The 288,358-nt window shown below is 39.7% G+C and overlaps 10 protein-coding genes across 20 annotated transcripts in view; 7 read left to right on the plus strand and 3 right to left on the minus strand.

Annotated features, from left to right (window-relative positions):
• The first annotated feature begins 33,261 nt into the window (after positions 1 to 33,261).
• LOC119770635 (uncharacterized protein CG43427-like) lies at positions 33,262 to 77,903 on the plus strand. Of its 2 annotated transcripts, none has more exons than XM_038265894.1 (6): positions 33,262 to 33,330; positions 71,083 to 71,303; positions 71,358 to 71,558; positions 77,120 to 77,262; positions 77,339 to 77,420; positions 77,509 to 77,903. In XM_038265894.1, the coding sequence occupies exons 2-6, from the start codon at positions 71,199 to 71,201 to the stop codon at positions 77,761 to 77,763; spliced, it is 786 nt and encodes a 261-aa protein (XP_038121822.1). In that variant the 5' UTR covers positions 33,262 to 33,330; positions 71,083 to 71,198; the 3' UTR covers positions 77,764 to 77,903. The 2 variants fall into 2 exon arrangements, with proteins under 2 accessions (XP_038121822.1, XP_038121823.1); XM_038265895.1 differs by lacking the exon at positions 33,262 to 33,330 and adding an exon at positions 33,711 to 33,899.
• A 143-nt stretch (positions 77,904 to 78,046) lies between these two features.
• LOC6048841 lies at positions 78,047 to 139,590 on the plus strand. The gene is made up of 5 exons (XM_038265893.1): positions 78,047 to 78,473; positions 93,020 to 93,614; positions 103,746 to 103,975; positions 133,261 to 133,317; positions 139,436 to 139,590. The coding sequence occupies exons 1-5, from the start codon at positions 78,141 to 78,143 to the stop codon at positions 139,451 to 139,453; spliced, it is 1,233 nt and encodes a 410-aa protein (XP_038121821.1). The 5' UTR covers positions 78,047 to 78,140; the 3' UTR covers positions 139,454 to 139,590.
• Positions 109,410 to 109,910, plus strand: LOC6039990 (AT-rich interactive domain-containing protein 2). Its single transcript, XM_038265896.1, has 2 exons — positions 109,410 to 109,528; positions 109,588 to 109,910. Exons 1-2 carry the CDS (start codon positions 109,422 to 109,424, stop codon positions 109,886 to 109,888), a joined length of 408 nt encoding a protein of 135 aa, XP_038121824.1. The 5' UTR covers positions 109,410 to 109,421; the 3' UTR covers positions 109,889 to 109,910.
• Positions 139,591 to 146,133: 6,543 nt separating the features above from the next.
• On the plus strand, positions 146,134 to 147,506 carry LOC6038335 (serine protease inhibitor 88Ea). The gene is made up of 3 exons (XM_038265968.1): positions 146,134 to 146,528; positions 146,586 to 146,700; positions 146,763 to 147,506. The coding sequence occupies exons 1-3, from the start codon at positions 146,265 to 146,267 to the stop codon at positions 147,188 to 147,190; spliced, it is 807 nt and encodes a 268-aa protein (XP_038121896.1). The 5' UTR covers positions 146,134 to 146,264; the 3' UTR covers positions 147,191 to 147,506.
• A 10,649-nt stretch (positions 147,507 to 158,155) lies between these two features.
• LOC119770056 (dynactin subunit 4-like) lies at positions 158,156 to 158,921 on the plus strand. Its single transcript, XM_038264196.1, has one exon. The coding sequence runs from the start codon at positions 158,164 to 158,166 to the stop codon at positions 158,608 to 158,610; it is 447 nt and encodes a 148-aa protein (XP_038120124.1). The 5' UTR covers positions 158,156 to 158,163; the 3' UTR covers positions 158,611 to 158,921.
• A 13,922-nt stretch (positions 158,922 to 172,843) lies between these two features.
• LOC6048844 (leucine-rich repeat-containing protein 57) lies at positions 172,844 to 173,864 on the minus strand. Of its 3 annotated transcripts, none has more exons than XM_038265850.1 (3): positions 173,788 to 173,864; positions 173,444 to 173,728; positions 172,844 to 173,350 (listed from the first exon to the last, which is right to left on the minus strand). In XM_038265850.1, exons 2-3 carry the CDS (start codon positions 173,716 to 173,718, stop codon positions 172,909 to 172,911), a joined length of 717 nt encoding a protein of 238 aa, XP_038121778.1. In that variant the 5' UTR covers positions 173,719 to 173,728; positions 173,788 to 173,864; the 3' UTR covers positions 172,844 to 172,908. The 3 variants fall into 3 exon arrangements, with proteins under 3 accessions (XP_038121778.1, XP_038121777.1, XP_001865691.2); XM_038265849.1 differs by having other exon boundaries at positions 173,773 to 173,863; XM_001865656.2 differs by having other exon boundaries at positions 173,444 to 173,720; positions 173,773 to 173,822.
• A 7,007-nt stretch (positions 173,865 to 180,871) lies between these two features.
• Positions 180,872 to 288,358, plus strand: part of LOC6048845 (kinase suppressor of Ras 2) — a 207,923-nt gene continuing 100,436 nt past the window's right edge. The window contains exons 1-3 of one of the 3 annotated variants that reach the window (XM_038266337.1): positions 180,876 to 181,061; positions 181,127 to 181,442; positions 196,543 to 196,681. In XM_038266337.1, coding sequence (XP_038122265.1) covers positions 181,148 to 181,442; positions 196,543 to 196,559 — 312 coding nt within the window. In that variant the 5' untranslated portion in view covers positions 180,876 to 181,061; positions 181,127 to 181,147 and the 3' untranslated portion in view covers positions 196,560 to 196,681. Of the gene's footprint in view, positions 181,062 to 181,126; positions 181,443 to 196,542; positions 196,682 to 200,925; positions 201,060 to 288,358 lie in introns of those variants that run through there. The other 2 variants (XM_038266336.1, XM_038266335.1) reach the window with 2 other exon arrangements.
• Positions 201,043 to 204,817, plus strand: LOC6050597 (kinase suppressor of Ras 2). The gene has a single exon (XM_038266333.1). It carries the CDS (start codon positions 201,070 to 201,072, stop codon positions 203,563 to 203,565), a length of 2,496 nt encoding a protein of 831 aa, XP_038122261.1. The 5' UTR covers positions 201,043 to 201,069; the 3' UTR covers positions 203,566 to 204,817.
• Positions 227,937 to 288,358, minus strand: part of LOC6052411 (glutamate [NMDA] receptor subunit 1) — a 211,166-nt gene continuing 150,744 nt past the window's right edge. For 4 of the 6 annotated variants that reach the window (XM_038266327.1, XM_038266328.1, XM_038266330.1 and 1 more), the window contains 7 exons: positions 267,249 to 267,585; positions 266,873 to 267,195; positions 250,659 to 250,718; positions 250,398 to 250,584; positions 248,336 to 248,609; positions 247,852 to 248,278; positions 228,102 to 228,359 (listed from right to left, as the gene is read on the minus strand). In XM_038266327.1, the coding sequence (XP_038122255.1) occupies positions 228,102 to 228,359; positions 247,852 to 248,278; positions 248,336 to 248,609; positions 250,398 to 250,584; positions 250,659 to 250,718; positions 266,873 to 267,195; positions 267,249 to 267,585 (1,866 nt within the window). Of the gene's footprint in view, positions 228,360 to 247,851; positions 248,279 to 248,335; positions 248,610 to 250,397; positions 250,585 to 250,658; positions 250,719 to 266,872; positions 267,196 to 267,248; positions 267,586 to 288,358 lie in introns of those variants that run through there. The other 2 variants (XM_038266329.1, XM_038266332.1) reach the window with 2 other exon arrangements.
• On the minus strand, positions 256,603 to 257,083 carry LOC6050592 (translocon-associated protein subunit alpha). The gene has a single exon (XM_038266338.1). The coding sequence runs from the start codon at positions 257,059 to 257,061 to the stop codon at positions 256,729 to 256,731; it is 333 nt and encodes a 110-aa protein (XP_038122266.1). The 5' UTR covers positions 257,062 to 257,083; the 3' UTR covers positions 256,603 to 256,728.

Raw genomic sequence — 288,358 nt, forward strand, 5'->3', positions numbered from 1 at the left:
TACTATCAGAACCCGGTGGCACTGGTTGCTATCAATCGTATCAAGGGAGAGATGCTCACGCTACAACGACAATTCTCGCAAATGTGTGTGAGGGTAAACGAAACCTACGTCGCAGGCGAGCCGCTGTCCATGTTCCAGCTGGGCGAGAGACGGAAAAAAACTACCACGATCACACAACTACACGCTGAACAAGGAGATCTGATCGACGGCTCACCAGCTGTTGAAGAACACTTGCACCGATATTTCTCCGAGCTCTACGCCGAAGTCCACGAAGAGAGAGAAACAGTCGTCGAGTTCCAGTGCTGCCAGATCATCCCGAATGCCGATCCAACGAGCGAAGCTTGTACGAGAGAAATCACCACAGCAGACATCCTCGCAGCCATCAAGTCGAGTGCACCAAGAAAATCACCTGGACCAGATGGAATTCCTAAGGAGTTCTACCAACGGCTGTTTGACGTCATCCATCGGGAAATCAATCTCGTCCTGAACGAAGCTCTACGTGGTGATTTTCCGCCAGAGTTTGTCGAAGGTGTGGTTGTTCTTGTTAAAAAGAAAGGGAACAGCAACACTGCTCGCTCTTACAGACCGATCTCTCTACTGAACGTAGACTACAAGATCTTCTCTCGGATGCTGAAAGCCCGCTTAGACGATGTGATGAAACTACACGGAATTCTCAGCGATGGGCAAAAGTGTTCTAACGCTGAGTGTAACATTTTCCAGGCCACACTATCGATCAAGGATCGGCTCGCACAGCTGATTAGCCGAAGAGAGAAAGCCAAAATCATCTCGTACGATCTCGATCATGCATTCGACAGGGTACGTACAGCCTTCCTTCACCAAACCATGCGCTCGCTCGGTTTCGATCGTGTATTGCGGACCGCTCCACCTCTCGTCTCCTCGTAAACGGCCATCTCTCTCCCGCATTCCCGATCCAGCGCTCCGTGCGCCAGGGTGATCCCATTTCGATGCACTTGTTCGTTCTGTATCTACATCCACTAGTAAGCAGACTCGAGCGTGTGTGTGGGGATGATCTACTTGTGGCCTACGCGGACGACATCAGCGTGATCTCTAGCAGTGTGGAGAAAATACAACGAATGGGAGAATTGTTCTCCAACTTCGAGATCGTTTCTGGAGCGAGACTAAACATGGAGAAAACTGTCTCCATCGACGTTGGTCTCAGCGACGGTGCCCGCTGCTGGTCCCCGGCCTTCGGACGGAGATCAAGATAAAAATTCTCGGTGTTATTTACACCAACTCGATTCGAGCGATGGTGAAGCTGAACTGGGATGCTGCAGTGTCCAGATTTGCCCAACAGGTCTACCTACACTCGATGCGAACCCTGACGCTGCTCCAGAAGGTGGCATTGCTAAACACGTTCATCACTTCGAGAATTTGGTACCTCTCGTCAACTCTCTCCCCCTGCGCGTACCATGTAGCAAAAATAACAGCTACAATGGGTACGTACCTGTGGAAAGGGTTGCCACCTCGAGTTGCGATCCAACAGCTAGCACGAAGTCGAGATCAAGGTGGTCTCAAACTACAACTCCCTGCACTTAAGAGCAGAGCCTTGTTGGTCGGCAGACATCTACAAGAGACTGGCTCCATCCCCTTTTACTCATCCTTCATTGCCCAAGTAAATCCCAACCCACCAGCAGACTGTCCTTGCCTCAAAGTTATCCTCCAAAATATTTCCCTTTTGCCCATCCAAGTCCAACAAAATCCCTCCTCCAGTCTCATTCACAGTTTCTTTATAAACCAAACTGAAACTCCCAGAATCGTGCGGCTAAACCCTACGGCTGACTGGAGCAGGATATGGACCAATATCTCAACAAGGCACATTAGTTCGGCAGTTCGGAGTGACATGTACCTGTTGGTCAATGGAAAAACAGAACATCGACAGCTTATGCATACCATTGGAAGAGCGTCTTGCGAACCTTCGTGGTGAACGGACACTAGAGCTGCGGTATTTTTTACTACCTAAGCTCAGAGTTATTTCAAAACAAAATTCACAGTCTTTTTAAAGACTACCTGAGTTATTTTCCAAAATTCTAAACAGTCTTTTCAAGACTAACCCCACCTGAAATTTTGTTGTATTTTACAAACGAAGCCATCTTTTTAAGAGAACTTTGCTTGCAAAATGCGTCAAAACAAAGGTAAACGCAAATCTTCTGAAGATTTGGTCGTTGAACGCTAAACCGGCTAACGGAAACAGAAAAGAAAAACAGCCTCTTCTGAGGTCTGATTCTGATTCTGAATGTGAGGTCAATCCTCCAATTCCATTGACAAACAGTTTCGGTGTTTTATCCGAAACTGATGACAAGGAACCTTCTCCTCGTACTGAGCCTTCTGCCGTCGAGAAACGAGTAAAGGCTCCGCCAATTGTAATGACTTCCGTCTCAGATTTGGCCAGCTTTCGAACGCAACTGAAGAATTGCAAGGAAACTTGCAATTTGAAAGTTTCGTTCCAGCTTGGTCGAAGAGGAGAATGTCGCTTGTTGACGGAATCTTTACAAGATCACCAAACTTTTGTTGGTTATTTGAAAAACCACAAACACAATTTCTACACGTATGAGACCAAGAATGCTCGGCCATTCAAGGCGGTCTTGAAAGGTCTCTCCAACGACTTGTCGGTGGATGAGATCAAAAACGAACTTAAGGTGTTGCTTGGCTTTGCCCCATCCCAAGTAATACCAATGAAGAAAAAATCAAACGGGAATATTTCTCGCTTTGGTTTGACTTCACAATTTTATCTGATTCATTTCAACAGAAATGAAATCAACAATTTGAAACTTTTGGACAAAGTTCAGTTTTTGTTCCATGTACGGGTAGTGGGAGCATTTTAAGAAACATGGCGGTAATGGCCAGAATCTGACCCAGTGCCGGCGTTGCCAGGCATTCGGTCACGGTACTGATCATTGCGCCATGGTTCCAAAATGCATGGTTTGCGGGGATTCTTCTCACGACAAGGACAATTGTCCCGTGAAAGAAGTCACCCAATTTAAATGTGCAAATTGTGGTGGAAATCACAAATCAAATTTCTGGGATTGTCCCATCAGAAAAAAGGTTTTGGATTCTCGTGCTAAGCATCAGCCGAAATCCAAACCGAAATTTTCTCAAAGTCAGGTTGTACCTGCATCTTTAAATCAAACGTTCGTGCTGTCTCACTCGAACAATTCTAGAAATACCCCTACCGTGGAAAAGTTAGGTAACAACAATGGCATTTCTTATGCTAACGTCGTTTCGGGTTCATCCACGAATTTTAAATCCTCTACCAATCTTTCTGAAATTGGGCAGGTACCTCAAATCTCATTTGAAAAATTTTCTGCTGGCAACGCTTTGGGATCTTCTGATCTCGGCGATGTTACGTTTGAAAAATGACTTTTTGCAAAACTCACTGTTTGGTTTGATTCAAACAATGAGTAATGCTACATCCATGATGGAAGCAATCCAGATTGGATTAAAATTTGCGAATGATGTTGTTCTTACCCTGAAGTTTAATCATGGATCTAAGTAATTCCATCAATATTATGAATTTTAATGCTCGCTCTTTAAAAGCGAAAGAAAATGAATTTTTCAACTTTTACGAGTTCATAACGTGCATGTTGCTGTTATAACCGAAACATTTTTAAAAACTGGCACTTATTTGAAAAGTGATCCAGATTATAAAGTTATAACTAATAACCGAATGAATCGAAATGGCGGTGGAGTTGCAATAGTTATCCACCGTAGTATGACTTATAGCACGTTACGTGACTTTAAGTTAAAAGTTATTGAAAGTTTGGGCATTGAACTTGAAACTTCTTTTGGGAAAATTATGATTGCAGCTGCATATTTGCCATTCCAATGCACTGGGGAAAATAAAAATTATTTCAAAGGGGATTTGAATAAACTTACTCGGCATAGATCTCGATTTTTGATCATCGGTGATTTTAATGCCAAACACCAATCTTGGAATAATTCAAAAGTAAATTCCAATGGTAAAATTCTGTTCAGAGATTGCACTTCTGGTCTTTATTCGGTTTTATACCCGAATGGGCCAACTTGCTTTTCTTCTGTTAGAAATCCATCAACAATTGATTTGGTTTTGACAAATCAAAGTCAGTATTGTGGTCCTTTAGTGACTCATGCTGATTTTGATTCTGATCACCTTCCAGTAACTTTTTCACTTTCTCATGAAGCAGTTACCAGACCCAATAGTTCTGTGTTTAATTACCACAAAGCTAATTGGGACAGGTATCAGCATCATATTGAGAATAATTTAAATCATGATTTTGTTTTAGAAACCAAAGCTGATATTGATTCAGCCTTGGAATCTTTAACTAATGCAATTTTGGATGCTAGGAATATTGCTATTCCTAAAGTCCAAGTCAAATTTGATTCTCCCATTATTGATGACGATCTTCAGCTTCTGATTCGTCTGAAAATGTTCGCCGAAGACAGTATCAACGTTCTCGTGATCCTGCACTGAAGCGAATTCAAAAGATTTGCAAAAGGTTATTGACCACAGATTCACTCTCCTGCGAAATGAAAAGTTCGCAAGAGATGTCGAACAAATTAAACCTTATTCCAAACCTTTTTGAAACTTTCAAAGGTTCTTAAGAAACCTCAAAACCCATCCCTTCTTTAAAAGATGGTGATAATATTCTATTAACTAATGGGGAAAAGCTCAAAAACTTGCTCAGCAGTTTGAGAGTGCTCATAATTTCAACTTGAATGTTTTGAGTCCTATTGAAAATCAAATTTCAATAGAATTTCAGAATATTGTTGAACAAGAATTTTCATCAGATGAAGTTTTTAATACGGATCTGAATGAAATAAAATCTATTATCAAAAAATTTAAAAATATGAAAGCCCCTGGTGAGGATGGCATTTTTACATTTTAATTAAAAATTACCAGAAGCAACTTTAAGTAGCTTGGTCAAAATTTTCAACAAATGTTTTGATTTGGCATATTTTCCCAGTAGTTGGAAAAATGCCAAAGTAATTCCGATTTTGAAACCGGATAAAAATCCTGCTGAAGCCTCAAGCTATCGGCCCATTAGTTTGCTTTCATCTATTAGTAAATTATTCGAAAGAATAATTCTTAATAGAATGATGACGCACATTAATGAAAATTCAATTTTCGCTGATGAGCAGTTTGGATTTCGCCTTGGGCATTCAACTACTCATCAGTTGTTGAGAGTTTCAAATTTAATTCGAAGCAACAAATCTGAGGGCTATTCTACTGGCGCTGCTCTTCTAGACATAGAAAAAGCATTTGACAGTGTTTGGCATAAAGGTTTGATTGCGAAATTGAAAAGGTTTAATTTTCCGATTTATATCGTGAAAATTATTCAAAATTATTTGACGGATCGTACTCTGCAGGTATGTTATCAGAATAGCAAATCTGATCAACTACCTGTACGTGCTGGCGTCCCTCAAGGAAGCATTTTGGGTCCAATTTTATACAATATTTTTACTTCTGACTTGCCTGATTTGCCCCCAGGATGTCAGAAATCACTTTTTGCTGATGACACAAGCATCTCCGCCAAAGGCAGAAGCCTTCGTGTCATCACAAGAAGATTACAAAAGCTTGGATATTTTCAATTCTTATTTGAAAGAATGGAAAATTACTCCAAATGCTGCAAAACTCAACTTATTATTTTCCCTCACAAACCAAGGGCTGATTTTCTTAAACCAAAAAGTCATCACATTATAAAGATGAATGAGGTAAATTTAAAGTGGGAGGATCAAGTGAAATATCTTGGACTTGGTTTTGACAAAAACCTTACTTACAAGGATCACATTGAAAGTATCCAGGTTAAATGTAACAAATATATTAAATGTTTGTATCCACTTATAAACAGGAATTCTAGACTTTGTCTCAAGAATAAACTGTTAATTTATAAACAAATTTTCAGACCTGCCATGCTTTATGCTGTGCCGATCTGGACAAGCTGTTGCTTAACCAGGAAGAAAAAACTTCAGAGGATTCAGAACAAAATTCTGAAAATGATTCTGAAACTTCCTCCCTGGTTCAGCACCAGTGAACTTCATCAATTAGCCGAAGTTGACACTTTGGATGTTATGTCCAATAAGATAATTGATGCATTTCGACAAAAATCATTGCAGTCTTCAGCTGCATTGATCCGCTCTTTATATAGTTTATAAGTTAGTTTTAAGGTATCCCTTTTCCCTTTTGTACATGTAGGACCTCCTACATTTGAAATCACTGAATAGCGAAAGCTACAATATTTCATGAATAAATGAAAGTTGCTAGTATTTAAAATTGAGGTGAAAAGTCATCGTTTGTGATTGGACACTCAATAATATTTTAACTGAATGAATGTACATGAAAAAGAAATTTGAATAAATATAAATTTAAAAAAAAAAAACCATTGGAAGAGCGGATGGAGCATCTTGTCTCCACTGCGGGGCACTAGCTGAAACACTTGAACACAAATTCAGTACATGTCCACGCGTTGCAGCCGCGTGGGTTCATCTGAAGCGGGTGACAGCGCCAATCCTCCAGCGAATGCGTGCACTAACCATCAATGACGTCCTGAAGCCAGAGCTCCACAACATCGGACCATCAAGGAGGAGAAAATTCCTTCAGTTGATCAATCGCTACATCCATTTCATTGATACAGTCAATGGAAGAATCGATGTGAACGCCTTGATTTTCACTTAAACTGCGAAGTTTGAACAATTATGTATGTAATTCTTTTAAGCTGCAAAATAAACCAAATTTTACAAAAAAAAAAATCTCTATTTATTAACTACTAGCCTTACCCGGCAAACTTCGTTCTGCATTTTTTGTTTGTTGAAGTTTTATTCTTTTTTGCTAATTCAGCCTCCTGTGATCAAAATTTGATTTTACGCAGCTTTTCCCATACAATCTGCAGATTTTCCGGAATCGGTTTCAGAGTGGCCCAAGTTGTCACTATTTAGCGTAAAAACCTTCCTTGGGCTTATACGAACCCAACGCAACAAAGAGCGCTCCGATCCGACTTTCCGTTATCAACTGATGCGCGTTCGAACAAACCCGTCGAAATTTTTTAGGGGAACATGGAGAGACCGGCCGGGGCAAATTTAAGAAAATCTTGGTTAATTTAACTAAAAGTATGGGTTAATTTTTTACACAGCTTTTTTTCAAAAATCGATTGTTGATTTTGTTAACCTGAAATTGCTGACCACCAGTAATTAAAATTAACTAAAAAAATAGTTGGAATTGCATTTTTGTTGGTTAAATGACCGAAAATTCTAGCAGTCGACTGCTAGAATATTTTTTCAGAAAATTAACTAAAATTTCTTGTTTTCAACTGAAATATTGTGGAATATTCTGTTAAAACTGGCTGGAACATATTTTTCAACTATTTTTCAACATTTTTTTTTCGTTGTATCAACCGAAATATTTTTGCATGGAGTAAATTATTAGTGGTTTGTAACAAAACATTTCTTAATAAGACATAATTTATGTAAGTGTTGATATATATTTTCTTTAATTATCTAACGATATAGGCTGGGCCGATTTTCTAGCTATATTTTAACTAATGCCTTAATATTCGTACCTGTAGTCAATAATTAGCTGTTGTTAGCAATATTTTTATTGAATTTGCAGTAAATTTTATAATAATGCCTCACAAATTAATGCTGAGTTTTTTTTTTATTTTCGCATTTATTCTGCCTAAAAATTTAACGTTTTGTACTCATTGATTTTTTTGTTGCATCAAGTTGTTAAATTACTGTTAAAAAGCATCAAAACATTTTTTTTTTAACTGTTGTTATAAAACATGTGAAATTTGACTAATGTTTAAAAAAATTACATTGCATTAATCTAAAAAAAAAAAAAGCATATTACAAATTTCTCGTGAATTCCTTAAAAATAGAAACCGAGCAAAATTTTCACCAAACTTTAAGCTTATATTTGTATTATGTTGTATAAAATTAAGTGTTGTATTCACTTACCATGACTGTGAAATCATCCGATAAGTCATCATCATCTACAACGGTCTCAGGACACAGAATTTTCACCAAAGTGAACCTTTTTGCTGCAAATAAACATTTGGAATTTATTGGTAATTTAATACAAAATTTCAATTTGGCTATAAACTGTAAAAAGGAACGTAAATAAATGTAATTATAATGAGGAAAGAAGAAAAATCAATAATGCTACTTACCAAGCTTGCATTAATTTTAATTACTTTTGGCAACACACTTTCACTGCATTTGATTCTATTTATAACGTACCAAATCCTGAAAAAATATTTTGAGTTTAACTTACCAGTTTATTGAGCAGTCGTATTGCAACAAAAACATTCAAAAATAATAATTATCTTCTTTTATATATTTTATATATTTTTATTTTTTGATATTTTACTTCATCTCTATTTTTTATGTTGTCATGTGTACGCATTTCTATGTATTTTATAATTGATGATTCGGAAAAAAAATGTTTCATTAAGATTTTATCCGTCGTAAGCGTGAAGCTTTTAAATGATTCAGTTTTCTAATAAGAATCACATTAGATAAATTATTGTGCAAAATAAACTACACTTACTTGGATTAACCAACATTTTTGTTAAATTTGCCCGGGCTGCTCCATCCGTAAAGAGTTGACCCATTTCCTCTCTACTGCCCTCTCTTTCCATCAAACATTCTTATAACGTGTTCAGCTCATTTGCATTAGAGGTCCTCATGGCGAAGGTCGTCTTGTTGCTCTTTCATAGTTTATCACCTGCAAAGAAATCATCAACAAAACCTACTCACCAATTCCACCTCCCCAGTTGCGACACATTGATTTGCCACTTCAACATTAGCCAAGTAGTGTAATTTTCACTTTTCCTCTCACTTCATAATTAACAACACAAACTCAACAAATCGACCGCTCTCGTTCGGTTCATCTTCAAAATATTCAACCAATTGTTAATTATATTCAACCAAAATAATTCTTGATTTTTCTAAAACCAAAGCTAACAGTCGAGCACGTTCATTCGAGTTCGGGAAATCTGTTAGCTTTTTGCCTCTAGCATTTTCAACAAACAGGTTAGCAAATTAATACTAAATTTTAGTTGTTTTAATGGAATATTGATTAGTAACAAGTAATGTTTTTGTTACATTTACGAAAGTAAAATCAATCAATTTTAATTGTTAAAATTCTAGGCAATAGTCTCTCCGTGTAAAAAACGTGTTTCTAATTTTAACCATCACATTTAGGTCTCAAATTGCAATTATACAATCAAAACTCATTGAAGCAATAATTGAAATATAACATAAATTTAACAAAAAAAATGCTTGTAAATTTGGGTGGGGCACCAAATAGGGACGTGGCGTTACATCGTGCTGCCACCTGGTTTTTTTAAGCGCAAGAGTGGAAAAGTGCTGAGTCATCGTCTAAAAATAGACGGCGTCCTATCTCGCCCAGCAAAATGAAGTCGATAAAGTAGTCGGTTTCGATGAGCAAAAGTGGAAAACGTGGTCTAAAAATAGCGACGCCATCCCCCTATTGATGCTTCGCCAAGGGCGCCGTGGACTCAAGGTACAGCTCTGCTGCATATTCTTTGAAATGCTGAAATTGTACAAATTGTTTTGGTTTTCTTATTGAAAATCTGATGTAACGTCTTAAAAGGGCTATTTCTCGAAAACTACATCAGGATGGGGGTTGAGATTACTTAAAAAAGTGTCCACATGGTTTGTGGATGGTCAAGATGCAAAAAAAGTTTTGGCTCGCCCCATACACACCACTGGAACATCGGATGCTTGTTTAGTGTTTAGCAGCAGGCTTGGTCGGTTACGCTGTCCACTTGTAAGCGGATGACCATGGGTTCGATTCCCATCTGCTTTAACCTTCTATCGGATGGGAAGTAATACGTCGGTCCCGGCCTTGGTTGTTGTTAGGCCATTAAGTAGGAGTCATCTCCTCCGTATACAGTATGTAAAAAAAGTATTTACACCCCTTTGGGCACTATGCACATTTTGTGATGAAACAGTAACCATTTAAAGTTTAACAGAAACCTAGTACTACGTTTTATTAGAAACTCATTGAAACATTTTGCTACAAAAGCTCAATGAAAAGATGTTTTCTATAAAAACCTGATTTAATCCCACCTGGGTGAGATAGAGCCTTTCTACAAAAGGAAGATAACGGCAGTTGATTTTTTTTTCAAAGAAATATAAAATAAAAGAATGGTCCATTCAATAATCAATTCAAAACTCAACATGATTTTCATAAAACTGAAAAGCGCTGGATTTTGCCTCATTTGCATGGCTGGGTGTAAGCTGTATCATAATTTTGATTTTTAAATCAGAACAAATTATTTGAGAGGCAGAGAATCAGCCCACAATTTGCGATGTTCGTAATATTTTCTGGCCTATCAAGCAAATTGTTCGTATTCTGAGTGTTTTTTGCACTTTTCAAAAATATCAAGAATTAACGAGAAAACAAATAATTCCGTCTTGCTCCAGAGCGTTAAGGTGGTTACAAAATGACTTGCACCTGAGAATTGCCGTGTTAAACTGGTAAACCGCATAAATGTTCTTGAAAGCTTTGAAACGCCTGATGAATTCACTAAACTGACATTTAGGTGTTAAAATTGTGAGCTTTCACAAGCAAGCCAGAAAATTATGTAGTATGCATTTAGGCGTTTTTGGGACTGGGAAGCATACTGTGACTGAGCGTCGGAAAGACTACACTATGACAAACGCATTGGGTTCATTGCCGACGAGCCGATACGATGAACCAAAATTAACACAAAAGGCTCGTATCGAAGCTAGAAACCAACCCGCGATGTGCGTTGTCACTGGCGCATGGGAAACTGGACGCTAACCAGAAATTCGTTCACCAGAGATCGACTAGAGAATGAGCAAAACAAAAGAGCGCAAAAGAATGAACATGGGGCTTCAGAACGATAGCTGCTTGCGTCTAGTATGCGTTCACTGAAGCTTAGCATAGATAATCATGAAAGGCGATGTGTGATGAACGAGCAATCGATAAAGTAACTTGTACTAAAAGGTAATTCAGTATCAACATCTCCTACACGCACCAGCATCACGCGCCAGCATTGCTCGCGTGTCTGCATGTGAAGCTCAACTTGAAAACTTGTCGACGAGGCGACGGAAATCGATCGTCCATGATTTTTTGCAGATTTTCGAATATTTCTCGAGAAATGATTTGGGAACGAAGCTTGATTTGGAGCCAAAAGCAAACCCTATACCTTCCTTTAGTAAGAAGGCAAAATGGAAATTTTCTAAAATCTGAACGGTAAATCCGAATGAGGTCAAATTTGTTTCAGAACCTCGATTATGGTCTAGATTATGATATGGAGAAAAATTAGATAAAAATGCCAAAGGAATAGTTTTGGCATTTGTGAAATTTGGTTTACCTTTATAGGGTTTTTCCCTCACAGTGAATTGGTCCTCAAGCTGTAAATCAAGAACTACATTAATGACATGGATGAAAATTTGGGAGGATGTAGGTCTGAAAATGCAATTTTTGGATAAATAAACGATTTCAATACTTCAATTTTCGACCGAGTTTCATTTGAAAACCGCCTGATCAGGTGAAACACACCTGAGTCCCCTAAAAATGGATAAATTAAATTTGGTATGGAACTGTTCAGTTCAGCACATCCCTTTCAAATGCGCTCCAAGAGAGCTTAAATCCATAATGTGGGCTCTGAGAAACCCCTACCACAAAAATCGAGCACTTTTTACCACACACACGGACGTCACAAGTGCTCTTACAGTAAATTAAGCGCCAATTGGATATTGGAGATAGACCAATTCTGTCATTGTCAATCGATCGGGCGTCGAAAATCGATCGTCCATGATTTTTGCAGATTTTTCAAAAGAATATTTCTCGAGAAATGATTTGGGAAACGAAGCTGGATTTGGTGTCGGAGCCAAAAGCAAACCCTATAACTTTCTTTTAGTAAGAAGGCAAAATGGAAATTTTCTAAAATCTGAACGGTAAACTGGAATGAAGTCAAATTTGTTTCAGAACCTCGATTATGGTCTAGATCAGGGGTGCTCCAACCTTGGCCCTGCGGGCCAGATCTGGTTTTTCTAAAGCAGAGGCGGGCTGAACTAATAAGTTGGTGAATGTAAAAAACAGTTAACATTTTTTCATAAAATTTATTTTAATAGATTAATTTAAGTGCAAACAACATAAACAAGTGTTGCAAATAAGATTCAAATAACTTGGATTTTAAGAAAGAAATACAAAGATTACTTTCAAAGATGTGTTTAGTTGATATATTTTTTATTTTGTTTTGGCCAAAATTGTATTGTAATTGTTCTTGTCGATTGAAATTGAATTCGACACCATAAACTTAAAAAAAGTATCAAATTGCGTCGTTGCAAAGTTTTTATTCAAGTTTGAAAATCAACAAGACAAGATAAAATTTATTAAAACGAAATTTGATTCAAATCTTCTCTACGAAAAACAATTTTTTGCGTTGTTGTGCACCTTATTAAAAATATTTTACAAACATTTTAAAATTATATTAAAGACATGAAATTAAAAAAAAAGTGTATACAAATATAAATCTGATTCTGTCATTCTTCAAATTTCTTAGAATTATTGAGGATCATAAAAAATGCTATCTAATTTTGACTTCTTTTGAATTATTTTTTCAATTTTTTTTAATATTTGCAGCGAGCTATTTCCCAGCAAAACTTTATCATTGAAAAGTTGCTCTTGAAAATAATAATAATTAATCAAAATCCTCAAAAGAAACAATTTAATTAGAAATAAAACAGCCAAAACTTTTAAGAAATGAATTCAGTGTCTTTTGCAATCTGCACGTTTTTCAAGTTTAATAAATAATTCTTATAGCATCAATATTGAAATAATAAGAATTAAATTCAAACATAAAGAATGTTTAGATGTGAAATAAAATCATTTCAAAAAATACAAAGGCATAATCCTAACAAACGTTGAATTAGTAACATTGTATGTCAAAAGCAAAATAAACAAATAATTGTTTTGTTATAATATCTTTTTTATTGTTTCCATTGATTTTTTTATTTAGACGCTCAATTAATTTATTGAATATTTTATGAAGGGCCGAATCATAGAACCATTTTGAAAGCAGTCGCGGGCCGGATGAAATGGCTTCATTGGCCGGATCTGGCCCGCGGGCCGGACGTTGGGCAGGCCTGTGGTAGGTGTTTCTCAGAGCCCACATTATGGATTTAAGCTCTCTTTAAGCACATTTGAAAGAGGATGTGCTGAACATGAATCATCCTACATCCTCCCAAATTTTCATCCATGTCGGTAATGTGGTTATTGATTTACAGCTTGAGGACTAATTCACTGTGAGGGGAAAAGCCCTAAAAAGGTAAATTTGAGCACTTTACCACACACGGACGTCACGCGTGCTCTACAGTAAATTAAGCTGCCGTACCCGGATATTGAGATAGACCAATTCTGTCATTGTCAATCGATCGGGCGTCGAAAATCGATCGTCCATGATTTTTTGCAGATTTTTCGAATGAACATTTCTCGAGAAATGATTTGGGAACGAAGCTGGATTTGGTGTCGGAGCCAAAAGCAAACCCTATACCTTTTTTTAGTAAGAAAGGCAATAGTAAGAAAGGCAAAGGCAATGCAAAGGTTTAAAAACAGGAAAATTGATGTTTTCTAAGTTTCACCCAAACAACCCACCATTTTCTATCGTCAATATCTCAGCAACTAATGGTCCGATTTTCAATGTTAATATATGAAACAATTGTGAAATTTTCCGATCTTTTCGAAAAAATATTTTGGAATTTTCAAATCAAGACAAACATTTTAAAAGGGCGTAATATTGAATGTTTGGCCTTTGTGAAATGTTAGTCTTGATTTGAAAATTCCAAAATATTTTTTCGAAGAGATCGGAAAATTTCACAAATGTTTCATATATTAACATTGAAAATCGGACCATTAGTTGCTGAGATATTGACGATAGAAAATGGTGGGTTGTTTGGGTGAAACTTAGAAAACATCAATTTTCCTGTTTTTAAACCTTTGCATTGCAATATCTCAGCAACTAAAGGTCGTATCAACAAAGTCCAAATAAGCAAAATATAGAGAATTTTCTCAGCTTTTCAAAAATATTTTTTTTCAAAACTGGGCAAACATGTGCACTAATTTAAAAAAATGAAAAACTGCGACTATTTTCAAAAAAGTCACTTAAATATGGCTATAACTTGAAAACGGTGCACTTTATCAAAATTTCAGTAAAGTACTTTTTGATTGCAAATTTGATTTTACATCGAAAAATGAAGTTGAAAAATTTTTACGACCAAAATTTCGATTTTTTGAAAAAATCAGTATTGATTAAAAAATTCATAACTCGGTCAGTGATTTTTTGCACAACCTGGAAATTTCTGAAAAGTTGGCATTTTATGCCTTCTAAAACATATCAAAAAATAAAAAAAAATTAAAAATAGTGTTTTTTTGTAAATCAAGTTTTAGTGATAAAAAGTTAAATAAAAAAATCACCAAATTTTTTTTACCGTGTATTATTTTTTCCAGTGTAGTCCGTATCCATACCTACAACTTTGCCGAAGACACCAAATCGATCAAAAAATTCCTTCAAAAGATACAGATTTTTGAATTTTCATACATCATTTTTGTATGGACAGCTGCCGAATTTGTATGGAAAATTATATGGACAAACTAATCAGTGCGGTGCCTGTGTGGACGCTCAGTCCTGTTTTTTCGTGTTATTTTCCGTCTCTTTTATGTCGCTGTTCGAGTGCATGGGGTGATTGTTGTTTTGTTGTTGTTTATTTATTTATTTTCGGCAGCTTTAACCTTCGCGGTCATTCGCTGCCCATGGGGTGATTGGTCATTATAATTAAATAATGGCATCAGTAGTGCGGTGCCTGTGTGGACGCTCAGTCCTGTTTTTTCGTGTTATTTTCCGTCTCTTTTGTGTCGCTGTTCGAGTGCATGGGGTGATTGGTCATTATAATTAAATAATGGCATCAGTAGTGCGGTGCCTGTGGGACGCGCAGTCCTGTTTTTTCGTGTTATTTTCCATCTCTTTTGTGTCGCTATTTGTGTACATGGGGTGATTGGATTTCTTCTGATTCGTGTTGTTTTCATCTCTTTTGTGTCGCTATTTGTGTGCATGGGGTGATTGGTCTTCTTCTTTTTTCTTTATTTTTAGTTCGCGCGTTCGTTGGCCAATGAGTTTATTTTTGTTCTCTTTACATAGTTTTCGATAGAAACGATCCGAATTCTTTTTTCGAGACAAGCAAGTCGTATTGCTGGATTAAGTCCTTTCTATATCATCGATGATCGGAAGGCACGCCGACGAATATGTTTTAAGGCTTATGGTATAAAATCATTTTAATGAATAAAGCCCTTCTTACATCACCGTTGATCGGAAGGCACACCGACGAAGAATTTCTGGAGGATCGCGGTCGAATTATTACTATATTTAAAATTCTAGATAGCTATCTTTCGGATTCGATTGTGAGTAGCGGGACTTCGCGGTTACTATGCAACGTATTTTGGAGTCTTTTTATATTTTAAATTTATAAGTCCTTCTTTTATCATCGTTGATAGGAAGGCACGTCGCCGGTTAAGTTCGTTTAAGTTATTGTTTTAATTTCATTACAATCGGTTACGTGGTGTCCTGTTTTCTTTTCGTTTATATTCGTTGATCGTAATAATTTATTCCAACTGGCAGCTTTAGTATTAACTCATCTACTATTTTGACATTTGCTCGCGTTATCTTAATTGTACCAACAGTAAAAATATACTGATAAGTCCAGCCCATAGCATTACCGCTCGGTTGGCACGCGTTCGATTAAAACAAACTTTTTAAATAATCAATTATTTATCTTTCCGCAGCCGGCTGCCTAAGATTTAAAATTTCAACCGATAAACAAAATGCTCATGGTCACATCACTGCCACTCGTGAATCCTGACCTCATACCCATCTACTAATCCCCTCAAAACTCATGTGATACTTTGTCGGAGAAGCAGTCGATTGGGCGGTCTCTATCACTCAAGTATCGGACTAACATTCCCATCCACTTCCCCGTGACCCTACCACTGGTCGTGGCCGGCGCCGGTATTGATCAGCATGATAGGGGCCTTTGAGAAGTTGCGAAGCGAGGAAAGATAGCACCCACTTATCTTCCACGGCTCGTGGATGTAACTTCTGGAGGTCCTGGTCAATAACGGAGTAGCAACTGCGGGTGGGCACCTATGCTTATGCTTATGCTTATGCTTAAGAAAGGCAATAGTAAGAAAGGCAAAAATGGAAATTTTCTAAAATCTGAACGGTAAATCCGAATGAGGTCAAATTTGTTTCAGAACCTCGATTATGGTCTAGATTATGATATGGAGAAAAAAATTAGATAAAATGCCAAAGGAATAGTTTTGGCATTTGGTGAAATTTGGCTTTTACCTTTTTTAGGGGTTTTTCCCCCTCACAGTGAATTGGTCCTCAAGCTGTAAATCAAGAACCACATTACCGACATGGATGAAAATTTGGGAGGATGTAGGGCTCGAAAAATGCAATTTTTTGGATAAATAAACGATTTCAATACTTCAATTTTCGCTCGAATTTTCATTTCAAAACCGCCTGATTAGGTGAAAACACACTCCGAGTCCCCTTAAAAAATGGATAAATTCAAATTTGGTATGGAACTGGTTCAGGTTCAGCACATCCCCTTTCAAATGCGCCCAAGAGAGCTTAAATCCATAATGTGGGCTCTGAGAAACCCCTACCACAAAATTGAGCACTTTTTACCACACACGGACGTCACGCGTGCTCTACAGTAAATTAAGCGCCAAAATTCGGATATTGAGATGGACCAATTCTGTCATTGTCAATCGATCGGGCGTCGAAAATCGATCGTCCATGATTTTTTGCAGATTTTTCAAATGAATATTTCTCGAGAAATGATTTGGGAACGAAGCTTGATTTGGCGTCGGAGCCAAAAGCAAATTCTATACCTTTCTTTAGTAAGAAAGGCAAAAGTTATATAACAAATGGGTAATTCTCTACCAACTCACACAGCAGTTGCCCGACCCTCTTCGATTTGCGTGAAATTTTGTCCTAAGGGTAACTTTTGTTGATCACGAATCCGAGGTCCGTTTTTGATATCTCGTGACGGAGGGCGGTACGACCCTTCCTTTTGAACATGCGAAAAAGAGGTGTTTTTCAATAATTTGCAGCCTGAAACGGTGAGTAGATAGAAATTTGGTGTCAAAGGGACTTTTATGTAAAATTAGACGCCCTTTTTAATGGCGTACTCAGAATTTCGAAAAAACGTATTTTTCATAAAAAAAAAACACTGAAAAAGTTTTAAAAATTCTCCCATTTTCCGTTACTCGACTGTGAAAAATTTTGGAACATGTCATTTTATGGGAAATTTAATGTACTTTTCGAATCTACATTGACGCAGAAGGGTCATTTTTTCATATAGAACAAAATTTTTAATTTTAAAGTTTCGTGTTTTTTCTAACTTTGCAGGGTTATTTTTTAGAGTGTAACAATGTTCTACAAAGTTGTAGAGCAGACAATTACAAAAATATTGACATATAAACATAAGGGAATTGCTTGTAACCATCACGAGTTATTGCGATTTTACGAAAAAAAGTTTTGAAAAAGTTACTTTTTGCGTTTCTCTTTGTTTCGTCGTCCGTGTCTGTCGCGGGTGACCATGAACGGCCGTGATCGATGACGACCAGTTTTTTCAAAACTTTTATTCGTAAAATCCCGACTCGTGATGTTTATAAGCAAACCCCTTATGTCTATATATCAAAATTTTTGTAATTGTCTGCTCTACAACTTTGTAGAACATTGTTACACTCTTAAATATAACCCTGCAAAGTTAGAAAAAAACACGAAATTTTAAAATGAAAAATTTTGTTCTAAATGAAAAAAATGGCCCTTCTAGGTCAATGTAGATTCGAAAAGTACATTAAATTTCCCATAAAATGACATATTCCAAAAAATTTTACATTCAAGTAACGGAAAATGGAGAATTTTTAAAACTTTTTCAGTGTTTTTTTCGATGAAAAATCGTTTTTTCGGAATTCTGAGTACGCCATCAAATCGGGCGTCTAATTTTACAGTTTCAGGCTGCAAATTATTGAAAAACACCTCTTTTTTCGCATGTTCAAAAAAGGAAGGGGTCGTACCGCCCATCCGTCACGAGATATCAAAAAACGGACCTCGGATTCGTGATCAGGGACAAAAGTTACCCCTTAGGACAAAGTTTCACGCAAATCGAAGAGGGGTCGGGGCAACTTTTCCCGATTTCGTGTGAGTTGGTAGAGAATTACCCAAATACTATTACCAAAATAAAAAAAGGTGCAAAAAAAGTTTGAACACCTTTCGAAAAATTAACATAAATAAAGTTATTTGTTGGCAAATCACCATAAATCCAGTTTCCCAACTCCAAATAGGCATCCTTGACCGATTGAAAAAATAATTTGGATTGAATATAAAGTTTACTAATTACTTAGTATAATAGTTTATATAACTCTGGAAATTCTATATAAAACTTATCTAAACTTAATTTTGCAAACTTTCAATTTAACCTCATGTCAATATATTACCATAAAATTGCTAATTAAACATTCTAGAGTGGCAGTGGGTATAACACTGTTTTGGGGGTCTTTGTATCGCTAGAATAGATTTTTCGTTGGAATTTCGTACCAACCCGGAATTACGTCGTCGGAAAATCCGCCGGCATCCGAACCGGTCCACAATTCACGAGTCAACCTATGTGGCATCGGAAAAGGCATAAAATTTCCGATCTTTTGATACCCATACATCTAGGTTTTCTATAAAACCCACGTTTTTAAATACCTTTTAAATACTTTATATTCAATACAAATTTTATTTTTCATCAGTCAAGGATGCCTACTTGAAGTTGGGAGACTGGATTTATGGTGATTTGTCAACAAATAACTTTATTTATGTTTATTTTTCGAAAGGCGTACAAACTTTTTTTTTTGTACCTTTTTTGATTTTGGTAATAGTATTTGTTATATAACTTTTTATAGAAAACATCTTTTTATGAGCTTTTTGTAGCAAAATGTTCGGCATGAGTTTCTGAACAAAACGTAGTACTAGGTTTCTGTCAAACTTTAAATTGTTACATGATTCATCACAAAATGTGCATAGTGCCCAAGAGGTGTAAATACTTTTTTTACATACTGTAAGTACAAACAACACACCAAACCAAGTCTGCTCCGGTGGAATCGCTCGCGGCGGTTGAACTCGCAATCCAAAGGTTCCTTGGAGTAGAAAGAGTTTTTGGTGCGCTCCCCATTCCAAGCCAAAGCACTCAGTGCCGCACCGGCTCTTCAAACTTACGTACCAATAGGTTCGAGCAGAAACTTCCAATAGAGACCACAAAAGACTTGAGGATTGTTAAAGTTTATGGTTTGTTTTTTTTTTTTTTGTGTTTACCTCAAATCGATACCAATCGGAGTTCCAAATCGGATTAAGAGACTTGCGATATACGTCAGTTTTAAAAGTCCCGAGATTCCCGAGCTTTATTTCTACATAAGCATCAGTAGTGTCTGACCCACGATCCATAACAGGCAAATTTCTTCCAGCAAGAATTTTTACTTTTACTTTTCCAGGCATTCGTCTAGCTTTACTTGCTTGTTCAGATGCTGTCTGTGATTGTCTTTAAATGGATTTTGCTCAGAATTTACTGTAGGTAACGAACAAAAATGCTCTTTTGTGTTTTCTGAACTCTCTTTAACTCAGAAACTTGTTTGATATTCTTACACCAAAAAATTCACGTGTAATTCACCAAGTCAAAAACTTTAGATAACTTAATTCCGTAAACGCAACATAATCAAAACAAAAACATCTAAAGAACTACACAGAAAGGTATGCAGACCAGGGATTTGACACGCATGCAGTTTCCTGAAGTCCCCACCAGAGGCGCTGTCAATAATGTTTACGTATAGTTTTTGAAAAGTTCGTATGAAATAAATACATAATAACTTCGAAAAAACGAAGTTGACTTTATAGCTGTCGGCTACCATTGCTAGTACCAACCACTAGTGTCTTCCTTTTTAACTACAAGGACTTCACCGCCCTGGGCTCCTAAGTGTACTAGAGTATGGCACGGAGCGACGACGCCGAATACCCATATTTACACAAAGAATTTAAGAGCGCCCGCCGCGGGATTCGAACCAGCAACCTCTGGATTGTGAGCCAGTGCGCGGTCCGATTGATCCACACGGGCGGGACGCTTCAGTTTCGTTAAAACAAAATGAAATTTGTTTGATGTTTCCTGTCCGTTGTATTAAAATGAATTACGCTTTTAGAATAAAAACTAAATTTCTGTCGAAAATGCTTTAAACTAGCTGTAACTGAACACCAAAGTGCTGATATTAGGTTCTCGATGGAATTATATGCTGTTCCCCTAGTTCAAATTTGAGATTAAAATCTTTCTATAGAAAAAAAAAACGGAAAAAAGTTTTTATTTATGTAAATTATGCTCGATGCGCATACGACCTTTTCAAATGCCACGCGCTAAATACTTGGTTCGATCTTGGTTCGATTTTGACTTCACTCGCTTTGTATGTGGATGGCAGTCGTGTCGTAACCGTGATGCAGACCCGTCAAAGCAATTCTGAAATCAGGGAGTAGACGACCTGTCAAACTCCATAGAGCTTTATGACGTTTCGCGTACACACACTAGCGCACCATTTGATTTTGCTGGCCGGACAACATTTAACCTCAATCTTTTTCGTGTACGTACACGCAATACATGCGCACGTAGATACCTCTATACAGTGAGAGCCTACCTCTCACCTTTTGGTACTGTTGGGGCCAAATCCCCCAACTGGATTATTCTGCGGGTGGACTGTATTTTACGGGTTCGGTGATAAAAACACAAGAGGTTCGATTTTTCACTTTTTACTCCAAAACTCTTGAATTTCCGATCAATATTTACTAAATCGCGACGTGTCTCGTTCGCGTCTCGAAACGGAATGAAATTTCTGTCTCTCTCCGTCTCCTCTCGTTCGTTTGCGCGCGCTTCGGTTCACACCGTTTTCGTTTTTCCGTCGTTTCACGCTGTCACGTTGGCAGCGCCGTCGCTGATAGCGACGCAGGACTGGACTCACGCACACTGAGAGGCAGTTGCGAAAATCCGGGCAAAACATTCGGCGTCGTGCCGAACAGGTACTTGTTTTCCCAAGCAACAAACTTTGTCATATTATGAACGTATTTCCTAACTGGTTGTATAACCGATCTGCCTCGTTACCACAACTTGTTCTACAACTCCTGTGCATTGGAAAAAGCGCACTTTTTCTGTTGTATAACTTGTCAGAATAAGATGCAAGTTATCAGAGTAAGTTTTACAAATGTATTTGACAACACTTTGCTAGCTAACAAGAGATTCAACGAAAAAAAGGGGGCGTGGATTTAACGGCTGTGCTGTCAAATCAAAGCGCACACTGAAAAGGAAAGATATATTGAAAACAGTTGTCTAACCGTTACCAAACTTATATGTAAACAAACAGTTCTTATTAGAATTTCAATCAACGATGAAGCAAATAAGAATAGTATCTCTGACTATTTTGGTACGCTTGTTTCTGCCCGATTTATTTAGAAAAAAATAGAAATTGTATGAAAAAAAAAACAATCATTTCGCGCTCTATAACTGTGATTATTGAGAAACCCTCTTCATGGCGAACTTTTAGTTTTTCCTTTTTTGATGAACTTCGTCTTTCCCAAGATTCGATCCGATGACTTCGACGATTTGTTGTTATCTCCACGGCAGGTCCAGGCGCGCTTCCACTTCTCGCCACGAGGCTTCATAGTAAACAAGCTGGCCTAAACGTCAATAAGAAGGCTGTTGTCTTAAGAAGCTTTGTTATACAGCAGAAAAGGCTGTCATTGGAAATTAAGTTATATAAGTTTGTTTCAAATTAGTTTTTATAACTACATTATGTAACTTTGTAATAACAAACCGTTTCAACTGTCATTTCAATTACCGTATTACGGAGTAACATTGGAAATTGGTGTGATTTTAGTTTGTTGTTTCCTCTATCATGAACTACGTAAGCTGATATTTTTTGTAGCTTTTACCGGCGATATGTTTATAAATAATCGGTCAACAATTAAAATTATTGCAATCTTCGATAAATAAACATTATTGAAACTCTAAATACCTCACGTACAAAATTACACCACCTAACAACACGCAATGTCAAGTTGAATATGTTTGTTGATTATCAGTTATGTAACCTATTCTCCGATAACATTTGTGTAACAAAGCGAGAAAACCTAAGGTTATTTATAGAATGGATGGCCACGCCCATTTTTCAGAAGATGCCGTCACATGACAATGTTAGATAAGCAGTGAAACAAACACTGCAATATTATTCTTATTCAACAAACTGTTTTCGAGGAAAACATTGCAGATGAGGGAACAGCATCTTGGCATACACTCAAACCCCGATGGTTTGACACCAACTGTTGTCAAACGAACGGGGTCACTTTTTAGTTTGACACCCCTTTTACACGGAGTTCACACGCACTACCAAACGTTTGTTTTGATAGTGTGCGTGAGCGGCGTGTAAAAAGTGACAGTTCGTCACTTTTTAGTTTGACTTTGACCAACCAACGGGGTACAAACTAAAAAAGTGTCAAACGAAAAAGTGACCAACCACCGGGGGTTGAGTGTATCAGCATTTTGACGTTTAATTACAGATCATAAAAAGCGTTTTCGACTGAAATCAAGTGATAAATGGGACTGGGCCATTCGGCAGAATGACGGTCGGCGGAATGACGTTCGGCAGACAACCAGAAGGCAGAAAAGGTCATTCGGCAGACAAACATTCGGCAGAAAGTACATTCGGCGGAAAAGTACGAATGGCAGAAAAATGTTCGGCAGAAAAGGTCAAATGGCAGACAGGGTCATTTGGCGGAACGTCGATTGGCAGAAAAGCACATAAGGCAGAAAGGTTCATATGGCAGAAAAGTACAGAAGGCAGACAAACAAATGGCAGAAAAGATCATTAAGCAGAATATATCATAAGGCAGAATATTATTTGGCAGACAAAGTCATTTTTGTCTAACTTCCTACCAGCAACTTTATCGAGACAGAACCCAGTGAGACAACCTGGACTGAGCTTACGACTTAACCTGTAGGTCCGACGGGGGCCAACATTCAATTTCCCGTCCGACGGCAGGCGTAACCAGACAAATCTTTAAAGGGCATAAAATTTCCGATCTTTTGCTGCCCATACATCAATGTTTTCTATAAAACCCACGTTTTTAAATACCTGGGCTTTTTGCCCAGTTTGATCCACTAGAAAAAAATTACGAAAGTCCATACATTTTTGGCAGATTGCTCAAACGAAACCATAACAACGTTTTTGCTTAAGTATTTAAAAACGTGGGTTTTATAGAAAACCTTGATGTATGGGTATCAAAAGATCGGAAATTGTATGCCCTTTCCAATGCCACAGAGATTGACTTGTGAATCGTGGACCGGTTCGGATGCCGGCGGATTTTCCGACGACGAAATTTCGGGTTTAAACGAAATTCCAACGAAAAATCTATTCTATCGATACAAAGACTCCCAAAACGGTGTTATACCCACAATTAGCAATTCTATGGTAATATATTGACGTTCAGTTAAATTAAATGTTTGCAAAACTAAGTTTAGATAAGTTTTATATAGAATTTCCAGAGTTATTTAAACTTTCATACTAAGTAAGTAGTAAACTTGATATTCAAACCAAATTATTTTGTTAATCAGTCAAGGATGCCTATTTGGAGTTGGGAGACTGGAATTATGGTGATTTATCAACAAATAACTTTATTTATGTTAATTTTTCGAAAGGTGTAGGGGAGAGTGGGAGACTTGATCCCCTTTTTGTATCGCACATAACTCTGCCAAATTCTCACAAAACTATGAACTTTTGCAAGAATTGAAAGCTTAAACATACAACTATGTTTGGCTAATAAGGGTATTTCATCAGATAAACTCTTCGAATCATGCCAAGCGTTTTAAAAAAATATATTAAACCGCCATTTTCAAAATGTTGGGAGTAATTTGATCCCCTATTCAACATTTTGAAGAAATCTTAAGCAAAATGTTTCTTATTCATCCAATCTTTTAATTTTCTATAAGTTACAGCAATTTCACATTAAACCTGTACGTTTGTTTTCAAAATATAACAAGTTTAGCATGCAAAATATTTAAAAACTTAAAATTTTCTTTTTTAGACCAAAATTGAGCATGTTTACAAAAGCTGATAATTTTTGTTTACAAAACTTTTGAAAAATTGTTCAAACTGCAGTAAGTTATGTTCAACTATACTGAAGGAAACTATGTACGAAAACCCAGCTCAATTAATTAATCTTGAGGCTGATTCCAGTGACTGTAAAAATGCAGGGATCAAGTCTCCCTAAACGTACTTTTTCAAACAATTGTTTGTAAAAATAGTATGACGATAAATTTAACGTCAAATGCGGAAGGGTTTTGGAGTTGATATGTTTATCAAGCAATTCATGTATAAAAAATATTTTTTTAAATAATTTTTGAGTGTTTTCTATACTTATCAAAACAAAGAAAAAAGATCTCTTGGAAGTTTTTGCAGCACTTTTTAGAAAAATGTGTGTAACTCAATCTAAACATTTTTAATTTTTTTCTTTGTTTTCTACAATGAGTTTTAGTTGATTTCACACAACTTTCTAGAACAAAGCCAATTGTTTTACCCACATGCTGACGAGATACAGGCTTGGGATCAAGTGTCCCCGGGGATCAAGTCTCCCACTCTCCCCTACAAACTTTTGTTGCACCTTTTTTATTTCTTTTTATGGAAATCATCTTTTCATGAGCTTTTATAGCAAAATGTTCGGCATGAGTTTCTGAATAAAACGTAGTACTAGGTTTTGACAAACTTTTAATTGTTTATATGTTTCATCACAAAATGTGTATAGTGCCCAAGGGGCGTAAATATTTTTTTTACATACAGTACTTTCTTTTAATGTGTACCAACATTGACCAAAATATGACATCGGTATTACGTCTACAGCCCGAGTTATTCAACTGTCTCATTATAGACGCACTTGGCAGGAACAATGAGACACTCTACGAAAATCAATTATTTTCTAATAAAATGTCATGTTTTAGTATTGTTCCGTTGCAGGTAACTTGCCTAAATTATTTTAAAACAATTTTACCAACTTGAAACTTAAATTAACAAAAGTTATACCAAAAGTATTAGAATTTTGTAAAATCCATATATTTATACCAAAAACTTTATATTTTTGTTAAATGGAGTTAAAACTCAATAAATTTGCCAAAAATCACTTTCAATTCATATTTTGAAAAGTTACATATAGTGCGTCCATCCTGGGAATTCCCGGGACAAAACTCCAGGATTTTTCCAAAACCGGGAATTTCCGAATCCGGGATTTTTATATTTTATCCGGGAATCCCCGAAATCGGTAAAAATATCAAATTTTGGTCTGGAAATTCAGATTTTGTTGTGGAATAGATGAACAACGATTAAAAAATAAAAATAAAATATTAAGCATAATTTTACTTATAGAGAATAATTGTCAGATCCGTAAATTGCCGTAAATTGCTTAGCGCTTGAAATATTTTCGCTTCACTTTTATATTCATGAATTTAAATTGAAAAAAAGTAATTTTAAATATTTTTTTATGAAACATCTTTGGCAACAAAGACGAATGTATCGAATCAGAACAGCTGTTTTAGTTTATTTTTGCATAATGTTTTGATTTTTCTGATTGATTTCGGTTAAAACAGAAACAGAACAAAACAATTAGTACACCGATCTCCAAATTAATTGCTCTGAAATCTCGTGTACTTATTCAGTTTGTACTTCAGATTTTCTCCAGTTGGCGGTAGGGACATTAAGATAATTTGTAAAATATTGTTTGTTATGATTTTATCTGCTGTTTTTTTATTTGTTGTTTTAGACATTTTAAAAAATTGTTGAAGCTTTTCTGGTCATGTCATATAAAAATAAAAATATGTATTAATAAGAGACTTATTTAATTTGAATCACACTGGATTAAAAATTTTGATACATTTAAAAACCAAAGCACAAGAAAGAGCAAAAACTAATCTTTCAAGCTATTTAAAACGGCTATTCTTGTTCAGATTGAAGAGTAGATTTTCACCAATGAACAGTATTGAGCTAAATCCATGATTTTTATCGCCCTAGTTACATAGATTTTGAAAAGAAGAAAAATCAAAGTGTCTCATTGTTACCCATGGGCTGAAAGGAGTGAGAAACAATAAGGTAGCCCTGGATTCTCGGTATATTCTTAATTTTGGCCAAACCAAATGAAAGGACATTGTAGCCCAACTCATTCCCTATGAAACGTCAAAAAAAAATCTGGAGAAATGTTAGTTTTGGTGTTTACGGCTGCCTATGAGCGAAAAACTAATTTTTGTCCATAATTTACTTTACACCCCAGAATCAAACATTAATGAATAACTTTTCAAGGGAGCTTCCATAACCAAAGCCACTATTATGGCAGACGTGTATCGTGTAGACACACCTTTCCCCAAAATATGAGCCTGTTTGGTTGAAACTACTACTTGTGAGAGCCATTTTATCACTGTTCCCCGTGTCTCATTGATGACTACTCTACCCTAACCTACATTGTCGTGTTTGCCATTATCATTAGAATTGTGAAATTTTGTGCAGTACAAGTGAAAATTATTCCCAGTCAATCAATCGGAATTCTGAAACGGAATTCAATTCGAATCGATTACGTATTCCGTGTCAAACGCAACAACCGATACGTACACGGAATAGGAGCGCTAGTTTATTGTAAACATATGGTACGTTCGTTTAAAGAGCCGGTGCGGCACTGAGTGACGCACTCGTCGGTGCCAGTTTTGGTTCAATCGAACGTCATTTGTCAGTGTGCGTGGAACTCGCATGAAACTGAAAAATATATTGAAAAGCACTAGAGTTTCAGTTCCAAGATGGCGGTGAAACTCTTGCGGCACTAGCGCGAGTTTCTTCAAACAAACACTTTGACAGCTCTGAGTGCGGCACTCAGTGCGAAACTAGCCCTCAAACGAACGTACCATTATAGAAACAGACCCCAAAATTCGTTTTAAATACTGAGATATTCCACAAAAACCAAAAAAACTTCGTGCATTTTTGTCATTTTCCATATGAAAGAAGTTTCAAACTTGTCGTGCTATCTTGACACAGCCTGAAATTTGATGTAAGTGCGACAATCGGGTACTAAAGCCCTATGTAAATTTTTATGAACAACTGTAAAAAACACGATAAAAAACCATTTGTGATCACTTTTTTTCATTTTAATGCAAAAAAATATTGACAAGACAACATTTTTTCGATGGCTCAAGTATGGTCCCCTTGGAACGGGCTGTCAAGTAGGACCTTTCATGTCAAGAAGGACAGTGAAGTTAATTTTTTAACTGGTGGATCAATTCTCAAATTTAGTTCTCGGCTTATCAGTCCCAGTAGCAAGTAAAACGAAAATTTTGTTTTTTTTATATATAATATCATTTTCAAGGGTTTTTTTAAATTGAATTAAAAATCCATTTTAAATCCTTTGCGGTCGTTGTACTCAGAAAAATAAGCTTTATCGTTATGACCAATAATATCACAAATTTAAACTTCATTTTAGGACCCAATTGGCCAAAGGGATTTCAGGTCAGAAAGCGTTTGACACAGATACGAGCTCGACTACCGTAAACCTTTTCAATTATATTTCGGGACTCCGGCAACCAAATTCAGCCAAACTTCGGGGCAATGCACAGAATGGTCAACTAAACATACTGTAATTGTTATTGTTTACATTGCGTGCTCTCGTTTTTGTTTATTCAAGATCAAACTTTAAAACTCGTTTTTCTCGGAACGTCAAATACGACGTACGACAAAACAGCACGACAGCGATAAATAATTGTAAAGAGAGGTTTGGATTATCTTAACGTGAAGACTTCCATCATTGTCATGATTTTTCGTTCAAAGATATAAATTTTGCGTCGCTTTCATTATTTTGACAAAATTTCTCCAACAAGTTGTTTAGAATAGTGCCCTACACATGCTGATTCTTTTTGGTAACGATTATCCCATTCCTTGAAAATTTATGGAAATCGTCATTAATCAATGACTGCCAAGTAGGACGTCAATGACTGTGCCACAAAATTTTATAAATTTTGAAGCACATTTGATTTAGATCAAAAATTCTTTCAGTGGCTTCAAGAAGGTAATAACCGGCACATGCTGATTCCTTTTGGTGCTGAAATTCGTTAAATTGAATTTAATACAGAATCTATATATATATAAAAAATTCGACGGTTTTGTTCGAACGCGAATCAGTTCAATACGGAGTGTCGGATCGAGGTGCTTTTTGTTGCGTTAGGTTGGTGTAAGCCCAAGGAAGGTTTATATGCTAAAAAATTTCCACTTTGGCCACTCTTGGAGCGATTCCGGAGCATCTGCAGATTGTATGGAAAAATGTACGTAAACTCAAATTTTGATCACAGGAGGCTGAATTAGCAAAAAGCAAAAACGTCAAAAACGAAAAAAGCAGAACGAAGTTTGTCGGGTAAGGCTTGTATTTTATAATGATGATGATCAATTTTCTTCGAAAATGATCAACGGCTTCACCTCAAGCTAAGAACCAGATTATCCGTTCGACGCAGTGATGGACGCAGAACTTTGCGGCTGTCATCATAGCCTGCCTGTCATCGACCATTGAACATAGTATGCTCTGTAGATTGTTCAACTGACAGATCACAGAAAAATCGAACTGGCGCAAAGTGCTGCGTCCACCGCTGCGTCAAACGAATAATCTTGTTCTCACCTTTACCGTTTCAAACCTGTGGACACCTAGTTTCGAGTAGAAATCACGCAATAGAGAAACGCCAAGATAATGCTGAAGCTCGAACAAGTTATTTGTTTTGTATGATTGACCTGAAAACCGAAATTACAGCACACCACAATGGTCCTGAATAACAAAACCGTGCGTCGTCGCTAGAAAACCGCTTAACAATGTCGAAAAATATTGATATTTTGAATTTTGACGTCGTACGGTTGCACGGACGACAAACGATGGACGGACTCAGCAAGGTGTACAAAAGTACCGCGAAAATGTGATCTTTTTGTACTTTGATTTTGAGTCTAAACAAATAGATTTTTAATTCATTATTGTTTTGTGTATTGTTTTCGAACGTTTCCAACTAAGAAGAGATCCTGCCAAACAAAGCTTTCTGCTGAATGGTTTTCTGCTGAACGACTTATTCGGCCCAATGAGTTATTCTGCCATTTGTACTATTCCGCTCAACGACATTCTGCCAAACGACTTATTCGGCCTAACGAGTTATTCTGCCATTTGTACCATTCCGCCTAATGACATTCTGCCAATTGATTTTCTGCCGAACAAGCTTTTCTGCCAAACGTATTTTCTGCCGAATGACCTTTTCTGCCGAATGACCCATTCCGCCGATTGTTTTTCTGCCGTTCGGCTTTCCGCCGAATGTCATTCTGCCGAATAATTTTCTGCCGAATGGCCCAGTCCCGTAAACATCAAATTGAATGGAGTTAAGAGCGGGTGCTAAACCTCCCAAATAGGTGAGAATTTTCCCTATGTTGTGTTTTAAAGTTGGAAAAGAGTGAAGTTGACTGTGTTTTAACACTTTTGTGGCACAAAACACGATAGTTACATAAGTCAGTGAAACAAACTGTTATTTAAGTTATGTTCAGATTTTTTCTCGTAGGTTTATCAAAAACAATTGTCTAACTGTTATTCAACAGTCGACAAGTTATGAGTGCTACTTGGGTTTGTACTTTGGCAATTTGAAATGTCACCGTTGGTACCAATGAATTGCCCTTTTATCGCACAACTTGTCTTTCATTTCATGCTCCAACCTTCCATCGGATGAGGAAGTAAAATGTCGGTCCCGGCCTTGGTTGTTAGGCCGTTAAGTCATTCCAGGTGTAGGAGTCGTCTCCAAGCTATAAGTAAAAACAACACACCAAACCAAGCCTTCTCCGGTGGAATCGCTGGCGGCGGTTTGACTCGCAATCCAAAGGTCGTCAGTTCAAACACTGGGGTGGAAGGTTCCTTGGAGTAGAAAGAGGTTTGGGTGCTCTCTCCATTCAAGCCTTCGGACTCCTAGGTTCGAGCAGAAACTTGCAATAGAGACCACAAAAGACCCGGGGGTCGTTAATGTGGATGGTTTGATTTTTGATTATGGGAGGAAACCAAAGTTTTATTGATATTATCATCATTAAATTATTTTCCTACTAAACTTGTTACACTCACTCGAAACTGAAGCAAAAAAATCAAAAATCAAATTATTCGCTCTACAGCATTACCTTGGCGTTCTCAATTGCGAGATTCCTACTCGAAACTAGGTGTCCGAAGGCTTGATTCAGCGGCTTGGGTTCAGCGACCCCAAATTAGTTAAATTTGATCTGTCACAAGCCTGTTACATGCACCCAAAACTGGGCAGCGCTAGTCCGAGAGAATAATTGCTTCGAGACGAGAGAATAGTGGTAACATTTATGGACACAGAGAACACAGCTAGAGATGGGCGAAAGAATTATTCTCTCGAGGTTCATTTTCAAAAATAGTTCATACGTCGAAACAAAAAAAACCAAAAGTGTCGACAACGGGAATCGAACCAGAGACCTTTGACATACTAACGCAATGACTTAACTGCCTCGGCCACCACAGTTTAGTGACTAAGTAGTGTCCAGATGTCGATGTATGACATTTGTTGGAGATTTTTGTGTCAATAAACGAATGAACTCATTTTTTATGGTGGTATGAGTTGGTAGCATTATTCTCTCGATTTCGGCGCTGAGCTCTCAATAACTTTTGAGGCAACGATTCTCTCGACTTAGAATTTTGGGTGTGTTGTTTGAAAATACTTGAAGATTCTCTCTTCGCCATATTGGACGCCATCTTGGAAAACACGCTCCTGGGTCGCCGTGACCGATTTTCATGGTCATATTCGGGTTCAGCGACCCCAAATTAGTTAAAATTGATCGGTCACAAGCCTATTACATGTTGTTTGCAAATACTTGAAGATTCTCTCCTCGCCATATTGGACGCTATCTTGGGTCACACGCTCCTGGGTCACCGTGACCGATGTTCATGGTCTTATTCGGGTTCAGCGACCTTAAATTAGTTAATTTGATCGGTCACTAGCCTGTTACATGTTTTTGAAAATACTTGAAGATTCTCTCTTCGCCATATTGGACGCCATCTTGGGTTACACGCTCCTGGGTCGCCCTGACCGATTTTCATGGTCATATTCGGGTTCAGCGACCCCAAATTAGTTAAATTTGATCGGTCACAAGCCTGTTACATGCGTTGTTTGAAAATACTTGAAGATTCTCTCCTCGCCGTATTGGACGCCATCTTGGATTACACGTTCCTGGGTCGCCGTGACCGATTTTCATGGTCATATTCGGGTTCAACGGCCCAAAATTAGTTTAAATTGACACGTCGACAATCTTCATACTATGATATTGTTGACTTCTTTATATAACCGCTATATTGAATATCTCGCTTCCCTTAAAGAATCCGGCTTCGTGACCGCAATATTCGGACTCAGCGGGGTCGATTTAGTCTAGATCCATCAAAACCTGGCCTGTAACACGATTTGCCGTTAGACACTAGAAAAAACTTTTTCGATTTCATGCCTTGAATACCGCTCTGAGTGTTACGAGACAATGACAATGTGTTAATCCAGATTTTAACTGATTTTCACAAGCTTTGAATGCTTTTGGAACTCTTATTTTATAAATTTGCTTTGAATTCCAATGAAACAATTGATAATCATGTTTGAACTGAGGCAATCCGGAGAACTACTCAAATTATCCTTTTAAAATCAAACTGACACTTTAATTAACATGTGTAATTAAAAAAAAAGCCTTGGCAAAAGCAAAAATGCATTTAAATTTTAAAAAAGTTTTCAAGGTCATCATTAAATTCCTTACAAATCCGCATTAAATCCGTATAAAAATCCGGCCTTTTAAAATTCACGTAGAGGGTCAAAAATTCGTATATGATAAGGAAAATTCCGTACAGTAGCCTTAGTTATGCCCGAAAACCAGCAAGTTAAAGTTACTGTTCTAACTTTTTTGGGATGCTTGGGCGTCCGTGTAACATCGTAACGCACAACGATCAACCCAATTGCTTGTAAATAAATCAATGTCGGCTGACCTTCATAAAAATACAAACTAACTATAAACGGGCACAATTCGCTGACATGAACATATTGTACGATCAGTACCTAGCTGGACTCGGTCACTGGAAACGACCGGCGACTCAGTGACCGACGAAATAGGCGGCGGGCCAGATGCGGGCATAAAAATGTCAAAATCTCTTCCCCCCTCACTTCGTCTCACCCATGGCATTCTACCAAAGGTACTCGCGATTGAGTGTGTAGTAGTGCGGTTGTCAAAATTGTTATCTCTGACTATCTCACTCCACTTAGAGATCCTAAATAGGGAGACTGGTCGAAGTGAATTTGACGTACCCAAACAGACACGAGTTTGACGTATCCAAACGAGCATTTGCCTTTACGCCCAGCAAAACTTATCAGTGTTGCCAAGCTCAAAACATACGTTGCCAGATCGATTTAGCCAGCTTAGACCAGTCTCCCTATTTAGGGTCTCTAACTCCACTGACACTGATATTGTTTATGTTTTGGTTTTCCTGGCACGGTCCATTGTTCGTTTGTTATTGTTTTGGTTTTAGTGGCACGGAGTCATGCACTCACACTAATGCAAAGCAAGATCGCGAGTACCTATGATATACAGCCTTGCGTCTCACCATCCAGCTGCAGCTTTGTTGACAAACAAACGGAGCACGCGGTCGCATGATGGCGGCATCGAGCCAGAATTAGGGGTGATCATGTGATTAAAAATGGAAGTTTTTTTCAAGAAAAATAATATTTTTCCGACCGAATAAAAAAATTGCGAGCATGTTCAAACAATTTTTCCTGATGTCGGAGAAGTGATAAAAAAGCAAAATTTTAATCCATAATTTTTCTATAAATTTATTTTTTTCACTCCAACTGGGAACCCCTAGGTCTATCCACGACCGTTTCCAATGACCGTGAGAAGAAGCAAGAAAATCCAGCTACGAGCTAAATCCACAATATATCGAAAAAGGATAAATCGACTGTATAGAATTTTATTTGAAGGGAGATGTCGCTACGGTTTCTTTACTCTTGACAGTATATGAGTCCCACCAGGTTTTGCTCGATCGTTATTTTTGTTTTGTAGCATTCCATTCCCATCAGTTTTCCTTCAACCTTCGTACGAAGCAGTTCGTGAGTTCCATGTCAACTTGTACTGCTTGTTTTGTGGTATGTTAATTATAAAGTGAAATTGTTAATATTTTCATGGATCTGTGTCACCTAATCGCAAATCGAGAATGCAGAGTGATACCACATTACCCTCGTTGACACAATTATAACCGGAATATGCTGGGATATGTGATCTGGATTGAAAACTCTTAAATATATTTTTTACACGTTGACGTATTTTTATAGGCTATCTTAAAATGGGCAGCGGAATCCATCAAAGTGAACTAAGTTGAATGCAAGTTTTGACTTTTTTCTTTCTAAATATATAAGTGCACAACTGTATCGCCGAAGAATCATGGCGAAACACAAGTTAACATGTGTTGAGCAATTCGTCATTTTTTTCCTCTTTTTAGAAGTCTCTAGGAACAACATAGTGCAATACAAACGAAAAAATATTACGTCTGCATCTGAAAATCTTTTTGCATCAGTGCTATTTTTTGGCTTCAAATTAGAAAAAATGATTTGTTTGCTTTAATTGCCATTCAACACAAGTTGTATTTTACAATAAAACTTGCATTTTTCTTCTGAGTCTTGGCGATACGCATCGTAGTGTAGAAGTGTGAATAATAGTGAGTGAATTTGTTATGTACCGTTGTTTAAGTCACTTGTTTGTGAAGTGTACCCGTGAACCGTTATTATTAAGGGATAGTTGGGCATAAAATGGGTGCTAAGCCGAAAAAGCCATAAGTGCACGCAGAAAAATATTTTGTAGAATCAGCCTGTACAAGGGTTGATTCAACAAAATATTTTGTTGAATATAATCAACAAAATGTTTGCATTGAATCAACTCCCGAATTTTGTTGTTTCAAATCGGGAAAATTTGTTGTTTCAAGCTGATTTTTCGTTGAATGTACTCTCATTTTAGTTGAATAAAATTTGACAGACGCACTGATCAAATTTTTTTTTGTTGAATCAACGTGTTTTTTGTTGTTGAAATAACCCGGTATTTTTTTTAAATTTATGACTATACATTTCATTAAATCAACAAAACATTAAATTGAGATATTAATCATCATTTTTAGTTTTCAAATAAATGTTATTTTTTATTTTTTGAAAATTGGTTGGTAATTGGTAATTTTAATCAACTACTTCAAGGTCACCCGCACGTTCAGTCTGTGTATAGTTCCGCTGCTCTTGGACAGCACCTGGACTTCTGATGAAACTGGTGCCACCAGGACACACCTCTTCCATCGGTTCGATGGTAGTAACAATTCAATCTGCAAGGATGGTGAAAGAGATTAGAAGTGGAGTCATTTTAAGTTGAGTAACAATGCACTTACTAAATTTGTTCCGATGGATGCCATCCTGTTGGAAAGTTGTGTGAAATCGTCAGATCCCGGATGATGTTCCGCCGCGGTGGACATTGCGGGCGAGACAAAGTTGCTTCATGAAGCTGACGCAAGTTAATCCTTCTTATATTGGTTAAATAAGCAAAATATCGCGAAGAGTTTCCAAAGAGGGACGCAAAACTTTATCTCAAGCCGACTGACGAAAAATAACTTTTGACAGATGGCAGCCACGTTCCAACAACAATTTATTGTTATTTGAATCAAAAAACACTGTAACGTTGATTCAAAGTAGATTCAGGTAGAATCTACGCAGTAATATTGTGATTTTTTCAAAAGGGTTTGACAAATTACAGTGAGTTGATTTAGCGCAAAATTTTGAGTTGCTTCAATTGGTTTTGAGGGTTCTTTCAACAAAAAATCGGTTAGATGAAACAACAAAAACTTTTTTTGTTTCAAACGCAATCGATTTTTCTGCGTGTGAGTGATTTCCTCGATTTTTTTAACAATGCGGCGCGCAAAAAGATCTGGAACATATAAATTATTGACCTTAACAATAAGCAAAGCAATCCACTTTAAGGACCCCCGGTATTTTGTGGGCTCTGTTGCAAGGTTATGCTCATTTGTAGGCGTCCGAAGGTTAAGTCTGGAGCAACATTTGAAAGGGGCGATACGACATTGCTCTTACGGCCTTTCATTACACGCGTTTAAATGGAACGAAAGGCCGTAAGAGCAATGTCGTACCGTCCCTTTCAAATGTTGCTCCAGAAGTGTTGTTAGAAGGGCGTCCCACGCCCTGGCGGAAGGCAGTTATTATAGAAATTGAATGTACCTAAAATGTTTTTTCGTGGAAAGGTAGCTAAGGGGGTCCCTTTTCGATATCTGTGACCTAGAAAATATTTCAAATAGGGATTTTCGATTTTTTATCATTTACAGTTGTTAACTGTATAAATGGAGGCGCACGGTACTTTTGGTTACTTTGCGGTTGCACAGCACCTCCAAAATGCTTTTAATTGCAATGGATACTGATCAAAGGGGTCGTCCATGAAATATATCACAATATTTAATGCCCCACCCACCCTTACAACACCCCCCTCCCCCTCATCCCCTTAATTTATTTAACAAAGATATAACATTATTTTTAGTATGAGGCGTCCATAAAGTATGGCACACTATAATCTGCAAAAAATAACCCTCTCCCCCCTATGCCACACATTGTCACGCTAGATACCCCCCCCATGAAAAGTCTGGCACGTTTTGTACCTTATTTTGTTTTTTTTTACATTTTTACTTTCTTCTGAGTTCAATCAATGCCTTGTATCATGTTTGATTTATGAGTTAAGTTTATCAAACATCAAATAACTTTTTTGTTAATATTTAAAGCCTGAATTTTCATTTGTTTTCTATTTCCAGTACCCTTGGTATCCTTACACACGCTCTTCACGCTAAATGGTGCTGGGTGAACTTATCTGCTATAAAAAAAGGGTCACACCACAATATTCCTATATTTGGTCGCAGTGGTATTAAGGCTCGACAAAAAAAAATCCTTACACAGTAGGCCGTCCCAAAAAAATGAAAAGTTGTCAAATCTTCGGTGCTCACCCCTAGAATGATAGATTAGGATGTCAGAAACAATGTTTTCATACAACAAAAAATTCCCAAAAATGGTTTACAACTCGCGCGCGGAGCATGAATGAAAAAAGTGCATTTTTCGAGTATTTTTCAGAAATGCGCGTAACAATCATACTAAAGTCAGTCAAATTTGGTCGCCTTGGGCTTCAAGTTATAGTTTAATGTCCCCTGAACAAATTCCGGTTCAGACATAGTCGATAAAAGCTTGTGTTTGGGCATGGCAGGACGTTTTAGGGAGAAAAATGTGTATTTTTTAGCCAAAAAAATTCAAAAATCCCTCCCCAAAACGAGCCAACAAATTTTGCAGTCAAAACTAATGCATTCAGCTTATAGGAAATTTTACGGACATCATTTTTCTTTTTTTAACATTCAACATTTTTATGTCCACGCAAGGCCAAGATATTTGCATTTTAGTGAACAAAAAGTGACGAATTTCCAAAATTCTTGGTATATAAGCGTTTTTAGCATAAAACATTGGATACTATGATTACAAACGGGAAGGCACAGATTTTGGATATTTTTATTTTGCTCGCCCAAAAACGATATTTGTTAATAATATTTCATGAAAAAACTCACCATGTGACGTAAACGACATATTTATAAGTACTGCTCTGTGCTCTTCTCGATATGAACAAATAAAGCTCTAATAGAGCTATCTAAGCCCGATCTCACACACACTAGCGCACCATTTGATTTGCTGGCTGGTACAAAATTTAACCTCACTTTTTTTCGTGTACGTACATGCAATACATGCGCACGTAGATAACTCTATGGGTAACTTTTGACAAAGAACTTTGTCCTAAGGTTTCTCAATCCAAAAATTTTCGCGAAGCGAAAACGTTACGTGACGAATTCCCCTCTCGGCAAATTTCCCCTCTTTTTGGTGCACGCTGATTGGTTGAACAAACGTTTCCCAATCAGTCAATATAGAGACGTGAGATTGATGTATCTAAAATTACCCCCACTCTACCTCATAATTTTCGGATCGTCGACGAGGCAACAAAACGCGGCTCGGTCGGTCCAGAAAATTCATTCTATTGCTGGACGTCGACGAGAACACATCAGAAGCAGATGGCCTGGTGGCCCGGTAGCAGACGGCCTGGAGGTCCGGGTGCAGATGGCTTGGAGGCAAGGACCAGCTAATAAATGCCAGTCGCGGGAGTCGATCATTGGAACTGGCCAACACCTAGACTGGAGTAGCCGGAGGCCCCGCGGATGTTCCGATGGGGGGACATTTGCCGAACCATAAGAGTTGGGGCAATATGGGTATCAAACTTTATGGTTTTTGATACTGGATATGAAATTTGACATTTCGGCAGTAGTGGCCGGAGTCCCCGGGGATGATCCGATGGGGGGACATTTGCCGGACCGTAAGAGTTGGGGCAATATGGGTATCAAACTTTATGGTTTTTGATACTGGATATGAAATTTGACATTTCGGCAGTAGTGGTCACAATCTGGAGTGGCCGGAGGCCCCGCGCATGTTCCGATGGGGGGACATTTGCCGAACCGTAAGAGTTGGGGCAATATGGGTATCAAACTTTATGGTTTTTGATACTGGATATGACATTTGACATTTCGGCAGTAGTGGCTACAATCCGGAGTGGCCAGAGGCCCCGCGGATGTTCCGATGGGGGGACATTTGCCGAACCATAAGAGTTGGGGCAATATGGGTATCAAACTTTATGGTTTTTGATACTGGATATGAAATTTGACATTTCGGCAGTAGTGGCCACAATCCGGAGTGGCCGGAGGCCCCGCTCATGTTCCGATGGGGGGACATTTGCCGAACCGTAAGAGTTGGGGCAATATGGGTATCAAACTTTATGGTTTTTGATACTGGATATGAAATTTGACATTTCGGCAGTAGTGGCCACAATCCGGAGTGGCCGGAGGCCCCGGGGATGTTCCGATGGGGAGACATTTGCCGGACCGTAAGAGTTGGGCCAATATGGGTATCAAACTTTATGGTTTTTGATACTGGACATGAAATTTGACATTCCGGCAGTAGTGGAGTGGCCGGAGGCCCTGTGGATGTTCCGATGGGGGGACATTTGCCGGACCGTAAGAGTTGGGGCAATATGGGTATCAAACTTTATGGTTTTTGATACTGGACATGAAATTTGACATTTCGGCAGTAGTGGCCACAATCCGGAGTGGCCGGAGTGGTTTCTGGAAATTTATAATAACTATCTCGTAATCAATTAGAGCCCTGTAAAGGGCAGCTTTAATGTCTGCTCTTCAAATTTCCTTTACTGCCGCCGATTGCTTGCAACAGCCTTTTTTTTTGTGGGATTTAAGACTACTGCGACCATTTAGTTGATCTATTGTAGTGTACCCCTAATTACTGTCGCATATTTTCAGGGTGACAAGTCACCATTTAGGGTGACCGCCACTGACTGAGGATGCGATATACCCCAGTTTGGCATTGCTTCGAGAATGAAGTCAACAACCGAAGTGGGATTTTCTGAATAAATTTCTGAGGGAGTTAAAATCCCTTTACTGAAAAATTTAATTCTTTTCGCAATCAGTGCACCACACTCACACAGTAAGTGCCTTGAAGTTTCCACTTCACAGTCACAGAGCCTACAGATATCAGTTTGACTTCGCGTTAGCTTTTTCAAGTGATACCGTGATGGGCAATGTCCTGTAATTAATCCAATGTATATGTTTAGTGACCGTTTATTCAGACCAAGTATTCGCGACGTTTTCTGTTTGCTAGTGGTGATAAACAACTTGGATTGCTTTGCAGAATGCGAGGCAATCCAATTCTGTTGTATCATGGAATTTTCCCATTTTGTAATTTCCATTTTCAGAACGCATTTCGACACTCCACAGAATGGCTCCGGACCAACAAAAAGGTCATCTGAGCCTTTCCTGGCAAGCAAATCGGCCTTTTCATTCCCTTCAACCCCGCAGTGGCCTGGAACCCAGTACAAGAATACTCGATTTTTATTACCCAGTTTTTTCAGAAGAATTACACACTCCCAAACCAATCTAGATTGGCATTTGGAAGAATTCAAAGCATTCAAAGCAGCTTGACTATCAGAGAAAATACAGATTGTAGAATACCTATAGTTTCTCTTCAGACATGCTGATGCACATTCTAAAATAGCATAGATCTCGGCCAAAAATACAGTAGTCCAGCGTCCCATAGGAGCCGAAATACTTAGTCCTGGCCCCGTGATCCCCGCTCCTGTTTTATTACCCATTTTTGATCCATCCGTGTAGAATATGATTGCTCCCGGAGGTAGGCTTGGACCTCCTGATTCCCATACTTGGCGATCAGTTAAAATCACTTTGTATGTTATATCAAGGTTCAAGGTATATTCCATCCAGTCCTCGTTCATAAACACATGTGGATCTATGTTAAATTCTTTTAAAATTCCTAGATGTTCCTTACAATTCTTGAATAAATTCTCATTTCTTCTTAGTCTAAGCGCACTCTTTCCAGCCTCCATTTGAACGTATTGGTACAACGGGAGGAGATGAAGAGCAGCATTTAGAGCATTCGTTGGTGTACTTCGCATTGCTCCAGTGATGGATATGCAGATTAAACGCTGTAATTTTTCTAGTTTTTTTGCGCTGTTTTTGTTTTGTTTTTGGCCACCATACCAAGGCAGCGTAAGTTAATCTGGGTCTTATTATGGCCGAATAGATCCAGGATATCATCTTCGGTTTAAGTCCCCATTTCATTCCAAAGGTCTTCCTAGATACCCATAATGCAGTTGTGGCTTTTGAACAGCCTGATCTAAGTGTAAGTTCCAGTTTAATTTTGCATCTAGAGTGATCCCCAGATACTTCACATTCTTAGAAAATTCCAAAGCGGACCCATCTAGAGTAAGAGTTTTAAGAAGGATCTTTCTCTTACGAGTAAACGGGACAACTACAGTCTTCTTAGGGTTTATGTTAAGCCCTTCATTTTTGCACCACTCAAAAGTACAGTTGAGGGCATATTGCATTCTTTCGGTAATTATCTCTTCAAATTTCCTCGGACTAGTATTACCACATCGTCAGCAAACCCAATTACTTCAAACCCCAATTCAGATAGTTTCTTCAGAAGGTCGTCTACAACTAATGACCACAGCAATGGAGACAGCACGCCCCCTTGAGGACAGCCTCTTGTGGTCTTTACAGTCACAGAAGATCCTCCTAATTCAGCGAACACTTTTCTGCTATCAAGCATGGCCATGACCCATCGTGTGATGCAATGCTCAAAGCCTCGCTTTTCCATATTCTTTTTTATAGACTTATATGATGCATTATCAAAAGCTCCTTCAATATCGAGAAAGGCAGCGAGGGCAATTTCTTTTGCACTCATATTCTTTCCCAATCTTGAAACTAGCTCATTTAATGCTGTAACTGTCGATTTGTTCTGCTGGTAAGCAAACTGAAACCTACTGAGAGGTTTCGTGTGCAAAAACTTTGATTTAATATATTCATCAATTATCTTTTCCATTACTTTCAGCATTGTGGATGTGAGACTTATTGGCCTAAATGATTTAGGAGCCGTTTTGTCTCGTTTTCCAGCTTTAGGTATGAAGACAACGCGTGTTTGACTCCATATCTTTGGAATGTGTCCTAATTCTAGACTTGATTTGAAAATATTCGTTAAGCATTCAATCAGTTTCCCACCTCCTTTTTGAATAAGGGCGGGAAATATTCCATCTCTGCCTGGAGATTTGAATGGTTCAAAACAACTCACTGCCCAAGCAACTTTAGCCCGCGTGAAGATGCTTTTCGGTACCGTCAGTGGGGGTGACTATGGGTCAAAAAACGAAACACTTCTCGAAATTTCTTAATAACAAAAACAATTTAAATAACATCGAAAATCTTTTAACGTAGATTTGTTCTTAGATAGTTTACTAACATTTTCCCAAAATATGGTCGATTTTGATGAACACTACCTTAAATGCCAATTGTTTGAAAATTGACCCAATCTCACCCCTTAGAGGGGTGACATTGGGTCAAATGAAACTAAAATGATGCTGAAATACAAAGATATGGTAAAAACAAGTCATCCAACAGCGTTTCTTGTTCGAGGGAATCGTATTGACACGCTACAATGTTTGAAGTGGAGATTTTCAAACACTTGGGTAGTTTTCGAGCAATTCTAACAAAAATATTAGAAAATGATTTTTCGAGAGGTCATTTTGGCCAAAAACGTACCCCAACTTTAGACATCTGCCAAAATAACAGGATATGTTCTAGGAACCAGATTTTTTTCAGCGAAGTCATCTTAAGATGTCCCCTACACAACCCTTTTAACAGAATTCAGTTTCATTGAAAAGAATCTGAGAAATGGTAAAATCCGTAAAAAATCACTTTGACCCAATCTCACCCCCCAGACCCAATGTCACCCCCACTGACGGTACAAAAGATTTTTCCATGGTCGTGTCACGGCCATAGTCAACGCTTTTCGTTCCGAGATCTTCGTTTGCTGCCAATATTGATCCTTGAAAGTGGGTTTCCATCATTATTTCCAGTGTTTCTTCATCACTCTTAGAAAACGATCCATCATTCTTTTTTAAACTTCCTAAACCATTTGAATGATCCTTCGAAAGCACTTTCTGTAATTTTGCCGCATCTGGGGTTTTTTCTACCTTTTCACAGTAGAACCTCCAGTTTTTCCTCTGGGATTTACGCAATTCTCTATTGTAGGCTGTAAGAGCTTTCTGATACTCTTCCATTGCTTTGTTTTCTTAGCTTTATTGAAAAGTTGTCTACTTTTTTTCCTTAGGTTCATCAACGTGTTATTCCACCATGGAACATCACGGTTTGAAATTTCATTCTTTTTTGGACAGCAAGATTCATAGGTTTTCATTATTTTTTCCGTAACCTGCAAAGCTAACTTGTCCAACTGATTCTTAGTTTCAATTACTTGAAAATTCAGAATATGGTCTGCTTTAATCATATTTTCATATATACCCCAGTTGGTATTCCTAGGATTTCTATACGAAAAAGTTATCATTTCACCAGAGTTGTATTCAAAAATGATATGTCTATGATCAGAAAGTGAAATCTCATCAGAAACATGCCAATTATCTATGTGTGTGGTTAAGAAAGGACTACAAAGCGTTATGTCAAGAACTTCTTGTCTATTTTTAGTTATAAATGTAGGATGATCTCCTTTATTACATAAATCGATATTATTCGAAGATATGTACTCATAAAGGCATTCACCCTGGCGTTGATGTCGGTGCTTCCCAAATAGTATGATGGGAATTTGCATCGCACCCGATGATAAACTTTTTATTATTCTTTTTACAAAACGCAATGAATTCAGCAACACATAGTGGAGGGACGGAATCGTCATCCCCTGGGAAGTAGGCCGATGCTATGTAAGCTTCAGTCGTCCCTCTAGCGGTTGGGATTACGATTCGTACTGCAACTATGTCCTGTGATATAAATTCTGTTATCGGCACGAATTTGATGTTCTCTTTGATTAAAATTGCAGTTCTTGGCCTGTTAACTGTTTCATCATAAATGATTCTACTGTTTTTTAAGCTCATTCCAAAAATTCTACCCTTGTTTGACCAAGGTTCTTGCACAAAAGCAACATTCATATTTTCTTTAACAAATCTACGACAAAGTACAGCTGTGGCACCCTTTGCATGGTGAAGATTTATTTGGATAAATTTTATATTCTTGCCCATTCCTGTATCATTTTTCCTTCCATTTATGATCTCACGTAGAAGGGCTAATATTGTCCCTTCCTCTGAATTCCATTTGGTGAACCATTCTTACGCCTTTGCTTCGAAGGGTCAGAATTGCTCCGGTTCGCAGAGGACCCAGAGTAATTCCCTTGCTTCTTAAACGTTGGCGGATTTTGGTTCTTCCCTGGCACAAAAAAATTCTTATTTGTTGATCTCCCATCACCATTCTGGTCCAGTGAGTAGTTCAAGCGTCTTCTGTCGACCAATTGGTCAGAGCTATCACGACTCGACTGTTCCGAGAAATTTGATTGGGTACCTGATATCTGTGTAGTATTCTGGATGGACTTTCTTTGGGGTTGCTCTTGAATGCCTTGCTCAATCCTTGGTCCGCTTTGGGCCCAGAGGATTGTTTGTTTTGGTTGAGGTGACTGGTTGATTCTCCTTCGGCGTTTGACTTATGCGACTGACTTGTTCCCGGGACTTGTTGCTCTTCTCGATTCTCCAAGAGAGCGTTATTCCCAGGACTCATGCAGATCACATTGCCGGTGCATCCAGAATCATCAACCATGCCGACCTCCTTACCTTTTTTATTCTTATCATCATTCCTTTCTGCGACTTCACCGATATGCTTGCGGATTATAGTCTGACCGAACTTGTAGTTGAGCACGTAATCGTTGTCCTTGAAGAGCCGCATAGTCGCCTCGTCCACGGTGAACAACAGCCGCACGTGCTGCTCGCGCAGTACTTTCCGCTGAATCACCCGCCAGTTGCCGGTGCTAAGCCCGTCATTTTGGCTCTCCAAGTACACCATGATGGTGTCGTTATCCACTGCTACGCTGCGGTAGAAAAGTCCCTCCATCACCTCCAGTCTTGGGATCACGTCGGCATCTACAGCTTCGAGTACGGCACCCTCCCATGGCGATAGGATTGCCATAAGAGATTCGAGCCATTCTGCCGTCTCGACGTCCTGGCAGTTGATGATGAGGTGGCCCGTTCTGCGCCAGCAATTCATGAACTTCGGCTTAAACATTTCCCTTCGTTGCTGTGTGACGCGGAACAGGATTGTTTCCTCCAGAATGTCCATCTGCTGAGCTGTGAGCTGCTTTTGCGGAAAGCCGACTGGAAGGATTCCCACCTGCACCCACTTCGCCACTTCCCCGTACGTGGGTTGATGCTGCTTGGCTGCTGGCACTGTGGCCGGGCGGCCATCTCTAATGTTCTGCAGGCGGTAGTTGACGGTACCCCGAGCGGATGAGTCAGCCTTGCAAAAACATTCCCGCATCATGGTAACTTTCGAGTGGTGAAGGAAAGTCAATTGATTTCACTTCGATTTCTATTTCAGCTCCACTTGCAATTTCCGTCCCCTTTTGGACCGGACATTCTAATCGAAAATTTCAACAATCATCTTGCAAAGTTCTTTGTCATACTGGTCATGTGTAACATAACCACCTGTACCTTTTTTTTGAAAAAATATTTTTTTTTATAAATGAATTTGTTTTATTCGAATGTACATGCATAAAAAATCACATTCACAGCTTGGAGATATGAACTTTAATAAAATTCATTTTGATTTATGATTATTTGTCGTTTACGTCACATTGTGAGAAAATCTCATGTTTTTTCATGAAATGTTATTAACAAATATCGTTTTTGAGCGAGCCAATGTTTTTTGCTAAAAACGCTTATATACTAAGAATTTTGGAAATTCGTCACTTTTTGTTCACTAAAATGCAAATATCTCGGCTTTGCGTGGACATAAATTGAATGTTAAAAAAAGTAAAATGATGTCCGTAAAATTTCCTATAAGCTGAATGCATTAGTTTTGACTGCAAAATTTTTTGGTTCGTTTTGGGGAGCGATTTTTGAAATTTTTTTGGCTAAAAAATACAAATTTCTCTCCCTAAAACGCCCTGCCATGCCCAAACACAAGCTTTTATCGACTATGTCTGTAGAGGAATTTGTTCAGGGGACATTAAACTATAGCTTGAAGCCCAAGGCGACCAAATTTGACTGACTTTAGTTAATTGTTACGCGCATTTCTGAAAAAAAAAACTCGAAAAATGCACTTTTTTCATTCATGCTCCGCGCGCGAGTTGTAAACCATTTTTGGGAATTTTTTGTTGTATGAAAACATTGTTTCTGACATCCTAATCTATCATTCAAGGGGTGAGCACCGAAGATTTGACAACTTTCATTTTTTTTGGGACGGCCTATTACACAGTGAGTTGTATATGCCTAGCTCGAATAATTTCAGCACAATCGATTAGCAGAAAATAAAATTTGCGGTTGTTTTGGCTGACGAGTGTTAGGTAATGCGATTCTCGGCATACTGCAAAATAAGTTCCTTGTGTTTTTACTGGATATTGTACAACAAATGCATTATTAATATAAAACATTTGAAAAATCAGGCTTGAATAAATAAAATTGTTCGCTCTATGGTATTGCCTTGACGTTGTCGATTGCGAGATTCCTACTCAAAACTAGGTGTCCGAAGGCTTGATTGTTGAGGCAATTGCAAACCTCTTTTTACACCTTAGCTTCCATCCACCCCGGGATTCGAACTGGCGACCTTTGGATTATTAGTCCAACTGCCTACCAGCGACTCCACCGAGACAGGACCCAGGGAGACGACTCCTACACCTGGACTGAGCTAACGTCATAACCTCTAGGTTAGACCGGGCCCACATTTACTTCCCCGTCCGACGGAAGGCGTTATCAGACAAATCTCGTCTCGAAATATGCACACCACGGGTGTAAAATAAACTTAACTCATAAATCAAACATGATAAAAGGCATTAAGAAACAGAGTTGTTAATGATAGATATTATATACTTAAATCATTAGTCATTACTTACTTGAATCATAAATCGTGATTTCAACAACAACAAAAATCAAAAACATATTTTATAAAAATGATAAGCTATTCAATTGAACTCAGATTTTCAAAATAAATAAAAATGTACAAAAAAAACAAGATTAGGGTACAAAACGTGTCGTACTTGATACTTGATGGATGACGCCTCATACTAAAAATAATGTTATTATCTTTGTTAAATAAATTAGGAGGATGAGGGGGGGGGGTTGTAAGGGTGGGTGGGGCCTTAAATATTGTGAAATATTTTATGGACGACCCCTTTGATCAGTATCTATTGCAATTAAAAGCATTTGGGAGGTGCTGTGCAACCGCAAAGTAACCAAAAGTACCGTGCGCCTCCATTTATACAGTTAACAACTGTAAATGATAAAAAAACAAAAATCCCTATTTAAAATATTTTCTAGGTCACAGATATCGAAAAGAGACCCCCTTAGCTACCTTTCCACGAAAAAACATTTTAGGTACATTCAATTTCTATAAAAATTGCCTTCCGCCATGGCGTGCGTCACAAAAAAATGACTGCTGTCAAATCTTTGGTGCTCATCCCTAGAATGATAGATTAGGATGTCAGGAACAATGTTTTCATACAACAAAAAAATGCCCAAAAATGGTTTACATCTCGCGCGCGGAGCTTGAATGAAAAAAGATCATTTTTCGAGTATTTTCACAATTGCGCGTAATTTTCAAATTTGGTCTGTTAATTAATGTTTAATGTGCCCTAAACAAATTCCTGTACAAACATAGTCCATAAAAGCTTAAGTTTGGGCATGGCAGGGCGTTTTAGGGAGAAAAATTTGTTTTCTTTAGCTAAAATTTTTCAAAAACCGCTCCCCAAAACGAGCCAACAAAAATTGCAGCCAAAACTAATGCATTCAGCTTATAGGAAATTTTACGGTAATCATTTTCCTTTTTTAACATTAAATTTATGTCCACGCAAAGACGAGATATTTGCATTTTAGTGAACAAAAAGTGACGAATTTTCAAAATTCTTAGTATAAAAGCTTTTTAGCATAAAACATGGGCTACTATGATTACAAACGAGAACGCATATGTTATGAATATTTTTATTTTGCTCGATCAAAAACGATATTTGTTGAAAACATTTCAAGAAAAAACATGAGATTTTCTCACAATGTGACGTATGGAAATATACTCATCTTGGAAATTATACTCATTTTGAAAAGGCTTTTCCCTCCTTTAGAAACAATATATATGAATAATATTTACAAAATTCATTTCTGGGGTATAACTGCAAAGTGTGCTTTACGGTAAATTTTGGGGTCCACATTATTATTATTATTTATTAATTTATTTATATTTTGTTTTTTGTTATACAGTCGACTCTCTGGTTGTCAATATCCAAGGGACCGTCGAGGAAGAGAATCATTAGTTTACAGAACGATGCAAAATGAAGACTCGATTGAAAATATATTTTTCTTGATACCCAGCTATGGGAGAGAATTATGGCAACGTCCATCAAACAAAAACAAACTAATGTCAAACACCCTTCAAAGCTTCGTTTCGCCAAGAAAAATGTCTATGCAAGCCATGAGAAAGTGAAATTATTGACAACCGGAAGAGATTTTTAAAGCAAACAGAATCCAAGGGACCATCGAGGAAGAGATCCTTCAAGCAAGGGAAAATATCGAGGAATTAAGATAATTGAAGTATGCAGATTGAAGGGACTGAAGAATTCATCGATAGATGGAGAATTATTGATATCGAGAAGATCGACTGCCAGAGAGTCGACTGTATATAAATATACAGCAATTCCCCACGAAAACAGCATGGAAAAAAAAAACAAAAGTTCTCGGATCGGGCTCAACATTTTTGTGGGGGTTCCCTGACCGAAAAAATTAGACCCGTATTTTTTTGTTGGGCCATTAGGGTGACCTACGCCGCAAAAACCACTTTTTCCAAAAAATCATAACTCCTCGTCATTTCAACCGATTTCAATTGTCTAATATGCAAATGAAAGGTGATAAGTTGACCTTTCAAAGAAAAATAATATGAAGTTTCAAAAATCTAGCCTAACATATGAAAAGGTCGAATGAAACTTTAAAATGCCGTTTTGACGGTGTCTGGACAAAAGAGCCTATGTCTGGAAATATTTTTATAGGAACACGGGTCTTATTATTTCGGCCAGGGAACCCCCAGAAAAAAATTTGAGCCCGATCCGAGCACTTTTGTTTTTTTCCATGCTGTTTTCGTGGGGAATTGCTGTATATATTAGGATGTAACAAAAATGACTTTTTGGCGGGCATTCAGGGGTTTGTTCCGGTGGGCATACTGAGCCTAAATCCCAAATATGAGCTTGATTGGACGTAACAGGAGCTGGCGCTCCGCCCTTCAATTTTAAATGGGATTTAACCCGTAAAAATAGTTTTTTTTCAAATATGTCAATTTTTGAGGCATTTTGGCCACCAATGCATTTACCAAAAACATCACTGGCGTGTAGGCCAGATCCTTGCGCATATTTTGGTATATATATAATTGAAGTTTGAAGCATCTTGAGGCTCGGTACAGACCTTCAAAGTTTGACATTTTTTCGAAAGATCGGTCCCAGCAAAATCAAATGGCGTCTCGGGCGTCGCGAGCTGCGACGCATATCTTTTTTGCCGGGACAGATTTTTCGAAAAAAATGCCAATCTTTGAAGGTCTGTACCGAGCTCCAGGATGCTCCAAACATCAATGTTATGAGTTATGTTATGAGCAATTCTCGCTGAAACCGTCCCACTAGATGCACATGTTCTCAAATCGTTACGGCAATGTTCTCATTCGATTCAGCGCGCCAAAAAACCATAAAAACAACCTTCGAACCAATGAAAATGTCAGCCGTTAGCCACCTGTAAATAAAGACTTGTTTTGAACAATGGATTTTTTCGAAAAAATGCCCTAATTTGGAGAAATGATATCTCCCAAGATACATTACCAAACATCAAAAAGTTATATATCGTTGGAAAGGTAATCGGGCTTTCTATCACACTTTGATAAACGTTTCAAAACATATGTTTTCAAGGGTACTTTTCAGGTTTTCTGAGAAACTTACTCTTAATTTTGAATTTTGACCGTGTTCGCAACCACTTATCATTACGCAACCATTTTCATCATTTTCGCAACCATTTTTGCTTGTTTTGATGGTATTAACAGCCCCACAAAATTTTAACTTTATCAAAAAATATTGATTTCAACTTTGCACTTTTTTGTGCACGATTGAGGTTATACAAATAAAGCAGACCTTCCCAAAACAAATTCTGTACATAAAATATTACTTCAGTGAAATGTGGCGAATCGAGACTACAGTCTAAGTAAGGACATTAGTTTTCAGAGTACTTAAAAGCTTATAATTCAGAAACTTGTTTGTTTATGTATGTTTTTACATAAACAAATTAAAAATATGCTCTGATGAGTGAATGCATAGTTGAAATAGCTGTCCCTATTCATCCTATATGTATAGATTAGCCTCAGATGACTGTACATTCGGCTCAAATACAATTCTGCTTTGTTTTGCTTGTAAATAAGGCTCATTTCTGAAGTCTGAGCTTTGATTATTTTGAACTGAAATTTGACCAATTTCTTTCATCCGCTAATAACTATACGAAAACTATTTCATTACATTACTTTTGTCATGTTGATTTTATGTAGAATCGTCCAATCTTTCGAATGAAAATGGTTGCGTAATGATAAGTGGTTACGAACACGGTCAAAATTCAAAATTAAGAGTAAGTTTCTCAGAAAACCTGAAAATTACCCTTGAAAACATATGTTTTGAAACGTTTATCAAAATGTGTTAAACGTTGTCTGCCTGTGTGGATCAATCGGACCGCGCACTCGACTCACAATCCAGAGGTCGCCGGTTCGAATCCCGAGGCAGACGCAAAAAATTCTAAGTGTTAATATAGGTATTCGGTGCCCTCTCCCCGTGCCATACCTTCACACTTAGGAGACCCGGGAGGCGGAGTCTTGTCGCAAAAAGAACGATACACGCCTGTGGATCCGTTGACGAAACCACAAGGTTTAAGAGGGCCACATTATAAGGTGTTACGTCGATTCCGTTTTCCGATAGAAAGCCCTCGCGATTACCTTTCCAACGATGTATAACTTTTTGATGTTTGGTAATGTATCTTGGGAGATATCATTTCTCCAAATTAGGGCATTTTTCCAAAAAAAAGTCATTGTTCAAAACAAGTTTTTATTTACAGGTGGCTAACGGCTGACATTTTCATTGGTTCGAAGGTTGTTTTATGGTTTTTTTGGCGCGCTGACTCGAATGAGAACATTTCCGTAACGATTTGAAAACATGTGCATCTAGTGGGACGGTTTCAGCGAGAATTGCTCATATTCCAAAATATGCGCAAGGATCTGGCCTACACGCCAGTGATGTTTTTGGTTAATGCATTGGTGGCCAAAATGCCTCAAAAATTGACATTTTTGAAAAAATCTATTTTACGGGTTAAATCCCATTTAAAATTGAAGGGCGGAGCGCCAGCTCCTGTTACATCCAATCAAGCTCATATTTGGGATTTAGGCTCAGTATGCCCACCGGAACAAACCCCTGAATGCCCGCCAAAAAGTCATTTTTGTTACACTCTAGTACATATACAGCAATTCCATTTGAAAAGAGCCTAAACGAAAAAAAAGTTCTCCGACCGGGCTCAAAAATTTTCTGGGGGTTCCTTGGCCAAAATAATTAGACCCGTATTTTTTTGTTTGGCCATTAGGGTAACCTACATCGTGCTAGGGTGGTTCGAAAAATGGCAATTTTCGTCATTTTTCGCAAAAACCACTTTTTTCGAAAAATCATGCCTCCGCGCCATTTCATCCGATTTTAGCTGTTTGGCTATTTGGGAAAAATAGTAAGAAGTTCCAAAAATCTAGCTTAACTATTGAAAAAGTCGTATGAAAACTTAAAATGGCGTTTTGACCGTGTCTGGACCAAAGTCTTTCGTAATTGAAAGACGCAACTTTTGGTACCCAGACATGTATAGGTCATCGCTAAAATTTTTAAGTTATCGCAGTTTTAGTGAAAAAAGTTGATTTTTTGCCGATTTCGTCATTTTCCTGTTTTTGCGCGTGGCGCGTCGAAATCTCAGTTTTTATTTTCAAAAAATCATATCTCGGAAACGTACGGTTCGACATCGCCAATTTTTTTATATGTTATGTGAAATTTTCCGAGGAATCCGATAAAAATATTTTCAGACATAGGCTCTTTGGTCCAGACACGGTCAAAACGCCATTTTAAGTTTTCATACGACTTTTCAATAGTTGAGCTAGATTTTGGAACTTCTTACTATTTTTCTCAAATAGCCAAACTCATCACCTTTCTTTTGCGTCTAAGACAGCTAAAATCGGATGAAATGGCGCGGAGATATGATTTTTCGAAAAAGTGATTTATGCGAAAAATGACGAAAATTGCAATTTTTGAACCACCCTAGCAAGATGTAGGTCACCCTAATGGCCAAACAAAAAAATACGGGTCTAATTATTTTGGCCAATTCCATTTGAAAAGAGCCTAAACCGAAAAAAAGTTCTCCAATCGGGCTCAAAATTTTTCTGGGGGTTCCTCGGCCAAAATAATTAGACCCGTATTTTTTGTTTGGCCATTAGGGTGACCTACGCCGTGTTAGGGTGGTCTGAAAAATGGCCATTTTCGTCGATTTTCGCAAAAACCAACTTTTTCGAAAAATCATAACTCCTCGCCATTTCAACCAATTTCAATTGTCTTATACGCAAATGAAAGATGATAAGTTGGCCTTTCAAAGAAAAATAGTAAGAAGTTTCAAAAATCTAGCCTAACATATGAACAGGTCGAATGAAACTTTAAAATGCCGTTTTGACGGTGTCTGGACCAAAGAGCCTATGTCTGGAAATATTTTTATCGGATTCCCCGGACATTTTTACATATTATACTAAAAAATGGGAGGAGTTCATAAACAGGCAGGGTTGCGAATGAGCGAGCGCTCACGGAAGGCTTGCTCGCTCCAGCTGGAGCGTGAGTTTTTATCAGGTAGCTCGTGCTCGCTCACGCTCACCGGAGCGTTTTGCGCTCACGTGAGCTGGTGAGCGAAAGTAGGTAGTAATTTTTCCCTGTTGAAGCATCTGCCTGTTGGAAACGAAGTTTCTAGAACTATCTCAGCACAGGCAGCAAAAACAAACAAGAAAGGTGGTCAAACAAACAAAAGTATGCAATAAAATGGATTTAGTCGGCGAACCGAAATATACGTTCTATTTTAAATTCAGAATTAGGCAAGGGGCAGAATGATTCACTCTTGAGTTAGCTAACAAAGAGCTAATTCATTCTTAATGTACAAATTCATTGACGTGAAGAGATTCACTGATATATACAAACACATGAATTAATTGACAAATTATGTTTATTTTAAGTTTTTAGAATCCGACGTTTTGATTCAAGGCGGTTTTAAAAACACAAAAAAGCAAAAAAAATAAAATAAAATTTGTTTATTGGACCTTTAAAAAAAATCAGCAGTAAGCTTTAGAAATGTTATAATCATCCCTCATATTCGGAACATTTTAGAGAATGTCCATATTCAAAAATCATTTATTGAATCTGTAATTGAATATTTTCAGAGAAGTATTAAATATAATTTACTTGGGGGAAGAGGAGCCACCCTTTATGTGGTAAAACAAAACAATGACAATTTATATTATTTCATTCAAATTGGTTATTTCAAACACTAGCAATTTGAAGGCTTTTTTGTAAAAAGAGAACTGTGTCAACAATTTTACCCTATTTTCTAGAATGAGAAAGAGATAGATTAACTTTAGATTTCCAAGCACTGAACGATTTATTAAACGGCTTGTCTCTTTTTAATGTTTGCTCATTCTGACCCGTACGCTGGAAAGGTAGTCAACAAACTGTTAAGGTACATAAAACAGTTTAATGTTATTTTTAAATCAACCAAGCACACAACATTGAATCGAACTTCCGCAGCATAAATCTTCTTGAATTAATTAATTGTTTTCTAAGTTTTCAGTCCTTTTTGTTTACGCGCTCATACCCTTCCCCCAGCAATTGTCTCTGCTTACCTTAACTATTATTATGGTAAGGCCGATTAATTCGAAAATATTGATTTATATTTTCAACTCTGACTGTAGGTTTCCAATATGGTTTGACCCTTGCGAATCCAATTTATTATTCAAAAACATTGTTGATGAAAATAAGCTATTCCAATTAAAATATAAAAAAATGCTCCTAAGTCATATTTCACTGACATGCTGCGTCTTAAGCAAAAGATCTAACTAGGATTGAAAATCAAAAACTTTCTCAAAAACGTAAAACGATTCGCGATATTTCCAAAGTGAGCACTCCGTGAGCGAAAAATGAGCGCGAGCGCGAGCGTGGGCAAACGCGAGCTGAAAAAATCGGAGCAAACGTGAGCTAGCTCGCGCAGCGCTCCTCCTCACGAATGAGCGAAAAATGAGCGCTCACGAGCGCGTGAGCGCGTGAGGAACGCAACACTGTAAACAGGTTTCCGAGATATGATTTTTTGAAAATAAAATCCGTGTTTTTTTGACGCGCCGCGCGCAGAAACCGGATTGGCAAAAAATCAACTTTTTTCACTAAAACTGCGATAACTTAAAAATTTCAGCGATGACCTATACATGTCTGGGTACCAAAAGTTGCGTCTTTTAATTACGAAAATTTTGGTACCCAAACATCTATGGGTAATTCTCCGCCAACTCACACAGCAGTTGCCCCGACCCCTCTTCGATTTGCGTGAAACTTTGTCCTAAGGGGTAACTTTTGTCCCTGATCACGAATCCGAGGTCCGTTTTTTGATATCTCGTGACGGAGGGGCGGTACGACCCCTTCCATTTTTGAACATGCGAAAAAGAGGTGTTTTCAATAATTTGCAGCCTGAAACGGTGATGAGATAGAAATTTGGTGTCAAAGGGACTTTTATGTAAAATTAGACGCCCGATTTGATGGCGTACTCAGAATTTTTTTCATCGAAAAACACTAAAAGTTTTAAAATTCTCCCATTTTCCGTTACTCGACTGTAAAAATTTTGGAACATGTCATTTATGGGAAATTTAATGTACTTTTCGAATCTACATTGTCCCAGAAGGGTCATTTTTCATTTAGAACAAAATTTTCATTTTAAAATTTCGTGTTTTTCTAACTTTGCAGGGTTATTTTTTAGAGTGTAACAATGTTCTACAAAGTTGTAGAGCAGACAATTACAAAAATTTTGATATATATACATAAGGGGTTTGCTTATAAACATCACAAGTTATCACGATTTTACGAAAAAAAGTTTTAAAAAAGTTGGTCGTCATCGATCATGGCCGTTCATGGTCACCCGCGACAGACACGGACGACGAAACAAAGAGAAACGCAAAAAGTAACTTTTTCAAAACTTTTTTTCGTAAAATCGCGATAACTTGTGATGTTTATAAGCAAACCCTTATGTCTATATATCAAAATTTTTGTAATTGTCTGCTCTACAACTTTGTACAACATTGTTACACTCTAAAAACAACCCTGCAAAGTTAGAAAAACACGAGATTTTAAAATAAAAATTTTGTTCTAAATGAAAAATGACCCTTCTGGGACAATGTAGATTCGAAAAGTACATTAAATTTCCCATAAAATGACATGTTCCAAAATTTTTACAGTCGAGTAACGGAAAATGGGAGAATTTTTAAAACTTTTTAGTGTTTTTCGATGAAAAATACGTTTTTCGGAATTCTGAGTACGCCATCAAATCGGGCGTCTAATTTTACATAAAAGTCCCTTTGACACCAAATTTCTATCTCATCACCGTTTCAGGCTGCAAATTATTGAAAAACACCTCTTTTTCGCATGTTCAAAATGGAAGGGTCGTACCGCCCTCCGTCACGAGATATCAAAAAACGGACCTCGAATTCGTGATCAGGGACAAAAGTTACCCCTTAGGACAAAGTTTCACGCAAATCGAAGAGGGGTCGGGGCAACTTTTCCCGATTTCGTGTGAGTTGGTAGAGAATTACCCCTATAGGTCATCGCTGAAATTTTAAAGTTATCGCAGTTTTAGTGAAAAAAGTTGATTTTTTGCCAATTTCGTCATTCTCCGGTTTTTGCGCGCGGCGCGTCGAAAAACACGGATTGTTTTCAAATAATCATATCTCGGAATTCTGTTAATGAACTCCTTCCATTTTTTAGTATATTATGTAAAAATGTCCGGAGAATCCGATAAAAATATTTCCAGACATAGGCTCTTTGGTCCAGACACCGTCAAAACGGCATTTTAAAGTTTCATTCGACCTTTTCATATGTTAGGCTAGATTTTTGAAACTTCTTACTATTTTTCTTTGAAAGGCCAACTTATAATCTTTCATTTGCGTATAAGACAATTGAAATTGGTTGAAATGGCGAGGAGTTATGATTTTTCGAAAAAGTTGGTTTTTGCGAAAATCGACGAAAATGGCCATTTTTCAGACCACCCTAACACGCCGTAGGTCACCCTAATGGCCAAACAAAAAAATACGGGTCTAATTATTTCGGCAAGGGAACCCCCAGAAAAATTTTGAGCCCGACCCGAGCACTTTTGTTTTTTTCCATGCTGTTTTCGTGGGGAATTGCTGTATATTTATATCTAACCATATATCGGATGGGGAAGGAAAACTTCGGTCCTGGCCTCAGTTAATGTTAGGCCACTAAGTCATTCCAGGTGCAGGAGTCAGCTTCACCGTATAAGGACATTTAACACATTAAACACAGCCTGCACCGATGGAATCGCTGGTAGCGGTTGGACTCGCAATCCAAAGGTCGTTAGTTTGAACCCTGTGGTGGAAGGTTCTTTGGAGTAAAAAGAGGTTTGGGTGCTCTTCCCATTCAAGCCTTTGGACTCCTAGGTTCGAACAGAAACTTGCAATAGAGACCACTCAAGTTCTGGGAATCGTAAAAGTGGATGGTTTGATTTTTTGGTATCTGGCAATGCAGAAAAATGGGTGCTGAACGAGAGATAGTGAGGATAGAATTTTAATGAGTGAAACACCATAAGCATATTTTGCGCTGGTAAACAAACCCTGTGTGGAACTTGGGTTATCCACAGCGATATCGGATACGAAGTCGGTGAAAGGTTTGAAGTACAGACCAAAAAACACCAGAACTTCATTCCTTTGTGTACCACTAATCAGTGAGGTACTCCTGGACATTGGCTCCTGAAAAGTGCTTAAAAAGTACAAAAATGTCTCACGGCAAGAGAAAGAGACGGTTCTCACCAGCAGGATCGGCAGATTTGAAGAAGCTAAAGAATGCCGAAGCGCTACCTGCAAAGCCAGGCAGTTCGAGCAAGAGGCTCAAAATTCGTCTGGAAACCAGTTCGCTACCCTCCCTGTGGACGTGAGCGAGAAGGAAGAATTTGAACGACGGGTTCACCCATTTTTGTGAAAACATCGTCATCGGATTCGGTGCGAAAGTGGCTGACCGGGTTTATCAAATCTGGTGTTTTACGAGCTTCCATTCGCTTGTGTGCTGATGGGCTCAAAATTCTGCTACCTATCAGAAGGATTACAACTACGTTCGGGATTTCATGAACAACACAAAGATAGAATACTACAGCCATGACGATCCAGGTAAACGCCCCATGAAACAGGTCCTCCGTGGTCTGTATGACATTAGGGTGCCCAGAAAAAATGACCCCCAGCTCCACAAGCCGAAAACTGTTCCCTAGGGTATTCTAAGCCTCTGTGCAAAATTTGAGCGAAATCGGTCAACATTAACCCATTGATACTCGGGCATGAAGTTTGTATGGGAAAAATCGTCAAAATGTATGGAGAAACGGCACAGTTTCGTAATACTCCCTGTAGGTGGTGTTGCGAGTGTTCAAAGTTTGCCAAACGTGAGATTCTTATGTGAAATTTAATGCCCAACAACTTTGTAGAAGAATGCAAGACGATCCGAGTTAACCCCAAAAAGTTATTAGCATTTTAGTGAAGTGGTCTCCAACCGACATGGCCAAAGGGCCTAATCCGGTATTGCCACTCAGCAATTCTCCACGAAAACAGCATGGAAAAACAAAGTGCTCGGATCGGGCTCAAAATTTTCTGAGGGTTTCTGGCCGAAATAATTAGACCCGTATTTTTTGTTTGGCCATTAGGGTGACCTACGCCGTGTTAGGGTGGTCTGAAATATGGCCATTTTCGTCGATTTTCGCAAAACCACTTTTTCGAAAAATCATCCTCGCCATTTTAACCGATTTCAATTGTCTTATACGCAAATGAAAGGTGATAAGTCGGTCTTTCAAAGAAAAATGGTAAGAAGTTTCAAAAATCTAGCCTAACATATGAAAAGGGCGTATGAAACTTTAAAATGCCGTTTTGACGGTGTCTGCACCAAAGAGCCTATGTCTGGAAATATTTTTATTGGATTCCCCGGACATTTTTACATAACATACTGAAAAATGGGAGGAGTTCATTTACAGGATTCCGAGATATGATTTTTTGAAAATAAAATCCGTGTTTTTTGACGCGCCGCGCGCAAAAACCGGAGAATGACGAAATTGGCAAAAAATCAACTTTTTTCACTAAAACTGCGATAACTTCAAAATTTTAGCGATGACCTATACATGTCTGGGTACCAAAAGTTGCGTCTTTTAATTACGAAAATTTTGGTACCCAAATATCTATAGGTCATCGCTGAAATTTTAATGTTATCGCAGTTTTAGTGAAAAAAGTTGTTTTTTTGCCAATTTCGTCATTCTCCGGTTTTGGCGCGCGGCGCGTCGAAAAACACGGATTTTATTTTCAAAAAATGATATCTCGGAATCCTGTTAATGAACTCCTTCCATTTTTTAGTAAATTATGTAAAAATGTCCGGGGAATCCAATAAAAATATTTCCAGATATAGGCTCTTTGGTCCAGACACCGTCAAAACGGCATTTTAAAGTTTCATAGGGGAAATATGCCCATTTTAATCACTCTAAGCCGTTCGACCAATTCTCATCTTTTTGCCGTTTTCCGCTATGAAATCAACATTTTCAGATGTAACAACAATTGAGAGTTGCTTGCTCACTTTTGTTTGAGCTATTTATAACTTTGAAACAGTCAAAAACACTCTATGAAAGCTGTAATTCATGATCAAAGTGCTGATAAGCCGATAATAGAAATAGGCTTAGAAAGGGTATAGTTCCCCTACTCCCTTTTCATAAGTTAGGCTAGATTTTTGAAACTTCTTACTATTTTTTTTTTAAAGGCCGACTTATCACTTTTCATTTGCGTATAAGACAATTGAAATCGGTTAAAATGGCGAGGAGTCATGATTTTTCGAAAAAAGTGGTTTTTGCGAAAATCGACGAAAATGGCCATTTTTCAGACCACCCTAACACGGCGTAGGTCACCCTAATGGCCAAACAAAAAATACGGGTCTAATTATTTCGGCCAGGAACCCCAGAAAATTTTGAGCCCGATCCGAGCACTTTTGTTTTTCCATGCTGTTTTCGTGGGAATTGCTGCACTAAGGAAAGCAAGCATAAAATTGTAATTTTGGGATATTTTTTGTCAAACAAAGAAAACAAAATCAACAAAGTATGAATTAGACTAAATCGATCCAGCTGAATCCGAATTTAAAGGTTGATAGGCGAAATTTTCAAAGATACGCAAGACATTCAAGATGGCGGCCAAGATGGCGGCTGTATAGAAAACCCTAAACACAAAGGGTATTATGCGACCTGCAAACGACTACTCAAATTTAACTAATCTTGGGGCTCTAAACACGATTAAGACCACTACAGACTTCCAAACAGACAATGTTATTCAAACCAAGAAGGTGGCCAAGATGGCGGCTGTATAGAAAATGCTAAACACAAAGGGTATTATGTGACCTGCAAACGACTACTCAAATTTAACTAATCTTGGGGCTCTGAACACGATTAAGACCACTACAGACTTCCAAACAGACAATGTTATTCAAACCAAGATGGCGGCTGTATAGAAAATGCTAAACACAAAGGGTATTATGTGACCGGCAAACGGCTACTCAAATTTAACTAATCTTGGGGCTCTGAACACGATTAAGACCACTACAGACTTCCAAACAGACAATGTTATTCAAACCAAGATGGCGGCCAAGATGGCGGCTGTATAGAAAATGCTAAACACAAAGGGTATTATGTGACCGGCAAACGACTACTCAAATTTAACTAATCTTGGGGCTCTGCCCGAGCAGGGGTAAATAACACGGGAATACCAAATTTTGGTATTACTTGGGCAAATAACAGCGACCAAAATGTGCCCTTGGTTGCCCAGTAATAGATGGTAAAATACCATGAAATCATATCAAAGTCTTGTATGTGGAAGGGCACAACAATACCAAACCACGTTATTCCAAAGGTAAAATAATACCACAAAATAGAACCATTTCAATACTAAGTTGAGGTCTTCTGGATTTTTGAAATTTGCTTGAATACCAAAACTTGGTATTGCCATGATTTTATTTTTAGGTATTCCCGCGCCCTTGGAAAATCATATTTTGGTATTTCTGTGGTCTTTCACATACATGATTTTGGTATGATTTCATGGTATTTTACCCAGGGATGCCAGATACACAGATTTGTCTGTGTTTCACAGACATTTGAGCTCGTGTCAGACATTTTTTGAGGTACACAGACTTTATAAAAACTTCATTAAATTGTTATTTTGTTAAAATATCAATCGAATCTTATTTCGTTAGTCTTCAAATGCTTAAAAACACATTTTTTGATAGATTTCTATGACTGTAAATTGATTTATTTGAATTTTAGACAAAGACACAGACATACACAGACTTTTTCACAGACATTTAAAAAAATCATGTGGCATCCCTGATTTTACCATCTATTACTGGGCAACTAAGAGCACATTATGGTCGCTGGTATTTGAACAAGTAATACCAAAATTTGGTATTTTCATACCATTTTTAGTGCTGCAGTTGCAGTTAGTGAAAAAACGGAAATTATTCATATGCAACAGCCAAATCAACTCACCTGATGATTCCATGTTGTTATTAGTGATATTCTTCACCACACCGAATGCATTTTTCATTGATGAACGGCCTGTGCTTGAAGTTCTTGAAGCTTCTGAAAAATAACAAGATTGAAAAATAAGTGTAATTAAAATGAAACTGAATTGAAATTCACCAAAATTCAATCATCTTCAGATTGACTCGTTTTTCAAAGTATTTGGTTATCCCGACTTAGGAAAATTTCAACGTTTTTGAAAAATATTTGTGGGTATACCACACAAATTTTTAAATCATCTTTAACATTTTGGGTTTCAAGTAATTTTAGCGCAAAATTAATTATCTCGTCAAATTTTTTAAAAATTTCCCATAGTTTCAGAGGAATTTGATAAAACACTTTAATACCAAACTAATACCAAAATGTGCCATCATGACTTAGAAAATTTTCCACAATTTCAAGTCATTTCTTTAGGGTATATCAAAATGTTAAAAATCATGTTTGAAATTTCCTGTTTTCAATTAAAGCGTTTGCTTTGAGACATCAGTTTAGCGCAAAATTAATTATTTTGTCAAAATTGGTCGAAATTTTCCCATAGTTTCAAAGGAATTTGATAAAACACTTTAATACCAAACTAATACCAAAATGTGCCATCATGACTTAGAAAATTTTCCACAATTTCAAGTCATTTTTGTAGGGGGTAGGGTACGTTATCCATTAGTGGACCCCTTTCCTATAGTGGACCCTCTGAAGGGTTTTTGATGAAAAATTCAATAAAATCACAATTTCAAGTGTGTTTTTGTCTACAAATCTTTTAATTGGCAAGTTCAGCATCATTTAAAACAATGTTGGCTGACATTGACGTGTCCTTTCAGCCAAAATAAGTGTTTTGAGTTCGACATCTGAAATCAGCCATGGCCACTAGCATTTTCACAACAAAACTGCATTTATATTTTATGATTGAATTAACTATCCAATCATTTTTTGACTGATTATTCAACTTCAGCAGGTCGAAATAATGTAAGTTTAAGTAACTTTACTGAAATAAAACGAAGAACTGCTCATTTTCGAGCAAAAATTAGGGGGGTCCAATATAGGACAACGAAAATTAAACTTTTCCAAAAGTGGACCCCTGTTAATTTAACTTACAAAAATAAAGAAAACTGTGTATTTAAGCAAAAGTTTCTCTTAAACATACAAAGAATGCTTGTTGTAATCAACTTAAACGCATATTTTTTTTTTTTCAATTATGAGTATAAATATAGCTGTATTTATGTTAAATGTACCAATATGCTGAAGCCGAAAGAATTTATAATTAATCAAAACTTTAGTTAATGGTACTTAACTAAAGCATCATAGTTGCAGTTTGAAATGATATTTTATAATAATAAATCAATAACAAAACATTATTTTTAAATAAAAATGCTTGGTTTTATCAGCAACTGTAAACAAAACTATTTTTAGTTTCGGTCAATCATTTATGTAATTAATATGGAAAAATTGCATCAAAATTACTTTTAAACTATTTGTATGATTACAGTGGTTTTTGAAACGTTTTCTCGGATCTTTTCGGAAATAAATGTGTTTAAATGTCTGTTAGGTTTTTGTTGTTGTTTAAAGCCAAATTTGTTAACAAAACATATTTGTTCATGATGAAAAGTGAGCAAAATTCAACTTTTATTCATTATATCTATGATTAGACCTACACCATGCATCAAAACATCAAATATCGGTTAAATTTGGTATAAAAATAACAGTTTGCCTATAGTGGACCCGGGTCCACAATCGGATTATGGACCCGGGTCCACTATAGGAAAAGGGGTCCATAACAGGCAAAAACTTTTTTCAAATGGCTATTTTTCTGCTCAAAAACAAAAAACTGATGAAACAAATACTCAAAATTGTTCAAAACACTCCAGATTCCATTATTTTGTACAAAGGGTTATGAAAAAGTGCTTAAAATATAGAAAATTTGTGAAATATGTGCTTCGGCTCTACTAGGGGGTCCACTAATGGTTAAAATACCCTATATCAAAAATGTTTAAAATCAAGTTTGAAATTTCCGGTTTTCAATGAAAGCATTCGTTTCGAGACATCATTTTAGCGCAAAATTAATTATTTTGTCAAAATTGGTCGAAATTTTCCCATAGTTTCAGAGGAATTTGATAAAACACTTTAATACCAAACTAATACCAAAATGTGCCATCATGACTTAGAAAATTTTCCACAATTTCAAGTCATTTTTGTAGGGGGTATATCAAAAATGTTTAAAATCAAGTTTGAAATTTCCGGTCTTCAATGAAAGCATTCGTTTTGACACATCATTTTAGTGCAAAATTAATTATTTTGTCAAAATTGGTCAAAATTTTCCCATAGTTTCCGAGGAATTTGATAAATTACTGTAATACCAAAAGAATACCAAAATGTGGTATTCGATCATTGACAAATTCTGCAATTTTGCAATATCAAAACAATACCTTAAATTGGTATGATACCACATTTTGCTCTTGCATAATCCTTAAGACAAATTTTAAAGGGTCCAGAAATACCAAAATTTGGTATTGATACCAGAGAAAGGTATTATTACGCATTTCCCTTGTTATTTACCCATGCTCGGGTGAACACGATTAAGACCACAAACTTCCAAACAGACAAGGTTATCCCTCTACAACCCAACCCCGCCTTTAGACGGGATTAGATTTAAAAAATCGCCAAAAATCCATTGTTCAACAAATTTTTGATCTTTAAAAAGCATTGGAAAGAAGATCCCTTAAATTTTAAATACTGTGTGGGTTGGAAGTACTTGATTATTGTGAGTGACTTCGTCAATGTTTTAAAAAATGTATTTTTTAGGGGTCAGCTTTGGCTGTGTTTTTTTACTAACATTTCCTAGACTTTAAGTAAAAAGAAGAATGCAGTATTTTTTCTAGTGCCCCAGACTATGCCTCTTAACATTTTTTTACAATTTAAATGATTATGATTATGAATTTTGATTTGTATTTTAATATTTTAGTATTTTAGTATTTTAGTATTTTAGTATTTTAGTATTTTAGTATTTTAGTATTTTAGTATTTTAGGATTTTAGTATTTTAGTATTTTAGTATTTTAGTATTTTAGTATTTTAGTATTTTAGTATTTTAGTATTTTAGTATTTTATTATTTTAGTATTTTAGTATTTTAGTATTTTAGTATTTTAGTATTTTAGTATTTTAGTATTTTAGTATTTTAGTATTTTAGTATTTTAGTATTTAGTATTTTAGTATTTTAGTATTTTAGTATTTTAGTATTTTAGTATTTTAGTATTTTAGTATTTTAGTATTTTAGTATTTTAGTATTTTAGTATTTTAGTATTTTAGTATTTTAATATTTTAGTATTTTAGTATTTTAGTATTTTAGTATTTTAGTATTTTAGTATTTTAGTATTTTAGTATTTTAGTATTTTAGTATTTTAGTATTTTAGTATTTTAGTATTTTAGTATTTTAGTATTTTAGTATTTTAGTATTTAGTATTTTAGTATTTTAATATTTTAGTATTTTAGTATTTTAGTATTTTAGTATTGTAGTATTTTAGTATTTTAGTATTTTAGTATTTTAGTATTTTAGTATTTTAGTATTTTAGTATTTTAGTATTTTAGTATTTTAGTATTTTAGTATTTTAGTATTTTAGTATTTTAGTATTTTAGTATTTTAGTATTTTTAGTATTTTAGTATTTTAGTATTTTAGTATTTTAGTATTTTAGTATTTTAGTATTTTAGTATTTTAGTATTTTAGTATTTTAGTATTTTAGTATTTTAGTATTTTAGTATTTTAGTATTTTAGTATTTTAGTATTTTAGTATTTTAATATTTTAGTATTTTAGTATTTTAGTATTTTAGTATTTTAGTATTTTAGTATTTGAGTATTTGAGTATTTTAGTATTTTAGTATTTTAGTATTTTAGTATTTTAGTATTTTAGTATTTTAGTATTTTAGTATTTTAGTTTTTTAGTATTTTAGTATTTTAGTATTTTAGTATTTTAGTATTTTAGTATTTTAGTATTTTAGTATTTTAGTATTTTAGTATTTTAGTATTTTAGTATTTTAGTATTTTAGTATTTTAGTATTTTAGTATTTTAATATTTTAGTATTTTAGTATTTTAGTATTTTAGTATTTTAGTATTTTAGTATTTTAGTAGTTTAGTAGTTTAGTATTTTAGTATTTTAGTATTTTTGTATTTTAGTATTTTAGCATTTTAGTATTTGAGTATTTTAGTATTTTAGTATTTTAGTATTTTAGTATTTTAGTATTTAAGTATTTTAGTATTTTAATATTTTAGTATTTTAGTATTTTAGTATTTTAGTATTTTAGTATTTTAGTAGTTTAGTAGTTTAGTATTTTAGTATTTTAGTATTTTAGTATTTTAGTATTTTAGTATTTTAGTATTTTAGTATTTTAGTATTTAAGTATTTTAGTATTTTAATATTTTAGTATTTTAGTATTTTAGTATTTTAGTATTGTAGTATTTTAGTATTTTAGTATTTTAGTATTTTAGTATTTTAGTATTTTAGTATTTTAGTATTTTAGTATTTTAGTATTTTAGTATTTTAGTATTTTAGTATTTTAGTATTTTAGTATTTTAGTATTTTAGTATTTTAGTATTTTAGTATTTTAGTATTTTAGTATTTTAGTATTTTAGTATTTTAGTATTTTAGTATTTTAGTATTTTAGTATTTTAGTATTTTAGTATTTTAGTATTTTAGTATTTTAGTATTTTAGTATTTTAGTATTTTAGTATTTTAGTATTTTAGTATTTTAGTATTTTAGTATTTTAGTATTTTAATATTTTAGTATTTTAGTATTTTAGTATTTTAGTATTTTAGTATTTTAGTAGTTTAGTAGTTTAGTATTTTAGTATTTTAGTATTTTTGTATTTTAGTATTTTAGCATTTTAGTATTTGAGTATTTTAGTATTTTAGTATTTTAGTATTTTAGTATTTTAGTATTTTAGTATTTTAGTATTTTAGTTTTTTAGTATTTTAGTATTTTAGTATTTTAGTATTTTAGTATTTTAGTATTTTAGTATTTCATTATCTATAGGATTTTCTATACAGCCGCCATCTTGGCCACCATCTTAGTTTGAATAACCTTGTCTGTTTGGAAGTCTTTAGTGGTCTTAATCGTGTTTAGAGCCCCAAGATTAGTTAAATTTGAGTAGTCGATTGCAGGTCACATAATACCCTTTGTGTTTAGGGTTTTCTATACAGCCGCCATCTTGGCCGCCATCTTGAATGTCTTGCGTCTCTTTGAAAATTTCGCCTATCAACCTTTAAATTCGGATTCAGCTGGATCGATTTAGTCTAATTCATACTTTGTTGATTTTGTTTTCTTTGTTTGACAAAAAATATCCCAAAATTACAATTTTATGCTTGCTTTCCTTAGTGGCAATACCGGATTAGGCCCTTTGGCCATGTCGGTTGGAGACCACTTCACTAAAATGCTAATAACTTTTTGGGGTTAACTCGGATCGTCTTGCTTTCTTCTACAAAGTTGTTGGGCATTAAATTTCACATAAGAATCTCACGTTTGGCAAACTTTGGACACTCGCAACGCCACCTACAGGGTATTACGAAACTGTGCCGTTTCTCCATACATTTTGACGATTTTTCCCATACAAACTTCATGCCCGAGTATCAATGGGTTAATGTTGACCGATTTCGCTCAAATTTTGCACAGAGGCTTAGAATACCCTAGGGAACAGTTTTCGGCTTGTGGAGCGAGGTTTTGAAACATTTGCCCATATTCTGGGCACCCTAGTATGACATGGATGTGAGTGTGCTGAAGGAAGAGCTAAAAACTCTTGGTTTTATCCCATATTCCCGAATCCCACTTTCCCGAATCCCATATCCCCGAAAATCATTTCCCCTAAAAATTCCACATTCCCGAAAATCATTTCCCCGAAAGTGCCATTTCCCCGAAATTTCCACATCCCCGAAAATCATTTTCCCGAAAATTCCATATCCCCGAATGTCATTTACCTGAATGGCCATTTTACCGAACTGTCGTTTTCCCGAATTTACATATACCCGAATGGTTATTTCCCGAAAGTTCCATTTTCCCGAATGATATTAACTTAGATATAAACTAAATTGTTTTTAGGGATATTTTTACAAAAGTATGACCTTAATATTAAATTCTCCTACGTGTGTTTTTAAATATGAAAAAAAAAAACAAATTACCGTATTCATAAACCACGCGGAAACTTCAAGAAAGCGAGGTTTTGATATCATCCATGTTCAATAAAAAAGATTTTTTTTGTATCGGACAATTTTCAGCAAAGCACAATTTTCCAAAACGGTATCCACGTGGTAAGGATTGCACAGCACCGAAATGATCAATGTATCAAATCGACCCTGTCGTGCTATCTTGTCGTTTGTCGCTTTTTGACGTTCCGAGAAAAATGCGTGTTAGTGTTTGACCTTGAATAAACGAAAAATAGAGCACGCTATGTAACCTATAACAATCACGTTATATTTTGTTGACCATTCTGTGCATTGTCCTGAAATTTGTTTGAATTTGGTTGCTGAGGTCCCGAGTTATAATTACAATCGTTTACGGTAGTCGGGCATGTACGTGTGTCAAACGCATTCTGATCTGAAACCTCTTTGGCCAGTTGTCTCACTTACAGCAATTTTCAGAGTGTGTCAAGTTAGCACGAGACAAAATTTTTCGGTTTTTATTGAATATCTCAGAATTGAAATCGAGTTTTGGGCAATGTGAGCTGCACAAAATAGCTTTCTTAATTCAATTTGGCCCAAAATCGACGTACACGGAGAAAAAAGAGTTCTCAAAAATCGTGAACAAGCGTTCATGAAAATGGGAACCACGAACAAAGTGTTCAAATTGGGATTCGAACACTTTGTTCGAGGTTCTCATTTTCATGAACGCTTGTTCACGATTTTGGGAACTTTTTTTTCTCCGTGTACGACAAGTTAGCTCGAATGCGACGAAATGAGAAAAATAGGCAAATGAATTAAGCGGCACGCAGCTATTTAGATTTGTTCATTAGAAATAAGGGAGCGTTCTTTTATTACGTAACGCAAAATTTGGGATTTGGGAGAAACTCAAGTGGAGCTGGAATAAAACGCTCGTAAAAATCTCGGAATTTTTTGAACGTTCAATTGTGGACATGATACTTCATTGATCGCCACTTCCCCGAATCCGGTCAGGCGGGTATGCCCGTTGTCCAGAACCGCGCGCGCGGTTCTGGGCAACAGGCATACGCCTGATTCGAAGTGGCGTTCGAAATGGCCGTTCGGGGATATGGTCATTCGGGAAAATGATTTTCGGGGATGTGGAAAATTAGGGAAGTGGCCATTCGGGAAAATGGTTTTTAGGGGAAGTCGCCATTCGGGGATGTGGCCATTCGGGGTAATGGATTGTTCGGGGAAATGATTTTCGGGTAAATGACATTTCGGGAAAGTGTCTTTTCGGAGATGTGGCATTCGGGGAAATGTCTTTTCGGGAATGTGGGTTTCGGGGAAATGTCATAGATTCAAAACTCTTAAGTTCAACGTGATCGAAGTCTTCAAGATGACGAGACACAACAAGGACATCAAGTATCGTGATCAACTGTACCTGGTTCATCTCGACATCTCGAGAAAGGATCGACAACGCCGTCTGAGCTGAAGGGAGTTCGGGCAATTTTCAACATCATCATGACTTGGGAACGTTATCGTCCAGTGCACCGTGACGTGACACAGTGTTCGAACTGTTTGCAGTTTGGACATGGTGGAAGGAGCTGTTTCATCAAGAGTCGTTGTGCAACCTGCGGAGGTAAGCACAAAACTCAAGCTTGCGAAACAATCATCGAAGCGAAATGCTTCAATTGCGGCCGCGGACATTCTACCAAGAATCGAAGCTGCCCAAAACGTGCTGAGTTTGTAAAAATTCGGCAGCAAGCGACGACGAGGCACCAACCAAATCGTCGCAAAACTCCACCAGCATACACGGACGTGGATTTTCCTGCTTTGGCGTCACCAGGAGCGGGATCTGCTCGAGTGGTTCCAAATCTGCAGCCATTGCCGTTGAATCAGCGGCAAAAAGTTGCAGAGAATACAACACCTCCTGGCTTGAGTCAGCAACCGAAGGAAAACCAACCAGCATCAACGGGTGAAGGCAGTAGTGACCTGTTTTCACCACAAGAACTTCTGAGCATTTTCATCGAGATGACAACAACACTGCGTGGTTGCAAAACTCGTGCGGAACAAGTAAGAACGCTTGGAGCATTCATCTTAAAATACAGTTCGTAGTTTACTCGTTCTCATGATTTTGAATATTTCAATGAATATATATTTTTTAAGTTTAAAGTTAGGATTAGTTGTTAATGTGATTTTTTTTTCTTTTTTACCCAAATGTATTCGATTCAATGCAAAAATGTAAAACAATTTGAAGTAAATAAATTAATGTGAACAGTTAATAATAAAACGAAAAAAAACAACAAAGATGAAGAGCATTTAGCCATACCACTTAGCATGTAAAAGAAATGTAATTATTATAAGAAAGTTCAATAAAGACATATTTAATTTAAAAAAAAACACCAAAACTTCCGGTACGTTATCCATTAGTGGACCCCTTTCCTATAGTGGACCCTCTGAAGGGTTTTTGATGAAAAATTCAATAAAATCACAATTTCAAGCGTGTTTTTGTCTACGAATCTTTTATTTGGCATGTTCAGCATCATTTAAAACAATGTTGGCTGACATTGACGTGTCCTTTCAGCCAAAATAAGTGTTTTGAGTTCGACATCTGAAATCAGCCATGGACACTAGCATTTTCACAACAAAACTGCATTTATATTTTATGATTGAATTAACTATCCAATCATTTTTTGACTGATTATTCAACTTCAGCAGGTCGAATTAATGTAAGTTTAAGGAACTTTACTAAAATAAAGCGAAGAACTGCTCATTTTCGAGCAAAAATTAGGGGGGGTCCAATATAGGACAACGAAATTCCAAACTTTTCCAAAAGTGGACCCCTGTTAATTTAACTTACAAAATAAAGAAAACTGTGTATTTAAGCAAAAGTTTCTCTTAAACATACAATGAATGCTTGTTGTAATCAACTTAAACGCATATTTTTTCAATTATGAGTATAAATATAGCTGTTTTTATGTTAAAAGTACCAATATGCTGAAGCCGAAAGAATTTATAATTAATCAAAACTTTAGTTAATGGTACTTAACTAAAGCATCATAGTTGCAGTTTGAAATGATATTTTATAGTAATAAATCAATAACAAAACATTATTTTTAAATAAACATGCCTGGTTTTATCAGCAACTGTAAACAAAACTATTGTTTAGTTTCGATCAATCAATTATGTAATAAATATGAAAAAAATTGCATCAAAATTACTTTTTTAAATTATTTGTATGATTACAGTGGTTTTTGAAATGTTTTCTCGGATCTTTTTCGGAAATAAATGTGTTTAAATGTCTGTTAGGTTTTTTTGTTGTTTAAAGCCAAATTTGTTAACAAAACATATTTGTTCATGATGAAAAGTGAGCAAAATCCAACTTTTATTCATTATATCTATGATTAGACCTACACCATGCATCAAAACATCAAATATCGGTTAAATTTGGTATAAAAATAACAGTTTGCCTATAGTGGACCCGGGTCCACAATCGGATTATGGACCCGGGTCCACAATAGGAAAAGGGGTCCATAACAGGCAAAAAAACTTTTTTAAATGGTTTTTTCTGCTCAAAAACAAATTACTGTTGAAACAAATACTCAATGTTGTTCAAAACACTCCAGATTCCATTATTATGTACAAAGGGTTATGAAAAAGTGCTTAAAATATTGAAAATTTGTGAAAAATGTGCTTCGGCTCTACTAGGGGGTCCACTAATGGTTAAAATACCCTACACAGAAAAAATCATGGTAATATTTCATCTGGGAAGGGGTACATCTATTATGTCAGAAAAAAGGTGTGATTTTACCTCTGGAAATGTGTAATTTTACCACTTTTCTGGTGTAATGTCACTTTTTCAGTCTAAATTGAGGTAAAATTACATCATAAAAGAGGTAATATTCAACCTTCCAAAATTACAGCTTCCAAATTTACATTATTTTTACTGTGTACTTGGCGGTGATCCCGATAACGACCGTTTGGATGAAAAATCTGAATCTGAGCTGGATTATCATGAAGAAAAAGAATCCGGAACAGTTGGTGCGGATGCAAAACCGGTCGATTGCTGAGAAATTCCGTAGTAATAGTTCAATAGAGTTATCTACGTGCGCATGTATTGCGTGTACGTACACGAAAAAAAGTGAGGTTAAATTTTGTACCAGCCAGCAAAACAAAGGGTGCGCTAGTGTGTGTGAGATCGGGCTTAGATAGCTCTATAAGGCTTTCTAGGCCCAGTGAAAAAAATATAATTTAACTCAAAAATGACGAACTCCTCGTCACAGTGTCCTGATGCAAACAATGATCGAGCTGTAGCTGTCGCAGCCCTGCGAAGTATGTTGTCTGACATATCGGGCAGCCAGTCAAAAAAACCAGCTAGAAGTCGTCTGACAAAAAACATTTGCTAGAAAGAGATAGGAAACCTGATGCAAACAAACGTCCAGCTGTCATTAGAGATCCTAAATAGGGAGACTGGTCGAAGTGAATTTGACGTACCCATACAGACACGAGTTTGACGTATCCAAACGAGCATTTGCCTTTACGCCCAGCAAAACTTATCAGTGTTGCCAAGCTCAAAACATACGTTGCCAGATCGATTTAGCCAGCTTAGACCAGTCTCCCTATTTAGGGTCTCTAGCTGTCATGTAAACATACTTTCAATGTGTGGTAAATTTGTGACTAGAAAGCCTTATAGGGCGAATCTGCGTTTGTAAACAAGCAGTTTATCCCTTATGCTCAAGTGACAGTTCACGTCCAGTAAGAGGGGGATAGACTGCTTGTTTACAAACGAAGATTCGCCCTATTGGACTGTTACTACGGAATTGGGCACAAACCAGAAACTTAACAGGTGGAGTAGTTTGAATTAAGGTTACGGAGTTGTAAAAAGTGTTAAAGTTGCGGTTGCAAAGAAAAAAAATCATGGTAATATTACATCTGGGAAGGGGTAATATTACCTCTGAAAAATTTTACCACTTTTCTGGTGTAATTTCGCTTTTTCAGTCTAAATTGTGGTAAAATTACATCATAAAAGAGGTAATATTCAACCTTCCAAAATTAAATCTTCCAAATTTACACAATTTTTTTCTGTGTGGTGTTTTCGTTAGATCGATTGATGTATTGACTGTCTGTTCGCGTTTTGTCGTTCCACCCGTAAGACGTCCGAAATTCTATATTTTTACTTTAATTTTTAGGAAACTTTGTTTTTTTATTAACTCAAAAGAAATTTGGAAGTTTACTTGCGCTACTAATGATGAAAAACTATTAAAAATAAGTATTCCAATCAACTCAAACTGAGACACTATACATAATGCCAATGGATAAGGACGAAACATTACCTGCATCATCTAAGACGAAAGATGTTATGTATACCTTAAGTACTTATGAGGATATGCCAAATACCAGCAGCAAATCGGTAAATTGTTTTAAGCTGTGCTATTCATGACTTAACTTAACTTATTTATTTAAGGTGTCCCATGACCCAGCTGATTATATTCAAAAGGCTAGGGTAACGAAGGCGGTTCCACCAAAACCGGCGTACGACCCTCTTCAATTTGTGCAATTAAAGCCCTGCAGTTTAGTGAAAACTGCACAGGAACAAATAAAAAAAGCAGAAAACGTTAAAAAGGTTCAAGAAGAGAAGAAGGAGGAGCCAGAAGAGTGGCAATGCGTATGTGACAATATTTTTTAATAAACAATGAAATCTAGATGAGCAGTTCTCTCAGGTTTCGGTCATTCGATTTTTTTGTATTTTTTAATCCGACTGAAACTTTTTTGGTGCCTTCGGTATGCCTAAAGAAGCCATTTTGCATCATTAGTTAGTCCATATAATTTTCCATACAAATTTGGCAGCTATCCATACAAAAATGATGTATGAAAATTCAAAAATCTGTATCTTTTGAAGGAATTTGTTGATCGACATTAGAAAGTGGTGGGTTGTTTGGGTGAGACTTAGAAAACATCAATTTTCCTGTTTAATTGCATTACAATATCTCAGCAACTAAGGGTCGTATCAACAAAGTTCAGGAAAGCAAAATATAGAGAATTTTCTCAGCTTTTCAAAAATATTTTTTTCAAAGGTGGGCAAACATGTGCACTATTTAAAAAAAATGAAAAACTGCTACTATTTTCAAAAAAAAAATACCTAAAAATGGCTTTAAATTGAAAACAGTGCTCTTTATCAAAATTTCACTTAAGTGCTTTTTGATTGCAAATTTGATTTTACATCGAAAACTGGAGTTGAACAATTTTTGCGACCAATATTTCGATTTTTTGAAAAAAATAGTATTGATAAAAAAATCATAACTCGGTCAAAGATTTTTTGCCCAACCTGGAAATTTCTGAAAAGTTGGCATTCCTATCAAAAAAAAAACAAAATAGTGTTTTTTTGCAAATCTAATTTCAGTGACAAAAATTTAAACAAAAAATCACCATTTTTTTACCGTGTACAGTCAAACCTCGCATAAGAGCGCCTTCCCACTGAGAATTTTGGCTCGAGCCTCGAGTCGATCTGGCTCGAGATCGAGCCTGAATCGAGTCGAGGCTCGAGCCAAAATTCTCAGTGGGTTGCATATGCAACTTTGCATATATTGACATTCCAGTTTGACAGCTCGCCCAGAGCTGGTGTGTGCTTTGATTGGAGCTTAGCGCGTTTTTGACGGTGTTTTTTTTTAACTTTCGCCGACGGCCATGGCGGCGGCCGCGACGGCGGAGAGTGAGTGGACGGAGCATAGAACTGAGGATGGAAGGCCGTTCTACTGGAACGCGGCCATTAAGAAAAGTGTGTGGGAGAAACCGGACGGGTTCCAACCCAAAAAGCAGGCGGTGACGGGCATGGAGGTAGAAGACTCCGAAGGAAGAGGAGAGGACGGGGGCGAATTTCGTTCCGTGATCAAGGTTAGGCGCAGGAAAGCTAAGGAGGAGATCAACGACGGCAATGGCCAGGAAGTGGAGAAACTGCTCAGCAGTTCAGCCCGCTAGCGGAGAAGAGCAACAACAACAACAATGCGAACCCAGCAGCAGAAAAAACCACCCCCGTGGTACCAGAACCCGGCAAGTCGGCCGGGGAAAAGAAGCAGCCGCCGCTGGTGGTGAAAGAAACTAGCTTCGCCCGCCTTGCGAAGGTGATGTCGACATGTGATGTCCAGCCGGAACACAAACTGACGCGGAACGGCACCAAAATTACGTGCTTCTCGAGCGACGACTTCGACACGGTGCAAGCCCACCTGAAGAAGAACAAGGTGCAGTTCTACACGCACGGAAAGCGCAGTGCGAGACCGCACCGGGTAGTAATGCGAGGTCTCCCGAACGTGGAACCGGATTACATCAAGGAGCTGCTCAAGACGGAACATCAGCTGGACGTCTTGGCAGTACACGCCATCAGGCGGAAGCAGCAGCTTCCCGCCATCGATGAGACGCCTTTCATCGTGCTCTTCCCCAAGGGGCACACCAGTCTGAAGGAGTTGAGTAGAAAGGTAAAGAAAGTGGGACCAGTCGTCGTCCGGTGGGTGGCCTACCGGAACAAAGAACCGCACGTGACCCAGTGCAAGAACTGCTTGCAGTTCGGTCACGGAACCAGTAACTGCCATCTCAAGCCCAGGTGCAGCAGCTGTGGGGGTGCCCACAGCACGGAAAAGTGCAAAGCAGAAGAAACGGAAGCCAAGAAGTGTGTCAACTGCTCTGGATCTCACGAGGGTCTGGACCGCAGCTGTCCCAAACGTGCGCAGTTCATCCAGTCGTGGCAGCAGGCGTCCACGCCGAAACCGCCAGCATGGAAGAAGGACAAACAGACTCCGGCAGGAGCCGCGTTCACCGCGGCGGATTTTCCTCCGCTACCTGGAGCGGCGCCGTCCGTCGGGACGGAAGAAAAGCATCCTCGTCCCGCAGGAAGAAGTCCAGATAATACTGGCGCCGGCGCCGGTGCAACCCCGAAGGAGGATCAAGGCGAACCGAAGCTGTAAAGCGAGTCGGAGCTGTGGTCCATTTACCGAGAGTACAGAGTTCGCTTGAGGCAGTGCAAGACACCCGAGGAACAGATTGATGTGATCGCACACTTGCTGACACATGGCACGAGAAAATGATCATCTAAGACGATTTTTTTTATTTATTTTTTATTTTTTTTTGTACTTTTGATCCTTGGTCCTAACCTGGTCACAGCACCTAAAAGGACCTAATAAAAATAAGCTATGAAAAAAAAAAACTTTGCATATACGCATATATTTGTCGCAAGAGTTGCATATGAGAGGTCACGGCTTGTCTAAAAGTTATTTTTATAAAACTTGTATGAACCTCGGTAATTCTTTCTGGAGCTTGTTGGGGGGACTGTCCCGAGTCAGGGAAACTGTTTTTCAAAAAAATCTATCGGTAAAAATTGGGTATATCTCATTTTGAAGTTTTTATACTATATATTTGAGCTAAAATCATGAAAAAGTATTAAATAAATTGATGAAAATCTGATGTTTTTTCATTTCATTTCATCAAAACTTTGGTTTCGAGTACCCTAAACATGTCTTTAATATCCTACATCATGGAAAAATGTTAATCTTGGTCGTCAGGTTCAATCATAGCTGCAAAATATGTTTTTTTTCCATTTTTTTTAAATTCTTCTTGAAACATCAACTTTATTCGTGTTTATCAAAACTGTTTACCTGTTTTTTTTTTTAGCAAATAACATCCAGAATAAATTTGCACAATAAACATGTTATTACATCAAATCTCTGAAAAGTTACAACAATTTTAGTGTAGAGAAATTGCAAATTTTAAAATTCTGCCACGTTAGGGTGGGCCATAAAATGGCAATTTTAACGATTTTGCAATAAAAACATGTTTCCAAAACCATAACTTGACATTGTTTCAACCAATTAAAGTCATCCGGTTTGTAAAATAAAAGCGACTAATTGGGCTTTCAAGGAAAAATACGCATGAGTTCAGTCGAAACGGCATTTGACAATGATTAAAAAAAATACTCAAAATTGTCATCTTTGAACCACCTTGACGCGGCAGGAACCACCCTAATAACCTAACAAAATTATTTATATAATAAAACTACATTGGGTAGAGAATCCCGAAAATTTTAAGCCGATCCGAGCACTTAAGAGTTTGGCCATGCCGTTTACGTAGGAAATTGTTGTATTGGAACACCGTAAATATAAAATTTTTATTCGACAATACACTTGAGTCGCTTAGCAGAATTTTGTGAGATGTTCAATAATTTTTTAACGTAATTTTTCTACTAATAAAATAAGATTTAAATCCAACTCAGGACTTTTGATTTGTCATCCTGTAATTAGTAGGAAGTAGTAGTAGGAAGAAAATGGAATAAATATCACAGAATTTTTAAATTTGCAATTTCTCTACACTAAAATTGTTGTAACTTTTCAGAGATTTGATGTAATAACATGTTTATTGTGCAAATTTATTCTGGATGTTATTTGCTAAAAAAAACAGGTAAACAGTTTTGATAAACACGAATAAAGTTGATTGACCACACGGGAGAAGTTTGGAACTCTTGATGCCTAGCAAGCCAACAGTTCTTAATGGTGTGGTTGTCAAAGGCAGTGCATTAGTATTTTGAAGGTTCTTGGTTCGAATCTCGACAGTTATTATTTTATTTTTTGAATGTTTTTCATTTGTTTAGAATAATTCGTTAGGAACAGAATTTCGTAGTGTCATGAAATATAAACTTTAACTTCTCGTGCATATAATCCTGAAATAGGCATTTTCACTTAAACCTGCCTGCATAATATGGAACGTTTTCTCCATTCCACTACAAAAATCCATTCAATTTTCTAACTCTTTGACTAAAGCGTCGAAGTTACTTAATAAATATGTATAATCAGTAATTTTGACAGCAAATATTGAAAAAAAAACCTCAAAAATATTTGTACTCAGGATTGAACCAGGAACCTCGAGGTTAAAAGACGGAGATAACAACCGCCACGCCATCCCGAAGTTGTGAATGATGGCTGACAAACCTCAATCAAAACAATGTCGCCTCCGGTTTACTTAGATCAACCATATGTTGAGTTGCATCCTTGGTATACAGTTTGGGTGCACCGGTGGTGTACCAAGGTGCTTTCGGTACAGTTGCTATGGTGTGACAATAAACAGCTCGGTTTGGTTTCTAGAGTGACACGAAAACCGCACCACGGCGCACCAGATCTTGGTGTTCAGTGAAGCCTGCATAGGGTTCGTTCAAAAATTACGTCCATGAATAGGGGAGGGGGTCTGAGGTTTGTGACAGCCCATGTTAAATAGAGACCCTAAATAGGGAGACTGGTCTAAGCTGGCTAAATCGATCTGGCAACGTATGTTTTGAGCTTGGCAACACTGATAAGTTTTGCTGGGCGTAAAGGCAAATGCTCGTTTGGATACGTCAAACTCGTGTCTGTTTGGGTACGTCAAATTCACTTCGACCAGTCTCCCTATTTAGGATCTCTAATGTTAAAGGTATAGGAAAAGTGCGTGACAGGGGGAGGGGGTCTGAAATCCCTAAAATCTCTGGACGTAATATTTGAACAAACCCATAGGCCTTAACTTGAGGAAGTTTCGGATGACCTAGAACATCGTGAACCTTGTAAATTTGGTGTAGCTGTATAGCTGACTTCATAACGATTCCAAAACACTAGAAATTTGTATAGTTAAGATGATTTTTTATAAAAATATAGGCCATGTCTCCCATATAGCCAAAATCCCGTAAGCCCTGTACCTCGTATATGCGTGCTTCGCATAAGAAACCCCCATAGAGTTATCTAAGCCCGAGCTCACGCACACCAGCACCCCATTTGTTTTGCTGGCGGGTACAAAATTTAACCTCAATCTTTTTCGTGTACGTACACGCAATACATGCGCACGTAGATAACTCTATATGAATTGCATATGCGAGGTTTAACTGTATCATTTTTTTCAGTGTAGTCCTTATCCATACCTACAACTTTGTCGAAGACACCAAATCGATCAAAAAATTCCTTCAAAAGATACAGATTTTTGAATTTTCATACATCATTTTTGTATGGACAGCTGCCAAATTTGTATGGAAAATTATATGGACAAACTAACGATGCAAAATGGATTCTTTGGGCATTCCGAAAGCACCACAAAAGTTTCAGCCGTATAAAAAAATACAAAAATTAAAATTCTAAAAATTGACCGATTTTGTAGAGAATTGCTCAGATTTCTTTTTCAAATCAACCAGTGCGAGAAATCATTTCAACTTATTTGATTATGTTTTAGAATTTGGATAGCTGGAAATCCTCCAGAAGGAAACGAGTCGAGCACATCATAGAACGTGTTGTTGAAGTTAAGAAAATCGAATTGGAAGAGCATGATAGAAATCGACGAAAATCAAAAACATTTAATGAAATGATGGAACAAAGGTTTGTAAGGGAGATTAAAGCAGCTTCTATAGTGTTTTATAACCTTTAAATATTTAATAATTTATTTGTTTTATAGAGGATCCCGACGGAAATATTTACCCATTTACACGGACGAAGATAACAATGACCTAACTGAATTTGGATTAGGGCCATGCGATGTAAGTTTTGAGTAATTAAAAAAATACTGTATTTTCATGTGATTTCTAAAAATAAAAATTTAAATTGTAATATCTATTTCTAATTCAGAAAAATGCAACATCAAATGAAACCGATACAGACACATCAACAAGCAATATAAACGAAAACAATAATACTTTATATACAAGCCCATCTAATGCTACTGAGTACAATGAATATACGGAAGCCATTGAAGGTTACAAGAGCAGAGTGTCACGAGCAGGTCATCTGAATTCGAATCCGAAAACAGAGTCAAGCTTAAGTGGGAATGCAAACACAGTCTTCATCAGTAATGATAAAATGTTAAATCTGAAGAGATTATAAAATCAAGTGAACAGCCCAGTTTGGTTCCCAAAATAGATTTTTTAAAAAGAAAAGAATTGTTCGAAAAAGAGCAATGTGCGCCAAATAGCGGAAGTGACATAAAGCGACAATCTGCTGAAATCATGAGCACAGTTAGCATAAAAGAGCGTTTATCAATACTACAGCTAGGCCAATCGCAGGACATTCAAAATGATAACGATCGGAATCTGTTGGCAATTCCGGATGCATCTTTCTCTGATTTAAAAAATAGACTAGAAGTTTTTGAGCGAGAAATTAAAAGTATGGGAAATGAAAGGCAGATCAATGCAAGAGCGTCTCATGGCGCATCAACAGAATGTCCAACAAATAATGCGAATGCCAATGCTGAAAGCTGCGGCATGTCATCTAATGAAACCTTGAAGAATCCACCGCAGCAGTTGTCAGGAACATCTTCATTTGACAACAGCGAATATTGTATATTTACACAGAAGCAATCTTCTGAACTACATGACAACGATCATTTGGATACCGACCGTGAAGATAGTGGTATTCATACCACTGACGTATCGTGTTCTGTATCTCAAGCAGACGATCAGAATGAAGAAGTCGAACAGGACGATGAGGCTAGTCAAAAGCTTCAGCTTTCCAACAATCACAAAATTGAAGCACTGCCTTCTAGCAAACCATATTATCTTGATCAAGCTGACGCTGAAGAAATTTATAATGACGGAGTAAGTACAATGTGGGGAAACCCAACTTTCTGTAACTATTCCAAATAGTTGGTGGCAGAAAACTAACACAATAAAACACCGCTCTTGACCTTTTCTAGTCCAGTCACTCTTCTATTAACACATTCCCTCTGGTAATCACAGGCTTGCATTTAAAATGGATCGGTTTGGGATTAGAAGTAAACAACAGCTAGTAACACGTTAGCAACAATCATCAATGTATGTATGAACGAAATTATCACTATGAATACTAGTAAAGTTCGGAACATGATTACACCGTCGAACAAAATTTCTGCGCGGGCTCAATTCAAGGGGAAGCATGAAGTTTGGGGTCCCCAGAAACACGTACACTTCGAATTTTTCAAAAATATTTAGTCTGGGCCGAATGGTTTTTCGCCAAAGTTTGTATGGAGAATTAGTGCTGTTCGCTACTCCCACATATTACATGCAATATCTGGATTGTATGCAACAGCGACGAACCGCCCTAATTCTCCATACACAACTTTGGAGAAAAACCATTCGGCCCAGACTATTTTTTTTTAAAATCATAGTGCACCTGTTTTTGGTGACCCCAAACTTCATGCTTTCCCTCGAGTTGAGCCTGCGCAGTCATTTTTGTCAATTTTTGTTGGTCAGTGTTATCCTTCGACTACATCGTTGGACGTAAAACTTTGCGCCGGTCATAATAGTCTGTCAGACATCGACTATTAAACAAAGCAACCCCTGTAAATTGTTCGACAGACAGATCTTTTGAAAAATGAACTGACAAAAAGTTCTGCGTTCAATAGAGGAGAAAATTGTGACGTCAGGAATGAACTCAAATCACTCAAAGTTCATTTTGTGAGTGACTTTAACATTTTGTCATAGTTTGACAGCTACCTCGTTCCCAGGTTTTCTGTGGGAGAGAAAAGGAGGCGAATATTTTATGAAAATCATACCTGTCAAAATTCCTAACCTCAAAATCATGTCGCGAGTTGCTTTTCTCCTCTATAAGCTAGAAAACTGTGACGTAGCAAATGAACTCAAAGAACTCAGTATTCATTTTGTGAGTGCCATTTGAGTGGTTTGACAGGTGTCAAATCGGGACTTAGCATTTTTTTTGAATTTGAATTTGCTTCCGATTGCGCGAAACGTCATAACCCGAGTTTTTTTTTCGTATAAGTGTCCGTGTGCTTGTCCGTGCTTCTGGCCGTGTTCGTGTACGTGCACCTGACCACGTCGTTGCCTGTTCCTGGTCGTTCTTGTGGCCGTGCTCTAGGCCGTGTCTTTGTCCGGACTCCTGCCCGTGTTCGTGTCCGTGCTTCTGGCCGTTTTCGTGTCCCTGGCCGTGTAGGTGCCTGTTCCTGGCCATTCCCGTGGCCGTGTCCTTGCCGTGTTTTTGGTCGTATTTGTGTCCATGCGAAACGGAACAACCGGAACAAAATTATAATTTTAAATGCTAAGTCCCGGAACTGACACCTGTCAAAAAAAGTTCATTCGGTTGTTTAACTTTGAGGTTAAGTTCCGAGCTTTTCTCCTTTATGGTTCGTTCGACGAACAATCTTGTTCTTAGCTCAAAAATGCATTTAAATCTCTGGCAAACATAATACACTTAACCCCCAGTGGTTGGTCACTTTTTCGGTTGACACTTTTTATTTTGTACTTCGAACTGTCACTTTTTACGCGGATCTCAAACTTACTGTCAACTTACTTACAATCATTTGGTAGTAACTGTAAGCTCTGTGTAAAGAGTGCAACTGATTAAAATTTACCCAACAAAGTAACATTTGTTTTCTTATAATATTTGGAAAGTACAAAATAAGGTCCAGGGTTCGTTTTAAGGCTCATTTTATCAAAATGCTATTTTTCCTAGATCAGTAGTGTCCCTACCAATTACTTGCACATACACTCAACCCCCGGTGGTTGGTCAATTTTTCGTTTGACACTTTTTTAGTTTGTACCCCGTTGGTTGGTCAAAGTCAAACTAAAAAGTGACGAACTGTCACTTTTTACACCGCGCTTACGCACACTATCAAAACAAACGTTTGGTAGTGTGTGTGAACTCCGTGTAAAAGGGGTGTCAAACTAAAACGTGACCCCGTTCGTTTGACAACAGTTGGTGTCAAACCATCGGGGTTTGAGTGTATTACAAAGTATGATTTAACTTTTGGTTATTTTTGTTGAGGACTTTTCAAAAATCTTGTTCAGGTGGGGCAAGTGTACCATATGGATTTTTAGTATGGAAAAAAATACGAATTGCTGCAACAACATATTTTATTGAGAAATAAATACATAAAAGTACTTAAAAACTGACAAACAATTGTTAAAAAATGGTACATGCAAAATATTTATCATCTTAGTAATATATTTTTTTCGTAAAAACGATCAAGTTTTTAGTAAAATATTATTATTTAATCTAAAAATGAACGAAACGTTTCAAATACATTCTGATCTGATGTATCTAAGTGATAACAGTTCAATTGTTAGCAAATTAACATGTTGTTTTATGCATTGTTCCTCTTGCCCCATTGCCCCAAAGGGTTGTTCGTCTTGCCCCACTAGATGAGTAGAACATAGGGAACATCAAAAATTTTAAAATCAATTTTTTACATTAAAAAACCGGGTTTTTAAAAAAATGTTCTATCAAAGTCTTAATCAAGACCTGGAATAAGATGATTATAAAAAAATCCGACAGATGTTTGGGTTTGTTCAAATATTACGTCCAGAGATTTTCAGGATTTCAGACCGCTCCCTAACTCCAGGGAGTCCTTGGATGACCCAGAACATCCCAAAATAATACAAAAGTAATCTATCATACTCACGGCAGCTACGTGGTCAAAAACCGCTGACCTCTTACTTGTTGAGGCGGTAGACCCACAGATCTTTACTACATGTAGTCCTTGGATTACCCAGGACATTCCAACATAATAAAAAAAGTAATCTACCGTACTCACTGCAGCTATGCGGGTACGATCTGTGATTAAAAACTGCTGACCTCTTGCTTGTTACGGTGATAGACCCACAGATATTAACTACATGGAGTCCTTCGATGACCCAGGACATGCCAACATAATATAAAAGTAGTCTACCTTACTCACTAGAGCTATGCGGGTATGATCTGTAGTCAAAAAATCGCTGACCTCTTGCTTGTTACGGTGGTAGACTAACAGATCTTAACTCTAGTGACTAGTCCTTGGACGACCCAAGGCATACCAACATAATATAATAGTAATGTGTATGATCCGTGGTCAAAAACCGCTGACTTCTTGCTTGTTACGGTGCGAAACCCACAGATCTTAACTCCAGGGAGTCCTTGGATGACGCAGAACAAGTATCGTTATCGTGCTGACGATAAAGATAACCATTATCGTTATCGAACTTTGGGGGCCATCCACAAACCACGTTTGTGGGCGGTTTGTGAATTGTCAACGCTCCATATAATAACATATTTTTTTGTACAGAAATTGGCTTCTCGGTTCTGATTTCCAATAAAGTGTTACGTGGTTTGTGGATGGTACCTTTATAACATTATCGTTAACAAATTTGAACAATTTTGTGGGAGTGAAGCAAGACCATGGTTGACTGCCAATGAGCTGCTACTCCGTTATTGACGGATCAGCTGAAGTTACACAATGAACCGACAGATGAGTAGTGAGAGCTAATCATCCTCACTGTATAACCCCTGAAGATCTCTGCTTTAAGTCAACTGATCTTCCCCACGAACACCACACGACTGAAGGCCCAATTTCTATGGCCACACCGCGATTTTTTTAAGAAATTCCAGAAACTATCATCACTTTCTCGCGGGTTCTCGCACGTCGGTTCACGAACCGATCTGACCCACGAACACCACACGACTGAAAGCCCAATTTCCATGGCCACACCGCGATTTTTTGAAGAAATTCCAGAAAGTTCCATTACTTTCTCGCGAGTTTTTTTTTATTCCTAACTTATTTTTATAAGGTCCTTTTAGGTACTGCGGCCAGGTTAGAATGATAATAACAAAAATAACTCTTTATAATCCGTACCACTAGCGTGCCCAGCTCTTTGAAGAAGGTAGGGCAATAATCAAAAAAAAAAAACAATAATATGGACGTTTTAAAAAATACATCATTTGTGGACACCCCCTGACCAAATTTAGAACTAATTACTGAGGATGGTGGGGCAGTTGCCCCATGTTGCCCCACCCTGTGCATGCTAGTGATCCGTACTTAGAGATCATGTAACTGACGAGCGATACTTGGCCCAAGCGGGTCTTGCAGGTCTTGAACCTGCCGATGTACTCGGAGAAAATGCCCCACAGCTCAGCCGAACTGTAGAGCACCTCCCCGGCTTCCTCTTCCGTGGCTCCACCGTCTCGGGAGCCACCTTGGCTGCTTCCTGCGGGTCGAGGGCGATCCTTCGATTTTCCGTCCGGAATTGTGCTCGGCAGCGGAGGGAACTCCGCCGGCGTGAACCCCGGAACTGCAGGACTCTGCTTCTCCGCCTTCCTTGCCGGCGGTTTCGGTTTCGATGCCAGCTGGCGCCTCCGGATGAAGTCCGCACGCTTGGGGCAGCTGCGGTTCGTGGCTTCGTGGCCTCCAGAGCAGTTGGCACACCGCTTCGGCTCAGCTTCTTGGACATTGCACTCGTCCGTCTTGTGGGGACCCCCACAGTTGTTGCACCTCCCCTTGAGGTGGCAGTTCCTGGTTCTATGACCCAGCTGCAAGCAGCTCCTGCACTGAGTCAATTTCAGCCGCTGGTTCCGTTAGGCCTCCCACCGGATGTGAAATGCTGTCAAGAGCTTGATTTCACTCAGCTTCTTGAGGTTGGTGTACCCCTTGGGGAACGTAACAATGTATTGGGTTTCCGCCGATGAGGCGAACTCTCCTTTTCTCTTGATGGCATGCACCTCCACAGCATCCAGTTTGTGTGATTCCATGAGTTTCTTCTTGACGAATTCAGGTGAAGCCGGTGGAAGTCCCCTGATGACGACGCGGAGTTGCCGCTCGCTTCGTTTCTCGTGGGTATAGAACTCCACTTTGTTCGCAATCCCCGCGCGGTTGCGAAACGGTCCTCTGAGATACACATCATTTTGACTCCTCAGCTATTCTTTACCACCAGAGGAGGTGGTTTCTTGGCCACTGGAACCGGAGGGACGCTTCCTTTCCCGGCTGGGTTACCATTGTTGATGTTGTTGTTGTTATTTTCCACCATCGGGCTAAACTTGTTGTTGTTGAGGAGCTGTTCCTCGTCGCCATTTCCGACGTCATCACTTGTCTTCTTCCGCTTCCGCGTTCCGCCAACGGGAAGAAACTCGTCGTCGGAGGAATCTTCCACCTCCATCCACAAGCACTTTGCGCGCAGCAACAACAGAGGAAAAACGCGTCCAACACGTCGATCTGTCAAACGGGTTCTCCGTTGGCGAACCGTTCGCTGAACGCTCTCTTTACTCCGTTCCAGGGGGGTGGTGTCAGAGTAAAGGGATACTCTACTCGCCCATCACCACAATCTTGCAATAGTATTAGTGAGTAGCCCCTGTCTGAAAACTAGCCCCCGCATTAGTGTTTGTGAGTAGCCCCTATCTGAAATCGCCTGCTGATGTATTGGTAGGTGAGGCCTACTGTTTACATCTAGCAACGTTAAAACGGTCAAATTATTTAAAATGGGAAATTCTTTGCAGCAGCGTGGCGTAAAAAAAGTGTTCTTGTGTTCATATTTGCGTAATCACTGAGTGACGGAAGTGTCGCAGCTACCACCAAATGTCCGTCGTGGTCCGGAAAATAACGGTGGTTCGTTCAAGAAGGGGCACCCTGAATGGTTTTTTGAAGCCGAAATATAAAACCTCAGCCTGCTCGACCTGCACCACTGGCTGGGCTGATGACGGTTGTTTTGATCTAGATTCGCTGACGGATTGGATTTGAGCGATTTGAGGGAATCCGTACTTGAAATTGTCCTCTTTTTGCCAAAATTCTTTCATTTGAACAAAAATCAGAGTGGATCGAAACACGCGGTTCGACGCGGTTGACAGATGTGTTTTTTTTTTGTTTTCTTCTTTATCTTCTCTTCGGCGTCAGAAGTTTTGGTTTCAATAAAATGGCCGTCATCACAGGGGCCTGCTCCGTTCAGAGCTGAACGGCAAGCGAACAGAGAAATGATGATCGAGGTTTTGGTTCGCCGTTCAAACCCGCCGATGTTGGATGTTGGAGGGAAGTCGCTGCTTGCTCGACATCTAAGACGACTTACCTTCTTGATTCAGTGGTGAACAGATATGGTGGTTATAAAAGCGGTTTTAAAAAATCAATTAGTGGTAACATACCTCGCACTCGCTTTTCAAAAACACGTGTTTGTCTCAAAAAAAAAAAATAAGTCCAGCTGTCAAACTGAAGATTTCTGTCTATTTTTTGTTTCATAAGATAAGTTCGATTGACTCAAAATAAATACTCCTTTGAAAAAAAAACATCGATTAAATCAACACCAAAATGTGTTTATACTGAACAATGTTTCGAGTTTCTGTTTACAAAATATTAAAATTGATTCGCCTTGTGAAAACAAATGAAATTTAGTTTGTGATTATCGCAATTGTTCGTTTCATCCTAAAAAATCTTCTTTTAAATCTAACGATGCAATTCTATTTCCACCTAATGTCAGCGCGGTTTAGTTACCCTCCAACTTCCTACCCTCCAGATATTTTAATCGGATCTTTACCCTCCACCCTCCAAGTTTCCAAGCAACTTTTTCAAAACGGCGTATGTTTTATTTGGTCTAATAAACATACAACTTTTTGAAAAAATACTCCTGGCCATAGATTATATTTGAGAGCTCTCCGAAGAATTTGCTCGATCAATTGTAGAGAAATCTCTTGCAACAACACCACCACCAACCGCCCTGTTCCGCTATCGATGGTTAAGTTATGTTTCAAGCAGCACCACTACCCACACTAGTAATGTTACATCAGCGATGTATAAATTAAAGTTTTTAATCAATGGGCTTTTGGGAGCGATTTAGATTAATAATTTGCATAATTTACCGTTTTTAATTTCAAACAAACAATTAATTAACAGATTAATCACATTTCGCTTTTCAACTAATGAATCATTCCTTTCTAAGATTTTTATTCATTTCAATCATTTTGAGCATTTCAATAGTTTGAAGTATGTTAAGTTGATTTTAAATATTACGAGTAATTTTTATATTTAAGGTATTTCAGGTATACAACTGTATCAAGTTTTTGAAGGTTTTTAAAGATTTCACGTAATTCAAGTTTTTTGCAGTTTTCATGGATTTTAAGTATTATAAGTATTTCCAGCATTTCTAGTATTATAAGTACCGCAAACAGGGTGAGATTGGTTCATACAAAAATGCAGAAACTTGTATGACCCAATCTCACCCTCACGGTGCATAAAGTAGTTCAAGGGTTTAAAGAATTTCAAGTATTAATTTTTTCGAAGCATTTCAAATAAATCAAGTTTTCAAGTATTTCTTGAACACAATCATTTCAACATTTGTAACTATTTCATGGATTTCAAGTATTTCAAATTGATTTTTAATATTTGTAGTATTTCAAGTGTTTCAAGTGTTTCAAGTAGTTGATTTTTCAAACCTAAATTTTTTGTTTCAAAAATCATAAAGTTAGTGGAAATACGGATTTTTCGCCGGTAAATCTGTTGGTGGCCAGTGATAGTCATAGCGGTGAAAGATATTCGTGGATGACGAACAGGAAATTGGGATTGCGGAAAATAAAGGCAGATTAACAGCAGCGGGTGAACACCACTAAGTTGCCATCGATTTCAACGTCCTGAGGTTCCAGTCCCGATGCTCAAGATTATCTTCCAGGATGGGTACAACTCACCAACTCCAGCATTCCTGAAGACTAAACTGAAAAACAGGAAGTTTTTGGCTGTTTTGGTGGTGTACCAGTTTTGTTTCTGGTTGTTCAGCAAATCAAGGCCAGAATTCCCTGAAGATTCAAATGACATGTCAAGATCGACGATGCCGGAGTCGGAGCTTCTCAATTTGGTGAGATCTTTCCTATATAAATATCAAAATTGACTTTCACTAACTCTAACATCCATTCATTTCAATAAAGACAACTACGCCATTTTACTATATACGCGGTAGGGTGTTCCCTTGGTCGTTTGCTGTGAGTTGTGGATTGCCTGCTTCTCTAATGAAGGTTCGACTGAGGGCATGCTTATTAATTTCTCGTCGCTCCATACCCTCAGTGACGTGATGGGAGCAAGGGCGTCTATACGAAGTGTCCCTACACCCGCTACAAATTTCCGGTGCTTGGGGAGGGAAGAGGGCAACCATTTTGTTTTTGTAGCACTAAAATTCGTGCAAAAAAAACTTATGCACGTGGGTGTACAGATTACGGAGTAAAAGATGATCGAATTGTTCACCTAGCGCTCACATGTGTTTCAGGACCAAGTTGCCTGCGGGTATGGGGATCATACATACATACATACATACATATTTCAAGTGTTTCAAGTAGTTGAAGTAAATATTTCAAGTATCTTTTTCATTTATTTTAATTTCATAAAGAATTTAAAATATTTCCTGTACTTCAAGTATTTTGTGTTTTTCAAACATTTCAAGTAATACAAATAAGTCATGTATTTCAAGTAATTCAGTTAATGTTAATATTTTAATTTTTCTATAATTTCAATTCATTTTTTTTAGATTTAATCGTCTCTTACTAAGTTTAATCATGAAATATCTTTATAAACGTTTCAGGAGTGATTGAAAATCATTTTTTTTAGAGGATTTATTAAATTTTCAGTAATATGATTTTTTTTTGGTTTTATACATGTATGTAACCCTCGATGTACACATCCAAATTTAAAATATTTCTAGTATTTCAAGTATTTCACGTAATTCTATTATATTATGTTTTTAAAGTTATTCATTTTCAAGTGATTCCAGTTTTAAAAATATTTGGAGTGTATCAAATATTTTTATCATCTTAACACTTTTTAAATTTTCAAGCCCTTAATTATGTTCATGTTTTTTTATTTAAATTTTTTTTAAGAATTTCAATAATTTAAGATTTTTAAGGTATTTCAAGTACCAAGTACATGAATTACTTTAATTATTTGAGCAAAAATTTGACAAAAATACCAGTTTTTATGTGTTTCTGCATAAATAAAATAACTGATTTAAATTAATTTCCTTTTTGAATAAAATTTTAAAAACCGTATGTTATTTTTATAAAAGCATCATATTTTAAGGAGTTTATGTAAACCGAAAAGTGATAATAATGATTGAAACTCATCTGAATATACAAAAGAAATCTTGGAACAATAGAAATTTGTCGATGTTTTCGATTCTTCAAACACTTTAATAACATAAAACGGTTAACAGTTTAAAATTTAAAAAATGTTCTTATTAAGTGAAATCATTCTAAAACCCGAATAAAATGGTACTTGAAATACATAAACTATTTATTGTACTTTCAATATTTACAATATTTTCAAAGATTACTTGAACAGTTGAAATATTTTTGTAGCTTGGAATACATGATAAAATATTTAAACAGGAAGTATTTAACGTGTCAACAATTCTTAAAATACTTCAACAACATTTAAAACATTCGAAATCACTAACATATTTTTAAAACACTGAAACACGTAAAAATTCAAGCTTCATAAGATCAAAATACTCGACAAACCTAAAATGCTCAATATAATAACAAAAAAACAAAGCAGAAAGACTTTAAATAATAGAAACTTGAAAATTTAATATACTTGGAATATTTGAAATAATTGAAAAACATGAAAAATAAAAGTAATCGAAAAATGTTAAATCATTTCGAAATACTTAAAGTCCTTGAAAATAATGAAATGCTTGAATGACTTAAACAACTTGAATTAATTACATGAATCACATGAATTACTTAAAGTAATAGAAATACTTCAAGGTCTTGAAAAACAAAATACTCGAATTAATTCAAAAACAAAATACTCGAATTAATTGAATAACTTGAAATACATTTAATATTGGAAAAACTTGAAATTCCTGAAATACACGAAAACACGAAGTTTTTCAATTACAAGAAATTTGAAGTATTTGAATTACTAGAAATGTTTGATACTTGTTTTACTTCTATAGTTTTTAAAGGTCCAATTACCAAAATTTTGCTGTGTTTTTGAATACTACTAACTAAATGCGGTTCCAGAAACACAAAAAAAAAAAACAAAAATGTGTTTTCTGGACTTGAAGAAACCCCAGACTTGAAGTACTTGAAATTCTTCACATACTTGAAACACTCGAAATACTCGAAATACTCGAAATACTTAAAATACTACAAGTTTTTGAAATATCTAAGATCAATCTAAAATACTATTGATTCTTGAAACACTTTAGGTTCTCGCAATACTTTAAATCCTTGAAATCCTACTTCGAAAACTTGGAAAAATTTAAAAACTTTAAGTACTTATGAGACTTAAAACCCAATACTCCAAAACTTGAAATGCTTGATGTACCGTCATCAGGGGAGACATTGGGTCAAACAAAAATTTCGAAATTTGTATGATGCAATCTCACCCCCAGACCCAATGTCACCCCTGATGACGGTACTTATAACACTCTTGAAATATTTGAAATCGATTTGAAATATTTGAAGAATTTGAAAACATGAAGTATTTGAAATACTTAAAACATATTTATTTACTTCTATTGTTTCTTTAAAGGTCTAATTTTGCTACCTCTGACTCAATGCGGTTTCAGATACACCAAAAAGACAAAATTTTGTTCATTTGACTGTAAAAAACTCTAAATATGAAGTACTTGATATCCTTCAAGTTCATGAAATCCTTGAAATTCTTCAAATACATGAAAATTGCTTAAAACACTCAAAATACATAAAAGACCGAATTCTTAAAATATTTAAAATCAATTTAGAAAACTTCAAATCATAGAAATTGAAATACATGAAATACTTGAAATACTTCAAAACTCGAAATTTATGAAATACATGAAATCCTTGAAATATCTGAAAACATGAAGTATATACAAGTATATACAAGAATTATTTAGTTTTTTTGAAGGTCCATACCAATATTTTGCCTGTGTTTTTGAATACCGCTAACTCATTGCAGTTTCAGAAACACAAAAAAAACAACAACAACAACAAACTAAATTTTGCTTACTGGACTTGAAAAAAACCCCAGCTTAACACTCCAAATACTACGAAATATTAAATTACTACAAATTCTTGAAATATCTAAGATCTATCTGAAATACTATACATTCTTGAAATACATTCAGTTCTCGCAATACTTTAAATCCTTAAAATTATACAAACACTTGATATACTTGAATACCTACTTCAAAAACTTGGAAAAAATGAAACACTTCAATTACTTATAATGAAAACTTGAAATACTTGAAATTCTTGAAATGTTTGATGTACTTATAAAAATCTAAATTCTTAAAATATTTAAAATCAATTTGAAATATTTGAAGGAATTTAAAATAATTGAAAAAAATATATTATAAGTAATTAAATAACTTGAATTGCATGAAATACTAAGATACTAGTATACGAAGTATTTAATAAACATGAATTAATAGAAACATTTGATAATTTTATTTACTTCTATTGTTTTTATAAAGGTCCAATTTTGATTGTTTGGCTTTAGAGTGTTTTTAACACAATGCGGTTTTAGAAACACAAAAAAAAACTAAATTTTGTTCATTGGACTTAAAAAAAACTCCAAACATGAATCTTGTTTAAAACACTCAAAATACATAAAAAAACTACAAATTCTCGAAATATTTAAGATCAATCTGAAATACTTTAAATTCTAGAAATTCTTGAAATACTTAAAATAGGTACTTAAATACATGAAATACTTTGAAAACTTGAAATACTTGCACTACTAAAAATCCACAAAATACTTTACATACTTGAAGCTCTAGAAACACATGATGTTATTATTACACTTTAAATCCTTGAAATAATTAAAATCAATTTGAAATAATTGAAACAATTTAAAAATAGAGTATTTGAATTATTCAAAAAAAACTAAAAATAATTGGATAAACAATATTTGAATAACTTGGAATACATGGTATACATACAATATTTGAAATACTTGAAGCACTTTAAATCCTTGAAAACTTTAAAAAACTTGATACACTCGTATACCTGAAATACCGTAAACTGGGGTGACTTTGATAGCCCGGGGTGACATTGATAGAAATTTGATCTGGCCACTAATTTTTATACATCCAATGGAACAGTAACATTTTTGCATATATGTTCGATAATAATTTATCCTTTAATGTTTACATACTCAAAATTTTCAAAAATGTTGAGATATTAATTTGACGGTCATTTGAAAAACCTTTGAAAGTCACCCCGGGCTATCAAAGTCACCCCAGTTTACGGTACCTTATATATAAAAAATACTCGTAATATTTAAAATCAACTTAACATACTTCAAACTATTGAAATGCTTAAAATGATTGAAATGAATAAAAATCTTAGAAAGGAATGATTCATTAGTTGAAAAGCGAAATGTGATTAATCTGTTAATTAATTGTTTGTTTGAAAGTAAAAACGGTAAATTATGCAAATTATTAATCTAAATCGCTCCAAAAGCCCATTGATTACAAACATTAATTTATCCATCGCTGATGTAATATTACTAGTGTGAGTAGTGGTGCTGCTTGATACATAACTTAGCCATCGATAGCGGAACAGGGCGGTTGGTGGTGGTGTTGTTGCAAGAGATTTCTCTACAATTGATCGAGTATATTCTTTGGAGAGCTCTCAAATAAATATTTTGGCCAGGAGTAATTTTTCAAAAAGTTGTATGTTTATTAAATCATATAAAACATACGCCGTTTTGAAAAAGTTGCTTGGAAACTTGGAGGGTGGAGGGTAAAGATCCGTTTAAAATATCTGGAGGGTAGGAAGTTGGAGGGTAACTGAACCGCGCTCCTAATGTCTAGAGCCGTTGTTTCAATTATCTTGATTTGTGCTAAAACTAAGGGCATCTTCAGCGCAGGGACCTAATTGCGTTGCAAAGCTAATTTGGCACCCGCGTCAAGCCCACCGCGGTACTTGTGCGAGAGCTTATTTAGCTTCGAGTTCATCCGTGTTCATCCGAATCTAAACAAAACTCAGGTAATTTAAGTAAACATTTAAGTAAAACAGTCACTAAAATTTCGAGTGCGGGACATTTCGCCGAATGGACATTTCGCCGAATTAAAAAAAAAACGGTTTGAGAATACTTCTGCCCAGTCACGGCGTTCTAGCAGGATTCTAGCAGAGTTCTATCAGAGCTGGATATTCTTACAGAATACTAGCAGAAATGTTCCACCGTTCTAGCAGGATTCTGACAGAACCAGCTCTGCTAGTATATTTCGTGACTGGGTGTGCGAGGTTCATTCAACAAAAATCATGATTCTCAAATCAACAAAACTTTTATTGATTCAAATATGCCTTATTTTTCTGCGTGTACTGTCATTTCAGTACACTGAGCAAAACTTATAAGCTCAACGAAGTGTTCTACACATGATCTGGCCCTGCTGTACAGAGCACTCAAATATCAATCGCAAAACACTTGAAATTTCGGTGATTGGCCATGAAATAATGTCAATAGCCAAACACTTGAATTTTAAATGGTGTTGAAAAAAAAGTACGTCAAGCGATTTACAGGTTCTCGCTTGCTAGTCGTGCACGCTACCACTGCGCCGGCCGGCCAGTTGAAGATGGGAGTGTTTTTTGTGCTATTGGTTCTTGCCTCGCTTCTAGCCTTCGATGAAAGTCGCGCAAAAATCAATCAGTGAAACACATTAAATTCATGTGGATAATCACGTTGACTTTGAATAGTGCCTGTTTTGGGTAGATCTTAAGATCATTTTCAAGTGTTTTGCTCACCACTTTGAATAGTTCAAGAAGGTGGGACAAAACAATTGAAAAGCTTGAGCCACCCGAATGAAAATAACATGTTAAAAAATACCAAACACTTGCATTTGATAGTGGTTTGGATTGATGTTGAAACACAAACCAATTAGATCTACGATGTGACTTTATTCAATCATTCAAGTGTTTGGGCACTTGAATAAAAAGTGTGGCATATTTTCAGTGTACAGTAAAATTTCTGCCAGAGTAGAAGAGAACTATAGTTCATGAACTAACTAGCAAAAACAGACCAGCAGAACTGAGTTACTGATTTGATGTTGCTCACCTGCTGGTTTAGCCAAATTTTTGGCTGATTTCAATAAAATCAAACCCGGAAAATCTCTTTGCTGATGGTAATCCCCTTTCGATGTAATTATTTTTTCAAACCTTTAAACATTATCTTTAATTTCGAAACAAGAAGTTTTATTCATATTTCGAAGTATTTTGAACAATTGAACCCGAATAAATTGAATAAAAAAAATCCAACAAATTGCTTTAAAACAATATCACAAATTGCTTTAAACATGGTTTGTCAGTTGTTTTTTTCAACCTTTTACACTGTCTCTGCCATCTAGTTTCGCTTTAATCTTTATGTTAGCTGTTTGTATAGAAAATTTCTAAGTTGTTATTTAATTATATCCACAACATAATCCTGATGACTTTACAATTCTGATAGATTCTTGACGATGCTCTGGAAATGGCTTTCCAAGAAATTGATACAATGGACGTAACTCCTTCACAAGCTAATTATCCTCATGATTCGGACACATTCTCTCAAAATGTAAGCAGCATTAAAACCAATTCTGAACAGATCAAGAAGAACATGAGAGCTGAAGATTTTGAACCCTATTACCAAGTGCCGAAGTCACAGGAGCCATATTATGAAGTACCAAAGACTAAATTTATACCATTATACGAAAACGTGGATATTGTGCGTGCAGCGGCGATGAGGAGTAGTGAAGCAGTTGATTTAACTGTTGCTGGCTGTACAAATCAGCAACCACCAAAAGAGAAACCACCACCGCCTCCAGTTGACATGAGTCCAGACGACCGGTTGGAAAATGCGGAAAATTTCAAACGCATAAATTCTACGAAACGTATCAAAAACGAAATCCGCAATAGCCGGACCAGCTTTCTTGGCATAGAATCGCATGATGAAAATGGTGGCCAATTGTCGTTTGCCCATTTGCTCAAATCGAATGCCAGTGACCAGCAGGATAGCAGAAGTGAACAAAACTATCTTTTAAAAGCTAGATCGTACTCCGATGTTGGTAAGTTTTTTAATCCCAAATTAAGTGGAAATTGATTTTTTGAAAAATAGTGCAATTATCGAGCTTTGCTGTTTTCAGAAGAGTTGTTGAAAATAGGAAAAAGAACTTTTGGCTTGGTTGAAGTTAAGGGTGATTCACGGGAACACAGGAATACTTTTGGGATTTTGTCCTCTTTTTAATGTTTTTGGAAATGCCAATTCAAGCAATTTTTTTTAAAACACCAGAATTTTGTCTAGCAATCTACGACTAATATTGTCAACAGCATCAGAGCAAACCCTCAGAAATCATTGTGGTTTGGTTGAGCGTTTTAGCAGAATGCTTTACTATAGTAACGCAGACAGCCGGACAGGGCCGACAACGGCCCGAAATCCGCTCGACGGCTCGACAAAACGGCCCGAATTCCGACGGTTTGTCCGACGGAATTCGGGCCCTTTTCGTGCGCACCCAGAAACCCGGTGAAAAATGTAGAACTGGGTAGGACAGACTGTAGGACTACCATCTTGTTCGACGCGGTCAGATAGTGGTCCTACCATCGCTCTACCGTAGGACCACTATCGCGCTGTTTTGAAACAGTTTCGTTAGACAGTCGAGCTTCGAACTGTAAAAAAAAGGTTGACAGTGTACGTCCTACAGTAGTCCTACATCGTACTACATGGTTGCATGGGATGTCTAGCCCTTGTCGCCCTGGTTTATTTTGGCTTGTTTTCTTACTTTTTTTTCTAAAACAAGAGCTTGGTGTTGATTTTGTTGGTGTTTTATTAAGCATTTATGAGCAAAAAGTTTTATTATTATATTTCTTACCACGAGTAGATAATTGCCGAAGATTTTGAGTGGCAAGCAATCTGAAGCTGGGATTTTTGGCAATTTCTTCGTCCTGCAAACCGTTGCCGCATCCACTGCCTTGGCTGCTTCTTCTCTTGTTTGTTTCTGTTGAATTGCAAAGAGCGAATTGGAATGTTTAGTGATCAGAGGAAAAGAAGTTGACTTAGATTTCACAACTTGCTTCCTGACCGAAAACTTTTTTACTACATCTGTCAAAATAAAAAGGGAGGAACACGTTCGAATAAAAATAAACCGTGCCATTTTTCCCAGAAAAAATCGTGGTTAAAAAGTTTCATCCAAATCGGAGCACTTCGATACGACCTGTTACACATTGGTGAAAAACTCGCGAGATGAACTCATGCCAAATATGAGCCCTCTACGACAAAGGGAAGTGGGGTAAAACGGGCATTGAAGTGTGAGGTCCAAAAAACATAAAAAAATCTTAAATTTGCTCGCATTTCAGTAAAACTTCATCAATTCCAACTCTCTTATATGCATTCGAAAGGTCTTTTGAAGCACTTCAATATGTGCCATAGACATCCAGCATCGGCTTAACTTTTTCTCATAGCTTTTGCAAATTACTGTTAAAAATTGTTTTTTTTAAAACCTTAATATCTTTTAGCAACAGCCTCCAACACCCATACTCTCATAGGTCAAAAGTTAGGGAATTTCATGCACTTTAAGCCTACGGTAATAACTTTTTGGCCAATCGCAGTTTTTCTCATAGTTTTTCGATTTGTCTATAACAAACATTTTACAACGTTAGTTTTTTCCCTGTAGGCTTCCATACACACAAAGAAAAATTACTCTAAATTTAAAAAGATCGTTCGTTGGATTAAAAGTTCGCGTTGGTGAATATTCGTAGAAAGTTCAAACTTTTCAATTTAAAAGTTGGAAAGTTTTTGATACTACTATGCATTCATGGAACAAAATCGTTGTATGGGTAAAAGTATTTTACTTTTAATTGGAAAAGAAACCTTTTATGGCAAGAATACACAACATTTAGCACTACAGGGATAATTTCAGAAAAATGTGCTTGGTTTTTTACATTTATTTAAAAAAAATAAACTGTATGTTAAAAAAAAACATTTTTTATTGTATTTAACGCTTCTCCACTAGCTTCTGCTCAAGGTAGGCCAATAGCCGAGTCCAAGCTGTACCGATTCATACGGTACGCCACCGGTCACTTCCGAATACCCCTGGGCGGTTCCGGATGAAGGTTTCGACGCGCGACAGCAGTGTAACACGATGGTCACGTTTCCGGCCTCAATCAGGATAGTCTTGGAGGAGTTGGCCGTTGATTCGGGAAGGGTGGTCGACGTTTTCCGGTTGGAAAGTAAAGTGCCTGAACGGGGAGTTCCCGATCCTGGAAGCGCATCCGGAACATGGAGTTGATGAGGCCCTCGGAACGGAATTCGATTTTGAGCACGTAATCCTACCACAGAGAACAGATGTACATCTAGGCTCGAACTTGTGTGTAAACACTGTAGCACTCACAAAATGTGTTGCATACAATCTTGCATCAAAGAAATTAGGGTGTAAAGGATACGCTTGGCGGCGCCACCGTCGCAGCTGAGATTACTTGACTTAACAATGTATAATGGCTCAATAATTTCCACAGAAAAATAATATTTTCCTCGTTTATAAACTAAATTTACTTCAGTACAATTTCAATTGACTGCAAATAATGCAAAAATGCATTAACATTAAAAAACATAGCAGAAAACTTGTTCAAAAATTATTTTTTTGAACGATAGCTTAAAATAGTACCTTTCCACATGTTAACTCTGATTTCGTTTTGTTTACCTTCACAGCTGATTTTGTTATTTTCTTTTGCGCGTAAAATCGTACCCCTACGATGAAGGACAGTCGGACATTGGTCTGATGTCGTTCGTTCGGAATGTTTTGCGCAGTGAATGGATGGTCCAACGTTCTGCTACTGTAGGTCATCATGATTTTTGAAGTGGCGCTATCTAGGCGGACGCTGTCCGCTTTGTAAGCGGATGATTCTGGGTTCGATTCCCATCTGCTCCAACCTTCTATCGGATGATGAAGTAAAACGTCGGTCCCGGCCTTAGTTGTTGTTAGGCCGTTGAGTCATTCCAGGTATGGGAGTCCTCTCCCTGCCATAAGTACAAACAACAACCAAACCAAGCCTACTCCGGTGGAATCGCTGGCGGCGGTTGGACCCGCAATCCAAAGGTCGTCAGTTCAAACACTGGGGTGGAAGGTTTCTTGGAGTAGAAAGAGGTTTGGGTGCTCTCCCCATTCAAGCCTTCAGACTCCTAGGTTCGAGCAGAAACTTGCAATAGAGCAGTTCTCTAGGATTTCGGTCATTCGATTTTTTTTTGTATTTTTTAATCCGACTGAAACTTTTTTGGTGCCTTCGGTATGCCCAAAGAAGCCATTTTGCATCATTAGTTTGTCCATATAATTTTCCATACAAATTTGGCAGCTGTCCATACAAAAATGATGTATGAAAATTCAAAAATCTGTATCTTTTGAAGGAATTTTTTGATCGATTTGGTGTCTTCGGCAAAGTTGTAGGTATGGATACGGACTACACTAGAAAAAATAATACACGGTAAAAAAATTTGGTGATTTTTTATTTAACTTTTGTCACTAAAACTTGATTTACAAAAACACTATTTTTAATTTTTTTATTTTTGATATGTTTTAGAGGACATAAAATGCCAACTTTTCAGAAATTTCAGGTTGTGCAAAAATCATTGACCGAGTTATGAAATTTTTAATCAATACTGATTTTTCAAAAATCGAAATTTTGTCGTAAAATTTTTCAACTTCATTTTCGATGTAAAATTAAATTTGCAATCAAAAAGTACTTTAGTGAAATTTTGATAAAGTGCACCGTTTTCAAGTTATAGCCATATTTAAGTGACTTTTTGAAAATAGTCGCAGTTTTCATTTTTAAAATTAGTGCACATGTTTGCCCAGTTTTGAAAAAATATTTTGAAAAGCTGAGAAAATTCTCTATATTTTGCTTATTCGGACTTTGTTGATACGACCTTTAGTTGCTGAGATATTGCAATGCAAAGGTTTAAAAACAGGAAAATTGATGATTTCTAAGTTTCACCCAAACAACCCACCATTTTCTATCGTCAATATCTTAGCAACTAATGGTCCGATTTTCAATGTTAATATATGAAACATTTGTGAAATTTTCCGATCTTTTCGAAAAAAATATTTTCAAAATTTTCAAATCAAGACTAACATTTCAAAAAGGCCAAACATTCAATATTACGCCCTTTTAAAATGTTAGTCTTGATTTGAAAATTTTGAAAATATTTTTTTCGAAAAGATCGGAAAATTTCACAATTGTTTCATATATTAACATTGAAAATCGGACCATTAGTTGCTGAGATATTGACGATAGAAAATGGTGGGTTGTTTGGGTGAAACTTAGAAAACATCAATTTTCCTGTTTTTAAACCTTTGCATTGCAATATCTCAGCAACTAAAGGTCGTATCAACAAAGTCCGAATAAGCAAAATATAGAGAATTTTCTCAGCTTTTCAAAAATATTTTTTTCAAAACTGGGCAAACATGTGCACTAATTTTAAAAATAAAAACTGCGACTATTTTCAAAAAGTCACTTAAATATGGCTATAACTTGAAAACGGTGCACTTTATCAAAATTTCACTAAAGTACTTTTGATTGCAAATTTGATTTTACATCGAAAAATGAAGTTGAAAATTTTACGACCAAAATTTCGATTTTTGAAAAATCAGTATTGATTAAAAATTCATAACTCGGTCAATGATTTTTGCACAACCTGAAATTTCTGAAAAGTTGGCATTTTATGTCCTCTAAAACATATCAAAAATAAAAAAATTAAAAATAGTGTTTTTTGTAAATCAAGTTTTAGTGATAAAGTTAAATAAAAAATCACCAAATTTTTTTACCGTGTATTATTTTTTCCAGTGTAGTCCGTATCCATACCTACAACTTTGCCGAAAACACCAAATCGATCAAAAAATTCCTTCAAAAGATACAGATTATTGAATTTTCATACATCATTTTTGTATGGACAGCTGCCAAATTTGTATGGAAAATTATATGGACAAACTAATGATGCAAAATGGCTTCTTTGGGCATACCGAAGGCACCAAAAAAGTTTCAGTCGGATTAAAAAATACAAAAATTAAAATTGAAGAAAAAAGACCGATTTCGTAGAGAATTGCTCAATAGAGACCACAAAAGACCCGGGGGTCATTAATGTGGATGGTTTGATTTGATTATCTAGGCGGATGATGCACACTCTAGCTCTTTTCAACGTATCTTGGTTTAAATTTTTACACACGTTTTTCGACGCTTTTTGTTCAGTGATGTACATCTGTTCTCTGTGATCCTACTTTGGGAATGACACAGATTTTTTTTTTTGGCTCACTGTCCAGGTTCATTCGGCTTAAGCTGCGCCGTTGCGAGGTGAGTGTTTGTGGGCGGGAAGTTGCTAAAAGAGATGGATTCTCAATACTCACCGGTGTTGTAAACCACCGGTACCGAGTGCAACATCTGCGCTGACCACCTCCGATTTTGTAGCTTTTCGTCGTCCTCCTCTTCGTCGGATCCTTCTCCTCACCGTGAAAGTAAACTTTCTCGTACTTGTCCAAAAACCGGAAGTTAATCTTCTTCAACGCAATCTCGTTGTTCACGCAACGCTTCGGCAGCGCCATCTCCTCGATGATCACCAATCCCGGGCCACCACCACCGAATACAACCGGTGCGGATCCACATTCCTACCTCTCATCTTACAAAAACAAACAAAATCAATCACAAACCCCCCAAAACACCCAAGCTTCCTTCTTACGCATTCCGGCCGTGGAACAGCTGCAGTTCCTACAGGAAGCTTGTCCTTTTCGAGCACTCGACCTTGTCCCGCTCCTGCACCACCCTCCTTCGAAGGCGTTCCGCTGCTGCTGTTTGGCTCACGAAGGTTTCCGCGTCCGAGTCCTGGCCAGAGACGCATCGAGCTCTACAGGCTCAATAAAAACTCCTTACCTGCTCTGTATGGTAGAACAGAGCTAAGCTCTGTATACAGGGAACAGAGCCAGCTCTGTATGGGGAAAAATAATATTGAATTGCATAAATCTTTAATACGATAAGTTTTAGAAAGTTGACATGTTCTAGAAAGTTGCTGGTACCAAAAGGTTCTATGTTATTGTCTTAGACGTCATTACAATTTGATTGATTTTAGTTGTGCAAAACAAGAAAAAACTATTTATTTTCTAAGATACAAGGTATAGAATATTTTTGTTTTCGACAAAGTTGCTCAACTACCAAAAATGAACAACTCTTTCGAAGGAACCAAAGCTCTATCTTCAATAGATACCAAAATAAAAAATAAAAACTATTTTTATAATAAACACTGCTTGCGACAAACACATAGCGACCGCGTTGTAGGCACAGGTAATATGAGGCATGTTCGGTAGGGATCGTCTGAAGTGAAAACTAGTATAGCAGAGTGTTAATAGAGAGTTTTTATGTTAAATGCTCTCGTCTGAATGGTTGAAAGAAATTTCAGATAAAATTTAACAAAATTTTAAAATTATAATTTTTTTTTATTGTACTGGTAAATAAATAAGATTAGAAACAATAAAATTATTTTACAGCTATTTTTATGTTTGTCTTGACAAAACAAATGTTTAACAAAATTACAAGTTTCGTACAACAAATTAAGATAAAAAACAATTTCAAATAAGCAAGTTAAAAAAATAAAAACTAAAGCTTCTAACAATTATTTCAATTTAAAAAAAATCAGTTAACTTATGTTTAACGTTATAAAGATTTCAGGAAACTTAGCCATTTTATTTAAATCAACAGAACAAAAAACTATATTTTCCTTATTTTTCAAGCAAGATAATCATTAGAAAGTTTCAAGCTCTAACTAATCTCTATGATATTTTTTGTTTACATTTTGTCACCTTTTTTGAAATAAAATAAGAAATTGAAATCAAATAGCAAAAACCATTTTTTCTGTATTTCTCAAGCAAGGAAATCAGTGAAGAGTTTTTAGCTCTAAATGCTCTCTATGGAAATTTGCCATTTTATTACCTGTATTCTAAATATTTTTTTTATTTTTCAAACATAGAAAAGCAGTGAAGAGTTTGAAGCTCTAAATGTTCTCTATGGAAATTTGCCTTTTTATTACCTGTTTAAAAAAATCATGCAAAGGAAATCAATGAAAAGTGTTTAGCTCTAAATGCTCTCTAGGGAATTTTGCCATTTTATTACCTTTTTTAAAAAAAAATAGCATTCGAAATTTTTTTTTTATTTTTTTTTCTGTTGATTTAAATAAAATGGCTAAGTTTCCTGAAATCTTTATAACGTTCAACATATGTTAACTGATTTTTTTAAATTGAAATAATTGTTAGAAGCTTTAGTTTTTATTTTTTTAACTTGCGTATTTTAATTGTTTTTTATCTTAATTTGTTGTACGAAACTTGTAATTTTGTTAAACATTTGTTTTGTCAAGACAAACATAAAAATAGCTGTAAAATAATTTTATTGTTTCTAATCTTATTTACTTACCTGTACAATAAAAAAATTATAATTTTAAAAATTTGTTAAATTTTATCTGAAATTTCTTTCAACCATTCAGACGAGAGCATTAAACATAAAAACTCTCTATTAACACTCTGCTATACTAGTTTTCACTTCAGACGATCCCTACCGAACATGCCTCATATTACCTGTGCCTACGACGCGGTCGCTTTGTGTTTGTCGCAAGCAGTGTTTATTATAAAAATAGTTTTTATTTTTTATTTCGGTATCTATTGAAGATAGAGCTTTGGTTCCTTCGAAAGAGTTGTTCATTTTTGGTAGTTGAGCAACTTTGTCGAAAACAAAAATATTCTATACCTTGTATCTTAGAAAATAAATAGTTTTTTCTTGTTTTGCACAACTAAAATCAATCAAATTGTAATGACTTCTAAGACAATAACATAGAACCTTTTGGTACCAGCAACTTTCTAGAACATGTCAACTTTCTAAAACTTATCGTATTAAAGATTTATGCAATTCAATATTATTTTTCCCCATACAGAGCTGGCTCTGTTCCCTGCATACAGAGCTTAGCTCTGTTCTACCATACAGAGCAGGTAAGGAGTTTTTATTGAGCCTGTAGAGCTCGATGCGTCTCTGGTCCTGGCTGCTGCCGCGGTCGGCTTTGCTTTGCGTCCTATAGGCTATGCCCCCTAGCATTGGTGCATCTGCTACCCCACTCGACCGCCCACGCATTGAAGTCACCTCCGATAACGATCGGGCTTCGTCCGATCAGTTCGTCGGTCAGACAATCCAGCATCTGTTGAAACTGCTCCAAGGTCCATCTTGGGGGAGCATAGCAGCTACAGAAGAAGGTTCCGTTCACTTTGGCGATCACGAACCCTTCAAACGCCCTCGAGACCACTTCCTGTATGGGGTACCGCCCCATTACGTGTATCGCCGCCATTCTTGCTGTATCCGCGGCCCAGTTTCCGTTGTCGTGTGGAACTCGGTACAGTTCTGCAATAATTGCCACGTCACACCCCGTCTCCGCGGTCGACTGCCACAGCAGTTGCTGTGCAGTGTCGCAGTGATTGAGGTTCACCTGAGACACCTCCATTACTTTTAGCCCGAGGCCAGCTTCTTGTACACCGGGCAATTAAAGCCACCCGTCGCATGGCTATTTCCATCGCCTTCTTTACAGAGCAGGCACTTCGGCTTATTTTTGCAGTCTCTTGCCATGTGGCTTTCTCTACCACACCTTCTGCAACTGTTGGTTCGATCGGGACCATCGCAATTTCTCGCCTGGTGGCCGAAGCCCATGCAGCGGAAACACCTCGTCATCTGCTGGGTCACTCGAGGAACAGGCTTCAGTGAGCACACTGACCATCCTACTTTGACCCTGCCTACTTCCAAGAGCTTGGACGCTGCAGGCGTCGATAGCCGAATCGACGCAATCTGCGAGCCACCGTAGGCTTTCCTCAACCTGATTGCCATCGGTGTCGTACGGTCTTCCAGAAGAACAATCAGCGCAACCTCTAGCTCTTCCTCCGTCGTGATCTCGGTTTCTGCACTCGAGCGTTGTCTCCGGCGATAGCGCCCTTACCTTCGACTCATAGCCTACGGCCTTCTCTACAAGGGACTTGAAAGCTGAGCTCTTGACCGCGGAGTCTTTCTTCAGCTCAAAAAGCATCGCTCCGGTTTGAGTGCGTCTGGTCTTAACCACGCTCTCGCCTAGCTCCTTGAGTTCCGGATCGGTTCGTACTTTCCGGAGGAGGTCTGCGTAAGACGTACCTTCCTTCACTTCGACTACCAATGCCTCGCCTTTGTTACGCTCCCTGCGTAGCCAGGGTTTTTTCTTCCGCTTCTTCTCCTTGACCTTTTCCCATCCCTTCTCTTTCCCTGGGTCTGGTTCTGGCTTCTTCGCTGGGTCCGGACTGTCTCCATTCCCCTGCTTCCGCTTCTTTGCATCCTCCTCCTCTCCAGGCGTTTCCCTGTCCCTTTTTGAGCTTGGGTCGGCCGGCGTTTTCGGTTCTTTCTCCCGTAGCGCTTCCTCCTCCAGTTTTGCCTTCAGCGTTTCTTCGGCTCTTTCAGCTCTGAGCTTCAGTGAATTTCGCGTCACCACCAGCGAGCTGTTTTCGCGCTCTGCGGCAATCATGGCTGTCTTGACTCCATTCACCATCTGCTTGATTCTGGTGTGGACGTTGTTTTTGTCCTTGATGAAATCAAAGAGTTAGTTGACCCTCCTCCTGACCTGCAACGCGGTCCTTCCGAGCAGGACTCCATCCTGAGGGGTACTGCCGGCGAAGTTCAGTACGGATGACTTGGGAGTCTCCTCTCCAAATAACTCCTATCTGCTGACTCGAAGCAGCCGACTGGTTCAACACTGGGGTTCTCAACACCTTCTCGCTTCCACGGAACGCGCTCGCCACTCCGCTTGCTGTGCACTTAACCATGAATTGTTTGAAACGGATTTTTGAAGATTTGCTCTGATTCTGTTGACAAGATAAGTCGTAGAAGGCGTGGATTGCCAGATAAAAATTTTGGTGTCTTCAATAAATTACTTGGAATAGTATGCCTAACAATTTTCTATAAGAGAAAAAATCCCAAAAATATGCCTGGAAAATTTAGGTTTATATGAAACACCCTAATCGGGGGTTAACCCTTATTTTCAACCAAGCCATAATTTGCCGCTTCTTATGTGTAACAACTCTTCTAAAGACTTGGTGTCTCTTCACCAGTTTTCGGAAAATTATTTTTTCTCTTAATTTATCGATCTGGACCACTTTGCATTGTTAAATTTTTAGGAGATATTCGAGACTCGAGTGTTGTACAAAATCATTTACGCCAAAACAGCGACCTGTGTACTTCACTGTACGGTGGATCCCTAGACATGGTCACACCAAATCAACCATCAGATCAACGATTTTTAACATTCAATCAATACACTGAAATTAACAAAGATAATCCGTTGCAGCGAAGCTTTACCGAGGGAACAAACCACTGGCTGATAGACAATGAATTTTTGAAACAAGAGGTAAGATGATTACTAGCAGTGCTGTTAAACGTTAAATAACGCGTTGATTAACGCGTTAATCCTTTCGATGCCCCGACTTTGAGGGCCTGTATCTCACAAACGGTAACATCTAGTCAGGGGTATTAAAAAAACACCCAAAAAGCAAAAATCAAAAAAATGGTTTATTGGACCTTTAAAAAAAAAATCCGGGGTTTTTGGGGCTACCCCCTGAAAACAAAGATTGACCCATCACTAGGCTAAATTCCAAATTTGAGGTCATTCTGACCACGGGAACTCCTCCCTCCAATCACTTAAAGTTTGTATAGGAAAAATCGTCAAATATATGGAGAAAAGCAACTGTTTTACTTTTTTACCTGTGGAAGGCGCCATAATAATCCTATTCTGACCATTTCCCAGATGTAGAACCTTCATTAAATTTAGAACAACTTTCCCAAAGACACCATATTTTTAGGATTTTTCCCGCGAAGCTATTAGCGCCCAAAACTGACCATTTTGGCGCGGCCAGCTGTTACCGAGCCACGTAGCCTAGTGGTAACGCTCCCGCCTAGTAAGCGGCAGATCGGGGTTCAAATCCCGGCTCGGACCAACACAACTGGTGATGTTTTCTCTTCTGGATTCAATTGCTTAGTAAAGGGAAGGTAGTGTATCGTCACAAACTGGACCTTATCACAACACCTTAGGGAGGCGACCTATGGAATGTTAACATTAACCTTAACATGTTAACATTAAGTTGAGAATGAAATTGCCACTGAATCCGCTTTGTAAATGCCGGCCCCGATACTCTTCAAGGGTGTTCCCCTCAGGAACTGGGAAAGATTTACTTTTTTTTTACAGCTGTAAGGAGCTACCTATTTCTTTTTTTTTGGTCTTAACGGTGCACATCAACCAGAGCTTTTGCACCAAGATTTTTGATACAGATATTTTAGTATTTTCGAAACTACGGGAACTATCGATATCTTTTTTTATTCATCCCCTAAAGTGCTGTCTACTAAGCGATTTACAACAAAATTTGCCTATTTTTACGATCACATGATTGCAGGATTGGGTCCGTAAGTTTGTAAATTTTGGAATAAGAAGACAACAACTTCCTTCGTTGCTGTGCACCCTTAACTTATTTTTATTAGGTCCTTTTAGGTGCTGTGACCAGGTTGGGACCGAGGATCGGTAAAAACAATATATACCGTAATCTGGGGTGAATCGGGACTACAGTCTGAATAGGGACAGCCGTTTTAAGAGTACTTAAAGCTTTTAAATTTGGAAATGGATGTACACATTTTGTTGACCTGATTCTGTTCTAACCGAAACCAACCAGAAAAATCAAAATATTGTGCTCCAACATGGTTAAAACTGCTGTCCCAATTCGCCCCATGTGTCCCGATTGACCCCAGTTTACGGTAATAAAAAACAAAAACAACTCCTTAAATTCCATACTTGGAGATCATGTAACTGACGAGAGTTACTTGGTCTAAGCGGGTCTTGCAGGTCTTGAACCTGCCGATGTATTCGGAGAAAATGCCCCACAGCTCTGTCGAACTGTAGAGCACCTCCCCGGCTTCCTCCTCCGTGGCTCCACCGTCTCGTGAGCCACTGCTCCCAAGGAGCCCCTAACGACGATGTTTATTTCCAATTCGTACACGCACGTGATCTCTCTCAGGTTCAAACTCTCTCACGAGCTTGCTCGCCTGCCTGCCTACATGTCTGTTTACCTACAAGCGCGCGCGCTGTTTCTCTGCTTGAACTTTTGTCGTCGTCGTCGTTTTCGTTTGTCGGCCGTTGCGCTGCGTTCCTGACATGTTTAATATAATTTTCAACTAAAATAGCAGGTTTGATTTGAGATATATTTAGCATACAAATTCTTATATTATATCAAAATAAAAAAATGTATGTATGTATGATCCCCGTACCCGCAGGCAACTTGGTCCCGAAACACATGTGAGCTCTAGGTGAACAATTCGATCATTTTTTACTCCGTAATCTGTACACCCACGTGCATAAGTTTTTTTTGCACGAATTGTAATGCTACAAATACCGGCGCATATATCAAAATGGTTTCCGCTTCCCTTCCCAAGCGCTGGAAATTTGCAGCGGGTGTAGGGACACTTTGCATAGACGCCCTTGTTCCCATCACGTCACTGAGGATATGGAGCGACGATAAATTAATAAGCATGCCCCCTCAGTCGAACCTTCATTAGAGAAGCAGGCAATCCACAACTCTTTTTTTTCAATTTATATTTATTCAGATTTTCTCTTCCATGTACAATGTACATTAGTACATTTAGTTAAAATATTATTGAGTGTCCAATCACAATCGATGACTTTTCACCTTAATTTTAAATACTAGCAACTTTCATTTATTCATGAAATATTGTAGATTTCGCTTTTCATGTGATTTCAAATGTAGGAGGGCCTACATGTACAAAAGGGAAAAGGGATACCTTAAAACAAACTTATAAACTATATAAAGAGCGGATCAATGCAGCTAAAGACTGCAATGATTTTTGTCGAAATGCATCACTTATCTTATTGGACATAACATCCAAAGTGTCAACTTCGGCTAATTGATGAAGTTCACTGGTGCTGAACCAGGGAGGAAGTTTCAGAATCATTTTCAGAATTTTGTTCTGAATCCTCTGAAGAATTTTCTTCCTGGCTAAGCAACAGCTTGTCCAGATCGGCACAGCATAAAGCATGGCAGGTCTAAAAATTGGTTTATAAATTAACAGTTTATTCTTGAGACAAAGTCTAGAATTCCTGTTTATAAGTGGATACAAACATTTAATATATTTGTTACATTTAACCTGTATACTTTCAATGTGATCCTTGTAAATAAGGTTTTTGTCAAAAGCAAGTCCAAGATATTTCACTTGATCCTCCCACTTTAAATTTACCTCATTCATCTTTATAGGCTAGTACGCTGATCGGAAGGAAAGGGGTCAAGAAAGAGCTTTACGAACAGCAGAACAAAGAAGAGGGAACGATTTCTTGGGGCTTTTCTTCGCCCTCTCTGGCTTGCTTACTCTGCCGCTGTTGCCCATTTGAAATTTTTCTTGACCGATTCCTTCCGAAGTGCGTATACCGCTTATAGCGGTATACGCACTTCGGAAGGAACCGGTCAAGAAAAAAATCAAATTGGCAGCAGCGGCAGCGCAAGCAAGTCAGAGAGGGTGAAGAAAAGCCCCAAGAAATCGCTCCCTTTCCTTTGTTCTGCTGTTCGTAAAGCTGTTTCTTGACCCCTTTTCTTCCCATCTGCATACTAGCATTATAATGTGATGACTTTTTGGTTTAAGAAAATCAGCCCTTGGTTTGTGAGGGAAAATAATAAGTTGAGTTTTTGCAGCATTTGGAGTAATTTTACATTCTTTCAAATAAGAATTGAAAATATCCAAGCTTTTTTGTAATCTTCTTGTGATGACACGAAGGCGGAGATGCTTGTATCATCAGCAAAAAGTAATTTCTGACATCCTGTGGGTACATCAGGCAAGTCAGAAGTAAGAATATTGTATAAAATTGGATCCAAAATGCTTCCTTGAGGGACGCCAGCACGTACAGGTAGTTGATCAGATTTGCTATTCTAATAACATACCTGCAGAGTACGATCCGTCAAATAATTTTGAATAATTTTCACGATATAAATCGGAAAATTAAACCTTTTCAATTTAGCAATCAAACCTTTATGCCAAACACTGCCAAATGCTTTTGCCAGTAGAATAGCGCTCAGATTTGTTGCTTCGAATTAAATTTGAAACTCTCAACAACTGATGAGTAGTTGAATGCCCAAGGCGAAATCCAAACTGCTCATCAGCGAAAATTGAATTTTCATTAATGTGCGTCATCATTCTATTGAGAATTATTCTTTCGAATAATTTACTAATACAGCAATTCCCCACGAAAACAGCATGAGCTTAATCTTCAGTATCAGGAGCGGTCCGATTTGATTACCTTGTGATTCGTCGACAAACTTGAAACAGCCAGATGGTTGATGATACGAATTTTCGCCGAGTTTGAGTTGCTACCAGGAATTGTTTACGTTGAAATCCGGAAAGCAACTCATTTTTTTGCAACAGGCTCGGAAAATCCAGAAAGATGTGTTCCTGAAGTCACGCTGGAAATCACCGTCATGACGCCTTTTCCGCGACCACCACCTTCTCCACTGGATATCGGCAATTTTTCGCGCTTTTTGAAACAATTGAGCAGTGTTACGTTCCTCACGCGCTCTTGAGCGCTCACTTTTCGCTCATTCGTGAGGAGGAGCGCTGCGCGAGCTAGCTCACGTTTGCCCGCGCTCACGTTTGCTCCGTATCGCTAATCGTTTAACTTTTTGAGAAAGTTTTTTTTTCAATTCTAATTAGATTGTTTAGCTTAAGGCGCAACAGGGCTTCACTTAGTGAACCTATTTTATGATATATGAATTGGAATAGCTTATTTTCATTACCACAATGTTTTTGAAATTGGTTTGATTCGCATGGGTCAAATCCCTTTGGAGACCTACAGTCAGAGTTGAATGTAATCATATTTTCGAATTAATAGGCATTATTAAGGTATGCAGAGACAGGGGCGAGGGAGGGGGTGTCGGAGGGGTATGGGCGCTTAATTTAAAGGGCCTGTAAATCTTAGAAAAACTTACAAAACAATGAATGGATTCAAGAGGATGTATACTTTGGTAAGTTCGATTCAATGTTATGTGCTTGGCTCATTAAAATATAACATTGTTTTATGTACCTAATCAGTGTTTTGACTACCTTTCCAGAGTGCGGCTCAGAATGAGCTGCCATTAAGAAAATAAGTTGTTCCGTTTATTAAATCGTTCATTGATTCGAAACAGCTGATCATTTCTATTAAGTTAGTCTTTTTTGGACAAATATTCTAGAAAATACGGTAATATTGTTGAAACATTTATCTTTTTTGAAAATAGGCCTCAAAATTGCTAGGGTTTGAAATAACCCATTTGAGTTAAATCATATAAATTGTATTTTTTTCACAACGAAGGGTGGCTCTTCTTCCCCAAGTGAATTTTGTTCAACACTTCCGCCCCAAACCTCTGAAAATATTAAATTACAAATTACATATATATGATTTTTGCGCAGCAAGAATTAGTGGCCTTAAGTTATACACACAAAAAAATATTACTGTAATGGCAAAAGTAACTTACTGTTGAAATAAAAAGTGGTCAAAATTTGCTCCATTAAAAGTTTTTTTCTTGTTTTGAATATGAAAACTTTTACTGCTACAGTTTTTGAAAATCTCATTGCTAACTGATTTAAAAGTTTTTACTTTTAATTCGACTACATAATTTCTTTCATTTCGTCGTTCTCGTGTAACCGTGTACGCCTAAGTACAACATGTATACGGTGGTGAGTGAGTTGCCCACGAAGCGACACAAATCCGGACGCGGCCACAGCCAGGAGTCGGACGCGGACACCTTTGTGAGCCAAAACAGCAGCAGCGGATGGTGGGTGGTGCCGGTGCGGGACGAGGTCGAGGGGAAAGTTGGTTTTCAAAAAAGGACAAGGCCAGCTTCCTGCAGGACCTGCAGCTGTTTCACGACCGGAATTGGTAAGAAGGAAGCTTGGGTGTTTGGTGGCGTTTGTGATTAATTTTGTTTGTTTTTGTAGGACGCAGTTTATGCGGTTGCCGAAGATCGGAGGTCGGGATGTGGATTTGCACCGGTTGTATTTGGTGGTGGTGGCCAGGTGGACGAAATTGAAGTTTAAGCAGATTTACATCCGCTTTTCGAACAAGTACGATAAAGTAAATTTTAACGGTGAGGAGAAGGATCCGACGGAAAAGGGAAATGACGAGAAGCGCCATAATCGGAGGTGGTCAGCGCGGATGTTGCACTCGGTGCCGGCGGTTTACGACAATCAGCAGCATTATGTGCCGGAAGTGATGACGGGACAGTGTGGGATGTCCTGAGGGTCCACAGTCCATTTCTCGTTGCGGGACATGTTTGACGATTATTACCTAAACATCCAGAAGAACAGTTTGCACCAGTTTTGGATGGACCGTCTGTACGAAAGCCGCAAGTCCTGGAGTTGACGTACTAGGATTACTTCCAGAGGTTGGAGCGAGATCCGACGAACCTGATCAAGAACATCTACCTGGAATACCGAAGAAGTCACCGGTGAGTATTGAGAATGTGTTCAGTGTCTCACCAATTTCATTTACTTTCAAACTCTTTCAGCAACTACCGCCTACAAACGCAGCTTCGGCGGATTGAACTTTGACGGCGAGTTGGAACATCTGTGTCATTCTCGAAGGAGGACGAAGTGATTGGGAACTATCCGTTCAGGCGCTTTACTTTCCAGCCGGAAAACGTCGACTTCCCTTCCCGAATCAACAACCAATGGCCAACTCCTCCAAGCCTGTCCTGATGATGGCCGGCAACGAGACCACCCAGTTCTCTACAACGCTGTCGCGCTCCAAAATGAAGGCCGCGATGTTGCTGCCCAACGAAACGTCCATCCGTAACCTGCTCAGCATGGGGCATTCAGACGTGACCGGTGGCGTACCGTAAGAATCGGTTCAGCATTCCCCGTTTGACAGCTCAACGTGGTGGACCCGTTTTTCCTCTGTTGTTGCTGCGCGAAAAGTGCTTGTGGATGGAGGTGGAAGATTCCTCCGACGACGAGTTTCTTCCCGTTGGCGGAACGCGGAAGCGGAAGAAGACAAGTGACGACGGAGCCGACGTCGGAAATGGCAACGAGGAACAGCTCCTCAACAACAACAAGTTCAGCCCGCTGATGGAGAACAACAACAGCAACAATAACAAAGGTAACCCAACCGGGAAAGGAAACGTCCCACCGGTTCCAGTGGCCAAGAAACCTCCTCCTCTGGTGGTAAAGAATATGAGCTTCGGCAAGCTGAGGAGTGTAATGTTGTCGTTCACAACCAAGCCATGTTACAAGCTGACTCCGTTTGGGATCAAATTGCTGTGTATCTCCGAGGAGCTCTTCGAAACCGCGCGTGCCCACTTGATTGCGAACAAAGTGGAGTTCTATACCCACGAGAAACGAAGCGAGCGGCAACTCCGCGTCGTCATCAGGGGACTTCCCCGGCTTCACCTGAATTCATCAAGAAGAAACTCAAGGAATCGCACAACCTGGATGCTGTGGAGGTGCATGCCATCAAGAGAAAAGGAGAGTTCGCATCATCGACGGAAACCCCGTACATTGTTACGTTCCCCAAGGGATACACCAACCTCAAGAAGCTGAGTGAAATCAAACTCTTGCAAGCATTTCACATCCGGTGGGAGGCCTACCGGAACAAGCGGCCGAACGTGACTCAGTGCAGGAACTGCTTGCAGCTGGGTCATGGGACCAGGAACTGCCACCTCAAGGGAAGGGTGCAACAACTGTGGGGGTCCCCACAAGACGGACGAGGCCAACCTTCTGTGGCCGAATGGTTACGGGTTTCGCCTCATAAGCGGAAAGTCATGGGTTCTTCTCAGGGTGGCAGCCTTAGGTTTAAGTTCAGAGGTAGCAGCAACCGTATGAGTATAAAACGGTTGCTTCACGTGCTCTTCTAGGAGTTTACAGCATCTGGATGGAACAGCACTTTTCCTCTCAATAGGAACTGTGTTATAGATCTGGAAATGCTTAATAACAGTAAAAATGGGTAACACGATACAATAGTCCTTGTAATCAGGATTCCGTGTCTTAATACTCAAACAGAAAAAAAAAGACGGACGAGTGCAAAGTCCAAGAAGCAGAGCCGAAGCGGTGTGCTAACTGCTCTGGAGCCCACGAAGCCACTGACCGCAGCTGCCCCAAGCGTGCGGACTTCATCAAGAGGCGCCAGCAGGCGTCGAAACCAAAACCGCCGGCAAGGAAGGCGGAGAAGCAGAGTCCAGTAGTTCCGGCGTTCACGCCGGCGGAGTTCCCTCCGCTGCCGGGCGCAGTTCCGGACGGAAAAGCGAAGGATCGCCCTCGACCCGCAGGAAGCAGCCAAGGTGGCTCCCGAGGAGGTGGAGCCACGGAGGAGGAAGCCGGGGAGGTGCTCTACAGCTCGGCTGAGTTGTGGGGCATTTTCTCCGAGTACATCGGCAGGTTCAAGACCTGCAAGACCCGCTTGGACCAAGTAACGCTCGTCAGTTACATGTAGAGGGTGACGAGCGGGAATTCCCGGGATAAATTTCCCGGGAAATTTACCATTTTTGGACCTCTCGATTCCTGGGAATTTCGGTCGAGACTCCCGGGTAATTTAAACTTATAAATATCGAAGCAAAATTATATAAACTAATCAGAAAAACATTTGAAAAATTCAAAATTGTTTAGAACATTGAATGTCCAATGTTCGATGTTCAAGTTCGAACAAACCAATGTTTCTCTAATCTTCTTATTCAGAAAGTGTAAATTTTAACTTGTCAAAAATTCCAATAACTATAATTTAGAGAAGCCAAAAAAAGGTGGACCCAAAAATTTACCATAAAAATTATTCAGCAGTTACACCCCAGATATGAAATCAACTGTTTTATTTTCAAATATTATTTTTTCTAATTATTTGTAAAAGGGAAAAGCTTTTTCAAGTTAAGTTCAATTTCCATATCTTCTCTTGGCCATAGCAATCCAATCTAATTTTTTGTGAACATTTGGGTTTTCCTGATAACTGTAAATATTTCTTCAATTAATATTTAATGTTGAACTTAAAAATTACAAAAAAAAACAATTTAATTTGTTGTTGTAAGTCGTTGTTTATCATATATGATATTGCAAAATTCCCGATAATGGGAAATTGTACATATGCTATATTAGTTACTTTTTTTTACAAAAATCTAATCACAATTTTGTGAACCTTTTTAAAAATCACTCAGTGCGAATTAAGATTCGTAAATATTTTAAACTACAATTTTGAGTCTTAAAAAACTAAAGAAAATAATTTGTTTTTGCAAAAAAAAAAAAAAAATCAAAAGTTTTATATAGTTCCTCAAAACAATGAGGCTGCTCAAATTAACGTTTCATAGAATAAGTATGAATTAACAGTAACTGAATTCATTTAATTCAATTCAATTTTCAATTAATGTTTATTAGAATTTAACAGTTCTGCTCCAGGATGTTACATTTGCAAATCAGAGATTTGGAGAACCTTTCAACTGAGATCAATTCATAAGCCTTAACAGGGAGGGTACATGTTTCTAAGTTTAGATTTTGCTAGCTGCGTGCTCTTTTAGGGAATATAAATTTTGAGAAAAAACCCTAGTGAATTCATTTAAAAGAAACAAATTAATTACTTTTCATTTCAAATTTTTGACACTGCTAGCGTAGTAAAAAAAAAACTCCCGTGTCCCGGGAATTCCCGGGAAATTGCCAAGTTCAACCTCGATTCCCGGGAAATTGAAAATCACGAGAATCGTCACCCTCTAGTTACATGATCTCCAAGTACGGGTTATAAGGAGTTATTTTTGTTTTTAAACCGATCCTCGGTCCTAACCTGGTCGCAGTACCTAAAAGGACCTAATAAAAATAATTTATGAGTAAAAAAAAAAGAATCGGTTCAGCTTGGACGCGGAAGTTAGCCTACCACTGAAAGAAAGGCCCATAGTTATATCACATGTTTTACACATGAATCTGCCCCATACCACTTTGCATGTGAATGGCATGTGTAAATCACATAGAAAATTTCATCACGCTTCATGTTCAAACCAAGTGAAAATCACGTTAGCTTCATGTGTCGTTTCACGTGACTTTCATAAGAAATGCTTATGAAAATGAAATGGATTTCACTTTTAAATCAAACGTTTTTCAATTGCTTTTCAAGTGAAGATTTTAGGTAACCTTTTCTTTTTTATGTTTTGAAATAAAAATGCATTTCGTGTATTCATTAGTTTTCAATTTATTTTTAAAATATATATTACACTTTTAATCTTCTTCGATAATACACATACACTTCACTTTTTCATTCACACAAAAATATGCTCCCCGTATAAGCAGAAAGCCGTGCTCCTGCGCCATACACCGGGACTCTCGCGGATCTCCTTGGACATTTCCGGATCCTCGTTGACCATCATAAACATGCCTCGATGGGGGGTCAGTCATCATTAGACTTAGTGATTTTTCACGCTCAATAATTACACCAAATTTCACGGAAATTTCACGGAAAGTGAAAAATGTTAAAATAATTCTGAAAATGTTATGTTTATAATACAGAAACTATTTTTTATGCTACTTTACATATTTTTCTTACAAGAAACATAAAAAGTTCTTAACTAAATTTAAACGTAACACAATAAAAAAAACTTTAGCCTTATTTCCAAAAAAGTTTCCAAGTGGTTTATTGATGGGCTCAATCCAGGTTTTTAAGCGAAGATGGCGTTCGAATGTTGAACGTCCGAAATGTCAAAATCGCACAGTAGCACCAACATTAGAAAAAAAATGCGGCTGTCATGCCGTGGCACCCTTTTTTCTTAATGCTGGTACCACTGCGTGATTTTGACATTTCGGGCGTTCACCATTCGAACGCCATTTTCGCTTAAAAAGCTGGATATATTTTAAAACGAAATGTAGGTCATGCGTTTTCATTTATTGAATTTCTTTTTAAATATTTATTCTATTTCTATTTTATCTTTTTACATTTTATTGAAATTCAAATCAAATCTTTTCCAGTCGAAATGTTTAAAAAACTTAAATTTTTTGCAACATTTTGCTCAATAAAAGGCGGGATACGATCGCAGCGGAATGATAATTAATCCTGATACCCGCAATATTCTATTTCTATTTTATCTTTTTACATTTTATTGAAATTCAAATCAAATCTTTTCCAGTCAAAATGTTAAAAAACTTAAATTTTTTGCAACATTTTGCTCAATAAAAGTATTATTTAGGGTTTCATCTCATTTATCAAAAAATAAATTAAAAATCTATAGGCAAACAGCAATCTATTTTCTCAATATTTAACTTTAGTCTACTGGAATTATTTTTTTCTTTCTATATTCTGATTGCTTGCTCCTCCGGTTAACGATGTATTGACTCAGGGAAAGACGAATGTTTCTACATATGACATGAATATTTGCTTATAATTGATTTGAAAAAATAAATCAATTCAATTATAGAAAAAAATCTGTGCAATTTTTTTAAAACCTTCTTGCAATATACTTGTTCAGTCAATTTTAACAAGTTTTGGTTGAAAAAGCCTAAATTTGTATAAATCAATATTTTTAGAATAACTGCAATCAAATGACTGATGATATCATCCTTGTGATAACTTGTTATGTTTTTTTTTTCTTTGATTGATTTTTGTCAAGATTATTTAAGTATTCGCAGTATTCACTTATAAGTAAATGTTGGAACAATTTTATGTTAATGTGTGTTTTGCTAACAATTCTTCAAATAATGCATATCATACTTTTCAATTGAAAACTAATAAAATTTACATAAATAGTCTTTACAGATGAAATATTTATTATGTTGTTATTCCATAGAGTTGATTTCAGAAAATTGATAAATTTCACGGGATTTCACGGAAATCTTCAAATTTTACGAATTTCACGCTGTCCGCGAAATCGTGAAAATTTACTAACCCTAGTCATCATCCACAAAAAAAATCTTAGGCAGATACTTTAGAAATTTTGAGGCAGCGGCGGCGAGAAACAGACGATAGTTCCCTGGAAATATGATTGAAAAAAGGGTTAGGCATACATTTTTGTCCGAAGAAATATTTAGAAAATACTTACCATAGTTATAGAAATAATCCTGCCACAATTTCGAGAAACAAACCCATCTTTGCTGGCGAATAATCCAATTTAAAAGCGAGAGCTCTAACTCTGATTTAATGTGAGTGGCCATCTTGACTTAGACTATTTTTTCATTTCGAACTTTAATATTAAAACATTCGAAAGTAACGTGAAATTCACTTGAAACCTAAAGGAAGTCGATTGGGGTGATTCGAAGTGCAATTCACGTGAATCTGGGGTGAAAATCCCATGAAAAAAATCAAAGTAGTTATGTCACAGACATAACCGGAATGGCGTAGACTACGTAAAGTTTAGATGTGTGCGTTTGGTGAGAATCAAATCGGGTAGCAAATTGTTTAACTTTCGACACTTTCGAAAAAATGAAATTCTTTGAAATTTTCAATAGGATTAAAAAGATTAATAAACTTTTAGCATTTCTAGGCATGAATCAATACATAATTATTGATTTTGAAGGTAAACGAGAGCATTGGATTAATTTTTGCAAGAATGCTAAGAGCAGAATGGGGGGAGGGCAGAGAGGTTGGGGGCGAGAGCAGCCTCAGCAAGCTGTGCATTCCGTCGCCCCCGAAGACCAAAATTTGTTCCTGAAATTTAAATTGAGATTAGCTCGCTGCCTCGTCCCGGGTGGGACGAGGGATGAGGGCAACTCTTTCAACAGTTTGGAATTGGACACGACGTAATTCTTTCAGAAGCGCTCGCCGCGAATGCGACGAGCTATTTGGATGTCCTGATTGTTTCACAACCACGGCTTGACCCACGAGAGGCTTTTCGGCGGAAGGCAGCAGGCGCGCGCCTCATCTTGTTGATGCCTCGTCCCGGGTGGGACGAGGGACGGGGAGTGAGGCACCTCCGAACCACAGCAACCACGAAAGATCCAAACGGTCCGGCCATCGAGAGGCAACTGGCTGAAGGTGACGTTCTGGCCCTCTCTCCTGCTGCTGCTGCTGCTCTGGTCTCTCTCCTGCTGCTGCTGCTCTGGGCTGAGCTTTCCTGCTGCTGTTGCTGGTCCGACGTCTGAGACGTGAATGATTTTCTGGAGACTGGCGCACTTTCTTATATATAATTTCGGCCTGCTACTTCCCCTCCTTTTTCGCGACCGACACTCGGTCGCGTTGCTCGGATGATTTTCCCCTCAAAATAGGTACTTGACATTCCCGTCCGTGAGTGGGAAGCGCTCATTTTGCTTGCAAAATCTCTGCATTTTGAAAACATTTTAAAACATTCAATTGTTTCAATAGTTAAACTATTTTGCCAACAATGAAAGTTTTATAGCAAATTGCTGAATAATTTTCGAATCGAATGGAACATAAATCGTGTCGATTCGATTAGAGGAAAGGAAGATGTAAGCGTTTGACGGATGACGCAGTAATCCAGGGCCTTCGGCCCGGGTTTTTTGGAATGGCACCCCAGTACCTTCGACAAAGACTTAGTCTACGTCAAAAGAGTGGATCAAGATGGGTGTAGCTGATGAGGTTTTCACGTGCGTTTATAATGAAAGTCATGTCTAAGTAAAAGGAAAAGTTACTTCATTGTGTTAGTTTTTGGATTAGCTTACGTGAAAAAGCATGTGAACTTGCTATGATGGTTTTTTTTTTGTAAGCAGATGCGTTGAATACAAAAAAACGGAAGCAACTATTTTAATATTAAAATATTGAAATAAAATCCATCATTTTTCGAAAATCATCACTGTAATGTTAAATGTTATTTATTCATGCCATAAAAAGTTTCTTCTTAAATTAAAAGCAAAAAACTTTTACCGATACCAGGGTTGCGAATGAGCGAGCGAGCCAGAAGCCGTGCTCGCTCATTCATGAGCATGAGGACTTAACAGGTAGCTCGTGCTCGCTCATGCTCATCACATGCGCTCGCGCTCAATGAGCGCTCATCAGCAAATCAGGTAGATTTTTAGTATTGCTGATGAATCTGGCACAGGCCAATTGAATTGCCACTTTTGAAGATAATTTCATCGCGAAAAAGGGACATGAACTCATCAAAGTTGCATTGTTAATTTAATTTTGGTTAACCGCGGTCAATTTTCATGAAATAATTCGTTGGCGTCGAACTGTCAAAAAATGATCGCGGTGGATTGCGGGGGATACTTTTCTACCACAGTTTTTTGTGTGATCAATGTGGTAATGGTAAATGCTTTAGTAATTTTTTTAATTCGAAATATTTCAAGAAAATTTACAACGGTTAACCAAAATCAAAATAACAATGAAAGTCAAATGTTGTCAGCCTATAATTTTTTCAGTGTTTGATAATTAAGAAAACTAGTTTTGATTAAATTCCCGATAAATGAAAAATGGCTGATTCGCAAATAAGGTGTCTTAATTTGCTTAGAATCCCAGACACTCTTTTTAGCTTATTTATCTTTCAAATTTAGAGTAAACTGTCAAGGAACGGAATTTTTAAGTCTTAAATAAGCTGTAAATAGGATGGCAATCGTTTTTTTTTTATAAAAAAACATGTTTTTACTTGTGAGCACGCTCATTTTACATTTATTTATTTGGATCGGCTCCAGCATATAAATAAGATAATTGATGTGAAAATTATCTAAGACACATATTTGACATTTATTATGCAAACTTATTTACAAATAATTGACTAAACAAGATGAGGTGCCCGGGAATTAAAACATGACGAAACGTATTATCAAGAAAACATTTTTGTGTTCCTTAAAAGATACTTTTCAGCTTTATTAAATAGTTCACTTTCACGTGTTACTCTATTATTAACTTTGTTTTTTATTAACATTCCAACGCCCAAGGCTCCGAAAAAGTTGGAACGGTAACTTCAACTCAATGGTTCTCGGGCATAACTCAACCAATCAAGATGATTCTTCTTTCCAGTGATTAGTTAGGATGTCTAGATGATTCTAGAACTTTGCAGAACTTAATTTGGTCAAATCTGTAATTTTTGCGAACAAAAACATCGTTCCAACTTTTTTTTTTGCGTGTAAAAAAAATTCGCCAAAAATTCCGCGGAAGCAGTCTTTTTAAAAAAGATGGAACGCTGTTTTCAGTCGTAGAAATTACAGATTTGTTCAAATCAAGTTCTGCAAAATTTTAGGATCATCTGGACATTCTTACAAATCAGTCCGGCTCCGTGGCTTAATGGTTACGGCTTCTGCCTCACAAGCAGAAGGTTCAGGGATCAAATCCCGGTCGGTACATTTGAAAATCAGAAATTTGAACTTTGAATATGAACAAAAACGAAAATGAATCAGGTGGGATTCGAACTCACGCCTTTGGATTGGTGGTCTGGGACGCTAAGCAGTCGGCCATCAGAAGGTTTACACTCTAGTAGTGAAATGATCCGTAGTGTTGAAACATGTTATCTTCTCATATTAAATACACGCTGATCCCTGATTTGCCTGAGGGGATTGGAAGTCTAAATATAGATCGAGTTTCCTTCAGATGCTTGCTTCTATGTTTAGGCGGGGCCGAACAATGCCCAGCGACCTCGGAATTGGTCCGCAAGGAGCTCTGTCATTCTGAAACGGGTCGTTGGAAGCAGCGCGAGGGCTATCACCACCTAATACCCGGGACTGAGATAAGTTGCATCAGCATTCGGCATATACAAAGTCTGATACAAATTATACTTTCCCATAATATCGCTACCGCTTAGCGGGTATTGGATTGGGGACACACACACACATCTGGACATTCTTACAAATCACTGGAAACAAGAATCGTCCCGATTGGTTGAGTAATGCCCGAGAACCAGCGAGTTGAAGTTACCGTTCCACCTTTTTTGGGAGGCTTGGGCGTCCGTGTAAGTTGGACATGCGTTGGGCGTTCCAGTGTTAATCGAATTATTTCCACACAGTTAAAAAAGGGTACATTTGGAAAGTGTAATTTTGTAAGGTTGAATGTTACCTCTTGAATGTTATAATTTTACCTCGATTTAGACTGAAAAAGTGGCATTACACCAGAAAAGTGGTAAAATTACACATATTCAGAAGTAAATTTACGCATTTTTCTAACATAAAAGATGTACCCCTTCCCAGATGTAATCTTACTGTGTTTTTTTACTGAGTAAAGATCTTAATGTAACACCTTAACTCTGACTCCAAAACAAGCTTCAAAACAAAAATTATGAAAAATAACTTCATCCAATATTATTAAGATTAGCCTATTCAAGCCTCCATTTAAAAAAAAACAACCTCGAAGCTCTGCTGAAAAAAAAGTTACATCGTTTACCCGGTACAGGTAAAAAAATGCCGCTCATTTTGCTCAATGAGCAAAAATGAGCGCGAGCGCGAGCAATGAGCATTTTCGCTCATAAAATAAATGAGCAAACACGAGCACGAGCAAACGTGAGCTAGCTCGCGTCGCGCTCCTCCTCACGAATGAGCGAAAATGCTCGCTCATGAGCGGATGAGCGCTCAAAATCGCAACACTGACCGATACAACGATTTGTTCCAGAAATGCATGGTAGTATCAACAACTTTCCAACTTTCAAATTAAAAAGTTTGAACTTTCTACGAAAATTCACGAACGCGAACTTTTAATCCAAAGAACGATCTTTTTAAATTTAGAATATTTTTTCTTTGTGTGTACCTGTTGTAAATCCATTTTAACCTTAAAATCACGAGTGGATCATTCTTTTTTTTTGCTAATTCTCTTTGTGCATTTATCCAAGCGCTGCACAAAGGGCAACTTTAGAAATTTCATACAGTAATGGTTTTTTATTCCTCGACACTGTAGAACATCTGATTCAACCATCTGTCTTGGCTTAGTACACAGGCCATGAAGATTTTGTTGAAGTTTTGCCTCAGTAACAGGAGGATTTTGCTGACAATCTTCATTTTGTTTATATCTGATAAGTTTGGTTGGTCTTTAGGAGCAATGGTTACGGTGTTTGCTCTGTAAGCAAATGATCCTGGGTTTGATTCCTATCTGATGACGAGAGCAGTAACAGTAACATTAACAAATTTAAAGATATTTGTTTCATTCCTTTCTATAAATTTCCTTCATGAGAAGCAATATACTGAAAACAAACATTTACAGTATTCGCACCAACCACAGGATATTAACATTTAGTTTTTTGTTCCTTGATTAGTTCGTTGACTAAATTTATTTAATTACTTATTTTGTTTATTCGACCCCTTTCCTGTTTGTTTCCCTGCTTGCGCTGAGATAGTTTTAGAAACTTCATTTGAAACGCGCAGCTGCTACCTACTTTGACTCACCAGCTCACGTGAGCGCAAAACGCTCCGGTGAGCGTGAGCGAGCACGAGCTACCTGATAAAAACTCACGCTCTAGCTGGAAAGAGCACGTCTTCCGTGAGCGCTCGCTCATTCGCAACCCTGCAATTGAGGGAGGAAATTGACAGCGATTTTTTTTTTCGATCCGCACACACGCGAGGCTTACTTCGATCCCTCTATTATTATGTAAAAAAAATAAAATAAAAAAATGCTCTAAAAAAATAATTTAAAGAAAAGACAGCTTAGGCTCATTAAAAAATTACAGCAAATGTCAGGTGAACAGGGTTTGTTTATTTGTCTAAGCATTACAAGCAGTTGTTCGTATATGCTAAATAAACATGATAATAATTCAATTATTTAAAAAAAAATCTTCAGGTAATACCAATTTTGTTACTTTAGGTAGTTTGCTTTAACAAAAATGTTCTGTTTTAGTTGAAAATTATAATAAACATGCCAGGAACGCAGCGAAGCGGTCGGCAAACGAAAACGATGACCAAAGTTCAAGCAGAGAAACAGCGCGCGCGCTTGTAGGTATACAGACATGCAGGCAGGCAGGCGAGCAAGCTCGTGAGAGAGTTTGAACCTGAGAGAGAGCACGTGCATGTGCGAATTGGAAATAAACATCGTTGGCCGCGCAAAAACGGTCAGTTTTGGGCGCTAATAACTTCGCGGTAGTGTCTTCGGGAAAGTCGTTTTAAATTTAAGGGAGAACATACATGTAGAAAATCAAAAAATCATATTTCAGAAAATTTAATAAATCCAGAAAAATTTAAAGATGATTTTCAATCACTCCTGAAAGTTTCATGAATATATTTCAAGATTAAACTGAGTAAGAGACGATTTACGTTTAAAATTTTGCCATGCGCAAAGCGAACTGTCGAACTTTGTGAGCGTTTTTCTCTGAACACCGAGTTGATTTACGGGTGCCACAATATCTCGAGATGGGATGGACCAAATTGGCTGAAATTTGAGATGAAGACTTGCAAGACATATCCCGTGTGCATGACGAAGCCCAATTTTGAAATTTTGCTTTTTAAAAAAAATACAAAAATCAAAAACTGGCGATTTTTTATATGAAAAACATAAAAATATTTTTATCTTCTTTTCAAACATTTTTTTTTTTTTGAAAATCGGGCTTCGTCATGCACACAGGACCGGTTTAACGAAGCTTCACCAAAAACCAGTGTGGAGATATCGTGGCACCCGTTTTTTGAAACTTCTAAATTAAAATGGCTATATCTCGGCAATGATACAACCAAATATCTTTCTTTTTCTAAAACATCCTTTATTTTTCTATTGCATTGTAACTTTACAAAATGCAGGCACCACACACGATGACATCTACTCCCTACGCTTTTTAACAAATGTTCAAATAATCCTCAAAATACTTCTTCACTAAACCTATCGAATTCCATCTAAACTCTCTTATATTATGCTCCTCTGGAAAATAAACAAATTGAAACGGGGAAATTTATCCACACAGTAAGCGACAAAGTGTACAGCAAGCCACATCGCAGCCCTTTGGGGAAAACTTTCAGTATCAATTCGCCAGAAAAAAGATCATCTATTTGCTTAGCCGAAACTGAAACCCTTTTTCGAAAAATTCCCAAAACCCAATCGCGAATTTCTTTCCCGGCTAGACAACTACGAACTCGATGTATATTAGTGTCTATCTCACCACAAACTTCACAAATTTCATTTTCCACTCTTCCTATATTATAATGTAATAATTTGCGCTTGTTTGGTACAAGATCGTTGAAAAGTAAATAAAGTTTAGATTTATCATGTGACAAAAAATATGGTTGATTTATTAAATTCCAAAGTATGTTCCAGTTAATTAAAGGAAACTCTGTTTCAATAGTGGGGTAAATTTGTATTGATCAATGAAAGTACGGTAAAGTTGTTATTGTTGTAGTTGAATATTGTCGTTGATTAGCCTATTTGATTCTTCTACCCATTCCCTGCCATTTCTCGTCAATCTTTGTAAATGATTAAAATTTAATAAGTATTTTTCATCTTGAGAGTTGTCATCTGATTCTTTTAAAATATTTTTTATAAATAATGCTTTGCACTTGGCTTCTGGATCAATGAAACCCAATCCACCGCGGTCCATATCTAAATATAGCTGCCTTTTGTCAACTCTAAAAATACAACATTTCCCGATATTTTCCTAATTGAAGCAATATGCTTATTTTTTGGTGGTAAAACTTGTGAGAGATACCACAACTTAGAAAGAATAAATGTGTTTAAATACCAAACTTTTTGAATTAAATCCATTGTTCGAAAATTATTTAAAAAAAACGAAGTTGACTTTATAGCTGTTTGCCACCATTGCTAGTACCAACCACAAGTGTCTTCCTTTTTATCTACAAGGACTTCGCCGCCCTGGGACCCTAAGTGTATGAAAGTATGGCACGGAGCGACGGCGCCGAATACCCATATTCACACAAAGAATTTTAGAGCGCCCGCCGCGGGATTCGAACCGGCGACCTCTGGATTTTGAGTCCAGTGCGCGGTCCGATTGATCCACACGGGCGAAAATTATTTAAGTTGGTCCTATATTTTATCCCATTTATTAATTTTTCGAAGTTATAATCAATAGTATTGCTCCAATTGCTCTTAAAGGTCACCCCGAGCAAATTTAAATTTTCTGTTTCCTTAACCATAAAGGGACCTCCTGTAGATTTATTTATCCTCCAAAAACATGATTTATCTTTGTTTAACTTTATTTTTGAACATTGAGAGAAAGAGTCAATAATATTGAGGACAATATCAAACTCTTCATTGTTTCTTAAAAGCACATTTCAATCATCAGCGAAGGCAATGACTCTGAGGAATTTATTAAACGTAAGAACCCCGAGTATGGCCTGATCAATATTCCTAATAAGAGATTCTATATATAAAACAAATAAAATCATACTCAAAGGACAGCCTTGACGGACCGAACACCTAATTCTAATCTCCTCCGTATGAAAACCATTAAACAATATTTTAGAAGAAGCTTTTCCATATAATCACTTCAAGCAACTTATCAACTTATCTGAAAATCCAAACATTTTTAAAACAATCCATAGAAAATTATGACTAACTTTATCAAAAGTTTTTCGAGATCCAAACTAAGCAAAAAACCTTTGAAGCTCTTACTTTCAATCGATTTAGTTAAAATACGTCGAACATCATTAAGATTATCTGTGCATGAACGCCCTGTAATACATGCACTTTGCCCTATATCTATTAAATTTCCAATTTTTGACTCTATCCTATTAGCAAAAATTTTTGTAAAAAGTTTATAATCTGTGTTTAATAAGCTGATTGGTCTTTGATTCTGTAAAAGAGTTGTATCACCTTTTTTAGGTATCAAAGTGATTATTCCTTCTGAGAATTCTTTTGGAGGAATTAATTCTCCACTAAGATATGCATTCAAAAGTTTACAAATATCAAATTTTAAAATTTCAAAGTGCGTTAGATAAAATTCATAAGTCAGCCCGTCCGGGCCAGGCGACTTTTTACGGTTGCATAATTTTAAAGTTGCAGCGATTTCTTCAACACTTATGTACTCTTCTAAACTTTGTTTTTCCTCAATCGTTAAATTCTTGGTTACATTTTGTAAAATATCGTCTGCTTCGTCTTGGTCAACACAGCAAAAAATCCGATGGTAAAATCGCATGCAAAAGCATGCACATCACCTTGGTCAAAATAAACACTTAATATTACACACTGCATGTACAATTTTTGCAAACACAAAAAAAAAGTTGCAACCGACGGGATTCAAACCCAGCACCAACAGTAAGGACTGGCGCCTTAGCCCACTCGGCCATCAGAACGATGTAAAGCTTTAAGGATAAATGCATATACGAGCTTGACATTTCGGTCAAGTAGGTTTCCCATACTGATGGGCTACATATTTCAGGGTGTAAAATCACATAAGATTGCATAAGGGTCATTCCATCTGAAGCGGAACAGCATTTGAAAATTACCCTCTCCGATCCTGCTCAAATTTGGCAGGGCTGTTGATACTATCAAAACATGCAAGAATCCCGAATTTCATCCAAATCGGACCACCCCCTCCATTTTTGTACCTCCCCAAAATTTCGACTATTTGGCGATTTTTGACCAAACCTCCTGGTTTCAAACGGCGATAGCTCAGGAACCACAAATCTTAGAAGGTCGGTCTTGGACTCAATTTTGAAGGAAATTGGACGTAGAATCCATTTCCGTGATCAAAATGCTGATTAATTTATTTTTTCTACACAGCAAAAAATCCGATGGTAAAATCGCATGCAAAAGCATGCACATCACCTTCGTCAAAATAAAAACTTAATATTACACACTGCATGTACAATTTTTGCAACACACAAAAAAAAGTTGCAACCGACGGGATTCAAACCCAGCACCAACAGTAAGGACTGGCGCCTTAGCCCACTTGGCCATCAGACCGATGAAAATCTGAAAGGATAAACGCATATATGAGCTTGACATTTCGGTCAAATAGGTTTCCCATACTGATGGGCTACATATTTCAGAGTGTAAAATCACATAAATTTGCATAAAATAATGCAATATTTATTTTACACCCAGGCCTTTTACACGCAGCTGGGTTACTACTTTTTTAGCTGTGTACCTGTATTGCGCAACTTATTTTTTTTATTTGACCTCACCATTGTGTTTCCCGGCCAATTTTACATAAGAATCACTTATCGACAAAATTGAATATATTTCGTTCCAGAGATATCGAATTTTAAAGTTTTGTGTTTTCGAGATTACCTACATCAGCTTCATTCGCCGCATCTGCTAGAAGCACACAGGCGGGCTGATCAATAACTGCTACCTGGTCATTTATTGAAATAATATTTCATCATAAATAATCTTTATCAAATTGGGCAAAAATTAACTGTATAACACTGTAGGAAACTGGAGTTTAATCGCGAATGTTTATCTGCTCAAAAAAATGAATGAAGTGAATTTCTGTGTTAACCCACAGGACAGAGCAATAATGACACACAGTAAAGGGCAGAATTGGATTCCGACGGAGCGAGAGGAAAATGCAATTAATCTTGTTAGTAACATCGGGCACTTAGCACGATACATTATTGAGTAAAAAATATGAATTAAAATGAATAAAATTTGTTGATACGTTGTACTCTAGTAAAGGACGATCACAAGGAATAGGAAAAGGATTTCTGGAAAGTATAAAACTGAAAAATGTAAAAAAAATCACAAAGTTTGATCTGCTGCAAAGCGGCTAATTCCCCAAATTTAGTTGCGATGATTTCGACACCGTCCGAACAACAGTGTTTTTTTCTTCTATCATTCTTGGATTCTTTGAACACAATACGGCTGCTGTCCTCACGTTTGATGATTTTTTTAAATTAAATGTACCTTGACCAAAATCATCTTTTTATTGAATGGAGCTGGCTCACAATATAAAAATTGACTTAATATGATCAATCTTTTAAACCATAAATCAGATTTGCCCAATTAAGGTAAAGTGTCAATCATAAACTATAAAAATAATAATAATAATAAAGCGGGTTTTGGGGTTGTTGCTGAATGACACTATTTTGCTACCGCCCATGGTAAAGACCCTAGTCATGGCCTCGGAGGTATTCTAAAACGGTTAGCAACACGTAAAAAAACGGTGCATAAAAAAATAACCCAATAAATATTCCTTTCACAAAAATAGATTGATCTAGGTAGGGGAACAGCATCTAATTCCAGCGTTCCTCTAATGTTGCCATATCAGCGCTTTGGCATTCCATTACAGCTGTTTAAAAGCGTTTTCAACTGAAATCGAGTGATAAATAGCTCAATAAGAAGTGAACAAGCAGGTTTCTATCAAAAGTTTTGCAAAATGTGTTGTTTAAATAGTGCAAATGAGCAAATTGGACGAAACTAGGAGCAAGGACTTAACCTGCCAAACATACGAGAATTTTCCCTATTAGGCATTTGAATAAATATTTGCGTAAAATTATAAAAATAAAAATTATGAAAAAAGCCATTTGAATAAATATTTGCGTAAAATTATAAAAATATAAATTAAAATAATCATCTCCCAGAACACCAGGTAGCAGTTATTGATCAACCCGCATGTGTGCTTCTAGCACAGGGGTGCTCAAAGTTTTTGATGGCCGGGCCAAATTTGAACCTCAAATGAGCTTGCGGGCCAAATTTACAAAATAGTTTATTTAAAAAAAAAACTTTATTTTAATTTGAAGTTATATGTCAGTTGAAGATTTTTGAAATTTCTGTTATTTTTACATAACATTAATTAATAACATTTTCGTTAATTAAAATTGTAGAAAAGACAAAATGATAGTTTTCTATAAGTGTTACTTTGAGTGTTTTAGGTATATGAAAAACAAATATTTGAATGTACTTGTGTTTTCATTCAATTTTAAAGGATTTTTTTTATATTTTGAAAATAGTGACATGTAAAACGGCGTAATTTTATATTTAAATTGAGTGTAACTAAAGAAAAGTCGTTGAGAGCCAGAAATCCACCATTTCAACAAACAAAAAAATTAGAAAATGTTTAAAACACTCGTAAAGTTTGCAATCACAATATAAAAAAGGAAGATTTGACGAAAAAACAAAACATTTTAGCGAAAAACACTTATAGCAATTTTAATTGATTTCAGCTGATTGCACTTACATTTCCATTGATATTATGAAGCATTTAAAAAAAAACTATGCACCTGATTATTTGAGCCAATTTTTGAAGATGGGGAAGGAGGGGAGGGTTGAGCAACAAAAGCTATGTAAAATATTTGCAACAACCCTAATTCTCCGATTTCAACATTTTGTCAATCAGATTCGTTATCCTGCCGTCCTGAGTATGAATCACGAGGGAAGATTGATAGTCAGATTATGAAAATGGTCATTATGACTTTCAAATCAATATAGAATACTTTTGCAATTATTACTGATTTCTACCTAAGTCAAATTTAAATGTTTTATAAACATTCTAAAAAATGTTTTTTAATGTTTTGACGATATTTACTAGTTTCACTCACATTGAATCGTGTAAAATTGTTCTCATTAAAAAGATTTTTAAACAAAATACTTGTTTCGAAAATTGAGGATCAAAATGTTAATAAATTAGTAGTTTTTATATTAACAAAAAAAAAACATAAAAACATATTACTCTATTTTTATAAATAATCTTAGATTTTATAAAAGTATGAAATCTCTTTACAAACGTTCCACGGGCCATTTTGCATGATCAATCAAAATGGCTCCGCGGGCCACAAAACACCACCTCGCGGGCCACGTTTGGCTCGCGGGCCATACTTTGGTCACCCCTGTTCTAGCAGATACGGCGAATGAAGCTGATGTAGGTAATCTCGAAATACAAAACTTTAAAATTCGATATCTCTGGAACGAAACATATTCATTTCATTTCGATAGGTGATTCTTATGTAAAATTGGCCGGGGAACACAATGGTGAGGTCAAATAATAAAAATAAGTTGGGGTGTTTTGAGATACGGCCGTTTAAATTTTTCAATTGCGCAATACAGGTAGAAAAAAGTAAATTAATCAGCATTTTGATCACGGAAATGGATTCTACGTCCAATTTCCTTCAAAATTTAGTCTAAGACCGACCTTCTAAGATTTGTGGTTCCTGAGCTATCGCCGTTTGAAACTAGGAGGTTTGGTGAAAAATCGCCAAAAAGTCGGAATTTTGGGGAGGTACAAAAATGGAGGGGGTGGTCCGATTTGGATGAAATTCGGGATTCTTGCATGTTTTGATAGTATCAACAGCTCTGCCAAATTTGAGCAGGATCGGAGAGGGTAATTTTCAAATTTGCACTTTTTCGTGCACAGTTGAGATGGAATGACCCATAAGATAATGCAATATCTATTTTACACCCAGGGCTTTTACACGCAGCTGGATTAATACTTTTTTATTTTGGCACTTTCAGTAACAATATTTCCGTTTGAAATGTCTTTCTAACGAAGACCGAAAGAACTCCCACGATGTATCGAATTTGAAAGCTGATAAACTGTCATTTTTTCCCCCTCTGCGATTGTGCTCGACGACATTTTTTCCCCAAGATTTTTCAACCGAGTTTGTTCTAAATTCATTAGTTTAGATTTCACAATACTCATTTCATCTGCCACATCTTCCCCTTCAACCAAACGCTTCGATAAATTGTTTAGAGAGCTCAACAGAGCTGACTTAGAATTCCTGACCGTAAGATTTAAATTGTAACTTTCATTTTTATAAAATTGTTTAACTTTATTTTTAAAATGTTGATTCCACAACCTATTAAAATTATAATTATATACATTCCTTTGCTTAAGATTTTCGTACTCTTGTTTAAATTTGTCAGTTATATTATTCATTGATAGTAAAGAGGGATTGATTTTCCAATAGCCACGCCCTTTTGTCAATAAGTTCCCATTTAAATATTTTATTTTAATAACTACAGAGTGGTGATCCGAGAAAGCGAGGGGCAACGTAGAGCAAGCTACAACATTTTCCACCAAACTAGAAGGCGCATAAAACCTATCTAGTCTGGAGGCGGAATCACCTCGATAAAAGGTGAATTGGTTTTCTTTTCTAAGTTTAGCAATATCTTTATAAGCAAATAGATCAATCAAACTTTTAAATCCACAAGAAAAAATCTTGTAGGGCCATTTAGTGTCGGCAGCGTCCAAAATACAATTAAAATCTCCCCCAATCAACGTTGATGCAGAATTAGGTTTGTTTAAATGTATGTCGTGGTTATATACAAAATCCTTCAATAATCCCTTATCAACTGTCGTGTTGGTGCTGTTTAAATTTATGGTGGCAATAGAATACAGATAGTTCATTATGTTAGTGTGGCTTGGGTTAGTATTATCAGTATTAGTAAATGTTAGTTGAGTTAGTATGGGTTAGTATTGACTTATCGTTTGTGTTAGTATCAGTGTCCGAAGAGAGTCAAGTTACTGGTGGGCAAGGGTCATGTCCGGAAAAAGTGGTTGCGAGAGTTGAAATGTTTTACTTGTTGTCGTGTGGTGATCGTTGCTCGGAAGCCGATCTCGTTCGTGGTCCCGTCGGCTCCGGCAGCGCCAACGCCGCCAGCAGATCGGCACCTTGGGCTGGTACGATGAACTGCTTTCCTCCTATCGCATCTGACTCGGATGCGTCCGACTCGATGGGCTTTCGTGGACGACCACGCTTCCCCTTGCCCTTCGTGCCTTTACCCTTCGCCTCAGTCCAGGCGGCGTCCGTCTCCGTCGAAGCTGCGCCATTTGGCGAAACTTCTCCTTCGTTTTGCTGGTTGTCGTCGTCTTCGTCCATGGACTGATCGCCGCTCTCCTCCGCGACCTCGTCCCCTCCACCCTGCGGCAACGCAAGCTGCTCTGCAGGAGCCGTAAACTCTGGAGCAACCGCTTGTTGACACTGTTCCGTTTCGGGCAGATCGCCTTCAGGTGATCAAGTGCCCCACACCCGAAGCATTTGTTCTGCAATCCGTCGTAGTAGATCCTTGCCTTGCAGTGCTGGATTGTCAGCTGCGCAGGGATCTCCGACACCAGCTCGATGTGGAGGCCCCTGACCCCGTTCCAGATCGGGTAACCAGTTTCCACCGAATACCGTTCCCGCATCAAGTGCTGGATGGCACCGTACTTGGACATCGTCGTAACGATGTGCCGATCGTCCACTTCCGGGGGGAGTCCGAAGTCCGGACGTACTTGAACGTACCTGCGACCGCCTGTACTTGCACTTCCAGGGAGGTTCCGTTGTCGTAGTCGAACTTGACCTTCGGCCCTAGTTTGGTCAGGGCACCGCGCATCATCGGTTCCGTTTTGAACCGCACGAACACGCTGTGGTCGTCGCGGTACATTGCGCTCAAGTCCTCGCTGGTCCATCCTCGCTGGTCCATCCTTGCTTGTTGAAGAACTTGAAGATCTCCGCGTTGTTCGGATTCCGGGCCTCAACCCCAAACCGGAGCTTGATGGGAAATTCCCGTTTCGGTTCCATTTTGGGAGCTACGCCCCGAAAAATTCCACAAATGGAAAAAAATCCCTGGCAAACAATGCCAGTAAAACAATGGCTTTTGTGTTCACAGAGTGCTCAATATGTGTTAGTGACTGGTGAAAACACTTCAATATCGCTTGCGAACTGTGATCTTCAAATTTATTTTGATAATAAATTAAAATATATATTTTAATGCCCTTAAAACAGATTTAAAAAAAGTTTAAGTGTGTACCCAAGCCAACCTCTTATATTTTTGTCGATTTACATGTATGTAACCCCTTAATGAAGGTTCTACATCTGAGAAATGGTCAGAAAAGGATTATTATGGCGTCTTCCACAGGTAAAAAAGCAAAACTGTTGCTTTTCTCCATACATTTTGATGATTTTTCCCATACAAACATACCCAGTCACGGCGTTCTCGCAGGATTCTTGGAGAAATCTTACAGAGCGAAAATGTTCTTACTAGAACGCTGCCATCATCCTGCTAGATTTTTTCAAGAATTCTTTGAGAATTCTAGCTCAAATGCAATAACCGGTTCTAGCAGAAGCCGGCGAAATCAACCGGTTCTGTGAGAATCCTGCTAGAATTTTGCTAGAACTATTCTGACAGGCCTCCAGTTAGAATTCTGTAAGAATTTTGCTAGAAGAAGATGGCAAAGAATTCTGCTAGAATCCTGCTAGAATTTTGTTAGAATCAAATGGCACAAAATTTTGGAAATAACCATACAATTAAAAATATTCAATATCAAAAACATAACACAAGAATCTTTATCAATTTATTTAACACTCAATTTTCAATTACACTTCATCGTCACTTTTCTTCGTTTTTCCTGTGTCTTTTTGGTGAGAAATCGGCAGGATTCCGGGGGATCCGGGAAATATGCCGTCTAACTTGACATGTCCAACTTGATTTCCAATTAGCGGCCGCCGGAATTGAGGGTGCTGGTGGTGAAGTTTCTCCGTCGGCCATGTGGTTTTTGCTGACAGTTTTCCTAAAAATTAATCGAGCCTTCCAGGTCGAGGCAATGGAAACCGTGCCTGTGGAATTGAAATTGAAGAATTAAAGTAACTTAAAGGAAGAAACCTATAGTTTTATTCTTACCATATTCGGGTTGGCCAGGCGGCCAACGGAACGACGCCGACGCTACTTTTTCTGATGGCAACTTTTTGTCACGCGATTTTTGACAAGATGGCGGTTGCAATGTAGTTTGGCGAAAATGACGTCATTTTTGACAAACTTTGCGCTGCCAGATTGTTCTAACACAATTCTTATGAAATTCTAGCAGATTTCGCTCTGTCAGAATATTCTAACAAAATTCTTACAGAGTTCGGACAGCCCTGCTAGAATCATTCTATAAGGATTCTAATAGAACCAATTCTGCCAGAAAATTCCGAAAATGGCAATTTTTTTAGACCACCCTAACACGGCATAGGTCACCCTAATGACCAAACAAAAAAATACGGGTCTAATTATTTCGGCCAGGGAACCCCCAGAAAAGTTTTGAGCCCGATCCGAGCACTTTTGTTTTTTCCCATGCTGTTTTCGTGGGGAATTGCTGTATATATCTATTTTTTTCTAAACTGAGTTCTATTCCAGTTCCAAATCGTCTCACGTTTGAAACAAACTCGTCGAGCAGTTTTTTCCGGTTTCAAAATACTGCTCGAAAATCAAAACTGCAACTCCGCGTTGCGGGTGGTCTGTTTCAGTTCTATTTGAAAAAATGCAACAGCTAGAACAAAGTAGAGCAGCGTTGCAAGTAGTCTTAGAGGAATTTAGTTTACTTATAGCAGCCGAATTAAATCAAACATACATCTTTACATCATTGGTAGATCAACCTCCGATTTAAAAATAACAACATGTGGACAGCAGCAGTGCGTGGCCGAATGGTTACGCTGTCCGCTTTGTAAGCAAATGAATCTGGGTTCGATTCCCATCTGCTCCAACCTTCCATCGGATGAGGAAGTAAAATGTCGGTCCCGGCCTTGGTTGTTGTTAGGCCGTTAAGTCATTCCAGGTGTAGGAGTCGTCTCCATGCCATAAGTACAAACAACACACCAAACCAAGCCTACTCCGGTGGAATCGCTGGCGGCGGTTGGACTCGCAATCCAAAGGTCGTCAGTTCAAACACTGGGGTGGAAGGTTCCTTGGAGTAGAAAGAGGTTTGGGTGCTCTCCCCATTCAAGCCTTCGGACTCCTAGGTTCAGTAGAAACTTGCAATAGAGACCACAAAGACCCGGGGGTCGTTAATGTGGATGGTTTGATTTTTTTTTTGAACATGTGGACATTCTGATTTTGTTTTGGATTTTGTATAAAATATCGTTTATTTGAAAATGATTTCATTAAATTACGTTAATTAATAAAAAAACATTTCGTATTAAAATTGTGATACCTAATCGTTAAAATATCCTTTACGTTTATAGAATGCCCAAAACATGTCGAACCATGTAGAAGCCCTACATGATATGGAGCAAGTAAAGGTAAGTCATACAAATATAGGAGAATTTTGTTTTATCTTAACAACTTTTAATGTTTTGTACTTATATTTTTTGTGCTTGTTCTTCTCGTTTTGTTTCATGTTAATATCTACTAAGGAGAGAAATCCCATTCCGCCGCCAATACCACCAGCAAAACCACTACGTTCGCAGCAATATAGTCTAAATAGTGAACCGCGGAAATGTTTGTCTAATATGCCTAACCATGAGCATGACCAGTTTCAATCATTGAGTGATAAACAAGCAATTTACAACAATATCGTTAATAACAATCCTACACTAACTGCAGTATGTCACCCTTTGCGCGATCAGTCTCGATTTTGCAAAAGCTCGCATGCATTAAATTATCCAGCAGAAATGCCTATTGGTTGTCTAAACCCAAAAACGACCAACGAAAGAGTCCTGCTTCACAACACAAACGAGTTTAACACTGATTCGTTTCCGCACATGTTGCGACAACGAAGCCAAACGGAATGTTCTCCGCAATGGAGCTTTCAACCTGCGAAGAAACCCAGCGGGGCAAATAATAATCGACATTGGTTGATCCAAGAGGCCGAACAGAGACGAATCGAACAGCAGGCAAACATTTATCATTCGACAGCAGGGTACACTCAGAATGTCCCTAGAAAATCGCTCCCTGACTCTGTGATACAGACTATAACGCAACGCGTTCAGACTCTCGGGATTGGTACCGACCGCCGTTGGTAAGATACATATTCAAACTGATATTTTGATAGGGACAATTATAAGAATTCAATGAAACAGGATTTGGAATGTTCCCTAGAGGTGGAGAAAAGGTGCAGGTGGTTATGTTCTACATGACCAATGTGACAAAGAACTGTGTACAAAACTCTAAAAATCATGCTATTTTTATTTATATTTTTTTCATTCTTTGCCTATTTGTTTCATTATTATTATCCTGAATAATTAATTCTAATTAAAAATATTCAATCAATGGCACCTCTGTGGATATAAATTGCCAAAATGGATGGGGGGGGGGCAGAAAAAACGGTAGTGATAGAGCTGTTGCCAAAGTCGTATGGTTCGATAAATATCCCCGGTAGAAACTTCCCTCAGGGCCATGCAAACTCCAGGTGTGGCCAATCCTGTCAAAATGGCCATTTTCATTACCAATATCAAAAACCATGAATTTTGATACCCATATTGCCCCAAGTCGAATGGTTCGATAAATATCCCCCCGGTAGAACCTTCCCTCAGGGCCATGGCCACTCCGGGTGTGGCCAATCTTGTCAAAATGATCATTTTTATCACCAGTATAAAAAACCATGAATTTTGATACCTATATTGCCCCAAGTCGAATGGTTCGATAAATGTCCCCGATAGAACCTTCCCTCAGGGCAATGGCCACTCCGGGTGTGGCCAATCCTGCCAAAATGGTAATTTTCATTACCAGTATCAAAAACCATGAATTTTGATACCCATATTGCCAAATTTGTATGGTTCCGTAAATGTCCTCCCGGTAGAACCTTCCCTCAGAGCAATGGCCACTCCGGGTGTGGCCAATCCTGCCAAAATGGTCATTTTCATTACCAGTATCAAAAACCATGAATTTTGATACCCATATTGCCCAAATTTGTATGGTTCCGTAAATGTCCTCCCGGTAGAACCTTCCCTCAGGGCAATGGCCACTCCGGGTGTGGCCAATCCTGCCAAAATGGTCATTTTCATTACCAGTATCAAAAACCATGAATTTTGATACCCATATTGCCAAATTTGTATGGTTCCGTAAATGTCCTCCCGGTAGAACCTTCCCTCAGAGCAATGGCCACTCCGGGTGTGGCCAATCCTGCCAAAATGGCCATTTTCATTACCAGTATCAAAAACCATGAATTTTGATACCCATATTGCCCAAATTTGTATGGTTCCGTAAATGTCCTCCCGGTAGAACCTTCCCTCAGGGCAATGGCCACTCCGGGTGTGGCCAATCCTGCCAAAATGGTAATTTTCATTACCAGTATCAAAAACCATGAATTTTGATACCCATATTGCCCCAAGTCGAATGGTTCGATAAATGTCCCCGATAGAACCTTCCCTCAGGGCAATGGCCACTCCGGGTGTGGCCAATCCTGCCAAAATGGTAATTTTCATTACCAGTATCAAAAACCATGAATTTTGATACCCATATTGCCAAATTTGTATGGTTCCGTAAATGTCCTCCCGGTAGAACCTTCCCTCAGAGCAATGGCCACTCCGGGTGTGGCCAATCCTGCCAAAATGGTCATTTTCATTACCAGTATCAAAAACCATGAATTTTGATACCCATATTGCCCAAATTTGTATGGTTCCGTAAATGTCCTCCCGGTAGAACCTTCCCTTAGGGCAATGGCCACTCCGGGTGTGGCCAATCCTGCCAAAATGGTCATTTTCATTACCAGTATCAAAAACCATGAATTTTGATACCCATATTGCCAAATTTGTATGGTTCCGTAAATGTCCTCCCGGTAGAACCTTCCCTCAGAGCAATGGCCACTCCGGGTGTGGCCAATCCTGCCAAAATGGTCATTTTCATTACCAGTATCAAAAACCATGAATTTTGATACCCATATTGCCAAATTTGTATGGTTCGATAAATATCCCCGGTAGAAACTTCCCTCAGGGCCATGCAAACTCCAGGTGTGGCCAATCCTGTCAAAATGGCCATTTTCATTACCAATATCAAAAACCATGAATTTTGATACCCATATTGCCCCAAGTCGAATGGTTCGATAAATATCCCCCCGGTAGAACCTTCCCTCAGGGCCATGGCCACTCCGGGTGTGGCCAATCCTGTCAAAATGATCATTTTTATCACCAGTATAAAAAATCATGAATTTTGATACCCATATTGCCCCAAGTCGAATGGTTCGATAAATGTCCCCGATAGAACCTTCCCTCAGGGCAATGGCCACTCCGGGTGTGGCCAATCCTGCCAAAATGGTAATTTTCATTACCAGTATCAAAAACCATGAATTTTGATACCCATATTGCCAAATTTGTATGGTTCCGTAAATGTCCTCCCGGTAGAACCTTCCCTCAGAGCAATGGCCACTCCGGGTGTGGCCAATCCTGCCAAAATGTCCATTTTCATCACCAGTATCAAAAACCATGAATTTTGATACCCATATTGCCCAAATTTGTATGGTTCCGTAAATGTCCTCCCGGTAGAACCTTCCCTCAGGGCAATGGCCACTCCGGGTGTGGCCAATCCTGCCAAAATGGTCATTTTCATTACCAGTATCAAAAACCATGAATTTTGATACCCATATTGCCCAAATTTGTATGGTTCCGTAAATGTCTTCCCGGTAGAACCTTCCCTCAGGGCAATGGCCACTCCGGGTGTGGCCAATCCTGCCAAAATGGTAATTTTCATTACCAGTATCAAAAACCATGAATTTTGATACCCATATTGCCAAATTTGTATGGTTCCGTAAATGTCCTCCCGGTAGAACCTTCCCTCAGAGCAATGGCCACTCCGGGTGTGGCCAATCCTGCCAAAATGGTCATTTTCATTACCAGTATCAAAAACCATGAATTTTGATACCCATATTGCCCAAATTTGTATGGTTCCGTAAATGTCCTCCCGGTAGAACCTTCCCTTAGGGCAATGGCCACTCCGGGTGTGGCCAATCCTGCCAAAATGGTCATTTTCATTACCAGTATCAAAAACCATGAATTTTGATACCCATATTGCCCAAATTTGTATGGTTCCGTAAATGTCCTCCCGGTAGAACCTTCCCTTAGTGCAATGGCCACTCCGGGTGTGGCCAATCCTGCCAAAATGGTCATTTTCATTACCAGTATCAAAAACCATGAATTTTGATACCCATATTGCCCAAATTTGTATGGTTCCGTAAATGTCCTCCCGGTAGAACCTTCCCACAGGGCACTGGCCACTCCGGGTGTGGCCAATCCTGCCAAAATGGTAATTTTCATTACCAGTATCAAAAACCATGAATTTTGATACCCATATTGCCCAAATTTGTATGGTTCCGTAAATGTCCTCCCGGTAGAACCTTCCCACAGGGCACTGGCCACTCCGGGTGTGGCCAATCCAGCCAAAATGGTCATTTTCATTACCAGTATCAAAAACCATGAATTTTGATACCCATATTGCCCAAATTTGTATGGTTCCGTAAATGTCCTCCCGGTAGAACCTTCCCACAGGGCACTGGCCACTCCGGGTGTGGCCAATCCTGCCAAAATGGTCATTTTCATTACCAGTATCAAAAACCATGAATTTTGATACCCATATTGCCCAAATTTGTATTGTTCCGTAAATGTCCTCCCGGTAGAACCTTCCCACAGGGCACTGGCCACTCCGGGTGTGGCCAATCCTGCCAAAATGGTCATTTTCATTACCAGTATCAAAAACCATGAATTTTGATACCCATATTGCCCAAATTTGTATGGTTCCGTAAATGTCCTCCCGGTAGAACCTTCCCACATGGCACTGGCCACTCCGGGTGTGGCCGATATCCTACCAAATTGTTCCCAATAATTTCGGTATTCCGGTGACCGTTCTGGCTACCGTCAATAACTTCTTGGACCTCCTCTCAAGTTCGTGCACCACCTGCGTGTGTGTGTGTGTGTGAGCAATAAAATTCCCAACGTAAGGTCCGTCTTTGATGAAAGTCTGATGGACACTAAATCCTCCAGAGGCTAACTTTTAGCTTAAATAGTTTTCACGGCATCTACGCAACAGAAACAGAATGTCACGCCGAGGGCTTGCGACGGTAACGCTACATTTTCGAAAAATTTTGCATTGACACCGCAGATAGAGCTTTAAGACAAAGTCCTTTGTCAATAATGATGGGTCTAACATGGGGCCAATCAATTCACATATCCTTGTACTGTCTATTAATCTATATATATAAAAAATTTCGACGGTTTTGTTCGAACGCGAATCAGTTCAATATGGAGCGTCGGATCGAGGTGCTCTTTGTTTCGTTGGGTTCGTATAAGTCCAAGGAAGGTTCTTACGCTAACTAATTGACACTTTGGCCACTCTGGAACCGATTCCGGAAAATCTGCAGATTGTATGGGAAAAGCTGCGTAAAATCAAATTTTGATCACAGGAGGCTGAGTTAGCAAACAAGCAAGAAACGTCAGGAAACCAAAAAAGGGCAGGACGAAGTTTGCCGGGAAGAACTTGTGTCTCATAATAAAATCTTAACCTACAGTTGTTCAAACTAACAAAAACCATGATTTATTTTGAAACTAAAATTTCGTGACGTTGCAAAGCAACGAAAAACCCTGTTTTCAAAAACAGAGCGTTGCAACGTCACAAAATGTAAGTGGTCTTTAAAAATCGAGTTTTGATTTTTTTTTTCGAAAATCTAATGATTGCATTAGATTGCATCGATTCCCATCTGCTCCAACCTTCCATCGGATGAGGAAGTAAAACGTCGGTCCCGGCCTTGGTTGTTAGGCCGTTAAGTCATTCCAGGTGTAGGAGTCGTCTCCATGCCATAAGTACAAACAACACACCAAACCAAGCCTACTCCGGTGGAATCGCTGGCGGCGGTTGGACTCGCAATCCAAAGGTCGTCAGTTCAAACACTGGGGTGGAAGGTTCCTTGGAGTAGAAAGAGGTTTGGGTGCTCTCCCCATTCAAGCCTTCGGACTCCTAGGTTCGAGCAGAAACTTGCAACAGAGACCACAAAAGACCTGGGGGTCGTTAATGTGGATGGTTTGATTTTTTTGCATTCGATTTGTTGACGAATTTTACACTTAAAATGGACGAAGAACTCCAAATTTGTCGTTTAACAGAGCAGAGTTAATGGCGAAACATGAATTGGGTCAGGATTGAGAAAAAGTCACGCGTTGTAACGTCACGCTACATATTCCCCTCTCAAAAATAGAATTATTGCTTAAAATAATGTTTCAACAATGATTGTTATAGGAAATTTAATGTACTCCAAATTTGTAATAACATATGTACCTTTTCAATGTATTTTTTGAGATACAACCGAAATACTGAAAAAAGAAAAGTCAAAGCGTTGCAACGTCACGGCGGAATGTAAGAAAGAGAGCGGTTGAGGGAGAAGAGCATGTGCTTTGAATCGAGCGGTTGCGTTAATCATGTTTATTTTATTTTTCACAGGAGCTTCGACAATCCTAACAACATGACTCGTTTGCTCGCAAATGAAATGAATGTGAATACATCTAGTGCACAAAGCAATAATCCCAATGAAAACGAGGATAAAATTCTTAGCGTGAGTGGTAAAAAAAAATGTTCACATTGCAATAATGAGTTAGGTAAGAAAGAAGAAAATCATATAGAAACGGGTCTAGCTCATTTCCCCGAATGCCATTTCCACGAAAATCATTTCCCCTAATTGGCCACATCCCCGAATACCACTTCCCCTAATCAGCCACATCCCCGAATGCCATTTCCCCGAATATCATTTCCCCTAATCAGCTATATCCCCGAATAGTCGGCCATTTCCCCGAATGCCATTTCCCCGAAGTGACACTTACGCCAATTGCCGTTTATCTTCTATATATATAAAAAATTTCGACGGTTTTGTTCGAACGCGAATCAGTTCACTACGGAGCGTCGGATTGAGGTGCTCTTTGTTGCGTTGGGTTCGTATAAGCCCACGGAAGGTTCTTACGCTAACTAATTGACACTTTGGCCACTCTGGAACCGATTCCGGAAAATCTTCAGATTGTATGGGAAAAGCTGCGTAAAATCAAATTTTGATCACAGCAGGCTAAAATAGCAAACAAGCAAGAAACGTCAGGAAACAAAAAAAGGGCAGAACGAAGTTTGTCGGGTAAGGCTTGTTAACATTTAAATTTTCACGAATTTTCATATCCCTTAATCATCATTTTCGCTAAAGAGCAATTCCAGCTCAAATCAGGATTTTTTCTGGTACTTTTGTACCCGACCCTCTCCAATTTCAATGAAACTTTGTAGACATGTTATCCTACATAAGCCATTTTTGTGTATATGGAGCCAATAGTACTCGAAAATAAAATTTGAGAAGGGCGTAAGGTATTTAAATATTTTTGTATTTTGTAATTTAAAAAATACTGTATCTCAAAGCCGTTGCGTCCTATCAAAAAGTGGTCGAAGACAAACTTGTACAACATTGGACGGGCTTTCTGACAAAAATACACTGAAACAAAAATACACGCCACATCTATGAGATTTTTCGATTTTTCAGTCTAAAACTTAAATTTAAGGGTGCACAGCAACCAAGGAAGTTGTTTTGTTCTTATTCCAAAATTGTCAAACTTACGGACCCAATCCTGCAAGAATCTGATTGTAAAAATAATCAAACTTTGTTGTAAATAACTACACGCAGAAAAATAAGGCATATTTGAATCAACAAAACGTTTTGTTGAATTGAAAATCGCGATTTTTGTTGAATCAACGCTAAACGTCAAAGCAGCTTTTTCAAAACAACAAAATACTTTTGTGGAATTGAGAAAATCAAGGTTTGTTTCAACGCATTTTTTGTTGATTATATTCAACAAAACTTTTGTTGATTCAAACCTCGTACAGGCTGATTCTACAAAACATTTCTCTGCGTGTATGAAGACAGTAATTTAGGGGATGAATAAATAAATATATCGATAGTTCCCGTAGTTTTGAAGATACTAAAATGTCTGTAACAGAAATCTGGGTGCAAAAGCTATGGTCGATGTGTACCGTTAAAGGTGATGTCACGATTTTTTTTTCGTTCAAATTTTTTGAGGAAATAGCCTAAAATGTTACCAAAAGACTGACGAAAAACGCAGGATGGTATGTCTCTCCTAAAAAAATACAAAAATCATTTACTAAAACTGTTTTTTTGAAAAGTGGTCTAAACGTCAAAATTTTTAAAAACCGGTAGTGGGAATCGATTTTCCAGACAATTTTACATAAAAGTCTCCTCATTGACCATTGTCCTATGTCCAATCCTTGGGAAGATACAGCGGTTTTAAGGGTGCACAGCAACCAAAGAAGTTGTTGTCTTCTTATTCCAAAATTGTCAAACTTACAGACCCAATCCTGCAACAATTTGATTTTAAAAATAGTCAAATGTCGTTGTAAATTGTTTTGTAGACGGTACATTGAGGGATGAATAAAAAATTATATCAATAGTTCTCGTAGTTTCGAAAATACTAAAATATCTGTACCAAAAATCTTGGTGCAAAAGCTCTGGTTGATGTGCACCGTTAAAAATAAAAATGTTGAAAAAACGGGATTTTTGGTGGTTTTTGGCAATTTCTATACGACAGACTTAGTTTTTCAGTCTCGTAAATATTTTTACCGGAAAGCTCGACCAATTTCCCATAAGTTTGTCTTTGACAGCATTTCAATTGGATGTAAGGGCTTACAGATAACTAATAACTGAAATTAGAATATTTTTTTCAGTGTGGTAGAAACAAGGCTAGTAAATTTGCTTGCGTAAATCAAAAAATCAAATTATTCGCTCTACAGCATTGCCTTGGCGTTCTCGATTGCGAGATTCCTACTCGAAACTAGGTGTCCGAAGGCTTGATTGTTGAGGCAATTGCAAACCTCTTCTTACACCTAAGCTTCCATCCACCCCGGGATTCGAACTGACGACCTTTGGATTGTTAGTCCAACTGCCTACCAGCGACTCCACCGAGGCAGGACCCAGGGAGACGACTCCTACACCTGGACTGAGCTAACGACCTAACCTTTAGGTTAGTCAGGGTATGTACCTATTTGTTCCATTTTTGGGTTCTTGAACAAAATTCGAAAAAAGACAAATTTCCTTGCAAATGGACCGACGTTTTACTTCCCCATCCGATAGAAGGCGTGATCAGGCAAATCTCGTCACGAAAAATGCCACCGGGTCCGTCTGGGATTGAACCCAGGCCATACTGGGGTTTGGAGGCTACCACGCTAACCACCAAACCACCGGACCCGGCAACACCCCTTCCCCCCTAAAATGCTACGTCTGTTCTGAATGAAGCCAAAAAGAAAGTTGATCATTCAAGGCCAATACGAACCTTTCAAGCAATATTATATGTAGTTTGATGTGATAAAAATTGCCATTAATTTTTTTTCTTATAAAATGCTATTTCCCCGAACGCGGTCAAGCGGAAATGCCCGGTGCCCCGGAGCGCGCGCGCTCCTGGCATTCAGGGAAAGGATTATTCAGGGTTATGACTAATCGGGTAAGTGGCATTCGGGATTGTGGCCCATTCGGGAAAATAGCATTCGGGGATGTGGACGATTAGGGGAAATGGGAAATTCGGGTAAATGGAAATTAATATTAGGAGAAGTGTCTTTTCGCGGAAGTGGCATTCGGAGAAATGTCCCTTTGATAATATGGGTTTCGGGAAAATGTCATAGATTCATAGAAACATTAAATCAAAGCTGAAATTTATGGCTATTTTCTGTACCGTTTCTCTCTTAAAATTCGAACAAAATATTAAAAATCCTTTGCCAATTATTTTATATACTTAATACAATATACAATATTTCGTTTCAGGCCGGGGAGCGGCTATGGTTATCGAGAGTCTGGGACTTTTATATCATTTAAAATGTTTTAAATGTTTTGTTTGTCACACACGCCTGGGCGATGGCTTTAATGGCACGGACGTTCGAGTACGCAAATATAAACTTCATTGCCAAAATTGCTTTTCAAGTGAGGATGGAGTGAAATTCAGTTGTGTATAAAGGCTAGTATGCAGATCGGAAGGAAAGGGGTCAAGAAACAGCTTTACGAACAGCAGAACAAAGGAGAGGGAGCGATTTCTTGGGGCTTTTCTTCACCCTCTCTGACTTGCTTGCGCTGCCGCTGCTGCCCATTTGATTTTTTTCTTGACCGGTTCCTTCCGAAGTGCGTATACCGCTTAAATGCAAAAGCTTTTAAAAATTGTATATAAATAGCTAATAACTTCTCATTTGTCGCATCCTTAAACACATCCTGTTGTAATTGTTGTTTTGATTAATATATAATGATGAATCAGATATATGTGTTTCAATCATATCCCAAAGCCCATAATATGATATTGTGAATGGAAAACAATTGGTTTGGTAATAATTCAAAATGTTAAAAATACTCACAAACACTTAGGAGCCCATGGTGGCGTAGTTATCATATTTCGATGTTCGCTCAACAAATTCCAGTATCTACGTGCGCATGTATTGCGTACACATTAGGGTGCCCAGAATATGGGACATTTTCTCAAAACCTCGCTCCACAAGCTGAATATTGTTCCATCAGCTATTTTAGGACTCTGGGCCAAATATGAGGAAAATCGTGCAACATTTACCCATTGATACTCGAAGGTGAAGTTTGTATCGGAAAAATAAAAAAAAATCAAGCAAAACATTGTAAAACGGTCGTTGTCATTTTTCAAAACATTGAGAAAAACGAGGATGAAGTCTGCGGTTAGTTTTTCAATTCCTATATTAAACTTATTTGGCTGACTATGGATATTATTCATATAAAAAACGCAAAACTAGTATTGTTATGTTACCCCGTATTCAATTTTCTGAAAACATTTCATTATTGCTGTAAAATTAAAGCATAAGCATAAGCATAGGTGCCCACCCGCAGTTGCTACTCCGTTATTGACCAGGACCTCCAGAAGTTACATCCACGAGCCGTGGAAGATGAGTGGGTGCTATCTTTCCTCGCTTCGCAACTTCTCAAAGGCCCCTATCATGCTGATCAATACCGGCGCCGGCCACGACCAGTGGTAGGGTCACGGGGAAGTGGATGGGAATGTTAATCCGATACTTGAGTGATAGAGACCGCCCAATCGACTGCTTCTCCGACAAAGTATCACATGAGTTTTGAGGGGGTTAGTAGATGGGTATGAGGTCAGGATTCACGAGTGGCAGTGATGTGACCATGAGCATTTTGTTTATCGGTTGAAATTTTTAAATCTTAGGCAGCCGGCTGCGGAAAGATAGATAATTGATTATTTAAAATGGTTTATTTTTATCGAACGCGTGCCAACCGAGCAGTAGTGCTATGGGCTGGACTTATCAGTATAATTTTACTGTTTTTACAATTTAGATAACGCGAGCAAATTTCAAAAATAGTAAATAAATGACGCTTTACTCTTCATAAAATCGATAGTTTGATGAGTTAATACTAAAACTAAAAATTGGAATAAATTTTACGATCATTTACGACGAAAATTATCGCGAAAAAACCGGACTGCGCGTCCCCAGAAGCACTGCACTTATGAAGGCATTATTCAATTATTATGACCAATCACCCCATGCACACAAATAACGACACAAAAGAGACGAAAATTATCGCGAAAAAACAGGACTGCGCGTCCCCAGAAGCACTGCACTTATGAAGGCATTATTCAATTATAATGACCAAGCACCCCATGCACACAAATAACGACACAAAAGAGACGAAAATTATCGCGAAAAAACAGGACTGCGCGTCCCCAGAAGCACTGCACTTATGAAGGCATTATTCAATTATTATGACCAATCACCCCATGCACACAAATAACGACACAAAAGAGACGAAAATTATCGCGAAAAAACCGGACTGCGCGTCCCCAGAAGCACTGCACTTATGAAGGCATTATTCAATTATTATGACCAATCACCCCATGCACACAAATAACGACACAAAAGAGACGAAAATTATCGCGAAAAAACAGGACTGCGCGTCCCCAGAAGCACTGCACTTATGAAGGCATTATTCAATTATAATGACCAAGCACCCCATGCACACAAATAACGACACAAAAGAGACGAAAATTATCGCGAAAAAACAGGACTGCGCGTCCCCAGAAGCACTGCACTTATGAAGGCATTATTCAATTACTATGACCAATCACCCCATGCACACAAACAGAGACACAAAAGAGACGAAAATTATTCGCGAAAAAACAGGACTGCGCGTCCCCAGAAGCACTGCACTTATGAAGGCATTATTTAATTATTATGACCAATCACCCCATGCACACAAACAGCGACACATAAGAGACGAAAATTATCGAGAAAAAACAGGACTGCGCGTCCCCAGAAGCACTGCACTTATCATTTCATTATTGCTGTAAAATTGATGATAAAATTACATAGGCCTCGAATTATTATCAAAATTCAATATGTTAGTCCACATTTACAAAATCAAAAATAATCTGATGAAAACAAACACGGTTCTATTAGGTGATTCTACTATACACTCGCGTAACACAAGGCAAAACGAACTGTACTAAGTTGATAGGGTCAGAACAACCCAAGGCCAGAAAAATTTGTTTTATCAGGGGGTAGTAATGTTTAACTCTCTACCAACAGGATTTAAGAATTTATCCCTTTCAGTGTTTAAAGTGCAGGTGAAGCAATATTTGTTAAGGGAACAGTAACTGAATTGTGTAGTTTAGTAAGATAGCAAAACTGTAAAATTGTGTCTCACTTGCAGCGTAGCTGAATACAGTTTGTTAAAAACTTTTAGCTACATAAATTCATAAATAAAGCAAAAAAAAAAAGTTAACAACATGCGGGATCGATTTAGCCCTTTGCGTTTTATCGCCTTTGTAAACATTGGCGTGTTTCATTTTCCAAGTGGGTCTCGTGGCGCAGGGGTAGCGGCTTCGGCTGCCGATCCCGATGATGCTATGAGACGCGGGTTCGATTCCCGCCTTATCCACTGAGCTTCTATCGGATGGTGAAGTAAAACGTCGGTCCCGGTTTCTCCTGTCTCGTCAGAGGCGCTGGAGCAGAAATCCCACGTTAGAGGAAGGCCATGCCCCGGGGGGCGTAGTGCCAATAGTTTCGTTTTCATTTTCCATTTTGGCCCTATGTCAAACGGCCAAACACAACTTCAGGATTTGTTTTTGTTGTGCTTTTGTTTTTTGGCCTTGCAGGCCAAGCCAAAAAAATTGAGATTTCGTGTTAGGTCTTTGCACCAAAGTCATTTTTTTCTCGTTTTACGTAATTTTTTTTTTAATTATTTACAAACCGGTAGTGTGGCAGGCTTACAATGTGGGGAAGAAGGCTCTGGCGATGCGGTTCGGACAAAACTAAGTTGATAAGCTGTTCTTCGGGAAGCAGATTCCGGTGCATGAAGGACAAGTTCTTCGAGGAGATTGAGAAGCTGGACTTTGAGAATGATCCGGAATCGCAGCGGCTGTACATTAACAACTGGGTGGAGAACACGACGCACGGGGAGATTACGGACCTGCTGATTCCGGGCTCGACCACGAAGAACACAAAGCTGGCGATCGCCAATGCTGCCTACTTCAAGGTGGGTTTGAATAACTTTGATAGAGTTACAGTGGTTAATTGAAACGATCGTTTGTAGGGAACCTGGCAGAGCAAATTCAAGCCAGAGGAGACCCAGAAGGAGATCTTTTACGTTTCGAACGAGCGCCAGGAGTTTGTCGACATGATGCACGTCCAGGGAACCTTCAACCATGGTGAGTAATCTACAATCAACAACTGTGCTGTCAAATACCTAACCGGTTCGTCCCTCCACCAGCCGCCAACGAGAAGCTCGGATGCCACATCCTGGAGCTGCCCTACACCGGTCAGGACGAAGCGTCCCGCGTTTCGATGTTCGTGTTCCTACCCCCCCCCCCCCTCCCCTACCGAATCCAACGCACTGACAAACTCCTTGCCCGCCTCACCTCGTCGCCGAACATCCTCTGCGGGGCAATAACGAGGGCATTATTTCCGCGTCCCGTCGACATGAAGACCGTACTGGGCCGAGGCATGGGCAAGCTGTTCGAAAATTCGGCCAACTTCTCCGGCTTCTCGAAGAAAGTCCAGGTCGGTGAAGTGCTGGTAAAGTTCAAGATCACCGTCGCGACGGTGGCATCCGCGACAGTCGTGTTCAGCTTCCGATCGTCGCGACCTGACGATCCAGCCATGTTTCACTGCAACCATCCGTTCATCTTCGTCATCTAGGACTACGCCACGCAGGCCGAGCTGTTCAACGAAGTTTACCACCAGCCAGAGTGATTTTTGAAGCCGGAACGACCCCAGAAGATGACTTAGCTGGAAACCAAGGATGAAAGCTTCGAGGGAAGTACGTTCGATGAGTTTTTGGTCATGATTACGTGGGGAAATTGCTTGACCGTCTTGGTGCACACCAACGGGAGATTCCTTCAGAACACGTTTCGGTCGAAAACGTGTCGTATTATTGGGATTGGGATTTTTCGTAATGAATATAACAAATGTGAACGGGATTTCTGAATAAAATAATATCAAATTTTTCAGTTGATTGGTTTAGTTTATATGAGTAAAACTATAAAACTACGCCCCGCACTTTTGTTGAATATTTGATTATCACGAAAACGCTTCCAGTAACCAAAGTACGTCGCGGAAAAGTTCCACCTGAATAAAACATTCGAGTGGTTGATCGGTGATGCCTTGGTCGTTAAGGCTGTCGGAGAACCTTCAGTAGCAGCGGTGAAAAATTACGACGGCAACAATAACAAACTGTCTGGAACCATGTCCAAAGACAGCGGGGAAGAACGAACAAAGAACAGGTGTTTGCAAGAAGCAGGAACCGGTCGTGGACTCAAGGGAACCAGAAGTAGATTTAGTTCCGTTCCAAAAGGGTTTTGCCGAGTGCTTGAAATATTTAGACAAGCTCGTCGATTCGTGGGTGATGGTCACGTTTGAGTTGAAGTTTAGCAATGACTGCCGGAACAACGACGGGAAGCATTCGTCAGTTAGGCGGCCGGATAGCAAGCAGGAATGTCTGCTTAAGGGTTTCGACCTGGACAGTCGTAAACCGGAACAGTGGATCGGAGATTCCTAGCTTTTTCTAAATAAATAAATAAGCAATTTTAGTTATTGCTATATAAACTGCTTTATTTAGGACCGCATTTGATCAATGATCAATAAAAGATTCTTCAAAACTGCAAGTTCGGCTCACTTACGTATTTGAGCAAGCTCGAGGATCAATTTTGTAAAAAAAAAACTACTCCAGGTGCTTGCTAAACCAAGATTGGCTCGCCTTGATCATTCAGTTTTGGTCGATTGTACCGGCAACTAAAGTTTTTAACCGCTCCAGCTTGATCACATCCACGGCACCCACGTCGTCATCCAGCAGGAACCGTTTCCGCTCAAAAAAGTCCAACTGCTTCTCCTTCTCCTCACTATTCTTCCCTCTTACTCCTCCGTACTCTTATCGTACACCTCACCCTATTCTTGGTCTGCTCACGCTGCTTCTGCTTGACCCACTCGATTTCCTTCTCCGTGTCCGAACCGGACAATTCGTACGTCAGTGGCTGTTCCGCGTCCTCCACGATCGCCACATCGTCCAGATCGTAATGCGCCATTGCTTCCTCGTCCGTTCCTTACGGGGAGAGGGATCTTTCACCGGACAACCCCGTTTGAGCGGATCCTGTTTTGGCCGGCGCGCTTCGTCCACGATTTCATCCACCGAGTCCGAGCGCTCCGCATCGTCCGAATAGAGGGCGAACTCCCATGGCCAGCGCCTGATTCCGTAGGTTGACCCGTTCCGGATTTTGAGTCCCGCGGTCTATACAAGCCAGATGACACATGTCGCCATTTAGAATTTTCTTTGTGCTAAAACTTAGTGCTCATTTAGTGCTATTTAGTGCCCTATACCCCACATTTAGTGCCCTCATAGTTTCCATACAAATTGCCATACAAAATTTGAAATACAAGCCAGATGACACATGTCGCCATTTTGAATTTTCTTTGTGCTAAAATTTAGTGCTCATTTAGTGCCCTATATCCCATATTTAGTGCCCTCATAGTTTCCATACAAATCGCCATACAAAATTTTGAAATACAAGCCAGATGACACATGTCGCCATTTTGAATTTTCTTTGTGCTAAAATTTAGTGCTCATTTAGTGCTATTTAGTGCCCTATACCCCACATTTAGTGCCCTTATAGTTTCCATACAAATTGCCATACAAAATATGAAATACAAGCCAGATGACACATGTCGCCATTTTGAATTTTCTTTGTGCTAAAATTTAGTGCTCATTTAGTGCCCTATACCCCATATTTAGTGCCCTCATAGTTTCCATACAAATCGCCATACAAAATTTTGAAATACAAGCCAGATGACACATGTCGCCATTTTGAATTTTCTTTGTGCTAAAATTTAGTGCTCATTTAGTGCTATTTAGTGTCCTATACCCGATATTTAGTGCCCTCATAGTTTCCATACAAATCGCCATACAAAAATTTGAAATACAAGCCAGATGACACATGTCGCCATTTTGATTTTTTTTGTGCTAAAATTTAGTGCTCATTTCCATACAAATCGCCATACAAAGTTTAAAAGTCAAATCTCAGATGTCGCCATTTTGAATGTTTTTTCGTGCTAAAATTTAGTGCTCATTTAGTGCTATTTAGTGCTCTCATAGTTTCCATACAAATCGCCATACAAAGTTCAAAAGTCAAATTTCAGATGTCACCATTTTGAATGTTTTTTGTGCTAAAATGTAGTGCTCATTTAGTGCTTTTAAGTGCCATATACCCCACATTTAGTGCCCTCATAGTTTCCATACAAATCACCATACAAAGTTCAAAAGTCAAATTTCAGATGTCGCCATTTTGAATGTATTTTCGTGCTAAAATTTAGTGCTCATTTAGTGCTTTTTAGTGCCCTATACCCCACATTTAGTGCCCTCATAGTTTCCATACAAATCGCCGTACAATGTTCAAAAGTCAAATCTCAGATGTCACCATTTTGAATGTTTTTTCGTGCTAAAATTTAGTGCTCATTTAGTGCTATTTAGTGCCCTATATCCCACATTTAGCGCCCTCATAGTTTCCATACAAATCACCATACAAAGTTCAAAAGTCAAATTTTAGATGTCGCCATTTTGATGTGTTTCAGTACTAAAATTTAGTGCTCATTTAGTGCTATTAAGTGCCCTATACCCCACATTTAGTGCCCTCATAGTTTCCATACAAATCGACATACAAAGTTCAAAAGTCAAATTTCAGATGTCGCCATTTTGAATGTTTTTCAGTGCTAAAATTTAGTGCTCATTTAGTGCTATTTAGTGCCCTATACCCCACATTTAGTGCCCTCATAGTTTCCATACAAATCGCCATACAAAGTTCAAAAGTCAAATTTCAGATGTCGCCATTTTGAATGTTTTTCAGTGCTAAAATTTAGTGCTCATTTAGTGCTATTTAGTGCCCTATACCACTAATTTAGTGCCCTCATAGTTTCCCTACAAATCACCATACAAAGTTCAAAAGTCAAATTTCAGGTGTCGCCATTTTGAATGTTTTTCAGTGCTAAAATTAAGTGCTCATTTAGTGATATTTAGTGTCCTGTAGCCCTCATGAGTGGGTCTGGCAACACTGACAGGACGTGGTCTTGCTGGAAATCGCGCTCGATTGTTTTCGTTTTTTTAACAGTTCGGAACCGGGGTTTCGGTTCAAAAAGTGTTTTAATCTACTAAATAGTGTTGCGTCCATTCGGGAATGATGGAGTTTTTGAAGAAAGTGTTTAATTAAGTGCATTACTGAGTGATTTGTTTTAGCCCGGCGTCGCTGAGCTCTTCAGTTTTTTTTTCTCGATGCGTTTTGTTTGTATTGGTGTGCGCCACCGTGGTTGGCTTTCGGCGTGCGTCCATGCATGTGGCAGTGTGAAGTTTGGGTTTAGGGTGATGCTAAAACATTGATGTGAATGAATTGTTTGGGTCATGCGAGCAAGAATTGCAATAGACCGGAAGAGAAAATTGGTGGAGGCCAAAATAGAAAATTGCCAGTTCCGGAGGCGGTTTGGTGGAGCCTGAGGGGAGAGAAGGGTTTGGGAGGGTGGGGGCTGTTGGTGGGGTGTTTGAAGGGTGAAAAACGGAAGAAATCTTGCTAAAGTGTGCAGTTTTTGCTGAAGAAAGGTTCATCGCGGTTTCGGATTTCGTTCTTTGTTTGTATTGGTCAGATCAGACAGTTGTCCTCCGCTTGAGCCTCAGTTTGGGAGTTCGATGAATCGATCTTGTTTTTTCATGATTTTCACCATTTCACAAGTTCGAGAAATCACACTTTTTCGAGTTCGCTTCAGCGAACTGGCAAAAGTGGGATATCTGAACTCCCAAAAGTGGGATTTTTTGTAACCGTGTAGGAGTCAGCGGCCAGCTTCGTAAGATGACGTGTACGATCATGAAACGCTGCAGATACTCCGTACAATACTGTTCGAGCGGTTAATTAGGTAACTATTTGAGGAATCTCCCTGAAAACTGATCGCTGAAGATTAAAATCACTTACAAAAGCGAGTGAAATGACAAATACAATAATGCTGTACTTACTTGTAATTATAATTGAACACTGCGCATTCTGACGGATTTTGCGTTATGCATTTTGGTTGCCCGGTACTTGGTCTCATCCCGCTGTTATAATATGGCATAACGAAACTAATTTATTCTGTTTAACAAACATCACGATTACGACTCCGCGCCGCGCAGCATCCAACCACCAAATAAAACACTTTTGTTTTGCCAGCTGTCATTCGCAGCAGCACTCTTTGTTGGACTTTACATGTTTTCAAATTTTACATTGATAACTTTTACATTATTATTTTTTTTATGCAGGCCAAGTGTGAAATGATATCTTTTCGGTTGACACCCGGTGAGGAACATCCTGGAAGGAGCGGAACTACATCCGTAGTGCTGTTAGTTGATCTTGGTCAAAACAGCTGCTCTGGTTTCTTGCAAGTTACCCATTTTCTTACCTCCACGTTGGCTTGGTTTCGTCATCATGATGACAACACGTGACCTTGCTGGTGGCCTGTGGAAACGAACTCGTAAACCTTTGACCAGCGAGGGTCAGAGTCGAGACGGCCAAAAGAAAGGGATGCGCAATGTGGGAAGGGAAGATTGTAGACGGTATTGTTTTGATTCACAGCATGTTGAGTTAACTGTTGTGGATGTACCTGATACATCGCAATACGGGGTTTCTCTTCTTTCCCCTTTCAGCTACTATCTATCTTCTATTTCTTTATTATGTATTACTGATTTTCTAATTCGTTTGTTTTCATTTTCATGTCGTGTCTGGGCCTACGGTTGGAGAACGATTGCACCACGACAACCACTTCGGAGTGATATTATCACACTGGAGTCAACAGCAACAACATCAGAAACCCTGATTTCACTCAGGTTCCCGCAAGTAACTGTATCATTATTTTAAAGTGTTTATATTTTACTAACATCCCTTTCTTTGCAGAGCATGGACTACATTATAAAGCGGCAATGTGGGAAAGGGAAGTAATTTGTGATTGCAGAAGGTATTGTTTTGATTCACAGCATGTTGAACGAACTGTTGTGGATGTACCTAGAACATCGCAACTCGGAGTATCTCTTCTAATTATCTCCAACTACTTTAGTTCTGGTTCACTTATCTTTCAAGTCTTCTCTACTCAATTTGCCAATTTTAACTGCTATGTGTTTTCCCTAACAAAAACTGATCTCCTTAATATGCGAACGAGGTTAATTCCTGTTCATATTTGATGTATTCTTTATTCATTGTCTAATTTATTTATTAATAAAATATTATTTTAACCGGCTCCTAAAGTTGTCATTAATGCTACCTAAGCTTATATGATATTATTTATCTTTATCACAAAGCTTTTTTCATAAATTATTGCCTATATTTTTAATCTACTTCATACAGCTTTTACTCTTCTTTCCTTCAACATACAATTATTCTTTCAGTAGCGAACTTTATGTAGTATGCTTTTTCCTTTATTGTCTATTGTTTTAATCTACGCCCTTTTCTTCAAACAAGTAAGATTTGAGTCCTTATTCACAGTCACACACATAACATTATTGTACTTTTGATAAATTTTTGAATAACATGCTTAGGTTCAAAACAATGTAACAAAACACCGCGACAGAAGAAATAGCAACAGATTAACACGACTCAACATTAGGCAAGATTTCAGGAGAAAACAATACACTGTAAATAACAATTAGTTTTTGAATTCAAACTAAAAATTAAACAGTTTTTTGCTTTACTGAAAATTGATAGATACACTGTAAATGGTTAGGCGCTTATACTTACATCAAACCCTACGTAATGTACCACCACCGGCCGAGTTAAAATGCGTAACCGGAAAAGAAGGTGTGCATGCCTGGCACGAACACTCAAAGCGTGTTCTAGCGTGTTGCTCGTACTGACTCAGAGCAAGGGTAAGATCACGGGTATGAATCTTCAAGCAATTTCAATATGGCGACTTGTATTAGAAGAAAGTGAGACATTTTCGCTAGTTCTCACTGTTCTGTGTTCTGCGTGCACGTCCGCAAACATCGACCACACACGTACTAACGCAAAGCGCCACCAAGTGGCAAAAGGTGATTACGAATATTTTTAGCACTTTCGTTAAAAAAATGCGGTTTTGCAAAAACAAATAACAAAACCAACTTTTAAGTGTAGTTCGACTGTCAAACTTGTAATTCGTTGCTGATTTGTTCGAAAATTTGTTAAAAATAATAAGTTATTTTGCAGCACCCCTTTTGGACGGACATTTCTGTTGTCACCTTATGGTTCCTTGGATTGGCCATGGATAATTTCACAGTGTAATAAACAGGGCAGCTACCACCACGTGGCGCCACTGTTTCGAATGAGAAAATGATACAGGTTTTTTAGACGAGTTTCAATCCCGTGGTAAGATGTAGGTGTAAGGGCAGTGCGTGTTCGTCGGGAACCTGGTCCATAAGATCGGTCAAGGCCCGTTCTTACACTGAAAATTGCGAAATTGCGATAACTTTTACATTATTTTTAAGATTTACATGCTTCCGATTAGAGAGCCTGGATCTTATTAGAGAACGGACATCTCAAACCAAAAGTACCAATCGAAGCACGAGAACTGTCAAACGGAGGTACCAAACGAGCATAAGACAAAGGATTTTGCTCGATTGGTACCTCCGTTTGACAGTTCTCGTGCTTCGATTGGTACTTTTGGTTTGAGATGTCCGTTCTCTAATAAGATCCAGGCTCTCTACTTCCGATTCGTCAACATTTAAACAAACATATGAATATTTACATGAGAAGCATCAATTACATTAGATTTAAATTTACATTATGGCTAATTACATGGAATTTGACTTTTTACATTACATTTTAACATTACATTAAGTGAATTTACATTTGAAACATGGTTTACATGACATGGACATTTACATATATTTTTTCTGTGTAGATCGCAGAGTGCTATACGCTAGTTAACACACTGCGATCACCATTCCAAGTACTACCTCTGTCAAATGAAGACCTGTTTCTAGACACCTCTGACTTTCTATCAGAACCAACCTCAAAGTTCTGCCAGAAATCGATCTATGGGTGTGAATTTGATGGATAATTCCATGAAGTCCAGCCTGAAAAGGCTGATGACGGCAAGCTCGGGTTTCAAAAGGTCAATCCAAATTTTATATTTTCTTGAGCCCCCCAAATCAGCAACCGGATCATCATAACTAACTCGTGATGGGACTAACGGACCAGATTCATTTTTTTGAGGCCATATAGCAACCCAGCCCAAGATTGTGACCAAAATTCTTGATATTCTGTGTCTCCTCCTGAAGCTGGGAACAAACTAAAAATCATCTCATGACCTAACGAAAACAGTTCGGATGCTAGTTTGAACCCCTGATGCACCGGAGCATATGATTTTAATCACTGATTAAACATAATTGTCTCAGTTCATCATAAATCCACATAGAACTCCACGATTTTTTCACTCACGACTCAAACAAACCCAAACATGCTTGACAGTTATTTCGCGACAGAAAAGCGTCACGAAATAACTGTCAAGCTGGTCGGTTGCTTGAGGGATGAAACGCTTGTAGACATTGAGCAATGCCAAAAACCGCAGCAGCAAGTCCTTGAACGGATGGCTGGAATCAACTGTTCTCACCGTATGAAATTCAGCTGCGGAGAGGCCGCCCACACACTGTAGGTTCGTTTTCCCGTCGATGAGCCGGCTGTTCTTGAGATCCACCAACAATCCAAAAAAAACTAGGAAATCAGCTCCGATGATAGCGACACTTACATCCGCTACGATGAAGTTCCAACGAAACTGCCGTCGGAGCCCCAAGTCGTGATGAAACGGGAGTCGTAGGTTTTTATCACCGTCTCATTCGCAGCGTGTAAACGGAACAACGACGGTCCATTGAGGCGGTCCTTCTTTGTCGCAGGTACTATAGAAACATCCGATCCCGTTTCGATAAGATAGCGGCAACTGGACGAGCGGACGAGCGTTGAGCAGTAAGCGGCGACTTTCTGTTGCTCCGTTCACCTTCGCCGTTTCAGGTGAACTGCAACCTAGTTTTTTGAGTCCTTGAAGACGCACGGTTCACGGCACTGCTGTGCGTGTTTGCCAGTTGCTGCAGCGTGTTTCCATCGCAAATTGACAGGATTGTCTTGACGCGTTCTGACATTCGCTGGATAAACAGCATCCGCAGCACACTTTCGTTCACGTTCAAACCAGCTGCGAGTTCCAGCATACGGGCCAAGAGATGAGATGGCCGCCTGTCCCCGAGGTCGCAAGAGTTCAGCAGCTGCTCCAACTTTCGTGAGAACAGCCGTCCCTTCACTGCTGGGTATTTGTTTTCCTTCGGGGGTTCTGTCACGATGTCGGCCACTTGGATAATGACAGTTTGGTCGAGCTTGCTGATGATGTGGTAGTATTTTGTTTCGTCCTGTACCACACCCGCGAGAGCAAACTGTGCTTCCGCTTGAGCAAACCACATCCTTGGGTCGTTCTTCCAAATTTCTGGAAGCTTCACTGCAACTGCCGCGGTGACATCTGAGGTGGCAGCATTGTTTGTCTCGTTTGTCTGTGTTTGCGCTTCCATCTTGGTCTGCTGATTCAGCGGTGGCGTAGTCAGTGCCCCAAGATGCCGTCGGTTGCGAGCGGCGAGAAAAAAATCTGTTTTCGCTGGAAGTTTCGCGGAGAGCGGTCGTCGAGGTCAATTTTCCACCTCTTTTCAGCGTCGCGGGTCACCAATGTGGGAACGGAATCGCCGCCGAATAAAACGCGTAGCTAGGGGGTGGACATATAGGTTAATAGATTATTAACACATTAACATAGATAGTTAAAGTATTGATATTTCGTTAATTTATTGACGCAAACCAACCTTTTCATTTTCACCGTTTTCACAAACCTTGGTTTCCCACCCTAATTATTTGAGCGTGTGATGCGTGTGGGACGCCATTTTTTTCATTGCTGTTGTTGCGCTCAGGCGGTAAGGAAGTGTTGTAAAAGTGTTCGGTGCTTTTTTTTTAAGTTCAGTTTGATGAATCCCCTGAAATGGTAAGTTAATTTGTGTGCCAGCAAAGAAAAAAAAAATAATATTCACAGCAGTAGGCATCGGAAACGGCCTATCCGGAAGAAAATGCAGTCAAAACACTGGGAATCGCTGCCATTCTCATAACAGAACCAACCGCAATCCAATTTTTAATATAGTCTTCTAAGATCTGGTGGAATTGTATTAGATGTATTTCTTTCCTTTTCAGATTATGTTACACTCGGTGTTTTGGGCAAAGATACGTCCCGAAGTAGGAGTGGTTAAGGGACACATCAGGAGGGTCCTGGACGACAATCCCAACCTAGCCACGGACAGCGCCAGCTGGAAGATTCCGTGAATCAACGAACCTGCAAATGATTGTAACGGGACCAGCACCAGCAACAAACTGAACCCGATGGGTGTTCGGAAGCGGCACGCGGAGGAGGAGCAGCTTCTGGTGGCCAAACGAACCAATGCCGGCGTTGTCCATGAAGAGGGCAAACACGATGAGAGCGACCTGCACTGCGACTGGGGCAACATTGCCATCCTATTCTTTCTGTACCTGCTGCAGGGCATTCCAATCGGAATCGCAGCGCCAGCTACAAACAACAGGTGCGAGTTGATGGTTGGGCCGGTGATGCGTCTTATCTCGATGGGGTTGATATGGGATGAGTTTATCACGGGCATTACACGTCGCGATGTCTGCCTGTGTGGATCAATCGGACCGCGCACTGGACTCACAATCCAGAGGTCGCCGGTTCGAATCCCGAGGCGGACGCAAATAAATTCTAAGTGTAAATATAGGTTTTCGGTGCCCTCTCCCCGTGCCATACCTTCACACTTAGGAGACCCGGGAGGCGGAGTCTTGTCGCAAAAGAACGATACACGCCTGTGGATCCGTTGACGAAACCGCAAGGTTTAAGAGGGCCACATAATAAGGTGTTACGTCGATTCCGTTTACACGTCGCGATAACAATTGTTAAACATTTCAGGCCGACTTCAGCAGTGGGCTGCTGTGGGCGCCGATCGTCGACTCGCTGTACAGGTCGCGCTATAGCTGGCGCAGTACCTGATCGGGTTGTTTATGTTGATCCTCAGTCTGCACGTGAATCGGTTGGGAAACTCCGAGGGAGATGAAGTGGTGTCCTACATCGCGCCCAACATTCCCATCCTGACGGGGATCTTTTTCGCGCTGAACTTCCTCGCCGCCACGCAGGACATTGCCGTCGACGAGCGGGCGCTGACAATGCTGAAGCGTTGCAATTTAGGTCAAAGTCATCCCCTACCAAATCGCCCTAACGCTGCTCGCCGCGGCCGTCGTCTGGTTCACCCGGCCATGATCTACGACCACCACGTTCCGTACTACTTCTATCCGATCCGATGCGGTGCAGGCGTTTTTCGCGCGAATTAGCGACCCGGCCGTCGACGGAACATACATGGCACTGCTCAACACCCTAAGCAATTTGGGCGGAAACTGGCCAATCACCGTGGTGCTGTGGAATGTCGACGTGCTGACGTAGCCGCTACTGCTGGTGAGGAGGGGAAGAAGGAGGAACCGCCTACGGCCGGCAACCAGTGACGACAGGGCAATGGCCGGAGCTGGAGTACGTATGCGACTCGGTTTGGACAGCTGCTGCAGTCCAGTCGGTTGTGTTTCATGAAAAGCAGGAGCAGGTGGCGTCGGAAGACGCAGAATACGAGCAAGTTTCTGAGCTTGACGGATCGAACCGGGCTGACGATGGGTTGGACCAAGCAGATTAAGGCTACGCCGTCGCTGATCAACCGATCCATCGTGAGTGAAGCCGTTGATGAACTTCCGGAGAATTTGCTAACGAAGCCGATTCAGCAGAAAAACATTACGACTCGGCAGCAGAGGCTGGCTCAACCGGCTAAGAAACCGTTCACGATGAAAAAGCCCTATCCGCAGGACAAGCTGGTCTCGATAAAGCGATCCCTCCGGTGCCGCAAGTGCGACCACAACGTGACTAACCAGGACCAATTGAGAGGCTATCCTGCTGCTGAAGCTTATCAATCCAACCATCAACGACATGATCATCACAATAATGGAACTTCCAACCGACGAGGAGGAACGTCTCATGATTGAAGAGCTCAAACTGTCCGCGGAGACGACCATCTCATCGTCGTCCTCTTCGCTGACGCTGTCGGTCGCGGGGTTGATCGAGTACGAGTAGTTTGTCCTCGAAGCAGGCGGCACTGCTGGAGGACCCGCGGATGGTGCAGCAGAGCGTCAACGGAACGTTCAGGCTGCACTTTTTCAACCAGAACCGAAACCGACCGTTTAGTGGGATACTTTCCAACGAAGCATCCATCGCGATCGCGGCGATCAAATTGTTCACTACTGAATAGCAGGTAAAAAAAGCCACAACGAAAAATTGAAAAAGAAACACAGATACTAGCAGCTTTAAATTTTGAGTTTATTCAGTTTTATTCGTAAATAAAGAAATGTATTTGCTTTTTATTGATGAGCTAATAAAAAAAGGGGGTGAGGAGGGGTATGTTTTCATGTGCATCCTGTAACAGGTCTTGTACTTGGCAAGAACGCTAGCGATGATTGGACATTTTGAGAAAAATAAACTGCAACTTTCATAATGATAGCCTCGATTTAATTGGCCAAAGCTACACCGGAAGTCGTGATGAAGGAACTTCCCATGTCTGCCTGTACGGCCTGTTCTCATGCGTTCTTCCTGGTAGTATTCTACAGATTGTGAGCCATATTGATGTGTAGTTCTGAAGACAGTTCCTCAGAAGCCACAGCAAAAGTCCAGCCGGGGATGCTGGAAAAGGGAAGAAATTGTGGGGAATGAAATAAAATACGAAATAAATACAAGCTTTCCTGGTTCCGTCCTCGTTTTTGATAGAAAAATCTTCTCCTTTAGGCGGCCACCGCCCCGTCCACGCACACAGATTCCGTTGATTCCGGATAAGATCCGTTTTTAACTTTATTTTCCGCTACAGTATTTAAACCTAAAAATCGCGGGTCAGGCAAGCACATGTTTTTGTTTATCAGCTGTCAAATTGAACCGAGATTTATAATACACGGTGGGAACGCCAGCTCAACTATTTGTCAGTCTATTGATAAAATATCAAAACCCTCGTCAATAGATTAACGAATAATAAAAACATTAATTCTGACCAACCCCTAGACGCGTAGTTTAACGACTAAAACTAAAATTCTACACACTAAATCAGGGACGCAATACTCGGTAAAAAAATTACCGAAATTACCCTGTAAAAATAAAAAAATTCTGAACTGTCAGTTAAATTTAGGAAATATACTGAGCTACGGCAAAAAAATCGCTCAAAATACCGTACTTCAGTACTTATTTCACTGAGCTACTTAGTAAACCCTAGTTTCCGGTAAATTATTGGTACTCGGTAATTTAATTACCGAGTAGGGGAGAGTGGGGAGACTTGATCCCCTTTTTTTGTATCGCACATAACTCTGTCAATTTCTCACAAAACTATGATCTTTTTGCATGAATTGAAAGCTTAAACATTTAACTATGTTTGGCTGATAAGGGTATTTCATCAGATAAACTCTTCGAATAATGCCAAGCTATTTAAAAAAATATTTTAAACCGGCATTTTCAAAATGTTGGGGGTAATTTGATCCCCCTTTCAACATTTTGAAGAAATCTTAAGCAAAATGTTTCTTATTCATCCAAACTTTTTATTTTCTATAAGAAACAGCAATTTCACATTAAACCTGTACGTTTGTGTTCAAAATATAACAAGTTTAGCATGTAAAATATTTAAAAACTTCAAATTTTCTTTTTTAGACCAAAAATGAGCATGTTTACGAAAGCTGGTAATTTTTGTTTACAAAACTATTGAAAAATGGTTCAAACTGCAGTTAGTTATGTACAACTATACTAAAGGAAACTATGTACGTAAACCCAGCCAAATTATTTAATCTTCAGGCTGATTTCAGTGACTGTAAAATGCAGGGATCAAGTCTCCTTAACGCACTTTTTAAACAATTGATTGTTAAAATAGTATGGCGATAAATTTAACGTCAAATGCGTAAGGGTTTTGGAGTTGATATGTTTATCAAATAATTCATGTATAAAAATATTTTTTGAATAATTTTTGAGTGTTTTCTATACTTATCAAAACAAAGAAAAAGATCTCTTGGAAGTTTTTGCAGCACTTCTTAGAAAAATGTGTGTAACTCAATCCAAACATTTTTAATTTTTTTCTTTGTTTTCTACAATGAGTTTTAGTCAATTTCGCACAACTTTCTAGAACAAAGCTAATTGTTTTACCCACATGCTGACGAGATACAGGCTTGGGATCAAGTCTCCCCGGGGATCAAGTCTCCCCACTCTCCCCTACTCAGCTAAAAACCTTGTTTTTTACAGAAAGCTCAGTAAATTTTTACCGAGTCTCTCAGTTGAAACTTATGTCATTTTGTAGCTGTAATTTTTATTTGGTCGCTATTGTCGGACATTTCTCTGAGTACCTTCAGAAAAAAGCAGGGATGTGGAGTCGGAGTCGGAGCCGGAGTCGGTGGATACGGGTCTTTTTGGGTATCCAGGTTTTTAAGCGAAAATGGCGTTCGAATGGTGAACGCCCGAATTGTCAAAATCGCGCAGTGGTACCAACATTGCGAAAAAAGTATGCCATGCCATGATCGCCACATTTTTTTTTCTAATGTTGGTGCTACTGCGCGATTTTGACATTTTGGACGTTAACCATTCAAACGCCATCTTCGCTTAAAAACCTGGATACTTTTTATTCGACTTGTCTCTTGCGCGGCACAGAGAAGAATGAGAGGTGTCTGTTGCAAAATATCTGCGTTGTCCCGTCTCGAAAAGAAGAACCTGTCAAATCAATAAAACATGACGAGTGAGCATCCCTACTTGGATGACAACAAACAAGCATTCTCGCGCTGCGCTGTTTTTTGCGAATTCTCGACGCGATCGCTGCTAAAATCCGCGATTCGACATCCTGGGGAAACCTAAAGTTGCGCTAAGCCAGGGCACACAGGATGCGTCCACCCGGACCACGGTAGGATCCATCCAGAAGAATTCCACCCGAGGAGGAGTGAACATAACCTCACAAAAACTGAGCCTGTACGACGAAGGTCTGCTCAAAGACATACCGCTGATCCCGATCCCAACAAGCCTGCCCGCCGTACCGGGCGGTGGCGGAGGAGTTACGATCGACAACACGATGAACACCAGCAACAACAGCATTCCACCATTCATTCCCCTGCGGAATGATTTCGATATACTCGACGACGACGACAACAGTGACGGGCAAAACGGAGTGGAACAAGCAAAGAAAGCTCCCAAGTGTCGTGATCGGGGACTTTCTTTTATAATAAAAACACAGATATTTTGCAATTAACAAACAACACGTCTTATTCCACAGAAATTAACCACAAAACTGATTTGACAATCTTCATTCTCTCTTTCGCCGGCCGCGCGCATCTCGTTGTTTCCACGCTCGTTGTTCTCTCTCGCAGCTCGCTAGCGCGCTCTCGCACTCAATCCACAATTAGCTAACAAGGCAATATTCATGAAGGTGCGCACTTTTGTTGCGCTCTTAACTCTTATTTATGAATTATATCAATCTTATAATAAATACTCATTTAATAATTTATTACATATTCAATCCTGCAACCCATAATCCCTACATTCTCCCTCTTTTCTACTCTCTAGATGACGAATATCAATCATAATTCCTAACAGAAAAATTGCATGAATGCTAAATCAATCAATGTTTTTTTAATTTCCTAAAAGATTTTCGTCGGGTTCCTCGACTTTGTTTTCATGCTGATCTAAATACGAAAGCGCAGTCTTCGAAATGTTTCATCTATGTTGTCCAAGAGACTGACATCCGATCGCAGGAGTTGTAGCAAATGGAATGCGCTGATGAGGTTGAAAATTTATAACACCTGAAAATATAAGAAAAAGAAAAAAACGAGGAGAAAACAAAAACCACAAATATTTCTCAAATAAACGCAGGTTTATCAATTTTTATGCAATACGAGATTAGTGATTTTTACCTGATTTTCTTTAAATTTTATGTAATTTAAAATTAAAAAGCAAATTTTACAAACATTGCTGAAACAACACAACACGATTTAAAAAAAAATAAAAATTCAAATTCAAAATCAATTTTTATTTTTTTTAACATTTCGAATTAAATGGAATCACATTATTTTTATTTATTATCATTTTGTGAATATGAAATATAAAACAATGTGTTCTAAATTCAAAATCTAACATTTTGCTGACTTAAATAACAAATGAAGCATAATCCCGGCGTTTTAAAGTTTTAAATTTATGTGTACCATAAAAAAAAAAAGAATAAACATTTCTAAAAATATATACAATGTGGTAATTTATTTAACTTATTTAAAAAAAATCTGAAACAAAAATTATGACAGGCGCAGATATTGTTTTTACTCAAATTTACACTTTGAATTTATGTGCGCCTGCCACGGAGTTCAAACCGATCTATGAATTATGAGCCCAAGCCCAGTGCCACGTCCGATTGATCCACCAGACGGGACTTGAAGGTAAACATTAACTGATTTTAATATTAAATGCAGACGTGACGAAAAGTATATGTTTGTAATTAATACCCAAAAACACCCAAAATGGATCTACAAGCAAGCTTATTCCTTTCTCATTTTCAATATTTTTATCTGTACTTTTCTGTAATTTATTCCCAACCAAGCTGTACAGCTAAAACAAACAACATTTTTTTTTTAATAAAGGCTAGTATGGAGATCGGAAGGAAAGGGGTCAAGAAACAGCTTCACGAACAGCATAACAAAGGAGAGGGAGCGTTTTCTTAGGGCTTTTCTTCACCCTATCTGGCTCGCTTTCGCTTCTACTGCTGCCCATTTGAATTTTTTCTTGACCGGTTCCTTCCGATGTGCGTACACCGCTCAACATTGTATCAAAAATTACCGCATTTTAACTAATTTTGAAACTGTTAGTAAATCATGGCAAAAATTACTAAAATGCAAAATCAGTAATATTTTCGAAGAATTTGTTTTCATCAGTACCGGTACACTTTTATAAAATAAAAAATAGTCCATATTTCAGTTTAAGATGATTTCTTGAAAAGCAATCTCAATAACTGAAGCAAATTGCAAAAATAATATAATTCAATTAATGCTCAAAATGTGCTTTGCAGCACAAAATACATTTTTTTATAAAAAAATAAAATCAAATGTTGTTTATTCATGCCACAAAAGCTTTCTTAAAAAAAAATTACCGATTTAACGATTTTGTTCTGTAAATGCATGGTAGTATCAAAATTTTTCAACTTTTATATTAAAAATTTTGAACTTTCTATTAATATTCACTTACGTGATCTTTAAACCAGACAAACGATAGTTTTTACCGAAGAGTTTTTTTTTTCTCTGTTGTGTCTACTTAATAATATTTTTGTTTATCTTGAAACAAAACATAGTTCAGAAAATATTATTCTAATGAATAAAACAAAATCATGTGGTAAATTGTTGCAATAAAAATAAAATATATAAACTGAAATAAATGCCGTTCCGCTATATTCGATTTCTATTATATGTCAAATTAATTTTCTCTTCAAATTGTATTTATTGTAGCTAAAGGTATGGATTCAAGCACTTTTGATATTACCGTAGATTAGATTATTCAATGTTACATTTAATCATGATCAAAACAATGTTTAAGGTCATTTTATTTATAAATACCTTCAAAATGTACTGTGCTTATCAGATAACAACAAAAACATATTTTATTCAATTATTCTTGTAATGCATAGATGTATAGATTGCAATCTGACTACTTTCTCAAAGGGTTCCAGCTCAGGCGAAACATTTTTCAAACTACCACCGCAGAGGTCTGTCTGGCTTCAACACGGAGGATACAATACCCTAACCATAAATTCCTTCAAAACGTATCTTGCTTATCTAAAAACAGCTGAAAGATTTTTTTAATGTTTTATTTTTAAATATTTTGTTTTATTTTTCTCGTAATGTAAAATGGGTTCCAAGCAACTTTGATATATTACTTGAGTAGATTGTTCACAGAAACTTAATTTTTTTTTAAATCACGATCTTTACTATCCCTGTCAATAATTTCTTTTCTTATTTAAAATTTTAACTTTTTCTTTGCTGATAAACTCCTGTTATGTAATTTGAAAAAGTTTGGTTTCATAATTAAGTACAATCGATTAAAGAACCCCAAAGTTTCTTTAATTCATTAAAAAAAAAATTGAATTTTGATATATTTACTTTACTAAAATTCTGAAAGTTTTGTTTTTTTTAACTCAATTAAATGATACAGTGTTATATAATATAATTTCTATAAATATAATTTTTATATAAATATAATTTCTATCGAAATTAATGAATGATTTTGAACTATTTTGATACAAATAACAGATATTGCATTGAAAAATAAAAATAAATATAAATATTTCCTAGTTTTTTTAAAATAATGTTTTTTTTTCGTTGCTCAAATTGTCACTCATACTTCTCAATTCAAAATTAATATTTAAATATTTGTATTATTTTCTCTTGTGACGCAACGCTCTCACACTTTAAATTATATTTTAAGCATTTCTGTTGATTAATCATTCCTTTGTTTATTATTTAAAAATGCATCAAATTAATTATTAAGTGAATTATTTAACCTTTTTTAACTAATAATGTATTGTTCATGTTAACGATTACTTAAATTTTTGACTTCCCTGTGATATAATGTTGGGTTTCAAGCAACTTTTGTATCACAGCTGAGTAAATCGATTAAAGTAACAATTAACCATAACAACTATCAATATGGAATACTTAATCATTAACGTCTTTCAATTTAGAGGTTTATCTTTCAAGAGAGGACAACTCCAGTTTTAGTAATAGTGACAACCGTTTTAGTCCTATTCGATGAATTTAAAATCATTTTTTTAGGTAGTTCACAGACATAACGGAAAAATACATATTGCTTTATCTGTGGATACCAAAAGTGCTCACTTTCACATTTAAATTTATTTATTCATTTTCTTCGGTTAATTTCTTTTGTGATGTTAAAGACGGTCCTTAATTGAATGAAAAGATTTGCTGAACAATATATTTTTAAAATCCATAAGGCTCCTTCTGCGAAGTTATTAAAAAAAAAATCATCACAAAAGTCTGTCGGGTTCCTTTATCGAGGAGATTGTTATCTGACTGCTTTCGCAAAGAACTCCAGCACAGATTATTCATCATTTTTTTATCTGACTACCATCACAGAGGTCTGTCAGGCTCCAACACAGAGGAGACTTTTTCTGACTACCATCGCAGAGGTCTGTCAGGCTCCAACACAGAGGAGACTTTTTCTGACTACCATCGCAGAGGTCTGTCAGGCTCCAACACAGAGGAGACTTTTTTCTGACTACCATCGCAGAGGTCTGTCAGGCTCCAACACAGAGGAGACTTTTTCTGACTACCATCGCAGAGGTCTGTCAGGCTCCAACACAGAGGAAACTTTTTTCTGACTACCATCGCAGAGGTCTGTCAGGCTCCAACACAGAGGAGACTTTTTTCTGACTACCATCGCAGAGGTCTGTCAGGCTCCAACACAGAGGAGACATTTTTCTGACTACCATCGCAGAGGTCTGTCAGGCTCCAACACAGAGGAGACTTTTTTCTGACTACCATCGCAGAGGTCTGTCAGGCTCCAACACAGAGGAGACTTTTTTCTGACTACCATCGCAGAGGTCTGTCAGGCTCCAACACAGAGGAGACTTTTTTCTGACTACCATCGCAGAGGTCTGTCAGGCTCCAACACAGAGGAGACTTTTTTCTGACTACCATCGCAGAGGTCTGTCAGGCTCCAACACAGAGGAGACTTTTTTCTGACAACCATCGCAGGGGACTGCCAGGCTCCAACACAGAGGAGACTTTTTTTCTGACTACCATCGCAGAGGTCTGTCAGGCTCCAACACAGAGGAGACTTTTTTCTGACTACCATCACAGAGGTTTGTCAGTCTCCAACACAGAAGAGACTTCAAAATTAACTATGACTAATCAATTATAACGGCAAAAAACGTTGCTCAAATCAAATTTCAAAGCAAAACATTGTTTGTCAATTTCTAAAAATTTCATTAGAATTCTAAAACGATAGTTTTCAATTTCCACAGCATCAAGCAACAATCTAATATTGCATCAAATTCACAGTAAAAACTTCTCGTCAATAATAACAACAATCAAATCTTCATTCAAATGAGAACTAAACATTTTTCATTAACCATAAAATTAATAATCAAATTTTGCATCAACTTCAAAACAAAACATTGGTCATCAATTACCATATAAACAATCAAATATTGCGTCAAATTTAAAACTCAAAATTGCCCATCATAAAACAACAATCAAATATTGCATGAAATTTTAAACCGAATAAAAATACCGTTCTATAATAACAATACTCAAATTCAGAAAACAAATCTTGGCCTTCGATTGCCACAACAAAAAGCAAATCTTTCATCATATTCAAAATAATAACTGGTTTTCGATTACCACAATATCAATCAAACCTCGTATCTTACTCGAAACAAAATATTGGTTTTCATTTATCGCAAAAATAAGCAAATTTGTCATCTTATCATAACAAAACATTGGTTTATAATTCCCTCATCAACAATCAAATCTTTCAATCAAAAATAACCCTGTAAATTTTGTAATTTGTGATTTTATTGGACTTTGCATCAAGTCATTGCCACAACAAGCATATCTTTCATTAAATTTAAAACAAAACTAACAAGAAGCAAATATTTATCTTATTCAAAAATAAACATTGGTCTTCAATTACCAAAGTAACCAGAATCCAATCCAAAATAAAAAATAAAAATAATGATCATGATCATCAATAATAACAACAATCCATAACAATCAAATTCAAAACAAAACATTGGTCGTCAATTATAATAACAACAATAAAATTCAAACAACAAATTTGATTTCAATTACCAAAACAATAACTAAATTAAAAACAAATTATCTACCTTCAATCGCAAACTAATCCTCCATCAAATTCAAAACGAAATATTGATTTTCAATTTCCACAATCTTGTCAAATCTTTTGTCGAATTATAAACAAAATATTGATTTTCATCAATCACAAAAATAAGAAAAAAATTGAAGTCTAATTCGTAACAAAACATTGGAGTTTAATTTCCACAACAACGATTAAACATTGCATCAAATTAAAAACAAAACATTGGTCGTCAATCCAAACAACAACAATCAAATCTAAAGCAAAAATGTGATTGTACAAAAACAATCAAATTTTGAGCAAATTATTTGCCTTCAAATTCCACCATAAACTTAGAATAAAACATGGTTTTCAATTATCACAACGAAAAGCCAAACTTACTACTTCAAAACAAAACATTCGTTCCCAATATCACAACAACAAGCAAATCATTCATTAAATTCAAGACCGTCAATTATCGCAGATAGTTTTATGCCTTTATCAATTTCAAATAACAAGTTCAAACAAAAATCTACCTGTTTCAAAACACAGGCAAAACAACAAAGCGAAACTTTGGACCTGCATCTTGGCAGGTAAACAAAACTGTTGGATTTCACAACACAACAATTCAAGCAAAACAAATGATCTTTCATGAATCAAAAAGGTTCGACTTACCGGACTGTGCCATTGTCGTGATCGGGGACTTTCTTTTATAATAAAAACACAGATATTTTGCAATTAACAAACAACACGTCTTATTCCACAGAAATTAACCACAAAACTGATTTGAGTCAAATTTGACAATCTTCATTCTCTCTTTCGCCGGCCGCGTGCATCTCGTTGTTTCCACGCTCGTTGTTCTCTCTCGCAGCTCGCTAGCGCGCTCTCGCACTCAATCCACAATTAGCTAACAAGGCAATATTCATGAAGGTGCGCACTTTTTGTTGCGCTCTTAACTCTTATTTATGAATTATATCAATCTTATAATAAATACTCATTTAATAATTTATTACATATTCAATCCTGCAACCCATAATCCCTACACCAAGGTCAGACTCCCCCCAATCCATGTGATGGACCTTTCGGTGGGCGATGTCTTCAAGCTGCTGAACGATAACGGTTTGCCAAGGAGCGAGGCATTTCTGCTCAAGCACACCCGGACGTCTGTGCAGTCTTTGACTAAGTCAAAAGAGGTGTTCGACAAAGCAGTGTCGGTACTGAAGAGTAAGAACGTGAAGTTTTTCACCCACGATTCTTCTGGAAAAGCTCCGTCCAAATTTGTGCTCTCTGGGCTAACACTCGCAGAGGTTGAGGATGTCAAGAAAGAACTGGCCAGAGTCAACATACTCCCACGAGACATAAAAGTGCTGTCATCGTCCAAGTCTGCTGTTGACCAACATGCTCTCTACATGCTGTATTTTGATCGCGGGTCGACGAAGCTGCAGGATCTGCGAAAAACGAAGGCGTTGTTCAACGTGGTTGTTTCGTGGAGGTACTACTCTCGGAGGCCGAATGAGGTGGCCCAGTGCCACCGATGTCAGCGCTTCGGCCATGGGTCAACCCACTGCTACCTCTCGCCTAAATGTGTCAAATGCGGCGGCCAGCATCTCGCCGACGTGTGTAGCCTGCCAAGGAAGATGGAGTTAAACGACCAGAACAACTCGAAGTCCAAGCTGAAGTGTGCCAACTGTGGTGGCAGTCATACTGCCAACTTTCAAGGCTGCCCTTCCAGGAAAAAGTTTCTGGATGAGTTGGAGAAGAGGAAGAAGAAACCGGTTCGTCAACCTGCACCAAATCATACGTCTCGGGAAGCTTTTCCGAGCCTGGGTCAACAAAGGTCCGGTCCAAGAACCAGCAATTTCCCAGCAGGCCATCGGACCTATGCCCAAGTGTCTGCTACAAGCTTGCCTCCTGCACCAGATGTTGACGCTGAAGGTGAAGGTCTTTTCTCCATCTCCGAGTTCCTGGCTCTCGCCCGGGACATGTTCGCCCGCTTGAGTGGATGTCGCTCAAAGCTGCAGCAGTTCAACGCTCTTGCAGAGCAGATGGTCAAGTATATTTACCATGGCTAATCTCAACCAACTTAAAATTGTTAACTGGAACGGCAGGTCGGTCCTGCCGAAGAAACTCGAGTTTTTTGACTTTCTCTCCCGACACCACATCGACATAGCAACCGTGTCGGAGACGTGGCTTAAACCAAAACAATCTTTCTTCCATCCTGACTATCGATGCGTTCGAGCTGACCGAGAAAACCAGGACGACGAGCGTGGCGGTGGTGTTTTGATTGCCATCAGGAAAGACATCCACTTCAAGATTCTTGACATCAACACTTCAGCTATCGAGACAGTCGGGATCGAGATACTGAACGCAGCCCATCGCGGTCTACTTTCCGGGAGTTCACCGTGGCTCAACGTGGACGACTTTCAAGCGGGACATCAACACACTGGTGAGGAGAACGGTTCCATTCTTTGTAGCGGGGGACCTGAACGCTCGCCACCGCCAGTGGAATTGTTTCAGAGCAAACAAAGCCGGAAACATCCTCGCCTCCCGGGCGAGCTCATCCGACTTCTTTAACCACGCCCCTCTGACCCACTCCTACCATCCCAAAGGAGGTCGTCGGCCTTCCACGCTGGATCTTGTCCTGTCCAACAACTTCGTGGACATGTCTTCGCTTACCGTTGTCAACGATTTGTCGTCGGATCACCTACCGGTGCGCTTTTATGTAAACATCAGTGTACCTTTCAACCAAACGTTACGCGTTGCTATTCTCGCGCAAACTGGCAGGTGTTCCAAAGAGTGCTGAATGAGAAAATCGACCTGACTTCCCCGCTGGTCACGAATCTGGAGAGCCCTGAAGCGATAGACAGGTGCATTGCGATGTTCACCTCGTTTATTATCGAAGCTGAATCTACTGCTGTTCCGACCGCTCCTGTGCGGTCATACAAGGAGGCCGAGTTTGCCAAGTCCACTCGACGATTGGTGCAGCTGAGGAATACCCGACGACGGCAATGGTTCCGCACTCGTGATCCGCTTCTCGCGGACATCGTCGAGGCACTTAACGTGCGGATCCGCAACGAGTGTACTATAGCCAGGAACCAGCACTTCAGCAGCAGCATCCGGCACCTGGAAAACGGCGCAAAGGACTTGTGGAGAATCAGCAAGGCTCTTCGCAACAGTGTGAAGTACACTCCCCCGTTGAAGAATGGTGACTCTCTTGTTGCTGCTCCGTCGGAAAAGGCAAACTTGCTGGCGGATAGCTTCGCCAACGCTCACCGTAACACCTTACCCAGCGAACCGTCAGTCATAGCCCAAGTTGAAGAATCAGTAGCTCACATCACCGCTACGGACAGCACGACGGCCGCTGCGCCTGTCGTCCGCCCGAAAGAACTACAACGGATAATCCAGTCGCTCAAACCAAAAAAAGCGCCTGGTCTGGACAAGGTGGGGAACATCGTATTAAAGCGCCTGCCACGGAAAGGGATTGTGGTGCTTACAAAAATCGTCATCGCTTGTCTTGCGCTCTCCTATTTCCCGAGTAGCTGGAAGCATGCGATTGTCAGATGAATTCCAAAGGCGGGCAAGGACGTTGAGAAGGCGTACGATTCCGTCTGGCAGGACGCCATTCTGCACAAAATGAAGATAGCTGGATTTCCGCAATATATCCTCAAACTTTTGCACTCATTCTTGAAAAACCGAAGCTTCCAAGTGATCGTCGACGGTGAACTATCACGTCCCCAGCTGATTCCGTTCGGGGTCCCCCAAGGTGCTGTGCTCAACCCGATCCTGTACAACATCTTCACGTCGGACGTGGTGATGGTGAACGGCGTCGAGTACTACATGTTCGCGGATGACACGGGATTCGCCTCCGCCGACAAGCATCCAGAAATTATCATCGAGAAGCTGCAATCGGCCCAGAACAAGCTAGAAGACTACCAGCGGCGCTGGAAGATCAAGATCAATCCTGCAAAAACTCAAGCCATCTTTTTTACCCGGAGGCGAAGTGAACGCTTTCTTCCACAAACGCAGGTCGTGTCGATGGGCCACGCCGTCCCCTGGTCGGAACAATTCAAATATCTTGGGCTAGAGTTGACCCCAAACTTAAGTTTGACAAGCACGTCGCAGCATCTCTGGAGAAATGTAGCAAGCTCACCAGAATGCTGTACCCTCTCGTCAGCCGACGATCGCGACTCAGCAGCAGAAACAAGATCCTGCTGTACAAATTGATCTTCCGCCCAACCCTTTCGTACGGCTTCCCAGCATGGCACGGCTGTGCTCAATCTCGGCGAAAGAAACTCCAAGTTCGACAAAACAAACTGCTCAAAATGATGCTGGATCTCCCATTCAACTTCCCAACTGCCGAGCTGGAGGACGCTTCGGGAGTCGAAGAGCTGGACTCGTGGACTTCCCGCCTACTTCGCAATTTCTGGACAAGATGCTCAATGTCAGAAAATGACTTGATCGTCAACCTTGTGCCGTAATCTCTGTGATCTAGTTTGTAAGAAACCCCAATTTTCCTTTAACTATCCCCCTTCTATCAGCAAGAGAAACAGGTTTTTGTTTGATGTGTTTTCCTGTTGAAAGCTTACTTTGTAACATAAAATTAATGGCATCTAAAGATACATGACTATTAGACATAGCTGCAAGGACCCTCCAAAACTCTATTTAGATCTTAAACCAACTTCATGTTCTAAGCTAAACCTGAAAAATAAACTGAATTGAATTGAATTGAAAAATAAAACATGACGAAATTGTTTGATCCAGGAAGAAAAATTTTGGTTTACATTTCCAAAACAACTGTAGAAACAGGTTTTATCAAAAACTCACTAGGAGAGCTTTTGTGTATAAAAATCAAAATGATCCAATTGTACGATGTTGTCCCGTCACGCTACATCTCTCTTGACTCAAACTTTGTGTTTTTAAATGTTTGCTGGAGTGAATCTTATTGGAACTTTCCAAATTTGTATATATATTGGTACCTTTTCCCACAGGGTTTAAAGTTATCCGCAAAAAACTGAAAACATATGCGAACAAACGTTGTCCCGGCACGAAAGAATCGGTCTGGTGTTTAAGTAAAAAAGTTAATCTTTTTTTTTAAAAAAAAGGTCCAATAAACCAAATTATCAATTTTTACTTTTTGAGTGTTTTTTTAAAACCCCCTCTGACTCAAGGCGGTTTCAAAAACACTCAAAAAGCAAAAACTGAAAATTTGGTTTATTGGACCTTTTAAAAAAAAAACTCCAGATCTTTCCTTATTGAGAACTTATCCGAGATTCTACTTAAATACATCTTGCACAAAAAAAAGAATGGAGTAAGCTATGGCTGTTCGCTACATGTCATGGACACAGAATTATCAAAGTGATGTTAAAAATAGCTTAATTCATATCGCAGTTTTATTTTATTTGACAGATTCTAAAGCATAAATTAAATTAACAAATCTTTTTTCTTGCCGCAGTGTAGCGTTCCATGTAAGCCTCGTAACCTTCCAGTTCAGCAAAGGCCTTCGAGTTAAATAAATTACCATCAATAGACAAGTTACAAACTTGCGAATCTTTTAGAATGTTAGATAATGCGGCGTTAGCTTGCAAACAGTTTTCCTCTATTCGAAGGGTTTTGAGTTTGCTACACTTGGCGATGTTTTCCGATATTTCCGATATTTGATTTTGATTAACGTTAAGTTCTGTGACTTGCAAGCTTTCAACTTCCGGTGGTACGCTGGTGATTTTATTCCGTGACAAATCGAGTAAATCCAAATGTCGTAATCCACATACCATTTTGGGGAACTCGCATATCTGATTGTTACTCAGATGAATTTGTTTCAGGTTTTTGCATTGACCCAACTGCATTGGTAGTCTCTCAATCAAGTTATGGCTGAAACAAGGAAATGTGCAAATGGTCAAGAACTTAGTGAGATGCACAGTTCATTGTAAAGCAAATATTTATCTTCAGTAAAATCTGATATACCTTGCATTCAGGGTTTCTAACTTGGTCATTATTTCAAAGGCCTCCGGCAGGGACATTAAACGGTTCCCAGATACATTCAGGTGCTTCAAGATTGTGAATTTCTTGATGTCGTCCGGTAGTTCGGTGAAGCGATTTTCAGATAAATCTAATGTTTTAAGCACATTGGGAAATGTTTTCAATGCGGAAGGAAATTCATTCAATCTCATCTGAGAAATTTTCAAGACACCCGTTTTCTGGGCTGTTTCAAAGTGTAATTTTACTTGTTTGTTGCCCATGGCTGAAAAACTGTTAAACGTTTATTAAAACAAAAAATTAACAAAATCACAAACCTGCAGACATGTCACCTTTTTAAAGCTTAATGTTTTTATTCTCGATTGTCGCACACTTATTTTTTTTATAATGATTGACAGCGATGAAAAGTCAAATTGCCATCAGCAAGTGGCAAGTGCATAACCCAAATTTGGGTAAAGAGATCCTTGAAAACTTTTCCACGCTTAACAAAAACTAACTATAAGATTATCTGCAGCGCGAAATTTTTAGAACTGGCGGAAAGGGAGGAAATGAAACTAGAACACGGTAGAGATCCTAAATAGTAGGCAGTGCCCATCATGTGAAAGGTAATTAAATTAAGAAATTTTTTGAGAAAGGCACTATTTATTTCAGGAAATTGGGCATATCTTTACTTATATTGAACCAAAACTGATACTTTTTTATGGATCTTGTTCAGAAAACTATTTTCTACAATGTGATTGATTCTAAAATGTTTTAAAATGTAATGGTGTTATGTGGCAGAGGATTGAAAAAATAATTTTCGGATCCTATTGGGTAATAAACAGCTTATAAAATAAATAATCTATGTTTTGCATTGTTTAATGCTCAAATTTGTATCCGGGCAATATTTTGCTGTTATTTCATGACAAATTGTACAAAGAAAAGATTTACTTTCGGTAGTATCGGGGTTTCCAGCTTGGATTTTGGGGTAATTTCAAAGAAAGTTAGAAATCTGGTAAATTTGGTTCGATTTTTTTTATTATTGGAGGTCAAATATTGGTGAAATATAGTTGGTTAAGCCTGATCTACATCGGGAAACTGCTGCGATCCTACGCTGCGCCGCGATGACAGATGTGAAAAAATTTCGTTCTAAGGGCATCTCCACCGCAGGGACCTAATTGCGTTGCAAAGCTAATTTGGCACCCGCGTCAAGCCCACCGCGGTACTTGTGCGAGAGCTAATTTAGGTTCGAGTTCATCCGTGTTCATCCGAATCTAAACAAAACTCAGGTTAGCTCCGGGTTCTACCGGGAGCAAATCGTCTGACGGATGGTTTTTTCAAGCAAAACAATGTAATTGGGTCAATTTGAGTTTGTAAACAAAGAGTTTATCCTGCTCACGTCAGTAAATGTTTACATTAGGAGTGATGATTGATTTTTCGATTTCAATTCTTCGAGTTTGGAGATATTTTCCCTCCCGTGCTGCAAGTTCACGCATGAAAAATGACTTTTGGTAATCTGGGGTGATGCAGTTTTGTTTTTTAGGTTAGATTGGGGCTGTGTTTGATTAATTTTGGACAACGCATTGTCGATCTACTGCCAGACATGCAAGAGACAAGTCATTTGTATTGAGTAAAAGCAAAATTCAAGCAAAACATTTTAAATAAGCCAATACGGATTTGAAAACAAGCAATCCGAGCAGTTGGGTCCTAAAATGAAGCTTAGATTGCTGATATTATTGATTACAGCGATAAAGCTTATTTTTCTGAGTACGACCACAGAGAATTTAAAATGGATTTTTAAATCAATTTTGAAAAATTAACTTCGCGGTCCTTCTTGACAGAAAAGCTCCTACTTGACAGCTCGTTCCAAGGGGACCATAATTGATCCATCGAAAAAATGTTGTCTTGTCAAAAAAAAAATTGCATTAAAATGAAAAACAGTGATCAGAAATGGTTTTTAATCGTGTTTTTTACCGTTGTATATAAAAATTTACATAGGGCTTTAGTACCCAATTCTGATTTTAAATTCTTAAATTCGTAAATTCTTAAATTCTTAAATTCATAAATTCTTAAATTCTTCAATTCTTCAATTCTTCAATTCTTCAATTCTTCAATTCTTCAATTCTTCAATTCTTCAATTCTTCAATTCTTTAATTCTTCAATTCTTCAATTCTTCAATTCTTCAATTCTTCAATTCTTCAATTCTTCAATTCTTCAATTCTTCAATTCTTCAATTCTTCAATTCTTCAATTCTTCAATTCTTCAATTCTTCAATTCTTCAATTCTTCAATTCTTCAATTCTTCAATTCTTCAATTCTTCAATTCTTCAATTCTTCAATTCTTCAATTCTTCAATTCTTCAATTCTTCAATTCTTCAATTCTTCAATTCTTCAATTCTTCAATTCTTCAATTCTTCAATTCTTCAATTCTTCAATTCTTCAATTCTTCAATTCTTCAATTCTTCAATTCTTCAATTCTTCAATTCTTCAATTCTTCAATTCTTCAATTCTTCAATTCTTTAATTCTTCAATTGGGTACTAAAGTCCTATGTCAATTTTTATGTACAACGGTAAAAAACACGATTAAAAACCATTTCTGATCACTTTTTTTCATTTTCATGCAAAAAAAAAAATGAAAAGACAACATATTTTCGATGGATCAACTATGGTCCCCGTTGGAACGAGCTGTCAAGTAGGAGCTTTTCTGTCAAAAAGGACCGCGAGGATAATTTTTCGAAATTGATTTAAAAATCCATTTTAAACTCTTTGTGGTCGTACAGAGTGTCATTGTACTCTGAAAAATAAGCTTTATCGCTGTAAACAATAATATCAGCAATCTAAGCTTCATTTTAGGACCCAATTCTTCAATTCTTCAATTCTTCAATTCTTCAATTCTTCAATTCTTCAATTCTTCAATTCTTCAATTCTTCAATTCTTCAATTCTTCAATTCTTCAATTCTTCAATTCTTCAATTCTTCAATTCTTCAATTCTTCAATTCTTCAATTCTTCAATTCTTCAATTCTTCAATTCTTCAATTCTTCAATTCTTCAATTCTTCAATTCTTCAATTCTTCAATTCTTCAATTCTTCAATTCTTCAATTCTTCAATTCTTCAATTCTTCAATTCTTCAATTCTTCAATTCTTCAATTCTTCAATTCTTCAATTCTTCAATTCTTCAATTCTTCAATTCTTCAATTCTTCAATTCTTCAATTCTTCAATTCTTCAATTCTTCAATTCTTCAATTCTTCAATTCTTCAATTCTTCAATTCTTCAATTCTTCAATTCTTCAATTCTTCAATTCTTCAATTCTTCAATTCTTCAATTCTTCAATTCTTCAATTCTTCAATTCTTCAATTCTTCAATTCTTCAATTCTTCAATTCTTCAATTCTTCAATTCTTCAATTCTTCAATTCTTCAATTTTTCAATTCTTCAATTCTTCAATTCTTCAATTCTTCAATTCTTCAATTCTTCAATTCTTCAATTCTTCAATTCTTCAATTCTTCAATTCTTAAATTCTTCAATTTTCAAATTCCTGATTTTGAATTATTTTTTTTAATTTTTGATAAAAAATGTGTTTTTGAATGTAAGAATTTCGGGTTTTTCGTAAATTTGTAAATTTTACTTAATTTCGATCCCGTCCGTGTGGATCAATTAGGTTTTACGCCGACTCGATTTTTAGGTTAGAAATTTGACATCTCGGCTGCACTGTTTACATTTTTTGCACGTGAGTCTAAGTAAAAACGTGTGTGTGTGTGCGCTCGTGACGTCACGCTGTAAAACCTAATTGGACAGCGCAGTGGACTCACAATCCAGAGGTTGCTGATTGGTACTAGCAATAGTGGCCGACAACTCTAAAGACAACTTCTTTTTTACTCCATTTCGACCAAAAATCTATATCTGTCCTTTTAATTTCAAAATTCTGTATTTTGAGGTTTGGCGAGGATTTTAAATATTATTATATCGAATACAAGATTATTAAAAAGGCAAATTCCAATTCTTCGATTTTTTCATGAGAACATATTGCAAACAAGCACCGCGTGAAGAAACGTCAAACGCCACTTTTTGTTTATGCTGCGTACCACTTAAGAAAAATCTTTTCGTGACCCTTTCCCTGACCGTTTCTTGGGCGTTTTTTTATATGGAGTTTTGCGTTCCTTCGGATCTGCGTATCAGCCTTTACGGTACAACCATTCAAAATATTTTTAAATGAAATGAAAAAAATAAATAATAAAAATAAACGTATTCGTAATTTTTCTTACTCCTCACTGACGTGAGCAAGATACACCCTTTGTTTACAAACTCACATTGGACCAATTACATTGTTTCGCTTGATATATATTTTATACATAATTTAAAATGTTCAAATCAGTTTAGTTATTTTTAAATTTTGGGCATTCATGTTTAAATTTTCGGTGATATTTTTTTTATATTAATATATGTGGTTGATTATTTTTTATTTAAAAAATACAAAAAAATATATAAATTCCACAACTTTTCAATTTAATAAAATCGTTTTGAACTAAATTACTGATTTCTTTAATATTCATTCAAATTTGATATTCAAAATAAATGCATCTTCAACCAAAACAAATACAAATAATTCAAAAAATCGCTGAAAAAATTAGCCACCGGCAGCTCGGGGACTTCTCGAGCACCTATCTTGGCTACTCGACGGATCCCCGATGAACTTTTTCTTCGCTGAATGAACTCGAAGGCTAATTTAGCTTTAGCTTTGCTACCCGCGGTGCGAAAGTTGGGGTTCAAACATGTCGGGAGCAAATCGGGTGAACTCTTTCAAAATTTTGAAAATGATATTTTATTGATGTAAGCAAACAATTTGGACATATAATGCAATTGGAAGCATGTTCTATCATGCTAGAATGTAGTTTTATTGATTTCGATCAACAAAACGGCTAGAATTTGAAAATGAATAAATTAGATCCCCGCGGTGGGCTTGATTCGGTAGCCAAATTAGCTCCCAGCGGTGCGAAAACGTGTATTAGCTACGGAGCAAAGCTAAAACTGGGGATCCAACCGATAGGTTTGCCACGCAATTAGATCTCTGCGGTGGAGATGCCCTAAATACGCAGACTTTCCTGCGAGTATCTACAATGGGCTGCGTTGGTTGCTGTGATTTCCCATTTGGAACTGTCAACGCAGAAATCTTGCGAAAATTTTCATTTATTTCAAAATTTAGAACATGCGACCTGCGGTCTGCGTTTTTAGTACAGAATCGCAGCACCGAAGCATTGTCATTGTAGAAGATCAGATTGATTTGCATGAGTTTAAAACTTGCGCTTGCATCTGCGATCCTGCGAGTTTCCTATTGTAGACCAGGCTTTAGAGTCTCCAAAGCTTATTCATAAGAAGTTTGAGTGATATCAATATGAATGCACCGATTTTCTGTGACTTTTTTGAACAAATATCCCATAAAATCGAAAAATAATCTTCAAAAAAAAGTTGCACTAGACCCCCCGACGAAATATTTCGGTATACCCCGCAAAATGTCGGGAAAGAGCCCTTCTTTCACGGTGCCAAATATCAGAAATACCGAATTTTTTATCTTTGAGGTCTCGAAAAAATACACCGTGTAAAGGGCTGGTGAAATCTTGGTGAGGACTTTCCATTATTGATCTGCACTTAAATTAACTTAATCTGGAGATCGTTTATGGATGCTACAAATTCCCGGTGAGTTAGTTCCAACTTGGGACTTTTCCAAAATGCTGCATGTTCAATTTGTCTGCTATTTTTTTTTTGCTATTTGCTATTTTGCTATTTAAACATTAAATCAATATAAATTTTCGATAGGTTTTGTTACGTGTTTATTTTTTAAATTCTTCTTTTTATTATCTCAAAACATGTTTATATGTTCCATCAGTGCGAGCAGATGGTCGTGTTTGTTAACGAAGTGAAAAAAATAGGATTGTGCATGCAAATATTGAGTGAAGGGACGCGCTGGACGGGGGGGAATCATTCAATTATGTTCCATCAGTGCGAGCGGAAAAAATTGGATTGTGCATGCAAATATTGAGTGAAGCAAATACAAAGTGAAACAAAACAGGATTGGGCAGAGTCCGATTTGCGATGCCTTTCCGTCGGGTCGAAAGATTTTTCGCGTCCGTCGCAGTTTGTTTTTCGTTTTTTCCGCGTGCGTGTGTGTGTTAAGGTGCGGCTGGCTCTGGTTGTCCCGATGACAGCTAGCCAGTCCGATTTTTTGCATCACGTAATAAAAGAACGCTCCCAAATCGGATTTGCTCGGAATTTTTGGATTTCACACGCTGAGTCAGATTCAGCCGGATTTTTAAAAAATGCTTAAATTTCAAAAGAAAATCCAGGTTATTTCGCTGTGTTGTTCCCCTCGTATTTTGCTTAAAGTATAGACATACACCCCCACCGTGCCGATTACGATTTTGTCGAACTAATTTGTAACCTTGCATTTCAATAGTTCGTCAGTTACGGAATCATCCAACCAGGTTTCTGTTAAACAGATAATATCAGAATGTGATCAAAACAAATATTGGCAGCAGTAAACTAAGCAAGAGCACACTGCGCCGCCGTGCGGTAAGGATTGGCGCATATGATGTGATATTTAAGTAATTTAAGAAACAAAGTTTAACTTTAACAACTATATTATGTAACTAGATTAATTAATGAAATCGAAGTTACCACTACCGCGGCCTAGCACCTATAATACACAAATCAATTCCCTGGTAAGACACTTGATGTCCCCAAGGGAAACCCAAAAGCCCACATCAGCAAAGCTGGCCGTGTGTTGCAAAAGCTGCACCGCCGCGCGGGGCGCTTGTCTTTGCTGACGGTGTGAATGAAAGCACCGTTGGCCACTGTGCCCAACTCAAGTGAGGGTCTTTGCTATAATTTAAGTTAGGGTAGGTCGCACGGACTAAGTCCGGTGCAACACACGTTTCTATTTGTACCATGTTCCAGTCTCGACCTGACCACAGCCATCCCACGGCACGAACAGCACCAACAGCATTTCCATAACAGCAACCAAATCTAGAGTTTTTTTTTATTAGGTCCTATAAACATATGAAAGACAATAGTTTATTGGTCCTTTAAAAAAAACTCTGGAAATCAGCATCGACAGCGTTACAGCAGTCAGTTCGTCAGTGGTTACAGTCTAGCAGAATGCAAAAAGGAATGGAATCAAAGGATAAGGTTTGGAAGGGAATGAAGAACTTCGCATAACTGAACTCGTTTTTTGGCGATTTTTTTCGAGTTCGTAAAATCACACTTTTTTGAGTTCGTTTAAGCGAACTGTCAAAAGTGCGATTTCTGAACTCCCAAAAGTGCAATTTTCAGTAACCGTGTGCTTGAGTCCAAAGTGCAGTTTTTTTTTACAGTGTATGCAATTGTAAGTACACGCTGCTCATGTTTGAGTAGAATAATTTTTGACGTAAAATGGGTTAGTTAAATGCAAATCTGGACTATTTAAATGATCGTGCATAGAAAAATATTGATTTTTACGCTAAAGAACGGATTAAAAAGCAGGAATTTTGAACATATTCTGTAATATCTCGTGAGTGTGAAAATGAAATCTAAAAAGTACTCTGACCTGCCCCGAGATGTCCAATTGAAGGAATACGAAAATTGATTTGTTGCTTAGTGTTAGTTAAAGTATAACCCTGTGAAGCGCTTCGCTTGAGAAAGTTTTTTTTTTTTTAATTTCCAGTTGATTTATTTTCATTTAACTATGGCCGAGGCCAAATCTGACCAATACTTGAACAATGAGTGTGAAGTCAACATACGAAGGGGTCTCGACGTGATCCAGAGCATGATAGACATCTCCGCCGATCGGCTGGAGGGGTTAAGGACGACATGCAATACACATACTGAACTCACCCAGCAAGAGATAAGAACCCTCGAGACCAAGCTGGTGAAAATGTTCTCCGAACTGCTGATAACAAAAGCCAAGCTACCGGAACGACTGCCCAGCAAAGGACTTCCGGCCACCGGAAACGAGCTCAGACAGTGGCTTCGTGTAGTAGGTATGTAACTACAGCAGAAAAAAACTTAGGGTGGATTTTCATAACTCCAGAATTCATGTTCTTGAATTCATGTCACCGGTTCAACTCTGACATGAATTATTTTTCAGCAATTTTCCGTTTATTTTTGATGAAGCAACTCGAAAAAATGCTTACTTACTTGAAACAAAGTGCCTCACATATTTTTTTTCATAATTTCGTAATGAAATCTTTGACAAATTTGATGTTGAAAATTCGATGTGAGCGGGACAAAAATTAAATTATTCAACAATAAATCAATTCTTGTCGTACAAGAATTCAATTCATGTCAAGCAAGAATCAGTTTATAGGGGGTCGGGTCAATCGGCAGAAAAACGAACGGCAGAATGCCGAATGGCAGAATGCCAAATGGCAGAAATTTCAATCGGCAGAAAAATAAATGGCCGAATCTTAAATGGCAGAAAAGGTCAAATGGCAGAATATAATATGGCAGAAAAGGTCAATCGGCAGAAAGGGTCAATGAGCAGAAAATTAAAAAGCCGAAAAATCAAAAGGCAGAAAAATCAAAAGGCAGAAAAATTAAAAAGCAGAAAATTTAAATGGCAGAACGTTAATAAGCAGAAAAATTAATTGGCAGAAAATTAATTAGCAGAAAATTATATGGCAGAAAGTTGATCAGCAGAAAAAATAAATAGCAGAAAATTAAATGGCAGAAAATTAAACGGCAGAATAGTTAGTTGGCAGAATAGTCAAATGGCAGAACAGTCAAATGGCAGAATTATCAAATGGCGGAATAATTAATTAGCAGAAGAGTTTAATGGCAGAATAATTAAATGGCAGAATGTCAAATGGCAGAATAAATAATTCACAGGAGAGTTGAATGGCAGAATAGTCCAATGGCAGAATAGTCAAATGGCAGAACAGTCAAATGGCAGAATAGTCAAACGGCAGAACAGTCAAATGGCAGAATAGTCAAATGGCAGAATTCAGACCGAAAAAAATACCATCAAAAGCAATGGTGGGGGGGGGGGGGTAAATAATTGTGCCTGCTTTTCTTATAAGAGGTAAAACGTTTACAATTATTGTACTTAGATTTCTCACTTATATATTACATTATTTTCCACGGACTTGATTTAATATTAATAGTACGTTCGTTTGAAGTGCCGCACTCGTCGGTGCCAGTTTTGATTCAATCGAACGTAATTTGTCAGTGTGCGTGGAACTCGCATGAAACAAGATGGCAGCGAAACTCGTGCGGAACTAGCACTTTGCTTATATTGTAACTTCAGTGTTTATTCAACATAAACAGTTTATCATGTTTATAAAACAGTTCATGCAATAAAAGTAATAATTTTTAATAAATTGTACTGTTTAACATTTAGAGTCTTTTTGAATAGGTCCTTTAAACATATAAAACACAATATCTTATAGGACCTTTAAAAAAAAAAAAAAAAACTACGAACCGATTGAGGTTATTTTAGGGACGGGACTGGGCCATTCGGCAGAATGACGGTCGGCGGAATGACGTTCGGCAGACAACCAGAAGGCAGAAAAGGTCATTCGGCAGACAAACATTCGGCAGAAAGTACATTCGGCGGAAAAGTACGAATGGCAGAAAAATGTTCGGCAGAAAAGGTCAAATGGCAGACAGGGTCATTTGGCGGAACGTCGATTGGCAGAAAAGCACATAAGGCAGAAAGGTTCATATGGCAGAAAAGTACAGAAGGCAGACAAACAAATGGCAGAAAAGATCATTAAGCAGAATATATCATAAGGCAGAATATTATTTGGCAGACAAAGTCATTTTTGTCTAACTTCCTACCAGCAACTTTATCGAGACAGAACCCAGTGAGACAACCTGGACTGAGCTTACGACTTAACCTGTAGGTCCGACGGGGCCAACATTCAATTTCCCGTCCGACGGCAGGCGTGACCAGACAAATCTTTAAAGGGCATAAAATTTCCGATCTTTTGCTGCCCATACATCAATGTTTTCTATAAAACCCACGTTTTTAAATACCTGGGCTTTTTGCCCAGTTTGATCCACTAGAAAAAAAATTACGAAAGTCCATACATTTTTGGCAGATTGCTCAAACGAAACCATAACAACGTTTTTGCTTAAGTATTTAAAAACGTGGGTTTTATAGAAAACCTTGATGTATGGGTATCAAAAGATCGGAAATTGTATGCCCTTTCCAATGCCACAGAGATTGACTTGTGAATCGTGGACCGGTTCGGATGCCGGCGGATTTTCCGACGACGAAATTTCGGGTTTAAACGAAATTCCAACGAAAAATCTATTCTATCGATACAAAGACTCCCAAAACGGTGTTATACCCACAATTAGCAATTCTATGGTAATATATTGACGTTCAGTTAAATTAAATGTTTGCAAAACTAAGTTTAGATAAGTTTTATATAGAATTTCCAGAGTTATTTAAACTTTCATTCTAAGTAAGTAGTAAACTTGATATTCAAACCAAATTATTTTGTTAATCAGTCAAGGATGCCTATTTGGAGTTGGGAGACTGGAATTATGGTGATTTATCAACAAATAACTTTATTTATGTTAATTTTTCGAAAGGTGTAGGGGAGAGTGGGAGACTTGATCCCCTTTTTGTATCGCACATAACTCTGCCAATTTCTCACAAAACTATGAACTTTTTGCAAGAATTGAAAGCTTAAACATACAACTATGTTTGGCTAATAAGGGTATTTCATCAGATAAACTCTTCGAATCATGCCAAGCGTTTTAAAAAAATATATTAAACCGCCATTTTCAAAATGTTGGGAGTAATTTGATCCCCTATTCAACATTTTGAAGAAATCTTAAGCAAAATGTTTCTTATTCATCCAATCTTTTAATTTTCTATAAGTTACAGCAATTTCACATTAAACCTGTACGTTTGTTTTCAAAATATAACAAGTTTAGCATGCAAAATATTTAAAAACTTAAAATTTTCTTTTTTAGACCAAAATTGAGCATGTTTACAAAAGCTGGTAATTTTTGTTTACAAAACTTTTGAAAAATGGTTCAAACTGCAGTAAGTTATGTTCAACTATACTGAAGGAAACTATGTACGAAAACCCAGCTCAATTAATTAATCTTGAGGCTGATTCCAGTGACTGTAAAAATGCAGGGATCAAGTCTCCTAAACGTACTTTTTCAAACAATTGTTTGTAAAAATAGTATGACGATAAATTTAACGTCAAATGCGGAAGGGTTTTGGAGTTGATATGTTTATCAAGCAATTCATGTATAAAAATATTTTTAAATAATTTTTGAGTGTTTTCTATACTTATCAAAACAAAGAAAAAGATCTCTTGGAAGTTTTTTGCAGCACTTTTTAGAAAAATGTGTGTAACTCAATCTAAACATTTTTTAATTTTTTTTCTTTGTTTTCTACAATGAGTTTTAGTTGATTTCACACAACTTTCTAGAACAAAGCCAATTGTTTTACCCACATGCTGACGAGATACAGGCTTGGGATCAAGTGTCCCCGGGGATCAAGTCTCCCCACTCTCCCCTACAAACTTTTGTTGCACCTTTTTTTATTTCTTTTTATGGAAATCATCTTTTCATGAGCTTTTTATAGCAAAATGTTCGGCATGAGTTTCTGAATAAAACGTAGTACTAGGTTTTTGACAAACTTTTAATTGTTTATATGTTTCATCACAAAATGTGTATAGTGCCCAAGGGGTGTAAATATTTTTTACATACAGTACTTTCTTTTAATGTGTACCAACATTGACCAAAATATGACATCGGTATTACGTCTACAGCCCGAGTTATTCAACTGTCTCATTATAGACGCACTTGGCAGGAACAATGAGACACTCTACGAAAATCAATTATTTTCTAATAAAATGTCATGTTTTAGTATTGTTCCGTTGCAGGTAACTTGCCTTAATTATTTTAAAACAATTTTACCAACTTGAAACTTAAATTAACAAAAGTTATACCAAAAGTATTAGAATTTTGTAAAATCCATATATTTATACCAAAAACTTTATGTTTTTGTTAAATGGTGTTAAAACTCAATAAATTTGCCAAAAATCACTTTCAATTCATATTTTGAAAAGTTACATATAGTGCGTCCATCCCGGGAATTCCCGGGACAAAACTCCCGGGATTTTTCCAAAACCGGGAATTTCCGAATCCCGGGATTTTTATATTTTATCCCGGGAATCCCCGAAATCGGTAAAAATATCAAATTTTGGTCTGGAAATTCAGATTTTGTTGTGGAATAGATGAACAACGATTAAAAATAAAAATAAAATATTAAGCATAATTTTACTTATAGAGAATAATTGTCAGATCCGTAAATTGCCGTAAATTGCTTAGCGCTTGAAATATTTTCGCTTCACTTTTATATTCATGAATTTAAATTGAAAAAAGTAATTTTAAATATTTTTTATGAAACATCTTTGGCAACAAAGACGAATGTATCGAATCAGAACAGCTGTTTTAGTTTATTTTTGCATAATGTTTTGATTTTTCTGATTGATTTCGGTTAAAACAGAAACAGAACAAAACAATTAGTACACCGATCTCCAAATTAATTGCTCTGAAATCTCGTGTACTTATTCAGTTTGTACTTCAGATTTTCTCCAGTTGGCGGTAGGGACATTAAGATAATTTGTAAAATATTGTTTGTTATGATTTTATCTGCTGTTTTTTTATTTGTTGTTTTAGACATTTTAAAAAATTGTTGAAGCTTTTCTGGTCATGTCATGTAAAAATAAAAATATGTATTAATAAGAGACTTATTTAATTTGAATCACACTGGATTAAAAATTTTGATACATTTAAAAACCAAAGCACAAGAAAGAGCAAAAACTAATCTTTCAAGCTATTTAAAACGGCTATTCTTGTTCAGATTGAAGAGTAGATTTTCACCAATGAACAGTATTGAGCTAAATCCATGATTTTTATCGCCCTAGTTACATAGATTTTGAAAAGAAGAAAAATCAAAGTGTCTCATTGTTACCCATGGGCTGAAAGGAGTGAGAAACAATAAGGTAGCCCTGGATTCTCGGTATATTCTTAATTTTGGCCAAACCAAATGAAAGGACATTGTAGCCCAACTCATTCCCTATGAAACGTCAAAAAAAAATCTGGAGAAATGTTAGTTTTGGTGTTTACGGCTGCCTATGAGCGAAAAACTAATTTTTGTCCATAATTTACTTTTACACCCCAGAATCAAACATTTATGAATAACTTTTCAAGGGAGCTTCCATAACCAAAGCCACTATTATGGCAGACGTGTATCGTGTAGACACACCTTTCCCCAAAATATGAGCCTGTTTGGTTGAAACTACTACTTGTGAGAGCCATTTTATCATTGTTCCCCGTGTCTCATTGATGACTACTCTGCCCTAACCTACATTGTCGTGTTTGCCATTATCATTAGAATTGTGAAATTTTGTGCAGTACAAGTGAAAATTATTCCCAGTCAATCAATCGAAATTCTGAAACAGACCCCCAAAATTCGTTTTAAATACTGAGATATTCCACAAAAACCAAAAAAAAACTTCGTGCATTTTTGTCATTTTCCATATGAAAGAAGTTTCAAACTTGTCGTGCTATCTTGACACAGCCTGAAATTTGATGTAAGTGCGACAATCGGGTACTAAAGCCCTATGTAAATTTTTATGAACAACTGTAAAAAACACGATAAAAAACCATTTGTGATCACTTTTTTTCATTTTAATGCAAAAAAATATTGTCAAGACAACATTTTTCGATGGCTCAAGTATGGTCCCCTTGGAACGGGCTGTCAAGTAGGACCTTTCCTGTCAAGAAGGACCGTGAAGTTAATGTTTTAACTGGTGGATCAATTCTCAAATTTAGTTCTCGGCTTATCAGTCCCAGTAGCAAGTAAAACGAAAATTTTGTTTTTTTATATATAATATCATTTTCAAGGGTTTTTTAAATTGAATTAAAAATCCATTTTAAATCCTTTGCGGTCGTTGTACTCAGAAAAATAAGCTTTATCGTTATGACCAATAATATCACAAATTTAAACATCATTTTAGGACCCAATTGGCCAAAGGGATTTCAGGTCAGAAAGCGTTTGACACAGATACGAGCTCGACTACCGTAAACCTTTTCAATTATATTTCGGGACTCCGGCAACCAAATTCAGCCAAACTTCGGGGCAATGCACAGAATGGTCAACTAAACATACTGTAATTGTTATTGTTTACATTGCGTGCTCTCGTTTTTGTTTATTCAAGATCAAACTTTAAAACTCGTTTTTCTCGGAACGTCAAATACGACGTACGACAAAACAGCACGACAGCGATAAATAATTGTAAAGAGAGGTTTGGATTATCTTAACGTGAAGACTTCCATCATTGTCATGATTTTTCGTTCAAAGATATAAATTTTGCGTCGCTTTCATTATTTTGACAAAATTCCTCCAACAAGTTGTTTAGAATAGTGCCCTACACATGCTGATTCTTTTGGTAACGATTATCCCATTCCTTGAAAATTTATGGAAATCGTCATTAATCAATGACTGCCAAGTAGGACGTCAATGACTGTGCCACAAAATTTTATAAATTTTGAAGCACATTTGATTTAGATCAAAAATTCTTTCAGTGGCTTCAAGAAGGTAATAACCGGCACATGCTGATTCCTTTTGGTGCTGAAATTCGTTAAATTGAATTTAATACAGAATCTATATATATAAAAAAATTCGACGGTTTTGTTCGAACGCGAATCAGTTCAATACGGAGTGTCGGATCGAGGTGCTTTTGTTGCGTTAGGTTGGTGTAAGCCCAAGGAAGGTTTATATGCTAAAAATTTCCACTTTGGCCACTCTTTGAGCGATTCCGGAGCATCTGCAGATTGTATGGAAAAATGTACGTAAACTCAAATTTTGATCACAGGAGGCTGAATTAGCAAAAAAGCAAAAACGTCAAAAACGAAAAAAGCAGAACGAAGTTTGTCGGGTAAGGCTTGTATTTTATAATGATGATGATCAATTTTCTTCGAAAATGATCAACGGCTTCACCTCAAGCTAAGAACCAGATTATCCGTTCGACGCAGTGATGGACGCAGAACTTTGCGGCTGTCATCATAGCCTGCCTGTCATCGACCATTGAACATAGTATGCTCTGTAGATTGTTCAACTGACAGATCACAGAAAAATCGAACTGGCGCAAAGTGCTGCGTCCACCACTGCGTCAAACGAATAATCTTGTTCTTACCTTTACCGTTTCAAACCTGTGGACACCTAGTTTCGAGTAGAAATCACGCAATAGAGAAACGCCAAGATAATGCTGAAGCTCGAACAAGTTATTTGTTTTGTATGATTGACCTGAAAACCGAAATTACAGCACACCACAATGGTCCTGAATAACAAAACCGTGCGTCGTCGCTAGAAAACCGCTTAACAATGTCGAAAAATATTGATATTTTGAATTTTGACGTCGTACGGTTGCACGGACGACAAACGATGGACGGACTCAGCAAGGTGTACAAAAGTACCGCGAAAATGTGATCTTTTTGTACTTTGATTTTGAGTCTAAACAAATAGATTTTTAATTCATTATTGTTTTGTGTATTGTTTTCGAACGTTTCCAACTAAGAAGAGATCCTGCCAAACAAAGCTTTCTGCTGAATGGTTTTCTGCTGAACGACTTATTCGGCCCAATGAGTTATTCTGCCATTTGTACTATTCCGCTCAACGACATTCTGCCAAACGACTTATTCGGCCTAACGAGTTATTCTGCCATTTGTACCATTCCGCCTAATGACATTCTGCCAATTGATTTTCTGCCAAACAAGCTTTTCTGCCAAACGTATTTTCTGCCGAATGACCTTTTCTGCCGAATGACCCATTCCGCCGATTGTTTTTCTGCCGTTCGGCTTTCCGCCGAATGTCATTCTGCCGAATAATTTTCTGCCGAATGGCCCAGTCCCGCTTATATCTAGTCTAGTCTGGTACACCGTCAGGGTAGACGTCTTTGAGTTTAGTCGCGGCCGTGGTTCCGCGCAGGTTGAGCTTGATTAATCTCGGTCAACATTTTTGTCGATTTCGTTGGTCACTATCAGAGACTCTTGCTAGAGAACCTGGAGCTTATTATGCTTCGATTGGTTCTTTTGGTTTGAGATGACCATTCTCTAATAAGCTCCAGGTTCGCTAACTCTGCCGTGTTAAGCACATAGAACCGCTTTCCGGGTTCCATTGACCGTTCCTGAGACAGGATACGACATACGCTATTAACACCAGCGCGGAGGTACGTCCAATCCGCAACGATCTCATTTTGACTGACGTTTTTTGAACCAAAACAAAACACCACGCACGCACACAAGCATAAAAACTGAGAGCAAAACTAGACCGTTCGTTTGAACCAAAACTGACACTCGACGAGTGCGGCACTCAGTGCCGCAACGGCTCTTCAAACGAACGTACCATAAGATACAAATTTGGGCAAGTCTGATATTTGGCACCATTAAAGAAGGGCTCTTTCCCGCCATTTTGCGGAGTCCGGCGAAATATTTCTTCGGGGAGTCTAAAGCAACTTATTTTTTAAAGATTTTTTTTTGATTTCATAGGATTTTTCCTCAGAAAAGTCGATGGAAATCGATGGGTTCATGTTTATATCTATAAAATTTCTTATGAATGTGCCTCAAGAGTCTCTAAATTACAAAATTGACCTCAAATAAAAAGTTTCCAACCCAAATTTACCAAATTTCTAACTTTCTTTGAAATAATTCTAAAAACCAAGCTGGAAACCTCAAAACGACCGAATAAAAATCGTGTCTTTGTACAATTTGTCATGAAAATACAGCAACAGGTTGCCCGGATAAAAATTTATAACATATTTGATGGATATGAACATGAACCCATTGATTTCCATCTACTTTTCTGAGGAAAAATCCTATGAAACCGAAAAAAAACTGCAAAAAAAGTTGCTCTAGACCCCCGACGAAATATTTCGCAGGACCCCGCAAAATGTCGGGAAAGAGCTCTTCTTTCATGGTGCCAAATATCAGTGATGATGAATTGAATGGAATTGAAAAGTTTCTCTACTACTTGAGATTGGGCTAGAAACAATTTCAAACAATCTTTGAAAATGTTTAGGGATGAAGGCCTATTTTTTTCTTTCAATTAAGTTTTTATTTTTGAATAAACAGGTTACAATAAGTTAAATTTGTAAACAAAACAGAGTTTTGGAGTTCCTTTCAGCTGATTGTTACACTAATTTATGTTGAAGGAATTATTGTTTAACTATGGTTTTATCAAATAGTAAGAAAAGTAAAAAAACAAAATTACTAGGGATACTAAGGAAAAGGGAAAGAGGAGAAAAGCTTACAACTAGATCACAGTTGAAATTAATCATGTATAGATGTACATGTTAATAATGAATCGTTGTTTTTTTTAAATACACTTGATCATTAATTTGGATTATTATTATTAGTTTTATTAAAGACACTTTACCATTGCATTGGCATTAATTTGGATTGAATTGTACCGCTTTGTTTGGAACCATCCATAAACCACGTGGACACTTTTTGAGAATCTGTTACCTGTTAAAACTCGCTGTGGATGTACCTGAAACATCGCACAACGGGGTTTCTCTTCTCTTCATTATCAGCTACCACCTATCTCCTATTTTTATTTTGCTCTACTGATTCTCACTTCTTCACTGATTCTTCTATTTAATATCCATCTTTTGATTAAACTAACTTTTGATGCTCTTATCTCTCAAAGCTTTTCCACTCTTTTTTACCAGTTGATACTGCTGTAACAAACTTTGTTTTTTTTTCCTTAAAAATATACTTTTCCTTAATGTACTAATAATATCAAGTCTATCATTTGCCTAATCTTTTTTGATTTTATTGCGAATTTATTTATTTGAATAATTCATGGGAGCGGCCGTGGCTGACTGGTTACGGTGTTTGCTTTGTAAGCGAATAATTCTGGGTTCGATTCCCATCTACTCCCAACGAGAAAGTTAAGAACACATAAATTTGAAATGATGAATATGAACGAAAAATCAAAGTCGCTCGAGGCGGGGTTCGATCCTCCGTCCTTTGGATTGGTAAGCAAAAATGCTAACCACTAGGCCATGACGACTTGGTGAACTTGGACTAGAATTAGGAATACTGTTACATAGAGCGAGTTGTGGCGCTATAACCACAGCAAATAGTGTCCAGGGCATTCGTGGAAATACAATGTCCTATCCCAGAGGGTCCCGGAGTACCAAACCTTCTTAGCATGGTGCTCCCAACGAATACAACCAAAAATCTCGGAGCGTATGGTGGTGTGTCCCCACACTCAAAAAAATGAGTTCGCGTAAACGTGAACAGCGTGCATGCCAACGGGAACCAGGAAGAAAACTGTTCACTTTCATGGTGCAATGCACTATAAAAGTTGAACAGTTTTCTTCCTGGTTCCCGGTGGCATGAACGCTGTTCACGTTTACGCGAACTCATTTTTGAGTGCACGCTTCTTCCTCCCCTGTCGATTCAGAATTGTGTTGTTGTTCGAACACTCAGTGCTCAAACTCAACCCAATTACGAGTCATCTCTGCGATACGGCTTTACGCAGTAGGCCTGGCCGCTTTAACGCTTGTGATGTTTTAATGCATTCTAATGCAATAGCGCACTACAAATGTTAATAAATGACAAGAAGAGTGCTAGGCGTAATCTAACCTAAGACACTCTCCAGGATCCCTCCGAAAGATTGGCTGCGCTAGGGTCTGATTAGATTAGAGATTAGAATTTATTTATTTGAATAATCCTTTATCTGTCCTATAAATTATCATTACTATAATCTAAGCTTGTTATGTATATCCAGAGGGAGCACTGGCATTTCATTCATGGTTGCGTTACGCGGTACATCGTGGTACATCCCCCCTTCAGCAAAACTTTTGCTTGTCGTAACGCTCGAAGCAAACTGACATTTGAGGCGTTACTTTTTTCAAGCGTTCAGATCTAAGAGCTCTTAGGTTCAGACCCCGTAAAAAATTTGACAGTTCTCGACCTAACGAAACCTTCGAAATCGGGTAATCAAAAACAACCAACCAGTTAGCCGATTTATTCGGGATTCGTCAGGAGTAAGATTTTTAATCGGCCTACGAATAGACCGATTAAATTGGGTTGATTCAGATTTTATTTTATTCACAGACTAAATCGGTAAAAAATCGGTTGGTTTTGTAACCGATTTCGTCGGCCGATTTCGACAACCGATTTACCACCAGACGCTTATGTAAAGATTACACAGAAGTCTGTTGCCCGGTCGGCAGTGGTGTCACGGTTCGCTTTTGAGCGTATCATAGCCACTCAATCGACGAACCTATCGGGTGAGCGCTTATCGAACGCTCAGAGTGGCGGGTTTGAACGGTTCGCGAACCAAAATTTCGATCATCATTTCTCTGCTCGCTTGCCGCTCCGCTCTGAACGGAGTAAAGAGAGCGTTCAGCGAACGGTTCGCCAACGGAGAATGTAGGCACTGATAGAAAAACTTATTTGTTTTTTTTCTTCACTCCCATAAAATTGTTCAAATTTGTTAACGATAAAGTTATCAAGGGACCATCCATAAACTACGTAGAAACCTTGGGGTGAGGAGGGGGGGCTATGGCGATTAACCACGCTCCATAGAAAAAAAAATAATTTGAATGGAAATTGTCCACGACGGGGGAGGGGGGGGGCGGGGTGTTGAGATTTCCAAAAAAGTGTCCACGTTTGTGGATGGTCCCCAAGGAACCAGGGAGTCCTCTGTTGATCCAGGACATAACAACAGAATATAATAAAAGTCTACCATACTCACTATGCGGGTATGATCTGCAGTCATAAACCGCAGACCTCTTGCTTGTTACGATAATAAATCCAGGGATAATAAATCGAGGGAGTCATTGGAAGACCCAGGACATCCCAATGAGTTGTTGAAGACATGCTCTGTAGCCCTCCAAAGTCACCTTCTGATGCCAAAATCATGAAAGTGCTGTTTTTTAGCTCTTCTTGCGAACCGCTCATTGATGGTCCCTCTCACTCTCATTCGCGATGAGAGAGCAAGGGTTCATGCGAACCACGGCAGGCGTTCGGATCGTGGTTCGCTCGTGCTTGGTTCGCAATCATGAGCGAACCACACTTGAGCGTCATGACGTATCGTTTGAACCACGATTCGAGTGAGCGAACCGTGACACCACTGGGCGGCAGTGGTGTCACGGTTCGCTTTTGAGCGTATCATAGCCACTCAATCGACGAACCTATCGGGTGAGCGCTTATCGAACGCTCAGAGCGGCGGGTTTTAACGGTTCGCGAACCAAAATTTCGATCATCATTTCTCTGCTCGCTTGCCGCTCCGCTCTGAACGGAGTAAAGAGAGCGTTCAGCGAACGGTTCGCCAACGGAGAATGTAGGCACTGATAGAAAAACTTATTTGTTTTTTTTTTCTTCACTCCCACAAAATTGTTCAAATTTGTTAACGATAAAGTTATCAAGGGACCATCCATAAACTACGTGGATACCTTAGGGTGAGGGGGGGGGGGGAATGCTATGGCGATTAACCACGTTCCATAGAAAAAATATTTAATTTGAATGGAAATTGTCCACGATGGAAGGTTGAAGGGGGTTGAGATTTTCAAAAAAGTGTCCACGTTTGTGGATGGTCCCCAAGGAACCACCCACTGAGAATTTTGGCTCGAGCCTCGAGTCGATCTGGCTCGAGATCGAGCTTGAATCGAGTCGAGGCTCGAGCCAAAATTCTCAGTGGGCAGGGAGTCGTCTGTTGACCCAGGACATAACAACATAATATAAAAAAGTCTACCATACTCACTGGAGCTATGCGGGTATGATCTGCAGTCATAAACCGCAGACCTCTTGCTTGTTTCGGCGGTTGTTGCAGCCATGCTCTGTCCATAGTCACCTTCTGTTGTCAAAATCATGAAATGTTTTTCTCTGAGTGCTGTTTTTTTAGCTCTTCTTGCGAACCGCTCATTGATGGTCCCTCTCACTCTCAATCGCGATGAGAGAGCAAGGGTTCATGCGAACCACGGCAGGCGTTCGGATCGTGGTTCGCTCGTGCTTGGTTCGCAATCACACTTGAGCGTCATGACGTATCGTTTGAACCACGATTTGAGTGAGCGAACCGTGACACCACTGCTGGGCGGACATGCGACGATTGAATCACGATCCGACAGGCTTCTGCCAACCACTTTTCAAAACGTTGCGTTTGACAGTTGTCAAAGTCCCTGGGTCCCTGATTGAATATTGTACCTAAATTTGATGAATATTACTCAAGTATACGAGTAGCAAAAATAATGTTGAATATTCATAAAAATTAGGTAATATTACACATTTTTTGTGTAAAACCTGTTTGACTAAAAAAAATGTTATTCAACAATTATAGAGGTAAAATTCATCATTCTTTTTTTCAACATTCTGTTTTCAACCTTCCATTTTTACATTATTTTTTGCTGTGTAACTTACTTTAGCGAAGTTAATTAATTTAAATTAAAAGACTGTAACAAAGCAAGGTTTTGAAACAATGCATGAAAATTCAAAGTGATCCAATAAATTCAACCACATGTTTGGAATTGTTTTTTTATTTGCTTGACATTTAATTTCATAGAAATATTAAAAAAAAAAAATATTTACTTGATGAATAACGGATTGTGAATGTTTTTCATTTTAGATTTTATTTTGACGTAGACTTACGTCTTTGTCGAAGGTACTGGGGTGTCATTCCAAAAAACCCGGGCCGAAGGCCCTGGATTACTGCGTCATCCGTCAAACGCTTATATCTTCCTTCCCTCTAATCGAATCGACACGATTTATGTGCCATTCGATTCGAAAATTATTCAGCAATTTGCTATAAAACTTTCATTGTTGGCAAAATAGTTTAACTATTGAAACAATTGAATGTTTTAAAATGTTTTCAAAATGCAGAGATTTTGCAAGCAAAATGAGCGCTTCCCACTCACGGACGGGAATGTCAAGTACCTATTTTGAGGGGAAAATCATCCGAGCAACGCGACCGAGTGTCGGTCGCGAAAAAGGAGGGGAAGTAGCGGGCCGAAATCATACATAAGAACGTGCGCCAGAGCCCATTCCAACATTCACGTCTCAGACGTCGGACCGGCAGCAGCAGCAGCAGCAGCAGGAAAGCTCAGCCCAGAGCAGCAGCAGCAGGAGCGAGGGACCAGAACTGGAAAAGAAGTGCACATCGCCTTCTCGTCGTCACCGTCAGCCAGTTGCCTCTCGATGGCCGGACCGTTAGGATCTTTCGTGGTTGCTGTGGTTCGGAGGTGCTTCAATCCCCATCCCTCGTCCCACCCGGGACGAGGCATCAACAAGATGAGGTGCGCGCCTGCTGCCTTCCGCCGAAAAGCCTCTCGTGGATCAAGCCTTGGTTGTTAAACAATCGGGACATCCAACTAGCTCGTCGCATTCGCGGCGAGCGCTTCTGAAAGATTTACGTCTCATCAAATTCTAGTGTTGAAAGAGTTGCCCTCGTCCCACCCGGGACGAGGCAGCGAGCTAATTTGAATTTAAATTTTAGGAACAAATTTTGGTCTTCGGGGGCGACGGATTGCACAGCTTTCTGAGGCTGCTCTCGCCCCCAACCCCTATGCCCCCTCTCTCCCTCCCCCCATTCGGCTCGCTAAAATTCCTTCGTCTCTTTCTTTCCTCTCTTTGCCGTTCGAATGGGTGTTCCTTCCAATATATATAGCTAATTCTTCAAATTAATATATGGAAAACCCACATGTCCACATATCTAAATTTTACGTAAGTCTACGCCATTCCGATTATGTCTGTGACATAACTACTTTGACTTTTCCGAACAAAAAATAAATAATTATATTTGATGATAAAATTAGATTTCATTTAAATTTTATTGTCAAGTATTTCTAATTTTTGATTAAAAATTAAGAAAAGATAGGATGTGGTAAAACTAATCTTAAAACCAATTGAATAATAATGTTTATAGTTGTCAGTTATTTTTTTATATTGAGATTTGTTCGAAATATTTTTCGCAAAAGAACATATCCAATAATTATCTAAATCAATAATATTTTTTTTGATACGTTAACTTTTTTCATTCACTGCTTGCTTACTGAAGATAAACCTGTAATGCTAATTAATTTATTTTCGTCCATCCAGGTCATAATGATTTATAAAAAAGGATTTGGTTGAATAATTTAACGCTATTTTTTCGGATCAGCATAGCAAATAAAGAAATAGTAATGCAGATTTATAATAAAATAGAAAAAAATGTGTCGAATGCTAGTATTAGAAATGTTTCATTCAAGTTAAAAAAAACATTGTAAAGAGCAAAAAGATGCTCAAAGCAAAAAGAAAATAAAATCTTAATATATTTATGAAACATGGTTAGTAATCTTTTTAACATTCCAAAAATCTTAAAAATTAAGCAATTACATTGTATTTTTTACGCAGGAAAATTTATTAAAAGGGATTGGTGTGGAAGTATAAGTATTTTGCGGAAATTTGAAAATAGGAAAATATAGTGCAAAATGTACGTTTATGAAAATTCAACTATCAAACTAATAAAATTTAGCAAGTTCCAGTAATTTTATTTGACCGGCCCGTGGCTTAATGGCTACGGCTCCCGCCTCATAAGCGGAAGGTTCAGGGTTCGATTCCCGACCGGTCTCCTTGAAATTTTTCAAACTGTAAATGAACTTGAATATGAATAAAAAACACATAGAATCAGGTGGGATTCGAACTCACACTTTTGGATTGGAAGTCGGATGCTTTAGTCATTCGACAACCAAGGGATTGATACTCCTTGAGTGAATTAATCCGTAGTGGTGAAATAATGCCACAAGGTCATTTACTATATAATACAACAATCCCTTCCCCAACGATTCCCTTACACACCACACACCATTATAATCTATAAATAACTCGAACTGGTTGGTACGGTATGTCCCCGGCTTCTTCTTCTTCCCCTGATGGTTCTATGAAATGTGGGATCCGTTCATAGAATCTGTCTCATACGGTTAATGCAACGCAGTATGCCGGGCCGCTTTAATGAGTGTAGGGGAAGGTGGGGCAAGACGACCATATGTGGCAAGAGGAACAATCGCTCGTAAGGCCGTAATTTTTACAATTTTGATTATTTCCAGTACAGTCATCCCACATATTCGGAACGGTTTACAGATCGGCCAATGTTCAACAAATCATAGAAAATCGTTAATTGAACATAATGATTTGCTTTTACCTTCATGTGAAAGCTTTTCTTGAGATCTTTCGATTGATGTATAGACCGGCTGTACATTTTTACGTTTTATATCAAGTTTTAAAGAAAAACATTGACCCTTGAAATCCACAAATTCGGAACTTTTTCTTACGATGTAAACAAACTTTTTTTTCTCTCCAGGAATACATATTTTTTACAAAATACTAACTTCACAATCTGAAACCAATAAAACACATGCTTAGTAATGTTTTATGAATTGTCTGATAACTTTTTTGTGAAAATATCAGTTAAATTCAGGTGTTCCACAATTGTGGGAGGCACAATAACATCCCACAATCATGGAACAGACAATTTGGAGGCAGTATTTGCTGCTCTGGATAAAATAATCTTGAAATGCAGTTTTTTGTTGAAAAAGTACTACTTTTACTAGTGGAATAGCAAGATAATGTACAAATAAAGGTCCTAAAAATAGCAGGGTTGACAGAAAAGTTGCATTTGGCCTCCTATTGACATTACCACCAAAGTGTTCCGAATTTGTGGGTGTTCCGAATATGTGGGATGACTGTATGAGGAATTGTTGCTAGCAATGCAATTAGTTGATTCTACTACCACATAACCGCCAAAATGACTTAAACGCCACGGGGCATAAGATTGAATGAAGTTTTTTTCAAAACCTTTGTTTCCTTATAATATTTGGAAAGTACAAAATAAGGCTTAAGCTATGAACAAGATTGTCTGTTCGACGCAGGGGTAAACGCAGAACGCTGTGCCAGTTCGATTTTTCCATCAACTGTCAGTCGAACAATCTACAGGGGTTGCTTTGTTCAATGGTCGATGACTGGCAGGCTATGATGACAGGCGCAAAATTTTGCGTTTGCGTCCAGGCCTGACGGACAATCTTGTTCTTACCTTTAGGGTTTGTTTTAAGGCTCATTTTATCAAAATGCTATTTTTCCTAGATCAGTAGTGTCCCTACCAATGACTTGCACGTATTATAAAGTATGATTTATGTTTTGGTTATTTTTATAGAGAGCTTTTTAAGAATCTTGTTTAGGTGGGGCAAGTGTACCATATGGATTTTTAGTATGGAAAAGAATACGAATTGCTGCAGCAACACATTTTATTGTGTAAAAAGAAATACATAAAAGTTCTTGAAAACTGATAAACAATTGTTTAAAAAATTGTCCATACACGATATAGTAAAATCATGAAAATTTACTATTTATCATCTAAATAATTTTTTTTTTTCGTAAAAACTGTAAATTTTTTAGTAAAATATTATTTTTTTATCTAAAAATGAAAGAAACGTTTCAAATACATCCTAATCTGATGTATCTAAGTGATAATAGTTCAATTGTTAGTAAATTAGCATGTTTTTTCATGCATTGTTCCTCTTGCCCCAACGGGTTGTTCGTCTTGCCCCACTAGTTGAGTAGAACGTACGAAAAATCAAAAATTTTAAAATCAATTTTTTACATTGAAAAACTGAATTTTTTAAAAACTTGTTCTATCAAAGTCTCAGTCAAGACCTGGAATAAGATGATTCTAAAAACAGATTTTTTAACGTTTTTAATGGGTTATAACGAGCATTTCCATAGCTTGTTACACTTGCCCCACTTTCCCCTAATACACTTCGGGGGATCTCGAAAGTACTGCAATCATTAATAATGACAAGAAGGAACTTGAGGCGTAATCTAGCCATAAGTTCTTTCCGGATGGCTGCGCTTGTGTTCGATTAGATTAGATTAAATTAGCAAGTTCCAGTAATTTTATTTGTGTTTCACATGCGGCCCGCGATACTATGGCAAATTGCCAAAATGGCCCGCGAGTTTTAGCCGGCTGAGGACCACTGTTTAAAGCAACAAGATCTAAAATGAAACTGCTGGAAGGTCTGGTTATGTTGGTGTTGGTTAAGAGAAATCCATATGACGTCATATTCAGGTAATCTAGGAACATATTTCAAGAATAACTGGAATCAATGTTAATATCTTCTATTACCACATGTATGAATTATTTGCAGATACAATGGATTCTAAATGATTTACCAAGTCTGTGAAATTACAATCGTCTGGTGGTCTATAATATACTACTATTGATCTATTGTTACTACCACTAATTTTATTTGGATTAAGTTGATTGGTTTAGGAACAGAGGAAATTTAAGTGCTATTATTACAAACACAATCGGGGGTTTGATCAGTACATTTTTTACGAAAAGAAAAACTAAATTATAAGCATCAATACGGTATAACTGAATAAGATGATTGGAAACACAATTCTTACTGACAACAATCACATTAGGTTTACGCGTTAACCGTTCGATTACAAATTTAAGATGATATTTTTTTTAAATTTTACAAATGATTTTTGTTAACCCTCTACAACCTAACCCCGCCTTCAGACGGGCTTCGATTTAAAAAATCGCCGAAAATCAATTTTTCAACCAATTAATGATCTTTAAAAAGCATTGGAAAGAAGAACTCTTAAAATTTAAAAAAAATAGGGTTGGAAATTTGACTTGTTTTATGTGACTTTGCCAATGTTTTAAAAATGTCATTTTTTAGGGGTCAACTTTGGCTGTGTTTTTTACTAACATTTCCTATATTTTAAGTAAAAATAAGTATGCAGTAATTTTTGTAGTGTCCCAGACTATGCCTCTACACATTTTTTCACAACTTAAATGATAATGGTATCATTCTATAGCGGAAAATTTGAAAAACATGCAAAAAATTGAAAAAGTGACTGTAAAAACATGAAAAAATTAGATAGGCAAAATGTAATGATAGGAGGTGGTAGAATAGGCCAAATACTACCAAAAACAAAGATAATCTAAACATGATAAATGCAAATTAAAATACTAAAGATAAAACAAGAAAAACAGAAAACAAGAGAAGTGAAGTTTTTTCGTAGAACAAAAGTTGCTCAAAATGACCTCCAGAACACGGGAAAAATAAAAATTTTCGAAAAAAAATTTGGGCAGTAGAGGGTTAAGGTTGGTGACACCGAAAGGAGGGCAAATTTTTTCAACTAAACATGGTTTCTTTAATCTTGATGGGGGCTATTGGATTACTTTTCAATTTGTGTTCCTTGTGTAAATAGTGGTCCACTATCAGCGAGAATTACTCTATGCCATTTGCGGATAGCGCAAAATGCATGAGTGATCAACTTGTGTATTGCAGTAGATAAATTGTCGCTAACATTTCAAATAGCGCTATATGTTCCGCAATTTGAAATGTTTGCGGAAATAATGTGTTTATATGTCTGTGTACTGTTGAAAAAACAAATAAATTAATTTCAAATTGTTTGCTTTTCTCTCACCTAAAGGTTTAAGCACTACTTCACTGAACACTGTGATACAAAAAGTAAACTCTTTGGAGTCCCTTTGGAAAAAATGACGACGAACTGCGCGAGACTCTTTCTAACAATATAAACGCACGCGATGAGGAGATACGAAGGCTTGTGCGCGCCATGAGCAATTTAAGACGTTGCCGTAACCAACTACAAGCGGGTGAACTCAAGGAACCGGCAAACTTGTTTTGGGATTCGTGGGATAGGCATTCAACCCATTATCGTGCGTCTCCCAGAATTAGTCGATCTCAGCCAAGAAACGCTGCTAAATCATCACATATCGCGAATCGTTCCAATGAAGTTGTGGAAAGTCCCGTTGAACTCGTGCCGCCCGGAGTGGCCTCCGCGGACGTCGCTGCAGATCTGTCACTTCAACCGCATAACGTGTTATCACCCGAGGAAGGATCTACGTGTACGTTAACTCCATCGCCATCGCCTCCCACGTCTCCGACTGAGGTAGCACTGAATAAGCAGACAAAGAAAGGATTTCCGACAACACCGCCGCCGAGGAAGAAACATCAAACACACATTCGGTCCCCGGCGACACAGCAGTTTAACAGTGCAACAGCTCATCAAATTTCCCAGAACAATAACAGTATCACAGCAGTGATTCCCATTACAGTAAATACCAACAGCGACCAGGTCGTGTCTCTTACCAAATCCAAGTCACACGAATCACAGTTCCTTTCTAATCAACCTTTGCAGTCAACGGAAACTATCAACGTCAATCAGCAGAACATGGTCAACTCTAACAATATCACATCGAGCTTACAACCCCAGTCTACGACGAACAACGGAAGTGCTCCTGTATCAACGGTTCGTACACGACTCCACACGGAGCCAACGCCGGATCAGCAGCATTCGATGGAATCTTCAGACAACTCATTCGCTTCATTCCAAAACACTTCCATGCCTCCCAAGTCACCATGCACACCAATCATTACGCGTGGGATGGGCCACATGATTCAACATCGATTCACCAAAAAATTCAAGGTAACAACAAGCACGTGCGATCTGTGTAACAAGCAAATGTTCTTCGGCTTTAAGTGTACAGAGTGTAAATATCGTTGCCATAAGGACTGCAAATCGAATGTTCCACCTTCGTGCGGGCTGCCACCGGAGTTTGTTGAGGAGTTCAAGAAAACTCTTCGTTCAGACACGTTGATGCCGAACGTGTCACCTAATCTTCCGAGGGGAGTTTATGCGAGAGACCGTAACCGTGTACCGATGCACGGCATACATGGTGGACCGGACAGTAGCTCTGCGGGTTCTAGTTGTAACAGCTCGTCCCCTTCGAGTCCGGCTTTGCTGTCACTACCACCACAAACACCAGCCACTTCAAAACATTCTCAATTCAACTTCCCTGAAATATCCGGCGGAAATCATTTAAATCAAATTTCCGAACGCGATGGTATAACGATCGAAACCCACCCCATCAACAACAACAGCAAATCGGTTGCAGCCGGAACAGAGTTGACTGGACACCATCCGAATCGAATACCGAAACTGCATCTCTCCAAGCTGCCGGAATCACACCAGAGCAACGACAGCGACAAAACAGGCTCTACAAGTGCTGCAAGTACAGACTCATCTTCGGAGCGTACGCCAATAAGATTGGACTCTACCGAGGAGCGCGAGAGTGACAATTGGCCTCGCCAAAACAGCCTTTCCCTCAAGGAATGGGACATTCCATATGACGATCTCAAACTGCTTGAAAAGATTGGCAACGGTCGTTTCGGAACGGTCCACCGGGCTCTCTGGCACGGTGATGTGGCAGTAAAAGTACTAAAAGAGGACTACGTAGCGGACGACAGCACGTTGGAGGCGTTCAAATTGGAGGTGGCCACATTCAAAAAAACCCGCCACGAGAATGTCGTGCTATTTATGGGTGCGTGCATGAAACCTCCCAGATTAGCCATAGTAACATCGCTATGCAAAGGCAACACACTCTACACGCATATTCACATACGAAAGGATAAGTTCAACCTGAATCGCACCACAATAGTCGCTCAGCAGATTTCACAGGGAATGGGTTATTTGCACGCTCGAGGTATCGTTCACAAAGACCTAAGAACAAAGAATATCTTTCTTGAAAACGGCAAAGTGATAATAACTGATTTTGGCCTATTTAGCGCCACCAAACTATTGTATTGTGATCTAGGTTTAGGAATACCAAGCGGCTGGCTTTGCTACTTAGCGCCAGAGTTGATTAGAAAACTTACCTCGTATCGCCCAATTGAAGGGGATTTGCCTTTTTCGAAAGCGTCTGATATTTTTGCGTTCGGTACTGTTTGGTACGAGCTGCTTTGCGGAGAGTTTCCGTTTAAATCTCAGTCGCCAGAGTCCGTCATTTGGCAAGTTGGGCGTGGCATGAAGCAAACACTGGCCAACTTGCAAGCATCACGGGATGTCAAGGACATTCTTATGATCTGTTGGACGTACCAAGCAGACGATAGACCAGATTTTCAAAAAACTTTTGTCCTTGCTCGAAAAACTACCCAAAAAAGCGCCTTGCTAGGTCACCCTCACATCCAGTTCAACTGTCTCGTTCCGCTGAGTCTGTTTTCTAAACATAAATTCAATATTGGCATCAATGCTACAAAGACTACGAAATAAATATTATGAAAAGAAAATGTTTATCTAACCGTTTGAAAGAAGTTGTAGGCAAGGAACTTTTACTAACAGGAGTTATTTAGGACAACCTAGTAATAGATAAATCTCCGACAGTTGCGTGAAGTGAACTTCTGTCGCGTAGGATAAATACATCTAAAATGGGGCACGTAACATGGTACTGAATTCAACAAGTAATGTGATGTTTGACCTTGGATACCAATGATGCTGATGTCTAGTGTAGATATCCTAAGTAAATGTACAGTATTTTATGCTGAGTTGCTGGTTCCTGATTTGATGCCATGTATTATGTTTTAAGCTTTGTTAAAAACACGTTGAAGCAATGTTTTGACCCATGTCACTGTGAGCTTGGAAAAAGAAACCAAGGAGTTAAGGTCTAAAAAATCTCAAAACAGTTTGTTAAAGTTCAAGTTTGATTATTGCTTATTTACTGCATTATATCAGGTACCGACAAATCTGTGTATTCTTATAAGGGTTAACTAACTACAACTGGTTACACTTTTGACTTAACCTGCATGGATTAAGACCAAAACATAGAGAGCGTTCATCTATCGATAATTGCGAAGTTTGGTGCCGATATGACCGAACACTGTTTTTTTTTAAATTGTTACAAAGTTACATATCGACGCAAACTTTTCAAATTACGCTATGTACATAAGCTTTGCGTAAGACACAGCAATTGTTAGCGACAAGTGAGCCAAAAAACTGGTACAGCACCAACATTACAAAAATGCTCCAATTGGCACCAACTTAGGATTTCCGTTTACTATCGATGGATTAACTTTTCCCTTATGTTGATTTTGTCCAAAATTGTAATCAATCGAGAAACAAACCATACAAAATGGTATAATAATATTGAGAAATATAGGAAGAGGCAAACGAACTGTTCTCGAAAATACGATTCCATTCAAGAACATAAAAGAGCATTTCTCTACGTTTTTTGGAAAATGATCAAATTTCATTTTTTGTATTTCAATAAAACTTTTAATTTTTCATTCGATTTGTAAAAAAAAAGCATTTGAGCCAATATCACGATGAACGGTAAAAAAAGCATGGTATTTTTGTGTTTCTGGAATAAGTTTTACATGTGAGTAGGGTACAGTAGTCATCAATGAGACAATGATTGGGAACAATGGTAAAATGGTTCTCACAAGTCGTAGTTTCAACCAATCAGGCTCATATTTTGGGGAAAGGTGTGTCTACTGGATACACGTCTGTCATTATAGTGACATTGGTTATGGACGCTCCCTTGCAAAGTTATTCATAAATGTTTGATTTTGAGGTGTAAAAGTAAATTATGCCTGAAAATTACAGTTTTGCTCATAGGCTGCCATTAACACTAAAACTAATATTTCTTCAGATTTCTTTCGACGTTCAATAGGGAATTAGTTGGGCTACAATGACCTTTCATTAGGTTTGACCAAAATTCAGAATATACCCACAATCCAGGGCGGTCTCATTGATCCCCACTCCTTTCAGCCCATGGGTAACAATGAGACACTTTGATTTTTCTTCGATGAACTTTTCAAATATATGGAAATCTTTCAAAACATGAAATGGAAGTGACTTTTGGCATATTTATTGGGTTTTAACTTCATTTAATCAATAATATAAAGTTATTTGGTATAAATATATGGATTTTACAATATTTTAATACTTTTAAGCATAACTTTTGTTAATCAAAGTTTCAAGTTTGAAAATTTATTTCTAAATGTCCACGACAAGTCACCTGCAATAATACAACACAAAAACATGATGTTTTCCTTGAAAACATTTGATTTTCGTAGAGTGTCTCATTGTTCCCCAGCTGTAGCATTGTTCCTGCCAAGTGCGTCTACAATGAATAACTCTGGCTGTAGACATCAGATAGATCTCATATTTTGGGCAATGTTCGAACACATTAAAAGAAAGAAAAAAAAAAACAAAAAAACTCATTGGAACATGTTGATAAAAAAAATACACAAATCGTTGAAAGTTAAAAACCAAAAGCGTCTCATTGATGACTACCCTACCCTACTGATTCTTCAATTCTTGTGCAGTAAAAAACGTCCGTCATGTAGGGGAACTATACCCTTTTTCAGCCTATTTCTATTATCGGCCTATCAGCACTTTGATTATGTATTCCAGCTTTCACAAAGTGTGTTTGACTGTTCCAAAGTAATTAATAGCTCAAATAAAAGTGAGCAAGCAACTCTCCATAGTTTATATAGCTGAAAATGTTGCGGAAAATGCGGAAAACGGCGAAAGTGATGAGAATTGGTCGAACGGCTTAGAGTGATTAAAATGGTTATATTTCCCCTACTACTGATCAAAAGTTGGCATTTTTTGTCCACTGACTTCCCACTGAGAATTTTGGCTCGAGCCTCGAGTCGATCTGGCTCGAGATCGAGCCTGAATCGAGTCGAGGCTCGAGCCAAAATTCTCAGTGGGTTGGATCTGTTGATGTTAGACTTTTCGCTCAGAAATTAAGTGCTTCGCGCGTGTTTTGTTCATAGACTAAACGATGGGCGGCCAAAAGAGGCCTTTTCGGTTTCCACGTGACACTATTAGGGGGATGGCGTCGCTATTTTTAGACCACGTTTTCCACTTTTTCTCATTGAAACCGATTACTTTATCGACTTCATTTTGCTGGGCGAGATAGGACGCCGTCTATTTTTAGACGATGACTCAGCACTTTTCCACTCTTGCACTTAAAAAACCAGATGGCAGCACGATGTAACGCCACGTCCCTATACATACACTAATGACGCCAAATGTTCTTAATAGAGTTATCTACGTGCGCATGTATTGCGTGTACGTACACGAAAAAGATTGAGGTTAAATTTTGTACCAGCCAGCAAAACAAATGGCGTGCTAGTGTGCGTGAGAGCGGGCTTAGATAGCTCTATGGGCACAAGAAACGTATGAAAAAAAATCATCGAAATGTAAAAAATACAATGTCGATTTGCAAAAACGTAGAGAATTGCTCAAAACCAGTTAGGCAAACACACTACATGTGACATCATAAGATATGTAATAGTTATTCTAAAAATTATCACTTATCAACATGCTTACTCTGAGGTAATTTCAAAATAAAAATGATAAAAAATAACCTGAAATGTTGTGGTTACATTGTAAACAAATATGAGGACTTCTTAATATGAGGTTAAAGTTTTCCTTTATTTAATTTCCATTGTTGATATTTACTTAGTACGATAAAATGTATTAAAGTTAATCTTTGTTTTATGATGTAGAAAAAACAGCAACAGATGACTATTAACTGATGGTCATGACTTTCCTTGACATGGATGAATCCTTTGTTTGGGTTGGCGATCATTGCCCTTCTCATTTGACCTTGTATTAGTATGTAGAATAAATTACTCTTTTACAACCGCTCTAACTGTAAAATATGTTTTTAATTCTTACTAAAGCAATCCGAAATCTTTGAATTCAAAGAAATCCATGTACAGTGGTTTTATCCTTTATACCCGAATCCCACTTTCCCGCATTCCATATTCCCGAAAACACCCCGAAAATCATTTCCCCGAAAGTCCCCCAAAATCAATTTCCCGAAAATTCCATATCCCCTAAAATCATTTTTATGGAAATTTCATATCTCCGAATGTCATTTACCTGAATGGACATTTTACCGAACTGTCGTTTTCCCGAATTTACAGATACCCAAGGGGTAGGACAGTGAGTCACATTGAAAATTTTTGAGTAAGATTGAGTAACGAGAGTTACTCAATTTTCATAAAAGACAACGAAATTTTGACATTTGTCATTGATGACAGATGTGATAAAACAAAAACATAAGACAGAGCGAAAGATTGGATTTTATTGTACGATCAGTACCTAGCTGGATTCGGTCACTGGAAACGACCGGCGGCTCAGTGACCGACGAAATAGGCGGCGGGCCAGATGCGGGCATAAAAATGTCAAAATCTCTTCCCCCCTCACTTCGTCTCACCATCCAGCTGCAGCTTTGTTGACAAACAAACGGAGCACGCGGTCGCATGATGGCGGCATCGAGCCAGAATTAGGGGTGATCATGTGATTAAAAATGAAAGTTTTTTCAAGAAAAATAATATTTTTCCGACCGAATAAAAAAATTGCGAGCATGTTCAAACAATTATTCCTGATGTCGGAGAAGTGATAAAAAAGCAAAATGTTAATCCATAATTTTTCTATAAATTGAATTTTTTCACTCCAACTGGGAACCCCTAGGTCTATCCACGACCGTTTCCAATGACCGTGAGAAGATGCCAGAAAATCCAGCTACGAGCTAAATCCACAATAACTGAAAAATTAAGGGATTACATACATGTAAATCGACAAAAAAGTCAGAGGTTGGTGTTCGAAGCACCGCGTAGAGCAGGAACAGAAGACCTCGTCCGGGTAGCTGCGCTAGCTTAGCGCCATCAATGAAAACACCACACAAGTTACAAAACAACGGTTTTTATTCAAAACAAAAGTGGTGGCCACTGCCCGTTCGGGCCGAATGCGAAGATGCACTGTCTGTTGTTGTTGTTGCCTTCTTGTGCGTAAGGCACACAGAAATGGGACACACACAACACACAAATCTATCTATTGTCCACTCGACCTGCTGGTTGTAAGTCAGCTACACTGAAAATATGCCACACTTTTTATTCAAGTGCCCAAACACTTGAATGATTGAATAAAGTCACATCGTAGATCTAATTGGTTTGTGTTTCAACATCAATCCAAACCACTATCAAATGCAAGTGTTTGGGCGGTTGACTTTTTGGTATTTTTTAACATGTTATTTTCGTTCGGGTGGCTCAAGCTTTTCAATTGTTTTGCTCATGAATTTGTCCCACCGTCTTGAACTATTCAAAGTGATGAGCAAAACACTTGAAAATGATCTTAAGATCTACCCAAAACAGGCACTATTCAAAGTCAACGTGATTATCCACATGAATTTAATGTGTTTCACTGATTGATTTTTGCGCGACTCGACATCGAAGGCTAGAAGCGAGGCAAGAACCAATAGCACAAAAACTATCCTGTCTTCAACTGGCCGGCCGGCGCAGTGGTAGCGTGCACGACTAGCAAGCGAGAACCTGTAATTCGCTTGTACGTACTTTTATTTTTCAACACCATTTAAAATTCAAGTGTTTGGCTATTGACATTATTTCATGGCCAATCACCGAAATTTCAAGTGTTTTGCGATTGATATTTGAGTGCTCTGTACAGCAGGGCCAGATCATGAGTAGAACACTTCGTTGAGCTGTGTAAGTTTTGCTCAGTGTACGAGTGAACTCTAGACTGGTCCAAAATAAAACATTCACGCAAGGAGTGCGCGAACATACTGCCCCGCTGAAATGGTAATTTCAGGAATCCTTTGGTGGTTGAGGCGCCAGCTTCTTCGAAGTGTTGTAGATGTGGTCCTCGTTAGGTTGATCCGCACTTGTGGGAAACCTCGTGTCAGAACGCGCAGTGGTTCGTGACTGGCTGGAGTTGATCCTTGGTCGGAAACTCAGCTCGTGGTGAAGTTGATCCGCTGTGGGTAACCTTGGACCCGGCCGCGCTGGCCGAACTTGTTGAACGACGTGTCCCGGGTTGATCCTTGTGGAAACTTGGTGCGATGATTTGACCAGATGAATCCTTGTGGAAACCGTGGGCTCGATCGCCGCTGCGATGCATGTTGGTACCGGCGCGGCGCGTGTTACAGTTGGACCAGTCTATCCAACTGCTGCTTATGCCTAAAGCGGTATACGCACTTCGGAAGGAACCGGTCAAGAAAAAAATCAAATGGGCAGCAGCGGCAGCGCAAGCAAGTCAGAGAGGGTGAAGAAAAGCCCCAAGAAATCGCTCTCTCTCCTTTGTTCTGCTGTTCGTAAAGCTGTTTCTTGACCCCTTTCCTTCCGATCAGCATACTAGCCTTAAGTGATGAAGTTGACTTGGGCTGGTTGCTTCGGCTGCTTGCTGGCTCGTCCTGGGTCCTGCTTACCGATCGATGTGATGAACGTCCACACACGGAGAAAAAAGCGTTCCGAAAATCGTGAACAATGTGCCACGAAATCTGGAACAAGGTGATATTCCACGGTACGAAAACGTACCATGAACAATTTCCATGAACAATATGCAAATCGTGAACAGGTGTTCACGAAAAATCGTAACTTCAGCAGCATAACGCTTAGCTTGTTATCGAAATCATGAACACTGTTCACGATTTCAGGGAACAACGTGGGAATGTGTTCACGATTTAAAGAACACTTTTTAAATGTGCCATACTATCATACACTTAGGAGCCCAGGGCGGCGAAGTCCTTGTAGATAAAAAGGAAGACACTAGTGGTTGGTACTAGCAATGGTGGCAGACAGCTATAAAGTCAACTTCGTTTTTTCGTTTTTTTTTTAAATGTGAAAAAGGATTTGGAGCTAGTAGAAAATGTTATTTAACCTTCCCTTGGTATTAAAAAAAAATCACACATAAGGTATTGGGGTCCTTTTCGACCCCAAACTTTAAAAAATCGTCAAAAATCCAGTTTTTGACCGATTCCGGTTCTTTTGGTCACAAACGAAAGCTTAGAACGTCCCCTTTCCGAAACCGACCTGGAAAACCGGATTTGGTCACTGTGGCCACCGGGAATCGGCTACAACCTAAAAAGGACCTTTTTGAGACACCAACTTTGACGACCTGTACTGCCGTTCTACGCATAATTGTCCCATGTCAGTTTTGGAAGAATTTGACTTTATGACATTTTTAAGTTTAGTTTGATGTGTACTTTAAGAAAAACACATAAAATCTGGTACTTTGTTCGCAAACTCATTAAAAACAACACCAAGTCTGTTTGTCCCATCGATAAACTTCTACGCATAATTGTCCCACCAAGTATTTTCTAACACGGAATTCTTAGTTTTACTAAGCATTATGTCTTGTTTACCAGTTGTATAGCAAGATAATCACAAATAAGGGTGATCAATTGCTAACTAGGGCGATTAGGGACACATAGGGCGAATAGGAACCCACGGGACAATTATGCGTAGAAACACAGAAATCGATCGAAAAATTTCAATCGCGTTTTTCTCAGTTCCACTTTTTTGAACATGGGACAATTATGCGTAGAACGGCAGTGTATCTCCGGCAAATTTCAACCAATCAGGATGCTTCGGGTTGCATTCGACAGGTATTTACCTGTACTTTGACCACAAATATTAATATCAGGGCCAGGTGACCTACCGGTTCCGGAAATCCGGAACATCCGAAAAGTTCATGTGTTCCTGTTTTTCACATATATGTGATACCAATACTCTCATGATAGTTGAAGTTGATCCATAAAACTTACTTAAAATACAATACACGATTGCCAGAACCACTCTGGAGTGTTAGTGGCCACTTCCGGGTAACCTGGAACCGGTTCCCGGGTACCCGATGAACGGCCAACTTGACTTTTTTGGTAAAAACCTATCATGTTGCACATCAAACTCCATGAAATTGAAAGATATGTCCATATTTGGTAATGCCGTTGTTCGCTGAGCCATCCTGGCCAATCTGGAACCGGTTACCGGTGGCCCCTTGGGGACACTTCCGGAATATGAGAGAAACCCTATCATCCGACATATCAAACTTCATAAAATTGAAAGATGTGTCAATTTACGGTCATGCCGTTGTTCGCTGACCCATTCTGGCCAATCTGGAGCCGGTTACCTGTGGCCCCTTGGGGACACTTCCGGAATATGAGAGAAACCCTATCATCCGACATATCAAACTTCATGAAATTGAAAGATATGTCAATTTACGGTCATGCCGTTGTTCGCTGACCCATTCTGGCCAATCTGGAGCCGGTTACCGGTGGCCCCTTGGGGACATTTCCGGAAAATGAGAGAAACCCTATCATACGACATATCAAACTTCATGAAATTGAAAGATATGTCAATTTACGGTCATGCCGTTGTTCGCTGACCTATTCTGGCCAATCTGGAGCCGGTTACCGGTGGCCCATTGGGGACATTTCCGGAAAATGAGAGAAACCCTATCATCCGACATATCAAACTTCATGAAATTGAAAGATATGTCAATTTACGGTCATGCCGTTGTTCGCTGACCCATTCTGGCCAATCTGGAGCCGGTTACCGGTGGCCCCTTGGGGACACTTCCGGAATATGAGAGAAACCCTATCATCCGACATATCAAACTTCATGAAATTGAAAGATATGTCAATCTACGCTCATGCTGTTGTTTGCTGACTTATCCTGGCCAATTTGGAACCGGTTACCGGTGGCCCTTATGGACACTTCCGGAATATGAGAAAAAACCTATCAAAAATCATGAAATTGAAAGATATGTCAATCTACGGCCATGCTGTGGTTTGCTGACACATCCTGGCCAATTTGGAACCGGTTACCAGTGGCCCCTTGGGGACACTTCTGGAATATGAAAGTTACCCTACCATCAGACATATCAAACTTCATGAAATTGAAAACTACGTCAATCTACGGTCATGCAATTATTCGCTGACCTTTGGTTGAAAAAAAGCAAAGCAATCCACTTTAACGACCCCCGGGTCTTTTGTGGGCTCTGTTGCAAGTTTCTGCTCATTTCTAGGCGTCCGAAGGTTATGTGTGGTGAGTCACCCAAAACCTCTTTTACGCAAATGGACCGACGTTTTACTTCCCCATCCGATAGAAGGCCAGGAGGATAAGGCGGGAATCGAACCCGCGCCTCATAGCAACTTAGGGATCGGCAGCCGAAGCCGCTAACCACCGCGCCACGAGGCCCCGAGGTCCTTAGGTTGACATATCCATGAATTTCATGAAGTTTGATTCGTCGGATAATAGGGTTTCTCTCATATTCCGGGAGTGTCCCCAAGGGGCCACCGGAAACCTGTTCCAGAATTGCCAGAATGCATAAGCAAAGAATGGCATGACCGTAACTTGACATATCTATCAATTTCATAAAGTTTGATATGTCGGATGATAGGGTTTCTCTCATATTCCAGGATTGACCCCAAGGGGCCACCGGGAACCATTTCCAAAATGGATCAGCGAACAATGGCATGGCCGTAGATTGACATATCTTTCAATTTCATAAAGTTTGATATGTCGGATGATAGGGTTTCTCTCATATTCCGAGAGTGTCACTAAGGGGCCACTGGTAACCGGTTCCAGTTTGGCCAGAATGGGCCAGCGAACAACAGCATGACCGTAGATTGATATATCTTTCAATTTCATGAAGTTTGATATGTCGGATGATAGGGTTTCTCTCATATTCCGAGAGTGTCCCTAAGGGGCCACCGGTAACCGGTTCCAGATTGGCCAGAATGGGTCAGCGAACAACAGCATGACCGTAAATTGACATATCTTTCAATTTTATGAAGTTTGATATGTCGGATGATAGGGTTTCTCTCATATTCCGGAAGTGTCCCCAAGGGGCCACCGGTAACCGGTTCCAGATTGGCCAGAATGGGTCAGCGAACAACAGCATGACCGTAAATTGACATATCTTTCAATTTTATGAAGTTTGATATGTCGGATGATAGGGTTTCTCTCATATTCCGGAAGTGTCCCCAAGGGGCCACCGGTAACCGGTTCCAGATTGGCCAGAATGGGTCAGCGAACAACAGCATGACCGTAGATTGATATATCTTTCAATTTCATGAAGTTTGATATGTCGGATGATAGGGTTTCTCTCATATTCCGAGAGTGTCACTAAGGGGCCACTGGTAACCGGTTCCAGTTTGGCCAGAATGGGTCAGCGAACAACAGCATGACCGTAGATTGATATATCTTTCAATTTCATGAAGTTTGATATGTCGGATGATAGGGTTTCTCTCATATTCCGAGAGTGTCCCTAAGGGGCCACCGGTAACCGGTTCCAGATTGGCCAGAATGGGTCAGCGAACAACAGCATGACCGTAAATTGACATATCTTTCAATTTTATGAAGTTTGATATGTCGGATGATAGGGTTTCTCTCATATTCCGGAAGTGTCCCCAAGGGGCCACCGGTAACCGGTTCCAGATTGGCCAGAATGGGTCAGCGAACAACAGCATGACCGTAAATTGACATATCTTTCAATTTTATGAAGTTTGATATGTCGGATGATAGGGTTTCTCTCATATTCCGGAAGTGTCCCCAAGGGGCCACCGGTAACCGGTTCCAGATTGGCCAGAATGGGTCAGCGAACAACAGCATGACCGTAGATTGATATATCTTTCAATTTCATGAAGTTTGATATGTCGGATGATAGGGTTTCTCTCATATTCCGGAAGTGTCCCCAAGGGGCCACCGGTAACCGGCTCCAGATTGGCCAGAATGGGTCAGCGAACAACGGCATGACCGTAAATTGACATTTCTTTCAATTCCATGAAGTTTGATATGTCGGATGATAGGGTTTCTCTCATATTCCGGAAGTGTCCCCAAGGGGCCACCGGTAACCGGTTCCAGATTGGCCAGGATGGCTCAGCGAACAACGGCATTACCAAATATGGACATATCTTTCAATTTCATGGAGTTTGATGTGCAACATGATAGGTTTTCACCAAAAAAGTCAAGTTGGCCGTTCATCGGGTACCCGGGAACCGGTTCCAGGTTACCCGGAAGTGGCCACTAACACTCCAGAGTGGTTCTGGCAATCGTGTATTGTGTTTTAAGTAAGTTTTATGGATCAATTTCAACTACCATGAGAGTATTGGTATCACATATATGTGAAAAACAGTAAAACATGAACTTTTCGGATGTTCCGGATTTCCGGAACCGGTAGGTCACCTGGCCCTGATATTAATATTTGTGGTCAAAGTACAGGTAAATACCTGTCGAATGCAACCCGGAGCATCCTGATTGGTTGAAATTTGCCGGAGATACAGGTCGTCAAAGTTGGTGTCTCAAAAGGTCCTTTTTCGGTTGTAGCCGATTCCCGGTGGCCACAGTGACCAAATCCGGTTTTCCAGGTCGGTTTCGGAAAGGGGACGTTCTAAGCTTTCGTTTGTGACCAAAAGAACCGGAATCGGTCAAAAACTGGATTTTGATGATTTTTAAAGTTTGGGGTCGAAAAGGACCCCAATACCTTTAAAGTAACTTTTTTTATGGACGCTCCCCTAAGGGTCGTCCAAGGTTTGTTTGTTTTGTGAAATGTGTATTTATACTATAAATTTAATGTCAGAAAATTTCAAGGCTTTAGCATGTATATAGCAAAAGTTATGGCAAATTAAATTTTCAAAAAGGCCGAAAAGGACCCCAATACCGTAGGAAGGTTAAAAGTTTTCTGGATTGTGTGTTAAAAGTTTTAAGCATATCGAAAAGCCGAAAAAAAACGAAGTTGACTTTATAGCTGTCGGCCACCATTGCTAGTACCAACCACTAGTGTCTTCCTTTTTATCTGCAAGGACTTCGCCGCCCTGGGCTCCTAAGTGTATGAAAGTATGGCACGGAGCGACGGTGCCGATAACTAATATTTACACAAAGAATTTTAGAGCGCCCGCCGCGGGATTCGAACCGGCGACCTCTGGATTGTGAGTCCAGTGCGCGATCCGATTGATCCACACGGGCGGGACAAAATCGAACAGCCATAGTGGGCAAAACGCAGTTTTTAACTAATACTTTTGGTAAGAAGCCGTTACTTACTGTGACGGCGGCTTAGGGATTGCCTTCATTTATAAAGACCAAAAAGAATTAAATCAACCCATTTACGGTCATTATATTCACACTTAACACCATGAAATTTAGCAGAGTGTAGTTAAAATGAGACTGTTCAGTTTGAATGTTCAGTCCAGAATGTATTTCGTTTCTCAAATTGTTAAAAGGTAACTTCGATTGTCTTCAATCTTCAAATATTCCAGGCTTCTTCGATTCGGTATTTCTTCAATTATTATGTTTTAAAACGTAACGTAACGCTTCTTTACAATCGTGAACTTTAGTTCATGATTTTTATCACTTCTGTTCATGAAAACGTAGTTTTTTGTTCATACAATCGTGCACGAGTTCACGATTACATGAACAAATATTTTACGCAAAAACGTGCACATTTGTTCACGATTTTCGGAACGCTTTTTTCTCCGTGCAATCTTCGAGTTCGCAGGTTCTTTGACGATGAGCCGTACGACCTGGTGATTGACGATGATGACGGTGGTGTTGAGCGGACTGGCAGCAGGTGTCGTTGTACACCGTGGCTGCGGGTTGTTGGCCAATCGTTGGACTCCGTGGTGTTGCTGGTCGAGCACGGGAGGCCGTAACGACGGCGTAGGTTGTGGCTTGTGGATGCAGATCGTGGAGTTTACCGTGGCGTACACCGGCTCGAACTCCTGACTGCGATGGCGCGTCCGCCATGGCTGCTACCTTTCCTGGAGCGAAGTCGACGTTGCACTATGGGCCATCTCCATACAAACAGGCGGCCAAATTATTTTTTTGCTTTTTAAATGTTTTTTCATACAAACTTGGGTAATTTTATGGTATTGAAATGATATACGTTGATTTTTATGTCTTTTCATGTTTTTCAATAGTTGATTGTTTATAATAAATAGTCTTTTCATACATTACATTAGTACAACAGAATTGCGTATACATTGTATTGCAAGTTTATATTATTAAATTATGGATAAGCTAATACATCACCCCTCCCTCCTCTTTCTTTCACCCCCCCCCCCCCCTCTCCTCCTCCCCTCCAACAAAATTTTGTTAAGCGTAATAAATTCATTTTAAGTCAAATATTTATTATTTACTGCTGTGTGTTTCTTTTTGTGAGTCCATGCCATATAACTTGAGACCTCCCCCCCCCACCCTTACGGGCATAAATTGCGAAAATTTTAATTGTTAAATCAAATAACAGAAAAATTAATTTTATTCAAAATATTAATTATGAAGTAAAACGATATACTACAAACCATATTCTTGTAATCACTCTGCATCATAATTCAGCGGAATTGTCATCGCAAGTTATATTAAGACATGTTCGGTCTGACTCCAAATTGAAACTACTTTATTCTGTTTGATTTTTCTTACAAGAAAGTTTACAATGATTATTTTGGCTGTTTATTTAATGGGAGGTACCAAGAATGGAATGGCATTATGTATCGTTCAACCAATCGTATGCATTGTGGGTTGAAACGAGAGAGAGAGAGAGAGATAGAGAAATCACTTAAGTTCATTTGTGGTGATTTCACACTTACTTCGCTCAGCTGGATAAGCTGGCTTGGCATAAAATATATAATTGGAAAAAAAGGACAGAGCCATGGTTTTACATGATGAGAATGGTCATGGTTGTTATTGAAGGATTTGCTGGTTCAGCGTGGATGGCGCAATCGATAATTTATGGCCATTCAACTTTGAACGCAAGCAGTTAAGAACGGTCGACTCGGGTATACTTGAGTTGACACATTTGGTAAACACTTGAAGCGAAATGCTATGTCTCAATTCGTATGAAATTTGAGACATTGTTTTCTGCTTCGCTGCAAGTTAACAAAATCGAGTACAAGGGTCTAGGACCTCAAGTGGACTCTTGAAGTTGTTTGCTAGCTGATGGAAATTTTTAGCTTAATGACCTACGACGAGAAATGTGTGAGGTCTGGAAATGATTTGTTACAAGAGACTTGTGAGAATGAAGTCGGGATATTACATTCTTAAAATTTATTTGATTATAGAGTTTATGACAGCTTCAGGATAGGTTAAAGGTAATTTTTATGATGTTTTGTACTAACCAACATAAAACTTAAATGTGGATCACTTTCATGGATTGATCGAAGAAAACTCATCATGCTAAGTCAACATTTTGCTGAATACTTTTTCCGGTATCAAACTGAGATTCTCCAGTTTCGCTTGAGAAACTTCGGTACGAATACCTTATTTTGACTAAGGTACTCAATTTTAAATGTAGGCAACAGAAAATTCCAATAAAGTCATTTCGAACTTCTTGAAACCACACTCAAAAAAATATTCACGTTGAAGTTACGTGAAAAGCTATGTGCTTTTTTTCCACTACAGTTTTCACGTAACTTCTACCACAGACAACAGACGTTTGGGCTCGATTCTTCCCTTGTGTAAATCATCGCTACAGATTTTTTAGTTGTGGCAATCCGTTTGTGGCGCTGCAGTCGCTTTGCCCTGACACATTGCCCGCTGTCAAAATATCACTTTCCGCCTACTTTCATTTTACATTTTGTTGGGTTTCAACGTTTGTAATCGTTTGTTCTGGTTCTGGTGTTAGAGGATCGCTTGCACTAGAAATCCGGTGGGGGAATCTGACATGCCGGGGAGAACATTCAAGATTCAGGCCTTTGGTATGGCGACGAGGGTTCGCCGGAAGTGGCGGCACTTGAAGGTGGGGTGGGTTTCGAGGGCGTTGAAGAGGTTGATGTCTTGAAGGTGAGCGTTGAAATGATCGTGGTAGTTGGTTTGTCGGTTCCGGAGATAATCTTCGGAATGCGGTCGTTTGGGGCCAAAACGTTTACGGGGTTGGCCGTGATCATAGCTCTTGCTGACGGCGCGGATGACATCCAGACTATATCGTGTCATACCTTGCTGTTTTTCCTTCTTCGACAGTTCCGGATTGTTTCGTTTCTGGTTACGGATCTTTTATCCTCCAAAAAACGCTTGCCCATCCTCCCGATTTCCACCGGGTCTTCCCTCCTTTTCGCTCACCTCTGTTGGTTTTGTTTATAAACACAACCAGCAAGAATTTGACAGCCTCAAGCGCGGCCTTGGTTGCTGTGTTTAAAAAAGCATCAGACTAGACTATTTTTTTAATATCGATAATTAAATGAAAAAAAAACTTCCATGTGCTCGTGAATCGTGTTAATTAATAATTAAAGTAGATTTACTATAGCATAAAAACATAATCTTTACCTTTTTAATTTTTATTTCGAAAAATTGAAATAATATATTTTTTAAACATTTCTGGGTGATGCATTTTCAAACACACCTTCTCAGAAAACCATCATGGCTGCTTTAGAGAGTGGTAATAGGCTAACAGATGGCGCTAGTAGATTAGCAGGATGCGGCAGCCATGTTTTTACACACGATTTTCAAATTATTTTGTTCTAGCCGCTACGTCTGTTGTCTGTGCTTCTACTAGGTGGCCCTAGTAGAAACGGGATTTGATTGACCAGATTATTTCACGTCGATTCTACGTGTTTCACACGTAAAAGCTAAATGAATCAACCGATGAGTTTTACTTATTTGTTTTAATAAAATTTATATGAACTTTTTAGTTGAAGGTTCTTGTTTTGGTCGCATTTTTTTTTTCAAAAAAGAATAATAAAGAATTGTATTTGCAGAAAACTAATGTATTTTATCATTAATTAGCATCTTCAGAACACCTGCAGTCCTGCAGTATATACTAGAACATAATTTGGTGCCTCTTGCCGGAAATATTCAGATGAAACACGTACGGCTAGTCTACCCAAGGTCGCGGGACCTGTTCTTCCGCCAGGTAATCGCTAATCCCGATGTGCTTGATCCTGGTCTCCTTGCCGAAGATCGCCACCGATAGGTATATTTCAAGGCACCACGATAAAATAAAGCGGACACCAACAAAAGTGATGTAACCCGTAATTGCACTCATTCGAGACACACTCAGGAATGACCAACTTGAATGGCTTTTTAATTTCCGATGGCGCCAAGAACCACAGTGGCACGGACCGAGATTGCCATTCCGATGCATGAAATCGGTGTCAGGGAGACTGCCAGGTTATCTAATTGCCTTCAAGGAGATCTTTAGTTCACCGCCTATGTCAGCACCGGCCAGAATTCCGGTAGCCGTCGGATAAGAAGATGCTATGTTCCGAAGTTGACTTCTGCAAAAAATAATCGTTACTTAAAAATAAATAACTATTAAACTTAATTTAACCTACTTTCTGTTAAAATTTGACGAGCACAAGTCTCGCTGCATCTTCAACGTTCGCCATCAATTTTCATACTAAAATAATCACGTAGAAATTTCGCGCATTCGAGTAAAAGAAGTTTCGTCGATGCTACATTCCAAAACACATAGAAGCTACATGAAAAAACCTAGTGGAAAAATACTATAAGGTTTTTCACGCAACATAAACGTGAAATCATTTTTTTGCCGGTACACTTTCACGTTGTTTTTACGTGTGTTACGTAAAACGGGGCTATGGAGGGGAAAATTGAGTTTACGTGATTTTTCACGTAGTATCTACGTTTGGATTTTTTTGAGTGCAGGTTTTGATTTTTGAAGCACCGATGCCCACGAAGTAGGTAGCAAACCAAGGCTGTATATCATAGGTACTCGCGATCTTGCTTTGCATTAGTGTGAGTGCATGACTCTGTGCCACTAAAACCAAAACAATAACAAACGAACAATGGACCATGCCAGGAAAACATAAACAATGTCAGTGTCAGTGGAATGAAAGAGTCAGAGATAACGATTTTGACAACCGCACTGCTACACACTCAATCGCGAGTACCTTAGGTAGAAAGCCATGGTAGCAAACTGGGTGCTGAAAAGACAGAATGCGTAACGTGATTTTCGAATTCTCCCTACTGCTCCTAACTACTACAACTGCACCACAGCTGTAAACATAAACAAAGTAGAAGGCTATGTTCAAACTCAAGCGTGACATATTTGTTGCTGCTGAAGTGACTTGTTTTGAAACATTTTGGATCTGTCGATGTTAATGTTTTTGTTGAAAAATTAAGTGCTTCGCGTCTTTTTTGTTCGTAGACTAAACGATGGGCGGCATAAGAGGCCTTTTTTGTTTTTCCACGTGACGAAAAATTGCGTCAGAAGTGGGTGAAATATTGTAAATCAGAAGAGCAACCGAATGGGAATTCCGAGATTATGTATCTTTGATGCGCAGCGATAATATCGGAGTAAAAAAATTCAATATTATTTTTCAGGTGCCATTCATAGTTATTGATATTCTGTCGCTAACATTTCAAAGTTATTATTGAAATATTAGCGACGAATTATGTCAACCTCGATTTCAACCCTCTTTTTAAGATTTGTTGACTTTGAATACCTCAAAAATAAATTCTTTATAAACTCAAAATAAATTATAGATCGATTACAATACTTCCCACTTCTTAGTATTATTTTGCGAACAGTAAATTGGTTCCGCTTTGACAGTTCTAAATTGAGGCCGCTTTGCAAACCACTATTCTGCACCCAGGTAGCAAAGCAAGTGAAATAAACGGGCGCATATGTAGATTGCAGCAAATTTTGATAAAACGTAAATGTTCAAAATGGCATATCTCCGAAAACGCAAAAAATCGCAGGCTGGAAATTTCAGCAATGTTAGATTATAATCCAATCTTTCAAGTGATCTTAGTTTCATGTTTAGCATCGGTTAGCAAAAAAAAGTACTCGATTAACAAACACAAAAAAAATATGATTTGTCAAAAAAATGCTCCAGTTATTCGATGAAAACTTCAGTTTTTGGTTTGGAAACCACATTTTATCTGTTAATAGTTTCAAAGCTTATCTAATTACCTTTCCAAAGATGTATATTTGTCCAAATAAAACATTTTAAATGGCTGAGCTATGTTAAAATTAAACAATCAGCCTTTTTCACGAAAAACGCTACTTTTTTACTCCATTTTTTGACTTTCAGCTTGCGTATCTCCGTAATGAACAAACTTAGAGCTTTGAAAATTTGGATTTTTCTTAGTTAGAATGTTTACTTTCGAGAAAAAAATACCAAAAAATATTTGGAGAAGGTCACTTTTTTGAAACTTGGCCACCCAATGTACCATAGTGCGTTGTAGGGGCCGGACGGACAGAAACGTTCTGCCCATCCGGCTCGAAGGACCATGTTCGAAGCACCGCGTAGAGCAGGAACAGAAGACCTCGTCCGGGTAGCTGCGCTAGCTTAGCGCCATCAATGAAAACACCACACAAGTTACAAAACAATGGTTTTTATTTAAAACAAAAGTGGTGGCCACTGCCCGTTCGGGCCGAATGCGAAGATGCACTGTCTGTTGTTGTTGTTGCCTTCTTGTGCGTAAGGCACACAGAAATGGGACACACACAACACACAAATCTATCTATTGTCCACTCGGCCTGCTGGTTGTAAGTCAGCTACAAGTGAACTCTAGACTGGTCCAAAATAAAACATTCACGCAAGGAGTGTGCGAACAGTTGGTGTTGAGGCCGCTCACTGCCGCGACGGGGTCGACACCATGCTGCTGCGTGGGAACGAACGTCGCGACGGCATCTCACGCGAGTGAGACGTGAGGAAGTAGGGAGTAAACAGTGATAAAACACACGAGAAAAAGGGCGACAAATCAAAACAAAGTCACAATCTAAATTTACGAGCACAAGTGGTCAGGGAAAAAGGAACGTGGAGCGATTTGGATAATTAGGAGGATAATTTGGAGGATTGTTAGGAGTAAAGTGGAAGGTTTGTGGTTCGCGGGAATAACGGGTGGTAGACGGACACAAACATGTAAGTTTAAGCACACAAAACGTTGAAATAAATAACACTAAGGGTGGAAATTGCGAACAGACACAAGGACTACACGCGGGCGACAACAGGCCGGAGGAATACGGCCGGACAGAGTTAAGAATTTCCTCGAACAGGACAGGACAGGGCGCAGGTTCACGAACAAGTAAGTTTGGAACAGATAAACATGTAAAACGCAACAGAAACATGTTAAATCTTTACAAAACATGTAAAACCGAACACGCTGTTAAACATAACCTAAAATTACAGCTACAGCACAAACGTAGAACACAAATCCGGATCGGGTTGGACGGAAAACAGGAAACAAACAAATTGTAAGACAAAAACACACACACACACACAAACACAACATGTACTAAATATTAATCTAAAATTGCAGCTTTGATCTGCCTCGAATAAATTGGGCTGATTCGCAAGGAGGTTTATTTCCGTTGGCGTCCGAACAGTTGGTGTGAGCACACACTTAATTTTATTTAAAATCTGTTTTCAGGGCATTCAAATATGCATTTTCATCTATTATCAGAACAAATTTGAAAAAAATTGGATGTATCATTGCCGAGATATAGCTATTTTTAGTTAGCAGTTTCGAAAAACGGGTGCCACGATATCTCAACACTGCTTTGACAAAATGTGTGTGTGTGTGTGTGTGTGTGTGTGTGTGTGTGTGTGTGTGTGTGTGTGTGTGTGTGTGTGTGTGTGTGTGTGTGTGTGTGTGTGTGTGTGTGTGTGTGTGTGTGTGTGTGTGTGTGTGGTCCAATCCAATACCCGCTAACCGGTAGCGAAATTATGGGAAAGTATAGTTTGTATCACTTTGTATATGCCGAATGCTGATACAACTTATCTCAGTCCCGGGTATTAGGTGGTGATAGCCCTCGCGCTGCTTCCAACGACCCGTTTCAGAATGACAGAGCTCCTTGCGGTCCAATTCCGAGGTCGCTGGGCATTGTTCGGCCCCGCCTAAACATAGAAGCAAGCATCTGGAGGAAACTCGATCTATATTTAGACTTCCAATCCCCTCAGGCAAATCAGGGATCAGCGCGTATTTAATATGAGAAGATAACATGTTTCAACACTACGGATAATTTCACTGCTAGAGTGTAAACCTTCTGATGGCCGACTGCTTAGCGTCCCAGACCACCAATCCAAAGGCGTGAGTTCGAATTCCACCTGATTCATTTTCGTTTTTGTTCATATTCAATAGGGAGATGGCGTCGCTATTTTTAGACCACGTTTTCCACTTTTTCTCATCGAAACTGACTACTTTATCGACTTCATTTTGCTGGGCGAGATCACAGAAAAAAATATGTAAATTTACACAGCACGTAATTACTGTTTCTTATGTAAACTCACTCAATGTAATGTTGAGATATGATGTAAAGCGCAAAAAGTCATGGAAATTACTCTAATGTAAATCTAAATCTAATGTAAATCATGAATCTAATGGAAACGTTGAGCACACAGAAAAAAAAATCATGGTAATATTACATCTGGGAAGGGGTACATCTTTTATGTCAGAAAAAAGGTGTAATTTTACCTCTGGAAATGTGTAATTTTACCACTTTTCTGGTGTAATGTCACTTTTTCAGTCTAAATTGAGGTAAAATTACATCATAAAAGAGGTAATATTCAACCTTCCAAAATTAAAGCTTCCAAATTTACATTATTTTTTTCTGTGCATGGAAACTCAAATCTGATGAATTTCTACCCGTGTTCGGCTTCCTGTAAATTCCTATTTAATGTAAATCATATATCCAATGTATTTCTGCCAAACGTTGACTTCAAAACTACCCGAACTAAAAATAGTTATATTTGGTTCTCTTTCTATCGCTCTCATACTTCGCTGGCTCACTGCCTGAGCCTCGACCTGAACAAGTTGATGCTTTAGCCGCTCGTTTATAAAATGCGAAGATGGCTCAGTCGGCAGCGGGTAGCAGCAGTAACATCGAACATCCTACCCGTCGTCCGTTCGATTCCAGTCCAGCGTTATTCCACTTGGTCGTCGACGAGAAAGCGTCCCCTACCTGTGAAGCAACTTTTTAAAATCAGAATTTCCTTTTGCTGCCCGCTTCAATAATTTTAAAATAGAACATAGGCCACACCCTTTTCCTACTGCAGTCCAAGTCGAGCTTCTCATTCCCATTGTCCAATCAGAATTAGTTGCTTTGAACTAATGTAAATTGCTAAAGTAATGTAAATTCCAAAACTAATGTAAATTTTCAAAACTAATGTAAATTTCCAATAAATCTAATGTAAATTTCCAATGAACCTAATGTAAATATACATCATTTATCATGATACTTTTTGGTACATGATAAATAATGTAAATTTACAGGAATATTTTTTTCTGTGTATGTAGAGTCCTTTTGTCTATCACTCAGATTGCAGCTTCCATTTAGGGTATTGAGATCATTTGCTATCCCACACACATATGAGCACATAGGGTTAGAACCGCGCCCAGATTCGCGTTACTTTTGATCAAGCTTACATCATATGAGGCCCAAAGTGATCCCATGCGACATGTACCGATAATGAAGATGGCCGGCCGTCATAACATGCTCTTCCTCACAGTACCGTCGTGGTTCACTTTTACTCCATCGGTCGTTGACGCACGAAATTCTTACGCAAGTTTTTGAACTCGTTGATGTTCCTTGTGTTCTTTGCTGCTTCCGGTAGCTGGTTGTACATGCTGTATCCTTTATAGAACAGTGAATTCTGCGTACACGCCTTCCTGCACATCTGCAATCTGAGATTGTCAGCTCCTCTGGTGTCGTGCTGATGGATATCCCTCCCGTATACCACCGTACCTGTCAAGTATTTCGGCGCCATCCCTTTAGTTACACGAAACACAAAAATTAACGTATTGTACTCGATCCTTTGACGAACAGACATCCATTGTAAACAATCCAGCATGTTTTGTCTTGGTGTTAAACGATCACATTTCAAAATTAGTCGCATCACTTTGCTCTGCAGGACCTGCATTCTTTTCAGTTGTTGACGAGTTGCTAAAAACAGGATAGAGGCACAGTAGTCGAAGTGAGGAGCAATCAGGGATTTGTACACGTCTATTTTGGCTTCAGTCGTCAGGTAACGGTTAATTCTGCAGAGTACTCCAAATTTTCGGGCTGCTTTCCGTATTGTGTAGTCAATGTGGTCATTAAAGTTCAATTTTTCGTCCAGCATCACTCCGAGGTATTTGATCGTCTCGACCCTCTCAATTTCCTCGCCATCTATATAGAACCGCTCTGCTTACGCCGTCGCTTGGTCGTGTGGTCACTATCATGCATTTTGTTTTGCTGACATTCAGCTGTAGTTTCTTCCATCTCAGCCATTCGGTAAAACTGGCAAGCTCAGTATTCATCACGTTAAAGCACTCTTCAAAGCTAGTTCCGGTCAGAAACAGTACAGTATCATCAGCGAAAAGGTTTACTTGAACTCGTCTCAGTGCTTGCTTCAGGTCGTTGATATATAAAATAAAGAGAAGCGGTCCAAGCACACTGCCTTGAGGAACTCCAAGATCTACTGCCGTGGCTGCTGACGTGGAGCCGTTGTAACGAGTCACCTGCGTTATGCTGTCCAAGTAGCTGCTAAACCATTTGAGCGCTGAACCGCGAACACCGTAGCGACGCAGTACTGCTTTCAGTTTGGTTCGGTCAATGGTCTCGAAAGCTCGCTTCAGGTCTACGAACACCGATAGGACAATTTTCCCTTCTTCAATTGCTTGTTTCCATTTCAGCAGTAACAGGTTGAGCGCTGACTCACAGGAGTGATGCTTTCGGAAACCAGACTGCTCTTCGAGTAAAACTTTCGTCCGATCCACAAACGCCAGGAGCTGCTCCTTCACTATAGTTTCCAAAACCTTCTCATAGAGTGGCAAAATGTTGATTGGTCTGTGATCTTCCGGGCGCGTCGATTTCGGTACCTTAGGCATCGGTATCACCAAAGTCCGCTTCCAAGGTTGTGGGAATTCTCCGCTTTCCAGGGATCTGTTGACAATCGCCAACAGCTGCTCTCCAACAACGTCAAATGAATCCGTCATGACCCGTTTTGTCACGCTATCAACACCAGCGCAGTCTTTTAACGAGTAGACTGTTTCTTTCAGTTTCGTCAAGGTGATTGGTTGAAGCTCCGTTAATAAGTCCTCGCTGCCATCTTCGTTTAGCCTTTATTCTGCTGGTACTACTGCTGGTTCCACCTGGGCTGGTGGGATGTTTCTATGGATTGTCTCTACACTTTTCACGAAGACCTGATTCAAGCGTTCCGCCGTTTCCCTTTCGCTTCGCGCTCCCTCGAAAACAATTTCCATTGGAGGTTCTCCACCAGGCCGAATCAGCGATTTCAGGCTTCTCCAAAGCTTCTTGGGATTTCCGTGACAACTTCGAATTTCCTCTTCTACTGGCAGGTTCTTTGATGATCTCAATCCTCGGACGTAGCGGTTTCGAAGCACTTTATAAAGGTTCCAATCATCCAGCCTTTTTGTATGTTTGAAGGTCCTGTAGGCATCATCCCGCTCGGTTTTCAGGTTTCTCAGCTGTTCTCCATACCACGCGTTTGAGACTTTCCGGTCATTGCTGCATAGATCGGTCAGCTCCGCAACCGCCGTCGCCAGTGTTGAGCCAAAAGTTTGTGCAGCTTCTCCAACGGTCACTCCAGCGTCAACTCTCCTCAGTTTTGCTCGTAGCGCAGCATGCAGTCGTTCCTTCGTATACCGTTTCCAGCTAACGTAACTCTTTTTCTGCTCCGGTAGGTTAATCGTGGTTTCTCCGACGTGAATACAGATGGTCTCGTGATCAGTTATCTTAAGCTCTTCAGTGACGCGCGCCTCCACCCCCTCCAGGTTTGTAAAGACAAGGTCAATAATTGTACTGCTACTGGGACCCACACGCGTCGGTTCTGATACAATCTGCTTCATCCCTAAGGCTTCGGTAACGTTCTTCAGCTCACGTGCGTATCCCGGATCGTTACATCGGATGTTGAAGTCGCCAACGAGTAGATTTGTCCTGCAGTCCTGGAAGACCGTCCTCAGCCAACTCTCAAAGCTGTCTATGAAACCAACGTCACTGCTGCTGGGAGAATGATAGATTCCTCCATAGATTCCATTGAGCGTTGTACTTTTCACGTCGATCGCCAAGAACCAGTTATCTCCTGCCACCGTATTCGAGACAATCTCATACTCCAAGCGGTCGTCTACATACACCATCACCCCACCCGTGTGTGCTGATCTGGACAGACAGCAACTGCATCGGTAATTCTGGATCTCAAATTCGTCTAGGTCGTGCTTTTCTGTCAAGTGTGTTTCCGTCAAAAATACTATTTTAGGTTTTGTGTTCTGCATCATCAGTTTCAGCTCGTCAAGATGTGATTTTATTCCAGCAATGTTCAGGTACAGTATTTCTCCGCGTTGTTTTGGTTGCTAGATTGTGAAATCCACCATTTTGTTCCGTTTTTCCTGCTCTTTGATGAATACTGGACATTCGCTGCTCCAAGCCGAGTGGCTGACATCAATGTTGAGTTTGCGTTGCACGCGTAGTTTCTCGCAGTTGGCACACTTCTCTGTTTCAGCGTTACAGTCCTTCCATTCGTGGTCTTCACTGCAGATTGGGCAGTGTTGTGTTGTTGTTGTAGTCCAGGCGCGTAGAATCTCTTAATTGAATAAAACAATCGTTTGAGGTGACTGCTGAGCCAACCGTCTCGGACGGTGGTCAGCGCGCGAAGAGGCAGAGTAAAAGTTTATTGTTCTCGTAAGGGTACAGAAGTAAACACACATGGGACGGACATAAATACAGTCTTGAACGAACAACCCTTTTTCACTTAAACGAGACTCACTTGGCAAATATTTACCTGAAATATGAGCCGGTTTGTTAAACGCAGTGACTTGATTTTTATCCTGTATTCTTCACATTGTAATAACTTAGTCAACTCAATATTGGCACTGTTATGTAAATTTTTTGGTTTAGCTGAGTTGGAATTTATAATAAAGTAATTTTTAGAATATATCTTAAACTTAATTTATAGTTTTTATTATTTTGTAGCATTTTGGTTACAACATTTGTTAAATACGCGCTTTATTGGTTAACTATGTGCGTTTTATGGTTTTATAGGGGTTAGCAAAGTTCTCTTGTTATTTTTTTTGACACATAGAATGTTGGATGTTACGATTGGTTTAAACTACTAAATGTGAAACATCTGTTGCATACGTTGGCATATATCTTGGCGGCGGTTTGAACGAATGATCGTTAGTTCTTCTATTACGAGCTATTTCATGATCTCCAGGCCAGGCTCTTTCCGGTGCTCGTGGCAGTTGATTTACCTTTGGATAACGGGTTTTCTCCACCACTTGACTTATTGACTTCGAGACGGAATTTAGCCCTACATTGTATTGCCTTTGCATGGCGAGGGATGCGCGCAATGTTTTACGTTTCTGGAATGTGTGATGTTGTTTGTTATCTGGCATGATTATGATTGTAGGCTATTCCCTAATAAATCAGTGTGCCCAACAACTAATTCCACATATAATAACAAATTATTTGTGGTATAGCGATACCACAAATAGTTTTCACTATAAGGGAAATTAGTTGTTAGGCACACCGATGTTTTTAGGGTAGGGTGACAATAAAAAAAACGACATCAGGGAAACACTGTGATTCGATTTCTTAGGCACAAATAAGTATCTGTGCCAATTTTGAGTCAAATCGGTCAAGGTTAAGGGTCGCTATTTATCGTTGAAGTTTATATGGGGAAAATCGCATAAAATGTGTGCAGAAAAACATCGTTTCAGTATTTTTCTGCCAGGTAGCGTGGGTTTCGCCCAAAATTGTCCAAATTTGAGATTCTTGTGGGAAATTCCAGCCCTTACAACTTTGCCGAAGGGTGCAAAACGAGCCGAGTTGATCCTTGCGTTTTTCTTAAAAGGTTAGTATTTATCTAATCTAATCCAACCCTAGCGCAGGCAGTATTTCGAGGGCATCCTGGAAATGCCTTAGATTGATAAATGCGAATAATATGGCCCAAATGGATATACAAATTAACAAATGGCACAGAAATAAAAACCATGCGATGGTAGAGGAACTATACCCTTTCTCAGCCTATTTCTATTATCGGCCTATCAGCACTTTGATCATGAATTACAGCTATTGTACGAGCGCAGCTCTTCAAGACACCAGACGACAGCACGAGTAACGACTTATGACAACACTGAAGCAATATCAAACAAACAAATTTACATGAATGTTATGTCTTTCGCTAATAACAAACGCGAGTTAGAGAATAACATTAGAGTTTATTTTAAGTCTAGAAACTAATTTTAAGTAAGAGCGTTTACAAAACGTGGCTTTGCTTTTTCGTTGCTCGCTTTAGCCAAAGCTGTCACCTCGCAAGGTGTGCCAACCGCACAACGTTGAGTGTGTTGGTGCGGCGTCTCGCTATGGACAGTGTTGCCATAGCATCTCCCTCTTTAAGATATCACGTAGTGATCAAACCTCGGCGGCAGCCGAATCTCGCGTCCACTCCTGGTGATCGTCGTCGTCGGCACGGGAACGCAACTCGGCGGAATACTTCCCGTCGAAGCCCGCCGGATCGGCCGTTGGATCACAGCTGGTTCCGGTCCATCGTTGTTGCCAGGTTGCTCGGTGATTCCTGGTTGGTTCGCGCCTTCCGGTTCCACCACAGCTGCTTGCGTGACGTCCTCGGTTGTTGGTTTAGCGAACCCAAACTCGCCCAGGAGAATGTCCAGCGGAAGGTTAACAGCGCGACCGCGCGCCTGCGAAACCGCTGACTCGTGCCGTGGACGAAGCTGGTTGATATGCGACCGGATCAGCCCCGAACGTTGGCCGTCCAACCACACGTTGTAGTTCACCGAGCCGAGCCTTTCGATGACCTTTCCTGCCTCCCAGTACCAGTCGTTCCGCTTGTGCACCTTCGCATACACCAAGTCGCCAGGTGCAAATTCTCGTCTCTGGTCGTTCTCAGCAGTCGTCTTCATCTCAGCAACCGGTGTTGGTGGTGGTCGCAGTAGGTCGAGTGTGGTGCGCATTTGACGTCAAACAGCAGTTCACTTGGTGACTTCTGCTCGGTTGTTCCGCTCGGCGTCGACCTGTACGTTGCCAGAAACACGTCGAGTGTCTCCTGCAGTGGCTCTCCCTTGTTGATTTTCTTCATTCCTCGCTTGACGGTGTCCACAAAGCGTTCCGCTTGCCCGTTCGATTGCGGATGGTAGGGCGCGGTGAGGATGTGGGTGATTCCGTTCGCTTTGCAGTAGGACTCAAACTCGTCGCAAGTGAACTGAGCAGCGTTGTCCGACACGAGCACCATCGGTAGGCCAAGGCGTGCGAACGTGCTTCGAAGAAACTGGATCGTGGCCCTAGCGGTCGTGGTCGTCGTCGGGTAGATCTCAGGCCATCGCGAGAAAGCGTCCACGATGATGAGAAAGTAGAGACCATCGATCGGGCCCGCGTAATCAATGTGAATACGTTGCCATGGTCCCGCTGGTGTTGGCCAAGCTTCTGGTGGAGAGTGTGGGGGAGATTTTGCAGCTGCAGCACAGTCCGCGCACTGCTTCACCGTGTCCTCCACCTGCTTGTCGATGTGCGGCCAGTAGACGAAACTCCGAGCCAGACTCTTCATCCGGACCATGCCCGGGTGACCGTGGTGCAGGCGTTGCAGGATCCGCTTTCGGTAGGTCTCCGGCACCACCACTCGCTGGCCGAAAAGAATGCAGCCCTGAGTCAGTGCCAGGCTCTCCTTCCGGTGGTAGAACGCCTTCACGTCCAGGTTGTCGATTTCGCTTGCGCTGGCCGGCCACTCACCTTCCAAGTACTGGACCACTTTCTTGAGCACCTTGTCCCGGGCGGTAGCAGCGGCGATCATCTTGGAAGTGACAGGTGTGTTGCCAACGGAGTCTTCCAAGACCGCCGACATGTCGTCCTCGAGGTACAGAGCGGCGATAACGTACTCCTCCTCCGGCTTGGCCGCCGAATCGATGAGTCTGGAGAGTACATCCGCGTACCCGAAGTTCGCCGTGAAGACGTAGTCGATGCCAAAGTTGTAGCACAACAGAACGAGTCCCAGTCGTTGCAGTCGGTTGGACGTGTGCGTCGGAATCCCCTTGTGTGACCCGAAGATGCGGAGCAGAGGCTGGTGGTCTGTCTCCAGAACGAATCGTCGTCCCAGCAGCATCCGGTGAAACTTCGTGACAGCGTAGACGAGCGCCAGAGCTTCCTTGTCGATCTGCCCGTACGCTTGCTCCGCAGGTGTCAACGATCTTGATGCGTGCTGGATTATCTTCTCCGAACCGTCAGGGAAACGATGTCGGATTGTGGCGCCGATTCCGGTTTGCGAAGCGTCAGCGGCCACGATAATGTCCAGCGTCGGGTTGTAGTGGGTCAGCATCAGGTCAGACTTGAGCAGCTCCTTGAAGCGCTCGAACGATCGTTGGCAGTCGTCCGACCAGGCCCACTTTGCGTCCTTCTTCAGCAGCAGATCGAGTGGCCTACGCAGCTGGTGCATCTCCTTGATGAACTTCGCGTAGTAGTTGACCGCGCCCAAGAACGAACGCAGCTCGGTGAGGTTCTTCGGCGGTGGCATCTGCGAGATGGCAGACACTTTCCCCGGGTCGGTGCGGATTCCGTTTTGGTTGATGATGTGGCCCAGGTACTTCACCTCCGTCATGTAGAACTTGCACTTCTCGATCTTGAGCCGGAAACCGAAATCTTGGATCCGCTGCAGTGTTTGCTCCAAGTTCCGGTCGTGCTCAGCGCGCGTTCGGCCGAACACCAGCACGTCGTCGAGGAACGACGCCGCTCCTTCCTGGCCGGCGAGCATGTTGTCAACGACCTTCTGGAAGGCTCCAGGAGCGGGTTTCACTCCCGGCGGCAGACGCTTGACCTTGAACAGCCCCTTGTGTGTGTTCATAGTCAACAGCTTCTGCGACTCCTCCTCTACCTCCATCTGCAGATAAGCGTCCGACAGGTCAATCACGCTGAAGAACTTGCTGCCAGCCAGCTTTGCGAAGATGTCGTCTGGGGTAGGAAGAGGATACTTGTTCGCCTCCAGCACAGCGTTCAACCCGGTCGAGTAATCCGCGCAAATGCGGACCACCGGATCTCCGTCTGCGTCGCGCTGCGCCTTCCGAACTGCCACGATGGGTGCCGCCCAGTCCGAGTAGTCGACCGGCTCCAGCACTCCCATGTTCTGCAATCGGTTGAGCTCCTTCTCGACCAGCCGCTGCGAGTGGAACGGCACTGGCCGCTTAGGCTTGAAGACCGGCTTCGCCCCGTCGATCAGGAACAGCTGGATTTTCGTTTTCGTGCACCGTCCGAGTTCTTCCTGGAACACCGCCGGAAATTTCGCCTTCAGCGCGGCACCACATGCCAACGAGTCCTCCGCAGTTGTGAGTTGCTTGCAGAAGTCGTTGATCGGAATGTCGTATAGCCCGAAAGCTTCCATCAGGTCGCTCCCAAGAACCTTGAAACCGCGCACAGGAGTGACGTAGCACACGGAACGCTTGGTGGTCCCGCGGAACGTGACGTCACACTCGAACTCCAATTCCAGCGGAAGGGGTTTGCCTGAGGCTGTGGCCACCCACAGTTCCGTCGGAATGGTTTCTGGGTTGCCGAGCAGGGGAAGTGAATCCGTCGAGATGATGGTGTAGTCCGATCCGCAGTCGAGCTGGAGTTCGATCGGTTCGTTGTTGATCAGAACTTCCACGAACTTGCGCCGTCCGACGACACCTTCCTTGTTGACAGCGTACACACCGTTTGAGTATCCCCCGCCGTCGGCCCGCTTCTTTTTGTGCTTCTTCTTGCCGCCTCCGGGTGCTGTGTGTGATGCACCTTCTCCGGAACCGGAGGGTTTGGAGCAGCAAGCACAGTATCCTTCCTTGTGTCCCACTTTGCCGCACGTCTTGCAGGTGTGTTTCGTGTACGAGCAGTCTGCAACAAAGTGCATCTGCCCGCACTGCCAGCACGGACGTCGTGGGGTTGCCTTGGCCGGATTCCTGTTCTCGAACTTCCGTTCCGGTTTGCCCGACTCGCGAAAGCCGCTGCGATCCTGCTGGACCGCTTTGACGGCCGGCTTCGGTCCCTCAATAACAGCAGTGTCGTGTTTGAGGTTGTCCAAATGCTGGCACTCCAATAACAGCTTCTTGAGAGTCATCGGGTGCTCCGCCGTCTCGCCTTCCATCTTCGCCAGCAACCGGGTCCGGATGTCCTTGTACCGCTCCGACTGCAGACCAGCGACAAAACCAGGCACTTGAACTGGTCGGAGGTGATCGTCCGGATGTTGAAATCCTCGCACGCTCGGTTGACGGTACTGGCGTACGTGACGAAATCCTCCGCATTCCGCTTGGTCGTCTGCAGACACTGGTAGCGCCGGAAGAACACGGACGTTTGGTGCCCGAACATCTCCTTCAGCGTGTCCACCGTGTCCTGGAACGATCTGTCCGGTGGGTTCTCCGGTAGGATGTAGTTCACGTAGCGGTCGTGATCCACCGAGGACAGCTTCCGCACGAGCAGCCGCACTTTGTCCGCTTCCTCCAGCTTCTCCCCGCCCTTGTTGAAGGCCTCCTCGTGCCGGGAGTACCACTTGTCGAAGACCAGTCCGCCTTGGGGGTCGTAAACAAATTCCGGGATGGTGTTGGAAAGTGTTTCCATCAGGAACTCGTTGTCCTTCGGCTTGGAGAGCTGCTCGAGGAGAGCCTCCTGGGTTTTGGACTGGTTCTCCAAGTAGGCGGTGAGCTGCGCCAGAATCGCCGTGAGATCCGGCTGCTGCTGCGGCCCGTCCTTCTTCGGCGTCACCTTCGGGGGCATTTTGAGGTTAGAAACCCCGCTCGAACGCGAAAACCCGAAAACGCCACGAACTACTTCAAACCGAACTAATCCTCGTCGCCAAACAATGTTATGTCTTTCGCTAATAACAAACGCGAGTTAGAGACTAACATTAGAGTTTATTTTAAGTCTAGAAACTAATTTTAAGCAAGAGCGTTTACAAAACGTGGCTTTGCTTTTTCGTTGCTCGCTTTAGCCAAAGCTGTCACCTCGCAAGGTGTGCCAACCGCACAACGTTGAGTGTGTTGGTGCGGCGTCTCGCTATGGACAGTGTTGCCATAGCAATGAAGAAAGTAAAAAGTGAAACAAAATGACATGTAATTGAACCACCCTAATCTTAAGTCACACTCACGCACACTAACACAAAACACGTCTTGGCCAATAGAGCTATCTTAGCCCGATCTCACACACACTAGCACACCATTTGTTTTGCTGGCTGGTACAAAATTTAACCTCACTTTTTTTCGTGTACGTACACGCAATACATGCGCACGTAGATAACACTATACACATCAAATACAACATAACACACTACTACACTCACACCTAGCTCGTAAGAATGTAAGGAATGTAAATAGTAGTTCGTAAGTGTTATTTTGCATAAATAAACGGGAATTGAAAACCTATCGCGCAACAGTGCAGTCGCACCACGTTTTTGCTCCTGAAAATTTACTCCGCGCCATCGCGATTCGCGAGTTTCTGTGTACCTCCGAAAGCCGCCATCGCTGAGGACTACACCATTGCCGCTAGCCTCTGAATTCACGGTAGGATCCATCCACGGGACTCCGGGGCTTCCGGAGACAACTTTGAAGCGAGCCACCAGCTCGTACAGCTATCATAAAGTGTTTTTGACTGTTCCAAAGTAATAAATAGCTCAAATAAAAGTGAGCAAGCAACTCCAGATACTCAATTAGATAAAAACAGTTGAGCATAAACCCAACCAATTAAATTTTTCTGTAGTGATTCGTTTACTCAATGGGCCCAGAAACATTTCTCAAAAAAGAATTCATCAAAATAATAATCTGACTATCAAAACCATTGCGGTTTTTGGGAAAGGGGTGTGCAATTTTATCAGAAAATCTCCTAAATTTAAAAAAAAACCTTCATAGCTTTTTCCCCTTATTTTCAATCACTTTGCGTGCTTCAGGAAAAATGTTCCCTGCATCATTTCCCATAAGAAATGATATGATCTGAACCATAAATCATGTCCATGTTATAGATCAGCAATTCTATTTGAAAAGAGCCTAAACCAAAAAAAAAATCTCCGATCGGGCTCAAAATTTTTCTGGGGGTTCCTCCCGAGCAGGGGTAAATAACACGGGAATACCATATTTTGGTATTACTTGGCATAATAACAAATACCAAAATGTGCCCTTGGTTGCCCAGTAATAGATGGTATAATACCATGAAATCATACCAAAAAACTGTATGGGGAAGACCAAAGCAATACCAAAACGTGCCATTCCAAGGGCAAATGAATACCAGACAAATAAAAACTTTGCGGGTAAATAAAAATCTCATTGGACAAAAAATAATGAGAATTCTCTATAGGATTACAGCGGGAATTCAATTTAGCTAATGGGATTGCAATGAGAAATGGGTAGAATTTTGATGCTATATTTAAATCCTTCGAACAGGCAGGAAAACTAAGTCTTGCTTTGGAGAGCCAAAAAATATCAGGTAAAGAAAACTAGAGGAATACTGGAATCGAACTCATGGCAGGTAATGTGCAGACACCATTTTAGCTACCCGTTTACCAACTGAGCTATCAAGGCTTGTTGAAAACGAGCTGCTGCTGCATCAACATGTTTTAGCTGCAGGCAAAATATCAGGAAATTCAAAGAAAGAGAAACAAACTAAAGCAGAACGAGAAAGGCTATAGCCCAGGCAGCGTGGCATTTTTCGAGGGATTTTCGAGGATGCATGATTCCAACTGAATAGGATTCAACACAAATCCAATATTAAAAAGATTTAAGAACGATGTTCGAATACCACATGCATACCAACATTTTGGTATTGTAAGAGTTATTTTATCAAATTAACAAAGATTGACATTATTTTTTTTGAGTTTATCGATTATGATGAAAAAGGCACACAATGTTAAGTAAAATCCATTCTAAAATTTTGAATTATTCACGTTAAACCTATTGTTGTCGTAAAATAAATCGTCTAAATATATAAATGTTTTTCTTATCATTTTCAAATGTATCAGCATACTTTTAAGAATGTTAAACATCATTTGAAATAGATTTTTATGAATCACCTTTATTTTATAATAGTTTTGTTTAAAATACCTTTACAATACCAATGTATGGTATTCCCTAATTTATAAAGATCTTTAAATGACTTTTTTAGACCAAAATAAAATAGTTGGCTTTGATTTGGAGTAGATTTGCGTTTTAAAGAATATAAGTAAGTAACAGTAAGACAAAATTCGACACTTTCTTAAAATTTGCCCAATAACAAAACAATACCAAAATTTGGTATAATACCACAGGTTGGTATTAACTTACACTTTAGACATTTTTTCAAGGGCTCGCGAAAACCAAAATTTGGTATTGATACCATTGAATGGTATTATTTTGCGTTTCCCTTGTTATTTACCCATGCTCGGGCTTGGCCAAAATAATTAGACCAGTATTATTTGTTTGGCCATTAGGGTGAAAAAAAAAGTTGCGTTAGGGTACCAAAATTTTTTGTACCCTAACATGTAAAGGTCATCGCTGAATTTTTTAAGTTATCGCAGTTTTAGTAAAAAAAGTTGATTTTTCACGCACTTTCATATCTATATGATAGTTTTCTTGCTACACTCAAACCCCGATGGTTTGACACCTACTGTTGTCAAACTAACGGGGTCACTTTTTAGTTTGACACCCATTTTACACGGAGTTCACACACACTACCAAACGTTTGTTTTGATAGTGTGCGTGAGCGCCGTGTAAAAAGTGACAGTTCGTCACTTTTTAGTTTGACTTTGACCAACCAACGGGGTACAAACTAAAAAAGTGTCAAACGAAAAAGTGACCAACCACCAGGGGGTTGAGTGTATTTCTCAAAAAATACTACCCTTCGAAAAAAGACCCCGTGAGGGGTCATGCCCTGAAATGCCCGCAAAATTAACCTGTTTTGTTGATTTCTTTGTGGACCACCGATCAGTGAGGTACTCCTGGATATTAGCTCCTGAAAAGTGCTTTAAAAGTGCAAAAATACCTCACGGCAAGAAAAAGAGGCGGTCCTCACCAGCAGGATCGGCAGATTTGAAATAGCTAAAGAATGCCGAAGCGCTACCTGCAAACCCGAGCATGGGTAAATAACAAGGGAAATGCAAAATAATACCATTCAATTGTATCAATACCAAATTTTGGTTTTCGCGAGCCCTTGAAAAAATGTCTTAAGTGAATTTTAATACCAATCTGTAGTATTATACCAAATTATGGTATTGTTTTCTTATTGAGCAAATTTTAAGAAAATGTAGAATTTTAACATACTGTTACTTACTTACATACTTAAAAACGCAAATCTACTCCAAATTAAAGCCAACTATTTTATTTTGGTCTAAAAAAGTCATTTAATGATCTTTATAAATTAGGGAATACCATACATTGGTATTGTAAAGGTATTTTAACTAAAAATATTTTAATATAAAGGTGATTCATAAAAAAACTAATTTAAATGATGTTTAACATTCTTAAAAGTATGCTGATACATTTGAAAATGATAAGAAAAACATTTACGACAACAATAGGTTAAACGTGAAAAAATTAAAATTTTGTAATGGATTTTACGTAACATTGTGTGTCTTTTTCGTCATAATCAATAAACTTAAAAAAATGTCAATCTTTGTTAATTTGATAAAATAACTCTTTCAATACCAAAATATGGGTATGCATGTGGTATTCGAACTTCGTTCTAAAATCCTTTTAATATTGGATTTGTGTTGAATCCTATTCAGTTGGAATCATGCATCCTCGAAAATCCCACGAAAAATGCCACGCTGCCTGGGCTATAGCCTTACTCTTTCTGGTTTAGTTTGTTTCTCTTTCTTTGAATTTCCTGATATTTTTGCCTGCAGCTAAAACATGTTGATGCAGCAGCAACTCGTTTTCAACAAGCGTTGATAGCTCAGTTGGTAAACGGGTAGCTAAAATGGTGTCTGCACCTTACCTGTCATGAGTTCGATTCCAGTAGTTCTCTAGTTTTCTTTACCTGATATTTTTTGGCTCTTCAAGAAAGACTTCGTTTTCCTGCCTGTTCGAAGGATTTAAATATAGCATCAAAATTATACCCATTTCTCATTGCAATCCCATTAGCCAAATCGAATTCCCGCTGTAATCCTATAGAGAATTTTCATTGTTTTTTGTCCAATGAGATTTTTATTTACCCGGAAAGTTGTTTTTTGTCTGGTATTCATTTGCCCTTGGAATGGCACGTTTTGGTATTGCTTTAGTCTTCCCCATACAGTTTTTTGGTATGATTTCATGGTATTTGTCCCTTGCGATCTAGTGGACTGTAACTTTTTCACGGGTAGATTCGGATTCGCGCGGAACGGTTTTTAAATCGGTCTTTTCAAAGTTAAGCAATAACGCGTCTTTCTTCTCTTGAAAATGGAGCTTAACTGTTTTTATTTGATCGGCTCAAAAACTAAACTAGTGTGTGTGTTCTCTCTCCCTCTCTCTGGCCGCTGCAGCACAGGGTGTGCCACAAGCTCGTCGTTGCGTTGCGCGCTAGGGGTGCGCAAGTCACCTAACATCCTCCCCGGCGTTGAAATGACGATTTCAAATCTCCTACTCCAGCGGCAACAGACAGATCTCTGTGACCGCCCGCTTGAACTCTCCTCCATTGGCTGTCTTCACCGTGACAACGCGTGTCCCGCCGTCGTCTCCCGGGTGGGTTGCCACAATCCGACCGAGTGGCCACTGCAGTGGCGGTGCGTTGTGGTCAACCAGCAGCACCAGCGAGCCCTCCTTGATCTGCTCCGTCTTCAACCACTTCGTTCGTTGCTGTAGTTCAGGTAAATACTCAGCCGTCCAGCGTTTCCAAAAATGCTGCAGCATGGTTTGCACCAGCTGCCATCTCGAGAGCCGATTCTCCTTCAGGTCGGTGTAGTCCGGCTCAGCCACGGGGAGGCGCCCGTTGAGGAAGTGTGCAGGAGTGATAGCTGTGTAATCGTTGGGGTCATCTGAAACCGGCGCGAGGGGCCGAGAGTTCAGCACAGCTTCAATCTGCGTTAACGTCGTGTACAGCTCTTCGTACGACAGCTTCCGGTCACCGACGATCCTCTTGAGATGGTGCTTGACCTGCTTCACGCCGGCCTCCCAAATGCCGCCGAAGTGCGGGCTTCGCGGCAGAATGAACGACCATTCAATCCCCTTGTCGGTGCAGTAGCTGGCGATCTTCTTGGTGGCGCGCTGATCCTGGAGCAGCCGCCACAGCTCGTTCAGCTCGTTCTTGGCTCCCGCGAAGTTCGTTGCGTTGTCCGACCGCATCGTTCTCGGACATCCACGTCGGCTTGTGAAGCGTCTCAAGGCCGCCAGAAACGCGTCCGTCGTCAGGTCGGAAACCAGCTCGAGGTGTATGGCACGGGTCTGCATACACACAAAGAGACTCACGTAGGCCTTCGTGACCTGCGGCTTGCGAGTTGCGGAAGACGACTTAATCCAAAAAGGTCCGGCGTTGTTCACTCCGATGGTCGAGAAGACCGGAGCAGGTTGAATGCGGTACGATGGCACACAGAAAAAAAATATGTGAATTTACTCGACACGGAAAAAATGAATCACATGTTAACTCAGTTGATGTAAACTTGAGATTCGACGTAAACGGTTGAATCATACGTAAAATCATATTTTTACGTATAATTTGTTGCAAATTTACATCAAATTGCATTTAAATTTAAATGTTTAATGACGTGCAAAAGTGTTACATCATAAATGATGTAACATTCGGAAATATTTTTTTGTGTGCAGATCACCCATCATCTGCGTCGTCTTCAGTGGGTTCGCCTTGAAGCACCTTACGCAGTTCCGGATTACCTTGCGGATCGTGTTCTTGACGTTCAGTGGCCAGTAGCGCTGTCGGACGATCGCAAGCAGCCCCTTCTGGCCGATGTGCAGGTTGTCCAGGTGCAGCTCTCGGACGAGAGCTTCGGTGATCGGGTGTTTGGCTGGCAGCAGCATCTGGTGACGGCTATCGTACGGAATAACGGCTCGCTTGATCCGCCCTCCAACTCGCAATATGCCGTCCTCGGAGTCCAAGAACGCATTCAGTCCGCACAGCCGGTGTTTCGTTTCCGCGCCGTCCATCAGCGCGAGAATCTCTGGTTGGAACGTTTCACGCTGGACCAGTCGCACGATCACGAGCGTTGCAGCTCGCGTCTCCTTGGCAGTAAGAAATCCCTTCACCAGCTCTTTCTTCTTGGACATGACGTACTTCGCGAAGCGCATCAAGTAGGTCATGTTACGAACGACTTCTGTAAAACTGCTCACCTTGTCAAACATCGGGAATCGTTCAACAGGAACAGTCATCGCCAGTGCAACACCGGCTCGCATCTCCGGCAGCTCCTCGTCCGGAATCTCGAGTTCGTCTCTAGTCTCGACAACGGGGGTGCGTGGCGGGCCCCGCCACCACTTCTTGGACGTCATCAGCTTCTTCGGGCGAACTCCTCTCGAGATCAGGTCGGCCGGGTTCTCTTCTGACGGAATGTAGTGCAAAAAGAAGTTTTCCGTCAACCGCTGAATCTCGCTCACCCGATTCGAGAAGAATGTCTGCAGCAGATGCGGGAGTTTCCTGAGCCACGCGAGCACAATCTTCGAATCGCTCCAGAGGTGGACCGCAGCAAACTTCAGTTCCGTCGCGCTCAGAAACTTGACTACCATCCTTGCGAGCAGCAGTAGCTCGGCTCGCGGGGTCGAGATGGCCTTTTCTTTCGCCTTGCGCTTCTTCGGTAGGATGCGAGACTTGCTGTAGATGAGTCGCATCTCGGTTTTCCCGTCGGCGAAGAAGCCCTCCACGTGCAGACAAGCCCCGTACGCCAGGTCGGACGCGTCGGCGTATCCGTGCAGCTCCAACTTGAGTGCTCCCTTCCAAGAGATCCACCTTGGCAACCGCACCTCCCTCAGAGCGGTCATTTCGATGCGGATGTTCCGCCACTTTGAGCCGACGTCAGGTGGAACCGGGTCGTCCCACTCAATCTGCAACTCGCCGACCTCTCGCAGGATCAGCTTCGCGTAGGTGATCACAGGGCCAAAGAATCCCAGCGGGTCGAATATCTTGGCCAGCTGACTCAAGAGGTTCCTCCGGGTCATCTCGTCCACTTCGTCGAAATCAGGCACCGACACAGAGAACCAGTAATCGAAAGGGTTCCAGGTTACGCCCAGCGTCTTCACGGTTGTCTTCGCGTTGTCGTCGGTGACTTCGAACGAGTTTCCTCGCAGCTCTTCGGGGACTGCGCGCACAATGTCGGAATGGTTCGCGCACCACTTGTGAGCGCCGAAGCAGGCCTTCGCCAGCAGACCCGTCACTTCTCGTTGCAGCTCGCAAGCTTCTTCTAGCGTATCGGCACCCGTCAGGATGTCGTCCATGTATGTCCCCTTCTCAACGACTTCCGCAGCTTGCTTGAGCGCCATTGTCGCCTGGAACGGCGAGGGTCGCAGGCCGTACGTCACAGTCTGCAGTTCCCAGACGCTCAGCAGATCGTTCCGATCGTACCGCCAGAAAATGCGCTGGTACTTCGTTTCTTCGGGATGCACGCCCACCTGGCGAAACATCTTGGGAATGTCCAGCGTAAAGACATACTGGAATCCCCGGAAGTGGAGCAGAATCGCGGTGAGGTCGTTCTGCACTGTTGGCCCAGTCATCAGAACGTCGTTGATCGAGACGCCGTTCGATGTCCTCGCTAACCCGTTGAATACGACTCGCAGTTTCGTCGTCGTACTGGTGGGCCTCAGCACACAGTGGTGTGGCAAGTAGAAACCTGCTCCCGGATCTTCGTTTGGCTTCTCCTCGATCTCTCACATGTGCCCGAGCTGCGCATACTCCCGGATGAACTGCGAGTACTGCTCCTTCAGTTCCGGTTGCTTGTCCAGCTTCCGTTCGAGCGCAAGAAAGCGCCGCAGCGCCATCTCCCGTGAATCGCCCAGCTCCAGCTTCCGCTCGTTAAAGGGGTGCCGCACAACGTACCGTCCTTCCTCGTTTCGTTCGTGTGTGCGCCGGAAGTGCTCCAGACACACCTCGTCATCAGCCGTCGCCGATGGGCGAAACTCGTCACAGGCCTCCACCTTGTAGAAGCTCTTCAGCAGCTCGATGAGCGGCTCGTCGTCTGCGGTCTGGCAAAAAGTACGCGCGACGACCGGTGCGTCGCTAGCGACCACTCCTCCAGCGATCCATCCCAGTTTCGTGTTTCTCAGCACTGGCAGGTTCGGGCCGAGCTCGAGTCGGTCATCCTCCAGCAGAGTCCAGAAGTATTCGGCGCCGATCAGCATGTCGACGCGTCCTCGCCTGTTGAACGTCGGGTCGGCCAGCGCCATCTCGTTCGTGATGGGCCAGTTCGTGACATCAAAAGATTTCACCGGCAGGTCACCGGTGATCCGGGGGGTTACCAGCAGATCCAAAAGTCTCCGAGGCGAGACTTGACCGTCGTTCACAGCTTACGGCAAATTCGAGTTTTATTGCCGTTCAGGCCACTGACCGTGAAGTCAGCGCGAGTTGTTCTTAGCGAGAGGAGGTTGGCGAAACGGTCCGTCACGAAGTTCATCTGCGAGGCAGAATCCAACAGCACTCGGCACGGGTAGGGAGTGCTGCCCACGCCGTCGACCAAGACAACGGCAGTCGAGAGGAAGGTTTGCTTGTCGGCGCTAACAGCACTTGCGCACAGCGTCGTAGACGTTCCTGCTGGGGTGCTGGTCACCTGGTTTCCGGACTTCACGACTGGTGTCGTGACTTCTGCTGGTTTCGTGGGAGTCGCACTGCTGGAGGTCTGGCTTGACGTGTCCTCGGTGTGGAGCAACGTGTGGTGCTTTCGTCCGCACTCCTGGCACGTCCTCGACGAACACGCCCTGGTTCGATGGCCTCTTGCAAGGCAGTTGAAACAGGCTCAAGTACGAAGTACTGAAGAAGTACTTCGTACTTGTCACTCACACTCTTTTGCTTAAAAGCATCACACTTCCAGAGTTCATGGTTTGCCTTGCACACAGCGCACTTCAGTTCACTTTTCGTTTCACTTGTCACCAGCGTGTGGCTCCGCGCCACCGCTTTCGGTTTAGCACACTCCGTCGCGGGCTTCGTGTCGAACTTCTCGTAGATCCGGCACTGCTCCTGCAGGAACTCCATCGTCGCGTCGTACGTCGACAGCACGTCTTTCTTCTGGCGAGCTTCCCAAGCGACCCGCAGCTTCTTGTCCATCTTCGCCGAGCCCAACGGCCAGCAAGTTCAGGTTGTCGACGTGCTTGTCTACGATTATGCGCTTGTCCTCGTACTGTTGTTTCAAGAGCAGCCAGGCGGCATCGTAGTCGTTATTGTCGATAATTTCTTGATCGATGATCCCCTCCGCCTTGTCGACCAGACAGCGCCGTAGATGGTACAGCTTCAGGGCCGGTTCTTCGTGCTGGTAACGATTCATGATCGTGGTAAACATCGCTTTGAAGGAATACCATTTTTCATACGACCCGTCGAAGGTCGGCAGCGGGACTTGCAACGCCGGAAGGTTGAGGCGCTCGGCTTGTCGGAGGACGACCGCAGACGCGTTCGGCACAGGAGCTGAAACCGGCTTCGTGGCACGCTCGATGAGTGTACTCAGCCTGACGGCTGTCCGTGTACAGCGATTCGAACTCAACGTACTTTTCTTCGTGCTCCGTACGTAGATTATCCGAGAGAGGAAGCGCGTGAATCAAGTTTTGGAAAGTATTGTACTCGTCATAGCATCGCGTCACTATGTCCATCTGAATTTGCAAAAAGTGCATGTTTTCAATGTTCGGGTTCGGTCTGGCAGCACTGTGTTCGAAAGCAGTGCGCACTCGGGTCAACTTCCCCTTCACGGCTCCTCTCTGATGAACCAACTTTTTGAGTTCTTCCTTTCTTGGCCTTTTCTTTGCTCTTCTGTGCTGCAATTTGCTCACTAATCGTTTTCACTGGTGTGCGTGGTATTTCTCTTCCTTTAGGTGGCGGCGTAAACACATTTCTCCACATTCTCTGCTTCCACCGTGCCCATTTTCACCACACAACCGCGACTCCAAATTCACCACAGCCAGGCAGCGAACCCTGCCAACACTTTTTCACCACCGACGCCGTCAATTCTGGAACTTTCCGTGCTGAGCACGCAGCCAGCAGAAATTCACCACCGACGCCGTGGAATTTTCCACTCTTCGCGGCCTTCACCGACACCCGTTCGCGGGTGTTCTTCTTTTTCACTGAATCGGAACCCACTGGGGGGCTTCCGTCGGGGTTTTCAGAATCGGAAAGCCGTTGCTTCCGTCGGAACAGGAATCTTCCCGCTGGAATCTTCCTTCACTTTTCTTCGTAGCGACCGAGTCACTAACACCCGCACGGCCACGGCACGAACGGACGCTCAATCTTTTCTGAATCACGGAACTTTTCCGCGAGAATCGCGTCGATTTCACCGATTTCCCGAATCAGGCTGCAGAAGGACCACGATTTCCCTTGCGATCTAGTGGACTGTAACTTTTTCACGGGTAGATTCGGATTCGCGCGGAACGGTTTTTAAATCGGTCTTTCCAAAGTCAAGCAAAAACGCGTCTTTCTTCTCTTGACAATGGAGCTTAACTGTTTTTATTTGATCGGCTCAAAAACTAAACTAGTGTGTGTGTTCTCTCTCCCTCTCTCTGGCCGCTGCAGCACAGGGTGTGCCACAAGCTCGTCGTTGCGGTGCGCACTAGGGGTGCGCAAGTCACCTAACAGTATTATACCATCTATTACTGGGCAACCAAGGGCACATTTTGGTATTTGTTATTATGTCAAGTAATACCAAAATATGGTATTCCCGTGTTATTTACCCCTGCTCGGGAAGCCAGGCAGTTTGAGCAAGGACGCTCAAAATTCGTCTGGAAACCAGTTCGCTACCCTCCCTGTGGACGTGAGCGAGAAGGAAGAATTTGAACGACAGAAAAAGTTGTCACCCATTTTTGTGAAAACATCGTCATCGGATTCGGTGCGAAAGTGGCTGACCGGGTTTATCAAATCTGGTGCTTTACGTGCTTCCATTCGCTTGTGTGCTGATGGACTCAAAATTCTGCTACCTACCAGAAAGGATTACAACTACGTTCGGGATTTCCTGAACAACACAAAGGTTGAATACTACAGCCATGACGATCCAGGTAAACGACCCTCCGTAAACGAGTTCTCCGAGGCCTGTACGACATGGATGTGAGTGTGCTGAAAGAAGAGCTCAAAACTCTTAAGTTGAATGTGATCGAGTCTCCAAGATGACGAGACACAACAAGGACATCAAGTATCGTGATCAACTGTACCTGGTTCATCTCGAGAAAGGATCGACAACGCCGTCTGAGCTGAAAACAGTTCGGGCAATTTTCAACATCATCGTGACTTGGGAACGTTATCATCCAGTGCACCGTGACGTGACGCAATGTTCAAACTGTTTGCAGTTTGGGCATGGTGGTTTGCAGTTTGGGCATGGTGGAAGGAACTGTTTCTTCAAGAGTCGTTTTGCAACCTGCGGAGGTGAGCACAAAACTCAAGCTTGCGAAACAATTAACGAGAACATCGAAGCGAAATGCTTCAATTTCGGCGGCGACCATTCTACCAAGAATCGGAGCTGCCCAAAACGTGCTGAGTTTGTAAAAAATAGGCAGCAAGCGACGACGAGGCACCAACCAAATCGTCGCAAAACACCACCAGCATACACGGACGTGGATTTTCCTGCTTTGGCGTCGCCAGTAGCAGGATCTATTAGAGTGGTTCCAAATCTGCAGCCATTGCCGTTGAATCAGCGGCAAAGAGTTGCAGAGAATACAACACCTCCAGGCTTCAGTCAGCAACCGAGGGAAAACCAATCAACGGGAGAAGGCAGCAGTGACCTGTTTTCACCGAAAGAACTTCTGAACATTTTCATCGAGATGACAACAACACTGCGTGGTTGCAAAACTCGCCTGGAACATGTAAGAACGTTTGGAGCATTCATCTTAAAATACCGTTCTAGTGATTTTGAATATTTCAATGAATTTATTTTTTTAAGTTAGGATTAGTTGCTAAAGTGATTTTTTTTTCTTTTTTACCCAAATGTATTCGATTCAATGCAATAATGTAAAACAATTTGAAGTAAATAAAATAAATGTGATCAGTTAATAATAAAACGAAAAATACAACAAAGATGAATAGCATAAGGCCATACCACTTAGCATGTAAAGAAATGTAATTATTATAAGATCAATAAAGACATATTTAATAAAAAAAAACCCTTTTTGTTAAATCCTAAATATACCCCTTTTATACTTTTAAGTATATAAGCCGATTTCTTTTCATAGCATTGCAAATAACTCATCAGGATCAAATTGGTTCTTTTTGCACCCTTCGACAAAGTTGTATGGAATTTAATTTCCTTGAAGAATCCTACACTTGGGCGAGACCAGCGCCACCTGCTGCCAAAATCCTAAGCGATGTTTTTCCCCATAGATTTTCGTGATTTTCCCCATAAAAACTTCCACGATAAAAAGCAATTTGGCTCAAAATTGGTACAGTTACTTATGGGTCATTCCTTCTCAAGTGACCACGCGTCCAACATCGACCTTCACCAAATCTGCTCATATTTGGCATGGGGGTTGTTTTTGCCCCAAAAACAAAGAATCCAAAGTTTGGTGACATTTTGTCCACCCCCGCGCCCGTGGCACTCTTTTTCTGAGATTTTGAAAAACCTCATTTTTAAAATGCATTTTGCTAAGAGAAAAGTTTACAAAACGTGACCTTTGGGGTATGCATATTTGAAGATTTTTTGACGTAGAATCGAATGGCGTACTCAAAATTTACGTACAGTGTTGCCAGATATGAAAATTTTGCGCTTTAGGTTTTAAAATGCTTTTTTAACCCTTTGGACGAGCACTTACGGGAAAACTGACAATTGCATTCGATTGCTGAGAGTTTTTTTACATTAAATTCAATCAAAAACTCAGGGTAAAATGAATATTTCTTAAGATATCACATTTTTAAGTTGGAAAGCTCTGTATTGCACAGCAAATGTTTTACTTAACCATCAATTTTCAACAGTACATTGCGTGAGAGCATAGTAGGCCTTGAAAATTGAATATTCTTTTTTTCAATTTCTTAACGGAAGCAAGTGAATGTCCCAAAATTGAATTTATGTATGTATTGTATACAATGTATACAATACACAAATTCAATGTATACAATACATACATACATAAATTCAATTTTGGGACATTCACTTGCTTCCGTTAAGAAATTGAAAAAAAGAATATTCATTTTTCAAGGCCTATTATGCTCTCACGCAATGTACTGTTGAAAATTGATGGTTAAGTAAAACATTTGCTGTGCAATACAGAGCTTTCCAACTTAAAAATGTGATATCTCAAGAAATATTCATTTTACCCTGAGGTTTTGATTGAATTTAATGTAAAAACTCTCAGCAATCGAATGCAATTGTCAGTTTTTCCGTAAGTGCTCGTCCAAAGGGTTAAAAAAAAACATTTTAAAACTTAAAGCTCAAAATTTTCATATCTGGCAACACTGTACGTAAATTTTGAGTACGCCATTCGATTCTACGTCAAAAAATCTTCAAATATGCATACCCAAAAGTTCACGTTTTGTAAACTTTTCTCTTAGCAAAATGCATTTTAAAAATGAGGTTTTTCAAAAATCTCAGAAAAAGAGGGGGGTGCCACGGGCGCGTGGGTAGACCAAATGTCACCAAACTTTGGATTCTTTGTTTTTGGGGCAAAAACAACCCCCATGCCAAATATGAGCAGAATTGGTGAAGGTCGATGTTGGACGCGTGGTCACTTGGGAAGGAATGACCCTTATTATAGCTTATTATTGTCTAAAGAATAGATCCAGGGGTAATCTCTTGAGATTTTTTGTCACCTTGTTGTGACTCACATATTGTAAACTCACCTCTATCGTTCCTCTCCACTTGTCAGCGGCATTGCGAGCAATATCCATCTTTTTTTGCTTTTTTATTTGGTGTTTCTTGTAAATAACTTCAATTATGATCAATCCTATTCCTCCAACTATTCCAGCTCCAACCAAAATGAACACGCCTGCCATATTTTTCAAACCCAAGGTATTTGGAGTTTTTTCAAACTGTTCACATTGTTGAATGTTTCCATGGAAAATCCAGTCTTTGTCCAATGACTCCATGAAACCACTTTCGTGGAAGTCCAGAATTGCCAACGTAACTGCATCTGTCCATGGTGAGCCCTTTTGCAGTCCTATTCCATATCCGCTCCTGCCAAAAAGTTCACCTGCTGTAACAAGTTCACAGTCTTTGGCAGCTTCATGCTCTAATCGTGAAGAGTCCCAAATAAATGCCATTAGTTTTCTAAAATAAATGAAAACTTAAAAAAATACTGGTCGTGCCAAAAAGAGGGAGACATACCCATCTTTAACATCTTGAATAGCCTTTTCCGCGGTCTCATAGTTGTTAGCCTCCATGGTTCTGTACATGTTCGAAAGCTCCACCTGACGGCGAAAGTACATGTCCACAGCAGAACCTTTAACTGTGGCGCAGGTCAAATTCTCCATTGTGTTGCGCAATCGAGCGTCATTAATCCCGGAGAGTTTTGTTTTTGGTCTTTCCAACACGAGAAAAGCTGCCAAGTTTGCAGTGTATGAGGCTACAATTATCATTGCGAATCCTGCCCATACCATGCCTACAAGAAAAGGAACGGATTTGATTGGTTGCTGGAATAATTATATGAGCTGATGATTAGAAAAAAACGTAGTCGGCAATTAATAGCATTTTGGTGGACGCAAAAATCTTTAATCGTAAATATAACTATTGGCGTCTGCACTCTGTGCCATACTCTAAACTCCAAAGCCATTGGCACTAGCAATAACACCGACCAACAAAATTTCTGCGCAGGCTCAACTCGAGGGGAAGCATGAACTTTGGGGTCCCACGTGTACCGTAAACTGGGGTGACTTTGATAGTCCGGGTGACATTGATAGAAATTTGATTTGGCCACTAATTTTGATACATCCAATGTAACAGTCACATTTTTGCATATATATTCGATAATAAGCTATCCTAGTATGCTTATATACTCAAAATTCTCAAAAATGTTTAGATATCAATTTGACTGGCATTTGAAAAACCTATTAAAGCCACCCCGGGCTATGTCGATATCTCAGCAACTAATGGTCCGATTTTCAATGTTAAAACATGAAACATTCGTGATTTTTTCCGATCTTTTCGAAAAAAGTATTTTGTTTTTTTTAAATCAAGACTAACATTTTAAATGGGCGTAATATTCAATGTTTGGCCCTACAACTTTGCCGAAGACACCAAATTGATCAGAAAATTCATTAAAAAGTTACAGATATTCGAATATTTACGTAGGGTAGGGTAGTCATCAATGAGACACTTTTGGTTTTTAACATTCAACGATTTTTGTATTATTTTCCTTAGCATGTTTTAATGAGCTTTTTGTTGCAATTTCCTTCTTTTAATGTGTTCTAACATTGACCAAAATATGAGATCGATCCGACCTCTACAGTCAGAGCTATCCAACTGTCTCAATGTAGACGCACTTGGAGGGAACAATGAGACAGGTGGGGAACAATGAGACACTCTACAAAAATCAATACTTTTCTTGTAAAACATCATGTTTTGGTATTGTTCCGTTGCAGGTGACTTGCCTTGAACATTTTAAAGCAATTTTGAAAACTTGAAACTTCAAGTAACAAAAATTATACTAAAAAGTATTTAAATTTAGTAAACACCATTTATTTATACCAAATAACTTTATATGTTTGGCTAAATGAAGTCAAAACTCAATAAATATGCCAAAAATCACTTCCAATTCATGTTTTGAAGGATTTCCCTAGATTTTGAAAAGTTTAATGAAGAAAAATCAAAGTGTCTCATTGTTACCCATGGGCTGAAGAGAGTGGGGAACAATGAGACAGCCCTGGATTCTGGGTATATTCTTAATATTGGTCAAATCTAATGAAAGGCCATTGTAGCCCAACTCATGCCCTATGAAATGACGAAAGAAATTTGGAGAAATATTAGTTTTTGTGTTATTGGCAGCCTATGAGCGAAAATGTAATTTTCAGTCATAATTTACTTTTACACCCCAAAATCAAACATTTATGAATAACTTTGCAAGGGAGCGTCCATAACCAAAGCCACTATTATGGCAGACGTGTATCCAGTAGACACACCTTTTCCAAAAATATGAGCCTGATTGGTTGAAACTACGACTTGTGAGAGCCATTTTATCATTGTTCTCATTGATGACTACTCTACCCTACCATTTTTGTATGGACACCTGCCAAAAATGACACAAAATAGCTTCTGTGGTCATATGGAAGGCCCCCACAAAGTTTGAGTCAAATCAAAGATACAAAAAATAAAAATGGTCGAAATCGGCCGAATTCGTAGAGAGTTGCTCATATTAAAAATGTAGTGTACCAAACAAAACCACATTATTTACCTAAAACTCGTGCTGAAAAGCTACGTGGAGTTCCTTCGCCAATTCCAGAATTAAGCAGTACTCCCCAAGCAAACCAAATGGCAGAGCTGAGATTGAGTGCATCTTCTTCATTACCATCGTTGGTTGTGAGCTTAAATCGACCAAACGGCGAAAATCTGTCCAGAAGGTAAAGTACTAGAGCAACGACCTTAAACAGTAATAGGTGATAAGTTATTCTATAGTATTGTTTGAATGCGTTATATTATAATATAATTATCTTACGTGTACAGAAACCATAACAAGGATCCATAAGGTATTGCTAAAAGGTTGCAAGAAAGACACCTGTAAGAAAACAAAAAGTTTATTTAAATTTAGGTTTCGGCTTGAATAAATTTGATACACTCTATATCCATTATCCAAGTAACCATCCGCACTAAAAAAATCATTAATAGGCTGTAAACCAGCATTCCACAGCTAATCTGCATTAAAACAGCTAATATTAGGCAGCTCTAAAGCAACTGCTCTAGCATATGCTGAAATGCAGCTCATTTAATGCTGCTACCAGCAACACTGCCTAATTTTTCCCATTAAACTGGCAACACAGTTGAGATGTGATAGAGAGAGAATGATGAAAACCAAAACAAAATATCTCTGGCTCGCTCATCCCTCACGAAAACCAACCAGCTGAGGAAAAAACGGAACGGCTGTCGGTTTCACCCAGTCACGACGTTCTAGCAGGATTCTAGCAGGGTTCTTACAGAGCTGGATATTCTTACAGCATTCTAGCAGGATTGCTCCACCGTTCTAGCAGGATTCTGACAGAACCAGCTCTGCTAGAATATTTCGTGACTGGGCAGCTGAGATTGAATTTAATTTTGATATTTAGCATGATTAATTTTATGTTCAAGCTGTTTATGTGATATTGCGGTGTAACCAAGGTGTAACACCACACAAGTGGAACAATCAATTTTGCTGCACACAAAGAAAAAATACTTTAAATATAAAAAGATCGTTCGTTGAATTAAAAGTTCGCGTTGGTGAATATTCGTAGAAAGTTCAAACTTTTTTATTTAAAAGTTGAAAAGTTTTTGATATTTTTTGAGCTCGCGATTCAACTTTCGATGAACGCGATCTGCCACGATTACTAAGAATGACCGCGATCTGGCACGATTTCACCGCGATGAGAGCGCGATGTAGAAAAATCGCGCGATGTGAGCTGTACACTGCTCGAATGAGTTTGCCAGCAACCATATGACAGATCTTGCTGAAATTCGATTCGAGCAGTGGAAGAGAAAAACAAAACAAAAAAATAAACACGTGGAAAAAGTGGCTTTTGGAGGACAAATTTTCTACGGGATTACCAAAACCTGGTCCGTCCGAAGTTTCTCGGACAACCGAAAGCCCGCCATGAAGGAGAAGGACGGCGGCTGCGAGAATTTTCGCCGAAGAGAAGACCAATCCGGAATGAAAGGCGAGGAAATCGCCGTTGTCGATTCGCCAGCTCAAGCGACATCCGACATGTCGACGTCCCAGATGAGCCCCTGTGCTGGAAGTTGTCGCGGATCCCGCAGTCTTCGTGCCCAAATCCAACCCAAATCCCCTGCCTGTTTCCTTCTTCCCAGGTTATGGTTTTCGCAAAATCGGTGCCGGCGATCGTTATCCAGACTACGAACAACCTTATCAGTTAGCTGGACGCAAAATCGCTCGAGCTGGCCGGTTGAATCGGTGGTTTTGCATTTACGCCGGCGGCCACGACCGCAACCAGCACTGCTATGGAAGTAGCAGCCCGGCCAGAAGCATCTCGAGCTCGAGTGGCGGAGGTGGAGGCAACACCACGACAACGACCAGTAGCAACAACAGAAGTGGTTCGACTGTACCGCTTGGAGCAGCTGTAACGATGGCCACGGCTGGTGGAAATAGCAGCAGCATCAGTTCCGAGCACGAGAACCTGCTCAACCAGCTGGCCTTGAACATGCTTTGCAACCAAAAGGTCCTGCAGAGGATCGCGCAATAGTTCATCGTGAACCCTCCCAGGTCCCCACTGCTCATCTGCTCGGCCACTAATCCGGACAGACCGTCGTCACCACCGCCCAGTGGTAAAGGACTGCCCAACATTGAGGACTCACACGTGCTCTGTCGCTGCACCACTTGACTGTCGTTATCAGGGATGCCAGGTTGCCAGATAAATCTGGCATTGCCAGTTCTTTTGAGTGGCAATTTGTAAAATTTTATTTTTTATTTCTTCCAGACATTGTTGAAATGAAGTATGATGTTTATTTTGTGAAGCTATAATGCATAAACAGTGAAAATACACCATTTTTGAACACTATTTCGCTCATTACTTTGAGAAAAGTGGCTTGCCAGGTTTTTGCCAGTTTTTTTGCCAGATTATTTTCTGTTCAGACCTGGTAACCCTGGTCGTAATTAACATTCTCGCTCTTCTTCTTGCACACTTTTTAGACGCCGAACTGGTCGATATGATGCGAATCTTCTGCGAGGTCATGCACGACTTCCGGTCTCCAGTTTGTCGAGTTTGTCCAGTTTTTTGCACCAGCACTTGTTGTTGTATAATATCATTCAGCACAAGGCTGAATCGCACGACATGAAGGACGACTCGGAGAACAAAACCATGTCGGAGTGCATCGGCGAAATCTACCCTATCTGAACTAGTCGCTCGAGACGTTCAACCCGGAGGAAGGTTTGGTGGTGGCGGTGGACGGCTCGCGGGTAACCATCTACAACTACGAGTGGGTCGAGTGCAAGACGCGATGGGCCGACAACCAGAACCAGCTGGTGACGCCAGGGACGTCGTCGCCAATCGAAGACGACCTGACCGACGCCGAGCAATGTGATTTTCGGCAGGCAGCGGCCGCGGCAAGCTTCAGCTGCTGAGTCGATCGAGAGGATGGTTCGGCGGAGGTAGCGAACGGCTCGCGGGAAACCATCTACAACTACGAGAGGGTTAAGTGAATCGCCGAGATAATCTACGCGAGCTTGATCACGTGATCGGCCAAGAATTGCCGCTGCCGAGCACTCGGATACACTTCTGATACCACCAGAAACGCGTTTGACCAGCTCAAAAAGACACTAGCCGGTTAACTCGGTGCGTCCACATCCATCTTGATCATCCAGAATGACCAGTTGGTGCACAGCAAGGGCACTGGTGGTATCTTGGAGCTTTGCTGGAACTCGCGCCACCTGGAATAGCAACACTTGACACTTCAGGTGCTGAAAAGATTATCCGACTAATTAACATCAACATCAGTTCCCGGAAAGGGAGGAAACATTAAAATAAATAAATTGTTTCGATTACGTGATTGCTAATTGAATTATGATCCTTTTGATAATGTTTTGCAGAGATGACCTTTTGACGTTCCGGAAGTGATACGTTTCAGGATGCTTCTGATGGAATTGCGCGGAAGTTCTGGAATATTTCCAGTTGTCTGTGGCCACGGTACGATCATCTCCGGAGATTTTCCGGACGATTGGCATCATCAACTCTACTTCCTACGCTCTGAATCTTCGTCTGACAGTGGCCGCGGCTGCTGCTGCAGACGCAGTCGGACAGGCTTGCCAGCTGACGGCGTTCGACCAGTAGTCAAAATCAAAAAATCAAATTATTCACTCTACAGCATTGCCTTGGCGTTCTCGATTGCGAGATTCCTACTCGAAACAAAGTGTCCGAAGGCTTGATTTTTGAGGCAATTGCAAACCTCTTTTCACACCTTAGCTTCCATCCACCCCGGGATTCGAACTGACGACCTTTGGATTGTTAGTCCAACTGCCTACCAGCGACTCCACCGAGGCAGGACCCAGGGAGACGACTCCTACACCTGGACTGAGCTAACTACCTAACTTTTTTAGGTTAGTCCGGGGCCAACATTTACTTCCCGTCCGACGGAAGGCGTGATCAGACAAATCTCGTCTCGAAAAATGCCACCGGGACCGTCTGGGATCGAACCCAGGCCGACTGGGTGAGAGGCAATCACGCTTACCCCTACACCACGGTCCCGACTCGACCAGTAGTGATGAGACTAATAAAGAAATCGACAGCTCCGTTGCAGAACCCGACCTAAACAATTGTTAGAGTCTGAACAATTTCGCATTTAATTTAGCTTGAATGCAATTCAAATAAAGAATTTCGTGAATATTCAACTTAGTAACACTTTACCTATCACACATGCTTTTTTTTCATTTACTTTATTTATCGTTGTATTACAATTCCACAATTAGGTGACTTCCTGTCCAAACAGATATAACTTCAATGTTCCGCCGCCAGAGGTGACCCAGCTGGACCGTGGACTGCGTGTGGCCAGCTGGATTCCGGCTCGCAGACTTCCACTGTTCTTCTCTGGATCGATGCCGGATCGCGGTACGAGGATGCCTGCAACAACGGCGTCGCGTATTTCCTGCGTGAGAAAGGTAACTTGCAGGAAGTAGTCTTGGACCATCTGCACGCGACCGCCTTCCATTCCTCTCGGAAGCATCATTCTTGGGTCGACCAAGAACATCCAAACGATTAGCAAGGCAGGCTTTCGTCGATTCGCACTACAAGGCACCCGCATCGTCCTGAACACTGCCGGTGACGTCAAGCACGGAGACCTGGTCAAGCTGGCCGAGTCCAGCCTCGGAATAGTTGGTTACACGGAAAGGCCAGGTTTTCAGTCGTCAGAATCTGCGACACAAAATCGATCGCGTCTTCCAGCATCGGTGAGCCACCGCACTATCGAGATTCATTAACCTTCCTACGGTATTGGGGTCCTTTTCGGCCTTTTTGGAAATTAAATTTGCCATAACTTTTGTTATATACATGCTAGAGCCTTCAAATTTTCTGACATTAAATTTATAGTATAAATACACATTTCACAAAACAAAAATACCTCGGACGACCCCTAGGGGAGCGTCCATAACAAAAGTTACTTTAAAGGTATTGGGGTCCATTGTCATGACCGTAGATTAACATATCTTTCAATTTCATGAAGTTTGATATGTCGGATGATAAGGTTTCTCTCATATTTCGGGAGTGTCCCCAAAGGGGCTACCGGTAGCCGGTTCCAAATTGTCCAGGATGGGTCAGCGAACATTGATAGGGTTTCTCTCATATTCCGGAAGTGTCCCCAAGGCGCCACCGGTAACCGGTTCCAGATTGGCCAGGATGGCTCAGCGATTAACGGCATTACCAAAGATGGACAAATCTTTCAATTTCATGAAGTTTGATATGCGACATGATGGGTTTTCAACAAAAAAATCAAATTGGCCGTTCATCGGGTACCCGGGAACCGGTTCCAGGTTACCCGGAAGTGGCCACTAACACTCTAGAGTGGTTCTGGTAATCGTGTAACGTGTTTTTAGTAAGTTTTATGGATCAATTTCAACTATCCAGAGAGTATTGGTATCACATATACGTGAAAAACAGTAAAATATGAACTTTTCGGATGTTCCGGATTTCCAGAACCGGTAGGTCACCTGGCCCTGATATTAATATTTGTGGTCAAAGTACAGGTATATACCTGTCGAATGCAACCCGGAGCATCCTGATTGGTTTAAATTTGCCGGAGATACAGGTCGTCAAAGTTGGGGTCTCAGAAAGGCCTTTTTTTGGTTGTAGCCGATTCCCGGTGGCCACAGTGACCAAATCCGGTTTTCCGGGTCGGTTTCGGAAAGGGGACGTTCTAAGCTTTCATTTGTAACCAAAAGAACCGGAATCGGTCAAAAACTGGATTTTTGACGATTTTTTAAAGTTTGGGGTCGAAAAGGACCCCAGTACCTCATGTGTGTTTTTTTTTAATACCAAGGGAAGGTTAAGCTCATCCGCTCGAGCAGCTACACAGTTTGCGATCCATCCGGGATCCGAGTGGTTAATCGGGTTTATTCGGCCACAAACCTCGCGATGGATGAGTTGCGCGCGAGCAGGGATGCCAGGTACACAAATGTGTCTTTGTTTCACAGACTTTTGAACTTGTGTCCAGACATTTTGTGATGCGCAGACAAACACAGACTTTTTAAATATGACACAGATATACACAGATTTTCCGTAAACGGAGCGAAAATTCGATTTTTGAAAGTCAGGATGGTTTTGACAACACCCCCCGCTCATCATTTTTTTGAGACGATCGTTGATGCTCGAGTTTAGGTCAAAGTATGTGTACAGACATGCACAGACTTTTTTCAGTAGTTCAGACTTTTCAAATTCCGACCTGGCATCCCAGCGCGCGAGTTTCGCGATTTAGTCGCTCCGATAGCCCGCTTCGCTGCCTAGGGCTTTGCTTGGGGAACACTTTGCGCCCTTAAAGGAGTTAGTACCTTCTTGAGCGTCTTCGCGGGGATCCACTCGTAGTCGACGTCCTTGGTGTTAGTGTTTCCGGTTCGACGGTCTTGCGCACCACCAACGATCGCTTGCGCTTGCCATACGAATAGCAGAACTGCGGCCGAGGACGAGCAGCAGCACCACGATTGCGGCCAGGAACACGACGATGATCGAGAAGCTTTCGTTAAAGACAGCCTCCGAGAACTGCTTGCCACTGGCGTCCCGATAGATCAGCGCTATGTTCAGCCCCAACGGATGTCCTAAGGCCGAGAAGTTATGGAAAAAGTAGTTAAAGTACATTTGATAGCGGAACGAAGCCTGGATGGTTTCAACGATGAAATCGTCGCTTCCCTTGTTAGCAAATCCGACCAGGAACATAGACGGGTAACTGCGAACCAGATTCAGCGGACGGATCAACAACAGAAACGTATCTTCGTCGTTTTCGGCTCATCGTCCATTTCAGTTTCCTTAGCTTGGTCTGTCACCGACGCGTCCTCTCCCTCAACCTCCGCGTCTAACTTATCCTCGGCGGTGTGGGTCTTCAACCGAGAACCACCATCCACCGTGAGCAGGAACGACGGAGTAACCAGCAGCCTAAATCACTGGTGGAGGGGTAACTTTGAATCACAATTTTCGCAGATTTGTACGCCGCTCCGAAGGGGGGGGAGCACTTCAAAGACGCCGACGCGGACTACGACAGTGAAGAAAACGTTAGTTTACTTTGGGTTAGTTTGTTTTAGTTTCAAGAGCGCTGCTTATAAATTAAATTGCTCCAAAACGTTCTTAAAAATTCTCTAAAATTTGTTTATTTACATTTTTGACTGCTCGAATACATCAAAACAAACATTTTTGCAGTGCGGCTAGTTTCACGGAAAACTGCAAGAACTCATATTGCATGGCAACCCTGACTGCATGAACAAGAATTTTCATTCGAGCATGATCTGGCCACGATGAGCACGATGAGCGCGATCTGGCGCGATTTGCCGCGATGAGCAAATAACAACCACGATGAAGGTGCGATGTGCGAATAAGGTGGAATTTGATGCGATTTGATGCGATTTTAATCAAATCGTGGAGTGTCATCCCCCTCGGGATCCGGCCTTCAAGCAGGAACGAGTAGAAGTGAGCAGCTCCGATTATCATGTCGACCTTGCGGGACACGTTGAACTCCGGGTCGGCAAGTGCTAGATGCTCCGGAATCTTCCACTGGGCGATCGGGATGGTAACGGGCGGGGTCTCACAAGTCACCTTGCGCACGGCTGACACGGGATCTGACCTCGGTACTGACCTTGTGCTTGGCGTTCGTGATCGTGCTGTCAACACAAGAGATGGCGACGTTGGCAACCTTGCGAAACAGGTGAAGTTGCTGGCACAGGTGTTCGCTCGTCACGTTGGGTTGAGATCCGGTATCCAGCAGGGCACGAGCGAGGTGTTCTTTGCCGTAGCTGTCCAAAACGGCGAGCACCACCGTCGACAGCAGCACGCTGGCGCTGCTCGACTTCGTAACGGCATTCACGGGAGCGGGGGTGGCTACGATGGGGTTCGTGTCCTGCAATCCGGGGCCGGGATGGATCATCGAGTGGTGGCGCTTGTTGCAGTGCTTGCAGTGGTACTTCGAGCGACAGTTCCGGGCAAAGTGGTCGCTTCGGAAGCAGTTACTGCAGAGCCTCTTGTCTGTGACCACCCTCATGCGCTCCGAAACGTTCATGCCGTTGAACGCAGCGCAGTCCATGATCGAGTGCCTTTATTTGTCGCAGGCGGGGCTCAGCGGGAAAGTCTTGGGCGGGGTTTCTACTGCGGCGTTCGAGTTGACGCGGGTTTCGAACGGCTTCTTGGGCGCGGGATTGTGGCTTCCGGACTTCGGTGCGACCTGCTGCGGGCGGTTGATCTGGATCGTATCGCGTACGCGTGCGCGCCTCTGCAGGAACTCGATCATCGCGCTGAAAGTTGACCGCTCTTCCTTCTGACCGATCGATTCCTCCCAAGCACTCAGCGAAGCGTCGTCTAACTTGTCGTCCAGCATCTCGATCAGGATCGAGCTCATCTGCTCGATCGGTTCCCCAAGCTGCTTTAAGGTCTGCGTGCAGTGCTTCGACGGAGTCGTTGGGGATCTTGGGGTACTTCAACAGCATCCGGATGTGCTTCTTCCGCAGAAGGTTCTTGTCGTTGTAGTGCTTGGTGAGCGTTTCCCAAGCGATGGCGTAGCCCTGAGCGGAGCGGAGTTTGCGACCTTGCCAGCAGCTTCTCCGAAAAGTGACGACCGGAGGAAGTGGAACTTCAGCACACGCAAAGATATTCCGGTGACCATTGGATGCTCACTCGCCTTAACCCATCAGATGTTCAAAACTCTGAACATCAGATGTTCAAAGCGTTTAATAAATCACAAACACAGCCACACTCTCGATCATACGATATATTTTTTGTCTTAGTATGCGTTATTTTTGCGTTTCGCCACTGCCAAGCGATAAAACCGATAAAACTCTTCTTCATCCTTTTTAAAATAGCCGAGTCTTCTTGTTGAACCAGCTTGACGTTTCACATTTTTCCCGTTGTTATTTTTCCTTCTCGCATCGGTCGGTCGGGATTTACGGAGTTCCGTGGGATCACCGGAACTATCGCCACTTTGCTAAGCCAAAAGTGGTTCCTGTATGGATGTGCCGTAAAATGTGTCACGTGGCCTTGCGAGTTTGGCCCTCAGTCGTGTGGTGTTCGTCGAGATCAGTTGGCGAATCAACGCGCGAGAATCCGCGAGAAAGTGCTAGAAGATTCTTGAATTCATTGAAAAAATGTGTCGCGTGGCTTTGCGAGTTTGGCCCTCAGTCGTGTGGTGTTCGTGGGGGAGATCAGTTGAAAGTGCTAGAAGATTCTTGAATTTATTGATAGAAGGCTTCGAGTCGTCTTGTATATATTGTCTTCCTGTTTTTGAGCCGGTTGTTTGCGGTCCGGACTGGGTAAATTCGTGGTTAAGTTGGTTGTAAAGAAGTCGTGCGCGAAGAACTTCATGAAATCGATTGAAACAGTTCGGTGTATCAGCACTATTTGAGGTTTACATGTAACGAAAAATACGTTACTAAAAATTTCATTTTGTTTTGAAAGCCCTTCCCACAGCATCGATGCTCGGATGTATAATTAAGTCCTTCTCAAAGCGTCGAAGCTCGGAAGGCAAAGATTATGTTTCACTTTCTGGTCATATCATCTACCAATAATAAATCCGGATTTATTTTAAATTGTACGTCACCGAAGAATGCGTTAATTAAAATTTCATTTCGTTTTGAAAGTCCATCCCAAAGCATCGTTGCTCGGATGGCACGCCGGCGGTAAGAAGTATAAAAATACGCGAATGATAAGTCCTTCTCATAGCGTCGTAGCTCAGAAGGCAACGATTATGGTTCACATTCTGGTCATATCATCTACCAAGATGAATCCTGACCTTCCATTTCCTTCCCCTACTAACACAATTCCCCCACTTCCCGTGATGCTTGAAGGAGATGCTGTGGATTCAACGGTCTCATGCGGTGTCAACAGATATAGAGCGACAAACTCTGTGTCTGATGAGTCTGCAACTTCAACTATCGGACTAACATTCCTACCTTTGTTGAACTGCATCTCCTTGGGGGGGCGCCGGTATTGACTTAAAGCAGAGATCTTCAGGGGTTATACAGTGAGGATGATTAGCTCCCACTACTCATCTGTTGGTTCATTGTGTAACTTCAGCTGATCCGTCAATAACGGAGTAGCAGCTCATTGGCAGTCAACCATGCTCATGCTCATGCTCCATGTGTATGGATGTGCCGTGTGCCAAGTTGTGAGATTCAAAGTGCTTGCTGTCAAACAAAAGGTACGCGTGAAGAAGATTTATAATCTGAGAGGAACTGGCAAGCAGCAAACGTCCGCCTGCGCCAGACACTCAAATTTACCAGATTATTTTCCGAGTGGCGAGTTGGTGTGGAGGTGTTGAACCACACCAAGGCCGCGAGCGTCATTCTAATGTGCGAAGCGATCGTGGATCGCCCCGGCCAGGTGTCGCCAACATTGCACAAAGTGTGTGATTACAACAGCAACAAGGTCAAGGACCTGCAAGAGGTGCTGTTCGAAAAGCACTTTGACGAGCGCAACGTTTTCCCTTAAATCGTGACGAAGGTAACTCCTGCCAGTCCCGAGTGATGCTGATTGGCCCAAGCTGTTGACCCTCCACGACCGGATGAACATCAAGTCTCAATCCTCCGTGCGGCAAAAATCTTCTTGATCCGCTCAGCTGTCAGGATCACCGCTCGCGCAACCCCTCGTCCCGAGCGCGGATCGCGACGACGTAACTTCAACAGCCGATCGCAATCGGGACCGGCCGAATCCCTTGGTTCTAGGTAAGATTGAATGTATTTTCCCCGATTAAACTTTAATGACATTACTGATTTTCAGCATGAACTCGGAACCGAACATTTCTACGAGTGAATCCACCCGGCGTCGATGACCACGTTAGTCCGTTGACCACTACTCGCGACGACTGGACCTGATTCGTATCGAGCAAGTTCGTCTTACCGACGTCGAACCCCTTTTGCCGTCGGCCGTCAAGTCCAGTTCGCAGCCGATCTATCACCGCTTTCGCAGTCCTTCACCGAGGCGTCGCTCTAGAAGTCTATTCAGAATTCGCCGTCCTGGCCGGCAACGATCATCGCTGACCTCCAACTAACGATTGCGGCACAGCCGTCGGATCACCGCTCATGCAAACCTTCCCGAGCGCGGTATGCATTGTCGCACCTTCAACAGCTACGATCGCGAACCTGACCGGACGGATCCATGCTGGGGTCCGGGTTTTGTCTAAAAGCATGGTTACGACGATTGGCCCAGACGAACTACGAGCACATGAAGTAGTGTGAACGCATGCGTGTGTGTTGGTGGTCCGTCGAGGCAAACCCCAGCGCCCTCAGGAGGTTCAAGTCGTCGCCGATTCGGGGAACCGGCGACAATACCGAAGCTAGGGTCCTCGAGGGAATCACCGGCTCAAGCGCAAACTGATCCTGCGTGATCTGGAACTGCCGCCAACAGGTTCGTGACTCGTGGTGTCGTAGGGATGACCAAACAACTGAGAATTATTTTAAAAGGTTGAGTAACTTTTTATAAAATTTAGAGAAAATTGATGTATTAATTTACAACTAATAAAAAAAGGTGCTGTGTGTTTTTCGATAACTTATTTTTTCTCTTAGGAGAAATATTTATCGAAGCAGCCAATTTGTTCTGTTAAACCAAAAAATAAACTAATTCGATTGTGATTTTATGGTAATTTCGATTGATTTAGTTTGAATTTTGGTTTAACGACAACAGAAATGGTCTGTTTTGATAAATAATCTCTGGTGATATTTGGTTTGCGTCCTGGGGTATCGAATAAATCCACCTGGTGGAAAAAAGCGGAACTAATCTGGATGCTGTAACGAACAGTGGCACCGCCAGTGGTGAATAGGTGAAACATAAAAAAATGCGTGCGATGGCACGCACACATTGAAACGAGCTTTCAAATTGCCGCTTTGAACATCGAATGCGCATGATTGTTTATGACCATCCAATGTTCAAGAATTTTGTGCCAATGGTCAGAAAATTCGCATTGGCGGTTTTGCGTGCACGCACGAGATCTCACTCGACGAGTGGATTAGGGAGAGGAACGTGTCGTGGAACGTGAGCCACTTGCTGTAGTCGCCGTCGAACTCCGGGAGCGTGATTGTCGGGAGCTTCACGTTCGACAGGCCAGACAGCAGCGCAGGGCGACTCGTTTCTGGGATGGGCGCGGGGGGTCTTGGTTCCTCAGGGGGCAGTTTCTCGAGCAAGCGGGCTTTGCACTTAAAGTACAGCTCCTTCACAGACGCACGCTGCTGCAGGCAGCCCATCTCGAACACGTCGGTGTCGTCCAACTCGTACTGCGCCATCAGCGACTCAAACGTCTCAAGCTAATCTGCCCAACCGGAGGGGAACTTCACTTTTCTGCTCCTCCGCGTAGCTGTTCAGAAACTGCTTCACTCGCGCCAGTGACTCGTTCACCACCTTCAGCCGCGTCTCGAACTGACGGATCTTCTTCTCAGCCGCAGACATCACGGCCACTTCCGGGGCGGCACACGTGGACGAATGGACGAGGCTGGAACGGGTAAAGACCCAGGAAGTACCGCAAATGGGGGATGAGAGATTGGAGCCACTCCAACTTCTTCGCGGCAGGCGCGGCGCACTAGCAGTGCAGCGGACAGCACGTGCGAGAAATGTGCGGCCTCGTGATCCCCGAAGTGAGGTTACCTAACCTCCAAACTTCCTACGTTGTGTTGGGGTCGGGGCGTGCCAAGAGGTATCCTGGTCACGGCACCAAAATGATGGGGGACACTGCGGGTGCGGGGATTCGTGGCAGCTCACGAGCTGGGACGGGACCGTTTTCCACCGCTGGGGATCGTTTCGGGGGGCACACGCCGGTCACACCGGACAATTCAGCGCAACACACGCCACCCTTGGGGAGCACACGTGACCGAACTGTGCTGGGCGAGTAGCGACGTTAGCGGGCGGGATCGGGGCAGCTCACAGGCCAGGTGATAGACGGCACTATCGGGGGATCACTTTCCGGGGGGGGGGAGGGGGGGGGCGATCGTTCTGTGCGAGTGGAAAACTTTTATTGGTGGGGATTTCAACAATTTCTTCTCCATCTACACCTCCTGTCATTCGTCCAAACTTGTCTAGATAGCGCTGTGCGCTATTTGTGTTTTGTGTACAGGGATAGTTCAATTTTGATACCCAACATAACAGTTATCAAAAGTTCAAAATCGCTTCAAGTGTATTGGAGGCACTTCAAAATGACAAACTATCGACTTTCAATTAACTGCTTTATCATAAATCAACTAAACTTAGTAGATTAATGAGGTGAACGGACAATTTTTTGGCCTAAATATGGGACCCTTATTAGTCATTTATATTTGTAATTTTTTATTACATTTTTTTGGCAAACCAATGTCAGGGTCGTAATGAGGACATTCTCCCGCGTCGATTGATATATAAAATTTGGAACTTTACTAAAGATTTAGGGATTATAACACCGAATAATGTTACCGCACATGGTTGTACGGACAATTTTTTGATACACTGTAAGTGTGCTTGAGTGTGACTACGTTGTTTCCAAGTTCTAAATGTGTTGAAAATAATAATTAATTGAAAGTATCCAATTCGTGTTGTTTTATACACTCAGAACTGGGCATCGGCATACGAGAGGATAAGGAGCACGATTCGGTAGTAAAATGGTACTGTGGGCGGACGGAGAGGATAAATCCCGAAATTACCAAGAGTACTTTACTCATAGGTTCATCTTCAAAAAAAGTTCATCCATCAAAAAAAAAAAAGTACAGGAACCGAGACTCGAACCCAAGACCTTCGGCATATGGGTCATTCCACCTGAAGTGTGCAAGGAAAAATGCAAATTTGAAAATTACCATCTCCGATTCTGCTCAAAATTTTCAAAGCTGTTGAGACTATCAAAACATGCAAAAATCCCGAATTTCATCCAAATCGGACCACCCGCTCCATTTTTGTACCCTCCCTAAAATCGACTTTTTGGCGATTTTTGAGCGAAGCCCCTATCTTCAAACGACGATAACTCAGTAACCACAAATCTTAGATAGTCGGTCTTAGACTCAATTTTGAAGGAAATTAGACGTAGAATCCATTTCCGTGATCAAAATTTAGATTAGCATATTATTTCTACCTGTATTGCGCAATCGAAAACTTTAAATGGCCGTATCTCAAAACAGCCCTATTTATTTTTTTAAATTTGACTTTACCATCGTATTCCCCGTCCAATTTTACATAAGAATCACTTATCGACAGAAAGGAATATGTTTCGTTCCAGAGATATCGAATTTTAAAGTTTTAAGTATTTTAGATTACCTGTATTTGCTTTATTTGCCGCATCTGCTAGAAGCACTCAGGCGCGCTGATCAATAACTGCTACCTGGTTATTTATTGAAATAAGATTTCATCCCAATTAATCATTAGCAAATTAGGCATAAATTGAATGTACACCACAGTAGGAAACTGCTGTAGAATCATAAATAAAAAAAATGTATACGGTGAACTTGTGTGCTAGCCCACAGGATAGAGCAAGAACGACACGCAATACAGGGCAGAATGGAATTCCCGCAGATCTAGCAGGAAATTGCAATTGATCTTGCAAGTAACACTTCAGAAAAAGAGTACGATACATTATCGTGTTAAAAATTATGAATCAACATGAATAAAACTATTATGAAGCATGGAGGAGGATTTCTGGCAAGTATAAAACTGAAAAATGTTAGAAAATCAGAAAGATTAATTAATCAAGATCAAATTCAGTGGTGTTGATTTTGACACCGTCCGAACAATAATCTTTTTTTAGTTTGTCAACCATTTCGAAATCTTGCAAGACGATACAGCTGCTGTCTACATGTATCAGAAGTATATGATTTTGTTTTTGAAATTAAATGTACCAGAATTGAAAAAATAAATCATCAATTATTCAGATCAAACAGGCTCACAATATAAAAATCGGTTTAATATGATCAATCATTCAAACCGTAAGGCAGATTTTGAGGTTTTTACTGAATGGCACTATTTAGCTACCGCACATGGCAAAAGTTCTAGAACCCATGAGAATTATTTCATCTACTACATCATGTTTATAGGGCCTAATAAAAAAAAACTCTAGATTTGTTCTCGCTTCAAATAAAAGAAATAATTTGATAAAGTGGGAAGGAATGAGGAATTAGAAAAAAATATTAAAACAATAGAAAAAAGAATATTTTTTTTTTAATATTGTAAAAACGTTGTAGAATTTGCAAATAAATATAAACGTTCAAATTTTACTTAATATGGTTCAATGACACTGTGATCAGGAAAAACAGTGCATTAAAAATTACCCAATAAATATTCCTTACACAAAAAATAGATTGTTCAAGGTATTGATTATCTCAAAATCGTATAAAAATATAAAAATAATTCATCTTACAGAACAACAGGTAGTAATTATTGATCAGCACGACTGAGTGCTTCTAGCATATGCGGCGAATGTAGCTAATTTAGGTAATCTCAAATACTCAAAACTTTAAAATTCGATATCTCTGGAACGAAACATATTCCTTTCTATCGATAAGTGATTCTTATGTAAAATCGGTGGTGAGGTCAAATTTAAAAAATAAATAGGGCTGTTTTGAAATACGGTCATTTCAAGTTTTCAATTGCGCAATACAGGTAGAAATAATATGTTAATCTAAATTTTGATCACGGAAATGGATTATACGTCCAATTTCCTTCAAAATTGAGTCTAAGACCGACTATCTAAGATTTGTGGTTCCTGAGTTATCGTCGTTTGAAGATAGGGGTTTCGCTCAAAAATCGCCAAAAAGTCGATTTTTTGGGAGGGTACAAAAATGGAGGGGGTGGTCCGATTAGGACGAAATTCGGGATTTTTGCATGTTTTGATAGTCTCAACAGCTCTGCCAAATTTGAGCAGAATCGGAGATGGTAATTTTCAAATGCTGTTCCGCTTCAGATGGAATGACCCATATTCAACCGTGTCTTTGCCGTATGGGCCACCATGGTTCGGTGACTAAGTGGCTTTCATTTGTCCATATAAGCCACTCAATAGGATGAACTGTTCCAATGAACGAATGAACACGCGAGAGGACTATACTCTCGCAAAATAGCGCTTTCCTCACGTTTCTTTTCTTGAGGACTATCCCCTCGTTCTTTAACTTTGGATGTACGAAAAATAAAAATAATCAAATAAAGGGAAAACAAAGTAGCAAAACCCGCAATAAAAATCACGCAGTCTCCACGTGACGAAAGGTCATGCATATCTCACGTGAAGTTCTTGCTAATTCCACCTGATACGATAGAGAACAGCCATCATGGGTCGACACGCTGCAGATTTTGCTTCCACCGGGAATTCACGTCAATGCTGCATGATAACCAATATGGAAAAAAATCACATATATGTTCATGCAGCTTTGTGGTGAAAACTATTTTGAGTGTAATCATGAAGGAAAATAATTCAGCCGTCATATTTTTGGTTCCAAAATAAAACGAGTACCGTCATCAGGGGTGAGATTGGGTCATACAAAAATCCTGAAATTTGAATGACCCAATTTCACCTCTCAGACCCAATGTCACCCATGATGACGGTTTTCAATAAACTTACGAGTGTACTGGATCTAGATGGTTTCTTTTCCAAAATGGTAATCCCTTGATACTTGAATGGTTTAGAAAATTCTATGAATTCAGCTCTTTCCGGGTTTATAGTTAATGGTGCTACGATTAAATCCGCTCTCTCCGCAACAAGTTCTCCAATCAATCCATTCCACTCCTTTTTCACTGTAGTACCAATACCAGTAGTATGATTTTTCAATTGGTAATGCCCAAACTGACCATCCGGAGATAGCGCTAAATCGTAGGTGAAATTAATCCTTTGAGCTAGTGCTTTCAACAAATCAATGCAGTATCCTTTGCAGCAGTAATCGTTCTCTAAAATTATTTTAAAATTACGCATACATTTATTATGAGACACATTTAATTACCGTTTCCGTCAGTGCTGTTAAAATGAGGACAAACTATTTCGTCATCTTCGCAGTCGATTTCATCGTCCTGCAATCGACGAACATATACGAACGGTTTTTCCTCAATCGTTAAAACTTTCAAATGCGTTGGGATCATGATTCCTTCTGGTTTCTTCTCTGTGTTTCCCGGCCATATGAGCAATGTGTCGTTTATTTTAAGTTTCATTCGTCCTTTCTCACTGTCGTAGAAGAAACTTCCAACCTTAATATTCTTTTTTACCAGTGATGAAGCGGGTTGTTGCACATTAATGACATCGTACTCTGCATATATTCTATCACCATTACTGTCGAAAGCAACCTATCGTTGAATGATAGTAAATCATTTATTAGCATTTAAAATAAATCTAATTTAATCCACCTACGTGGTTGGTGCCTTCCTCACTCCTTAAAAAAATATTCTCATAGATCTTTACAATTTAAGACTCGTCTAAAGGTCTTTCGATTACCTAACCAACGATGGGCCGGATAATTGATACCGACACCGTTCCGGCTCCGAAAAAGTACATACATATTACTTAAGTGGTCATAACTTGAGCCAGAGTTGCCAGATCTTCAACGTTTTGGACTCATTGGATAGGTCTTTAAATTACTCATCGATCGATGGGTCGCATAACGGATCCAGACATAGTTTACATACAAATAAGTTAGATCCGGCTTCAAAAAAGGACATAAATATCTCTTAAGTGTTCATAACTTGAGACAGGGTTACCAATTCTTCCATATTATCAACTCATTGGAAAGGTCTTTCAATTACCTATCGATCGATGGGTCGGATGACGGATTCGGACACAGTTTACATACAAATGAGTGAAATCCAGCTTCAAAAAAGTACATAAATATCTAGTAAGTGGTCATAACTTGAGGCAGGATTGCCAGATCATCAATATTTTGGACTCATCAGAAAGGTTGTCACTTCCTCATTTCTGAAGCACGCATGAGATCAGTACAAAAGAAGTTTTAGGAGTTGCAATGGTATTGGTTTCCCGTCCCAAAACCACAGAGAAGCAAACTACCTTAAGTTCGTTTCCAATGGAACCAATTTTTACTAATCGAGCCCTCCCAAATAAAGAAATATTCAAATTTTTACAAACAGAAAACACAGAGAGACTTGTTTAAACGTACTTACATCTATTTGGCGAATTAATAACTATTTGGCGTCCTTATCAGGCCCGTGCTACTGACGTAGCTTGCTGAAGCCGCCACCAAATGTTTGGTGGCGCTGTTTCGGGAATAACATTTCAGAGGGTCACAAAACAAAAAATAAATGTAGTCCTTTTTAGTTCGTGTATTTAAGTAAAAATTGTGTTTAAATTAAAGTACTGTGTTTTTACTGTGATTTCGTGTTGTTTTAATTGTGAAACCCGTGAATTCCGGAAGCCACCCTACGCACGGACTACCCATACCCAACGAACCAGGCCCGGACCAGCCAGCCCAATCCGATCCGGTCGATGCTGGGGGCCACCAGAGCTGTCGAAGGCTAGGTTGTACTCCGGCTCCCCAACATTCTGGTCCTTCGAACCGGATCGGACGGATCCTGGTTCGCGGGAGGAAGGACGGTTGGACGCTACATTGCCGTTTGTGGACGAGGTTCGTCGCCATTGGACTACGGCGTTGCACGGTTCGCCATCGCTGCTGGGAACAATCAAAGCGCGCCAACGGTTTGGCCATTCATCCCTGGGACAATAGGACATTGTACCCTCAACCCGGACAACGAACTTCGCGCTTGGACATCTACGCGCCAACGTGTTGCGTTTGGTAAGTGGAACCACTACGTATATGTCCGCCGAAGCGGTCAGACATTCCCGGTACTGACACACCTCCCATCCACATCTACGCTGTAAATTCCGCTGGAGCGAACCGCTGCGTGCGTCCCATTGGATCGAGCGAGCCATCTGCTACGCGCTGCGCGGCGAGAGTGCGTTTCCGGTCACGGTCAGCCATTTTCTGGGACATCCGGTCAGCCATTTCCTGGACCATCCGATTGCTGCGTTGCTGCCGGAGCCATCCGACTGCTGCGTTGACACACTGTTCCAGAAAGGACACCTTTTGCCCAGGTAAAATATTCTAAGCACAGTGTATGTCAGCCGAAGCGAGTCGCTACCGTGAAACTAACACCATTTTTCGACCACACAACTCTTTACTACGCCCGAACCGGCTGGACGCCGGTGATTGCACGTGCTGTGACCACGTGGAGGTCGCTGACTATCTGCACGACTCCAAGCCGACACGCGGCGACTCCGAGGTCGCTGGAGATCTACACGACGATCTGCACGACTCCAAGAGGACATCTAACGGTGGCTACAACCGTTTGCTACCGTTCAGACCACCCGAGAAGGACGACATCAACGTGACTGACACGTGCCAAGACGGATCGCCACGTGGACTGAAGAGGCTGCGCAACTGTTCGTTTCTACCGGTGAGTGCTAATGAATAGTATATTGCCGAAGCTAAGACGACAGAAATACACCATTTTAAATCGAGTTTGTATCCTCTTCGCTTACACCACGCATCCCTGAGGTCATCCCATCCGCTGATTGATTTACGATCTGATCTGGTTCACGTTGTTTTTGGTCGCTGCTACTGTTTCTCCAGGTGAGATACACTAGCAAAGTATATGGCTTGCCGAAGCCAAGGCACCGTTGATACTACATTTCCACCTCTTCTTCGCACACCCACGCATTCAATTTGAGCTGCCCACTTGACCGCTAAGGACATTTTGGTTTGACGTCTCGAGCTACCTGGTGCTTCCGGTTCTGATTGAACTCCCAACTGCTTTGGGTACGATCAGTTACTGCTAAAAGTAAGTAATTTGCTACAGCAGTATATGTTCTTGCCGAAGCCAGGACGAAACGGAATACTACAGCACCACACTTTTTCGGTTTACATTCTCTGACGTCATGGCACCCCGGAAGTCCTTGTTAGGACCGACGCTGAAGGCGTTGACCGTTAAATACCAAGAGTTACAAGCAGCGCTCAATGACATCTTCAAATTTGCTGATAAATTTAAGGCGGAAACAACCGCTTCCCAGGTGAGTGTGCGATTGGAAAGCCTCAACAAGCTGTGGGAAGTTTTGTGCACTACCTTGGTGGAAATCAAATCCCACAAAGACTACAACCCTGAGGATGACCCTACCTACAAAAAGGACCGCGAAACGTTGACTGAAGGCTACTACCGAGTAAAATCCCTTCTACTGGACAAGCTGAAGGAACGACAGGAAGTTCCTTGTGAACCGACCCACAACGACACGATTGTTGGGGGGACTGATCACGCCCGTTTGCTTCAGATCAAGCTTCCTATGTTCAAGGGGAACATCGACGAGTGGCTGAGTTTTCGTGACTTGTTCCTCTCACTCATCCACTGGAAGTCTGACCTACCGGATGTGGAAAAGTTCCACTATCTAAAGAATTGTCTTGACGACAAGCCCAAGAGGATCATCAGTGGACTTTCAACCACGTCGGTCAACTACAAGCTGGCATGGGATCGTTTGCAGAGGTACTACAACAACCACAAGGTACTTAAGCAGCGACTGGTGCAATCGTTGTTTACCCTTCCAACCCTCGCCGAGGAATCTGCCACCGATCTGCATTCCCTCGTTGACGAGTTCGAGCGTGTTCTGAACACCCTCGATCAGGTGGTCTCACCCGTTGACTACAAGGATCTTCTGCTGGTTAATTTACTCGTTACGCGTCTGGATCCTGTTACGCGTCGCGCATGGGAGGAAGTATCTACGGCGAAAGATTTGGTTAGAGATTCGCTAGGTGATTTTGCAGATGATTCAAGGGAGGAATCTGCTAACGACACGACGAAGAATTATGTTCCGAAGCAAGTCCGATAACGCGATCATTATCAGACTCTCTGTTTTCCTTTCACCAACAAACCGAGCCCGATAACATGATCATTATCGGACTCTCTGTTGCTCTTTCCCAACAAGCCCAAGCTTGTTGATTTAGGCTCACCTGGCTAGGAAGGATTTGTCTACCTGAAATCCTTCCAACTAGCTAGCTAGGATAAGTTTTAGAAATAAGCCACCAGTCTGTAACTACCTCTTAAGCGGAGCGAACACGGCTCAAATAAAAATGCTTAAAGACCCAACCTGTCTTTAATTATAATTGGCGCAGCCGGTCGGCGTCGATCAACCTCAGAGCAGAATCAAATAGTGCATGCGTGTGATTAATAACCATTCGCGAAGTGTGTTCCCGGACAAATACGGAATTAATCCCGAACGTCACCGGAGTATTCGAGCATCATCGGAACATCGGAATTGAGGACACCGCCAACAGAGGAACCTGAGGAGCAGTACTCGACGAGGACCACCACGACTAGCAACTTAATTGATTTGAGAGCCATCCCGCCATACGTCGCATCAAGAGGATGACTCAGTGAGAATCAAAAGAGAAGAGTAGAAGTGAAGTGAAGAAAAACGACTGGAAAAAATGTACCAGTTCGTAAATATGGAACCACAGTTCCAACAAATTTTATTAAAAAGAGTTCTTGAGCTAAAAACAAGACTCAATCATGATATAGAAGATGGAAATATATCCTCTTCTCTTATAAAAGACCTGAGTGCCCTGTTAAAATGGGGTGCAAAAATTGGCCTCCTTGGGGAGTCAGATGTCAAAAACGTTCAATATAATTTGAACATAGTACGAAAATGTACTAATCATACAATCAACGAATCAACATCAAGTGAATTGATGGATATAAGGATAAAGAATCAGCAGAAGGCAAGGAGCCAACTACCGGGATTGATGTTTGAAAACAGTCCAAAGTGTTTGATTGAAATGACAAGTCAGAATAGATCAACTCAAACGGACAACAAACAAATAAACAATCTTCAAGAAGAATCGCCAAGCAACGTTATCTTAATTGCAGAACGTAAAAAGTTCACCACTTCGAAAAACAAATTTACAAAAAGGACAAGAAACATATTTCAACGTCAACATCGCATGATACGGACCAACAATCCAGCAAACAACACGTCAACAAAAGTTCAATCGGAACAAAAAATCAACGGATGGATCAAGAATCAGCGAAGCCAACAAAAACCAAGGGAACAACAAGTTATCTAGAAATCAACGGAACTTCAAGTCAACGAATTGCATGTCATCGAATAGGTATGTGTTAACATATAAAGATAAGTTCGTAGATACAAATTCCAAAATTTTGTCAAATCAAAAGCTTTACGATAGGGGTAAAAAGTTGTCAATTGATCTTTTAACTAGAAAGTGGAAATACAAATCAACACCCCATAAATATGTTTTACCATGTAAGATAGTAGGCCAATTTCAAAATTATAAATTGCAAAACCGCTTTTACGATCGGGGTAAAAAAAAAAAACATTCATATAACAAGTAAAAACATCGTAGGTGACAGATCAGTGATTCAGACCGATTCAAATCAAAATGGCAAGACTTCTGTTAACTATATTAACAAAATATTTTGCAAAATTTTTGAAGTAAAACTGCTCACTCCATATCTAGACATCGTGAAATACGCTTTTAAGAAGCTGTTATCGAATGTCAAAGACACATGTTTTTTAAATGATTTTCATGATATTGGGCCGGGACCGTGGTGTAGGGGTAAGCGTGATTGCCTCTCACCCAGCCGGCCTGGGTTCGATCCCAGACGGTCCCGGTGGCATTTTTCGAGACGAGATTTGTCTGATCACGCCTTCCGTCGGAAGGGAAGTGAATGTTGGTCCCGGACTAACCTAAAAAAGGTTAGGTCGTTAGCTCAGTCCAGGTGTAGGAGTCGTCTCCCTGGGTCCTGCCTCGGTGGAGTCGCTGGTAGGCAGTTGGACTAACAATCCAAAGGTCGTCAGTTCGAATCCCGTGGTGGATGGAAGCTAAGGTGTAAAAGAGGTTTGCAATTGCCTCAACAATCAAGCCTTCGAACACCTAGTTTCGAGTAGGAATCTCGCAATCGAGAACGCCAAGGCAATGCTGTAGAGCGAATAATTTGATTTGATTTTTTTTCATGATATAACGACAATTAAACAAAATAAAACTGAAGAGACAGTTATTGATCGCATCTAAATTGCTTGATAACTAAAATTCAAATAGATAAAACAATATCCAATCAAAAGCTGCAAAAATATTTTGCCCAGAAAAAAAATGTTTTTTTTTTTATTGTGCCAATCTTTATTAAGATTGTTTCTATTTTGACACAATACTAATTTTTATGTAGCAAAATCACAAACAAATATAAAAAAAAATGTTTTAAAGAGTCATGCGAACATGATAGTAGCAGTTATTTGAAAGTAAAAAAAAACCGTAATCTCAATCATATGAGTACTTAATACGTTTTTTTTATTTTGATATAAAAAAAAAATCAACAAAAAAAATGTGTTGTACAAAACCAAGTACAAGGAAATTTCAAGATTGCTGTAGTATTCACAACAGAAAGATATAAAAGAACAATGCATATATTAGCTCAAACAGATATAATGTACACTAAAACATTTTTTTTATCTGTTTCGAATGTTGCTTTGAATTTAATATCAATATTTTTTTTATCTGAAGTTCAATGCAAACATAACAAAATAGTGTTTGCTGTGTAAAACAAACAATCGATTGGCGTAGACCAACAAGCATTTGTGAATTGTGTTCAATAAACTAAAATTATAACGATAATTTCAGAAGTTATTCAGAAATAAATGTCCCTAACATTTATTACAAGATGTGAAAAAAAATAAACACAAATTTAATTAATAAATTAGATACTATAAAAATAATAATGAAGAAAACATTCAACAATGGTTTTTTTAAGTCAAAGGCTTCTAAATAAGCTGATAAAAAGCTTAAATTTTAAAAAGAAAATCATTTTGCCACAACTGAAAACTATCAGAAGTAATTTTACTCTACGATTCATATCATTCAGAGAAATCTTGATGAATAAAAAAAATGTAAGCAGCTAGCAAAAAAAATCTATATAGACTTCTAAATTTCAAAATAAAAAAATCAACAGCAATTGTACGGCATACGAATATAATACGGAAAATAAACCTACCACGAATATTTTAGAGTTTTTGGTACTCTGAGATTTTGATGATAGAAAAATTAAACCACCCACATATTGACATTTTGTCATCATATTGTGAATAATAATATGTGTCCAAACAACACAGTATCAATTCAGAAAAATGAATGTTACAATCAAAAACAAAAAAAGCACACACAAACTGTAATTCAAAAACTTTGACCGATTAACATTGAGTTTAAAACGAATTATGATTTAAATTGAAAAAAAAAGTGCTTTCTTACTACTTTCAAATATTTAAAAACTAAAAAATTTAAAGCAAAATACAGATAAAAAATAGTCTCAGCTTTTCTGTGATTAAAAGTATTTGTTTTGTATGCTTATTTGATAAAAAAAAACTGTATTTCCTCAAAAAAAGAAAAAAAAAGACCAGTGTTCAAAAACCAATCCTGACAAGTCCAGATATATTTTTAGGATTTTATCAAGAAAAATTAAACGATACTGAAAACAACAGTGTTCGGACAATACAACATTAACAATGAAGAAAAGGTTTCAAAATGCCTAAAAGAAATTTAGTATATATTTTTTTTGTGAGAGTGGATAGAAATTCAATATATGATATACCACATAATCATAGACAAGATAGAAAAATTTGCAAAAGAACTTTGAAAAGTTTTTTTCTTCTCCCAAATGCAAAAAATCAATGGTTATAAATATACCAATATATTTAAAAATCTATTAGTACCTAAAGCTAAAATCAATGAATCAAAATGTACTTATAATCGTAATACGTTAAAATATAGGGTGAATACACCTTTAAACTTTTGTTTACATCACAAAATATAAGATTGCAAATAAAATGATTCAAATAGTGTGTGTCAACTAATAAAAAATTACTCAATTAAATTTCATTCTGACGGTACATTATAACTCATGACTCTCGCAACAAAACAAAAATAATCATAAAAAGGTTAAAAGTGTTCAATATGATTCAAAGTTAACTAAAACAATTAATTAAAAATAGTTTTATTTTTCAATTCAATGAAATCTTAAGTACAGAAAAAAACATTAGGAACATATTTTTCCTTTGACAAAATATAAAAGAATAGGAATTTAATCATACTAACTTTCAAAATCAGAAAACGTTATAAAAAATATGACTATGTTGTCTTAAAACAAGTAACTGAACTTAATTTAGGTAAAAAAAAAACAAAACACTGCCATGTATAACTAAAACATCGGAATACATTGGATCATTTTACAGTGAGAAATAGATGAAGATTTGAATCACAAAATTATGCATAAAAATCGTTGCACCACAGACATGAGTTCAAAAACTATTACAACTAATGAATTCTCAACAAACGATAACGTTAAGGATAATAATAATAAAAATTACATAAATTAAATCGGACAGTTATAAGCAATAAAAAAAATGTAGTACAAAATAACCTTGATGCCAAAAAGGCTAATTAGCATAAATTCAGTTCTAAAACCAATAAAACTGTTGTAAAAAAGTATCTCAAATATTGTGTTAACTGGTTGAAAAAAACAAACAATAATTACAAAAAAAATGTATATTTGAAATATTATAATGAAAACACATCCACTTGTGTTCATTTTCAAAAAAAAAGAAACAAAAAAAAAATCAAGAAGCAAACCATGAATAAAAAATGTATAATTACTCAGTTATTTCATGTAACATTTAATCTATTAACTCTTCAAACAAAAATAGATAGCCAGGAACACAAAGTTAAACAGATAATTTTTAAAATTATGAAAATATTTTGAATTATAATTCAAATCCACATATATGAGGATCGCTTATGTTACTGAGCAAAACTATAATCAAAAACACATCTTAATTATTTAGGCGTTAATAACAGAAACACATTTATATTATAACGCATGAGGACATGCTTTTTCACCCCCCGGAGGAATTATGTTCCGAAGCAAGTCCGATAACGCGATCATTATCAGACTCTCTGTTTTCCTTTCACCAACAAACCGAGCCCGATAACATGATCATTATCGGACTCTCTGTTGCTCTTTCCCAACAAGCCCAAGCTTGTTGATTTAGGCTCACCTGGCTAGGAAGGATTTGTCTACCTGAAATCCTTCCAACTAGCTAGCTAGGATAAGTTTTAGAAATAAGCCACCAGTCTGTAACTACCTCTTAAGCGGAGCGAACACGGCTCAAATAAAAATGCTTAAAGACCCAACCTGTCTTTAATTATAATTGAAGGACACGTTGAAGGACTTGTGCGATTTCCTAAACCGACGCATTCGAGTTCTGGAGAGTTTGCCGCCGAAAACTGTGAACAGTCGGACTGTTCAACACCAACAACAACAGTACGTTCCCAAATCCGGCTCGAAGGACCAGAATGTTGGGGAGCCGGAGTACAACCTAGCCTTCGACAGCTCTGGTGGCCCCCAGCATCGACCGGATCGGATTGGGCTGGCTGGTCAGGGCCTGGTTCGTTGGGTATGGGTAGTCCGTGCGTAGGGTGGCTTCCGGAATTCACGGGTTTCACAATTAAAACAACACGAAATCACAGTAAAAACAGAAACAGGAACTGCAAGGGTCGGCACCATACTTTGGTATGCTTTCAACAACAACCGGAAAGGGACAACGCGGTGACGGCACTCGCGGTTGCAGGGAGCAACAACCCTTCCAACTCCAAGGAAACCCAAGGTCCGACAACATCCCACGTGGCAAACATGGCAGCCACGAACCCATCCGTATCAGGCGCAGCAACCCAAGCTGCATCCCAAGTGCTGTTGGCGACAGCAGTGGTCATTGTCGAGGACGACGATGGCAATCGGTACCCTGCTCGCGCACTCCTCGACTCGGGGTCGGAGAGTAACTTCATATCAGAGCGACTGGCGCAGCTGATGAAGGTCACGCGAGAAAAGGTGGACATTTCCGTGCTAGGAATCGGTCAATCTGGCACAAAGGTTAAGCACAAGATTCACGCAACGGTGCGGTCTCGGTTATCCAACTTCGAGCGAGACATGAACTTCTTGGTGCTCTCCAAGGTTACGGTCAATCTGCCAACAACAACAATCGCAACAAATGGATGGTCGATTCCGGACGGAATTGAATTGGCAGATCCAGCATTCTTCCAGTCCAAAAAGGTGGACATCGTCCTTGGCATTGAATGCTTTTTCGAGTTCTTTGAAACCGGTCGAAGAATTCCACTGGGAGACAATCTACCAGCGCTGAACGAGTCGGTGTTCGGCTGGGTGGTATCCGGTGGTCTCTCGGTTCCATGCAACTCCACGCAGGTGAAGTGCAACGTGTCAACCTCAGAGAAGATGGAAACTCTGATGGCACGGTTCTGGTCGGCTGAAGACGTCGGTTTGGACGACGCGTTCTCTCCCGCTGAAAGGCGCTGCGAAGAGAGCTTCCAACACACGGTTCAACGGTTATCCGACGGTCGGTATTCCGTTTCCTTGCCCAAGGTCGAAGGTGGAATCTCCAGGTTGGGCAAATCCAAGGAAATTGCGTTGCGACGGCTGCACGCAACCGAGCGCAGACTGGCAAGGGACGCCAATTTGCGGAAACAGTATACAGATTTCATGAACGAATATCTGGAACTGGGTCACATGTCCAAGGTCGCGGAAACAACTCCAACCCAGGTCAACCGGTGTTTTCTACCGCACCATCCGGTGGTCAAGGAGGCCAGTACCACCACCAAATGCAGAGTTGTTTTCGACGCTTCTTGCAAAACATCTTCTGGAGTCGCGCTGAACGATGTGTTGCTGGCAGGGCCGGTAATCCAAAAAGATCTGCGCTCTATCATTCTGCGGAGTCGGATCAAGCCGGTTATGCTTGTGTCTGACGTAGAGAAGATGTTCCGTCAGATCATGGTCCACCCAGAGGAACGGCCATTGCAATCCCTTCTGTGGCGTTTTTCTCCGGACGAGGAAGTTGGCATCTACGAGCTGAAAACCGTCACTTACGGCACCAAGCCAGCTCCATTCCTCGCAACCAGGACGCTAAAACAACTAGCGACGGATGATGGACCTCGATTTCCGCTTGCTGCACGGGCAGTCAATCAAGACACCTACATGGATGACGTCATCACCGGAGCTGAGGACGTCCAGTCAGCAATCGAACTTCGGAAGCAGCTAGACGAGATGATGCTACGAGGCGGTTTCAAGCTTAGGAAATGGGCATCAAATCGACAGGAAGTGCTAGCTGGGATTGCTGAGGAAAACCTAGCGATTAGCATGGAGGAAATCAACCTTGACACGGACCCTGGAGTGAAAACTCTTGGTCTCACATGGATGCCGAAAACGGACACGCTAAAGTTCCAGTTCAACATTCCCGATTTGGACAAGGTGCCTGAGCTCACCAAACGCTTCATTTTGTCAACAATCGCCCTTCTTTTTGACCCTCTTGGACTGCTAGGGCCGGTCATCGTAACGGCCAAGATTTTTATGCAATCTCTGTGGACGTTGCTGAACCCGAACGGAGAACGTTTGGATTGGGATGAGGCGGTACCTGAAATGGTGGGTGAGGTCTGGAGGAGATTTCATTCACAGCTCGCTTTGCTCAATGAACTTCGCATCACTCGTTGCGTCATCTGCCCTGAAGTGTTCAAGATGGAATTGCACTTCTTTTCTGACGCATCTGAGAAGGCCTTTGGAAGCGGTGCGTATTTGAAAAGCGAAGATCCAAAGGGCAGGATATTCGTGAACTTGCTCACATCCAAAACCAAGGTGGCACCGTTGAAGAGCCAAGCGATGCCAAGATTGGAACTACGCGGTGGCGTTTTGTCTGCTGAACTCTACGTGCAAATTCTGCAATCGCTGAAGATCAAAATTCCAACCTTTTTCTGGGTCGACGCCATGTGCGTGTTGTACTGGCTACAATCACCACCATCAACATGGGTCACATTCGTCGCTAATAGGGTGGCCAAGATTCAAGCTCTCACGGAAGGCTGTGTCTGGGGACACGTGCCTGGAGTTGAAAACCCCGCAGATTTCCTGTCACGTGGAGTCATGCCAGCAGATCTCATCGACTTGGTACCATTCTGGAAGCCAGGCTGGGTAAAGAAGACGAATGAGCAACGCCAACCACAACCGAAGATCGTGACGACGGAAGAAGCAGAAGAAGAGCGAAGAAACACTGCGGCATCGGTAGCTGCAGCAACTACGGCTGAGTTCAACGTTTGGTTTATCTCTCACTTCTCTTCGTATCCCGATCTGGTCAGGCGTACGGCGTATTGGCTACGCTTGAAGGATCTAATTCGCATGCCCAAGGAAAAGCGGTTCAAATCGGACTTGTTGACGGTTGCGGAGCTGAAAGAAGCAGAGTTCGCATTAATAAGGCTCGTTCAGAAGCAAGTTTTCGCTGATGAATGGAACAAACTAACCAAGGGAAAACCAGTTGCGAACAGTTCACCACTGCGGTGGTTCAACCCGTACATTTCCGATGAACAGTGACCATCCAACGCGAGTGACCACTCTTATCACGGCTGCACGCGACCTACAGCAGCTGATCGCGGTATTGGTGATCGCGGTGATCCTCTCGCGAGATGGACGATCGTGATCGCTGATACCGCGATCAGCTGCTGTAGGTCGCGTGCAGCCGTGATAAGAGTGGTCACTCGCGTTGGATGGTCACAGTTGACCCGACAGTGGTGACCCGACAGTAGATGCAGGGTTGTTAATCATGACCACTCCAACATCTCACCCACCCAGAAATGACCAGTTTCTGAAAAGATACAAAAAAACCTCTTCGCGCGCTGACCACCGTCCGAGACGGTTGGCTCAGCAGTCTCAGCAAATCGATTGTTTTATTCAATTACGAAATATTCTACGCGCCTGGACAACAACAACAACAACACAACGTAGGGAATTCTGAGTCGGCCCCTTGGCCGAACATATAATAAGTCTTATTTAATTTTTTGGAAAATAATCCTGTAGCTGCTCATATTGATTCTTTTCATTAAAATAAACCATAAATGCCGCCACCAACAATATATGTTTAGCATCAGGTCTCAGGCAAAGCTTCCCAGCAGGTGTCTTTTTCAAATCCTCTGAAATGTCTTCCGCAAATTCTTATTTGGCCAATGAACTTACAGATCATCATCATAATGTTAATTTAAATCTGCAATTTGAGGCGGTTGGACTCAACCATGTTGTTGGGAAACCTTAAGAGCGAGTCCACGAACAGGGCATAGCCCATTGTTAGGGACGTTATGGGGCTCACGTTGTGAGGCTTTACAAAAAAGCATGTTTTTGAGTCAAACAAACCAACTTCTATGGTACCCCGTGGTTTGAATGTGTTGGTAAATTTTCGACAAGAAAGCCAAAACAGCTGTTTTTAGACATAAATGTTCAAATTTAGAAACTAATTTTGTTGTTTTGTGTCTATTCCTACTGAAACAAATTAAAAAATATTCAAATATTGTGCAAAAACATTGCTAAAATCACTTCTCAATTCACCCCATGTGTCTCGATTTGCCCCGGATAATGGTACACATTTAATTTCATTTTAATTAACGAAACAAAAATAAAGATAAAACATATTTTCGTCTTTTCGATTTTGCGCCCTTTTCGTCATGTTACTCCCCATAATTTTGACACTACACTGAAGATAAAAATTACGACCAAAATGTGTCGATCCGACACATTGGATGTGTACTCCGTGTTGTTTTGAAATCGATGTGTCGATTCTACACATTGCGCTGGTTTTTGCTCGAAAATCCATCCAATGTGTAAACTGTCCTCTTGCCTGATTCATCAAAGTTGCCGTTGGGTGTCGCCACTAGTCTGGGACTTAGAAACAAACATGAGCGAAAAAAAAACATGCGGTTTGTTTGCTAGCGGAATATTTGTGATTTTATTTCAATTATTTCGTGTAAAACTGGCACACAAATGTGGTAAGTTCCTTTGCGGAAGTTTAGAGCTTACGGCGGTGCCGTTTGTTCTATCGGGGAGCCGGTATTAATGGACAAAAAGTGCGTTTTCCGAGGTCATTTTTTTTTCCTTTTCCACAGAAAATGGAGGCTCGATAAAATTTGTCTTCCGGACTGAAAATACGACTTGTGGCCACTGACACGAAGAACCATCCTGTGCTGACGCTGGTAAAGAAGGTAAGTTTGTTTTGGACAAAAATGGAATGAAATAGAAACCCTTGTAGAAACCTTAATTTTTATTTTACTTATTTCCAGCAAATCGTTCCCGTGCGCAAACTGCCCATTTCGCACCGTCGCTCTTCGTCCAACTCGGATAGCTCCAGAAGAGCGGTTCTGATTTATCCGACTCGGGCACGAATTCCAGCTTAAGCAGTTCGTCACGGACTCGTCCTCGCGGCGGCGACGAAAAAAAGGCGACACGGTCCGAGTTCGAGTTCCAGCTCGGATGACGCAGGTGGCGAAGAAAGGTCAAGCTGATAAAGAAGCATGTGAAGAAGGCGTCGGCGGATGGAATGAAGCGGATCGTGACGAAAAAGGTTGCGAGGGGCACGTAACGTAGATCCGGGTGAGCAGGTCCAGTCCGCGGGAGACGAGCCACCTGGGGAATGTGCGGGATGTGTCGCCTGGGGGGAAAGATGGCACCGTGAAGTAGGTGGTCGCGGTGGAGAAGGACATGCTAGCAGCTGTGGTTGATGCGGGAGCGGGTTCGCTAGAAGGAATGGAAAGCGCGAGTTGGCGATTAAGGAGAAGATTTCGTCGCGGAAGAATCGCTCGCCGAAGTCGCGATGTCACCACGGGGATCTTCCCGAGGTCGAGAATTGCTCAAGATAAAATCGCCGGAACCGGTTGCTCGCTGTCGTAATGCTCCGGCCACCGTTGTTTGAAGAACGGAGCGTTCTCCGGATCTTCGGCTGGACGATCTTCGTGGACGGGAGGAAGCGTTGACCCGGTGTCGAGAGAGACGGCGCGAACAGGACCGGTTGAAGAGTGCTGGGAAGGATCGTGAACGTGCAGTTCCACCACCGGCACCGAGCTCCTTACTTACTGGATCTGTAAGTCAAGGTCGCGACCTGGATGAAGGTTTGGACTAACCTGATCAACATCGGGATGTGGCGTCCGCCGCCTCGCGGCATCATCGTAGAGTCGAAATGAAGAGAGAACTGCCAGCATTACGTGGACAGCCTGGGCTGTCATAACGAACAGCTGGACGAGTGGAAGAAGCGGTTCGAGTAGCGGAAGAAGAAAAAGTGTAGCAGCTGCTGGAACGATGGGGGCAAGCGCTAATCCCGAATAAGTCAGAGGACTTGTGGTCTCAGCGTATGAATCGATGACGATGCATCGGGGACGAGGCCTCTTCGATAACGGCAGCTTGGCGTCCCGGAGTCGGAGGGCGAGGCGTGGCGAGAAGCGGAACCGAAGAAAGAAAGGTTAACGCATCCGAATCGACGGAAGTACCAGAAGATTCAGAGCATGGAAAGTGGGCGATGAAGGTAGGTTTGAATTTATTTCATATTGATGGGAGATTCTAAGTAAGTTTTTACTTTCATTCCAGAGCTGCCGTGCGGCTACCAACGACATCATCAAGCTGGGTTTCCCCGCTCGCTGCCAATCACGCTAAGGGTCAACTAATTGGATGGACATGGTTAGTGCTGCTCAAATTGGTTTGGGGAAAGTCTGCTGCTGGTGCTGGTTCCGACGCGTGAACTCGCCAAGAATTTCCCGATGGTAGTACGTGACTTGGACATGCACAACTCGTGCAACTTTGGCGGCGAGTTGAAGGGACCGCTGGTTAGATTTCAATAAACAATATTTTGTGAACTTGCTGACGTTGGTTCCGTTTCAGGTTCGTGACTTGGAACGCGGCGTTGAGGTGCACAATCCTGTGCTGCTGCACGTACTCGTCGAAGCCGATCCGCAAGATAAGCCTGTAGGCGATGCACAATATTCTTCAAATCGTGTCTAGCAGCAAGCTGCTTTCTTTGCTGAAGACGGGTTCAGAGTTACGTCACACCCGGCCCACGGCTCACGCCCGGATCGCAACTTTGCCTGGAAGAAAGTGTCCAACTGACCAACAAACGGGAGGTTAACCACGAGCGCGAGTCTTCCTTTTCGTCAACAAACACCAAGCACAGCGACGATATCAGTGACAAACTGTTATGTATTATAAATTTAAAATTACATTTAATTCTTTGTTTGAATAAAATACAAAAATCTAGTCTAATTTAAATCATCTAAATGAAAATAAAAGCAAAAAAAAAATGGTCCATTCTCCAACAGGTGGCAGCACAGTATTCCCGCTATTCATGAGCTTCCGATTTTTGCCACCAGGCGGCTACCGCTTAATCAAAAGTTACACATTGGATGCGTTTTTGGCCAGAATCCAGCCAATGTGTTCCGGGCTGTTTACTCGGTGCGATGGTTCAAGCGTGGTCTTGTGCGAAAATGGTTGGATTCAACGCTTTTTGGTGTAATTCTGATCTTCAGTGTAGACACCAAAACTTTGGTACTTTTTAGCATAGAATAGAAGTGTAACTTGGAGAGAAAACAAGATGGCGACGTGTTTCAAAAGGCCTCCACGATTTTTTTCACTTCTCACTGTTCTGACTTCACAGTGTACCTTGAAGTGGTATAACTGGTGGTATAATTCACTGTAAACAAACGATTACAGTAGAGCTCCGCTAATTCGGCAATTTCGAAAAAAAACTAAATTTTATAATCATATTTTCCAGTTTAAAACTATAAGTACCGCCAACTGTTGTGAATTGGGACTACGGTCTGAATAGGGACAGCAACTTTAAAAACAGTTTAAGAACGAAACACAGATTTCGAAGATTAGTAATAAATTGGCAATATTTATTCGAGCAGTTGTTTGGGTGGGTAGCACTAGCGTGCCCAGATCCTCAAGGAAGGTGGGGCAACAATATGAGCGTTTTGAAAATTTCGTCGTTTATGGACACCCCCTTGGCAATTTTAGAACATTATTATTATTATTAATTTGTATAACATTATTTTTTTTTTAATTCTTAGCATTTTCCAAAATAAAAGGATGAGAGCATCGAAACAACTTGTTGAGTTTTTATATTATTGTGATATTTCATTGTTTTATTGTTATAAGGCCGTTGCAAATATTTGTTGAAGTTTATGTCCCTCGACTCTGACCAAAGTCGAGGGGGCAAAAATAAAAAAGTATAAAAATTGAAATTACGAGCCATGGTTTCAACATTTTGATAGAAAAAGTGTTTCAAAATTCATTATACACCTGTCCAGTTGTTTTGCCATCATTAGTTTCCAAAATATCTAAGTATTGACGAAAATTTTATTATTTGCGAAAAATAAAATTATTGCGGTGCTGTACATTGCAATTTCATAAAAATTCAAAACATTTTCAAACATGCCCAAACATGCTAAATATGATTATCAATGCAGAAAAATGCATTTTAGATTGTTTTCAGTTGAATAGACTTCTATTTTCATGGAAATTTTGAAGTTTATATGAAAAATATTTTTTTTGCCCCCTGATTTTTCAGACCAATTTTGAAGGGGGGGGGGGGTGACATAAACTTTGTAAAATATTTGCAACGGTCTAACTATACATTGATATATCTTTTAATTCATAACATTGATTATTAATTTTTTATCATATATAATTATATTTCAAACGCCTAACCCCCCCAAAAAAAACTAACCCCTCTCAAAAAATATCCCAGGGCCTTCATATATTTTATGGACTGGATGAGGGAGTCGTGGATCGCCTGGCCCAAGTCACATGAATGTCATTATCTATTTAATCATATCATAACAAATGGTTGGATAGAGAATGATAATCTTCTAAGGTCCTTAAGATATAAGTCGGTTACTAACCGAACCGTCTCAGTTGAAACATACTGTGGTCATGGCCAAGTCCTGCCAAGACGGGGTACTAATACATACATACATACATACATACATACATACCCCCTTGGCAATTTTAGAACAAATTTCTGAGGATGGTGGGGCAACTGCCCCATGTTGCCCCACCCTGTGCACGCTAGTGGTGGGTAGATTTATTTGCTTGGTTCTCAGATGTTCAATTTTCTTGCCTTTGCCAACTCCTTGGACTTTTGCTTCTTCTTCGTTTTGTTGGCTAAAACAAAATTAGAATAACTAAATTTCAAGCCTAATTAAAAAAACGTTACTCAATCCACCTTGAGGTGGCTGATGCCTTCCTTACATTAATGCAGTTTTATTTTCTACTAAATAGCATCGCAAATACAAATTCAATTAAAACATCATCTAATCATAACTTTTCTAAACATTGTCAGAACTTTTGAAGTACTTTTCTAAACTTCATAATATTTACTAGGGCCTGATGGGAACCCAAGACGGATCGAACCGGAGATAATTGAGTGCAGTTTTTTGGTGCACGGACTTACAGACATACACACGCACCAACATTTGTTCAGAATTTGATTCTGAGTCGTTAGGTATACGTGAAGGTGGATCTACGAGGTTGAATTAATAAGTTCACTTTTGAGTGATTTTATAGCCTTTCCTCAATAAGATGAGGAAGGCAAAAATAAACAAAACGGGTCACAAAATGCGTTTAACATTATAGTTATGCTACTGTCACAAAATTGCAAGCATCAATGCATAAATAATTTTTAGATCTGTGTACCCAAAAGTTTAAAATTTGTTCAAAGATTAAAAGCCTATATTTGAAATAAAATAATAAAAGAAAACGCGATGCAGATAGTTTACAAATTACCAGTTTGTTCAATGAAAATTAAATATTCGGCAATCATTTTGTTTTGCCCTGATTTTTTTGTATATTTTTGTAAGCGGGCGTTTCGGAACTACAGTCTAAATAGGGACACCACGTTTTAGAGCACTTAAAAGCTTCATATTTGGGAATGAATGAACACATTTTGTTGCTCTGAATCTGAAAAAAAACATTGCTTAAACTGCTGTCCCAATTCGCCCCATGTGTCCCGATTCGCCCCAGATGACGGTACCGCTGCTTCAACCGTTTACAATACTCTTTGCCACAAATAAATAAATATTGTCTTATCCGTAATCACAACCAATTCGATCCATGCAGTTTCAAATGAATGTATGTAGTTTTTTATAACGAAACAATGTTCATTATTTTAAAAAAAGGACACTACATAATAATGCTCCTTTTATTTTGCTTTTGATTAATTTTGGTTCGTTGTCTTTTTAGCTGAACATTGCTATAAAAACCATTGAAAGTTTTTTAAAACTTTTTAAAAGTTCAACCTTTCCAAATTAACGAGGTTTGACTGTAGCCCAAGCTTGCATAATTATACCAGATTTTATCATGGCGAAGCTGGATTGTTGGTACAAGATGACGGCAAATCGGTGGCTACGACAAATCGTTGCAAACTTTTTAAATAATGTTATAAACATTGCTTTTTCTAATTTTTAATTTTAAAGGTATTCAGTGATATGTGATCGCTACGTTATGCATTATTACGGTAAACTTACCCTTTCGACTTGCACGACGCGTCCTTAAATTGCTCAGGGAGGAAATGATCGGAGCAGATGAACAGGTTTTTCACCGTCCACCGCATTTTGGGATCGAAGAGTAGCGACCAAGCAACAAATTCCGAACTGTGGGAGACATTTTAAGCATTAAGCTATCCAAAATTAATTCGACATTGTTTTTCCTAAACTTACACTAGTTCAATTGTTTTGCAATCATAAGTTTACAAAAAATGCAAGATTTGAAGAAAACAAAAAATTAAGCGAAAATAGTAGTTTATGCAACAAGTTGCAAAAAGAGGATTTTTTCAGCACGAGTCGTACATTTATCCAACGAAGTTCATCGAGTTGGATAAATACGACGAGTGCTGAAAAAATAAGTTTTGCAACGAGTTCCATACAACATTTTTTGCAATTCCGAAAAACCCATTGAGTGAAATTTCAAGTCAAATTTTCAAGTATTTTGTCGATAAATCGTTTAAATTAAAAAAATGATGAAAAGTGTTACTTTTTGAAACAAGTGCTGAAAAGTTAAACTTTTCAGCACCCATTTCAGTGCTGAAAAGTAGATCTTTTCAGCATTTATTTTGAAAATTGTTGCTATTCGATTCTGTTATTTTTGGTACAAAAAAGTAGGCTATTTCGTCGTTCAAAAATGACAGGAAAAGTAAGTTGTTTCGCGACGGAATTGCAAAAAAAAACTTTTTGCAATAATAAATATCAAAAATTCCAAAGATTTTTAAATCTTTAACCAGGTACCACTACCGAAAAGAACAGAACAAAAATAATTTTAAGAAAAAATGCAGATTCGCCAATATGAATAGAACTGTTATTGAATTAGCAAATCTGAATTCGCGAATTGGAACAACTGACAGCTGTCAAAAGCTTAAAACCACGTGTGTGTGTGTGTGTGTGTGTGTGTGTGTGTGTGTGTGTGTGTGTGTGTGTGTGTGTGTGTGTGTGTGTGTGTGTGTGTGTGTGTGTGTGTGTGGTCCAATCCAATATCCGCTAACCGGTAGCGAAATTATGGGAAAGTATAATTTGTATCAGACTTTGTATATGCCGAATGCTGATACAACTTATCTCAGTCCTGGGTATTAGGTGGTGATAGCCCTCGCGCTGCTTCCAACGATCCATTTCAGAATGGCAGAGATCCTAGCGGCCCAATTCCGAGGTCGTTGGGCATTGTCCGGCCCCGCCTTTACATAGAAGCAAGCACCAGACGGATCCTTGATCTATCTTAAGACTCCCAATCCCTTCTGGCAAATCAGGGATCAGAGCGTATTTAATATGAGAAGAATACAACATGTTTTATAACCTTCAGATGGCCGACTGGTTAGAGTCCCAGACCATCAATCCAAAGGTGCGAGTTCGAATCCCACCTGATTCAGTTTCGTTTTTGTTCAATTCCTGATTCCAAATTTCAAAGGTACCGACCGGGATTTGATCCCTGAGGCAGAAGCCGTAACCATTAAGCCACGGAGCCGGTTCTGTCAAAAGCTTAAAACCACGTGCTCGAAAATTATCGAACAATAGAGGAGAAAAGCAACTCGCAATTCGCAATTCGCAATTTTCAGTGTAAGAACGGGCCTTGACCGATCTTATGCACTAGGTTCCCGACGAACACGCACTGCCCTTACACCTACATCTCACCCTTGCTCTGAGTCAGTACGAGCAGC

This window comes from Culex quinquefasciatus, chromosome 3 (assembly GCF_015732765.1).
Source record: "Culex quinquefasciatus strain JHB chromosome 3, VPISU_Cqui_1.0_pri_paternal, whole genome shotgun sequence".
Taxonomy (NCBI): Eukaryota; Metazoa; Arthropoda; class Insecta; order Diptera; family Culicidae; genus Culex; species Culex quinquefasciatus.

Bases quoted from the DNA above. Each gene is read 5' to 3' on its own strand.
- LOC6050592 (XM_038266338.1), bottom strand. From the start codon at position 257,061: ATGTTCCTGGTCGGATTTGCTAACAAGGGAAGCGACGATTTCATCGTT.
- LOC6050597 (XM_038266333.1), top strand. From the start codon at position 201,070: ATGAGCAATTTAAGACGTTGCCGTAACCAACTACAAGCGGGTGAACTC.
- LOC119770635 (XM_038265894.1), top strand. From the start codon at position 71,199: ATGCCAATGGATAAGGACGAAACATTACCTGCATCATCTAAGACGAAA. The intron at 71,304-71,357 runs GTAAATTGTTTT...TATTTATTTAAG, and splicing joins CAAATACCAGCAGCAAATCG to GTGTCCCATGACCCAGCTGA. The intron at 71,559-77,119 runs GTATGTGACAAT...ATTATGTTTTAG, and splicing joins AGCCAGAAGAGTGGCAATGC to AATTTGGATAGCTGGAAATC.
- LOC6048841 (XM_038265893.1), top strand. From the start codon at position 78,141: ATGTCATCTAATGAAACCTTGAAGAATCCACCGCAGCAGTTGTCAGGA. The intron at 78,474-93,019 runs GTAAGTACAATG...CAATTCTGATAG, and splicing joins AAGAAATTTATAATGACGGA to ATTCTTGACGATGCTCTGGA. The intron at 103,976-133,260 runs GTAAGATGATTA...TTACGTTTATAG, and splicing joins ATGAATTTTTGAAACAAGAG to AATGCCCAAAACATGTCGAA.
- LOC6048844 (XM_001865656.2), bottom strand. The intron at 173,351-173,443 runs GTATATCAGATT...TCCTTGTTTCAG, and splicing joins TTAGAAACCCTGAATGCAAG to CCATAACTTGATTGAGAGAC.
- LOC6038335 (XM_038265968.1), top strand. From the start codon at position 146,265: ATGTGGGGAAGAAGGCTCTGGCGATGCGGTTCGGACAAAACTAAGTTG. The intron at 146,529-146,585 runs GTGGGTTTGAAT...GATCGTTTGTAG, and splicing joins CCAATGCTGCCTACTTCAAG to GGAACCTGGCAGAGCAAATT. The intron at 146,701-146,762 runs GTGAGTAATCTA...TCCCTCCACCAG, and splicing joins CCAGGGAACCTTCAACCATG to CCGCCAACGAGAAGCTCGGA.
- LOC119770056 (XM_038264196.1), top strand. From the start codon at position 158,164: ATGAAAAGCAGGAGCAGGTGGCGTCGGAAGACGCAGAATACGAGCAAG.
- LOC6039990 (XM_038265896.1), top strand. From the start codon at position 109,422: ATGGTGGGTGGTGCCGGTGCGGGACGAGGTCGAGGGGAAAGTTGGTTT. The intron at 109,529-109,587 runs GTAAGAAGGAAG...TTGTTTTTGTAG, and splicing joins CTGTTTCACGACCGGAATTG to GACGCAGTTTATGCGGTTGC.